The sequence below is a fragment of the Oncorhynchus kisutch genome, linkage group LG25 (assembly GCF_002021735.2).
Source record: "Oncorhynchus kisutch isolate 150728-3 linkage group LG25, Okis_V2, whole genome shotgun sequence".
Lineage (NCBI taxonomy): Eukaryota > Metazoa > Chordata > Actinopteri > Salmoniformes > Salmonidae > Oncorhynchus > Oncorhynchus kisutch.
In genome coordinates this window covers 30,675,229-30,963,586 of record NC_034198.2, presented here as the reverse complement: position 1 = coordinate 30,963,586, position 288,358 = coordinate 30,675,229, and the positions used below count along the sequence as shown (strand labels likewise).

Genomic DNA, 288,358 nt, shown 5'->3' with positions numbered 1-288,358 from the left:
GGATTCACCTGGCCAGTCTATGTCATGGAAAGAGAAGGTGTTCTTAATGTTTGTATACTCAGTGTTTGCTGTAGTATGGACACTGATTCGAAATCATAGCAGGTGTGTGTGATGTCACATGGAGTTTCATGACATCTACAAAGTGTGTGCTGTCCGTGGGAGACAGGGAACATGTGCGGATTGAGGAGAAGTGTCAAAGCTTTTGGCACACATGAACACCCTCACACAGTCCAGACACCAACATATTCTTTACAGAAATTCGACCATGAAGGCTTGATTAACACTGTCTCACCTGAACAGTTGGTGTTGAGATGTGTCTGTTACTTGAACTCTGTGAAGCATTTATTTGGCCTGCTATTTCTGAGGCTGGTAACTCGAATGAACTAATCCTCTGCAGCAGAGGTAACTCTGAGTCTTACATTCTTGTGGCAGTCCTCGTGACAGCCAGTTTCTTCATAGAGCTTGAATGTTTTTGTGACTGCACCTGAAGAAACTTTCAAAGTTCTTGAAATGTTCTGGATTGACTGACCTTCATGTCTTAAAGTAATGATGTCGTTTGTCTTTGCTTATTTGAGCTGTTCTTGCCATAATATGGACTTGGTCTTTTACCAAATAGGGCTATCTTCTGTATACCCCCCCTACCTTGTCACAACACAACTGATTGGGTCAAACGCATTAAGAAGGAAATAAATTCCACAAATTAACTTTTAAGAAAGCACACCAGTTATTTGAAATGCATTCCAGTAGAATACCTCATGAAGCTGGTTGAGAGAATGCTCAGAGTGTGCAAAGGGTGGCTATTTGAAGAATCTCAAATATAAAATATATTTTGATTTGTTTAACACTTTTTTGGTTACTACATGATTCCATATGTGTTATTTCAAAGTTTTGATGTGTTGGCTATTATTCTACAATGTAGAAAATAGTCAAAGTAAAGAAAAACCCTTGAATGAGTAGGTGTTCTTAAACCTTAGACCGATAGTGCACATGTACTGTAGGGATGGTAAAAGTGACTCGGCAATCAGGATAGTTAATAAAAAAGAGTAGCAGCAGTGTATGTGAAGAGTGTGAAAGTGTGAGTGTGGCATCAGTATGCAAATGTGTGTGTGTTTTGTGTGTGTGTGTGAACGTGTGTGTGTGTGAGTGTGTGTGTATGTCTGTGTTGGAGTGTCAGTGTAGTATGTGTGAGTGTGTGTTTAGAGTCCAGTGATTGTGCATAGAGCTGATGCAAGAGAGTCATTGCAAATAAAAAGGGGGTCAATACAAATAGTCAGGTTGGCCATTTGATTAATGAGAGTAATTGCATTAAAAAAGGGTGTCAATGTAAATAGTCTGGGTAGCCATTTTATTAACTGTTCAGCAGTCTTTTGGCTTGGGAGTAGAAGCTGTTCAGGAGCCTTTTGGTCCCAGACTAAGTGCTCTGGTACTGCTTGCCGTGCGGTAGCAGATAGAACGGTCTATGACTTGGGTGGCTAGGGTCTTTGACAATTTTTAGGGACACCTGGTAGAGAGGTCCTGGATGGCAGGGAGCTTGGCACCAGTAGGCTGGGCTGTATGCACTACCCTCTGTAGCGCCTTGAGGTTGGATGCCAAGCAGTTGCCATACCAAGTGGTGATGCAGCCAGTCAAGATACTCTCACCTGTGCAGCTGTATAACTATTTGAGTATCACAACTGTGTTGGTGTGTTTGGATAATGATAGGTCCTTAGTGATGTGGAGACAGAGGAACTTGAAGCTTTCAACCCGCTCCACGACAGCCCCGTCGATGTAAATGGGGGCGTACTCGCCCCTCCGTTTACTGGTGTCCATGATCAGCTCCTTTGTCTTGATGACGTTGAACGAGTGGTTGTTGTCCTAGCACCACACTGCCAGGTCTCTGACCTCCTCCCTGTAGGCTGTCTCATTGTCATCAGTGATCAGGCCTACCACCCTTGTGTTGTTGTCTAACTTAATGATGGTGTTGGAGTCATGCATGGCCACACAGTTGTGGGTGAACAGGGAGGACAGGAGGGACTAAGCACGCACCCCTGAGGGGGTCTGTCCCCTGTTGAGGGTCAGAGTTTCTGATATGTTGTTGCCTACTCTCACCACCTAGGGGCGGCCATTAGGAAGTCCAGGTTTAAGTTGCAGAGAGAGGTGTTCAGTTCCAGGGTCCTTAGCATGGTGATGAGTTTGGAGGGCACTGTGGTGTTGAACGCTGAGCTATAGTCATTGAATAGCATTCTCACGTAGGTGTTCTTTTGGTCCAGGTGGGAAAGGGCATTGTGGAGTGCAATAGAGATGGCATCATCTGTGGAACTTTTGGGGCGGTATGCGAATTGGAGTGGGTCCAGGGTGTCTGGGATGACGGTGTTGATGTGAGCCATGGCAAGTCTTTCAAAGCATTTCATGGCTACAGATGTGAGTGTTACGCGGCAATAGTCATTTAGACAGGTTACCTTGGCGTTCATGGGTACAGTGAGAGGTTGAAAAGACACTTGTGAAGACTCTTGCCAGCTTGTCAGCGGATGCTCTGAGTATGCGTGCTGGTAATCCGTCGTTTGTGAATGTTAACCTCTTTAAAGGTCTTACTCACATCGGCTACGGAGAGCTTGATCACATAGTCGTCCGAAACAGCTGGTGCTCTCATGCATGGTTCAGTGTAGCTGGCATCGGAGTGGGTATAGAAGGCATTTACCTCTTCTGGTAGGCTCGTGTCACTGGGAAGATCGTGGCTGGGTTTTCCTTTGTAATCCGTGATATTTAATAAGCCCTGACACATTCGACGAGGGTCAGAGCCGGTGTAGTAGGATTCGATCTTAGTCCTGTATTGTTGCTTTGCCTGTTTGATGGTTTGGAGGGTGCAGTGGGATTTCTTATAAGCGTCCGGATTAGAGTCCCGGCAGCTCTAGCCATTAGCGCATTGCGGATGTTGCCTGTAATCCATTGCTTCTGGTTGGGATATGAACGTACGGTCACTGTGGGGACGATGTCATTGATGCACTTATTACTTGCACTTATAAGCCAGTGACTGTTGTGGTAAACTCCTCAACGTCATCGGATGAACCATATGGCCATATTCCAGTCTGTGCTAGTGAAACAGTCCTGTATCTTAGTATTCATCGGACCACTTCAATATTGAGCTCGTCACTGGTACTTCCTGTTTGAGTTTTTGCTTTACGCAGGAATAGAGAAGATAGATTTATGGTCAGACTTGCCAAATGGAGGGTGAGGGAAATCTTTGGATGCCAGGGACGGAGGCCCATACAGTGAATTTATAAAATATACACTACATGACCAAGAGGTTGTGGACACCTGCTCGTCGAATTTCTCATTCCAAAATATGGAGCTGGTCCCCCCTTTGCTGCCTAAACAGCCTCCACTCTTCTGAGAAGGCTTTCCACTAGATGTTGGAACATTGATGTGGGGACTTGCTGCAGGGACAAGAGCATTAGTGAGATCAGGCACTGAAGTTGGGCGATTAGGCCTGTCTTCCAGTCAGTGTTCCAATTCATCCCATAGGTGTTTGATGGGGTTGAGGTCAGGGATCTTTGCAGGCCAGTCAAGTTCTTCCACACTGATCTCAGCAAACCTTTCTGTATGGACCTTGCTTTGTGCACAGGGGCATTGTCATGCTAGAACAGGAAACGGCCTTCCTCAAACTATTGCCACAAAGTTGGAAGCACAGAATCGTTTAGAGCGTCATTGTATGCTGTAGCATTAAGATTTCCATTCACTGGAACCTAGGGGCCTAGCCTGAACCATGAAAAACGGTCCCATACCAATTTTTCTCCTTCTTTAACGTGTGCACTATGCATTCGGGCAGGAAGCGTTCTCCTGGCATCCATCAAACTCAGATTCGTCCATCAGACTGCCAGATGGTGAAGCATGATTCTTCACTCCAGAGAACGTGTTTCCACTGCTCCAGAGTTCAATGGCGGTGAGCTTTACACCACTCCAGCCGACACTTGGCATTGCACATGGTGATCTTAGGCTTGTGTGCAGCTGCTCAGCCATGGAAACCTGTTTCATAAAGCTCCTGACAAACAATTCTTGTGCTGACGTTGCTTCCAGAGTTAAAAAATCGGTACTGAGTGTTACAAACGAGAACAGACAATTTCTTCCTAGAACTGTCTATGAATGGTTCCACCAGCCTTATCAGCATTTAGAATTTAATTATTACATATATCGTAAGGCCTTTCTTTGAGGGCCTAGTTATACCCTACACAATGGTGTCAGGAAACTTCTGGTTTACAGGCCTCATCAGGCCTGCAAGTCATATTTGGCTGGCGTGCAAAGTGATGTGTAATTCCTATTAGAATCCAGACAGAGTTAGGATATCCAACAGGTGGAATTTTTTAGCACCAGCAACCTTCATTCAGAATGAATGTCAGAGTAGGGAAGATTGAATACTGAGACTACCTCAATAATTTAAACAGGAACAACTATCCCAGTAATGGGATAACTAAGTTGTATAACCACTAACAGATTGGATTAGTTTAGAAAAATGTTATTTATCTTAGTGTAGCATACAAGTAATCAGCAAATAAATGTACATGCAAAAACACAGATATCCTGGACAAAAAAATCTGAAGATCACTCTGCAATAGAGCATGCTGGGAATATGGCTCTATGTAACCCTTCTTGCCTTCCAAATAACCCTTCTTGCCTTCTAAAGAATCATCAAAGAATGTTAAAGGTTCTAGGTAAAACCCTTTGCCTTTGTTAGTGCATTGTGGGGGGGTTGCTCTGTATGTCGCTCTGGATGGGAGGCTGTTAAATGACTAATGTGATGTAGTTTTTGAGCAGCTTCACTGCAAGTATATTGCATTTTTTAAATATTCAATGTAAAAAATATATATATAAAAAAATAACTCTATCCCTCCACAAATAACCCTTTTGGAACCCTTCTTTCAAAGACTGTACATGCATATTCATTTCTACGCCATGTAGAGAAACCAAAACCTACAAGGGTGTATTTCTGTCCATGGAGCAACAGGAAGAGAGACGTCCCAAATGGTACGCTATTCCATATGGGCCCTGGTTAAAAGCAGTGCACTCAACAAGGAGCGTGGCGTGACTGAAGAGAAAGGCGATGCTGGGTCCTTTTTATTATGAGAATGACCTCAAACACACACAAACACACTGTCTGTCTGTCTGTCTGTCTGTCTGTCTGTCTGTCTGTCTGTCTGTCTGTCTGTCTGTCTGTCTGTCTGTCTGTCTGTCTGTCTGTCTGTCTGTCTGTCTGTCTGTCTGTCTGTCTGTCTGTCTGTCCGTCTGTCCATATCTCTCTCTCTCTCTCTCTCTCTCTCTCTCTCTCTCTCTCTCTCTCTCTCTCTCCGCTGCACCAGTGTGAACAAGTGATCACAGTATATCCTCTTACATCTCTGATGACTTTCTCCTTCCCACTGGGAACAGACATCAGTTCAACATCTAGTTTTCATTTACATGTGATTGAGTTGTCAACTAACTATAATTCAATGCGAAATAAACAAACATTTAACCATGTCATTGGATTTAGTTTAAAAGTTCATTACTTTTTGCAATTCCAATTAGTTTTTCACGTTGATGCAACATCATCACATAGATTTTAGGGGTTGAAATGACGTGGAAACAACATTTATTCAACCGGTTTTTGCCCAATAGTAGGTTCCATCTGTGTCGCAATGGAACATCTTTTCAGTCGTGAAAATACGCATGATGGAAAAACTCTAAAGATATCAGACATCATTTTTTATTTTCCTTTCTCTTTGTGTGTGTGTGATTTGCCAGTTGGAGAACTGCATGCTGGAAAATCTGCAACAAATTTCCACAGTCTGAGCCAAAGCAGTTCATTATTTTTTTATTTTTTTTATTTTTGCAGTTTTATGTCAATCAGGTTTAGTGTTTGTAGGAACACATGTGTTATGCACATACAGACCTAAATATATTTGGCCTTTAATTCTTCAACTGACGTTGAATCTTGAAGTGTTGCCATCATGATTATTATCTGACCCTGCTGGTCATCTATGAAGTTACGTCTTCAAAAACAATCTGGCCTTAATCAGGAGTGGATGTCCACGCCCACATGGAAATCAAATTAGTATAATAATTTCATCCGTCAGTTAAAGCTAGAGACAGCTGTTTTTTTTTTACATGGGCTGTGTCTCAATCCGCTGCATCCGATGGTGTCGGCCATTCGGCTCTACGATGGAACCTACAACAATGTTTGGTTGACCAGGAGGCATCCAGGAAACAGGTCTTCGAACAAAAAAGTCAGTAAAGTCAGAGCGGTTTGAGATACAAATTAATGTAACCCCACTATGGAAGGCTGAGACTCACCAACACGGACATGTCTGTTTTGAATGGAAGTGGATTGAACATTTCCAAGTCACAAAACTATTTTCTATATCTCTCAGACTATAGAAACACACCTACCTGATCATAAAATAACAAATTAAATAGATAAATGATCCATGGTATGACCATCTTAAAACAATTGCATATGTATGCTAGCTTAATAGATATTTCCCTCTCGAGCAGGGATGGGCAACTGGCGGCCCACTTTTGTAGGCCTGTGGACCAATAATAATGGTGCAGTCTGTTCACAATGTTGACATCAGCAAACCGCTTGCCCACATGATGCCATACACGTGTTCTGCAGTCGTGAGGCCGGTTTTTGTGTGACAAAACTGCACATTTTAGTGTCCTTTTATTGCCCTAGCACACCTGTGTAATGATGCACCTGTCTAATGATCATGCTGTTTATGATATACCACACCTGTCAGGTGGATGGATTATCTTGGTAAATGAGAAATGCTCACTAAAAAGGATGTATTCAAATTTGTGCACAAGAGAAATAAGCTTTTTGTGTGAATGAGTGAAATACTTTTCCTTCCAAAGAATTGTAATTAAGTATGTTACAAAGCAGCTTTTCTGTGTAGGAATGGTGTGGGCGTACCTCAGCAACAGAATGGTGTGGGCAAACCTCAACAACAAAATGGTGTGGGCAAACCTCAACAACAAAATGGTGTGGGCGAACCTCAACAACAAAATGGTGTGGGCAAACCTCAACAACAAAATGGTGTGGGCGAACCTCAGCAACAGAATGGTGTGGGCGTACCTCAGCAACAGAATGGTGTGGGCAAACCTCAACAACAAAATGGTGTGGGCGAACCTCAACAACAGAATGGTGTGGACGAACCTCAACAACAGAATGGTGTGGGCGAACCCCAACAACAGAATGATGTGGGCGAACCTCAACAACAGAATGGTGTGGGCGAACCTCAACAACAAAATGGTGTGGGCGAACCTCAACAACAGAATGGTGTGGACGAACCTCAACAACAAAATGGTGTGGGCGAACCTCAACAACAAAATGGTGTGGGCGAACCCCAACAACAGAATGGTGTGGGCGAACCCCAACAACAGAATGATGTGGGCGAACCTCAACAACAGAATGATGTGGACGAACCCCAACAACAGAATGATGTGGGCGAACCTCAACAACAGAATGGTGTGGACGAACCCCAACAACAGAATGGTGTGGGCGAACCCCAACAACAGAATGGTGTGGGCCTACCCCAACAACAGAATGGTGTGGGTGAACCCCAACAACAGAATGGTGTGGACGAACCCCAACAACAGAATGGTGTGGGCGAACCCCAACAACAGAATGGTGTGGGCCTACCCCAACAACAGAATGGTGTGGACAAACCCCAACAACAGAATGGTGTGGGCGAACCCCAACAACAGAATGGTGTGGGCGAACCCCAAAAACAGAATGGTGTGGGCCTACCCCAACAACAGAATGATGAGGCTCTGCATCTGTCCTCGTGCTCCTAGACCTTAGTGCTGCTTTTGATACCATCGATCACCACATTCTTTTGGAGAGATTGGAAACCCAAATTGGTCTACACGGACATGTTCTGGCCTGGTTTAGATCTTATCTGTCGGAAAGATATCAGTTTGTCTCTGTGAATGGTTTGTCCTCTGACAAATCAACTGTAAATTTCGGTGTTCCTCAAGGTTCCGTTTTAGGACCACTATTGTTTTCACTATATATTTTACCTCTTGGGGATGTTATTCGAAAACATAATGTAAACTTTCACTGCTATGCGGATGACACACAGCTGTACATTTCAATGAAACATGGTGAAGCCCCAAAATTGCCCTCGCTAGAAGCATGTGTTTCAGACATAAGGAAGTGGATGGCTGCAAACTTTCTACTATTAAACTCGGACAAAACAGAGATGCTTGTTCTAGGTCCCAAGAAACAAAGAGATCTTCTGTTGAATCTGACAATTAATCTTAATGGTTGTACAGTCGTCTCAAATAAAACTGTGAAGGACCTCGGCGTTACTCTGGACCCTGATCTCTCTTTTGAAGAACATATCAAGACTATTTCGAGGACAGCTTTTTTCCATCTACGTAACATTGCAAAAATCAGAAACTTTCTGTCCAAAAATGATGCAGAAAAATTAATCCATGCTTTTGTCACTTCTAGGTTAGACTACTGCAATGCTCTATTTTCCGGCTACCCGGATAAAGCACTAAATAAACTTCAGTTAGTGCTAAATACGGCTGCTAGAATCCTGACTAGAACCAAAAAATTTGATCATATTACTCCAGTGCTAGCCTCTCTACACTGGCTTCCTGTCAAAGCAAGGGCTGATTTCAAGGTTTTACTGCTAACCTACAAAGCATTACATGGGCTTGCTCCTACCTATCTCTCTGATTTGGTCCTGCCGTACATACCTATACGTACGCTACGGTCACAAGACGCAGGCCTCCTAATTGTCCCTAGAATTTCTAAGCAAACAGCTGGAGGCAGGGCTTTCTCCTATAGAGCTCCATTTTTATGGAACGGTCTGCCTACGCATGTCAGAGACGCAAACTCGGTCTCAACCTTTAAGTCTTTACTGAAGACTCATCTCTTCAGTGGGTCATATGATTGAGTGTAGTCTGGCCCAGGAGTGGGAAGGTGAACGGAAAGGCTCTGGAGCAACGAACCGCCCTTGCTGTCTCTGCCTGGCCGGTTCCCCTCTTTCCACTGGGATTCTCTGCCTCTAACCCTATTACAGGGGCTGAGTCACTGGCTTGCTGGGGCTCTCTCATGCCGTCCCTGGAGGGGGTGCGTCACCTGAGTGGGTTGATTCACTGTTGTGGTCGTCCTGTCTGGGTTGGCGCCCCCCCCCCCCCCTTGGGTTGTGCCGTGGCGGAGATCTTTGTGGGCTATACTCAGCCTTGTCTCAGGATGGTAAGTTGGTGGTTGAAGATATCCCTCTAGTGGTGTGGGGGCTGTGCTTTGGCAAAGTGGGTGGGGTTATATCCTTCCTGTTTGGCCCTGTCCGGGGGTGTCCTCGGATGGGGCCACAGTGTCTCCTGACCCCTCCTGTCTCAGCCTCCAGTATTTATGCTGCAGTAGTTTATGTGTCGGGGGGCTGGGGTCAGTTTGTTATATCTGGAGTACTTCTCCTGTCCTATTCGGTGTCCTGTGTGAATCTAAGTGTGCGTTCTCTAATTCTCTCCTTCTCTCTTTCTTTCTCTCTCTCGGAGGACCTGAGCCCTAGGACCATGCCCCAGGACTACCTGACATGATGACTCCTTGCTGTCCCCAGTCCACCTGGCCATGCTGCTGTTCCAGTTTCAACTGACCTGAGCCCTAGGACCATGCCCCAGGACTACCTGACATGATGACTCCTTGCTGTCCCCAGTCTACCTGGCCATGCTGCTGCTCCAGTTTCAACTTCCACCTGACTGTGCTGCTGCTCTAGTTTCAACTGTTCTGCCTTATTATTATTCGACCATGCTGGTCATTTATGAACATTGAACATCTTGACCATGTTCTGTTATAATCTCCACCCGGCACAGCCAGAAGAGGACTGGCCACCCCACATAGCCTGGTTCCTCTCTAGGTTTCTTCCTAGGTATTGGCCTTTCTAGGGAGTTTTTCCTAGCCACCGTGCTTCTCCACCTGCATTGCTTGCTGTTTGGGGTTTTAGGCTGGGTTTCTGTACAGCACTTTGAGATATCAGCTGATGTACGAAGGGCTATATAAATAAATTTGATTTGATTTGATGTGGGCGAACCCCAACAACAGAATGGTGTGGGCGAACCCCAACAACAGAATTGTGTGGGCGAACCCCGACAACAGAATGGTGTGGGCGAACCCCAACAACAGAATGGTGTGGGCGAACCCCAACAACAGAATGGTGTGGGCGAACCCCAACAACAGAATTGTGTGGGCATACCCCAACAACAGAATAGTGTGGGCCTACCCCAACAACAGAATGGTGTGGGCCTACCCCAACAACAGAATGGTGTGGGCGAACCCCAACAACAGAATGGTGTGGGTGAACCCCAACAACAGAATGGTGTGGGCGAACCTCAACACCAGAATGGTGTGGGCGAACCCCAACAACAGAATGGTGTGGGCGAAACCCAACAACAGAATGGTGTGGGCGAACCTCAACACCAGAATGGTGTGGGCGAAACCCAACAACAGAATGGTGTGGGCGAACCTCAACACCAGAATGGTGTGGGCGAACCCCAACAACAGAATGGTGTCGGCATATACTGGTCATTAAAAATATCCATGCGAGTGTACCTCAGGAGGATGACATCATCTATGAGGAAATAGCATGCATTTTTTAAACGGTCTGTTTGAGAAACAAGTTTGAGGTGGAGGTTTTGAAGTGTATTTTCTCCAATTTATATTTTTGTTAACTATAGAATGAGTCGGCAACATTTGGGTATGAGTTAACAGAATATTAACTTTAAAAGATTTTCACTGGACAGTTACATTAAAATGGCATCATTTTCTCTCAGCCTCATGGCAAAATGTGAAGAATATAATTAAATTAGCTATAAAAGAACAAAACAAATGTATCTGCCCCATGGAAAATTGTGTAGAATTACAGGAAATTAGCTTTAAAACGGCAATCGTTTTTCTCAGACTCATGACAGCATGTGTTGAAATGCAGGAAGTTAGCTGTTTTCCCCCCAACAAATCTGTTTTCCCTGTTATTCTTCCACTTTGACTGTGTTTTCAAAATACCCCTCCGTATACTCCTCAAAATACGTCTCAAGAGAAGCAAAATAAGTCATGTCAAACTGTGTAGAATTGCAGGAAATGGACTCACGGACTCCCTGTCAACTGTTCATCTCCCCCTTAATATGTACACCACTATTTGGCCCTTGTTGCAGACAGTCCAGATATAAACTCAATCGTGTCTGTTAATCCAATTGGCCCACTCAGTCTGTTAATTCAATTGGTCCATTCCATCTCTAGTGATTACCTCCAAATCCCTAGCACCCCCACAGCTACGTGTGTGTGTGTGTGTGTGTGTGTGTGTGTGTGTGTGTGTGTGTGTGTGTGTGTGTGTGTGTGTGTGTGTGTGTGTGTGTGTGTGTGTGTGTGTATGTATGTGTCTAACTTCCATGTCACCAGCACCCCCACAGCTGCCATATGCACCTAAATAGTTCCTGAATGTTGAAAATACCTTTGAAGGATAGTAAAACAAACGTGTGTGTGTGTGGATCTTGCTCTTGACTGTGATGTTGTTTGGCACCTCCTGACTCATGCTTCGTACCTGTTTCACACAGACATGTGCTGGATTAGTGGCTCCCACTGTTTTACTGCAGACTGGATGTGATGGGGGAGGGGGGGGTTACAATGCCCCTGATGGAGTCAGTGAACCAAAGAGGCAGATTCACACTTCTCACACCAGGTTCTCATTATTCCCCTGAAATGCTTGTTGGCAGTCACACCTCACACACGTCTGCTCTTCCATGTGGTTATTTACAGACATATGAGGAGTTTGTGTGTTTGCACATATTTTTTCACAATTAGGCCCTCATCTCCCACCTCCCACCCCTAATGTAGGCAGTACAGTACAGTATATGCACCAACGAAAATAACAACTAACTATACAGTAACTGCCCATGCACTGCCTTACACACATATCTCACTTCTAGAACGATTTCATTGTCCCATCTAGATTTTGCAGGCTGAAGTTTAGTTACTAGGTCTATGGTTAAATTCAGCTTTTTTTCCCTTCTTGAGACATTTAATATTTCAAGCCCTAAGAGGAACTTGTATAGGGGATGATATACTGGCATAAGGGAAGGTCCGACCATGAACTTGACATCCCTCAGGAAGGCAATTCTCCTCTGGGGTCAACTCATAAAGATGACAGTTTGGTCTGCTCAAAGCATCAACCCTCCCTGGACTGGAAAACCTGCTGATTCACTCAAGTGCTCTCCCCTCTCTCTCTATTTCCTGCATTAAAGGCCAAAGACAGTGAGAGAGGCTAACGCTGCATTTATAACCAAGTGGGGAGGTGGAAATCACCAGTTGTGAAGATGCATTCACATTGAATTTACTTGCTGAAAATGCCGTTACCGAGGTAATTTCCTTAGTAGGTGATTTTAAATACCACCTTCCCACTTGATTATGAACACACCATTATGCACTTTGTCATAGAGGTGGGAGAAAAGGTGAGGTTAGAGGTAGCCTAAAGACCTTACGGTCGCTGTAATAGCATCTTCCCTGTAAGGTTGGAATAGAAGGCTGCCGTGATCAGGACACAGAGCCAGCACAAGATATGGCTGGGAAAACATACCTTAATCCAGGGATGAGAGATGGCATTGTACGCCTAATCATCCCATTCTCTAAAATGGTACATCAAGAAGATTGAAATACTGATTGCCTATTAAATTGCTTGCTAGGCTAGTTAATGCTAAAGCAACCCATTGGATTCAGCAACGCTCCAGTAACGCTAGGCATCACATTTTCATGGAATCCATTGGGCTGCTGTAGCATTAGCTAGCCTAGCATGCTGACGAAAACAGCAGTTTAATCAAAAACTAGCAGTATTCCAATCTTCTTGATTCAACATTCATCATTTCGGGAGAATTAGGAGTATATTGACATATTCCATCCCCAAACTGAGGTATGTTTTCCCAGCCATATACTGCGCTAGGCCCTCCACATTCTGGCATAGCACCTTTCCGACTAGAGGGAAGCAATTAACGAAAGTCGGATTCTGGCTGGGTCAGAAACTGTATGTATTAAGTCTCAGAGTAGGAGTGTTGATCTAGGATACATTTTGTTATTTCAATCCAAATAAATATATATATTTACACTACCAGTCAAAAGTTTGGACACACCTACTCATTCCAGGGTTTTTCATTCATATTTTTACTATTTTCTACATTGTAGAATAATAGTGAAGACATCAAAGCTATTAAATAACACGTATGGAATCATTTAACCAAAAAAGTGTTAAACACTTTGCCTTGACGACAGCTTTGCACACTCTTGGCATTCTCTCAACCAGCTTCATGAGGAAGCATTTCAATTAACAGGTGTGCCTTCTTAAAAGTGAATTTGTGGAATTTATTTCCTTCTTAATGCGTTTGAGCCAATCAATTGTGCTGTGGCAAGGTAGGGGGAGTATACAGAAGATAGCTCTATTTGGTAAAAGACCAAGTCCAAAAATATAGCAAGAACAGCTCAAATAAGCAAAGAGAAACGACAGTCCATCATTACTTTAAGACATGAAGGTCATTTAATATGGAACATTTCAAGCGCTATGTACAGTCGCAAAACCCATCAAGCGCTATGATGAAACTGGCTCTCATGAGGCACAGGAATGGAAGACTCAGAGTTACCTCTGCTGCAGAGGATAAGTTCATTTGAGTTATCAGCCATAGAAATTGCAGCCCAAATAAATGCTTCACAGAGTTCAAGTAACCGACACATCTCAACATCAACTGTTCAGAGGAGACTGTGAATCAGGCCTTCATGGTCAAATTTCTGCAAAGAAACCACTACTGAAGGACACCAATAATAATAAGAGACTTGCTTGGGCCAAGAAACACGAGCAATGGACATTAGACTGGTGGACATTTGTCCTTTGGTCTGTAGTACAATTTGGAGATTTTTGGTTCCAACCGCCGTGGCTTTGTGAGACGAGGTGTGGGTGAACTGATGATCTCCGCATGTGTATTTCCCACCGTAAAGCATGGGGGAGGAGGTGTTATGGTGTGGGGGTGCTTTGCTGTTGACACTGTCTGTGATTTATTTAGAATGTAAGGCACACTTAACCAGCATGGCTACCACACCATTCTCTAGTGATATGCCATCCCATCTGGTTTGGGCTTAGTGGGACTATCATTTGTTTTTCAATAGGACAGTGACCCAACACACCTCCAGGCTGTGTAAGGGCTATTTTACCAAGAAGGAGAGTGATGGAGTGCTGCATCAGATGACCTGGCCTCCACAATCACCCGACCTCAACCAAATTGAGATGGTTTGGGATGAGTCAGACCCCATTGCGAAGGAAAAGCAGCCAACAAGTGCTCAGCATATTTTGGAAAAGCATTCCAGGTGAAGCTGGTTGAGAGAATGCCAAGCATGTGCAGCTGTCATCAATGCAAACGGTGGTTATTTGAAGAATCTCAAATATAACATATATTTAGATTTCAAATGTGTTATTTCATGGTTCTGATATCTTCACTATTATTCTACAATGTAGAAAATAGTAAAAATAAAGAAAAACCTTTGAATGAGTAGGTGTTCTAAAACTTTTGTCCGGTAGTGTGCATATTACCTCCATCACCTCAAGTTCTTCATACCACTGCACGTTGACTCCGGTACCGGTACTCTTTGTATATAGTCTAAATCTACGCAGGTGAAAACTAAATGTTAGTCTAAAAGAAATGTGAGATAATGTCTAGATGCTTTTTATAGAAGATATCAAGTTTATAAATTGCGTGGCTGGGTTGAAGAGACAGTGGATTGCACTGTCAGATTTTAGAATAAGGCTGTAATGTAACAAAATGTGGAAAAAGTCAAGGGGTCTGAATACTTACAAAATGCACTATACTTCTCTCTCTCCCTCTCTCTCCCTCCCTCCCTCCCTGCACTACTCCTTTAGTCTATCCTGTAATCCTTTCATCACCATACACCCAGCGTCGCTCTTTACCCACTGTTGTTTCAGGTGCAGGTGCTGTGCAACATCTGGTGCCTGCCTGGTGGATATGGTGCCTGGACTGTGTGAGGGTGTTCATGTGTGCCAAAAGCTTTGACACTTCTCCTCAATCCGCACATGTTCCCTGTCTTCCATGGACAGCACACACTTTGTAGATGTCATGAAACTTCATATGTGTCACGCCCTGACCGTAGATTGCTTTGTATGTTTGTATTTTTAGTTTGGTCAGGGTGTGATGTGGGTGGGTATTCTATGTTTTGTTCTATGTTTGTATTTCTATATGTTTGGCCTGGTATGGTTCCCAATCAGAGGCAGCTGTCAATCGTTGTCTCTGATTGAGAACCATACTTATGCAGCCTGGTTTTGCCCTTGAGTTGTGGGTAGTTGTTTTCTGTTTCGTATCTGTACCAGACCGAACTGTTTTGTTTTAATTCGTTCACGTTGTAGTTTTTGTGTTTTTCAGTGTTCTATTGAAATAATTCTGAACACGTACCACGCTGCACCTTGGTCCTCACCTTCTTCTCTCGAATGCCGTTACAATATGACATCACACACACCTGCTATGATTTTGAATCAGTGTCCATACTACAGCAAACACTGAGTATACAAAAATTACGAACACCTTCTCTTTCCATGACATAGACTGGCCAGGTGAATCCAGGTGAAAGCTATGATCCCTTAATGATGTCCATTTCAATCCGTGTATATGAAGGGGGGAGAAAGGTTAAATAAGGATTTTCAAGCCTTGAGAAAATTGAGACGTGGATTGTGTATATGATCCATTCTTAGGGTGACTGGTGCCAGGCACACTGGTTTGTGTTAAGAATTGCAACGCTGCTGGGTTTTTCACGCCCAACAGTTTCCCGTTTGTATCAAGACTGGTCCATCACCCAAAGGACATCCAGCCAACATGACACAACTGTGGGAAGCATTTGAGTCAACATGTGGAACATCCCTGTGGAACACTTTCGACACCTTATAGAGTCCATGCCCTAACAAATTTAATCTGTTCTGAGGGCGAAAGGGTAGTGGGGAGGGGTGCAACTCAATATTAGGAAGGTGTTCCTAATGTTTGGTCTACTCACTGTATACTTCTGGAGAGAGTTTGCTGCACTGAAAGTAAAGGGGCTGAATAATTTTGCACGCCCAATTTTTCAGTTTTTGATTTGTTAAAAAAGTTTGAAATATCCAATAAATGTCGTTCCACTTCATGATTGTGTCCCACTTGTTGTTGATTCTTCACAAACAAATACAGTTTTATATCTTTATGTTTGAAGCCTGAAATGTGGCAAAAGGTCGCAAAGTTCAAGGGGGCCGAATACTTTCGCAAGGCACTGTATGTGTGCATCCCAAATGGCACCTTATTACCATTATGGTGCACTACATTTGGGCTCCAGTTAAACGTAGTGCACTATACAGCCGTACTTTTGACCCGGGGCTCCAGTCCACTGCAGTAAAATGAGATGGGCCTGAGTCAAAATAACACACACAGGCGCATAAAGCGCTCTAGAATAGGAATGCTGATCCAGGATCCGGTTATTCATTATGGTTTAAAGGAAAAGCAGCCAAAAAGTGGTCAGCATATTTGGGAACTCCTTCAAGACTGTTGGAAAATAATTGCAGGTGAAGCTGGTTGAGAGAATGCCAAGAGTGTGCAAAGCTGTCACCCTAGACCCAAACTCCATCCTGCCTTGCCTATCTAAAGTCTTCGAAAGCCAAGTTAATAAACAGATCACTGACCATTTCGAATCCCACCACACCTTCTCCGCTGTGCAATCCGGCTTCCGAGCACCTCAGCGGGTGCACGGGTGCACCTCAGCCACGCTCAAGGTCCTAAACGATATCATAACCTCCATCGATAAAAGACAGTACTGTGCAGCTGTCTTCATCGACCTGGCCAAGGCTTTCGACTCTGTCAATCACCGTATTCTTATCTGCCTTGGTTTTTCTGATGATTGCCTCTCCTGGTTCACCAACTACTTTGCAGACAGAGTTCAGTGTGTCAAATCGGAGGGCATGTTGTCCGGACCTCTGGCAGTCTCTATGGGGTACCACAGGGTTCAATTCTCGGGCCGACTATTTTCTCTGTATATATCAATGATGTCGCTCTTGCTGCGGGTGATTCCCTAATCCACCTCTACGCAGACGACACCATTTTGTATACTTCTGGACCTTCCTTGGACACTGTGTTAACAACCCTCCAGACGAGCTTCAATGCCATGCAACACTCCTTCCGTGGCCTCCAATTGCTCTTAAACGCTAGTAAAACCAAATGCATGCTTTTCAACCGATCGCTGCCCGCACCCGCCCGCCCGACTAGCATCCCCACCCTGGACGGTTCCGACCTAGAATATGTGGACAACTATAAATACCTAGGTGTCTGGCTAGACTGTAAACTCTCCTTCCAGACTCACATTAAACATCTCCAATCAAAAATCAAATCTAGAATTGGCTTTCTATTTCGCAACAAAGCCTCCTTCACTCATGTCACCAAACTTACCCTAGTAAAACTGACTATCCTACCGATCCTCATCTTCGGCGATGTCATCTACAAAATAGCTTCCAATACTCTACTCAGCAAACTGGATGCAGTCAATCACAGTGCCATCCATTTTGTTATCAAATCACCTTATACCACCCACCACTGCGATCTGTATGCTCTAGTAGGCTGGCCCTCGCTACATATTCGTCGCCAGACCCACTGGCTCCAGGTCATCTATAAGTCTATGCTAGGCAAAGCTCCGCCTTATCTCAGTTCACTGGTCACGATAACAACACCCACCCGTAGCACACGTTCCAGCAGGTATATCTCACGGATAATCCCCAAAGCCAACACTTCATTTGGCCGCCTTTCCTTCCAGTTCTCTGCTGCCAGTGACTGGAACGAATTGCAAAAAATCGCTGAAGTTGGAGACTTTTATTTCCTTCACCAACTTTAAACATCAACTATCTGAGCAGCTAACCGATCGCTGCAGCTGTACATAGTCCACCTGTAAATAGCCCACCCAATCTACCTACCTCATCCCCATACTGTTTTTATTTAATTTACTTTTCTGTTCTTTTGCACACCAGTATCTCTACTTGCACATCATCGTCTGTTCATTTATCACTCCAGTGTTAATCTGCTAAATTGTAACTATTCGCTCCTTAGGCCTATTTATTGCCTAGCTCCTCATGCCTTTTGCACACACTGTATATAGACTTTCTTTTTTTCTACTGTGTCATTGATTTGTTTATTGTGTTATTGGCTTGTTTATTGTTTACTCCATGTGCAACTCTGTGTTGTTGTCTGTGTCACACTGCTTTGCTTTATCTTGGCCAGGTCACAGTTGTAAATGAGAACTTGTTATCAACTAGCCTACCTGGTTAAATAAAGGTGAAATAAAATATAAAATAAAAAAAGCCAATTCCTCCTTTGGCTGCCTTTCCGTCCAGTTCTCTGCTGCCAATGACTGGAACAAATTGCAAAAATCACTGAACTTAAATCAGTTCCACACACACTCCACACACAGAGGCGCGTACAAAGCTCTCCCTCGCCCTCCATTTGGTAATTCCGACCACATGTCTATCCTCCTGATTCCTGCTTACAAGCAAAAATTGAAGCAGGAAGCACCAGTGACTCAGTCTATAAAAAAAGTGGTCAGATGAAGCAGATGCTAAACTACAGGACTGTTTTGCTATCACAGACTGGAACATGTTCCGGGATTCTTCCGATGACATTGAGGAATACACCACATCAGTCACTGGCTTTATCAAGAAGTGCATTGAGGACATCATCCCCACAGTGACTGTACATACATACCCCAACCAGAAGCCGTGGATTACAGGGTAGATTCGCACTGAGCTAAAGGTTAGAGCTGCCGCTTTCAAGGTGCGGGACTCTAACCCGGAAGCTTACAAGAAATCCCGCTATGCCCTCTGACGAACCATCAGACAGAAAGCGTCAATACAGGGCTAAGATTGAATCATACTACACCGGCTCCGATGCTCGTCGGATGTGGGAGGGCTTGCAAACTATTACAGACTACAAAGGGAAGCACAGCCCGAGCTGCCCATTGACACGAGCCTACCAGATGAGCTAAATCACTTCTATGCTCTCTTCGAGGCAAGCAACACTGAGGCATGCATGAGAGCATCAGCAGTTCCTGACGACTGTGTGATCACGCTCTCCGTAGCCGACGTGAGTAAGACCTTTAAACAGGTCAACATCCTGCCTAAATGACTACAGACCCGTAGCACTCACGTCCAGAGCCATGAAGTGCTTTGAAAGGCTGGTAATGGCTCACATCAACACCATTATCCCAGAAACCCATTCCAATTTGAATACTGCCCAAACAGATCCACAGATGATGCAATCTCTATTGCACTCCACACTGCCCTTTCCTACCTGAACAAAAGGAACACCTATGTGAGAATGCTGTTCATTGACTACAGCTTAGCATTCAACAACATAGTACCCTCAAAGCTCATCACCAAACTAAGGATCCTGGGACTAAACACCTCCCTCTGCAACTGGATCCTGGACTTCCTGCTTCCTGACAGGCCTTCCCCAGGTGGTGAGCGTAGGTAGCAACACATCTGCCACGCTGATCCTCAACACTGGAGCTCCCCAGGGGTGCGATTGGTTTGGACTAGATTGGTCCAAACACACCAACACAGTCGTGAAGAGTGCACGACATAGGCCTATACCCCCTCAGGAAACTATGAAGATTTGGCATAGGTCTTGAGATCCTCAAAAGGTTCTACAGCTGCAACATCGAGAGCATCCTGACCGGTTGCATTACTGCCTGGTACAGCAATTGCTCTGCCTCCGACCGCAAGGCCTTCAGAGGGTAGTGCGTATGGCCCAGTACATCACTGGGGCAGAGCTACCTGCCATCCAGGACCTCTACACCAGGCGGTGTCAGAGGTAGGCCCTAAAAATGGTCAAAGACCCCAGCCACCCCAGTCATAGACTGTTCTCTCTACTACCGTATGGCAAGCGGTACCGGAGTGCCAAGTCTAGGACAAAAAGTATTCTCAACAGTTTTTACCCCCAAGCCATAAGACTCCTGAACAGGTAACCAAATGGTTACCCAGACTATTTGCATTGCTGCTACTCTCTGTTTATCTTATATGCATAGTCACTTTAACTATACATTAATGTACATACTACTTAAATTGGCCCGACCAACCAGTGCTCCCGCACATTGGCTAACCGGGCTATTTGCATTGTCTCCCACCACCCGCCAACCCCTCTTTTTACACTACTGCTACTGTCTGTTCATCATATATGCATAGTCACTTTAACGATCCCAACATGTACATACTACCTCAATCAGCCTGACTAACCGGTGTCTGTATAAAGCCTTGCTACTCTTTTTTCAAATGTCTTTTTACTGTTTTATTTCTTTACTTACCTACACACACACACACACACACATATATTTTTCCCGCACCATTGGTTAGAGCCTGTAAGTAAGCATTTCACTGTAAGGTTGTATTCGGCGCACGCGACAAATACACTTTGATTTGATTTGATTAGCGCAAGTGGGGGAATGTGTTATGCTATGCCATGGGGATAAAGTGTGGCCTACTTACCACATACTCTGGAGAAACTCTTAAGAGATTTGATCACTAAATAAGGGCTTTATTTTTTAAATAAGAATTAAGCATACTGTACATGGGTGTTAAATAAGAGATAATTTGTATTGGATGACTAAGGAGCAGAAGTCAGTCATGGTTGAAGCAAACAGGTCTATTAATCACTCTAATATAAGTATTAATCCAATGTCCGCTATAGTGTTGTCCATGTTGTCCATGTGCTACCAGACCAACGGGTCCAAGTTCTTTCATGGCTGAAGGTTTTGGCCACCAGCCTGTTTTGCTCTGCATTCTTTACCAACTGAATCCTGACCCAGACATGTCAGCTATTGTTCTACTTTTCCCTTCTCAATAACATATCGGTATTATAACACATAATGTTTAGAAACTATTTAGGACTGTAATGGGAACAACCAAAAGCGATTATTCTCCCCTGATAACAGAGTGAGAGAAACAAAAGATCTGGGAGAAGGAGAAGAAGGGAGCTGTACAGGGCCGTGGCGTTTCAAATGGCCAATGTTCTCTCATGCCAGAATAGCATGTAAGCCGACGTTATTACATTTGGGTCCTCTGGTCCGGATTGGCAGGGCCGTCTTCATCCTTACACATAAATCATTTCTGAAATCTGACATTAACAGGTGTGGGGGGAGTTCCTGTGGTGAGGTGCCCCCACAGCGTATTTACTGTTGAACACTCCATTCCCTTCCTACCGAGCGACCTCATTTGAACTCCACAGTGAGTCAAAAAAAGGGAATGGGTAAGTCCTCAGTGGGCACAAAGTGGTTGAAACAACAGTTTCCACTTAAATTATGTTGAACCAATGTGGAATACACATTGAATTGACATCTGCGCCCAGTGGATTGGCCTAATACTTCAACTTGAAGACAGATTTTTGCTCCACTGAACATAACCCTACTGAATTTCGGGGTAGTGGGGTGGTTGACTGGAAACTGTTCATTATTTTCTGTTCAGTAAATACTTCTGCTTCCATGGAGCTTGAAATACAGCAGTCCTACTGTATCTGCTTTTGTCAGTTTGGTGTCAGTTTGGTGTCAAATGGCATGTTGGAAGGCCAGACCTGGGTTCAAATAGTATGTGTTGTCTTTCAAATACTTCATATGTGCTTGATTGAACCTGTCTGGCTTCTGTTTGGCTGCGTTTACACAGGCAGCCCAAATCTGATATTTTTTCACTAATTGGTCTTTTGACCAATCAGATAAGCTCTGAAACGATTTGATGTGAAAATATCTGACGTGATTGGTTAAAAGACCAATTAGTGTGTAACCATAGCCTTTGCTTTATGCATGGCACTCTCCACCTCCCAGGCATTTTGTGTGTCTTCTTCTGTTGTCCCTCTGCCCCCATGGTTACATGACATAATATTTCTGTTTTTACTGGAATACAAGAAGAAGGAGTCTGAAATGGGCATGAATCTGCGTGCAGTAATGTTTAGAGAGAGAATGGTAGTTAATTGATGTCAGTGAGCAGTAGCCTCGGCCCATTGTTCTGGTTCTGGTTCTGGGCTGTATTGTTTTGTCTGGAGCTCGCCTGCAGCATCTCAAACAGTAGGAGATCATTATAAACAGCTGTGGGAAAAATGGTCATAGCTTCAATTAAGTCATATTTAATTTGGTCTCTGGCCACACGCACTCATGTGCAAAACATGTTAATACCCATTATTTCTTTGTTGTGTGTGTGAAAAAATGGCATTGTTTCCTTAATAAAGTCCTATTTTCTTATTATTACTCTTCAGTTTCTTTTTGTTCTTCTTCCCTTCACTGGTTTTGGATATTATGACTGTAGAGTCAAAGGAAGTATGTCTACATTCCTTAGTTAATAGCAGCTGACTGTTGATTCAGACGTTAAGATTATTATTCATCAGTTTACTAATTTGTTTTGAATAAAATTGTATGAATTTTTCTAACCAGACAAACATTGCAATAATTATACATGATTTACAACAGTCCCTTAACAGAAACACATTCTAGTCGAGGACACCACGAGACCTCCTCACAACGTTAGTATCTAGATCTATGGTTCCTATTGGGCAGTAGAGCAGAGCAGCAAACATCAGGACTTTACATTGCACCGTTCTTATCAAGTGTCAGTTTGCTGTGAGAAATATCTCAGTCTGGGCGTGGGCTTCTGTGAGACGCACAGACATACAGCCAGTGGGAAAGAGAGGAGACGCTTTATATACCAGCAACTGTCACAGAAGAGTGTGAAGCTTTTACGACCATGCCAGTGGAATGGAGGGGGTAGAAGATCACATTGAGGGGGGAAGAAGCAGATGGAAGTCTGGTCCTGGATCCTGGAAGGTCCTGGGTTCTGGGAGTGTGATCCTGGGTTCTGGAAGTGTGGTTCTGGAAGACTTGTCTTGGGTTCTGGAAGTGTGATCCTGGGTTCTGGAAGTGTGATCCTAGGTTCTGGAAGGCTGGTTCTGGAAGCCTTGTCCTGGGTTCTGGAAGTGTGATCCTGGGTTCTGGAAGACCCTGGGTTCTAGAAGTGTGTTTCTGAGTTCTGGAGATACTGGGTTCTGACACTCTGATAACCCCTGAATTATGGAACAAAGTCTTGAGAGAGCTTTAAAATACTTACTGGGAGTTGGTAGCTAACTAATACAGCTCCAATTAGCTCTGCTTATCCTGTTCTATTGGAGTCTTCAGAGAATATATACTACTATGGCCCCACAGGTAGCTATTAGCCAATATCAGATTCACCACCAGTGAAGGGCCAATAGAATAAATACTAGTTGAATAAATCAGAAGTGAACTAGAGGCTCTTTTGTCAGTAGGGGGGAAGTCTAGTGTTACTTCAGTATGCATACATCAGTCCTCCTGCAGAGTCCCATGCCCGGGTTTTTATTTTTCCATCATATTTTTGGGAGTGTTTTTAGAGCCAGACCTGAAGCTCCGATAGTGACACACATGGACGCACACACTGTTTGTGGTTTTCCTTGTCTCTTGTTCCTTGCTCCTCCACTGTGCAAACTAAAGGACGTTTCATGTGAACTAAAAAGAGTCTATTATCTCAACGTGCACCTCGATTGAGATTTGGAGTGTGCTTTCTCAGATATGGTCCTGTGATAGGCTAACGTCCTGCCCAAGGGGTGTACTTGTACATCAAGCTGCCTCACACTACAGAAACAGGAGATCCTGTTTTTAGGCCGTTTTATAGGCCACGTTTACTTTCTCAGATATGAGGAAGGTCTGATTCATTCTCTCAGCTCTCAGCTTGCATTAGTGTCTGAAACAATCCCATTTCCACTCACAGTGCCTTTTATAGCTCTTGATTGTCATGTAAATCCCCTTTACAAGAAATGCTGGTGCAATTTCAATGAACAATGTTAACATGGAGTGTAGCCAGTCCAGTTACTAAGCTTGAAATCACATGACTAACACAAGTTACAGTAACTTATAAAGATTATATTGACTATTTCTTAAGATGATTCAGATTCAGATCAGATTCAGATTGTTTAATAGTCACATGTACAGGGTTGCAGGTGTGATTGCAGGGTACAGTGACAATCTTAGGCTCTGAGCTCCAACATGCAGGACTCTGAAATAAAATTAAATAAGGAAAAAGGTAATAAAAACAATAGAAATAGAAATAGCAATTTATAATAATAACAACTGTGGAATAAATAAATGTCCATTGGGGTGGAGGCAGAGTAAAGTCAGTTGGGGGAATGTCCATAGTGGGAGTAGAAGGGGGGGGGGGGGGCGGGCAGCAGGAGAAAGAATGTCCATAGGAGGAGTAGGTAGGTGAGAGGGGGGATGTCCATAGGGGCAGTAGCAGGGGGGGAGCAGGTAGCTAACTATTGGTGGCTATTCAGCAGCCTGATGTTCTGAGGGTAGAAGCTATTGGCCAGTCATTCAGTTTTTTGCCATGATGCTCCTGTACTGCCCGCATCTGAGTGATTGAAATGGGGAGAACAGGACATGGCTTGGGTGGCTGGGGTCCGTGATTATCTTCTTGAATTTCCTGCGACACCTGGTGTTGTAGGTGTCCTGTAGGGCAGGCAGTGTGCACCCAATCACCCTCTGAAGAGCCTTGCGGTCTGCGGCGATGGAGTTGCCGTACCAGGCTGTGATGCACCCTGACAATATGTTCTCGATTGTTCCCCTGTGGAACACAGTGAGGGCCCCCTGGCACAGGCCAAATTTCTTTAGCATCCTGAGGTTGAAGAGTCTCAATCAAGGTGCACGTTGAGATAATAGACTCTTTCCTTCTTCACAACGGTGTCCGTTTGGATAGACCATTTCAGCTTCTCTGAGATGTGTACGCCGAGGTATTTGAAGTTATTGACCGTCTCCTTGGCGGCCAATGTTAACGAGGATCAGTTATGCTCAGCCTGAAGTCCATAATCAGCTCTTTTGTTTTGCTAAAGTTGAGGGAGAGGTTGTTTACCTGGCACCATGCTGTCTCTATGCAGAGAATACAGGAGGGTAGTGAGGACGCACCCTTGTGGGGCCCACGTGTTGAGGATCAGTGTCGAGGACGTAATGTTGCCAACCTTCACCACCTGGGGGCGGCCTGTCATGAAGTCCAGGACCCAGTTGCATAGGGAGGAGTTGCGACCCAGGTCTTTGAGCTTTGTAATGAGCTTATAGGGCACTATGGTATTGGTAGTTCTTGACTATAAATGTAATTTGTTTATTCAATTAAGTCCTCTATGATTAACGTTTTGATTCAAGTCTTTGTGATGTCATTGCCGCAAAGATAATGGCTCCAATATGGGCTACGGGAACCCAGATAACACATGTACAAGTCACTGCTACATGACCTGAGACTTCACAACGCAATTATCCCATTGTCTGTTCTCCAGCTGTGTGTGTGTGTGTGTGTGTGTGCATCTGTGTGTGTCTGAATGGAACACACGTCTCTGCCTGTCAATATCGCTCTGTCGGATCGTTCAAGTGAGAGTTGTGAATCACAGCCTTTTTGTATCTGTCTGGTCCATTGGAGCCAAGAGCATCATATATCAACAGTGAATAATCCATCAGTCTCACACACACACACACACACACACACACACACACACACACACACACACACACACACACACACACACACACACACACACACACACACACACACACACACACACACACACACACACACACACACACACACACACACACACACACACACACACACACACCCTCTGCTTCCCCACAACAGACACACTCCTACCAGGGACCATTTCAAATTAAAGATGATTTGTCACGTGCACCGAATACAACGTGCACCGAATACAGGGAAATACTTACTTACAGGCTCTAACCAATAGTGCAAAAAAGGTATTAGGTGAACAATAGCAGCATTAGCGGTAAGAGAGGTTGGCAGGTGTTGGGTGGCGGGACACAATGCAGATAGCCCGGTTAGCCAATGTGCGGGAGCACTGGTTGGTCGGCCCAATTGAGGTAGTATGTACATATGTACATGAATGTATAGTTAAAGTGACTGTGCATATATGATAAACAGAGAGTAGCAGCAGCGTAAAAGAGGGGTTGGGGGGGGGCACACAGTGCTAATAGTCCGGGTAGCCATTTGATTACCTGTTCAGGAGTCTTATGGCTTGGGGGTAAAAACTGTTGAGAAGCCTTTTTGTCCTAGACTTGGCACTCCGGTACCGCTTGCCATACGGTAGTAGAGAGAACAGTCTATGACTGGGGTGGTTGGGGTCTTTGACAATTCTTAGGGCCTTCCTCTGACACCGCCTAGTGTAGAGGTCCTGGATGGCAGGCAGCTTAGCCCCAGTGACGTACTGGACCGTACGCACTACCCTCTGTAGTGCCTTGCGGTTGGAGGCCGAGCAATTGCCGTACCAGGTAGTGATGCAACCAGCCATGCTCTCAATGTTGCAGCTGTAGAACCTTTTGAGGATCTCAGGACCCATGCCAAATCTTTTTAGTTTCCTGAGGGGGAATAGGCTTTGTCGTGCCCTCTTCACGACTATCTTGGTCTGTTTGGACCATTCTAGTTTGTTGGTGACCTGCTCCACTACAGCCCCGTCGATGAGAATGGGGGTGTGCTCGGTCCTCCTTTTCCTGTAGTCCACAATCATCTCCTTAGTCTTGGTTACGTTGAGGGATAGGTTGTTATTCTGGCACCACCCGGTCAGGTCTCTGACCTCCTCCCTATAGGCTCCCTATTTCAGGTCTCCCTTTAGGAGCCCTATAGGCTCCTCCCTATTTCAGGTCTCCACCATCACCCACGTCTGAGGCAGCCAGCAGCCAATACATATTTTCTGAGTGCAAATAAGATATTTGATGGAGGATGCTGCATATTTCACTAATACCACAAAAGATTAAAGACATAACAAGCATTTAAAGGAAAACAAAGGAGGGGTGATTATGATGATAGCTCTGGCTTGGCTTGCCTAGAAAATATCAGGCTCCTCATTGTTGCCATGTTCAATATTTGACCTACATTATTTGTTGAGGGAGAGATACATCTAAATAAACGTATTTGTTGTAGCACACATCTCTAGCTACAGCTGTAACGTCTGGTTTTATTTGGTGCAAGGCTGGGGCAAGGTAAACGCTCCAGTTCTGATTTAAGGAGGCTGGGACTGAGATTCCCCATTTCACACCAAAGCTAACCCAGAGACCCTCAGGGAAGACAAGAAACACTGTAACACTCTGGAGCCAATATCTGTTTTTGCGGTTTGTCCATATTATGCTGGGTTACATGAAAGTTTGTATGTAAGATATGTGTGAAAAATGGCACCAGAATTAATACAAGCCCATCAGCAAGGAAGTGAGTCATTTGATCCAAGTGTGCTTTTACCTTTCTAGGCCAGCAGCTTTGTCTCAGTGGGCTAACAAAGTATTTTGATGGTATGCAGAAGATCCGGGTTTCAATCCTTGATCTGTCAGTCACAATAGCATGATTTATATCTACCACTTTCCTCAGTCCTTCTACATAGCATGTTAGCACTAACTTTGACCTACATTCTTTGTTGTGGGAGAGATAAATCTAAATCACATTCTTGCCCCCAAACTCAACATGATAGAGAGACGTTAATGCACACAGCTTTTAGCCCTTTATGTTGCTGTAGTGTCGCACTTCAATATACAGGCCAAATGTTGCCCAAATGTTGCGGTCTCTCTCTCTCTCTCGCTCTCTTTCCTTTTCTCTGAAAGCAATGAATCTGCGGACTCCATGCCCCACCAACGGTTGGCAGTCCGACAGGACTAGGGATATTTTCCCAATGACTAGTGGGACTCATGCCTCCAAAATTAACAACTTCTTTTATTTCAGTTGACAGGCCCACTTCTCCAGTAACGCGCCTCTTTTTGCCCGCAGGAACTCTGTTTACTTTGTTCGGCAAACCAGCGCTAGTTGAGTTAGAGTCCGTGTTTGTTCATTAAGCATAGTGTAGCAGAGTTAGGGACATTAGCACAAAATCATGATTCTAATAGAGAAATTCTGGGAAAACAAAATGATCCATGCCATGCTTCCCAGGCATAGAGTTTAATTGATTGTTTAATTCTTGCAGTGCAGTTTGATGTAATCCACATTTTTTTGTTGGCATGCAGAGGAAGTGGACTACGGGCTCGATGCAGGGCTCGATTCAATCCTTTTTTTCTGAAGAGCTGCACTACAAAGCAATATTAATTTAAAGATAATATTCCCTCATTAGCAGAGACTGAATTCACGGTAAACTCACTATAGCGCTGAACTTTAGCAACACCGATTGAATAGAGCCCTAAGTGTCTGGACCTAGGTTGGGTCTTTTGGGAGTGTATGGTAATATCCAGGAATAGCACAATTATACACAACTGGGAGGTCACATACTTTTTTGGGTGCCTCAGGTGACCATATATTATTGTATTTATCTGTAGGTATAATGTTAACATGGACTTTTTACATAAAGGAAATGAAAAAGACAAAATATGCTCTTTAATTTTGAATGGGATGTTGCCTATTCCTGAGTTCCTGGCAAGTTTGCCTGGGGAAGCATGCACAGATGGTGGTGTGGAGGAGTCATCATAATCTTGTTTGAGAGCAGTATACTTGCTGAGTTCTATTTTCCAAGGGAAAAAATGTTTTCCTCTTTTTGGAATCCTCATATTTCCTTCCATGTTATGCTGTGAAGCCTCAGCCACACACCAACTACATGTACTTATATCTTGACTGGCTCAGAGAAGAGAAGAAGCAGGGCGGGAAGGGGAGGAGAGGAAGAGGGACTGCATGGCAAGGAGCAGCCATGTGGAGAGTTGCGAAGAGAGATAGGAGATGGAAAGCGAGAGGCAAAGTGAGAGAGAAAGAGAGAGAGAGAGACAGAGAGGGAGCGAAAAAGAGAGGTGGCGAGCCTGGGGATAAGAGACTGGAGACAGGCAGGTATTTCCCACCACTGTGTCTGAAGGAGAAGAACATCACACAGGGCAGTTTTCCCTTTAAACCTGTTTGGATAAGAGGTTTCCCTTCCCTTTTTCTCCCTCAGTCAGTCTGGGGCCAGGGCTCTCTATGCGTCCAACATGGTACCCTATTCCCTATATTGTGCACTATGTTTGACGAGGACCCTTAGGGATCTGGTCAAAAGTAGTGCACTATGTAGGGAATAGGGGGCCATTTGGGACTTAGCCCACGGTGCTCTGCTCTTGCTGGCTGCTGTGTCTGTCTCCCTAGCCTGGGCTTGTTTAGACTGACGTTGTGGTGCCAAGGCCCACATCCGTCTTACTGTAGCCGAACTAGCCAAATAGGACACGCACGCACGCACACCCACACATATACCCACACCTACACCCACAAACACACACACACACAGGGTTGGGTAGGTTACATTTTTCAATGTAATCTGTTACGGTTACTAGTGACTTGTACAAAATTGTAATCAATAATGTAATTTTTGTATTACCCAAACTCAGTAACGTAATCAGATTACTTTAATTAACATTTGGTTTACTTTCTTCTGAAGAGGCATTAGAAGAAGACAAAAAGGATCCATCAAAGACTCGCTCAGGTGGAGCAAACTTAAACTTGTGCCTTTTTTCAATGCTGAATTGAATGTCATTATGACATTTTTCGCAAGCATCCTTCTGGAATTTCTAAGTAATCATCTAGTTTTTCAGAAGTATCTGTAATGTGATTACAATATTTTTCTACGGTAATGTAACTGATTACAGTAATCAACACTGTACACACACTGACACGTCTGGAAACCGGCTCATCTGCTCTGTCTAGTGTTAGGGTCAAAATGAATGTGGACATGAAGCCAGGGTTAGGGTTGTGGTTGAGGCTAAGGTTAGGGTCAAAATGAATGTGGACATGAAGCCAGGGTTAGGGTTGTGGTTGAGGCTAAGGTTAGGGTCAAAATGAATGTGGACATGAAGCCAGGGTTAGGGTTGTGGTTGAGGCTAAGGTTAGGGTCAAAATGATTGTAGACATGAAGCCAGGGTTAGGGTTGTGGTTGAGGCTAAGGTTAGGGTCAAAATGATTGTAGACATGAAGCCAGGGTTAGGGTTGTGGTTGAAGCTAAGGCTAGGGTTGAAATGGATGTGGACATAAAGCTAGGGTTAGGGTTGTGATTGTGGTTGAGGCTAAGGTTAGGGTTGAAATGGATGTGGACATGAAGCTAGGGTTAGTCATTTGCTCAAAGGACTCTAAATTACAGCCAGATTTGAGAACACATTTCGAACAGAATGCATAAATAAATATTTTGGTGACTTCAGATGGTGCGCCAAACCTCTCTAAAGAACCACCAGGAAAACATTCTGGGCCTGGTGCCAGGACCTTGCGGCCGACCCATACCCAGGCTGTGGTGCATGCCACGTGGGCTTATTCAGTGGGCCTCAGCCCTAAGGGCCCAGACACTCAGCCACACAACCACAAATATATATTTTTAACCTGGGATGGGGCTGGAGAAATATAACCCCTCTCATCAAAACAGCAGAGTGTATCAAAGAGAAGGCCTTTATTCTCCCTTATATCAATCCACCCCCTTTATCTCCTTCCCCTTTTTTAGGAGTTAACCCATACGTCTCCTTGATCTCGACACACCTCATGGACAGATGGTACAGCATGCATTTGACATATGCTCTTATCCAGAGCAAATTACAGGAGCAATGAGGGTTAAGTGCCTTGTTCAAGGGCACATCAGCAGATTTTTCACCTAGTCGGCTCAGGAATTCAAACCAGCGACCTTTCAGTCATTGGCACAACACTCTTAACCGTTAGGCTACCTGCCGTCCTGCAGACTCATCAGACTCCTGCAGATGCCTCAGTAGTTAAGCCCCCATTGTTCCACCCCTCCACCCATCCTTTAGTATATTCCTGTTCTTACCACCCCCATGCCACAGATTCTTTCCTGGTGCTGATGCTCCTGTCACGAAGACCTCAAAAAGACCATCACACTATGCAACAGCAATAGACTGTACATAGACTTCTACCACCCCTCTGCAACACATGTACAACACACATAACACTTTATCTATTTTCTGCTGCTGTTTTCAAACTATTTACCCTATCACTTTGGTTCCATATATTGTAGAATAGAATAGAATAGAATATAATGTGCTGTTTGGCTATTAGTTAGGGTTTTTCAAGGTCCACTTTGGGTTTTTCATTGAGGATGTGCTGCTACTATGCCACAGATTGCATGAGCAAGTCATTCTGTGTTATTATACTAGTGATGTGTAACAAAGGCCTGAGCAGCAACGTGACAAGAAAAACCATCTGAATCCCATTTGCTGCTGTGCATTCCATGGAACACAATTGCTTGTGCAAATGGATGTATAATTTAGTGACTGCATAATTTTATTTTAAATGGTTACGTTGTTTTTTATTAGCGTTGAACTTGACAATGATTTGTGTGCATGCGTGTGTGTGTGTGTGTTTGTGTCTGATCTTGGAGCAAAGACCTGTTCGAACATTTCTTTTTTGGGATTTTCACAGCAAGGTCAGATAAGGAGCTTCTCTCTCAGAGATATTGTTTACTCCCATTAAGGCGTTAGGGGCGGCTCCTCACTTGTGAATGGGGTGTACATTTTCCTGTTTTCAATATATATTTTTCAAGACAATTTTTATTTATTTAAAAGACAACCTGTTCAGTTACTTACTACTCTGCCTCTCAGTGACTCTGCAAGCAGCTGTAAGCCGTGCGAACATTGCTTGAATTGTTTTGCCAGCTATTTGCTATGGGACGTGGGGGGGGCTGCCCCGATGAAATCGCAGGATTTTAGAGCATAAATTATAACAGCACAAAGTAAATGGACTGTGCTTGGGTGCTCAAATCAGAACTTCTGGGACTGCTCTAATCTCTTTCTCAAAAAGTCTCTCACGCCAGTAGGCTTATATCCGCACGTAAGATGAGATCTGCTATATCAGGTACAGATGGCGTGAAAGCAAAAAGCTAATTTGAATTAACTTGTAAATAAATAATCATAACAGTCATGGCAGCCTGGGACCTGATAAACTGGACATCTACATGCAACAAGAGTCAAAGGGCAGAGGAATACACTAGCTAGAACCTTCAAATTGTGGTTCTGATAGGACAAAAATTCATGAATGCGACTGGCCAATTTGATTGTTTCCCCCCATGGTGTTCAAAAACGTGTGTATCACCCCAAAAAAATCCAATGAATTAGCTAGCTACAGTAATTTTGAGAAATATTGAGAGATAGTTAGGTAGATTTTTTTGTCAAATTAACCAGTTATCTACCTTTGATAAGCAGCTATCTACAGTGCAGTCAGAATGTATTCAGACCCCTTGGCTGAAGTCCTAAGTGCTCTGGAGCAGGTTTTCATCAAGGATCTCTCTGTACTTTGCTCCGTTCATCTCCACCTTGATCCTGACTAGTCTCCCAGTCCCTGTCGCTGAAAAACATCCCCACAGCATGATGCTGCCACCAACATGCTTCACCGTAAGGATGGTATTGGCCAGGTGATGAGCGGTGCCTGGTTTCCTCCAGATGTGACGCTCTGCATTCAGGCCAAAGAGTTCAATATTGCTTTCGTCAGGCCAGAGAATCATGTGCCCTTTACTGAGGAGTGGCTTCCGTCTGCCCACTCTACCATAAAAGCCTGATTGGTGGAGTGCTGTAGAGATGGTTGTCCTTCTGGAAGGTTCCCTCATCTCCACAGAGGAACTCTGGAGCTCTGTCAGAGTGACCATCAGGTTTTTGGTCACCTGACCAAGACCCTTCTCTGTAGGAAGAGTCTTGGTGGTGCCAAACTTCTTCCATTTAAGAATGATGAAGGCCGCTGTGTTCTTGGGGACTTGACATGCACTGTCAACTGTCGGACCTTATATAGACAGGAGTGTGCCTTTCCAAATCATGTCCAATCAATTTAATTCACCACATGTGGACTCCAATCAAGTTGTAGAAACATCTCAAGGATGATCAATCGAAACAGGATGCACCTGAGCTCAATTTTGAGTCTCATAGCAAAGGGTCTGAGTACTTATGTAAATAAGGTATTTCGTTTTTTTTTGTAATACATTTGTAAAAATGTCTAAAAACCTGTTTATGGGGTATTGTGTATGAGGAAAATAAAAACGTTAATCAATTTTAGAATAAGGCTGTAATGTAACAAAATGTGGAAAAAGTGAAGTGGTCTGAATATGGCTAGCTGGTAGCTTGCCCCCATGCCAATTTCAAGTCTTTCTAAACTAATATCTGACTTATATGCACTAGCCAAGTGATCATGCTTTGTGACATTATGTTAGCTAGCTATCTTCAGTCAGATAATGTGTTTACACTTATGGCATCTGTATGCTTGTTGCATTCTCCCTAGTGCACTCGTTCGTTCGTGAGACGCCTGCTCATTCTAAATAGTTGTCACACCCTGACCATAGTTTGCTTTGTATGTTTCTATGTTTTGGTTGGTCAGGGTGTGAGCTGAGTGGGCATTCTATGTTACATGTCTAGTTTGTCTAGTTCTATGTATGGCCTGATATGGTTCTCAATCAGAGGCAGGTGTTCGTCATTGTCTCTGATTGGGAACCATATTTAGGTAGCCTGTTTGGTGTTGGGTTTTGTGGGTGATTGGCCTTGTTCTGTCGCTGTGTTACTTTGCACCAGTATTAGGCTGTTTCGGTTTTCGTGTTACGTTTATTGTTTTTGTATTAGTGTTTGATTAAACATGGATCGCAATAGCCATGCCGCATTTTGGTCTGACTCTCTTTCACATAAAGAAACCGTTACAATAGTGTATTTATGCTGTTGTTCAAATGCACAGATCGCTTTATATATCTTCTCAATGAAACTACCCGTAGTTCAAAACTTGGCATCATATTTCTGTCATGTTGCTTTGTTGACAACTCCAACCCCCCAACCCCCTGCGTCAATGTCATTTCGTGGAATGTGAAAGGAGTTAACTAACCTGCTAAAATGTCCCATCTTTAGCATCCAGCATGGGACAAAAACCTTTCTATCAATATTGACTGCCACATTTAGAGCTCTTAACAGGTTCAAAGTTTGGAAAATGGTTTACATAATAGCTTTGAAGTTAAAGTTTTCAATCTCATCTTTGTAGAAGCTAGATTCATATATCGGGGCTACATTGTTTTGTTATATTTTCTCTTAATACACTTAAATTATTTGATATTTTCATTAAATAATTAATCGATTTAATGTCAAATATAAACACGTTTTCATTTTCTTCCATAATTGTCATTATCTCAATGAAAAAGAGATGGTGTACAAACAATTTATTTATGAAACAAGATCATTTCTTTTATGTGATAGACTAACAAAAAATGGATTGTAGACAATGTAGATCTAACAACAAAGGAAAAGCTGAAACATTTACATTTATGCATTGCAAAATCCCTCACAAAATACAACTAAGCTAGTTACTAACTACAAAAAAACAAAAATCGGCAACAATTAACGCTATACAGACAAACAACAACCAAAAGCTATACATTGCAAATATCCTTGATCCATATAAGTCAACCAAAAGTTGACAAGAAACCTTTTTACTAGATTTTTGATAGATTCTAGAATGGCCTTCATCTGGTTACATATTTCACTCATTCAAAGCAGAACGTTCTTTCCTCATCCATCTGTGAACAACACATTACATTTACATGAAGTCAAATGCTCCCTGTCGCATACACACTCAAACCTCAGACCATCAGTTGTCAAGGTCAAGGATGCTGTGAACTGTTAACATAATAATCACTGTTGCTCTCTCACAGGTACTACTACTACATCTAACCCCATACGTGACACTCTTACCATTACATCAATGTTTCACTCTTACATCATCTTCACTTCCTCAACACTTAAGGCTATGTTCCAATGTCCATACTAGCATACTACTTAGAATGCATGCACAATATCCTATTGCTTCATTGTAAGGGGTATGCTAGAGGGATATTGGAATAGAGTGTTACAACTAACCCAAACTATAGCTACTACACCTTCTCTTAAAACCATTGCATTGTTTTGTATATTTTATCTGAGTGATTATAGGGCCTATCTTGAGGATTTGGCTAACATATCCATCAAGTACACTGAACAAAAATATAAACGCAAAATGTAAAGTGTTGGTCCCATGTTTCATGAGCTGAAATAAAAGATCCCAGAAACGTTTCATATGCACAAAAAGCTTATTTCTCTCAAATTGTGTGCACGAATTTGTTTATATCCCTGTTAGTGATCATTTCTCCTAAGCCGAGATAATCCATCCACCTGACAGGTGTGGCATATCAAGAAGCTGATTAAACAGCATGTTCATTACACAGATGCACTTTGTGCTGGGGACAATAAAAGGCCAGTTTTGTCACAACACAATGCCACAGATGTGTCAAGTTTTTGAGGGAGTGTGCAGTTGGGATGCTGACTGCAGAAATGTCCACCAGAGCTATTGCCAGAGAATTTAATGTTCATTTCTCTACCGTAAGCCACCTCCAACGTCATTTTAGAGAATTTGGCCTCACAACCGCAGACAACGTGTATGGCGTTGTGTGGGCGAGCGGTTTGCTGATGCCAACATTGTGAACAGAGTGCCCTGTGGTGGTGGGGTTATGTTACAGGCAGGCATAAGCTATGGACATCGAACACCATTTTGTCGATGGCAATTTGAATGCACAAAGATACTGTGACAAGATCCTGAGGCCCACTGTGAGGCCCATTTTTTAAAAGGTTTCTTTGACCAACAGATACATACAGTGGGGCAAAAAAGTATTTAGTCAGCCACCAATTGTGCAAGTTCTCCCACTTAAAAAGATGAGAGAGGCCTTTAATTTTCATCATAGTTACACTTCAACTATGACAGACAAAATGAGAAAACAATTTGGTCAATAACAAAAGTTTATCTCAGTACGTTGTTATATACCCTTTGTTGGCAATGACAGAGGTCAAACGTTTTCTGTAAGTCTTCACAAGGTTTTCACACACTGTTGCTGGTATTTTGGCCCATTCCTCCATGCAGATCTCCTCTAGAGAAGTGATGTTTTGGGGCTGTTGCTGGGCAACATGGACTTTCAACTCCCTCCAAAGATTTTCTATGGGGTTGAGATCTGGAGACTGGCTAGGCCACTCCAGGACCTTGAAAAGCTTCTTACGAAGCAACTCCTTCGTTGCCCGGGCGGTGTGTTTGGGATCATTGTCATGCTGAAAGACCCAGCCACGTTTCATCTTCAATGCCCTTGCTGATGGAAGGAGGTTTTCACTCAAAATATCACGATACATGTCCCCATTCATTCTTTCCTTTACACGGATCAGTCGTACTGGTCCCTTTGCAGAAAAACAGCCCCAAAGCATGATGTTTCCACCCCCATGCTTCACAGTAGGTATGGTGTTCTTTGGATGCAACTCAGCATTATTTGTCCTCCAAACACGACGAGTTGAGTTTTTACCAAAAAGTTATATTTTGGTTTCATCTGACCATATGACATGCTCCCAATCTTCTTCTGGATCATCCAAATGCTCTCTAGCAAACTTCAGACGGGCCTGGACATGTACTGGCTTAAGCAGGGGGACACGTCTGGCACTGCAGGATTTGAGTCCCTGGCGGCGTAGTGTGTTACTGATGGTAGGCTTTGTTACTTTGGTCCCAGCTCTCTGCAGGTCATTCACTAGGTCCCCCCTTGTGGTTCTGGGATTTTTGCTCACCGTTCTTGTGATCATTTTGACCCCACGGGGTGAGATCTTGCGTGGAGCCCCAGATCGAGGGAGATTATCAGTGGTCTTGTATGTCTTCCATTTCCTAATAATTGCTCCCACAGTTGATTTCTTCAAACCAAGCTGCTTACCTATTGCAGATTCAGTATTCCCAGTTTTGTTTCTGGTGTCCTTTGACAGCTCTTTGGTCTTGGCCATAGTGGAGTTTGGAGTGTGACTGTTTGAGGTTGTGGACATGTGTCTTTTATACTGGTAACAAGTTCAAAAAGGTGCCATTAATACAGGTAACGAGTGGAGGACAGAGGAGCCTCTTAAAGAATAAGTTACAGGTCTGTGAGAGCCAGAAATCTTGCTTGTTTGTAGGAGACCAAATACTTATTTTGCAAATAAATTCATAAAAAATCCTACAATGTGATTTTCTGGATTTTTTTTTCTCATTTTGTCTGTCATAGTTGAAGTGTACCTATGATGAAAATTACAGGCCCCTCTCATCTTTTTAAGTGGGAGAACTTGCACAATTGGTGGCTGACTAAATACTTTTTTCCCCCACTGTATCTGTATTCCCAGTCATGTGAAATCCATAGATTAGGGCCTAATGAATTTATTTCAATTAACTGATTTTCTCATATGAACTGTAACTCAGTAAAATCAATAAAATTGTTGCATGTTGTTTTATTATTTAAATTTTTGTTCAGTATAACACATGGCATAACACTGCATAGTACACAAAGTTTGTGATAGTGTATTTTTAACTTGATGTTTGAGAAATTTTTATGTTGATATCCAACAATCTTCAATTGTGAAATTTCGTCAGTGTAAACAAATAAATAAATTATTTACAATCTCTAACAAAAAAGCAAACAAACAAAACAAACAAACCAGCAAGACATAAACTCGTGATAATAATTTACAGAAGAAATTATAATACAAACTTAGTATAAACATCTTCATCCCAAAGTACTTTAAAATGTTATAAGACGGTCTCACGGTCAACCTTTTTAGAGTTTGACAAACATTTTAAATGAGCAACTGAAGACCCTTTTAACAAAACTGCATTCTGGGTGGTATAAGAATCAATACAAAAAATAAGAACTTTGTTCAAGTTAGCGACGTACATCAGTGTGCTTTGGTATTGATTAAGAGTTTGGTGGATATTTGGCAGTAAATATTAAAATTGATCCAATTTTTCACTGCAGGGCTGAAACTGCTGAGGTCAATACAGAGACCTTTAGTTGCTAAGCAACCTAGACGCCTTTATTGTACATTGTACTTAGCATCAAGTTGATCTCTTTTCCAGCACAAACAATATCAATATTTATCGAGTAACAATAATTTTATATTTACTTTTGTTAATGTAAAGCTGTAAAAAGTTTGGAAGAAATCGGAGTAAAGCACATAAGTGGTTGTACAAGTAATCCCTATAATATGTTGTCAACATCGGTTACTTAGTTTTTATCATTGCTAAGACCTTTTTCATTTGTCATCGGATTTCATTTCTCAAGGATATGTCTTTTCACATAAGGCACTCAGAAAAACTGGAAAAGGCCCCGGCTGCCTCTTCAATGGAAAGTTAGAGGCAAAAATACTTTGGTGGGGCGAAGCTGAAGCTCCATTTCATTGGTTGAAATGATGAACGAATCAGCAAAAGGCTGATGATCAGGTTATGAGGTTTAGTGTCTTTAGCCATTTGAAGTTTTCACATCCAACGCTGTTCAGTTATCTAGTGAAAATAGGAGAAAATGTATGATTATTTATTCTAAGCACATTTATTACAAAAAAGCTAAGGAATAACAGCATATCCAGATTCATACAGTATATAGAGTAATCTATACAGCCGTATACATACACAATATGGTATGGAAATATAGCCAACAATACAGCAACCGGTGGAGCATTGTGTGTATCATACAGTAAAGCGTGAACAAGCAATATTCTCATATTTGAGATCAAAGTAGCACCTGAAACCCTTTAAGACCACACACCAGACCTCTCACACAGTGTCACACACACACACAGTGTCACACACACACACACACACACACACAGTGTCACACACACACACATTGAACAATCTGAACCACACACGTACAGTATACACACAACATAGTCAAAGGGCTCTATTACATCCATATAGCCGAACTTCAGCGTTACAGCAGAAACAAAAGCGTGACTTCTGTTTTTTTGTTGTGATTTTTTATACAGCCGACACAAAACAGGTGCACCTTTATGATTGTTACCTGATGGACAACACAGTTGGAAACTCCAGCTTATCTGAGTATTGGAAAAGATTTGGAAGGTTTTAAAAACACTTTTTTTACCCCTTCATCTGCATTTTGTCTCCCAAATAGGAGAGATCTCTTCCACAATTACCAACCAACCATTCTTTTCACAAACCATGGACTGTACTAGCCTGGTCCCAGATCTGTTTGTGCCATCTTGCCAACTCCTATGGTCATTGGCGTGACACCATAGGAGTTAGCAAGACAGCACAAACAGATCTGGGACCTGGCTAGAACGGTGTTGCTAACTACATGACTCACCTCTACACTCATATTTGAGATCAGAGAAGAAGACCAGTTCCTGGGAGAAGACAAACAGGCCTAACCGTCCTCCAGCAAACGTCTTGTCGTACACTGGTCCCGAGTCTGCCAAGATCTGTTTCCCTTCATAGACCACAACCCTTCAAAACACAACAAGACAATACATGAATGATTGAAACTGAGTGGAGTGCTGGAGTACTGTACATTTGGACAAAGCACACTATGGACAAAACACCCTGGTTAACAGCTTAACCTATAGTATATTATCATAAAAAGTATTTTCAGACTGTTACTGAGGAAAGTGCGATGGGTGTGATTGGCTGGATTCAATCCCGGGTCTCCTACATACCACGAGACTGTGTTAGCCCACTGAGCTAAAGCCTAGGCATTAGGCTAGACCTGCTCACCTGATGAATCCAGTCTTGGGTCTGTGGATGAGGTGCCACCTGTAGGCTGTGTAATCCTTCCAGCCAATGTTCTTTGGGTCGTGCCACAGAGTGCGCACCTGTGGACAACAGAAGGAAACCATTTAATTATTGAAGATCTATGATTTATGATAACTTTATAAATTCGACTGGCTGCTTGAAAGATTGCTTAATAGAGGGTGTGGCTAAACCAGAGAAACCATATGATTTTTTGTCTCTACAAAATTATATATTGGATCTTAGCACACCTGATTTTTTGTGTTGCCTGTGTGCCACAGGGCGTTTCTCAGGTTCTCCCCTGTGCCCGTAGTTGAGTTGACCACCTTGAGAGAGACACCAGAGATACCAAAGGCCTTGGAGGGTTTGTCTTCCCAGTAGGTCTGAGTGATCTGCTTCCACATCACCACGTAGAAGCGGCCGCTCGACTGGTAACCGAACACAAAGCCAGCATAGTCGTCATCCCGGTCCGTGTTCACGTAGAACGTACCACTGAAGTCCACCGCGTTGAACTCATCAAAGCCTAGGACGGTGGAACAGAAAAAGTGAACACCTAGGGTGGTTGGTGGGACACACATTTGAATAATACTTCTGCTCCTCTTGATATTTATAGATCATAGAAATAGTTGGACATCTTGCATATGGTAACATATCAGATCTAAATGATCATACAACAGTATAGGGTTGCAAATGTCCTGAAATCCATATTGCGGATTCCTGGAATCAGGAGGGAATAAGCTGGGAGGGAATCTGGGATTTCTGAAAAATCAGGCAAAAGGGAAAGTTTATTGAATTTTGCTACCCTACAAGGGAATATATGAAAGTATCTGAGGTAAGGTCGCCCACTGCGTTGACAGGGTCAGAGTTGACATTCTGCACATCTCTAAACTGTAGTGAATTAAATATCTTTAATCTATCGCTAATATTTCTCTCTCTTTTACGGCAGTATAGGGACTACATATTGAGGTTATATCCTACTCACCAACAGCGATGCCAGGGTCAGAGTTGACGGTCTGTACCAGCTCCTTGCCCTGATGTCTAACCACCCAGTTGGGGTCGATCTGCGCTGTTCCCTTGGGGTCCAGGTGCACCATCTGAAACTTACGGAAGTTTGTGACGCTGACGGCATTGTTCTCAGGACACACGTCAAGGAAGTCCGGGATGTTGTCGTTGTCAAAGTCGTCTTTGCAGGCGTCGCCTCTACCGTCGCCTGTTGATAGAAGAATGGAAGATGCTGGGTTAAAATACAGAGGCCTATTGTGAGAACTTTGACAGAGACTATGGTCTTTATTTTTATTTATTTAACCAGGCAAGTCAGTTAAGAACAAATTCTTATTTACAATGACGGCCTACACCGGCCAAACCCGGAAGACGATGAGCCAATTGTACACCGCACCTATGGGACACTCAATCACGGCCGGTTGGAATACAGCCTGGATTCGAAACAGGGTGTCTGTAGTGATGCCTCAAGCACTGCGATGCAGTGCCTTAGACCACTGTGTCACTTCCTGTGCTGAAACGTGTCACCTTTTTGAATTAATAAAAGAGAACCATGAATTCATAATATATATTTGTTGCTCTCCTATTCTGTTTTAATGGAACGATTGGTGAAAACTATCCATGGCGACTACAGTAGGCCTATATAACTCCCTAGTTTCCACACTAGCAATAATGTTGCAACATTCCTACCACAGGGAAGGCAGACGTTTCACTCACTCTACCAGCGTTTCAGAAAAAGAATCGCAAGAATTGCAATTCCTGTAGATTTTAATATGTCCGCCAAGTCCAATAAGGAGTCTCAGCCATCTGCATGCCGTGACAACTTCTACTGAAACATGTAACTATCTCAGAGGCCATAGTCTATTAGAAACAGACTCATAATACAGAGCAAAGGGAAGTTGCCAGCGAGCTGTAAAGCCTGTTTTCTTCACTTTCTCCTCTACTCTTCTGTAATTGCACAGGAAGCTGACTTGATTCTATCGAATAAACACCTTCTGATGAGGTGTTAAGAGGGTTAAGGGATCTGGCTCTAGGGTTTGTCTTTGAGAAGTATCTAATTCTCTTTCTCCATCGCTCTCTCTTTCGCTCTCTAGTTCCCTCTCCCTCACCCTCCCTACCTCTCCCAGTCTCCACACAGCCTGCTTCTAGTTAAAGCCAGTTACACAAACTTCAGGTAACTCTGCATGATGAAATTGAAATTGGGCACTGTGGATTAGCACAGATGCCCCCTTCGGAAGATGGGAAATAAAACTTAATGGCCTGGCGGCTGGGTGTCTGGCGGATGATTCCCTCATGGGTTCCCGCACGATAAAGTCCTACGCTAATGACGTCATCAACCCTAACCCAGAAATACCCCTTTTTGTTAACTCCTTAATGTCTGACCCACCATACTTGCACCACAATAAAACTGCGGGAGCATTCAACAATTCAACAGTGTACAGATATCTATATTTCTATCATCAGTTGACTTTTTGTACCCTACACCTGCAGGTTCCTGAATGTGTGTACACTACTTCTAAACCGCCCACCATACTTCACATTTTGTAGACAGAGAGAGGGAAATGGAACAAGACATACTGAACGGTAAATATATGAATGAAAAGGTGGTTAAGAGGTAAAAGGCACCCCATGTTTTTTATGGTGGGCAGATGCAGAAAAACGCTATTCCTATATCATACACAACCGCTGTTATAGTAGTAGCTATAGTTTACAGGACAATGGGACATGGCATGTTGACCTATATCTATAAAGATTAGTGTAAAAAGGAGGGTGGACAGGTGCAGGGACGTCTCAACGGAAGATTCCTGTATCACAAGCAATCCTCTGTGTCATGTTTGATAGTATCTATGGTAGTGTATACAGGGCTATTACAGAAGTCACAAATCAACCTACTGGATACTAATTCTTCCTCAGGCAGCTACAGGCAGCTACAGTTACAGCATTCTTCACGGGCGTGAGGGTATTCAACATGCTGATCCATGGTGTGTTTGTCTGTGTGTGTGTTGTCCCCCTTACCATCAGAGTCCAGTTGATCTTTATTGGGTGTCAATCTACAGTTGTCCCTATCGTCAGGGATACCGTCATTGTCATCGTCGAAGTCACAGGCGTCCCCCTTGCCGTCCTTATCGTGGTCAGCCTGGTTGGAGTTGGCGACGTAAGGACAGTTGTCCAGGTTATTCTGGTGACCGTCTTCATCGATATCCTGGTTGTTGTCACACTGGTCTCCTACAAGGTCATTGTCTGTGTCAGCCTGTTAAAGAGGAGAGGACAGGAGAGGACAGGAGTGTTACAGTGGCCAGCATGATAAAAAAAATCCAACATTTTCCAGAACTTTTCCAAATGTTTTCCAGAAATCCCGGTTGCAAGACTCCCAGAGTGAGGAATAAGAAGGGTCATCCAAATCCTCCAACTGGGAATGTCTAGAAATCCTGTGAATTTGGGGACCGTTTCTGGAATTTTGCAACCCTGATGTCCTTTTTGTAATTACACAAAAGGCAAAGTGACTGTTCTTTATTCCCACCTGGTCAGGGTTGTGTAGCAGAGGACAGTTGTCACACTGGTCACCGACTCCATCCATGTCAGTGTCCTTCTGGTCATTGTTGTACAAGTACGGGCAGTTGTCTTGCTCGTTTAGGATTTCTAAAGGAATATGGAAATGGACATTAAACAACATGCAGCGGTAATATCATGTGTTCAGGACATATCTGTAGTCATAATCCTAGATATTTGCTTGCCTGTTCTTGCATGTGGCATTTCGCGTTCCGTGCCATAGAAGTAGCTAATGCTAATTAATCACTTCATAGTTGAGGGCGGAAAGATTAATCGCAAAACCGTGCCAGCTGGTCATTCCTTTGCATGATTTACTACCCTGCAATAATCCATAAAATATTTTCTGAGATTCTTAAGATTAAAAAAAAAAAAATGTCATGACTACTTCAGAGCCAACTAGTGTCAATAGCAATACAGATGAATGACTTTTAAATAATATATTACACGGAATATAAAAGTTATAAGAGTTGAAGGAGCCTTTCCCTGTTCTCACTTAATATCATTATAATACAGCAATGTATCACGTTTAGTAACATGGTAAGAAAAGGCTAGTACCATCTCCATCAATGTCGATAGCACAGGCGTCACCTTCCCCATTGTGGTCGGTGTCGATCTGGGCAGGGTTGTGTTCGTAGGGGCAGTTGTCACAACGATCCCCCACATCATCCTTATCAAAGTCAAACTGTCTGGGATTGTACATTAGAGGACAGTTGTCCTGAGGAGAGAGAGAGAGCATCAAGTCAAACTGTCTGGCGTTGTACAGGAGAGGACAGTTGTCTTGAGGAGAGAGAGCATCAAGTCAAACCGTCTGAGGTTGTACAGGAGAGGACAGTTGTCCTGAGGAGAGAGAGAGAGAGAGCATCAAGTCAAACTGTCTTGGGTTGTACAGGAGAGGACAGTTGTCCTGAAGAGAGAGAGAGCATCAAGTCAAACTGTCTGGGGTTGTACAGGAGAGGACAGTTGTCCTGAAGAGAGAGAGCATCAAGTCAAACTGTCTGGGGTTGTACAGGAGAGGACAGTTGTCCTGAAGAGAGAGAGCATCAAGTCAAACTGTCTGGGGTTGTACAGGAGAGGAGAGTTGTCCTGAAGAGAGAGAGAGCAGCGAAATGGGAATGATTGGAGTGTCCGTTTTTCCCTACTGAATTCATCTAAATACCCTGATGAAGACATTTGCAGAAAAATGTGTTGGTTTTAACAATCAAACATTGACCTTTGAAGCAAACTTCCATTGTCATACACTCTTAGAATAAAGGGTTCCAAAACAATTCTTCGTCTGTCACCAAAGGATAACTATTTTGGTTCCAGGTAGAACTCTATTTGGTTCTAGATTGTACCTTTTTTTCTAAGACTGTAGCAAGAGTTTGTGAATCTTTTCATCCATCATCCATTTAACACATTTGCCTTATAAAAGATAGCTTACTCTTTCATCCACGATTCCATCGTTGTCATCATCCTGGTCACACGCGTCTCCCTGACCATCTTTGTCAAAATCTTCCTGTCCAGAGTTAGGCAGGTTGGGGCAGTTATCCTGTTAAATATTGATAAATAGAAATGGAAACAGTTTTAGACATAGCCACAGGAAGAAAAATGTCAAAGATTGTCATACCGTAAGATTAGAAAATGTGGAAAATCTGCAGGTCTGTTGTTGAGGATAAAAGTTATTAGGACAGTTTCCTGGACTTAATAAGATTTAGCCTAGTCCTGGACTAAAGCGTATGCTCAATTGAGAATCTCAATTGAAAGTCCTTTTTATTCCAGGAAGGTCTAGACTTAAAAATGCACTCCACAATCTTAAGCACAAGAAATGTGTAACATATTGCATGAATTGGATTGGTAACATATCACACCAAATGGATTACGTAGTACACAAAAATAGGGACCAGTTTTGGCTCGTGAGCACCACTTTCAAAACTACTGGCTGAAATTATACAAAAGTTCAAGAGTGCATATTTAAATGGGGACTAGAGACTAGGCTTACTCTGGATCCAGGAAAGTGGCCCACAGAGAACATAAAGTTAGAGTCTGTTACCTTTTTGCAGTGATAGGTGGCGTTGGCCCCACACACCAAGTTGTGATTAGGCCATCCATCCAGGTCTGAGTCCTCTCCACAGATGAAACCATCACCAGCGTAGCCAATCCTGCACTCACACTTGTACATGGGTTCACTAAAGTGGCTGATGTAGATACACTCTGAGGACCGGTGACAGTTGTGGGTCTTGTCTTTGCAGGGGTTCTCTGGCTCGCAGACCTGGGGGGGAGAGAGAGAGAGCATCAAGTCAAACTGTCTGGGGTGGTACAGGAGTGGAGAGTTGTCCTGAGGAGAGAGAGAGAGCATCAAGTCAAACTGTCTGGGGTTGTACAGGAGAGGACAGTGCATGAGCATGATAAACGTTCTGTAAATCAGTGAGTCTCATTTCTTGGGGTGAAGTGTATTCTCAGATGTCATGTTATGTTATGTCCTGTCATGTCATGTCCCCTGCTCTGCCATAAACCCTGTGGATTCTGCTACAGTGTTTTATGTAGCTACGGCAAGAGAATTAAAGACAACACTGTTGTATCTCTATTGCTACAGATGTCCATCATTAGGAAGTGATTTGATGCCATTCCGTGACCTCATATGGTACAACGTTACAACAACGTTACGTGATGACCAATAACAAGGCCTTTCTTTTTTTCATCAGCTCTGGGAAACAGATGAGACAATGAGACAATTCCCCTTTCCCCTTTCCTCAAATCAATTTGTACGATGTTGGCCTAGGATCAGAGCCGGTACAGTTTTTAAAAGCCAGTGACAAAGCAATGATTCACGAGGTCTGTAATGTTAGGGCAGAACAACAGATCTAGGTTCAAATACTATTTGAGATCTTTCAAATACTTTAGCCAGTAGTTTTTTTAATTACTATTCCATTGGTTTCATTGTGCCAGGCAAGCTCAATCAAGTCCAGATAAATGATTTTAAATAGTATTTGAACCCAGGTCTATTGGATAGTGAAGTGATGATTCAACTTTTCAACAACAAATCTGTGTGTGAACTCAATTATCATGGTTTCAAAGCAGAAACGATGTATGTATGCCACAACAGATGTTGTCAATTCTACGTCTATTCCACATTGGTTCGACGTAATTTCAGAAACAACGTTGATTCAACCAGTGTGTGCCCACTGGGAAATAGCTATTGACATGACAGAGCTGCATTAAACAGTAATACATGTGTTGCTAGAGTGGAAACGTAGATAACAACACAAACAACAACATTAGAGAGACATAGACATCACTTTATAGTTCTCTCTTCCCATCTAAGACCTCCACTCATACTGTAACACCAAGTATGAAGAGAGCAGATAGCAGATGTTTGCTATTATATATACATCTCTATATATCTATATCTATATATATATATTATATATATTACAGCTTCATAACATTCTCCCTCTCTCTCTCCTTATACAGGGTCAAGGTGTGCTATGTTCATGCATAGTGGAGTCCACCCTTGCCGCAGAGTGTAGACTCATTCTAAAAATGTGGGCCACTAATAAATCACTGATGATGGGCGATTAGGCCTGACTCACAGTTGGCGAGGTGTTCGATGGGGTTGAGGTCATGGCTCTGTACAGGCCAATTAAGTTCTTCCACATCGATCTCGAAAAACAATTTCTGTATGGACCTCGTTTTGTGCACAGGTGCATTGTCATGCTGAAACGGGAAAGGGCCTTCCCCGAACTGTTGCCACAAAGTTGGAAGCACAGAATCGTCTAGAATGTAATTGTATACTGTAGAGTTAATATTTCCCTTCACTGGAACTAATGGGCCTGAACTATGACAAACAGCCCCAGACCATTATTCATCCTCCACCAAACTTTACTGTTGGCACTATGCATTTGGGCAGGTGGTGTTCTCCTGGCATCCACCAAACCCAGATTTGTCCTTCAGACTGCAGGTGGTGAAGCATGATTCATCACTCCAGAGAACGTATTTCCACTGCTCCAGAGTCCAATGGAGGTGAGTTTTACACCACTCCAGCTGAAGCTTGGCATTGCGCATGGTGATCGTAGGCTTGTATGCAGCTGCTTGGCCATGGAGACCCATTTCATGACGCTCCCAACGAACAGTTCTGCTGCTGATGTTGCTTCCAAAGGCAGTTTGGAACTTGGTAGTGATTGTTGCAACCGAGGACAGGTAAGTATTATAGCGCGTCAGCACTTGGCGGTCCCATTCTGTGAGCTTATGTGGCCTACCACCTTGTGGCTGAGCCATTGTTGCTCCTAGACGTTTCCCCTTCACAATTACAGCACTTACAGTTGACCAGGGCAGCTCTAGCAGGACAGAAATGTGATGAACTGACTTGTTGGAAAGGTGGCATCCTATGACAGTGCCACGTTGAAAGTCACTAAGTTCTTCCGTAAGGCCAATCTAATGGAAATTGGATGGCTGTGTGCTCAATTTTATACACCTGTCAGCAACGGTGTAAATGCAGTCTAAATAATACACAAGACCTAAAACCGATGTTGAGTGATACAGACGTACCTGTTTGTTCTTCTTGGCAGCTTCCACCCCCATGCCGAAGGGCTGCGTTCCCTTGTAGCGGGGTGGGCAGGACAGACAGTGGAACCCTGGGTCTGTGTTGATGCAACGCGATGCTCCACCAGCTTTAAAGCATATGTCAGACACCATGTCACACTGAGGAGGAAGAGGATCAAATCAATCAATCAGAGAGCAGAGACCATGTCACGATGAGGAGGAAGAGGATCAGAAGTAGATTATATCAAATTGATCAATCATAAAATCAATCAAATAAATTGATCTATCAGAGATCATGTGACACTGTGGCGGAAGAGGATCAGAATAGATGATATTCAATCGATCAATAATAAAATCAATCAGATCGATCAGGGAACATGTGACACTGTGGAGGAAGAGGATCAGAATGAGATGTAGATTCTAAGTAGGGCAATAGGTCATGAATATGAATGAGGAAAGGAAGATGGTTTTAGGCATAGCCTGGGGATGAAAATGTATTTAGGGCTAAGGTTAAGGTTAGGGTTAACCATTAGTTAGTGGGTTAACCAAGTATCTGACTTGTGTAACATGCCTCTTTAACCCAAAATTACCTCGTTGACGTCTTCGCAGTGGGTTCCGTTGCCGCGGAAACCGAGAGGGCATGGCCCACACTCCCAGGATCCGTCGGGGGCACTGTTACAGTCCACTCCTCCGAAGCATGGGTTAGACAGACAACCGTCTGACAGGGAACAATAACGCAGTGGTTAGAAAATACTTTTAACAGAGTTAGAACTAAAGCAACCGTGTGAAGGGAAGCAATTCTCCATAGTTTGTTGGCGACTGGTTAGGAAGAGAACCAGGACATGCCTAATGCAGCTACATTTGGACATTTGTTCATTGGTTGATTTAGAATATTGACATTCAGCTTCCCCAGGTTGTTCAGGTGGTTCACTTCAGGTTGCTCTCTTCATTTCTCTCAAAGTGAACAGGTTTCAGTGCTTTCCAAGCTTGTTGACCAAACACAATGTGCAGTCTACAAAGAGGCAAAACACATCCTTCCAGACTTTGCTATCAGCACAAATATTTGACAAAAATTTGCCTGGAGGCCATTCTCAGAGCACTTATCACAGGAATGTTGAAATTAGAAATAATAACTCAACTGGAATGCGAGAATGAACTGGAATAACTCAAAGGGAGTGAGGGAAGGTTAACATGCCTCAAAGGGAAAGAGAGAAAGGGACGAGGGGTTGGGTCAGAGGTGCTGAATGGGACACACAAACACATACACTCACCGATAGGGCATTCTTGTTTGTTGCAGGCATCACTGTCGTTGGTCTCCCCAGGGCACTTCTTGCCTCCGTACTGGGGTTCGGGGCTGTTACAGACACGGGTCCGACCCTTAACTCCACCCCCACAGGTTGCTGAGCAGATCGCCCATGGCGACCACGGTCCCCAACCACCGTCAACTGCACATGGACAAATAAACAGTTAGTAGATCATCACAATGTTTGCTGATCTCTTAGATCACAATGGGGGCTAGTCTTCCAAGAGTTTTACTACTTTATATGACTGTCTTATCAAGTCTCTTTACTGTAAGAAAGCATAGCAAAGAATTACAGTAGTAGTTGTAGGCCTACAGTCATACACAGGAAATATGCAACCACTTTGCATCCATTCTGTAGTGGCCACTGCACTCTCAGTTTTATGAAAGACAGACACATAGCACTGTTATCATGTGAACGGTGCCCCTTCTATACGAGTGGGTAGAGGTGTAAAACTCTTCTACTTCTCCCTGTTTGTAAATCCAAGTAAGTGGGTATGAATCAGACCAAAATACTTGTTCAAACTACTTTATACTGGATTCAAACAGTATTTGATATCTTTCAAAAGAAAGAGTCTAGCTCAATCAATGCACAGCTAAATTATTTGAAAGAAAGCTAAAATGTTGAACCCAGGTCTGGTATGGACATTGTGTCTATAGTCTCGCTCTAGACAGACTGGTTGCCTCCCAGGATTTCCAAGACAACATTGTCTATGTTGTCCCGCTTGGACCACCATACTCACTGGGACAGGGCTTGGCCTCACAGCGCTGTGTATCTCTCCCCTGGCCCTCACAGTCCTTGCCCCCCAGTTGTGGTGTGGGTGCGTTGCAGTGGCGTATCCTGGTGATCTGGCCCTCGCCACACGTCACTGAGCATGATGACCAGGGAGACCACAGGCTCCACCCACCGTTCTGACGAACTGAACACACACAGTTAAGTCAGAGTATAGGGAAAATACATGTGTAATATATTCAGATTCAAATATCGTATTGCTGGGTAATTTGGTTGCAGTATACTGGGTACTAGTGAGTCAGTGCAGGGTAGAAAACCCTTTAGGGATAATGGGATGGATACACCCTCCACAACCCTGCACAGGATCTATTTACCACAACAGACAGACAGACAGACAGACAGACAGACAGACAGACAGACAGACAGACAGACAGACAGACAGACAGACAGACAGAGAGAGACAAACAAAGACAAGTCACAAGGTTTTGAGCCAGAGAGGGATGAGGTCTCTGTCCAGCCATCTCCACCCCAGCAGAGCAGCGCTCCTCTATATTTCTATTGAGTCACTCTGTCTCCTGTTCCAACATTACACATCTGCTTCTACTGACATACATACTCACGTGCACACACACACACATACACACACGCACGCACGCACGCACGCACACTCTCACATAGCAACTGCAGGAAAATATTGTTTTTATGTTGTTGTAGCAATACATTTTAGGTGGAGGCCCGAAGCTGAAAATGGTGAAGTTGATCGATCCCTGTCATCATTCATCATTCTTATGATGACTATAACATTTGTTGGCACCTTCAATTCTTGCACAATTTCTCATAAAAAAATATTTTTCAACACTATCTGCTCAGGCAAATTTGCTGAACGGCTAAATTTGTAACCAATCAGAACTCCTGTACATACCCCTCGTGATGAAGGCAGCCAACTTCTATCTACAATGTCAACACAGCCTCTTGTGAACACACGAGCTGCTGTCTGATGAAGAGGAACAGATATAGCTAGCTAGCTTCCAAAGACTGAAATAAGATAAATATGTGTTTTCGAGTACCCTTGAAATATGCAGCATGCAATACGAATTGTCTTGATTGTATGAAGAGGTAACTCTGTTGACCATTAAGCCAATGTTACAGTAAATAACCATTTTTTGTGTATCATTAGTATCTCTCTGTCAGTGAACACATTTTTTTGAACCATGCTTTGGCACGATTATATGTCTAATTTCAATGTAACTAGCTGCAGGCTTAGAGAAACATTCAATAATATACTTCACATAGAAACCCCAAATAAAAGGGTGGGTGTGTGTGTCATGTGCTAGAATGGAGGTTTAAAAAACGACAGCTGCATACGCACATTAGCCAATACATACGGCATTAACCTACACATATAGGACACCTTGCAATACAATCTTCTCTAAAAACACATTGTGCTCTGCAATAAGATGACCAGAGTTTTCTAAATAACCAGAGTTGCTTTCTCAAATAGCAGCTGCCCAATACCATGGTGGACATGCATAATGTTGGATGCATTGGAGTATAAGATATGGAGAAGGATAAAGAGCAGCAGTTGGGAAATTAATGTTTGAGGTTCAGATACTACATGTTCAGTGAATGTGAGTATATTTAGATGGTTTAAATGATACAATTTCCTACTAACGTTCTAAAAGTTGACGGTGCCAAAATCTTGGCGCCGTCAATCATTATTTTAGTAACTATGACTGAGTGTGAGATACAATTGAAGACGGAAGTTTACATCCACTTAGGTTGGAGTCTTTAAAACTTGTTTTTCAACCACTACACACATTTCTTGTTAACAAACTACTGTTTTGGTAAGTTGGTTAGGACATCTACTTTGTGCATGACACAAGTAATTTTTCCAACAATTGTTTACAGACAGATTATTTCACTTATAATTCACTGTATCACAATTCCAGTGGGTCAGAAGTTTACATACACTAAGTTGACTGTGCCTTTCAACAGCTCGGAAAATTCCAGAAAATTATGTCATGACTTTAGAAGCTTCTGATAGGCTAATTGACATCATTTGAGTCAATTGGTGGTGTACCTGTGGATGTATTTCAAGGCTTACCTTCAAACTCAGTGCCTCTTTGCTTGACATCATGGGAAAATCAAAAGGAATCAGCCAAGACCTCAGAAAACAAATGTAGACCTCCACAAGTCTGGTTCATCCTTGGGAGCAATTTTCAAACACCTGAGGGTACCACATTCATCTGTACAAACAATAGTACGCAAGTATAAACACCATGGGACCACACAGCTGTCATACTGCTCAGGAAGGAGATGCGTTCTATCTCATAGAGATGAACGTACTTTGGAGCGAAAAGTGCAAATCAATCCCAGAACAACAGCAAAGGACCTTGTGAAGATGCTGGAGGAAACATGTACAAAAGTATCTATATCCACAGTAAACAAGTCCTATATCGACATAACCTGAAAGGCCGCTCAGCAAGGAAGAAGCCACTGCTCAGGGGCAAGCTATAAAAAAGCCAGACTACGGTTTTCAACTGCACGTGGGGACAAAGATCGTACTTTTTGGAGAAATGTCCCCTGGGCTGATGAAACAAAAATAGAACTGTTAGGCCATAATGACCATCATTATGTTTGGGCTTGCAAGCCGAAGAACGCAATCCCAACCGTGAAGCATGGGGGTGGCAGCATCATGTTGTGAGGGTGCTTTGCTGAAGGAGGGACTGGTGCACTTCACAGAATAGAGGGCATCATGAGGGTGGAAAATTATGTGGATATATTGAAGCAACATCTCAAGACATCAGTGTTATGTTAAATCAGTCAGGATGTTAAGTCACGAATGGGTCTTCCAAATGGACAATGACCCCAAGCATACTTCCAAAGTTGTGGCAAAATGACTTAAGGACAACAAAGTCAAAGTATTGGAGTGGCCATCATAAAGCCCTGACCAGAATCCTATAGAAAATGTGTGGGCAGTACTGAAAAAGCGTGTGCGAGCAAGGAGGCCTACAAACCTGAATCAGTTACACTAGCTCTGTCAGGAGGAGTGGGCCAAAATTCACCCAACTTATTATGGGAAGCTTGTGGAAGGCTACCCGAAACGTTTGACCCAAGTGAAACAATTTAAAGGCAATGCTACCAAATACTAATTGAGTGTATGTAATCTTCTGACCCACTGGGAATGTGATGAAAGAAATAAAAGCTTAAATAAATCATTCTACTCTACTATTATTCTGACATTTCACATTCTTAAAATAAAGTGGTGATCCTAACTGACCTAAGACAGGACATTTTTACAAGGATTAAATGTCAAGAATTGTGAAAAACTCAGTTTAAATGTAATTGACTAAGGTGTATGTAAACTTCCGACTTCAACTGTATGTTTTCCATCATGTACGTTTCATGCATATACATTCAAACAAAGAACACAATCAACAAATAGTGTTTCACCATTTATTGAGTACGGAGACAAATAGCAAAGGTGTCTCAGGCAGTATTTGAAGTGTCTAAATATAGTGTAACCTACCAATCAATGTATATCAAGTGCCGTGGAGGGCACAATCTTACAATGGTGCAGTCCTTTACTCTCTATGCCAATAGCCTGGACCTCTGATGGACACTGTAGAACTGTCATCAACACATGATTCAGTATTCCCCTTTCTCTCTAGGAGTATTTGTGTGCCCAGGTCCTCTAGGCATATCAAAAGGATCACACCCTGGTCACCATATGTAGCTGACAGCTGTAGAGAGAGACAATTGCCTTAGCAGAATGCAATCTAAAGCTTGTGTGGTCCAGAGACGAGAACTCTACCATCTATGTCAAAAGCCTGGGCTCCTGACTGGGACAATAGAATTCTCCCCACTGCATGGTACAATAGTAAAGTGATCTGTTCTTCACCTCTTAAACTGATTCTACATTGAATTTAGTCTTTGAGATGCTCAAACAAGCACATGTATCTGTAGTTGGTGTTCTTCAACTCTAAACTGCACTCGATTGTGTAAGACAAAACACACAAAGGAAAGACAACAGCCATATGCATTTTTGACCTCAATGTCTAAATAGTGACAGCAGGGCTAGTTCAAACTGCAGGACTTGGTGAATAGATTATAGGAGATAAAAGTGAGAGACAATAATGAATGAAGATGCTCTAACAAGCATGTGTATGTATCTGTAGTGGGTGTTCTTCAACTCTAAAATGCACTAGACTGTGTAAGATAAAACAGGCAAATGCATATGCGATCCCAATGCCTAAATAGTGTTCAAACAGATGGTTCAAAGTGCAGTATGATGGTTCTCCTCATAGGTGAGTGAATCAGCCAATGCTTGGTGAATAGCACTTGATCGATCTCTAAGAGCAGGACACAGGAGAGCTGAATAGATCATGGGAGACAAACGTGAGAGACATCACAGTAAAGAAATGTAGTTTGTGAGCTAGAAAATGAACTTACTGACAGTCTGAGGAAGGGTGCTCTGCAATCATCCTACTCCAACTATTGACAAAGATAATGTGACATTTCTTATTTGTCAGTATGAATGAAATGAGTGGGTCCTGCCTTGATGACTGTATTAGATTTCAATACTTGTCCTATAGATTTTTGTAGTCTTCAATTATTACTGGGAATAAACTGATTGCGAAATGACATGCTAGCTAGTGATAAAGCAATCTGCTCCTGCTAGCTAGAAACATATCTACTTGTTGTAACGAGCTACTGTAGCTAACTAGCAAGCTAGCTAGATTACTAAGGTTGCTGTGTTCTAAGTTGGGAGTCATTTTACAGCTTGCATTGATGGTATCACGTTTCTCGAACTAAATAAGTACAAATAAAATAAAAATACTTCACCTGATAGCAGTTTGTTGGATGGCGATCTCTCTCTAGATGTCACCAGCTTTTTACTACGTTAGATATGGATAACGTGATTGGCAGATGTGATTAGCAGAGATAATACCATGGATAGTACACGAGTTGTGATTGGTTTACAGATTAGCACTCTGCGGCGTTAGTGTGTCCAGCTAGCGAACAAAATAGTAAGTATTTAGAAAAAATATGCAAGAATTGACAACAAAAATAGAACTGTGTTAAGAAGAAAGAAATATAATAAAAAACAGCTCCTCCCTCGTCAGAGATCGCTCCTCACGCGTCGAAATCTAAAGTGGATAGCTTGCTATGGCCCACCACCTATTTCCTGTCTGTAAACATATTATGATGCTGTTTTGGTTTGTGCTAAAACTACTCTAACTTAGTCAGTGGTAATGGTATGAGTTGGGAGCAAGCAGAGATACCATCGTGCTCACCCATAGGTCCTTTGTTGGTCTAATCAAAACAAGTCAAATCAAACTTTATTTAAAGTGCATTTAAAATCGCAACACACATTAGAATAAAACAAGAAAACCAATAGTGTCTAATCAATAGAGTTCAGCAAACAACAAGGTAGGTTCACACAAAGTGGACTGCAGCAGAGACGTTGAGACTCACCTCGGCTGTCACATTTTCCCAGGCTGCATTTCCTGGTCTGGATGGATGGTCCGGAGCAGGTGTTACTGGTGGCATCACATGAGCGTCCCCTCTGTTGAGTACCTGTCCCACAGGTGACAGTACACTCTGTCCACTCCGACCAGGGGGACCAGCCGTCCTCACTGTCCTTAGCTGGAGGAAACAGAAACACACAAGGGGTTATTGACAAATCATGTTTTATTCTGGCTCTGATGTTGAAAACCCGCTTCCTTGGAAAAAGGCTTTATTTTTTAAATATTTTTTATTACAAAATAAGCTCTCAGGTGATCTTTTCCCCCCCAATTCAATAAAATGTCAAATAAATGGAAACGTCAAAATAAACGTGCTTTCTAAAATGAAGTCAACTCATCGTATTATTGCATCTTTTCCCCACCACACCCTCTCCTCTACAGTCTCTCGCATTGTTTGAGCTTGGAACGGATTCAAAAGCTGCAGAGAAACAAAGCTCTGGCCAGCAGTCTGCTTTGATTTGTAGGTTTTATATCATGGTTCTAAGTCCACAGTGACCATTTCAGAGTATGAAAGCATTGCAGCCTGTAGTACCACTGGTTTCATGTAGAACCATAAAACATGTGGTCGTCCCTTTACAGACCATCCGGTTTACAACAATAACACTGCTATATTATTAAAGCATAATATGCATGGTAACGTTGTTTCTCCAGTACTCAGATCTGGCATCGGAGGCATTGTATCTAGAAAGGACTTCAGCCAAATGTGAAATGAAGCAAGGTGTGTGTGTGTGAGAGTATGCGTGTTACAGTAGTTGTTTATTGGTCAATGTGATGCCATTGTTTTTACAGTGCACAGGAGTCTAGTTTTCACTTCAGTATGTTTTGTAATTGCGATTACTCCTGTAAAGCTTACTTAAACAGTCATTAAAGGTGTGGTCTGCAATTTTTAAATACATTTTTTGGCCACATTCTGCTATTTTTCCTGCTGTTCAATGGTCATGGGCAGGGTTGGGCTGTTGAAATGGCAGAATGCGGCTTTAACAATAGAATGTTGTGTAGAATGGGTGACTACTTACACAGACACACAGGGCAACACTCTCCGTCGATGAAGGAGGGGCTAGCACAGGCCACAGGAGGACAAGTGATTTGGTGACACACGATCTTTGAGTCCTGTAATGAGAAAAAAAACTTTTTGACATTAGTTGCTATCAAGTGATAGGTAATCAGACCTACGTATGAATTAGTGTTTTGTAAGTCCATAGGAGCTGGGCACCTTTAAAAGGTGTAGGACACTGATTCATTTGGGATCAATACATAAATCAACCAACCAACCAAATCTATCATTCTATGAATAACCATATCCCCTTAGCACATTCTATGTCTCTCATGTCTCTCCATTTAAGGTGGTCTGTATGTCACCTACCTGACAGGTACACGTGGTGCAACTGTCCACCACCCAGTCCTCCTTATCTTCAAAAAGCCGTCCGTCCTGCCAACACATGTGTTTCTCCTTGGAGTTCTTCATCTTCCCCAAAGCATCCTTCATTACTGTGTTCTCCTCTGTCTGGAGAGAGGAATCAGACAGACACATAGCTCATCACTGACACTAATACTAATCACTAATCACCGTTTTTTTCCACTGTCTGAGGAGTGAAGATACAGACACAAATAGTCTACAGTCTTAAACTTCTGCCTGAGTATACAACAACAGCCAGATAGACAGACATAGTCTACAGTATTAAACTTCTGCCTGAGTATACAACAACAGCCAGATAGACAGACATAGTCTACAGTCTTAAACTTCTGCCTGAGTATACAACAACAGCCAGATAGACAGACATAGTCTACAGTATTAAACTTCTGCCTGAGTATACAACAACAGCCAGATAGACAGACATAGTCTACAGTCTTAAACTTCTGCCTGAGTATACAACAACAGCCAGATAGACAGACATAGTCTACAGTCTTAAACTTCTGCCTGAGTATACAACAACAGCCAGATAGACAGACATAGTCTACAGTATTAAACTTCTGCCTGAGTATACAACAACAGCCAGATAGACAGACATAGTCTACAGTCTTAAACTTCTGCCTGAGTATACAACAACAGCCAGATAGACAGACATAGTCTACAGTCTTAAACTTCTGCCTGAGTATACAACAACAGCCACATAGACAGACATAGTCTACAGTCTTAAACTTCTGCCTGAGTATACAACAACAGCCAGATAGACAGACATAGTCTACAGTCTTAAACTTCTGCTTGAGTATACAACAACAGCCAGATAGACAGACATAGTCTACAGTATTAAACTTCTGCCTGAGTATACAACAACAGCCAGATAGAGAGAAGTAGCCTACAGTCAAAAACCTCCCTAAAGAAAGAAAAGGACAATAAAAGCACATATGATATGTGTATAACTCCATCCATATTGAAGGAAGATGTATGGAGCTTTTTTTTTCCGAAGATAGAAAAACAGACAGACAGACAGAACGCTTACGGAAAACTTTAAATCTGACAACAAAGGTACATAGAATAACTTCATACCTCCCTCCACATGGAGGAAAGATGTAGGGAGGTATAGTACTGTATATGCATCTTTTTAACCCAATTTGTTGTCTTTTGACCAATCAGATCAGCTCTTTTGCCAATAATTGAGAAAAAGATCAGAAATGTGCTGCCTGTATAAACGCAGCCTAACTACTTCAAGGAGGGCAATAGGGTCACATCTTTATTAAGTTGTAAAAGTTTGTGTGTGCGTGCGTGTGTGTGTGTGTGTGTGTGTGTGCGTGCGTGTGTGTGTGTGTGTGTGCGTATGTATTTGTGTGTGCGTGTGTGTGTGTGTGTGTGTGTGCGTATGTATTTGTGTGTGCGTGTGTGTGTGTGTGTGTGTGTGTGTGTGCGTGTGTGTGCTGTGCGTGTGTGTGTGTGTGTGTGCTGTGTGTGTGTGTGCTGTGCGTGTGTGTGTGTGTGTGTGTGTGTGTATGTATTTGTGTGTGCGTGTGTGTGTGTGTGTGTGTGTGTGTGTGTGTGTGTGTGTGTGTGTGTGTGTGTGTGTGTGTGTGTGTGTGTGTGTGTGTGCGTATGTATTTGTGTGTGTGTGTGTGTGTGTTATATGTGTGTATGTGTGTGTGTGTGTGTGTGTGTGTGTGTTTACTGAACTCCATTGCTCTAATGTTGATGGGAAAGCAGACATTTAAAGGAATGTTGTTCTATTTGCACATTGTAACCTCTGACCATAGAGTTGAATGGATTCCTGCTGGCTGAGCTTCTGAAACACTGGGGTACTATCAGCAGTACATGAGCTAGAGCATGAGCATGAGCTAAGTGTGTGTGTGTGTGTGTGTGTGTGTGTGTGTGTGTGTGTGTGTGTGTGTGTGTGTGTGTGTGTGTGTGTGTGTGTGTGTGTGTGTGTGTGTGTGTGTGTGTGTGTGTGTGTGTGTGTGTGTGCGTGTGTGTGTGTGATGGTGGTAGTGTGCCGTGAGCTGCAGTGTTATGAGTGGTTATGAGACACCACTTGGTCTGGAAGAGCCTTGGGGACCATAACGGCTTCTCCTCCCAGTGAACAGTTAGTGAGTTGATTCCCATGGATCACGCCAACACACACACACACACACACGCACACACGCACACACCCACCCACACATGCACACAAGCGCGCACACACATACACACACAAACAAAGAGGAAGGAGAAGGAAGCACATGGGCTGGTTAAACATAGCCAGACATCAGAGTGGAGAGGAGCCACTAGCTGGAGCCAATCACAGCCAAGGGAACACTTCCTATATCCACATGTTACATCCAATAAAACCCAGCCTCACTGACTCACAATCTGACTCTGACTCACACACTTAACTCAGCTGCTAAAGTAGTTTTAGCATGCCTGGCTTCATGACTTCAAACAGGGTATTTGGGTCACTTTACCAGCAACTCTCTAGAAAGTCTCAGTTCTCTCATCTTAACCTCTATAGAAGACCTACACATACTCCCAATTTTCCCTAATCTTCTCGGTCACTCCTAACACACACACACAGTTCATTAAGTACACTAATTTGATTGCACACCCGGTTTCATAGAAAGCAGTACTGACATTAGACATCAAAGACATATTATAAACTAGGTGGTTCGAACCCTGAATGCTGATTGGGTGACAGCCGTGGTACATCAGACCGTATACCACGGGTATGACAAAACATTTATTTTTACTGTTCTAATTACGTTGGTAACCAGTTTATAATAGCAATAATGCACCTCTGGGATTTGTGATATATGGCCAATATACCACACCCCTTCAGGCCTTGTTGCTTAAATAATGTACTATTTTCTTATTTTCTTGCCCGCTCCCCTTTCCTGATTGGAGGACAACTGTACATACCACTTTCTGCAGGCCGTCTATGAGGTTCCCCACTACAACCCGCAGTCCTTTGAGCTCCTGGAACATGGTGCTGAGTTCCTCACAGGATCGTTCACACATATCTGCTCCCAGCTTCTCTGTCTTTTGGCCGATGAAGTTAGTGGTGATGGCTGTGGAGGTACTCACATCCTCCATATCTGTGCTCTCATTCACCACCACGTTGGCCTCGTCTGACAGGGGGACAGAGGGTTCCAGATGGACAGAGAGAGAAGGAGATTGGATGAATAATTGATCAATACATACAGAATATGATGAACAATACATGTGATGAACACTACTGATGCAGGAGTGTGATGATGAGGAAAGCAGAAAGGACTTCATTACATAACTGAATGATTTTCCTCTCCTTTAAGATCACCATACTGAGTCCTTAAAGGAGACGTCCATGGAGCAGAAACAGCATGGAGATTGAGGGATTGCATATGTTTGACTTTAGGAAATGAAATCTTCCATCTCAAATCAAATTCAATTTTATTGGTCTCGTACACATATTTTGCAGATGTTATCGCGGATGTAATGAAATGCTTATATTTCAAACTCCAACAGTGCAGTAATATCTAACAATACACAACAATACACACAAATCCCCAAATAAATACTATATAATATCCAGTTTATGAATAGCAGTAGTTATTCAGCAGCAGTACTTATAGTATATAGGATGAGCCTTGACTAGAATACAGTATAAAGTGGGGCAAAAAAGTATTTAGTCAGCCACCAATTGTGCAAGTTCTCCCACTTAAAAAGATGAGAGAGGCCTGTAATTTTCATCATAGGTACACTTCAACTATGACCAACAAAATGAGGAAAAAAATTCCAGAAAATCACATTGTAGGATTTATAATGAATTTATTGCAAATGATGGTGGAAAATAAGTATTTGGTCAAAAACACAAGTTTATCTCAATAGTTTGTTATATACCCTTTGTTGGCAATGACAGAAGTCAAACATTTCTTCACAAGGTTTTCACACACTGTTGCTGGTATTGTGGCCCATTCCTCCATGCAGATCTCCTCTAGAGCAGTGATGTTTTGGGGCTGTTGCTGGGCAAAACGGACTTTCAACTCCCTCCAAAGATTTTCTATGGGGTTGAGATCTGGAGACTGGCTAGGCCACTCCAGGACCTTGAAATGCTTCTTACGAAGCCACTCCTTCGTTGCCGGGGCGGTGTGTTTGGGATCATTTTCATGCTGAAAGACCCAGCCACGTTTCACTCAAAATCTCACAATACATGGCCCCCTTCATTCTTTCCTTTACACGGATCAGTCGTCCTGGTCCCTTTGCAGAAAAACAGCCCCAAAGCATGATGTTTCCACCCCCATGCTTCACAGTAGGTATGGTGTTCTTTGGATGCAACTCAGCATTCTTTGTCCTCCAAACACGACGAGTTGAGTTTTTACCAAAAAGTTATATTTTGGTTTCATCTGACCATATGACATTCTCCTAATCTTCTTCTGGATCATCCAAATGCTCTCTAGCAAACTTCAGACGGGCCTGGACATGTACTGGCTTAAGCAGGGGGAAACGTCTGGCACTGCAGGATTTGAGTACCTGGCGGTGTAGTGTGTTACTGATGGTAGGCTTTGTTACTTTGGTCCCAGCTCTCTGCAGGTCATTCACTAGGTCCCCCCGTGTGGTTCTGGGATTTTTGCTCACTATTCTTGTGATCATTTTGACCCCACGGGGTGAGATCTTGCGTGGAGCCCCAGATCGAGGGAGATTATCAGTGGTCTTGTATGTCTTCCATTTCCTAATAATTGCTCCCACAGTTGATTTCTTCAAACCAAGCTGCTTACCTATTGCAGATTCAGTCTTCCCAGCCTGGTGCAGGTCTACAATTTTGTTTCTGGTGTCCTTTGACAGCTCTTTGGTCTTGGCCATTGTGGAGTTTGGAGTGTGACTGTTTGAGGTTGTGGACAGGTGTCTTTTATACTGATAACAAGTTCAAACAGGTGCCATTAATACAGGTAACGAGTGGAGGACTGAGGAGCCTCTTAAAGAAGAAGTTACAGGTCTGTGAGAGCCAGAAATCTTGCTTGTTTGTAGGTGACCAAATACTTATTTTCCACCATCATTTGCAAATAAATTCATAGAAAATCATACAATGTGATTTTCTGGATTTTTTCCCCTCATTTTGTCTGTCATAGTTGACGTGTACCTATGATGAAAATTACAGGCCTCTCTCATATTTTTAAGTGGGAGAACTTGCACAATTGGTGGCTGACTAAATACTTTTTTGCCCCACTGTATACTGTACATATGAAGTGGGTAAAACAGTATGTAAACATTATTAAAGTGATCAATGTTCAATGACTATGTACATAGGACAACAGTCTCTAAGGTGCAGAATAAAGTACCAGGTGTTAGCCAGCTAGAACAGTGACTAAGGTTCAAGGCAGGGCACGGCTGAGGCCGGCTAGTGGTGACTATTTAACAGTCTGATGGCCTGGAGATGGAAGCTGTTTTTACAGTCTCTCTGTCCAAGCTTTGATGCACCTGTACTGTCTCCACGTTCTAGATGGTCATGGGGTGAACGGGCCGTGGGGTGAACGGGTCGTGGGGTGAACGGGCCGTGGCTCGGGTGGCTGATGATCTTCTGTCAACTATACCATCAGACAGTACATAGAAACTGAGGAGGGCAGGCTGGGATGGAGGGGTTTAAAAGCACATAAAAAAGTTCGAAGAGAACTCAAAATGTGTCTGCTCACAACTTGATTAGAAAAGCAGCTTTGTGTCATAATGTTTCTTTACCCCAGAGATGAGAGGGAGGGCACTTAGTAGAGTTCTCATAAGTAAAGCACACTGTTTTGTTTCATAACCCACTTCCATTTTACTCTTAACATGTGTCCTCAGCCCACCTAGGGCCAATAGGGCTCTGGTACAAAGTAGTGCACTATATAGTGAAGAGGGTGCCATTTGGGACACAGCCCCAGTGGGCCTTAATGGTGGGAGTCGGAGATAGAGATGGATTTTTGCTAAAAGCCCAAGCTAGGAAATTGTTTCACGGTGACGCTCTCAGAGTGAATCACAGAGACGTTCTGCTGCGGGCGCCAGGGCCCGATGGGTGGTTGTTTGTTTTATAAACGGAGCAGAGCTCAGCTGTGGTTTGATGGGGTGGGATGAGCAGGCGGGGCTGGGCTGGCAGACAGCTGGGCCTGCATCAAGTCTTCCTTTGGAAGAGAATGGTCTTGGCTCTGTCTCACTAGTCCAACACAGACCTGGGCTCAAATGGTATTTTTTTTCTTTCAAATACTTTGAGCGTTTGTTTGATTGAGCCTGCCTGGAGAAGAAGCATCCAGCTGCAGATTATGCTTGCTGAGGCCACCTGGTCTGCAAATATCAAAGCGCATGCGCATGTGGCACAGATGATATTCTGCATCTCTGTTGGTATGTGCGCATGCAGTGCTCTAATGCCCTGGACTAGAGCTATAATCTGTCACTACCTCTAGTCCAGGGCATAGCTAGTAACTGAGAGAGAGAGAGAGAGAGAGAGAGAGAGAGAGAGAGAGCGAGAGAGCGAGAGAGAGAGAGAGAGAGAGAGAGAGAGAGAGAGAGAGAGAGAGAGAGAGAGAGAGAGAGTGGCTTTTGACAGGAAGGGAAGTGTCTGTTTATCCATCAGTCTCACTCCTCCTGGGGGGCTGTTAGTGTATGTGTGTGTGTGTGTGTGTGTGTGTGTGTGTGTGTGTGTGTGTGTGTGTGTGTGTGCTGAATTCCCAAAATGACCATAGGAATTGGCAGGACAGCAAAAACAGATGTGGGACCAGGCCGGGTTTTTCCCCTCTACTTGTTGGATGCTTTGTGTTTGTATCATAGCGAAGATAATGCTTTTGTTATACCCATTGCCTCAACAGTCCCTATAGTTTACAATCACTAAGAAATACTTAGTTATTCTATGATCCACATTGTCTCACCCATAATCCTGTGGTTCTCATGGATCCCAGAGGTCTCACTTCAAGTGTTTGACAGACTATTACCTGGTCTACAACATGATAAACTGTCCACAGATATAACATACATCTGTTTAATAGTATATTGTACTGCTTTTTATTTATTTAAACTCTGATAAATGCATAAGAAAATGACAGATAGAACATCAGATAGATTAGTGGCCCCAGAGCAGAGTCTCAGACTGGGGTTCCTAGTGAGGAAAGGCCTGAGGCACGCAGTGTGTCCAGCCAAGTGTGTTTGTGTGTGTGTGTATATCTATATGTGTGTGCATGCGTGTGCGTGCCAGGTGTGGAAGTTGAGCAGAGATGAATGGGTGGTTAGGGACTCTAAATCAGGCTAGGTCCCAGTCACGCTGGCCCCGTTTAACCACAATAATCTCCCAAGTTATTATTCAACTTTTATTTCAACAAGGAACACAGACTGAGACCAAGGTCTATTTTACAGCTGGGCCCTGCATATACATGTTAACACATACAGTTTAGGTACATTGATTAAGAAACTACAGAAGACAAACAAAACAGTCACAGATAACAGTGTTACTATTCCGAAGAATAGTAAACAAACAAGAATATGACCAACTGGGACATTTTGTTTGTCCCCACGATGTCAAATGCTATTTCTATGGGGTTTAGGGTTAAGGTTAGAATTATATTTACGTTAAGGGTTAGGGTTAGGAGCAAAGGTTAGGTTTAGGTTTGGTTTTTGGGTTAAGGTTAGGGTAAGAGTACAGGTTAGGGTTTTATTGTTAGGGGTTTGGGAAAATAGGATTTTGAATAGGACTGAATTGTGTGTCCCCACAAGGTTAACTGTACAAGACTATGTGTGTGTGTGTGTGTGAATGTTTGTGTGTGCGTGACTTTAGGACATATCTGATGAGACATTCTGGTTGGTTCACTACTCCTTTTTCCTCCTCTTTCAATTCTTTCCTCTCCTCTTTTTGACTGAGATAGAGGGGAAGAAACACAATATTTCAACTGCTTCTCATTAACTGTACAACGTGGCAGTTTTGTATGACTATGAATCGTGTGATTTTATGAGTGACTTTTGAGCTAGCGTTAGAGATATCTGATGCCAGGGTAAGACCTTGGCTGGTAGGAGCATCTAGACTTTTTCCAGTGACTCAATGGGAAGTCTTGGTGACATAACATAAAATGTGCTCACTCAGGTAGAATCGAATGGTACTTGTGTCAACAATGGAGCTACAGGCACACTAATTCTGGCACGCACGCACACACGCGAGCACACACACCCACACACACACCCTGGGGTTTCTGGATCTTCTCAAAAGCCCCTACTGAGGATTACAGGGCCCCACGCCCAGTGTGAACAAAAGCAGCAGAGAGGCTACTACCCCATCAGCCAATTCATGACCTCACTATGTGTGTGTGTGTGTGTGTGTGTGCATGCAGGGCAAAGCGGTGGTGACTCCCTTAATTCCTTCCTTCCAGCATAGCATTTTACTTTCTCTATTTTTCTTCCCCAGGCATTTCTTCCACTGCCAATGGAAATAAATGTAAGCATCTGTACAGTATCTCCTTTTGTGTTGATGACCGCAGCAGACACACACACACACACACACACACACACACACACACACACACACACACACACACTTGTTGACCTCACGCAACCACACTGACACAGCTGTTTCCGCTAACATGATGTAATACTGTCAGAAATCTCTACATATCAGATCTACAAGCTTTCTGTGACCCACTACAACTAAAGATCGGAAAAAAAAGTGATAGAATAGCGGAACCAGACACAATGGAAATAAAGAAGAACTCCATCTTTTTAAGAGGTTGGAGTCTGTTGTGGAAATGTGTTACGGTTTTATCTAAATGAAAGGCAGAAGACCAAAGCTGTAAGAGGTTGCATGTGACTGTGGCTGCAATCTGAAATGGCACCCTAATGTTGTGCACTATAGGGAATAGGGTGCCATTTGGGATGCAGCCTATGAGGCAGAAGGATGGATCGTTCAGTCACATCTGCATTGGATGGAGCTTTAATAGGGAGTTTAAAGGAGGTCAGAGCAGGTCAGGAAGGACGAGTTAAAGTCGGATCATCAGAATATTCAAAGCATGAAAACAATACCACAGATACACAAAAAGGGCTAGCTTCAGTCAGTCCCAGATCTGTTTGTGCTGTCTTATCCATTTATATGGTCAATGTTGTGACAAACTTGGGATGACAAAGACCATAACAGTTTGCTGTACAGCACAAACCGGTTTGGGAAAAGGTTACTAAGGCTGCGTTTACACAAGCACCCCAATTCTGATATTTTTTAGACGAATTGGTCATTCGACCAATCAGATCAGCTCTTTTGGCCATCATTGTGTTCTGGATTTGCAGAAGTATCTGTTCGAGCACGGGCGCGATCACAGAGAGTAAATGGTCGAAGCGGATGTAGCGGGGTAGTCTGTGTCTCAGCCGCAGAATTGCTTGGCGCCCAGAGTCTTGCGTGTGATACCGCTAATATCAGAATTGGGCTTTTTGTGTAAACACAGCCTAAATGATAATTGCTGTAACACAATACAGTACGATTTTAGACGGTCTTCCAGATGATGTCCTTGAAATAAATATCCATATCACCCCAATTGGTAGAATTCAGTCTTTCCAAACTACAGCGGCATGTTCTTAGGGCACGCATTGGAAAACATTCTAAAACTTTTTGCAATGGCAAACAAAAATGAGCCTTTCTCATTGGACAAGTCCAGGTAGTCCCTCCCTGTTTGAAACTTTTTTTTCTTCATTTGGTGCTTAATGAACACAACAGTACAGTAAAGTAAGCCAAAAACCCTTACCAGCCTTAGTGACTTCACAGCCTTTGTTCCTCAGAACATCATCCACGGATGTGTCGAACATGAAGCGAACATTCTGCAGTAAGCCCTGTGTGACAAGACAAGAGATTGATCAATGACTACTTGGACAGTTGTGTGTCACATTGGACTAGCGGCTAGGAACAACTTATTTGGTATTCGCTTACCTTGAGCTACTATGTCAAGGTAAATTAATACCGAATGAGTTATTCTTAACGGTTAACATTAGACTCATCCTCATGACTCAAGGGGATAGATCTGAAATGGAATCCATTTCCCTATTTTTAGTGCACTACTTTTCTCGACCCCAAAAAATATTGCCATTTTGGATGCACTTCATGCCATATTTCCAGTAGGTCCTTGTTGAACCCTTGAACCCTCCTCGAAGGGAGGGCCATTGGCTTCTACATGGTCTGGAGTCATGTAGCGTGAAGTGACAGGCTCAGTAAAACCATAAAGGCCCGTGTAGTCTGTCAATAAGAATATTCTCTCATAATTACATGGCTCACTTCTTTGTAAGGCTATATGGTTAATTAACTTCTTAAACCTTTATTATGACTAATACTAAGAGTAGGTTAGGACTTTTGGGCATGGTGTAGTAGGGTTTTTATTTTTAACAAAGGCACACCCTGCGGAAGACCACACAAGTAATAAAGTGCAGAAGGAAAATGGACATTTCTCCCTTATAAAAATACAGTCTAAAAGAACAGTCTACATTTAAAAAATTACTACTGGGAACGACTGGGAACCAAGCTTGAGTTGAATAGCATAATAGAGTGGTCTATTCTACAGGAGAAATTCTTACCCTGAAATGGTTTTCGCGGATGGATCCCTTGGCGACGAACATTCGGCTATCCTCTGCCTGCAGGTGCTCGTAGAAAGGCTCATCCAAGATGAAGCTGTCGATGAGACTGCAGCCCACAAACAGATTTGCATTTTCGCCATGAACATGAAGTGTGATATTCTTCCACTGCGAGTCAGACAGGTCAACATCCTCGAAGGAGACAACATTTTGAGAGCCGTCCACCCAGTAGACAAGGTCCAGCGTGTTGGCACGACCGTTGGAGACGATTTCAAACTGCCGTTGGCCGTTGGCGCCTTCCAATGCGATGAGGGTTCCCCGCGAGCCGCGGTCCTGGCGCATGCTGGCCACGAACACGAAGCCCTCGTTGTTCTGGATTTGCAGAAGCATCTGTTTGAGCACGGGCGCGCTCACAGAGGGCAAATGATCGAAGCGGATGAAGCGGTAAGCGGGGTTGTCCGTGTCTTGGCCACGGAATTGCTTGGCGCCCAGAGTCTTGCGTGTGATACCGCTAATATCAAACAGGTCAAACGTTGTGTCGTCATCCATTGTGACCTCACCATCTTCCATGAGTCATACAGAGGATAGGTAAGGAGAGGAGAACGTGTACAGCCAATTAGCTTGATGAAACAGCATGGCATTCTTTACGAAAATCTGATCAACTGATTTTAACAAGGTCTATAACAGGGCTCTCCAACCCTGTTCCAGGAGAGTAACCCTCCTGTAGGTTTTCATTCCAACCCCAGTTGTAACTAACTTGATTTAGCTTATCAACCAGCAAATTATTAGAATCAGGTGTGCTAGATTAGAGTTGTAACTAAAAAACCTACAGCACAGTACCACTCCAAGAACAGAGCAGGGTTGGAGAGCCCTGGCTATTACCTAACTGGGTATGCTTTTATGCACAAGCAAAAGTGACAGCATCATATTCACTCATGCTCATTATTATTATTATTATTAATTTTTTTACATCTAGTTACACTAAAACCTACAGCATCTGTGAAAGCCACACAAATATCACACTTATTCATCAATACAAATGTAATTGAATAGTGGATAGAATAATGATGATGATAAGGCGAATAAACTTTATGCATAAGTAGATTTACCTTGAGGTAGCGCTGAGGAGCAAAGTAATAAAATAGGCAGCAAGTTGAGACTTCTCCTGAGTATCATATCTCCTTCAAAACACAAGAGACACAAAAGCTGATTATCATCAAAGGCACATTGTAAGTTGTTAACTTTATCGCTATTGTAATGACAATGTAATAATAAGTAAAGTAAAGTTGATGAAACTTTACTTCTCATCAGTAAAGTTGACGAAACTTTACTTCACATCTCATAAAGTTGTCTAGCCATTATAGGCTATCTAGTTTTTATTTACATTCTGCTCTGCTGTCACAAAGCTACACCAAGTTCATTGCAACTGTGAATACTGAAGCTCTCAGTCATGCCATGCCATTACATGTGCATCCCCTAACGTAAAATCCACAGATCTGCTTCAACAATAGCAACGCTGTAAAGCAGCCTAACAACTGTCTCTAAAACGAACACAGATGTATCTAGGAAGATACACCAATTAAGCACCTTACAACGTGCACATATAGTATTTAGGCTATTGGGAAAAGAGAAAACAATTTCTTAAAATGCATAATGTTAACCAAAACGAATGAATCTAATAACAGAATATAGGTTTGCATATGAATAATTATTTGACTAAATGATTTTGACTAGCAGTAAACTTACCTGGTGAAAGTGCAAATCCCCCTTTGAAAAAAATATGTTAGATATCCAATGAAAAAGGAGATAATAACAATATATATTATTCTGATAAGTATGAATAGTAGAATGAAAACACAAAAACTGCTATAACCCGGTGCATAAAATGTAAAGTGCGCTTAGTTTACTTCACTAGATCCACATTACGCAGGGAGGACTTGAGCGATAGTGGCTTAATCACTAGTCTCCCTCCCTCTTATATACTTACTTCTCACTACGACCCTGTCAGTCACGTTTAAGTATGAAATGTTAGGAACCGTTGCTGAGGCGGAACTACATAATTCCTTTCTGATAGCGTAATTTGCTCGTACCTGTTAGAGCGGCAGTTACCATCCACCCGTGACCCCCTCCCTCGCGCTCTCTCGTGCCCCAATCCCACTTCTCTATCAAGCCCTCTTCATTAGCAAAATCAGAACGGAATTCGGTTTCGGGGAGGAGTTATTGATAGAGAGAAAGTTATAGCGAGGTGGGATGTTAGGCTTTTAGTTTTGGGAGAGCAAAGCGCTTGGTTGCGAGGACTTTACGAAGCACACACTACCCATGTTTTTCTGTGGATTCGCACAGGATGCTGAAAGACTGATGCTTTGTTACGCATCATATGTAGCTGTAAATGAACACAAAATCCCCTGTCTAGTCTTTGCAGTCCAGCGTTTTCAAAACGTTCCCAAAACCTTTACGCACACGTTTTTCTTTTGGTTTAATTAATAGTTCGGAATTGTAACTTTTGTCAAGGCAAGCACATACAACATTTAGACATTTTTGGTCTGTTTACATATATTTTAGAGGCTATTTATAGGCTACAGAAAATTGGTATTAAACCCTTATAAAGTGTAGGCAATTTATAATTATATGACAATAGGTTGACAATAATTCTATAACATAATTTCTGATATACCACATGCCTCACTTTTAAAATCAGTGTTCGTAAATTCACCCTGGTAGGCCTAATCTACTGCAATATCAGAGCACTCTGATTTGACAGTGAAGAGCACAGAATAATTAAATAATTTATGAATTTCCCTAAACTTGGTTGTTATGACAGTTGTAAGTAGGCCTAAACATTGGCTAAAAAAAGTATAAATTGTTGCCATAACACATTTACCGGTACATTCACTAACTCTCTTGATAACATGAAAACACTCTAACCAGCTCTGCTAGAGCGAGTAAAATGTTCAGAGTGGGGTGTTCTCTAATTTGTGTCTGGAAGTAGCTATAGCTAGCAAGCTAGCCAAATTTAGACAGTTAGTTTGGGTGCTTGGTTGCCATTGTGAGGTCAGAACGGTCAGATCAACCCTACAACAACGCTCTGAATTTATAAATCCCCAGTGTGCACTCTGAGCGCACTCTGTTACGCCAGAGTGAATATACAAATACACCCGTAATGTTAAAGCCAGACTCAGTAAGTCTCATTTACTTGATTTGTATTTAAGAAATATCAAAATGTCGGGGCAACAAAACAAACCCAGGCAAGACATTATGTAAACAAACTCAGTCAAGATATTAGGTAAACAAACCCAGGCAATAAGCTCTATCTAAACTCCCATTTCCACTGACACTTTAAATTAGGGCTAAATTAGGGTCAAATTCGAGCTGGCTTGAATGGAATTCTCAAAAATTGAGCTGGATCGAGGGAATCCCAGGCCAATACAGCCCAGTTCCACAACTGGTGCCAGCTCGATTAGAATTTGGGCTGGTGACGTCGTTGCTATCCAACCACCAGCTGATCACTGCTGGAGGCTGACACCACAGCTAGCCTGTTGCTTTTAGCTAGCACATGGACAAGCAATACTGCTGTAGTCAAACATGACACAAATTACCGCCATAGCTGGATCCTTCATTTATTTTTGCACTACACAAACTTTTATGAGAACAGTCAGCCCCTGAATGCTAAGTAGCTACCCAAAGTTAGCTTGCAAATCAGAGTTGAAACAAGCTAGCTAGCTAGCTAGCTAACATGAGCTAGCAGGAATTTTAGCTGGCCAGGTCGCATTGAAAGCTAGGTAGCTACATCATATCAAACCTGTTGTTTGGTTTGCTTGGTTAGCTAGCTAGCTAATAGCTATTACCATGGCAAGAAAGGTAGGAATTTAGCTAGCTAGCCTGTTATACTAGCAATTATGCTAACTAACAGATTATTTAGCTAGCTAACATTAGCAAATACATGGCTGACACTGGTGGGAGTATGGGTAACGTTAGTTACAGCATGGTGAGGGTGAATTAAATTCTTCAACATCTTGCTAGCTAGCAACATCATCGAAGACAGCTGCACAGTCAGATATTGGCTACCTAGCAACATGACATAATTTATCATTTCTGGAGGTAGTAGAAATGCAATTCGAGCTAGCCCACCAAGGCTAGCCTAACCTGGGTTGACATCAAAGTGCCAATGGAAACGTGGCTTAAGAGTTCTCAAAGTGGCCGCTGGGCTGGCCACCCTTTGATCAGTATCAGTCCACTGGAATACCGGACACACTTTCTCTGGGGGCCCATGCGCTTGTCTGACATTGATGTCTATTTTTTGTCTATTAAATTAAATCATTTTGACAGTACTTCCAAAAAGTCATTCATAATCCTTTTTAATTTCCACATAGGAAGTATTTTTTTTATTGGGCTTCGAGAATGTGACTGATCAAAGTGCCTATAATAATTGAACTGATTGAAAGCAAAGGGATATCGGTGAACAAATGCCATGGTCAAGGCTACAATGGTGCCAGTGCAATGAGTGGAGGTTACTCAGATGTTCAAAGCGCATATCAGACCGAGAGCCTAATGCTTCTTATGTAGTTCTTTATGAATTTTAGTTTAGAAAACAATCTTTCTGCAGAAACTGTCACCCCTGCTCCCACTCTCCCTCTCTGGCGCTCGAGGGTGCCAGGCTGACCTACATTACGCACACCTGTCACCGTCATTACGCGCATCAGCACTCATTGGATTCACTTGGACTCCTTCACCTTGTTGATTGCCCCATCTATATCGGTCTGTTCCTCCATTGGTTCCTCGTGTCAGCATTCATTTTGTTATGTTTTCATGTCCAGATGCTGTCCTGTCCTGTTTCATATCCGTTGTTAATTAAATGTTTACTCCCTGTACTTGCTTCTCGTCTACCAGTGTCGATCCTTACAGAAGTGACAGTTACAGGGAAACTGGGAAGAAAAGGGAGTGGTGCTTCAAATACAGCAGTTAACATCTTTAATTCACCCTCTTGCTTTCTCCTTAATTGCCGGCTTCAACATGTTACGGAAAGAGATTAACTGTATAGGAAACTCTGGGACATGTCGTCTGGATACTGGACAGCCACAGATTATAATCTTGAGCGGACAACAGTTTTTGAAGGATCAAACAAAAAAAAGCAGTTTACAATTTTGTTCATACTGGTGAACCAGCATTTGAGTTGTGTGGTTGCAACATCAACAAGTGTGTGCAGCACAATGGACATATAATGCACAATGTCTCAGGAATGACTGTCTGGGTTGTCAATGCTTAGGATAGAAAAACAGTAGGACCTACAGGCCACGATGAAAACATTCGCACACAAAAATACAAGACGATGAATCAGTCGCATACTGTAGCTACTATACATAGAAAAAAAGAGAGATTGACATTAATAGACTGGTTTTAGGCATAACTTTTTATGCCTAAAGCCAAGCACAGCTCATGTCATGCAGATTTAGTAGGCTATGCAGGACAGTTGTATACAAAAAAAAATCTATAAAAAAAAATCTATTGATTGCTGATTAGTTGAATCAGACATTTATTTTACAATCGGCAATGTTTTAATTTTCAACATTAATTAATGACCAAGTAAATACATTATTGCTGCCACCCAGCTGTCTAAATGGATGCCCTGTGACACCATGTACAGTATAGCTTTGTGAAATGTTAGGGTTAACATGAGAAAATGAAGACCAAATAAGCCTATACCAATACACATTTAGGCTATCCATTAGCTAAAGCAAAGCTACATGCTACATGCCCTGGCACCACAGAAATCCTATCACCGTTTTGATAGGCAGCCACATAGACATTTCATCACCATGGACAGCGATGGTAGTCTATATATAGTTTGTGAGTGACTGTCTGGAAAATGTAACAATGATATATTTTGATTAGATAAGTAGAGCTGGGAGTCTTTCTGGGTAAGTCTCTAACAGCCTGACCACACCCCTCGCGTTGCGTGCGTTGCAAAATACATTTTTAAATCTATGTTATTCAATTATTTCACCCACATTGCTTGCGCGTGTTACTTTATTGTGTTTAGAGGTAGGTGAAGGAGTCAAGCACAGGAGAGCAGAGATGTCCAAGTAGCGTCTTTTAATAGGCAAGTCCACCACAAAAAGGTCAGGTACAATACCAAATAAACTCCCTCGACAAAAGAGAACACAGTACTCACGGAAGGAGGAAAAACAACGCTCCTTAAACTTATACACACTCGGTATAATATGTGAAAATAACTAAGGCACAACCTCAACGAGCAACATCACACAAATAATCCCGCACAAACCTAAGCAGGCAACAGGGGTAATTATACACACAGAAATTAAAGCAAATGAAACCAGGTGTGAAAGAACCAAAGACAAAACAAACGGAAAAGGAAAAATGGATCAGTGATGGCTAGTAGGCCGGCGATGCCGACTACCACCCGAACAGGGAGAGGAACCACCTTCGGTGGAAGTCGTGACAGTGCGTGCCAACGAGCGTCTGCGTTAGAAATCAGTTATATTTCTGACGCAGATCGCGCTGCAAGTCCTGCCTCTCCCATCTCCTCATTGGTTTATAGAACCAGGTACCCATGTGCCATCTCCTCATTGGTTATAGTCACTTGGCTGACTGAAAGATGAATGACGTCAGTGGCGGTAATGCACCTAATTTATGAAAGTTGCCAATCGCAATATAAAGTCAAGAGAAGAAAAGCACTGGAAGGAGGAGAGATAACTAGAAACGATTCGGTTGACGGTTTTATGTGTGGATTAATTGGCGGAGAAGAGGACCTTGTGCATTTCAGGTCAAATAACAACTCAATGTTTATATCCAAGGACAAATTAACTAGCAACAGCAAGCTAGCTATATAGGACAAATTAGCTAGCAAGTGCAAGCTAACTAGCTACATTTCCAGAAATGTTTAATGCTTTTCAACCTGTCCCCAAATTAATGTAATTGGTTCAGAGTTTGTTTTGATATCTTAACCTGCGTGTCGTGATCGTGTTTGGTGTGGGGGGACAAAATAAATGTATGCACGATGGCGCACGCGCCGGTTTGGGTTCCGTGTAAGAGCTTTGCAAACCTGGATGGTACAATATTATTATTTTTTTAATTCTTCAAGTTCTGTCAAGTTGGTTGTTGATCATTGCTAGGCAGCAATTTTCGAGTTTTGCCATAGATTGTCAATGCCGATTTAAGTAAACTGCAACTAGGCCAAACAAACATTCAATGTCCAGTGTATAATTAGCCTCGTGTTTTAGGTTATAGGTCTGCTGAAAGGTGGATTTCTCTCCCAGTGTCTGCTGGAAAGCTGAACCAGGTTTTTCTCGAAGTCTTCGCCTGTGTTTAGCTCTATTCCTTTTCTTTGTATCCTAAAAAAATGTCCTAGTCCTTGCTGATGACAAGCATACCCATAACATGATGCAGCCACCAACCATGCTTGAAAATATGAAGAGTGGTACTAAGTGATGTGTTGTGTTGGATTTGCCCCAAACATACGTTGGATTCAGGACAAAAAGTACATTTCTTTGCCACATCTTTTCAGTATCACTTTAGTGCCTTACTGCACACAGGATGCATGCTTAGGAATATTTTTATTCTGTACATTATTCTTTCTTTTTATTCTGTCATTTAGGTTAGTATTGTGTAGGAACAACAATGTTGTTTATCCTTCCTCAGTTTTCTCCAATCACAGCCGTTTAACTCTGTAACTGGTTTAAAATCACCATTTGCCTCAAGGTGAAATCGCTGAGCTGTTTCCTTCTTCTCTGTCAACTGAGTTAGGAAGGACAGGAAGCACACCTAATTAACAGCTTCAATGTCTGCTTATTTTAATTTTTACACATCTACTAATAGGTGCCCTTCTTTGTGAGGCATTGGAAAACGTTGAATCTGTGCTTGAGATTCACTGCTCGACTGAGGGACCTTACAGATAATTATATGTGTGGGGTACAGAGATGGGGTCGTCAAGATTATGTTAAACACCATTATTACACACTGAGTTAGTCCACCTTATTATCTGACTAGTTAAACAAATTTTTGCTCCTGAAGTTAAGGCTTGGCATGACAAAGGGGTTGAATACTTACTGACTCAGCCTTTTTTATACTGAACAAAAATATAAACGCAACATGCAACAATTTTACTGAGTTACATTTCATATAAGTAAATCAGTCAATTGAAATAAATTAATCGGGCCTTAATCTATAGATTTCACATGAGTGGTCAGGGGCGCAGCCATAGGTGGGCCTGGGACGGCATAGGCCCACCCACTTGGGAGTCAGGCTTAGCCAATTAGAATGAGTTTTTCCCCACAAAAGGGCTTTATTATAGAGAGAAATACTCCTCAGTTTCATCAGCTGTCCAGATGGCTGGTCTCAGACAATACCACAGGTGATGAAGCGGATATGGAGGTTCTGGGCTGGCGTGGTTACACGTGGTCTGCAGTTGTGAGGCCGGCTGGCAATAGCTCCGGTGGACATTCCTGCAGTCTGCATGTCAATTGCATGAGACATGTGTGGCATTGTGTTGTGTGACAAAACAGAAACATTTTTGAGTGGCCTTTTATTGTCGCCATCACAAGGTAGACCTGTATAACGATCATGCTGTTTAATTTGATTTAATTTGATTTGGCACTGTATCGTCCTAGTGATAGGGCCTGTCATAAACCCTCAAAAGTGTTATTATATAATAAAATGTCAGTAGGCCTACTTGTTGCATTTACAACTTGTCTACTGAGTTCAGCCAGTACTGTACTGTACTGTATGACTGTGGATTGACTGCGTTGCTTGAATGGAATGTTAGCATATTCGCTGATAATTTGAGAAACATTTATGGAATCCTTCCTCTAAAACTGGCTCGCTAGCTAGCAAACAAGAATGACTGTCTCCGGTCTGGAAAGGATAGTTCGCTCCTAGCTTCTACTCCCCTCTACAGTGACAGAAAGGAATGGCTTGTATATTCCACCAATTATACCTTCCTTCCTGGGGTTTCCGCTGGCTGGTGGAGATGGGGTATAGAGTTAAACAACGCGCCGTGTTTATTGAAGATAGATTTGGATACGTCCTGTCCTATTTTGACAGGAACAAAACGCAGGGAATAGAATAGAACGAAAATGTATTTTCTTATTGACATAAATTGTAAATAACTAAAAAGATTGACCAAGTATGTCAGTCTTATTCCTGATATTGAAGTGTTGGTTTCAAGTTTATATCATTTAAGTTCATAGGCACATTAGTCCAATCCAAGGATATGAATCCAGCCAATCTTTGGCTGCCGCCGTTTCCACACATTATTACCAGTAAAAACGCATTGAATGTTGGTCCATTCCTCCAGACAGAGCTGGTGTAACTGAGTCAGGTTAGTAGGCCTCCTTGCTCGCACACGCTTTTTCAGTTCTGCCCACACATTTTCTATAGTATTGAGGTCAGGGCTTTGTGATGGCCACTCCAATACCTTGACTTTGTTGTCCTTAAGCCATTTTACCACAACTTTGGAAGTATGCTTGGGGTCATTGTCCATTTGGAAGACCCATTTGCGACCAAGCTTTAACTTCTTGACTGATGCCTTGAGATGTTGCTTCAATATATTGACATAATTTTCCTGCCTCATGATGCCATCTATTTTGTGAAGTGCACCAGTCCCTCCTTCAGCAAAGCACCCCCACAACATGATGCTGCCACTCCCATGCTTCCCGGATGGGATGGTGTTCTTCGGCTTGCAAGCCTCCCCCTTTTCCTCCAAACATAACGATGGTCATTATGGCCAAACAGTTCTATTTTTGTTTCATCAGACCAGAGGACATATCTACAAAAAGTACAATCTTTGTCCCCATGTGCAGTTGCAAACCGTAGTCTGGCTTTTTTTATGGCGGTTTTGGAGCAGTGGATTCTTCCTTGCTCAGCGGCCTTTCAGGTCATGTCAATATATAGGACTTGCTTTACTGTGGATATAGATACTTGTTTCCTCCAGCATCTTCACAAGGTCCTTTGCTGTTGTTCTGGGATTGATTTGCACTTTTCGCACCAAAGCACGTTCGTCTCTAGGAGACAGAACTCGTCTCCTTCCTGAGCAGTATGACGGCTGCGTGGTCCCATGGTGTTTATACTTGCGTACTATTGTTTGTACAGATGAACGTGGTACCTTCAGGTGTTTTGAAATTGCTCCCAAGGATGAACCAGACTTTTGGAGGTCTACAATTTATTTTCTGGGGTCTTGGCTGATTTCTTTAGATTTTCCCATGATGTCAAGCAAAGAGGCACTGAGTTTGAAGGTAGGCCTTGAAATATATCCACAGGTACACCTCCAATTGACTCAAATTATGTCAATTAGCCTATCAGAAGCTTCTAAAGCCATTACATTATTTTCGGGAATTTTCCAAGCTGTTTAAAGGTACAGTTGACTTAGTGTATGTAAACTTCTGACCCACTTGAATTGTGATACAGTGAATTATAAGTGAAATAATCTGTCTGTAAACAATTGTTGGAAAAATGACTTGTGTCATGCACAAAGTAGATGTCCTAACTGACTTTCCAAAACTATAGTTTGTTAACAAGAAATGTGTGGAGTGGTTGAAAAACAAGTTTTAATGACTCCAACCTAAGTGTATGTAAACTTCTGACTTCAACTGTATGTCACAAACTGACGGCAGGGCAGCACAAATAATTGTCTCTATGGCAGATGTGTTTATACTATTATACTGGTGTCATAAAGATAATAACTACATCAAAGAGAGAAAGGCAGGAATCGTAACAGTTGCCCGGTGGTGGTTTTCATCTTTTACCCTAGTTACTTGTATTGAAACAACTCCCATTGGCACAGCCAATTAACAGCTGGAGTCCACCAATCACATGTCTTTTAAGTGGACTGCCGAGATCCACATTTTAAAGTGGGAAACAGGGGAACTGTGATCTGAGCAAACATCTCATCAGCAGTCTTTGTCTCTCACTCCCCTCTCGCTTTCTGTCATTCAGTCTCTTTCTATGTGTGTTTTTAACAGGAACTGGGTTAGTGTGACACCAGAGGAAATTCCACAACAGGGAACGCTGGGAATTCGTGCTGACTTCAAGGCAGCACATGTCACTCTCTCTCTCTCTCTCTAATAGCCTGGTTAAACCAGACTGAACATGGAGTCCATCATTGTTTCACTCATTCAGTCTGGTGTAACCAGGCTATTAGAGAGAGAGATGTGTGGATATTTTGGTAAACTCATCATCATGCAAGTATAAAAAAAACTCCAAAACTAAGACTTGAACCATGCAATAAAATTAGATTAAGGCAAATTGTTGCCTTTTGTGTTCCCCTCAAACTGCCAGCCATTGAGTCACACCAGTAAATTACATTTGGCGAGGATGGCTGGCGTTGTGAAACATATCCTTCAACAATTCTCCAGTCTCAGATTGAAAGGTGGCATTTATTTGACGATTATACCCCAAAATGTTTTATCCATATTTTCCTAGTAGATTAGATTTGATTTGGGTATTTATAGCACGTGGCATACTCCAAGCACATTTACATTTCTTCTGGGGCAATGATGTATATGATTTTGCAAGATCTGCTGTGCTTTGCAAAAATATATTTATGCCATGGCAGACCTGACATTGTATACCAAGCAGTATATCACATTTTTCAAAGCAGTGGATCTCATCTTCCTTTGTTTACTGAACGGCCAATCACAAGTGCATCCTCATGTGCAACTGATCATTAGGGGTCTAGGTTTTTATGAGTCTTCCCAGGTAGCCTACTCTATGTGGATAGGCCAGCCAGGTATCCCAGGTTGAGAACACTGTTCTAGAGTATGTTAAATTAAATCCTTCTGAAAGAACAGAATCCCATTGAATACACGGTCAGAAGGTGAGCCCCTGATTAAGACATTTATTTGCCATTACTGTAGATCAACTACAGGGGACTAAAAAGTGTGACAACCATTAGTAGCATATACCTTGAAGGTATTACCCTCAGTTAGATATAGCCAAACAGCCTCCCAAGTGGCACAGACGCCTAAGGCACTTCATTGCAGTGCTAGCTGTGCCACTAGAGATTCTGGGTTCGAGTCCAGGATCTGTCGCAGCCGGCCGCGACCGGGAGACCCATTTTGCAGGCACACAATTAGGCCAGCGTCATCTGGGTTAGGGGAGGCCTTGGCTGGCAGGGATGTCCTTGTCCCATCGTGCACTAGCGACTCCTGTGGCGTGCCGGGCGCAGTGCACGCTGACACAGTCGCCCGGTGTATGGTGTTTCCTCCGACACATTGGTGTGGCTGGCTCCCGGGTTTAGTGGGCATTGTGTCAAGAAGCAGTGCGGCTTGGTTGGGTTGTGTTTCGGAGGATGCATGGCCCTTGACCTTCGCATCTCCCGGAGTCTGTACGGGAGTTGCAGCGACGAGACAAGATTGTAACTACCAATTGGATACCATGAAAAGGGGTAAAAAAAAGAAGACATTTCAGATATATCCAAACACCAACTTCATGTGAATTTTAGCTGAATTAGCCTATATCTTAAATCAATTAGATTTCCCAGTTTGAGCAACATGGTCTGATATCACTGTAACATTCACATCTTTTTGTGGTAATGTAGTGTTATTTGGAAGCCAGTAACTTGCTGTAGGTCACCAGATATACAGCTCTCTTTATTAACTTGGAGAGCAGCATCCCATGAGTTGTCAACACAGTGTTGTAAGAGGGGATCGACAGGGGAGTCATGATCGAAACACTGCCCAAACCATAAAAGTTGTCCAAAACATGCCATTAAAATGCTCCACCATGGTAGTTACAATGCATTTTGTTAGAAGTTCCCCATGCTAAAATAGTGACTTTTGAATTTCAGTGCATGATGTCATTGGGAGTTCATTGTTGTTCACGGGATAAACTAGCCTGGTCCCAGATCTGTTTATGCTGTCTTGCCAACTCCTATGGCCATTGTCATTACTCCACAATGACCAAAAGAGTTGGCAAGACAGCACTAACAGATCTGGGATCAGGTTAGCGATGGACATATTGTTGGAATCTTGTTTTTATTCAAGTGAGATGTTTTACTGTTCTTCCCATGGAAGGATTAAATATGACCTTAGAGAGGGAGATTTGTTGATATACAACCAAATATTTGACTGGATTTTAAAGAAACGTTGTGGGTGGATTATATTTCATAACAACAGAGTTGTTAACAGATGCGTCAATAAATCAAATCAAATCAAATGTTTTGGGTCACATACACATGGTTAGCAGATGTTATTGGGAGTGTAGCGAAATGCTTGTGCTTCTAGTTCCGACAGCAATATCTAACATGTAATCTAACAATTCCACAACAACTACCTAATACACACAAATTTAAGTAAAGGAATGGAATAAAAAAATATATATATATATATATATGGATGAGCAATGACAGAGCGGCATAGGCAAGATGCAATAGATGGTATAAAATACAGTATATACATATGAGATGAGGATTGCAAGATATGTGTTATTAAAGTGGTATTATTAAAGTGACTAGTGATCCATTTATTAAAGTGGCCAATGATTTCAAGTCTGTATGTAGGCAGCAGCCTCTCTGTGTTAGTGTTTAACAGTCTGATGGCCTTGAGATAGAAGCTGTTTTTCAGTCTCTTGGCCCCAGCTTTGTTGCACCTGTACTGACCTCGCCTTCTGGATGGTAGCTGGGTGAACAGACAGTGGCTCGGGTGGTTGTTGTCTTTGATTATCTTTTTGGCCTTCTTGTGCACATCAGGTGCTGTAGTTGTCCTGGAGGGCAGGTAGTTTGCCCCCAGTGATGCTTTGTGCAGACCACACCACCCTCTGGACAGCCCTGCAGTTGTGGGCGGTGCAGTTGCCGTACCAGGCGGTGATGCAGCCCGACAGGATGCTCTCAATTGTGCATCTGTACATTTTTGTGAGGGTTTTAGGTTACAAGCCACATTTCTTCAGCCTCCTGAGGTTGAAGAGGCGCTGTTGCACCTTCTTCACCACACTGTCTGTGTGGGTGGACCATTTCAGTTTGTCTGTGATGTGTATGCAGAGAAACTAAAAACTTTCCACCTTCTCCACTGCTGTCCTGTCCATGTGGATAGGGGGGTGCTCCCTCTGCTGTTTCCTGAAGTCCACGATCATCTCCTATGTTTTGTTGACATTGAAAAAGAGGTTGTATTGCTGCCAACCACACTCCGAGTGACCTCAACTCCTCCCTGTAGGCTGTCTCGTCGTTGTTGGTGATCAAGCCTACTACTGTTGTGTCGTCTGCAAACTTGATAATTGAGTTGGAGGCGTGCATGGCCACACATTCATGGGTGAACAGGAAGTACAGGAGGGGGCTGAGTACGCACCCTTGTGAGGCCCCAGTGTTGAGGATCAGCGAAGTGGAGATGTTGTTTCCTACCGTCACCACCTGGGGGCAGCCCGTCAGGAAGTCCAGGACCCAATTAAACAGGGCGGGGTTGAGACCCAGGGCCTATAGCTTAATGATGAGCTTGGAGGGTACTATGATGTTGAATGCTGAGCTATAGTCAATGAACAGCATTCTTCCATAGGTAATCCTCTTGTCCAGATGGGATAGGACAATGTGCGGTGTTATGGTGATTGCATCGTCTGTGTACCTATTGGGGCGGTAAGCAAATTGAAGTGGGTCTAGGGTGACAGGTAAGGTGGAGGAAATATGATCCTTGACTAGCCTCTCAAAGCACTTTATGATGACAGAAGTGAATGCTATGGGGTGATAGTCAATTAGTTCAATGACCTTTGCCTTCTTGGGTACAGGAACAATGGTGGCCATCTTGAAGCACGTGTGGACAGAAGACTCGTCTGATGACGCAGCTAGGGATGCCGTCGGGGCCGGCAGCCTTGCAAGGGTTAACATGTTTAAATGTCTTACTCACGTTGTCCACGGAGAAGGCGAGCCCACAGTCCTTGATGGTGGGCCACGTCGGTGGCACTGTATTATCTTCAAAGCGGGCAAAGAAGGTGTTTAGTTTGTCTGGAAGCAAGACGTCGGTGTCCGTGACGTGGCTGGTTTTCTTTTTGTAGTCTGTGATTGTCTGTAGACCGTGCCACATACGTCACATTATACATGTGTAAGACATATCCACACTGAATGAGGTTGACGCAACATTCTGTGGTTGTAGTACTACTCCAAATATGGACATAATTTATTAAAGTAAATCATTTTGGGTACGAAGCAGCATCGAGATGAATGCAGTCTTCAGCTGTCTGAAGTACCCAGGTTTGATACCCTTTAGTGATGGATAACATTAGCCCAGTATTAGCAGTGCCAAGCCATGATGTAGAATTATGTTACATGTGAGGAGCGGATTCTGGGTGCCATCATGGCGATTATTATATGGATTAAATTGGGACGGAGGAAGAGGAAGGAGTCTGGAATAATGACAAATCTAGCCTTCAACGGAAAGTATCAACGTGCACTTTTTTCCATTGAGAAAATATACTTATGTGTATGTGATACTGTGTGTGTGTGTGTGCGGGTGTGTTTGTGTGTATGTGATACTGTGTGTGTGTGTGCGGGTGTGTTTGTGTGTATGTGATACTGTGTGTGTGTGTGTGTGTGTGTGTGTGTGTGTGTGTGTGTGTGTGTGTGTGTGTGTGTGTGTGTGTGTGTGTGTGCGTGTGTGCGTGTGTTTGTGTGCATCCGTGTTTTTGGTTTACCAATTCTCATGGGGACCAGATAGTAAAACAAGAAAAATTCAGACAAGTGGGAACACTTCGCTGGTCCTAACAAGGAAGAAGTCTATTTTAGGGTTAGTGATACAATCAGGGTTAGAAGTAGGGTTAGGGGTGAAGGTTTGGTTTAGGGTTAGGTAAAATAGGATTTTGAATGGGAATCATTGTTTGGTCCCCACAAGGATAGTACAACAAACATATGTGTGTAAGCGTAATATGCGTTGCGTGCGTGAGCGTTGCAAAATAAATGTACATATACATGTTATTCAATGATTGCACCCACACTGCTCGCGTGCGCCAACGAATGTCTGCGTTGTCAGTTCTATTTGTGATGCTGAACACGGTGCAAGTCCTAACTCTCCCATCTCCTCATTGGTTTATAGAAGCAGATACCCACGTGCCATCTCCTCATTGGATATACCCACGTGGGTGATTGAAAGATAAACTGAGGTTGGTCGGTTGTGGTAATACACCTTATTATGAAAGTTAGATACCAATCGTCATATAAAGTCCAAAGAAGAAAAAGCCTGGAAGGAGGAGAGATAACTAGAAATGATTCGGTTGACCGTTTTATGTGTGGATTAATTAGAGGACCTTGGGCATTTCAGGTAAAATAACAACTCAACGTTAATAGCCCAGGACAAACAAGCTAGCAACAGCAAGCTAGCTAAATAGGACAACTTAGCTAGCAACTGCAAGCTAGCTGGCTAAATTGACATAAATGTTTAATGCTTTTCAACCTGTCCCCAGAGAACACCAAGATTGTCTGTTATAAAAATATTTCACACAAAAATCAAGTATACTAGTTGTTCAGGCTCTAGTCTTGTTCTATCTTGATTACTGTCTGGTGATATGGTCAAGTGCAGCAAAGAAAGACCTAGCAAAGCTGCAGCTGGCTCAAAACATGCCTTGTCCTTAACTGCACATACAGAACTAACATCAACAACATGCATGCCAGTCTTTCCTGGTTGCGGGTTGACGAGAGATTAACTGATACTCTTCTAGTTTTTATGATAAGTATTACTGTAATGAATATGCTAGATGGTCTGTATAATCAAATAACATTCAGTTTAGACACCCGTACATACCCCACAAGACTTGCCACCAGGGGCCTCTTCACACCCGAGACCCAAAAAAGTATTACACTGAGCCATGATCACATGGAACTGCCTTCCATCTCTAATTACTCAAGCAAACAGAAAAATTACTTTAAAAAAAGATTAAACAACATTTTATGGAATGGCAGGGACTGTGAGGACACACACACAAACATGTTTTTAGTTGTATTGTTTGTACTATTTTTATTATTATACTGTATATTACTTGTATATTGTTGTATTTTAAACTTGTGTGACTATCCTTGTCTATTAGCGTATCAGTATTTTGTTAATTGTCATGTTTTGTGTTTTTTGGAGTTGTGCCATTAATAAGGCAATGATCTGAGACTAAATTAACGTTAACGGCTGGTGTTACATAATAGCAATCAGTGTCCCTTCCACTATCCATTCTCTCCCCTTTTCCCTGCTGTTGTATTTTCATTATTCAAATGCAATCATCTGATAATGACTTCCAGACTCGCAGACTCACAGTGGGCTTCTCAGTAGAGGAACTGAGTTGAGGAGCAACAGAAATTACTCAGCTATTCAACACCCTGGAGAGCTTTTTTAAAATTATTATTATTATTTTTTAAATTGTACCCCTTTTTCTCCCCAATTTCATGGTATCCAATAGTTTTTTAGTAGCTACTATCTTGTCTCATCGCTACAACTCCTGTACGGGCTCGGGAGAGACGAAGGTTGAAAGTCATGCGTCCTCCGATACACAACCCAACCAAGCCGCACTGCTTCTTAACACAGTGCACATCCAACCTGGAAGCCAGCCGCACCAATGTGTCGGAGGAAACACTGTGTACCTGGCAACCTTGGTTAGCGCGCACTGCGCCCGGCCCGCCACAGGAGTCGCTGGTGCGCGATGAGACGAGGGCATCCCTACCGACCAAGCCCTCCCTAACCCGGACGACGCTAGGCCAGTTGTGCGTCGCCCCACGGACCTCCCGGTTGCGGCCGGTTACGACAGAGCCTGGGCGCGAACCCAGAGTCTCTGATGGCAGTACAGCGCCCTTAACCACTGCGCCACCCGTGAGGCCCGACCTTGGAGAGCTTGAGAATCTTTAATTGTTTCATGAATTATACTTCGCTTATTTTTGAGTCATTATTTAAATTGTTTTAATTAACCCACTCATATTCCTTTAAAGAGTGTCAATGCATGAAAATACAATAAATAAAGAAAATGTCTTTATGACTGAGTCTAATATGGTAAGAAATGACCATTAGATGAAATCACAAAATAACAATTCCCACAGGAATCACATACACATTCTAAAAATGTATACACTCACTGTACAGTAAGTCACTTTGGATAAAAGCATTTTCTAAATAGCACATATTAACAGGATAAAAAAAGGAGGGAAACCACAGAAGCAACCACAATATGGCAGGGAAGCTACTCCCTTTATTTTATTGTGGTGTGACTCATTCTAAATGTCATGCCATTGTGATGACGAGATGTGAAAGAGATGGGAAAGGGAGCGTTTCGACATAATAAGAGAGACAGGGATTAGTGAGGAAAATCCACAGTGAAAAAGACTGCGATCTGCAGAGAGAGAAGATTAACAAAGGATTAGACTGAATGTGTGTTAGAGAGAGAAAGAGTGTGATAGTGAAGAGACAGAGTGAAAAATACAGAGAGTGAAAGAGAGAATGTGACAGAAGACAAAAGAGAAAGAGAGAGATGAACAGATTGAGCAAAACAGGGTAAAGAGAGAAAGAAACAGAAAGAGAGAGAAAGAGAAGAAAAGAAACAGAAGGAGAGTGTGAAAGAGAAACAGTGGTGCCTATTCAAAGCTGTCCAGAGTAGCTAAGAATACGACAAGGAGGGGGAGGAGCTTTGGCCTTGGGTCCCTGGGCACAGAAGGTGCAGCATTGCTGCTGGTGCAACACTGATTTAAAGCTCTACTGCTGCTCTACAAATAGTTTTAAACTCTATGTCTGATTTTTGGCTATGGTGCCATTACAGATTATTTGGGGGGGTAAAAGACCAAATCTGCAATGGCACTATAGAAAAAAAATTGACATGCACCAGCTGTGTGTGAAATTTGGTGGCTCTATATCACAAAGTCCCTGCAGTAGAGCAGCAGTAGAGCTTTAAATCAGTGTTGCAGCTGCAGTCGTTTAAGCCTGGGGTAAATTTAACCTTGGATTAAGTATAGCTGGTAGAGTTTAAAACTATTTGTACAATATGGCCACCAACCAGCTGCATGAGGACATATTGGACTAGATTCACATGGCCAAATGTCCATAAATAATTGGTACAAATCTTTTTATGATGAGACCTTTCAGCTTTTACACAAAGTAAGTAAGTCCAGGAGTGAAAGTAAGCCGGTCCTGTACGGCTTCACGGCAAAATAAATAGTGGGGTATGCCGTACCAGTAAAATGTGAACATTATCCCAATTAACACAAAACACTGAAAAAAGATAGGCAATTACGCCACTATATAACATTACTGCATGTCAGCCGTGTGAAACGTGTGAATTGACTTGAAACAGGTTGGTAATTGCTCGGTGGTTTGATGAGAACACTTACAATCTGGCAGAGATGATTGGCAAAGACGCATGAGATGATTGGCTGAGGTGCGCAAGGACAACAGTGGAGGCATAAATTCAGGCAACAACTGTAGGCCTAATGACAATCACAGAATGTCATTGCAATACACGTAGGTGTTTTGTGGCCAAATGTCCATAAATAATTGGTACAAATCATTTAATGTGAATATGTACACTCACTGGGGATACGCACAGTATTTGTTTGACAATCAGATAAAAACATCATGACGGGTTGTATTTATGACACGTTAAAAAAGAAGAGAGACCCAGGCAGGCATATCGCAATATTTAAAAATACAATCACGGAAAAAACTTTTGAAAAGAGTTGTTGTTGTAAAGAGACGACAATGAAAAGACTCCAATCTGTCTTTCAGTTATCAAAATTCTCAACAGCAGCGGAGAACATATCCCCAGTGAGTGTACATATTCACTGTCTTTATGATTGGGTTGGTGACACTTTTGTTCGATTTTTTGGACAATTATTTCCTTCTTCAGGTTAAATGAACGTCATATTTGTGTCTCCCCTTTTTGTAAGCCGATTATATGGATCAGACAATGTTGTTTTTATTGATCTGTTTGTCAGTGTCAGCAGAGTAGGCTACCCTGTCATTTTCATAGTGTTAAAAAAAGATTCTGCTACTATCTCCATTCATATAAAATGTAGTAGAATTGCATGAAATGTGTTCATAAAAGGCCAACAAGAAATGTATCTGATAGGCCTATAGCCTATAACTACTCCAATACGTGCTGCATTGAAACGTCTTTTTTGCAAACAGTGATGGAGATATCTACCTCACTTGCTTTGGCAATGTTAACACATGTTTCCCATGCCAATAAAGCCCTTGAATTGAAATGATATACACTGCTCAAAAAAATAAAGGGAACACTTAAACAACACAATGTAACTCCAAGTCAATCACACTTCTGTGAAATCAAACTGTCCACTTAGGAAGCAACACTGATTGACAATACATTTCACATGCTGTTGTGCAAATGGAATAGACAACAGGTGGAAATTATAGGCAATTAGCAAGACACCCCCAATAAAGGAGTGGTTCTGTAGGTGGTGACCACAGACCACTTCTCAGTTCCTATGCTTCCTGGCTGATGTTTTGGTCACTTTTGAATGCTGGCGGTGCTTTCACTCTAGTGATAGCATGAGACGACGTCTACAACCCACACAAGTGGCTCAGGTAGTGCAGCTCATCCAGGATGGTACATCAATGCGAGCTGTGGCAAGAAGGTTTGCTGTGTCTGTCAGCGTAGTGTCCAGAGCATGGAGGCGCAACCAGGAGACAGGCCAGTACATCAGGAGACGTGGAGGAGGCCGTAGGAGGGCAACAACCCAGCAGCAGGACCGCTATCTCTGCCTTTGTGCAAGGAGGAGCAGGAGGAGCACTGCCAGAGCCCTGCAAAATTATCGCCAGCAGGCCACAAATGTGTCTGCTCAAACGGTCAGAAACAGACTCCATGAGGGTGGTATGAGGGCCCGACGTCCACAGGTGGGAGTTGTGCTTACAGCCCAACACCGTGCAGGACGTTTGGCATTTGCCAGAGCCACTGGTGCCCTGTGCTCTTCACAGATGAAAGCAGGTTCACACTGAGCACATGTGACAGACGTGACAGAGTCTGGAGACGCCGTGGAGAATGTTCTGCTGCCTGCAAAATCCTCCAGCATGACCGGTTTGGCGGTGGGTCAGTCATGGTGTGGGGTGGCATTTCTTTGGGGGGCCGCACAGCCCTCCATGTGCTCGCCAGAGGTAGCCTGACTGCCATTAGGTACCGAGATGAGATCCTCAGACCCCTTGTGAGACCATATGCTGGTGCGGTTGGCCCTGGGTTCCTCCTAATGCAAGGCAATGCTAGACCTCATGTGGCTGGAGTGTGTCAGCAGTTCCTGCAAGAGGAAGGCATTGATGCTATGGACTTGTCTCGCTCCATCCACCAACGCCACAGACTGTCCAGGACTGTGCAGTCTGTTGCACCACAGACTGTCCAGGAGTTGGAGGATGCTTTAGTCCAGGTCTGGGAGGAGATCCCTCAGGAGAACATCCGCCACCTCATCAGGAGCATGCCCAGGCATTGTAGGGAGGTCATACAGGCACGTGGAGGCCACACACACTACTGAGCCTCATTTTGACTTGTTTTATGGACATTACATCAAAGTTGGATCAGCCTGTAGTGTGGTTTTCCACTTTAATTTTGAGTGTGACTCCAAATCCAGACCTCCATGGGTTGATCAATTTGATTTCCAATTATCATTTTTGTGTGATTTTGTTGTCAGCACATTCAACTATGTAAAGAAAAAAGTATTTAATAAGAATATTTCATTCATTCAGATCTAGGATGTGATATTTTAGTGTTCCCTTTATTTTTTTGAGCAGTGTATTATTAGCCTAAATTATGACTCTCCAATCCAATCATCATATTAGAAATAGTAGGCTATCTTGCATACACTGAATGTACAAAACATTATGAACACCGCTCTTTACATGACATAGACTGACCAGTTTGGAACCACCAAGACTCTTCCTAGAGCTGGCCACCCAGCCAAACTGAGCAATCGGGGGAGAAGGGCCTAGGTCAAGGAGGTGACGAAGAACCCGATGGTCACTCTGACGGAGCTCCAGAGTTTCTCTGTGGAGATGGGAGAACCTTCCAGAAGGACAACCATTTCTGCAGCACTAACTGAAACATCCTCCCTCGTATGCAAGTGTCGCAAACCAGCCAATAAGATGCCCTGTTGAGTAGGTGAAGGCAAGACCAAACTAAAACCAAAAACCCATTGGCTTAACAATAAAGTGGCAATGGGAATCACCAATATAACCCTGTTACACCCTCATAGGCCATTCACAACTTTAGATTGATTTAAATCCTGTCAAGCCATTCCTCAGTTTCTTTCCAGTTGTTTGCATCCAAGTTAAGAATAAGTTTCTTTCCTATTTCAATGTATATTTTAGTTAAGTCATAACATTAAGATGTCATGTAAATTCTTTATTTCCTTATTTGAGATATATTGATTGAATAGCTTCATCCTTATCACTTATTATTTACATTTTTGTTATGCAACCTGCTTATGTCTCACCTTTGTTGCAGAACCCCACGTAAATCCAACTTTACCATGTCGATCCACAAGTCCTCAGTAAATATGTGAACTTTGGCACTCTCTGTCATCTGCTTGGTCTCTGACGGGAGCAGAGCACCCCTGGTGACATCTATCCGAACAGTTACCTATCTTGGGTTTCTTAGCCTATTTGTCAGTGGCCATATTGGAAACGACCGCCACGGGGGTAATGGACAAAATCTGCGACGGCACTATAGCCAAAAATAAGGTCGTAAGAGTACTTTATGGTCAGAATGAGTGTCTATATTATCTGTGGAGTTTACTTAGGGGGTAGATAACATTGCAAAGTAATTTTTATGTTTGGAATTATTTTACCCCATCTTCTTCTAGAATAAAAAACATGAGCTGGCGCACACCCAGAAAAATTCATTTGTTTTGAGGTGCTGACTAACGGTGATTAGTGCAACCAACGACAATAGTGAGGGGTGTGTCATAATGATTAAGTTAATTAGAATTCATTAGTGAAACTGTTAAAAAACAATAGTGTATGGCATATTAAACATATTAGGCTATTGTTATCATATAGAAACACAATTAAATATTGTACATAATATTAGCATTAACATACATTATTGTTTAATTCAATTTCAAATATTTAATTGTTTCGTATTTAATTTCATATTTGTTACATGTATTCTTTTGGTTCAACCTTAATGCATAATAAGCATCATCAACAGGAAATCAGGAGGGCAGCCATTTTATTAAAATGGCCACCCTGGTCGACTGACAGGCATCCCAGACCGCCTTCTTTAAGTATTTAGTATTAGTGTACCACGTTTGATACTTGTATCATAAAATGGAACAATTATTTCACCTATCCACTGGACTATTAAATACGAACTAACTTAAAATGCTATTTATTTGTGTTGTGTTTACAATGACATTTAGTAAGATTCATTATTTTGTCAGAAGTTCCAAGTATGTGAAATGTTTATTGTTGATAATTTCATTGTTTTTAGGTGCTGTGAAATACCCCCTCAGTACATTGTGAAACAGTTCTCAAGTGAAACAATCAGTGCTTGGCTGGCTGGCTTACTCCTGTCATCACACACTTTAGTGATGACAGATCAGTTTGAAGATCAAGTCAGTTTCTTTCATTCTATCTTCCTTTTGGGTATTTTTGTGCGTTCCTGTCCTTTTTGAAAAAATAATAATATATATATATTTATTTATTTTTGATTGATGACACATGCAAACTGAGCCCATTCACTTGGACGAACTAGAACATCAGCTAATATTTCTGTGTGGAAGGCCACTAGACAGACTGGAAGCACAACAAGGATTCAGTCCAATAAAGTGATGGCCCATGTCTTATTTTAGAACTAGGGCTGGATTCAATCTGTATCACAGAAGTATTGCGGAATATCCTCTTTATAGCTCCAATGAAATTTAAAGGCAGTGTTCCCGCGTTCGTGTAGACTGCATTCACGGTAAACGCTGCATATGTTGGCTCAATTGGAAATTACCTTTACATTTCAATACGGACCTTCCATGATTCGGACCTTCCGTGATACGGATTGAATGCAGCCCCTAATTCAACCCATGGCCATTGTCGTTTGCAATCTAGGCTAACGGGGTTTTTAGACATTTAGACATTTTTACAAATTCATTTCAAATGAAAAGCTGAAACGTATTTAGTCAAAGTATTCAACCCCTTTGTTATGGCAAGCATAAATAAGTTGAGGAGTAAAAATGTGCTCAACAAGTCAAACAATAAGTTGCACGGACTCACTCCGTGTTTAACATGATTTGCGAATGACTACCTCATCTCTGTACCCGACACATATAATTATTCAGTCCCTGAATTGAGCAGTGAATTTCAAACACAGATTCAGACACAGTTTCAAACACAAAGACCAGGGAGGTTTTCCAATGCCTCGCAAAAAAGGGCAACTATTGGTAAAAAAGGGCAACTATTGGAAAAAAGGGCAACTATTGGTAAAAAAGGGCAACTATTGGTAAAAAAGGGCAACTATTGGTAAAAAAGGGCAACTAAAAGCAGACTTTCAATATTCCTTTGAAGATGGTGAAGTTATTAATTACACTTTGGATGGTCTGTCAATTCACCCAGTCACTACAAAGATTTCACCTTGAGGACAATGGTGAATTTAAAACAGTTACAGAGTGTAATGGCTGTGATAAGAGAACTGAGGATGGACATTGTAGTTACTCCACAATACTAACCTAAATTACAGAGTGAAAAGAAGGAAGCCTGTAAGGAATAAAAAATATTCCAAAACATGCATCCTGCTTGCAATAAGGCACTAAAGTAATACTGAAAAACATATGCCAAAGAAATTCCCTTTATGTCCTTGTCACATAGTAGGCCAGAAGGCTAAACTGGAAAACCTCATCTCTAGCCAAATAAAAAGATGGCGGAGCCGCACAAGTTCTTCTGTACAAGGGTGTTTATTTACATTACATTTTCAATATTTTCACTTTGTAGTTATGGGATATTGTGTGTAGATGGTACAGAGAGAAAGAAAAAATATATATGTATATATAAAAATAATAATTTTTCTGGGGGGTAAATCAATTTTAATATTGCAGATAGATTGTAGTTTCCAACAATATAATTGTCTGCATCACTTCCAATCCCCCATATATTTTTTGGAAAATAACGATATATTTATACACTACAGGTCCAAAGTTTTAGAACACCTACTCATTCAAGGTTTTCCTTTATTTGTTCATATTTTCTACATTGTAGAATAATAGTGAAGACATCAAAACTATTAAATAACACATATGGAATCATGTAGTAAACATGTGTGTTAAACAAATCAAACTATATTTTATATTTGAGATTCTTCAAATAGCCACACTTTGCCTTGATGACAGGTTTGCACACTCTTGGCATTCTCTCAACAAGCGTCATGAGGTAGTCACATGGAATGCATTTCAATTAACAGGTGTTCCTTCTGAAAAGTTAATTTGTAGAATTTCTTTCCTTCTTAATGAGTTTAAGCCAATCAGTTGTGTTGTGACAGGGTAGGGGGATATACAGAAGATAGCCCTATTTGGTAAAGACAGTCCAGCATTTCTTTAAGGCTTGAAGGTCAGTCAATATGGACAATTTCAAGATCTTTGAAAGTGCAGTCGCAAAAAACATCAAGCGCTATGATGAAACCTGCTCTCATGAGGACCGCCACAGGAATGGAAGACCCAGAGGATATGTTCATTAGAATTACCAGCCTCAGAAATTGCAGCCCAAATAAATGCTTCAGACACATCTCAACATCAACTGTTTGGAGGAGACTGTGTGAATCAGGCCTTCATGGTTGAATTATTGCAAAGAAACCAAAACTAAAAGGACACCAATAAGAAGAAGAGACTTGCTTGGGCAAATGGACTGCCTGCGGCTATGGAACCCTGACCTGTTCACCGGACGTGCCACCTGTCCCTGACCTGCTGTTTTCAACTCTCTAAATACAGCAGGAGCGGTAGAGATACTCTGAATGATCGACTATGAAAAGCCAACTGACATTTACTCCTGAGGTGCTGACCTGTTGCACCCTCGACAACCACTGTGATTATTTTTATTTTACCCTGCTTGTCATCTATGAAAATTTGAACATCTTGGCCATGTTCTGTTATAATCTCCACCCGGCACAGCCAGAAGAGGACTGGCCACCCCTCATAGCCTGGTTCCTCTCTAGGTTTCTTCCTGAGTTCTGGCCTTTCTAGGGAGTTTTTCCTAGCCACCGTGCTTCTACACCTGCATTGCTTGCTGTTTGGGGTTTTAGACTGGGTTTCTGTACAGCACTTTGTGACATCAGCTGATGTAAGAAGGGCTTTATAAATACATTTGATTGATTGATTGGACATTTGACCGTTGGAAATGTGTACTTTGGTCTGGAGTCCAAATTTGAGATTTTTGGTTCCAACCGCCGTGTCTTTGTGAGAGACGGTGTGGGTGAACAGATGATCTCCGCATGTGTATATCCCACAGTGAAGCATGGAGGAGGAGGTGTTATGGTGTGAAGGTGCTTTGCTGGTGACAGTGTCTTTGACGTATTTAGAATTCAAGGCACACTTAACCACAGCATGCTCCAGTGATACGCCATCCCATCTGGTTTGGGCTAGTGGGACTATCCTTTATTATATTATTTATTTATTTTGCTCCTTTGCACACCATTATTTTTATTTCTACTTTGCACATTCTTCCACTGCAAATCTACCATTCCAGTGTTTTACTTGCTATATTGTATTTACTTTGCCACCATGGCCTTTTTTTTGCCTTTACCTCCCTTATCTCACCTCATTTGCTCACATCGTATATAGACTTGTTTCTACTGTATTATTGACTGTATGTTTGCTTTACTCCATGTGTAACTCTGTGTTGTTGTATGTGTCAAACTGCTTTGCTTTATCTTGGCCAGGTGGCAATTGTAAATGAGAACTTGTTCTGGTTAAATAAAGGTGAAATAAAAAAAAATCAAAATAGTTTTTGTTTTTCAACAGGACAATGACTCAACACACCTTCAGGCTGCGTAAGGGCTATTTTACCAAGAAGGAGAGTGATGGAGTGCTGCATCAGATGACCTGGCCTCCACAATCCCCCAACCTCAACCAAATTGAAATGGTTTGGGATGAGTCGGACTGCAGAGTGAAGGAAAAGAAGCCAAGTGCTCAGCATATGTGGGAACTCCTTCAAGACTGCTGGAAAAGCATTCCAGGTAAAGCTGGTTGAGAGAATGCCAAGAGTGTGCAAAGTTGTCATCAAGGCCAAGGGTGGCTGCTTTGAAGATTCTCAAATATAAAATAAACACTTTTTTGGTTACTACATGATTCCATATGTGTAATTTCATAGTTTTGATGTCTTCACTATTATTTTACAATGTAGAAAATAGTACAAATAAAATAAACAATGAGTAGATGTTCTAAAACTTTTGACTGGTAGTGTATACATATACATGCATACATATAAATACATATACATACATATATATATATATATACACATCTTTAAAAATATATTTCCTTTATTACCCTCCAACCTTACCACCCCTACCTCCATTGGAGCAAGCTAGTGAACAACAACGCTTAGGCCTGTATTTCCAGCTTATTCATACTATATACATTTTATGGACAATAGTTTTATTTTGTTTGTTTTTAACTCTTGTCCTTAACCTATATACCTATATACGTTTTACGGGCACAATATGTTTTACATGTGTTATCTTGTTGTTATTAGTCCAACTTTCAGCTCCATTCAACCCATCCCATCTATATCTTAACGCCATCCATATTGGATTTCTATTTGCCATATATTTTTCAACTGTGATGTTTCACAAACGTTCTGAACTCATTGTTCTCATTGTTCCTACAAATTGTAAATTGAAAATAAACATGTTTGCTGAAAGTATTATTATATTATTGATCAATTGACTATGACTTTTCAGATCGCCCCGTAGTGCTATCTGCAGGGTTAGCTCCAGGTAAATACTGCAATTCTTCAGCCTGGACCTATGACCAAAAACAAATACTTTCTGAAGGCACTGTATATCTACATCAAAGTTAAAGGCTGTTTCCCAAACAGCATCTTATTCCCTATATAGTGCATTACTTCGGGCAAGAGCCCTTGGTCAAGAGTAGTGCACTATATAGGGAATATGGTGCCATTTGGGATGCAAATAAAGTGTCAACAATCTATCACACATAGGAGATTGATATTCCGGATCTTCAAATGATCCAAAGTGGTAAAATATTGCTGTTGGACACGTAGAGGAAGAAAGAAAAAGAGTCGTCCCAGACACAGAAAAGATTATCAGGAGTCACGCATGTTTCAAGGAAAAAATAAGAAGGGGAAAACGATGGCTTCATCCCCAATGCCAACCTATTCCCTATAGTCTACTGCTTTTGAGCAGAGCCAAATAGCACCCTATTCCCTATATAGTGTACCACTTTAAGTCGAGAGTAGTGCACTATATAGGTAATAGGGTGCCATTTGGGACACACATGTCCCACCACTTCGGTCTGCGCCCTCCTTGTAGGAATGATCTAGTAGGAGGGGATGAAGATTCCTGGGCTGAGTCCCAAATAGCACCCTATTCCCTACATAGCCAATACAGGGATCTGGTCAAGAGTAGTGGAGTATATAGGGAATAGGTTGCCATTTGGAACTCTGACAGAGGCTGAAGAATCCTGGATTCCTGAGATCCCAGAATAGAATTTGCTGCTCATTATTGGGTCCAGGTTTCAGAGTTGGCACACTGAGTCTGTCTGTACGCTGCCTGACGATATAAGTCTGGGGTATGTTCCATCTGTATAGGCCATTCAGGGTAAAGGTCTCATTTAAGTTGCCATGTTAGCAAATCAGTGGAGAATTGGTTGTAGAAATTATATTGGAATATGCTGACATTTGTTATGGTCTCTCAATGTGTAATGCTAACAAGGTGTTGAGTGTCTCAAAAGGATGCACCAAACATTTCTGAAGGGGTGCTCATCATCAAAATCATGGGTACCGGTGCAATTATATCACCATATGGCCTACCAAACTAAAGACATGCCCGCAAAACCAGCTTCGTCATTATTCAATTCATTCTGCCCAGACATTTCAATTTGTTTAACTGCAGACAAAGATATGAAACAGCTGCCTCCTCAAGTATTTAGTAAAAGCAACGAAACAACAATAACAAAACAACAGCCACAAATCAAGTAACTGAATTGCCAAAACTGAATGTTTTGTTATGAAACTAAAGGAAACCACTGTGTATCTGATTTGACTAAAGCAAAGCAAGTTTATGTAACATTTCCAACTGCCATAATATTCATGGTGTGGTTTGTATTTTAATGACCATAATGAGTATCGTCAGAGAGTCTGATCCCTATTAGCTTCAAAGGATACTGCAAGATTTTGGCAGTTAATGAACTCGTGGATATCTTTTTTGTTGTTGTATCTGCCTGCTGTATGAAGGACGTTAGAGCTAGTTTCGCGAGCCAATGCTAACTAGCTTTAGCGCAATGACTGGAAGTGTACAGGTACGCTAGCGTATTCTTAACAGAATCTCGCAGTATCCATTTAACTCTAGCCATTACCCAGCATACCTGGATAAATTAACACACTAGCACTGCTTACTGTGGAATAGACACAAATGACTTATTCCAAATTTGTGACAGGTGATTTTCTTCATAACGCAGTCGTGTACATTACACAATTTTCTTACAAATTCCAAATTGTTGTTAGCTAGGTGGCTAACATGATCTAGGCTAGGGGTTAAGGTTATGGGTTAGGGTTAAGTAACATGCTAGCTAAGTAGTTACAGTTGTATGAAAAAGTTTGGGCACCCCTCTGAGGCTGCATAATAATTTACTCTGTCAGCACAGAAAATGATCACAGTGACATGCCATTCATTTTCTAATAAAAGCTAAGTACTGGGATATTGTCCAGACAATGATTTTTAGTGTAGCAATATTAAGTTGTATGAAATTAAATCAGATGTGAAAAATAGGCTAGGCAAAAATGTGGGCACTCGTGTCATTCTGTTGATTTGAATACCTGTAACTACTTAGCACAGATTAATTGGAACACACAATTGGTTTGGAGAGCTCATTAAGCCTTGAACTTCATAAACAAGTGCATCCAATCATGAGAAAAGGTATTTAAGGTGGCCAAGTTGTTGTTCTTTTGACTCTCCTCTGAATAATGGCAACATGGGGGCCTCAAAACAACTATCAAATGACCTGAAAACAAAGATTGTTCAACATTATGGTTTAGAGGAAGGCTACAAAAAGCTATCGCAGAGATTTAAGCTGTCAGTGTCCACTGTGAGGAACATGGTGAGGAAATGGAAGACCACAGGCACAGTTCTTGTTAAGGCCAGAAGTGGCAGGCCAAGTAAAATATCGGAGAGGCAAAGGCAAAGGATGGTGAGAACGGTCAAAAACAGCCCACAGACGACCTCCAAAGACCAACAACATCATCTTGCTGCAGATGGTGTCACTGTGCATCGTTCAACAATTCAGCGCACTTTGCACAAGGAGAAGCTGTATGGGAGAGTGATGTGGAAGAAGCCTTTTCTGCACACACGCCACAAACAGAGTCGCTTGAGGTATGTAAACGCACATTTGGCTAAGCCAGCTTCATTTTGGAATAAGGTGCTGTGGACTGATGAAACAAAGATTGAGTTATTTGGTCATAACAAGGGACGTTATGCATGGTGGCAAAAGAACACAGCGTTCCAAGAAAAGCACTTGCTACCCACAGTAAAATTTGGTGGGGTTCCATCATGCTGTGGGGCTGTGTGGCCAGTGCCGGTACTGGGAATCTTGTTAGTTGAGGGTCGCATGGATTCCACTCAATATCAGCAGATTCTTGGGAATAATGTTGAAGAATCAGTCACAAAGTTGAAGTTACGCCGGGGCTGGATATTTCAACAAGACAACGACCCAAAACACTGCTCAAAATCTACCTGGGCATTTATGCAGAGGAACAAATACAATGTTCTGGAATGGCCATCCCAGTCCCCAGACCTGAATATCATTGAGAATCTGTGGGATGATTTGAAGCGGGCTGTCCATGCTCGGCAACCATCAAACCTAACTGAACTGGAGATGTTTTGTAAGGAGGAATGGTCCAAAATACCTTCATCCAGACACTCATTAGATGGCTATGGGAAGCGTCTAGAGGCTGTTATTTGAGAAAAAGGAGGCTCTACTAAATATTGATGTGATGTTTCTATTGGGGTGCCCAAATTTATGCACCTGTCTGATTTTTATATTAATGCATATTGCACATTTCTGTTAATCCAATAAACCTCATTTCACTACTGAAATATTACTGTGTCCATCAGTTATTTGATAGATCAAAATGAAATTGCTGATCCAAACACCCAATTATTTATAAATGGAAATCATGGAAATTGTCAGGGGTGCCCAAACTTTTTCATATGACTGTAAAAAGTAGTGAGTAGTTGCAAAGTTGCTAATATGCTAAAATGATAAAGTTGTCCATGATGTGATTCGAACATGCAATGTTTGGGTTGCTAGATCTTTGCCTTATTAGCAAGGGTTGGAACAGAACCGAAAACGGGAAAATAACCACATTTTTCGAGGAACAGAATCAGAATTGGGAACAAAAGTGATCTATACTGATCCAGGAACAGAACCATTATTTTAAAAGCATGGGAACCGGTTAATAATGTTATTTTACGTTCTGGGGATTTTTTTCAGTCCCACAAAAATGCAACAAGGTGCCTATGCAAAGCCTTCACTCTGTTACTCAGAAACTTACTCCAGTGTCTGCCTGCCAACTGAAAATCTTTGCCAGTGTGTGTGCATGTTTAGGCAACCTAACTCCCAACTTGGAAGTTCAAAGATGTTCAAAGTTCCTCCATAGAAGCTGCTCCTCAATGGGTATAATTCTGTGGGCCTAATTCAGATAATGCATGTCATAACATGATACACAGTGCTTCAATCCAAGCTCTCTCCCCGCTGCAAAATTTCAGTCACATTTCGCACCCTACAATTGGCTGTCCATCGCACATGTAAACAACCCTAGCTTGCCCGCCTGCACTGATTGGTGAAGTAATTAAATGTAGAGCTAATGTAAAAAAGAGGTTTAAAAAGGAACAGAAAGAAATTATACAACCCGTACATTTTGGGGGGTTCAAACTGGTTCTGAAATGTATTTGGTGGTCGGACATTGGAACAATTTTTTTTTATTCTGTTCAGAATGAAACGATTGTAAAATTATTTTGGTTCCAACCCCTGGACCATCCATCCCCCCTGACCAACCTCCCTCCTACCGTTTCAATCTTAATTAGCCTACTGTCTTTATCTGTGAAATGCTCTGTATACAAAATTGTGTACTGTACACAAATAATTGAATTTCCAATAAATCATTTGTCTCTTTCACAATAACCTGTGATAGTGGGTTGGATAAATAGATACATGATACCACCAACTCCCTCAACCATTAGTCTTTATTCTTACATATGCACACCCCTTGACCTATTTAAGTGCTCTTAGCCTTGGGCTCATTCCCAATACCCCTCAGGCTGGGTGAAGGAGTTGGGGTCTGTCAGTTCGGTCAAAGTATCCAGAAGTGAACTTGTCTTGATTTTTTGTGTGCCTGCTTCCCAGATGGAAAGGAAACTACACGTTTCGCGATTCGAGACGAGAGCTGTGTCCTGCTTTGCTCTCCAGGGCAGAGCGCCACTGAAAGGAGCTACAACTGGGGGGGTGTTGAGTATTGACGTGGATCGACTAAAGTTGAGGTTCCCCGGTGTCTGTGATTCAGGGAGATTCTGTGTGAGAAGTGTGCAGGATGGCATGGAATAAAGGAGTGTATAGTTTCTGTGGAAAAAGTGTGAGCGTGTGTGTTTCAATTGTGGGGTTGGTCATGTTGCTGGGTATCAGAAATTACCTGTGCGAGTGAGACAGGTTGAAGTTTCCATGGTGAGAGCAGTGCAGAAAGTGTCATATGCTGAGGCACTGAGGAAAGTAGAGGATGGTGGGCAAAGGGTGAGGGAGCCTGTGAGTAGTAGGCCAGTACAGAGTGACCCAAACAGTTTTTGCTTTAGTAAGGTTGGCTTCTCAGCATTTATTGCTATGGTCATTAATTGTACCGCACAGATGGGAAGGAAATCCCAGAAGATTGAATTGGTAGTAGAAGTAGCAGACAATGTTTTGGGTGTCAGAGATTTTAATGCAGAAGAACAACAGGGGGTTTTGAGAGAAGGGGCTCCAGCCTCCCTGTAGGATCTGTTATGGCCAATGTAGTGGGAAGGGGTGGTGCGGGGTGTCGGGGATTGTGGTATATACAGTATACTGTATATACATTTAGATAGTGGTGCAATTCCTTTTTTTGTGAACAAATGTGCAATGCACTTTCCGAAATACACAACAAATCATCTAGTCTGCCGGAAGACCACACGAAGAAGAAGAAGCTCTGCGACCCTTAAGGCTCTAAAGTTGCTTCAGGCTGACAAAAATACTAGGATGGAAGCAAATGTAAGTAATTATAACTTATAACAGTTAACAGGAATAAGTTAATGTAGATTAACGAATAGGCATATGTTTTGGTCATATAAAGTTAATTTGCGAAAATTGCTATTTAACAAGCTAGCTGACTAGCTAACAGTAGCCAACAAGCTATACATTTAGCTTGCTAAATGGGCGTTTGACTTGTAATTTGTGTTGTTTAATGTGTTACAGACTCCTGACCAAACCAGGCTGTCATCTTGTGAAACCCAGTGGATGTAAAGAATCAAACAAAAAATGCCTGTAACGGCGTTCGTCTGTTCTTTTAATGAAGAAAAGCGATACATGAAATAACTATATATATATATAAACAAAACAACAAACGGAACGCGAAAACCTATTACAGCCTATCTGGTGAAACTACACAGAGACAGGAACAATCACCCACAAACACACAGTGAAACCCAGGCTACCTAAATATGGTTCCCAATCAGAGACAATGAGAATCACCTGACTCTGATTGAGAACCGCCTCAGGCAGCCAAGCCTATGCTAGACACACCCCTATCAGCCACAATCCCAATGCCTACAAAAACCCCAATACGACAACGCAATAAACCCATGTCACACCCTGGCCTGAACAAATAATTAAAGAAAACACAAAATACTAAGACCAAGGCGTGACAGAACCCCCCCCCCCCCCCCCCCCCCCCCCCCAAGGTGCGTACTCCCGGACGCACCTCAAAACCATAGGGAGGGTCCGGGTGGGCGTCTGTCCATGGTGGCGGCTCCGGCTCCGGCTCGGGACGTGGACCCCACTCCATTAATGTCATAGTTCCTCCCCTTCGCGTCCTGGGATAATCCACCCTCGCCGCCGACCATGGCCTAATAGTCCTTACCCAGAACCCCACTGGACTGAGGGGCAGCTCGTGGCTGAGGGGCAGCTCGGGACTGAGGCAGCTCGGGACTGAGGGGAAGCCCGGGACTGAGGGGAAGCCCGGGACTGAGGGGAAGCCCGGGACTGAGGGGAAGCCCGGGACTGAGGGGAAGCCCGGGACTGAGGGGAAGCCCGGTACTGAGGGGAAGCCCAGTACTGAGAGGAAGCCCAGTACTGAGATGAAGCTCAGTACTGAGAGGAAGCCCAGTACTGAGAGGAAGCCCAGTACTGAGATGAAGCTCAGGCAGGTAGTTGGCTCCGGCAGATCCTGGCTGGCTGGCGGATCTGGAAGAATCTGGTTGACTGGCAGATCTGGCTGCTCCATGCAAACTGGCAGCTCTGGCTGCTCCATGCAGACTGGCAGCTCTATGCAGACTGACAGCTCTGGCTGCTCAATGCAAACTGACAGCTCAGGCTGCTCAATGCAGACTGACAGCTCAGGCTGCTCCATGCAGTCTGGCAGCTCTATGCAGATTGACAGCTCAGGCTGCTCCATGCAGACTGACAGCTCTGGCTGCTCCATGCAGGCTGACAGCTCTGGCTGCTCCATGCAGGCTGACAGCTCTGGCTGCTCCATGCAGGCTGACAGCTCTGGCTGCTCCATGCAGGCTGACAGCTCTGGCTGCTCCATGCAGGCTGACAGCTCTGGCTGCTCCATGCAGGCTGACTGCTCTGGCTGCTCCATGCAGGCTGACAGCTCTGGTTGCTCCATGCAGGCTGACAGCTCTGGCTGCGCTGAACAGGCAGGAGGCTCCGGCAGCGCTGTAGAGGAGGAAGGCTCTGGCTGCGCTAAACAGGCGGGAGGCTCCGGCAGCGCAGGAGAGGAGAAAGGCTCTGGCTGCGCTAAACAGGCGGGAGACTCCAACAGCGCAGGAGAGGAGGAAAGCGCTGTAGAGGAGGAAGGCTCTGGCTGCGCTAAACAGGCGGGAGGCTCCGGCAGCGCTGTAGAGGAGGAAGGCTCTGGCTGCGCTAAACAGGCGGAAGGCTCTGGCAGCGCAGGAGAGGAGAAAGACTCTGGCTGCGCTAAACAGGCGGGAGACTCCAGCAGCGCAGGAGAGGAGGAAAGCGCTGGCTGCACTGAACAGGCGAGGCGCACTGAAGGCCTGGTGCGTGGTGCTGGAACTGGTGGTACTGAACCGAGGACACGCACAGGAAGCCTGGTGCGGGGAGCTGCTACCGGAGGACTGGTGTGTGGAGGTGGCACTGGATAGACCGGACCGTGCAGGCGCACTGGAGCTCTTGAGCACCGAGCCTGCCCAACCTTACTTGGCTCGATGCCCACTCTAGCCCGGCTAATACGAAGAGCTGGTATGTACCGTACCGGGCTATACACCCGCACTGGAGACACCGTGTGCTCACTAGCATAACACGGTGCCTGCCCGGTCTCTTTAGCCCCCCGGTAAGCACAGGGAGTTTGCGCAGGTCTCCTACCTGGTATAGCCATACTCCCTGTAAGCCCCCCCCCCAATACATTTTTGGGGCCGACTCTCAGGCTTCCATCCGCGTCGCCGTGCTGCCTCTTCATACCAGCGCCTCTCCGCTTTAGCCGCTCCAGTTCTTCTTTGGGGCGTCGATATTCACCAGGCTGTGCCCAGGGTCCTTTTCCGTCCAATATCTCCTCCCAAGTCCAGAAGTCCTTTGATCGCTGCTCCTCACGATTAACAGGGAGAGTTGGCTCAGGTCTGAACCCTGACTCTGCCACTCTCTCCCTGAGCCCCCCCTTGCCAACCGTGTTCCCTCGTATCGTCGGCTCTTATCCCCGGCTGCCTCTGCTCTCCTAAGTGCCTCCACCTGTTCCCATGGGAGGCGATCTCTTCCAGCCAGTATCTCCTCCCAAGTGTAACAACCTTTGCCATCCAACACGTCTTCCCATGTCCATTCCTCCTTTCGCTGCTCCTGCTGTTGCTGCCTGTTACCACGCCGCTCGGTCCGTGTGTGGTGGGTGATTCTGTAATGGCGTTCGTCTGTTGAAGGAGAGTCGGACCGAAATGCAGCGTGGTGGTTACTCATGTCTTTTAATGAAGAAAAGCGATACATGAAATAACTATATATATATAGTAACGGCGTTCGTCTGTTGAATATACAACAAACGGAACGCGAAAACCTATTACAGCCTATCTGGTGAAACTACACAGAGACAGGAACAATCACCCACAAACACACAGTGAAACCCAGGCTACCTAAATATGGTTCCCAATCAGAGACAACGAGAATCACCTGACTCTGATTGAGAACCGCCTCAGGCAGCCAAGCCTATGCTAGACACACCCCTATCAGCCACAATCCCAATGCCTACAAAAACCCCAATACGACAACACAATAAACCCATGTCACACCCTGGCCTGAACAAATAATTAAAGAAAACACAAAATACTAAGATCAAGGCATGACAATGGCCAATCTCTTCCAACTGGGAACAGATGTCAGTTCAACATCTGAGTTGTCAACTATCTTAAATTAAATGTGATGTCAACAATAAATGTCACCATACCATTGGATTTAAAAAGCCAAAATTCTATTACGTTGATTACTTTTTGCAAACCAAATCAGTATTCCACATTGATTTAACGTCATCACACTACCTTTCAAAAATTTAGAAATGTCTTTGTTTTTGAAAGAAAAGCACATTTTCTGTCCATTAAAATAACATTAAATTGATCAGAAATACAGTGTAGACATTGTTAATGTTGTAAATGAGTATTGTAGCTGGAAACGGCAGATTTTTTAATGGAATATCGACATAGGCTTACAGAGGCCCATTATAAGCAACCATCACTCCTGTGTCCCAATGGCACATTGTGTTAGCTAATCCAAGTTTATCATTTTAAAAGGTTAATTGAGCATTCGAAAACCCTTTTGCAATTATGTTAGCACAGCTGAAAACTGTTGCCCTATTTAAATAAGCAATACAAATGGCCTTCTGTAGACTAGTTGAGTATCTGGATCATCAGCATTTGTGGGTTCGATTACAGGCTCAAAATGGCCAGAAACAAAGAACTTTCTTCTGAACCTCGTCAGTCTATTCTTGTTCTGGGACATGAAGGCTATTCCATGCGAGAAACATGCGAGATCTCGTACAACGCTGTGTACTACTCCCTTCACAAAACTTTTTCACATAATAAGTTGCATGGCGCTAACCAGACGCCTCACAAGTTCTCAACTGGCAGCTTCATTAAATAGTACCCGCAAAACACCAGCCTCAATGTCAACAGTGAAGAGGCGATTCTGGGATGCTGGCCTTCTAGGAGCATGTGACAAAAAAAAGTGATTTGATTTGATGTACACCATGTCAGATATAGAGTTGAAATGTTTTAAATATTTAGTTTGCAACCCTAAAATGACACTTTATATACATCACATAAGACTGAAATATAACAAAACTGTTTGACAAAACTTTTTCACATAATAAGTTGCATGGAGTAATTCCGTGTTCAAAAATAGTGGTGAACGTGATTTTCGAATGATTAACCCATCTCTCTACCCCACACATACAATTATCTTTAAGGTCCCTCAATCAAGTAGTGAATTTCAAACAGATTAAACCACAAAGACCAGAAATGTTTTTCAATGCATCGCAAAGTAGGGCACTGATTAATAGATGTGTTAAATAAAAAATTAAAACATCTAATTGGGGAGAAAAAGGGGGTAAAATACAAAAATAAATATATAGATTTAAAAAAACTGTTACAGAGTTTAATGGTTGTGATATGAGAAAATGGAGGATGGATCAACAACATTGTTGTTACTCCACAATACTAACCTAAATGACAGAGTAAAAAGAAGGAAGCATGTACAGAATAGAAATATTCCAAAACATGCGTCATGGCTGCAACAAGGCATTTACGATTATTTCAGGCTGTGTGCCATCACTGGACCGAGGCAGAGAAAGATTGAGCAGGCTACTGGCATTACACATCTGACTAAAAGACTATAGAAGCTCTTTTAGCATAACTTTTATTGATAACTTCGACGCCTTTGGAAACAGATGATTCTTTACAGCAGGTATTCCCAAACTGGGGGTACACGCAATGCCGTAGGGTGTACGCCAAATAAAAATGTGATTCACATAAAAAAATATATATATATTTTTCACCACATTTTCAAACAGTACATTTATATTTTCCAACTGGGCTATACATTTGGGTGAGGTTTTTTTCTCGCCTGAGTAGCCTCGTTTCACTGCCAAAAATAAAATCAAACCATCTGGTGTTCAGCAAAATAACACCATGTCAAATACAGGCTGCCTCGTCAAATAATTAACATCCAATCACATTAACTGTTACTCTCTCACGGGAAACCTTCACTCTTGCACAGACATTTAGAAACAAAACATGACAAGACTTTCGAGTAGTAAGACATGTATGAAAGCAACAGATACCATTAATAAGAAGGGGCTAGAAGCGTCTTATATGGTGAGCTACCGAGTGGCTAGGACTGGAAAGTCCCATACTATTGTGGAGGACTTAATTCTCCCTGCTGCAGCAGATCTGGCTGGGACAATGCTGGGGGAAAAGGCCCAAAAAACTATACAGACAATGACTTCATCAAACAACACTGTTTCACGACGCATCAGTGTTTTGAAACAATTACGCAGGAAATGTTTAAAACAGTTACTGCTTCACATACAATCCAAAGCGTTACAGCTGGGTGAGTCAAGAGATGTGGCGGGCCTGGCACAGCTCCTGGTATATGTTTGTTACGTTAATGGGGGGGGGGTAAATTAAGGAAGACATCCTCTTTCGCAAGCCACTGGAAACCAGGACAACATGAGAGGATATTTTAAAGTACTGGACAGCTTTGTGACATCAAATAGACTTGGTGGTCCAGATGGTATCTGTACTGACAGCACAAAAGCCATGACCGAGAGACATAGTGGACTGGTAACGCCCATTCAACCAGTTGCTCCCGACGCCGCTTGGGTACACTGCAGCATCCACCGAGAGCCTGTGCTGCCAAGGGAATGCCTGACAGCTTGAAAGAGGTTTTGGACACTACAGTGAAAATGGTTAATTTTGTTAAAGCAAGGCCCCTGAACTCTTCTGTATTTTCTGCATTATGCAATGATATGGGCAGCGACCATGTAATGCTTTTACAACATACAGAAGTCCGCTGGTTATCAAGGAGCACGGTATTGACACGTTATTTAAAATTGAGCTTAAAGTTGAGACGAGCTAAAGGTTTTCTTTACTGACCATAATTTTCACTGCTTGCATGATGACGAGTTTCTCACATGACTGGCCTATCTGAGTGATGTTTTCGCCTGAATGACCTGAATCTAGGAATACCGGGACTCTCCGCAACTATATTCAATGTGCGGGACAAAATTGAGGCTATGATTAAGAAGTTGTAGCTCTTTCCTGTCAGCATTAACAAGGACAACACACAGGTCTTTCCATCATTGTATGACTTTTTGTGTGCAAATGAACTCAAGCTTACGGGACAATGTCAAATATGATATAGCGAAACACCTGAGTGAGCTGAGTGCACAATCATGCAGGTACTTTCCTGAAATGGACGACACAAACAACTGGATTCATTATCCCCTTCATGCCCTGCCTCCAGTCCACTTGCAGATATCTGAACAAGAGAGCCTCATCGAAATTGCAACAAGCGGTTCTGTGAAAATTGAATTTAATCAGAAGCCACTGCCAGATTTCTGAATAGGGCTGTGCTCAGAGTGTCTTGCTTTAGCAAATCGCGCTGTTAAGACACTGATGCCCTTTGTAACCACGTACCTATGTGAGAATGGATTCTCGGCCCTCATTAGCATGAAACTACAGGCACAGACTGTGTGTGGAAAATTATTTAAGACTGAGACTCTCCAATACAACCCAACATTGCAGAGTTATGCACATTCTTTCAAGCACACCCTTCTCATTAACCTGTGGTGCATTATTCACAATTTTTGATGAACAAATGAGCTTTTATATGTAAGATGTCTAAATAAAGAGCTAAATTATTGATTATTACTCACTTCCCACGAGCCGGGTTGTGTATCATAACCGGCCGTGATCGGCAGTCCAATAGGGCAGATCACAATTGGCCCAGCATCGTCCCGGGTTAGGGAAGGTTTTGACGGGGCGGTGGGGGCGGAGCTTTACTTGGCTCATTCGCGCTCTAGTGACTCCTTATCGCGGGCCGGGCACCTGCAGGCTGACCTCGTCATCGGTTGAACGGTGTTTCCTCTGACACATGGGTGTGGTTGGCTCCCTGGTTAAACGGACGGGTGTTAAGAAGCGTGGTTTGGCAGGTTATGTTTCGTAACACGCATGACTCGACCTTCACCTCCCGAGCCCATTGGGGAGTTCCAGCGATAAAACAAGATCGAAATTGGGGAGAAAAAGGGGTTAAAATACAAAAACAAAAATAGCTAACATTAACCTAGGTAGCCTAAGAAACAAGGTTAATGAAATTTATAACTTGCTAGCAATAGAAAGCATTCGTATACTGGCTATCTCTGAAACTTACTTAGATAATTCCTTTGATACATTGGTAGAAAAATATAGTTATAACATCTACAGAAGAGACAGGATTGCCAAGGGCACAAATGACTGATGATTGGCTAAAATAACTTGATAATAAGAAGATTATGGGAGCTGTTTTGTTAGACTTCAGTGCAGCCTTTGATATCATTGATCATAACATATTGCTGGAAAAACGTAGATGTTATTGATTATGGATTGACAGTGACGTATCCAATAAAACGCAAAGGGTTTTCTTTAATGGATGCCTCTCTAATGCACATTCGGTTGAGTGTGGTGTAACGCAGGGCAGCCGGATTGGACCATTATTGTTTTCTGTGTTCACTAATGACCTTTCACTGACCTTGAATAAAGTCTATATGTCCAGGTACGCTTACGACTCAACAGTATATTCTTAACATAGAGCTCAAGTCAGTACCAAAGTATCATTTTGGGGACAAATCGATCACTCAACCCTAAACCTCATCTGGATCTATTATTGAATAATGTGGCAATTGAGCAAGTTGAAGAGACAAAACTACTGGGTGTCACCCTAGATATCAAGCTATCGTAGTCAAAACATATACTCAATGGCTACTAAAATGTGAAGAGTTCTGTTATTAATGATAAGGCTTTGCTCTGCTTTCTTGATATCTCAGTCAACCTGACGCCCTAGTTTTGTCGCACCAGTTTTATGGTCAGGTGCGGCAAAGAAGGACAAAGGCAAATTGCAGTTGGTCCAAAACAGAGCAGCACGGATTGTACTTAGATGTACACAGAGGGCAAATGTCAATGACATGCATGTCAATCTCTTCTGGCTCAGAGTGGGGGAGAGATTGACTGCATCACTATTGGTCTTTGTGCAAGGTGTTGAAGGTACCGAACTGCTGGTACAAGCAGTTGGCACACAGTTCGGACACTCATCGGTATCACACAAGAAATGCAACCAGACGTCTCCTCACAGTCCCCAGGTCCAGAACAGAGGCTGGGAAACACACTCTAAAACGACGTTGGAGGCATCTAATGGTAGAGAAATTAACATTCAATTATTTGCTCTGGTGGACATTCCTGCAGTCAGAGTGCCAATTGCACACTCCCTCAAATCTTGAGACATCTGTGGCATTGTGTTGTGAGACAAAACTGTACATTTTAAAGTGGTTTTAAAGTGATTTTACTGTCCCCAGCACAAGGTGTCCTTGTGTAATGATCATGTTGTATAATCAGCTTCTTGGTATGCCACACCTGTCAGGTGAATGGATTATCTTGGCAAAGGAGAAATGCTCACTAACAGGAATATAAACACATTTTAGCACATTTGAGAGAAATGTGCGTATTGAACATTTCTGGGATTTTTTATTTCTGCTCATGAAACATGGGACCAACACTTTACATGTTGCGTTTAGATTTGTGTTCAGTATATATTTATGTATATTATTTGTTGTGTTGTTTCCTGTTTGGACCACAGGAAGAGAAGCCACTGCCTCGGCAGCAGCTAATAGCGGATCCTAATAAATACTAAAATACTAAGTAATACTGAATAAAAATAAATTATATTTTTCTCCTGAATTGAAAGCGTTATTTTTGGGACAAATCAAACATAACGCATCACTGAGTACTCATATTACATGAACGCACACACAAACACACGTGCCACCTTTGGCTTGCCTCACACGTTAGCCAAGAAGATGGTGCTTGCCTCATTATCCTGGGCCCCCTCCAGGGTTCTCCACTTGGGGTTTCCTATCAGAACAGGGGGGTGGAGTACTGCTGGGAAAGCCTTAGAGAGAGCCCCTGTACTAGATGGGGGTCTGATAGAGGCAATGCTCCACATACAGTCAGACCACAGCCAAGTTGACTCTGAGCCAGGATGGGGGTCTTGGGGAAACTCCAACTGAATACGTGGACTGTCAGGTTCTGTCTGTCAGGATACAGTGTGCAGTATTAGTTTGGAGCTAGTGTACAGAACCACCGTCCAGTAACTTACAGATGCAGGGTACAACAAGTGAAGTCATTACCAAAAGGGCACACAATGGTTGAATCAACGTTGTTTCCACGTCACTTCAATTAAACTACATTAAACCAACGTGGAATAGACGTTGAGTTTACATCTGTGCCCAGTGGGGACCTCTGTGTCGAAACGTTACTCAGTAACACTGCAGGTGAATTCAGCAGCGTGTGGGTATGTACCAGTTAAAAGTTTGGACACACCTACTCATTCAAAGGTTTTTCTTTCTTTTTTTAAACAATTTTCTACAACGTAGAATAATAGGGAAGACATCAAAACTATGATATAACACATATGGAATCATGGAGTAACCAAAAAAGTGTTAAAAATACCTAAATATATTTTAGATTTAGATTCTTCAAAGAACCACCCTTTACCTTGATGACAGCTTTGCACACTCTTGGCATTCTCTCAACCAGCTTCATGAGGAATGCTTTTCCAACAGTCTTGAAGGAGTTTCCACATATGTTGAGGACTTGTTGGCTGCTTTTCCTTCACTCTGCAGTCCAACTCATCCCAAACCATCTCAATTGGGTTGAGGTCGGGGGATTGTGGAGGCCAGGTCATCTAATGCAGCACTCCATCACTCTACTTCTTGGTCAAATAGCCCTTACACAGTCTGGAGATGTGTTTTGGGTCATTGTCCTGTTGAAAAACAAATGATAGTCCCACTAAGCGCAAACCAGATGGGATGGCATATCGCTTCCAAATGCTGTGGTAGCCATGCTGGTTAAGTGTGACTTGGCCTTTCACCAAATATGGCTATCTTGTGTATACAACCCTACCTTGACACAACACAACTGATTGGCTCAAATGCATTAAGAAGGAAAGAAATTCCACAAATGAACTTTTAACAAGGCACACCTGTTCATTGAAATGCATTCCAGGTGACTACCTCATGAAGCTGGTTGAGAGAATGCCAAGAGTGTGCCAAGCTAACATCAAGGCAAAAGGTGGCTACTTTAAAGAATATAAAATATATTTTGATTTGTTTTTTTTACTACATGATTCCATGTGTTATTTTATAGTTTTGATGTATTCACTATTATTATACAATGTAGAAAATAGTACAAAATAAATAAATACCCTTGAATGAGTAGGTACTGTATATTTTTTTCATGAATGCACAGTATTATGTCTTATGCTATGAAAGGCCTTTAAACTTCTCTCCCTACATTGCCACATAAAAATCGGCCCTTCTGTTGGAAATCAATGTAATTAGTTGTTTTACACAACACTTGCTAGTTAGATACAATATCACTTCAAACAGGACTTCCATACTGTAAATCATGTGGGTTTGGTTGAGCGGAATCTGTGTTTTCACACACAAGTACCAATCTATCAGAGTAGGGAAATGGGCCTCTCTGTCCAATGAGAGAGAGAGAGAGATCCCATAGAAGACCACTGTGGAACCTCAATAGAACCATCAATAGTCTCCCAACCCTTCCTTCCTGAAAGGACAGACAGACGAGTATGTACAGCTTGGCCATATCCTACTGTTTTTCCCAGTCAGAACATCATGAACCTGGACACGGGAGGAAAGGGCAACAGAAGTGCTCAAGCAGTAAAGAGCTCAACAATGATTAAATCCTGCTCCACAGCAGCCTGTGGTGAGAGGGTGTGTTGGTCAAACCTGAAATGGTTTAATGTGTGTATGTGTATTCACCTCATTCCTCTTTGATGAGGTCAGTGTGGAAAGTGACACCAAAGAAGCAAAGCAAAAACACTTTTTTCGCTCCATAAATATTAGACGTAGCAACTGGCAACACCTTTTCTCCTGTTTCCTTACAGAGAGCGTGTTGTAGTTCTATGTTCTATGTGGTTCTATGTTGTTCTTGTTGCTCAAACTCGATGGATTTGTTTGGAGAGTGGATGTGAGCAAGATAGCAATGATTAAATTTCACAATCCAAAAGCCTTCCAAGAGTGTTTTACTTTAACATTCTCCTCTGGGTTGTTTCTAAGCAGTGTTCAGGTCGAAAGACCAGCTCAACTTATTCATAAAATGTTTATTTTGTTCGTACAGATAACTACAAAGAAATACATTTGGAGATAAATGAACAATACATTCTTCCTTTCAAGAACAACCCTGAAATAATATTGTTTTGATAAATAAAGTTTATTCAATTCAATCACAAGAAATTGGAGAAAAAAGATGACTAGATAAACGAACTCAGAGACAATTGATTTATTCCAGTTGAATGTCTCTGGCTCAAGAACACTAAAGCTCACAATGACAACACAGACATCTCTATTGTCTATAGCGAAACGCGTGCACACACACACACACACACACACACACACACACACACACACACACACACACACACACACACACACACACACACACACACACACACACATACATACATACATACATACATACATACATACATACATACATACATACATACATACATACATACATACATACATACATACATACATACATACATACATACATACATACATACATACATACATACATACATACATACACAGACAGACTCTCCATCTCTCTCTCTATGAGAAATATCCACACACACCATTTTTTCCATTTGATTAAAGAGTTCAGTCTCCTCTTCTTTGCACTACATCCAGTTCCTGTGATCTTTGGCAGTAGCATGTTTTTCTTGAAAAAACACAGATGTGTTTGGGCTGACCTATGTGGCAATCCTAGTGATAGCTGATGATGAACAGAGTCTGAGTCTGCGTCCCACCCTATAACCTACAGTACAGTAAGTTCCAAAATGATTGGCACCCTTGATAAAGATGAGCAAAAACGACTATAAAAGAAATAATACAAATACTGGGCTATACTACATGGTCATATTTTTGACAATTACATTCTTTATTACTAATACAATTGCTCAGAGACAGAGATTTTGTTTAACAAGCAGTATATTTCTCTCTCAAAATGATACCTTTCAATACACCCACCTTCATATCAAATAGAAAACAAATTGATTTGTCACAATCAAATCAAAGATTATTTGTCACGTGCACCGGATACAACAGGTGTAATAGACTTTACAGTGAAATGCTTACTTACAGGCTCTAACCAATAGTGCAAAAAAGGTGTTAGGTGAACAATAGGTAAGTAAAGAAATAAAACAACAGTAAAAAGACAGACTATATACAGTAGCGAGGCTACATACAGATACCGGTTAGTCAGGCTGATTTTTTTAAACCCTTATTTAACCAGGCAAGTCAGTTAAGAACAAATTCTTATTTACAATGACGGCCTAGGAACGGTGGGTTAACTGCCTGTTCAGGGGCAGAACGACAGATTTGTACCTTGTCAGTTCAGGGGTTTGAACTTGCAACCTTGCGGTTACTATTCCAACGCTCTAACCACTAGGCTACCCTGCCGCCCCAGGGTAGTATGTACATGTAGATATGGTTAAAGTGACTATGCATATATGATGAACAGAGAGTAGCAGCAGCGTAAAAGAGCGTAAAGGGGGGTTGGGGGGTGGTAGGTGGGACACAGTGCAGATAGCCCGGTTAGCCAATGTGCGGGAGCACTGGTTGGTCGGCCCAATTGATGTAGTATGTACATGAATGTATAGTTAAAGTGACTATACATATATGATAAACAGAGAGTAGCAGCAGCATACAAAGGAGGGGTTGGGGGGCACACACAATACAAATAGTCCGGGTAGCCATTCGTCCAGGTAGGAAAGGGCAGTGTGGAGTGCAATAGAGATGGCATCATCTGTGGATCTGTTTGGGCGATATGCAAATTGGAGTGGATCTAGGGTTTCTGGCATAATGGTGTTGATGTGACCCATTACCAACCTTTCAAAGCACTTCATGGGTACGGATGTGAGTGCTACGGGTCTGTAGTCATTTAGGCAGGTTGCCTTTGTGTTCTTGGGCAATCAGGGACATGTTGAAAATGTCAGTGAAGACACCTGCCAGTTGGTCAGAACATGCCCGGAGCACACGTCCTGGTACTCCGTCTGGCCCTGTTTAAAGGTTTTACTCAAGTCGGCTACTTAGAGCTGTTCCGGTCATCCGGAGCTCTCATGCATGCCTCAGTGTTGCTTGCCTCAGAGCGAGCATAGAAGTGATTTAGCTCGTCTGGTAGGCTCGTGTAACTGGGCAGCTTGCGGCTGTGCTTCCCTTTGTAGTCTGTCATAGTTTGCAAACCCTGCCACATATAAGACGAGAGTCAGAGCTGGTGTAGTATGATTCAATCTTAGCCCTGTATTGACGCTTTGCCTGTTTGATGGTTTTGTTGTATGGCATAGCAGGACTTTTTTGTAAGCTTCCGGGTTAGAGTCCCGCACCTTGAAAGCGGCAGCTCTACCCTTTAGCTCAGTGCGAATGTTGCCTGAAATCCATGGCTTCTGGTAGGGGTATGTACGTACAGTCACTGTGGGGACGACGTCCTCAATACACTCATGGATAAATGGCACCGCCTCTGGGTGAGTGGTTTCCTGTTTGCTTATTTCCTTATACAGCTGACTGAGTTCGGTCTTAGTGCCAGCATCTATCTGTGGTGGTAAATAAACAGCCACGAAAAGTATAGCTGAAAACTCTCTAGGCAAGTAGTGTGGCCTGCAATTTATTACAATGTACTCTACTTCAGGCGAGCAAAATCTAGAGACTTCCTTAGATTTCATGCACCAGCTGTTGTTTACAAATATGCACAGACTGCCTCCCATCGTCTTTTTATTATTATATATTTTTTTAAGGGGTGGATCAGCTTAATATTTGCTAGAAAGAATGTTGCTTCCAATGTAATTGTCTGCATCATTTCCAATCCCCCAATTTTTTTTGGTAAATATATACATCCATACACGCATGCATACATATACACATACAGTGGGGAGAACACTGCAGATTTCAGGTTTTCCTACTTACAAAGCATGTAGAGGTCTGTAATTTTTATCATAGTTACACTTCAACTGTGAGACGGAATCTAAAACAAAAATCAAGAAAATCACATTGTATGATTTTTGAGTAATTAATTGGCATTTTATTGCATGACATAAGTATTTGATCACCTACCAACCAGTAAGAATTCTGTCTCTCACAGACCTGTTAGTTTTTCTTTAAGAAGCCCTCCTGTTCTCCACTCATTACCTGTATTAACTGCACCTGTTTGAACTCGTTACCTGTATAAAAGACACCTGTCCACACACTCAATAAAACAGACTCCAACCTCTCCACAATGGCCAAGACCAGAGAGCTGTGTAAGGACATCAGGGATAAAATTGTAGACCTGCACAAGGCTGGGATGGGCTACAGGACAATAGGCAAGCAGCTTGGTGAGAAGGCAACAACTGTTGGAGCAATTATTAGAAAATGGAAGAAGTTCAAGATGACGGTCAATCACCCTCGGTCTGGGGCTCCATGCAAGATCTCACCTCGTGGGGCATCAATGATCATGAGGAAGGTGAGGGATCAGCCCAGAACTACACGGCAGGACCTGGTCAATGACCTGAAGAGAGCTGGGACCACAGTCTCAAAGATAACCATTAGTAACACACTACGCCGTCATGGATTAAAATCCTGCAGCGCACGCAAGGTCCCCCTGCTCAAGCCAGCGCATGTCCAGGCCCATCTGAAGCTAAACTCCACTCACTGTGTTTGGAGGAAGAAGGATGAGTACAACCCCAAGAACACCATCCCAACCGTGAAGCATGGAGGTGGAAACATCATTCTTTGGGGATGCTTTTCTGCAAAGGGGACAGGACGACTGCACCGTATTGAAGGGAGGATGGATGGAGCCATGTATCGCGAGATCACCAGACATGCCACCAGGTGTCTGTTCACAGTCCCCAAATCCAGAACAAATTCAAGAAAGCATACAGTATTATATAGAGACAATATTGCATGGCACTCCGTTCCATCTCATATTGCTCAAGTGAACAGCGAACCTGGTTTTAAAAAACAGATAAAGCAACACCTCACGGCACAACACCTCTCCCCTATTTGACTTAGATAGTTTGTGTGTATGTATTGATATGTAGGCTATGTGAGCCTTTTGTAAAATTGTTTAATTAAATTATGTCCATGAGCTCTTCTTGTGGATGAATGTTCTGTATTATGTCATGTTTCATGTTTTGTGTGGACCCCAGGAAGAGTAGCTGATGCTTTTGCAACAGCTAATGGGGATCCTAATTAAATACCAAATGCCAAAAGGAAATTCTGCTCTTGACCACTGCCGCATGCCTTTTTGACAGTTTAAGGCCCTCTCCCATCCTTCTTTCGGAAAACCCAACCATGACTCCATCTTGCATCTTCCTGCCTACAAACAAAGATTCCAGAGGGAAGTTCCGGTGATCAGATCTGTACAGCGTTGGTCCGACCAATCAGAATTCCCGCTCAAAGACTGTTTTGATCACGTGGACTGGAATATATTCCAGGTTTCCTCTGGAGATAATGTCAATGAACATGCCGACTCAGTTTCCGGATTCATAAAAAAATGCATAGATGACGTGATACCGATAGTATCTTTCAAAACACACCTGAATCAAAAAACATAGATTGATGGCAGCCTTGTAGGAAAACTGAAAGAGAGAGATTCTGATTATAAACATGGCAAGGTGACGGGGGACAATAGTTTGGTTAAACAGTACAAATATGACTTGATCAAGAGGGTGAAACACAAGTACAGAGACAAAGTCGAGGAGCCATTCAGCGGCCAGACACAAGGCATACAGTATGTTGCAGGGGCTCCTAACAATCATGGATTACAAAAAGAAAGCCAGCCACATCGCAGTCACCAACACCACCCTACCTGAAGAGCTAAACAACTTTTCACAAGAGGACAATGACACAATGATTGTGAGCTGCCGAGGAGAGCCCCCGATGACAACATGGGCTACAAACTCTGTCTCCACTGAGGACGTATGTAAGTCATTCAAACGTGTTAACCCTCGCAGAGCTTCTGACCCAGATGGCATTTCTAGCCATGCCCTCAGAGCATGTGCAGATCATTTTAAATCTCTCCCTAGCTCAGGCCTCTATACCCACCTGTTTCAAGATGTCCACTATCATCCCTGTGCCCAAGAAAGGGAAAGTAACTTAATTAAATGACTACCGACCAGTAGCACTCACTTCCGTCATCATGAAGTGCTTTGAGAGGTTACTTAAAGACCATATCACCTGCTCCCTCCCCGAAACACTCGACCCTCTCCAATTCGCCTACCACCCTGACAGATCCATGGACGACGCAATCGCCATTGCACTACACACTGCCCTTCCCCACCTGGACAAAATAAATGCATCTGTGAGGATGCTGTTCATTGACTACAGCTCTGTCTTCAATAACATAATGCCCTATAAGCTCATTACAAAGCTCATGGCCCTGGGTCTGAACTCCTCTCTACGTAAATGGGTCCTGGACTTCCTTCCTGGGCCATCCCCAGGTGGTGAAGGTAGGCAACATTAACTCCTCGACACTGACACAGGGTCACCACAAGCTTGCGTCCTTAGTCCACTCCTGTTTTCTCTGTATACCCATGACTGCGTGGCCTCACACAGTTCCAACTCCATCATCAAGTTCGCTGATGACCCGACAGCTGATGACCCGACAAGTTCGCCTGATCACCAACAACGTTGAGACAGACTACAGGGAGGAGGTAGGCACTCTGATGGCGTGTTGCCAGCTAAGAAACCTCTCCCTCAATGTTAGAACAACAAAGGAGTTGATTATGGACTTCAGGAGTAACCAGGCTGGACACGCCCCCATCCTCATTAAGAGGGCCGCTGTGAAGATGGTCAATAATGTCAAATTCCTCAGCGTACATATCTCAGAGAAGCTGAAATGGTCTAACCACATGGACACCGTATTGAAGAAAGCACAACAATGACTCTTCAACCTCAGGATGCTGAAGAAAGTTGGCCTGTCCCCGAGGGACCTTAAAGTGTTCTACAGGACCAGCATAGAGAGCACACTCTCGGGCTGCATCACAGCCTGGTACGGCAACTCCGCCTCCACGGACCGCAAGGCTCTTCAGAGGGTGATTGGGTGCACCATTGGGTGCACACTGCCTGCCCTACAGGACACCTCCAACACCAGTTGTCGCAGGAAGGCCAAGAAGATCACAAGGGACCCCAGCTACCCAAGCCCTGCCCTGTTCTCCCCACTTCAATCACTTAGACGCGGGCAGAACGAGAGCATCATGGCAAAAACTGAAAGACTGGCCAATATCTTCTACCCTCAGACCGTCAGGCTGCTGAATAGCCACTACTAGTCAGCTACCTGCTCCCCCCTCCCCCAAGCTACTTTTTACCTGCTGCTCCCCACCCCCTCATTATTGTATTTCACTAGTCCTGCACGTTGGCGCTCGAAGCCTAAAATTGTCACTGTACCCTGTCATTATACCTGCAACCTGTACATGTGACTATTAAACAATCTGAACCTAAATTATTCCAACAACTGTACACCCTGCTACATATCAGATAATCTACTCACACATACACAAATAACACCATGACCCTTATTCAGACCCTGAGAAGAGTGAGTCATGTCAACTGACACCAGCTCCCTGACACAGCTAGAGGCAGGATACAGGAGACCCCCTGGTGGATATAGAGAAATAGGTTCAACAAGTGGCTTGAATGTAAACTGCCCCAGGAAAGGTTTACATTACTGTAGAGCCCTTGGTGAGGAGTTTAAAGTGAATGTCCATCAATAGATGGGTAGTATAGGGAGTGTGTGTGGGTGTTTATTTTATATTTTAGTCATTTAGTCATTTAGCAGACGCTCATATCCAGATTGACTTACAGGAGCAAATAGGATTAAGTACCTTGCTCAAAGACACATCGGCAGATTGTTCACCTATTCAGCTGTGTGTGTGTGTGTGACACCTGTACAAGCCAGCCAGGTGTATGAAACAGTTAGGTCTAGAGAATCAGAGAAGAGCTATTAAGTTCTCAGGCTATTAAGAAACCTGAAAAATAAATGGAAGGATGTTCTGGCAGCTGCAAGGTATTGTGCAAATGTTGAATTTGGGAAAAAGTATATGCACCAAGGCAAAGACAGCCTTTAGATAGTCTTTTTGAGAGTGACCTAAAGAAGATCCTTCTGTTTGCCAGTAAATGGCATGCTGTGTTAAATATTAGTTAGATCATTTTCCTCTCCAGATGCACACTCAAGTTTCTGCTGCTGTCCTGTTGCAGACATACTTCTTCCTTTTTTAGACTTATTTTGCCCCCCTTACTAAATTGCTGTGGAAATTCTCTACATCTCCTGTTCTTTTGGGATTTGGCAGCCAAACTTGGTATGACAATGACCATAGGAGTAGGCAAGACATCACAAACAGATCTGGCGCTAGGCTTGTAATATAGCAGGATGGCAACAGAAATTAGATGACAGTAGCAGTATGAAACTCTCTGTGCCCAGAACCAAAAATGAAAAACTGCAATTTAGCTTCTTGAATGTCTCAATCTTGGTATAATTATCTGAGGACAAACATGAGAGTAAAAAAAGAGAATGTGCCAAACGGCCATGAACATAATGAAGGACGGGGGCTCATGGCAGCCAGACTTTGAGTGTTTCATTCCTCTGAGACACATACGTTTACGTCTGGTTTTCCATGTACTTAAAGGGTGAAAGAAAAATAAACTGAAAGAACCAAAGTGATGTGTTATGTAATCCCTGTTAATTTTATAGGGCTATTATAAAATAATGTGCTACTGCATTCTAGATCAAAGCAGAAACAGCTGCAATTTACATTTACCACAAACATTTTCTTCCCAAAAAAGGTAGAATAAAACAGAACATTAGCTACATACCACAGGAGGCTGCTGAGGGGAGGACGGCTCATAATAATGACGGGAATGGAGTGAATGGAAAGGGATCAAACACATGGAAACCAGAATGGAATTGAATCAAACACACAGAAACCAGAATTTAATGGTATCAAACACATGGAAACCATGTTTTTTAAACCATTCCATTGATTCCATTCCAGCAACTTCTGTAAGCCCGTCCTACCCAATTAAGGTGCCAAAGACTACCTGTTGAATTCGGAAGTTTACATACACTTAGGTTGGATTCATTAAAACTCATTTTTCAACCACTCCACAAATTTCTTGTTAACTAACTATAGTTTTGGCAAGTGGGTTAGGACATCTACTTTGTGCATGACACAAGTCATTTTCCCAACAATTGTTTACAGACAGATTATTTCACTTATAATTCACTGTATCACAACTCCAGAGTGTCAGAAGTTTACATACATTAAGTTGACTGTGCCTTTAAACAGCTTGGAAAATTCCAGAAAATTATGTAACGGCTTAAGAAGCTTCTAATAGGCTAATTGACATAATTTGAGTCAATTGGAGGTGCACCTGTGGATATATTTCAAGGCATACCTTCAAACTCAACGCTTTGCTTGACATCATGGGAAAATCAAAAGAAATCAGCCAAGACCTCAGAAAAAAGAAGTCTGATTCATGGGAGCAATTTCCAAATGCCTGAAGGCACCACGTTCATCTGTACAAACAATAGTACTCAAGTATAAACACCATGGGACCACGCAGCCGTCATACCGCTCAGGAAGGAGACGCGTTCTGTCTCCTAGAGATGAAAAAGCGTGTGCGAGCAAGGAGGCCTAAAAACTTGACTCAGTTACACCAGCTCTGTCAGGAGGAACGGGCCAAAATTCACTCAACTTATTGTGTGAAGCTTGTGGAAGGCTACCTGAAACGTTTGACCCAAGTTAAACAATTTAAAGGCAATGCTACCAAATACTAATTGAGTGTATGTACATTTCTGACTTACTGGGAATGTGATGAAAGAAATAAAAGCTGAAATAAATCATTCTCGCTACTATTATTCTGACATTTCACATTCTTAAAATCAAGTGGTGATACTAACTGACCGAAGACAGGGAATTTTTACTATGATTAAATGTCAGAAATTGTGAAAAAAACTGAGTGTAAATGTACTTGGCTAATGTGTATGTAAACTTCCGACTTCAACTGTATATCCAGTATAATGTTGTTTACTGGCCTTGTTCCGTGCTTGAAAGTGATAGCAACATGATTAAGACACTAATTACTGTATTGTTTAAATATATTTCCAACGGCATACCGTAAGCTATTTACAATAACAAAATCCAAACCATCCCATTTACCGTTCCCCCGTAAATTCCCAGTAAATGTTTGATAAAAAAATAGATGTAGCCAAGATAGAGTGCGTATAACAAGTTTAGGATGCTTGTGAACCTTACAGAACCTAGAAACTGTATTTACAAAACATACTTATAAAGATACTTCAGATGAATAAAGCACTGTGTTACCCCGGAGTGTCTTTGCATGGGGCATCAAATAAAATCATGAATGTGATCACTCGGCATCCCATTATGGCATCTTCACTATCAACTACAGATGGCTATAAAGTCTGAAAACCTCAAAAGATGGGCACTGGTACATTATTGTCTCACTATAAAACTGAAAACAAAGCGTTTCAAGAGCTAACTCTGCCTCATGCCAAGTAAAGGGGTTGAGTGCCATAGATAGTTCAGGTCTTGATTAGGAACAGTCAGTATGCATTGCATTGAGAACAGACTTGGGTTGAAATACAATTTGAAATCTTTCAAATACTTTAAGCATTTGTGTTAAAATGCCTAGAGCGCCAGGTGGGCAGGGTTAGGACTTTCTAGACTTTTCTATATGTTCTGTTAGGTTCTAAGTTCTGGTACAAATCCAGTCGGACACCAAAGAAAGCTTAGACTAGATTTATTCCACCCAGACTGAATGCATAACATAACATACAAGTCACACAGCATATATTTACACCCCTCGACTAGGCAGAGTTCCTCTCCTTGTATGTTAAGATAAACAATCAGTCAGTTTTTGTTGCTGGGCAGAAACTAGGTCTGTTCCTCTTCGTTGTGATTGTCATGGCCCAGCTTGAGTCCAGAACCTTTGTGTGTGGGTATGTGTGTGTGTGTGGGAGATAACGCTACAGTTAGTGTGTCGTTGAGGTGGGCCCCTCTGGCCCCTTTCCCAGATGTTTCCTACCTCTTCAACTGTTATCCTCACATCGATATTGAGTTCCACCACAACTTCTCCTTTCCCAACAAGTTACTGACACTAACTTGGCTTGTGTTATGAGAATTTTGTTATCAATGTTCATAAACTTCAATTAATCTACTCAGTCTGCAACCCAGAGTTTGTAATATTCTGGTTGAATGAAGCAGACAAGAGTCCCAGCTTACAAAAATCAAAGTGTTTATTCACGAGAATGTTCTGAAGGGCCGATTTCAAGTTTTACACCTTTATTGAATCTTTATTTAACTAGGCAAGTCAGTTAAGAACACATTCTTATTTTCAATGACGACCTAGGAACGGTGGGTTAACTGCCTCGTTCAGGGGCAGAATGACAGATTTTCACATTGTCAGCTCGTGGGATCAAATCTTGCAACCTTACAGTTAACTAGTCCAATGCTATAACCACCTGCCTCTCGTTGCACTCCACAAGGAGACTGCCTGTTATGCGAATGCAGTAAGCTAAGTTAAGTTGCCAGCTAGCATTAAACTTATCTTATAAAAAACAATCAATCAATCATAATCACTAGTTAACTACACATGGTTGTTGATATTACTAGTTTATCTAGCATGTCCTGCGTTGCATATAATTTGACTGAGCATACAAGCATACAAGTACCTGACTGAGCGGTGGTAGGCAGCAGCAGGCTCGTAAGCAATCATTCAAACAGCACTTTCGTGCGTTTTGCCAGCAGCTCTTCGTTGTGCGTCAAGCATTGCGCTGTTTATGACTTCAAGCCTATCAACTCCCGAGATGAGGCTGGTATAACCGATGTGAAATGGCTAGCTAGTTAGCGGGGTGCGCGCTAATAGCGTTTCAAACATCACTCGCTCTGAGACTTGGAGTGGTTGTTCCCCTTGCTCTGCATGGGTAACGCTGCTTCGAGGGTGGCTGTTGTCATTGTGTTCCTGGTTCGAGCCCAGGAAGGAGCGAGGAGAGGGACGTAAGCTGTACTCTGTTACACTGGCAATACTAAAGTGCCTATAAGAACATCCTATAGTCAAAGGTTAATGAAATACAAATGGTATAGAGGGAAATAGTCCTAAAATTCCTATAATAACTACAACCTAAAACTTCTTACCTGGGAATATTGAAGACTCATGTTAAAAGGAACCACCAGCTTTCATATCTTCTCATGTTTTGAGCAAGGACCTTAAATGTTAGCTTTCTTACATGGCACATATTGCACTTTTACTTTCATCTCCAACACTTATTGCACTGTTTTTGCATTATTTAAACCAAATTGAGCATGTTTCATTATTTATTTGAGGCTAAATTGATTTTATTGATGTATTATATTAAGTTAAAATAAGTGTTCATTCAGTATTATTATAATTGTCATTATTACAAATACACGAGAAAAAAAAATTGGGGGGTTAATCGGCATCAGCTTTTTTTGGTCCTCCAATAACCGGTATCGGCGTTGAAAAATCATAAATCGGTCGACCTCTATATCCTACGCACATATTTCCACACAAACAGTAGGTGAGTTTTATCCTTCTCCATAGTTCTCACCACTGTGTATCACTACCCAGCCGACAATTCCATTCCCCCGAGATTAGGGAAACCTTGAGAAGTACTCCCTATGCCCTCAAGGCCTAACCAGGTCGGTCCAAACACAGTTTAACTGTTCTCGGTATCTTTCTTCGGCCCCCACATACAAGTTCAAATCCTGAGCTACGCCTTGCTCAGACAGTCTGCGTTTTTCCACTATACAGATACATTGTTTAACCTAATTCTGGCTAAAACTACACACATGATTATAATTTTATGATTCTAATCAATTTCATACAATTATAAGGTTTCAGAGTGGAATTATTGAATCATTATCTTTCAACATTTAAATTATTTTATCAGCTTGACAGGAACCGAGACCAGACTATTGATATTTTGCCTAATCCTTACAAAGTCTATAAAAAAACCTGAGATGCCATATTGGTTCCCTTTTAGTGGCCAAGAACACTAGCGGACGTCCTCTGATCTACAGTACCCTGACTGTCTCCACCATACATATTGTTCCATCCAGACAGTACAGGACAGTACCTTCCCCATACACTGAGTATACCAAACATTTTTTTTTTTTTTTTTTAACCTTTATTTAACCAGGCAAGTCAGTTAAGAACAAATTCTTATTTTCAATGAAGGCCTAGGAACATTATGAACAACTTCCTTATATTGAGTTGCAAGTGACATCGATAAGGGATCATATCTTTCACCTGGATTCACCTGGTCAGTCTATGTCATGGAAAGACGTTCCTAACGTTTTATACACTAAGTGTATGTTCAAACCATCAGCAACAGGGAGAGGGGGGGAGAAATATGTTATCTGAGCAGTAGGCCTAATTGCCAGAACTATGGAAGTGTGGAACGGAGAAGGACAGTAAAGAAGCACAAAAACAATTAAGCATTCTGTATGCATTCAAAGTTTAATCTTGAATATTCAAATTTCACCTACTGTACCTTTGGGATATAGGTGATATATAGTTCTGTACTGAACATACCAGTCTTTTCTTTCTGTCTAGGTCTGTGTGTGTCTCCATTCTAATGTAAATACATCTGTACATGTGGATGGGTGTGTTAGTATGTAGTAACGTCTGCGTGTCAGACTCGCAGGCTGCTGAGCGGTGCAGTAAGATGGTGATATCACTGTAGCCCCTGGGTCTCAGTAATGCTGCTGTAACTCTCCAGGCCCTGGCATCCATCCCTCTGTAAAGCCTCACTGTGAGATCACAGCCAATGGGATAAAAGGAAGCTCTCTAGCTAACGAGGCCCGTTGGTCCCCATTACAGTATGGTGTAAATAACACAAGCGTCATTGTCAGGTCCAGACCTGGGTTCATATAGCATTTGCTTTCCTTCAAATGTTTGAATGCGCTTGCCTGTTGTAATGGGATCCAGCCGGTTGTCATGACAGGGTGACCTTGATGGCGGCGTTGCCAGGGCGGAACAGACTCAGCCTCCCGTCCAGAGTCCCGGTCAGCAGCTGGGAAGGAGAAAGACAGAGAATAAGGATGACATCATCACGCTACCCTTTGACTGATCACATGAGGGTAATTATAAACAGAGACTGACTGTAATTCCCTTTTCCTGATGACTTAAACTGAGATCTTCCGCTGCTCTACAGTATGTTCGCTACATACTTCAGTCTGAGACTGGCACCTTTGAAGTCGTTTCGGGGGACGTCAAAATGAGGAGTTCTGTACAAAACTAAGTATTTAGCGATTGGATCATCTGTAACTAAACAGAGTAGCAAAGCCAACTAAGAAATGTTCTAAATGCCGCTTTAACCATGTGTTCTGGCTCTGGTCCAATCCATCGGTTTCTGGGACAAATCAGAATGGTTAGAATGTGTTTGCGTTCTAGAAATCGTTAGGGAGGTACTCAGATCAAGACTCGTTGAGGAGAAGAAACTAACGCTGTGGGTGTGGCGTAGCGTTTGGCCGGAGCAAGGAGTTTGGGTAGCCAGGCAAGTATCCATACCTATCACGCTAAACTCTTTAGGGTGCCTCTCTACATGATCCTATAGTCTGGTTGTGCTGTCTTGCTAAGTCCTATAAATATCAACTGGCATGAAAACGACCGTAGCAGTTGGCAGTTTTCTCATGACAACGACCATAGGAGCACAAAAGACAGAGAAATATCTGGGACCAGGCTATTAAGCTATTTATTCCCTCTATCATACTGTTACATTTAACTCAGCATGATCCAAACGTCTAATTGGGGAAAGCCATGCAATATTGCATAACAGCACTGATCTCTACAACAAAGCTAAACCAAGAACATTGCAGCAGTTAAATCCCCAGGTTTATGATATCTCATAGCAATTCTCAGACCGTCCACACTGTGTCCCAAATTGCCCCCTATAACCTACATGCTCAGAAAAAAGGGTTATTCGGCTGTCCCATAGAATAACCTTTTTTGATCCCGGTAGAACTTATTTGGGTTCCATGTAGAACCCTCTGTGGAAAGGGTTCTACATGGCACTCAAAGGGGCTATTTCTACCTGGAACCAAAAGGGTTCCACGTGGAACCAAAAAGGGTTATTTAAAGGGTTCTCCTTGCGGACAGCCGAATAATCCTTTTAGGTTCTACATAGTTCTACATAAGTTGCATGGACTCTGTATGCAATAATTAACATGATGTTTTAATTACTACCTCATCTCTGTACCCCACACATACAATTATCTGTAAGGTCCCTCAGTGGAGCAGTGAATTTCAAACACAGATTCAAACACAAAGACCTGGGAGGTTTTCCAATGCCTCGCAAAAAAAGGGCACCTATTGGTAGATGAGTAAAAATGAAAAAAGCAGACATTGAATACCCCTTTTAGTATGGTGAATTTATTAATTACACTTTGGATGGTGTATCAATACATCCAGTCACTACAAAGGTACAGGTGTCCTTATTAACTCAGTTTCCAGAGAGGAAATAAACTGCTCAGGGATTTCACCATGACGCCAATGGTGACTTTAAAACACTTACAGAGTTTAATGGCTGTGATAGGAGAAAACTGAGGATGGATAAACAACATTGTAGTTACTCCACAATACTACAAAAGTAGGAAGCCTTGTTGCAAACATGCATTCTGTTTGCAACAAGACACTAAAGTAAAACTGCAAATAATGTGGCAAAGAAATTAACTTTATGTCCTGAATATAAAGTGTTATGTTTGGGGCAAATCCAACACAACACATCACTGAGTATCAAGCATGGTGGTGGCTGCATCATGTTATGGGTATGCTTGTCATTGGCAAGGACTAGGGAGTTTTTGGGGATAAAAATAAACAGAATAGCGCTAAGCACAGGGAAAATGACATGGAATGTTCTTGAGTGGGCTAGTTACAGTTTAGACTTAAATCAGCTTGAAAATCTATGTCAAGCAATTATCAACAATCAACTTGACAGAGCTTGAAGAATTTTGAAAATAATAATGTGCAAAAAATATTGGACAATCCAGGTGTGCAAAGCTGTAATACCTGCCAAAGGTGATTCTAACATGTATTGAGTAACGGGTGTGAATACTTATGTAAATTAGATATTTCTGTGTTTCATTTTCAATACATTTGCAAACATTTCAAAAAATATGTTTTCACTGGCATTATAGGTTATTGTGTGTAAAAAAGATATTAAGCCAAGCAGCCTGACCCACACACTCATGGATACAGACACACGCATTCACGGAAGTAGACACGCACGCACACACACACACACAACTCTCCCCCACACACGTATTCCCTTGTCCTCAGCTGCATCTCTCTCTCAAAGAGGAGGGATCATGATCTCAGCTATCCCCTGTCGGCCAATCAGCCAGTGACCCGGGCCAGAGCAACATTATCTCACCACTACGGCAGCCAATCTACAGGCTCCAATGCAACCTGGGAAACCTTCCATTTAGAGTTCATAGTGAGATTTTGGCCTGTGTGAGAGAGTCTGTGTCCTCAACAGCACTCCATTACCTATTAAGTGTACCACTTTTGACCAGGACCCATAGCCCTCTGGTCAAAAGTTGTGCGCCTATAAAGGGAATACGGTGCCATTTGGGACGCATGCTGATAAACCTTCCATTTGGGGTTCATAGTGAGACTTATGGTACTCATTCATAATGGGTTATGAGAGCTGTGGAAATTGATGTCACTCCGAGACATTAGTCAACACTGTACTGTACTAGTCTGTGACCTCAGGTTAACATACACCCCAAAAATTATCTGTATTTCATCACACAAGATCTGCACAGGTGCAAAAAATGACGGACTATTCCACTGGTTTCATTGCGCCAGGCAAGCTCAATGAAGCACAAGTATTTAAAATATATTAAATATGATTGGAGCCAGGTCTGATATCAACGAGAGACCAGCACATCAGCTAAACTTTCTAAGGATGGATGAGTGAATAGGCCCATATGCAGTCAACACCCTGATATGATAGGAAAGAGTCAGAACATCAGTCAAACACAAGTAGTCTGCTTAGCCCTAATAATGCACTTCAGTTAAACTTTCTGAGGATTGATGAGTGAATACACCCCTGTTGGGAAAGAGTCGGAAGAGTCTGAAGTGTTTGGATGGAAGATGGGTCAAACACTATCAGGGTTTATTTATTTAATCAGACACACACACATGCGCACAAACGTACGCACACACACACTGTCTCGCCCTATATCTATCAGGGTTTATTTTTTTAATCTCTTCTGGTTCGGATGTTGATGCTGTAGCAGATCCTCCTTACTGGAGACACAGGGACAATATCCAGCTGTGTGTGGAACGCTAGAAGAGGAGAGTTCACTGACACACACACAGGGCTGGCTCTAACCTTTTGGGGGCCTTATGCAAGATTTGGTTGGGAGCCCCCCCACCTTGCCGCAAATCATTTTAATTTCACACAGTTAATTTCACGCAATTCTACAATCTTTGCCATGGGGCGTTAAGAAAATGTAGCAATCATTGAATTCTAATTATTTTGGCTTGAGGCAGAGGGAATTTTTTTCTACAATTTTACAGCTAATTTCCTGCAATTCTATCCATTTTATCATGCGGTGGAAAGAAATTTTAGCAGTTTTAAAGCTAATTTCCTGCAATTCTACACATTTTTCCATGTACACATTTTCCATGACTTATGCCATGTTAATATGATATCTGAGTGAGAAAGAATAACACAAATCAATGGTGGCCTCCTGGAGGTCAGGGCCCTGTGCAAGTTGTTTTAATTTTTTATAGCTGGCTGGATTAAATAACAATCTAAACATTGCTAGCTGACATGGCTAATTGAGAGACTCTCAGTTCCTTACATAACAAGAGAAAAACTGCTGGTTCTGCTTTATTTGGAGAGCATCTTCATACAGGCTTCATAAGCACTACATAGATGCTTTACAAATCATATATAACCGTATGTCATGCGCTATAAAGATGCATAATGTGTGACATAACCATCAATGTATTTATTCACATTTATTAGAGCATGTAAGACAGTTATAGATGATTTGTGACCCATTTATGTAGTGCTTATGAAGCCTATATGAATGCTTTATGGTGGCCCTCTAAAGGACGGGGCCCTAAGGGACTGCTTATGCCTGGAGCAGGCCCTGCACACATGCTGACTGTCTGTCTGCGTCTCACATGCTCTGCAGGAAGTCAGTCACCCCACCCATACACAGACACATGGATCCGTACACACACACACACACACAACGCACGTACACAGACACATGGATCCGTACACACACACACACACACACACACACACACACACACACACACACACACACACACACACACACACACACACACACACACACACACACACACACACACACACACACACACACACACACACACACACACAGTGTTCTTATATCCTCGTGGGGACCTAAAATGTATTTCCATTCAAAATCCTATTTTCCCTAAACCTAACCCTAAACCTTATCCTAAACCTAACCCTTATCCTAACCCTAAACCTTATCCTAACCCTAACCCTAAACCTTATCCCAACCCTAACCCTTATCCTAACCCTAACCCTAAACCTTATCCTAACCCTAACCCCTAAACTTAAAATAGCCTTTGTCCTTATGGACGTGGGAAATGACCCCATGAAGGAGAATTTTCCTTGTTTTACTATTCTTCTGTCAGTAAAACATTAAATGGACACAGTCTGCTGTAGCTAACCCTCCTATTACCCCTACCCATCTAGCTAACCCTCCTATTACCCCTAACCATCTAGCTAACCCTCCTATTCACCCTACCCATCTAGCTAACCCTCCTATTACCCCTACACATCTAGCTAACCCTCCTATTACCCCTAACCATCTAGCTAACCCTCCTATTACCCCTAACCATCTAGCTAACCCTCCTATTACCCCTACACATCTAGCTAACCCTCCTATTACCCCTAACCATCTAGCTAACCCTCCTATTCACCCTACCCATCTAGCTAACCCTCCTATTACCCCTACACATCTAGCAAACCCTCCCATTACCCCTACCCATCTAGCTAACCCTCCTATTACCCCTACACATCTAGCAAACCCTCCCATTACCCCTACCCATCTAGCTAACCCTCCTATTCACCCTACCCATCTAGCTAACCCTCCTATTACCCCTACACATCTAGCTAACCCTCCTATTACCCCTACACATCTAGCTAACCCTCCTATTACCCCGAACCATCTAGCTAACCCTCCTATTACCCCTACACATCTAGCAAACCCTCCTATTACCCCTACCCATCTAGCTAACCCTCCCATTACCCCTACACATCTAGCTAATCCTCCTATTACCCCGAACCATCTAGCTAACCCTCCTATTACCCCGAACCATCTAGCTAACCCTCCCATTACCCCTACACATCTAGCAAACCCTCCTATTACCCCTACCCATCTAGCTAACCCTCCCATTACCCCTACACATCTAGCAAACCCTCCCATTACCCCTAACCATCTAGCTAACCCTCCCATTACCCCTACACATCTAGCAAACCCTCCCATTAACCCTAACCATCTAGCTAACCCTCCTATTACCCCTACACATCTAGCAAACCCTCCCATTAACCCTAACCATCTAGCTAACCCTCCCATTACCCCTAACTATCTAGCTAACCCTCCTATTACCCCTACCCATCTAGCTAACCCTCCTATTAAAAATGGCCCTAACCATCTAGGTAACCATCATATTACCCCAAATCATCTAGCTAACCCTCCCAATACCCCTAACCATCTAGCTAACCCTCCCATTACCCCTACACATCTAGCAAACCCTCCCATTACCCCTACCCATCTAGCTAACCCTCCTATTACCCCTACACATCTAGCAACCCCTCCCATTACCCCTAACTATGTAGCTAACCCTCCTATTAAAAATGGCCCTAACCATCTAGGTAACCATCATATTACCCCAAATCATCTAGCTAACCCTCCCAATACCCCTAACCCTCCCATTACCTCTAACCATCTAGCTAACCCTCCCATTAGCCCTAACCATCTAGCTAACCCTCCCAATACCCCTAACCATCTAGCTAACCCTCCCAATACCACTAACCATCTAGCTAACCCTCCTATTAAATGTCCCTAACCATCTAGCTAACCCTCCCATTAGTCCTAACCATCTAGCTAACCCTCCCATTAGCCCTAACCATCTAGCTAACCCTCCTATTACCCCTAACCATCTAGCTAACCCTCCCATTATCCCTAACCATCTAGCTAACCCTCCCATTACCCCTAACTATGTAGCTAACCATTTTCTTAAATGGCCCTAACCATCTAGCTAACACTCCTATTAAATAACCCTAACCATCTATATAAAACTCCTATTAACCTTAACCATCTAGCTAACCCTCCTACAAGCCCTAACTGTCTAGCTAACCCTTCCAATACCCCTAACAATCTAGCTAACCCTCCTATTAAGTTCCAACTGGAACTCAAAATAATTATAACTTCAGCTGTGTGAGTTTAAATAAAGTCATGCAATACAATAAGTGTACACATTTGGTGAATCATAATAACTCAGATAATCATGCATGTATGTAAGACGTGTCTTGTAAGTAGAAATATGATGTTGGCTTCCTAGGGGGTGTGTTCATGATTTGATGCCATGATAATTATGACCTGACTGAAGGAAAAAAACAACACACTCATACATATTGGTTGGTAGGTAAAATTTGGGTAGCAAAGCAACCGGTAGTTTCCCAAAGTTACCTGAATTTTCAGTCGTTTTGGTAATTAACAGAAAATCTATGGCTATCTAGCAGAACTTTGGTCATTTTTACTTGAATAACTTTTAAAAAGTATTCATATATAGCATTCATTTTATATACCCTTTAATTTTCTCTACTTTTGAAAAATAAAATGACATGTACTTTTTTGTGATATCGAATTGTTAGTTATAGTCTTTTCCCATTGCTGCAACTCCCGTACAGACTCAGGAGAGGTGAAGGTTGAGAGCCATGCGTCCTCCGTAACACAACCCTCCCAAGCCGCACTGCTCACTTAACCCGGAAGCCAGCCGCACCAATGTGTCAGAGGAAACACTGTACAACTGGCTACCGAAGTCAGCGTGCATGTGCCCGACCCACCACAAGGAGCTGCTGAATGTGATGGGACAAGGGCATCCCGGCTGGACAAACCCTCCCCTAACCTGGAAAATTGTGCCGCGCCTCAAGGGTCTCCCAGTCGCTGGATCGAACCAGGGTGTGTAGTGATGCCTCTAGCACTGCGATGCAGTGCCTTGGACTGTTGCACCACTCAGGAGGCCCTACTTTTAAATATTTTCAAAACAGAATGTTATCAGATCTTCAACCAAAACGTAACATTAGATAAAGGGAACCTGAGTCAACGAATAACACAACAATTACATACTCTAATTTATTTCATAAACAAAGATTTACAACACCCAATGCCCCTTTGTGAAAAAGCAATTGCCCCCTTACACTCAATAACGGGTTGTGCCACCTTCAGTTGCAATGACTTAAACCAAACACTTCCTATAGTTGTTGATCAGTCTCTCATGTTGCTGTAGAGGAATTTTGGCCCAGTCTTCCATGCAGAACTGCTTTAACTCAGTGACATTTTGGGGGTTTCAAATATGAACTGTTCATTTCAAGTCTTGCGACAACATCTCAATTGGGATAAGGCCTGGACATTGACTAGGCCATTCCAAAACTTCAAATTTGTTGCTTTTTAGACATTTTCATGTAGACTTGACTGTGTGTTTCAGATGATTGTCTTGCTTCATGACCCAGCTGCGCTTCAGCTTCAGCTCCAGCTCACAGACAGATGGCCTGACATTTTCCTGTAGAATTTATGGTTCCTTCTTTTGAGGCAAGTCGTCCAGGTCCTGAGGAAGCAAGGCATCCCCAAACCATCACACCACCACCACCATGCTTGACCGTCGGTATAAGGTTCTTACTGTGGAATGCAGTGTTTGGTTTTTCGCCAGGCATAATGGGACCCATGTCGTCCAAAAATATATACATTTGACTCATCTGTCCATAGAACATTCTTCCAAGATTCTTGATGATCATCCAGGTGCTTCCAGGTACTTTTTCTGAAAACTTCAGTCAACCTTTTGGACAAGATGGGTCCCATTATGTCTGTCGAAAACCAAACACTGCATTCCATAATTTTTTGTTATTTGTAAACTCAGGTTCCCTTTATCTAATATCAGGTTTTGATTGAAGTTCTAATAACATTCAGTATCAAAAATATGCAAACAGAGAAAATCAGAAAGAGGGCCAATACTTTATCACGCCACTGTATCATTGTCCATGAGTTTCTTGTAGAAATAATTGACAAATGAATGACAAAAGAATCTAACGAACAATGGCATTATTTCCAATTAACTGCAACTCTTCCAACTATTGATGTTTTTCACAACTGCCACCAAACATTTACAGCAAAAACATACTGACATAATAAATTAAATAAATACATGTCTGTGTGTAAAAATATATAAAGGATATTTCATGCTGAAACCCTCATATTAAACACCAATGGTATTCACTAAATTGATGGTTTATATTTAGGATCATGTTTTACAGATTTGTCATTATATTTTTATTTTAAAATCATAATTTCATATATTTCACATTGCCACAAAGTCAGAGATCATTACAGACACCTGTAAAAATCTGAAGAGCCACTAGATGTCTTGTGATAGATTACATTACATCTTTGAAAGATACCAACATTCTGGTAGTTTACTGGTAAACTTTGAAAGTTTCCAGTCATATACTCTCCCTTTGCAACCATAGGTATAATAGTACATAGTAATTGCATCAACTTGCTGATTGTTCCCCATCTGCTTAGTACAGGGCATTCCATGTCTTTATGTCTGTCTGAGGTGGGCCTTTTAATGGGCAATCTACAGTTTCTACATCCATTAGTGGGCTTATAAATGAATGATATACACATCGATTCTTGAAGAATATAACTTATAAATGCCTCATGAACTTAGATCAACTATCTAGCCCCATCAGAACCCCCAAAATAAGCTTGTTTTAGTCCTTTGATTGATTGTAAACAATGTAATTATAAACAAAGACTTTTGCTTCAACATATGGTTAAAAAGATAATTTTGATTTCATGGCTGGTCAGACCTTTCATCCATAGTCTATGAATTTGAGAATGGTTACATTTCTCCAGCCCCATCCGTCAGCTTTTTACAGCTTCAAAACATGTTTAAAACTATCATTTTTATCACATGGATGGTCAGTCCTTGCATCCATAGCCCTGTCTATGAATTTGAGAGTGGTTCTCTCTAGCCGCATCCCTCAGCTATTTAAACAAATCGGTGACCCATTTGATATTGTCTGAACTGTAGATTGCAGTACAGAGACAGCCAGCGCAGACAGACATATGGATGACTGACAGGCTCAACATTGATCCTCAGTCCAGATGGTCTAGCTTACCCCAGATGGTCTAGCTTACCCCAGGACAGGACCCCGACTGAGAAAGTTCCAACTACACACTGACACTGACTGTCTGTCTGTCTGACTGACAGAAGGATGGACAGACGGCGTACTCATGGTTGCCTCGTCTTATCATAGGGGTTAACTACATCCTTATTACTACATCCTGGCTTTGGCCACTACATCCTTATTACTACATCCAGGCTATGGCCACTACATCCTTATTACTACATCCTGCCTATGGCCACATCATCCTGGCTATGGCCACTACATCCTGGCTATAGCCACTACATCCTTATTACTATATCCTGGCTATGGCCACTACATCCTGGCTATGGCCACTACATCCTGGCTATGGCCACTACATCCTTATTACTACATCCTGGCTATGGCCACTACATCCTTATTACTACATCCTGGCTATGGCCACTACATCCTTATTACTACATCCTGGCTATGGCCACTACATCCTGGCTATGGCTACTACATCCTGGCTATGTCCACTACATCCTGGCTATGGCCACTACATCCTTATTACTACATCCTGGCTATGGCCACTACATCCTTATTACTACATCCTTATTACTACATCCTGGCTATGGCCACTACATCCGTATTACTACATCCTGGCTATGGCCACTACATCCTGGCTATGGCCACATCATCCTGGCTATGGCCACTACATCCTTATTACTACATCCTGGCTATGACCACTACATCCTGGCTATGGCCACATCATCCTGGCTATGGCCACTACATCCTGGCTATTAGCAAAAAGAGTAGAACTGATTGCCAAATCAAATGGTCAATTGAGAAGTCTCGTTAAGTAGCTATGACATTACTCTTTCCATGAAAGTTGATTCCTGAAAGTATCCGACGTGAAACAATGGAATTACAGTACATATGTATTTCGACAGAAATTAATGGGTTTTGGTCTCAATAGGAACCCAGGTAGTCTAGCGCTTATGAGCGTTGGGCAACTACTTAACACTAATTGCTCCTGTAAGTCGCTCTGGATAAGAGCATCTGCTAAATGACTGAAATGTTAAATGTAATCCAGGACCTTTTCTACTGTATTGTTACATTGAGTATTATGTCTCAATAAAGATCCTCTAGGAACACAAATCTTTTTCATTATTTATTTATTTATTTAACTAGGCAAGTCAGTTAAGAACAAATTCTTATTTACAATGACAGCCTACCCCGGCCAAACTTTTGTCAAAAGTAGTGCACCATGTAGGAAATAGGCCCATAGGGCTCTGGTCAAAAGTAGAGCACTATATAGGGAATAAGGTGCCATTTGGGATGCATGCAGCCCAAGAATATCAATCACCCATAGCAACACACAATACATTTCCACATCACCTCCCCTCGGTTTGGGATCGGTTAATCCTCCCTGCAGACAACACAGGTGTCTCAGTGTGTGTGTGTGTGTTTTTGGAACAGAGGCTGAGTGGTTGACTGCTTGACCTTAGTGTCTCTTCCATCCTCCCCTGTTCCCTCTCTTCAACTCCCCCATCTCATCTCCCTGCTACCTCATCTCATCTCTAGCACATATTACAGTATGGAACATCCCACAGTGATGTGTGTGTCATCTGGGATACTAGCTCTACGGGAGGGAATAGCCTGCTCTGGTCTGTAACTCTGATAAATGTTGTGCTTAGGGAGGTTAAGATCCTTGTCTGGCTCAGACATTATTGTAAAAGAGAATGGTGGAATCGCCGTAATCTACTTTTTCATTTTATTATTGAATATTTAAAAACATACAATGTACTTGCAGTGAAGACGCTCAACAACTACATCACATTAGTCATCTAACAGACTCACATCCAGAGGGACAGACAGAAGCAACCAGGGTCAATGCACTGCTCAAGGGCACGTCGACAGATCTCCCACAAGGTCAAAAACGGGGACCCGAACCAGCGATCCGTCAGTCACCGGCCAAAGCTTCCAACTGCCAGGCCACCAGCCCTCCTAGATCCCCCCACAGTTCACCAAAAGCTGCCCCTCAATCATTCAAGACCCGCCACACAGAATAATAAATAAATAAATAATATTTCCATTCCCCACCCCGAAGACCCCCCTCCCAATGAACCTACAACCAACCAAATGAACAAAAGAGAAAGACAAACGAAAACAGAAAACAACAATGCAAAAAACAAAAGACATCAAGGACAACAAAAATCATAACAGCAAGGCCAACTGAATATGTTTGAGTGCATGCATTGCACTATTTACGTGTGTGCGTTTGTGTATGTGCACATGTGTGCATTTGACTGAGAGTGTGTGAATATGCACGGCATCAGCCTCAGGCAAACCGGCATTAGCTGTAACAACATTGCCCCTCAGTGTTATTCAAATGTACTTTTTGTTACGTTTAATTTTTTCAACTTTTATCTTTGAAGTCATTCTATCTCCCACACAGCAACTCCACTCCCACTTGTCTCAAATTCCAGATCCCAACCCTCAGCCCATCCCACCTATCTCTGCTGGTCACCCTCTTCGGATTTCTATGCACCATACAGTGGGGCAAAAAGGTATTTAGTCAGCCACCAATTGTGCAAGTTCTCCCACTTAAAAAGATGAGAGAGGCCTGTAATTTTCATTATAGGTACACTTCAACTATGACAGACAAAATGAGGGGAAAAAATCCAGAAAATCACATTGTAGGATTTTTTATGAATTTATTTGCAAATTATGGTGGAAAATAAACTTTTGTTATTGACCAAATACTTATCTCAATACTTTGTTATATACCATTTGTTGGCAAAGGCAGAGGTCAAACGTTTTCTGTAAGTCTTCACAAGGTTTTCACACACTGTTGCTGGTATTTTGGCCCATTCCTCCATGCAGATCTCCTCTAGAGCAGTGATGTTTTGGGGCTGTTGCTGGGCAACACGGACTTTCAACTCCCTCCAAAGATTTTCTATGGGGTTGAGATCTGGAGACTGGCTAGGCCACTCCAGGACCTTGAAATGCTTCTTACGAAGCAACTCCTTCGTTGCCCGGGCGGTGTGTTTGGGATCATTGTCATAATGAAAGACCCAGCCATGTTTCATCTTCAATGCCCTTGCTGATGGAAGGAGGTTTTTACTCAAAATCTCACGATACATGGCCCCATTCATTCTTTCCTTTACACGGATCAGTCGTCCTGGTCCCTTTGCAGAAAAACAGCCCCAAAGCATGATGTTTCCACCCCCATGCTTCACAGTAGGTAAGGTGTTCTTTGGATGCAACTCAGCATTCTTTGTCCTCCAAACACGACGGGTTGAGTTTTTACCAAAAAGTTATATTTTGGTTTCATCTGACCATATGACATTCTCCCAATCTTCTTCTGGATCATCCAAATGCTCTCTAGCAAACTTCAGACGGGCCTGGACATGTACTGGCTTAAGCAGGGGGACACATCTGGCACTGCAGGATTTGAGTCCCTGGCGGCGTAGTGTGTTACTGATGGTGGGCTTTGTTACTTTGGTCCCAGCTCTCTGCAGGTCATTCACTAGTTCCCCCGTGTGGTTCTGGGATTTTTGCTCACCGTTCTTGTGATCATTTTGACCCCACGGGGTGAGATCTTGCGTGGAGCCCCAGATCGAGGGAGATTATCAGTGGTCTTGTATGTCTTCCATTTCCTAATAATTGCTCCCACAGTTGATTTCTTCAAAACAAGCTGCTAACCTATTGCAGATTCAGTGCAGGTCTACAATTTTGTTTCTGGTGTCCTTTGACAGCTCTTTGGTCTTGGCCATAGTGGAGTTTGGAGTGTGACTGTTTGAGGTTGTGGACAGGTGTCTTTTATACTGATAACAAGTTCAAACAGGTGCCATTAATACAGGTAACGAGTGGAGGACAGAGGAGCCTCTTAAAGAAGAAGTTACAGGTCTGTGAGAGCCAGAAATCTTGCTTGTTTGTAGGTGACCAAATACTTATTTTCCACCATAATTTGCAAATAAATAAATAAAAAATCCTACAATGTGATTTTCTGGATTTTTTTTCCTAATTTTGTCTGTCATAGTTGAAGTGTACCTATGATGACAATTACAGGCCTCTCTCATCTTTTTAAGTGGGAGAACTTGCACAATTGGTGGCTGACTAAATACTTTTTTGCCCCACTGTATATCTTTCAACTATGCTGTGATGTTTAACATACAATTTCAATCTATCTAATCGAATAGAATCCACAGATTGCGAGTTGAAGATATATATGTTTACCAAGAGTGTTAGTATATTAGTAATTGACTGACCCGATTTCTCCAGATCTCCTAACAGTACTATATCAATTTTAGATCAATGTTATGCATTTTCAGCCATTCTTGAACCTGAGACCAGAAACGGGCTACCTGAGGGCAATACAAAAATAAATGGTATATTAATTCTGTAATGTCTGCTTCCAACTCACACCCTCAAACACCTAAAACACATAGATCCCCTGAACGCAGCTCACACTCTCAAACACCTACATCCCCTGAACGCAGCTCACTCTCCAGATCCCAATCACCTGAATTCTAATCACCTGTTCACACACCTGTATGTCATTATCACACACCATTTAGTTCAGTTCTTTGTACCCCCCATCACTGTGAAGTATTGTTTGTTTTGTGACACACGTCTTTCGGAGCGCTGGGTTTCCTGTGATTTACTCCTCCCATGTATGAGAGTTTTTGCCTGCCTCACTAACGACGCCTTTTGCCTATTCCCTGCCTGTACTCGGATTTCCTGTTATCTACCTATTGCCTGATCTCCCGGACTACGTTACTAGCCTTTTCCCTGCCTGTACTGTTGCCCTTTAGGACCCCCTTTGTATGACCTTCTGCCTGCCCCTGGACCCAGCTACCTGCCTCCTCCTGTGTATGACCTTCTGCCTGCCCCTGGACCCAGCTACCTGCCTCCTCCTGTGTATGACCTTCTGCCTGCCCCTGGACCCAGCTACCTGCCTCCTCCTGTGTATGACCTTCTGCCTACCCCTGGACCCAGCTACCTGCCTCCTCCTGTGTATGACCTTATGCCTGCCCCTGGACCCAGCTACCTGCCTCCTCCTGTGTATGACCTTCTGCCTACCCCTGGACCCAGCTACCTGCCTCCTCCTGTGTATGACCTTCTGCCTACCCCTGGACCTAGCTACCTGCCTCCTCCTGTGTATGACCTTCTGCCTGCCCCTGGACCCAGCTACCTGCCTCCTCCTGTGTATGACCTTCTGCCTACCCCTGGACCCAGCTACCTGCCTCCTCCTGTGTATGACCTTCTGCCTGCCCCTGGACCCAGCTGCCTGCCTCCTCCTGTGTATGACCTTCTGCCTGCCCCTGGACCCAGCTACCTGCCTCCTCCTGTGTATGACCTTCTGCCTGCCCCTGGACCCAGCTACCTGCCTCCTCCTGTGTATGACCTTCTGCCTGCCCCTGGACCCAGCTACCTGCCTCCTCCTGTGTATGACCTTCTGCCTGCCCCTGGACCCAGCTACCTGCCTCCTCCTGTGTATGACCTTCTGCCTGCCCCTGGACCCAGCTACCTGCCTCCTCCTGTGTATGACCTTCTGCCTACCCCTGGACCCAGCTACCTGCCTCCTCCTGTGTATGACCTTCTGCCTACCCCTGGACCCAGCTACCTGCCTCCTCCTGTGTATGACCTTCTGCCTGCCCCTGGACCCAGATACCTGCCTCCTCCTGTGTATGACCTTCTGCCTACCCCTGGACCCAGCTACCTGCCTCCTCCTGTGTATGACCTTCTGCCTACCCCTGGACTCAGCTACCTGCCTCCTCCTGTGTATGACCTTCTGCCTGCCCCTGGACCCAGCTACCTGCCTCCTCCTGTGTATGACCTTCTGCCTACCCCTGGACCCAGCTACCTGCCTCCTCCTGTGTATGACCTTCTGCCTGCCCCTGTACCCAGCTACCTGCCCCCTCCTGTGTATGACCTTCTGCCTGCCCCTGAACCCACCTACCTGCCTCCTCCTGTGTATGTCCTTCTGCATGCCCCTGGACCCAGCTACCTGCCTCCTCCTGTGTATGACCTTCTGCCTACCCCTGGACCCAGCTACCTGCCTCCTGCTGTGTATGACCTTCTGCCTGCCCCTGGACCCAGCTACCTGCCTCCTCCTGTGTATGACCTTCTGCCTGCCCCTGTACCCACCTACCTGCCTCCTCCTTTGGTCCATTGCAATAAACAACTGCTGCACCCTGTGCTTGAAACCAGCTCTCTGTCTCCCCTGGTCTTCATTCCAGAATACCTCACCGAAAACGACAGACTTCGGCGGAGCTGCAGCTACGTCTGGCCCGACAGGAGGAACGAATCGATGAACTCTGCGACCTCCTTCGCCTGTACATTTCTGCTTCACCGATATCAGGTGCCAAAGCCTCCTCTCGTTCATCTCCCCCATATCCATGCCTAATAAATACGACGGCTCCACAGGGAAATGTCAAGTATTTCTCATGCAGTGTAACCTGTACATAGACCATCACCCCGCTGACTTCACCTCTGACAAAGACAGGGTGGACTTCATCATCTCCCTACTCACAGACAAAGCTCTGGATTGGGTCACATCCCTGTGGGCCACTCAAAGTTCTAATATGTCCTATAAATCACATTTTCACGCCCTCTTCAAGGAGGTGTTTGACCATTCAGTTTCAGATCGTCACACACCTGTTATGTGAGCTGAGACAGGGCCGTCTCACCACCACTGAGTATGTCCTTGAGTTCCGTATCATGGCTGCCGGCAGTGGATGGAGTGAACCAGCTCCCATTACAGTCTACCGGAGGGGTCTTAATCGAGAGTTACAGACCGAACTGGCCTGCTGAGGAGATTTAATGGACCTAAACCAATGCATCCGGATGTCCATATCCATTGGCAACCTACTGGTGGACCATATAGTCGCCCATGGCCTGCAAGTCTTTCAAACCCTTCTCTCGTCCATCACGGTTCAATAGCCCAGAACCCATTTCACTCGGGCCGCGCCCCTCTGACGCCAGCCGAGAGACACCGGTGGTTACTTGAAAACCGGTGCCTCTATTGTGGAGAGAGTAACCACCTACTCAATAGCAGTCCCATTCGCCCCCCCACAAAGGGGTGACCACAACCCCTCCACTTCCACCCGGGTAAGGACCTTAACTTTTTTTTACCTTATCAAAAGGAAGTTTGGGATCCCGGCTCTTCTTTCTGCTAATGGGGTCACTCAGTTTGTGGAGGGACTAGAGGACTCGGGGGCTGCAGGAAATTTAATTGACAACAATTGGCACAACAGTTAAGGATCAAACTAATCCTTGTTAATCCTCCCCTTAGGATCAATGCGCTGGACGGACAACCTCTCGGAACTAGTCTTGTGACTCGCATGACCGAAAGGATCACCCTTCAGATTGGCCTCCTTCACTCGGTCATGCAGTTAATGGTGTTGTCTTCACCTATAAAGAACCCCTCATCCTCGGTCACCCCTGGCTAAGCCTTCACGACCCTGCCATCTCCTGGTGGCAAGGGGAACTACTGTCATGTACTCCCGCCTGTTTTAAGAACTGCTTCAGTCTACCCTTTCGCGCTACCTCTAGAAAGATCGGAGTCTGCCATTCCAACCCACATCCCACCTGTATATGCCCAGTACCTGAGTGTCTTCATCAAGAAGATGATCATTCTGCCCCCTCATCGCCCTGAGGATGCGCGATCAACCTTCCTGGGGCATCGCCCCCTATGGGTTGGATCTACCCCTTGCCCATCCCAGACAATGAGGCTATGGACCCCTATATTGAAGAGGATCTCGACATGGGATTCATCTGTCCATCCACGTCTCCAGCTGCATCCAGTTTCTCATTTGTACAACAAAAAAAAAAAAGGATAGTAATCTCCTTCCCTGTATAGATTACCAACCTTAACATCAAGAATCGCTTCCCTCTTCCTCTGATTCCGGCCACACTAGAACAAGTTGGACAGGCTACCATCTATTCCAAACTGGACCTTCGTAGTGCTTACAACCTGGTCTGTATCTGAAGTGGAGATGAGTGGAAGACGGCATTCATCGCCGCTAGGGGTCACTACGAATACCTGGTTAGGCTCTGCGGTCTCACCAAACCTCCCACAGTTTTCCAGTCCTTCATGAATGAAGTTTTCCAGAACAAGATCAACCAGTTCCTCATCGTGTACATTTACGATATCTTGATCTACTCTCACTCCCTTGCAGAACACGTACAACAGTTCCTCCAACGGCTACAGGACCACCATCTTTATGTCAAGGCTGAGAAGAGCGCCTTTCATGTTACTATGGTAACCTTCCTAGGGTTCGTACTGACACCAAAATGGACGAAGGCAAAGTCACGGCCATGCTTAACTGGCCCAAACCTACCACCGTAAAGGAACTACGTTTCCAAGGATTCTCCAACTACTACCGCCAATTCATCCGAAACTGCAGCAGCACAACCGCACATCTCTCAGCCTTCACCAGTACCCTCCAATGGACCGACACCGCCCTTACTGCATTTGAGACCTTGAAACGCTTCTTCACCTCTGCACCCATCCTTAGGCAGCCAGATCCTACCCTTCCTCCTGTTCTGGAGGTGGATGCATCTAAGGTCGGCCTGGGAGCGGTTCTCTCACAGCAGGACAGGACACCTACCAAATTACACCCATGTTGTTTAAATAAAAAAAACAAGAATATCTTGTCATCTGGTTTGCCTGATAAGGAATTTCAAAATGATTTATACTTTTACTTTAGATATTTAAGTATATTCTTAAAATTATTTACTTTTAATACTTAAGTATATTTAAAATCAAATATTTTTCGAGTTTTACTCAAGTAGTATTTTAATGGGTGACTCGAGTCATTTTCTGTCAAGGTATCTTTACTTTTACTCAAATATGACAATTGGATACCTTTTCCACTACTGGTCACAAGAAAAAAAGTTACCATGATGAGATGATAGGTCTACATGCATTGTGAACTGTGCTCCATACTGAGATGGGCTGTCTGTTCCCACCCTGAGCGTTGATTCATCATGCAAGAGGCCATAGAGAAGCCAGATTTAGACATTGCGTATAATTTAAGTTATTTTTCACGCATTGCTGCTCATATAAATAATGTATTATAATTTACCGGTTTCTCCCAGTTATTTATCCTGGGAAATGGGAGTGGTTTTGGGTGTTAAATCCCGGTAATTCTCGGTAATCGGGTTCCTGCCATTCAACCCTACTTTGAACTGTTGATTTGTGCCTCTTCCTTCCATCGCATTGAGCCAGCTAGCTTAGCATAGCAATAACTCACATTACACACACACACGCATAGAATAACTCACATTATGTAACTGAAGCTAAGAACAACAAGTTTTTTTAGGTTGAGCTACAAGATCCATCAACCGGATACAGATAGCTAAAAGATGATAAAGAATGTGTAACGGGATTCTTCCTGGGAAGGAGAGGCGGACCAAAACGCAGCGTAGTTATTTATAAACATCTTTAATAAAGATGATAACTTGAACAATATACAAAACAAGAAACCGTGGAAAACCGAAACAGCCCTAGCTGGTGCAACAAACACAAAGACAGGAACAATCACCCACAAAACCCAACACCAAACAGGCTACCTAAATATGGTTCCCAATCAGAGACAATGACTAACACCTGCCTCTGATTGAGAACCATATCAGGCCAAACATAGAAATAGACAAACTAGACATGTAACAGAATGCCCACTCAGATCACACCCTGACCAAACAAAACATAGAAACATACAAAGCAAACTATGGTCAGGGTGTGACAGAATGATTAATAAAATACATCTAAACATATGGGAGGCCCTATATGAAATACTTCCATGTTGGTTCCTATCATTTGTCTGAAGACTTGCAACGCCAGGGTTGTGGGTTCGAATCAAATAACTACATGATCTATTTGAATAGTTGAAGGAAAGCCATAAGTGGTTAGTTGAACGTTTTAAAACGGCCCTGGCCTGCAAGTGAGCGGTCAACACGACTCCAGCTTTCTAAAGCTTTCTCAGAACTCATATACTGTGGAGGGGAACAGCACAACATAACTCAATACAGAGAGCAGGGGGAAAGAACTGGAATGCTGACGTGAACTTGAAGCCCAGCATGTGTGTGTGTGCACGTGTGACCCTGAAGGTCATCCACACATTACAACCAATCATAACCAGTCAAGGTTGCATCGTGAATCTCCACCCTTCTCTCATTGATTTTAAAGCATAAGATTGGTGCATTGGGTCTGGAGGGAGTTTCCACCATAGTATATCCATTACAGGAAGTGTTCAAGTGCACACTTCGGAAGAAGGGTGGATAATCTGTGTACACCCTAAGATGTTTCTCTTGAAGGAATCATTTTGAGCAAAGCGGGACAATAGACATACATCATCGGACACAGAAATGATGTTATAGTCAAGAGTTATTTGGGAATACAAGGTGAAAGATGAGTTCATTGATCAGTGATTCTGCACAGTAGACGATCCCAAACACTACAAGCATGTTTCATTAGCGTGATACCCTAAGTGTCATGAACATTCATGCCCAGCATATCCGTCAAACGGAGACTGAATGTGAACTTTCAAGATAATGGCATGCTGCGTGTGATGTGTTTCTTATACATATGTAAATGAAACTAGCCCTGGTAAGGCAGCAACCTAAACTCACTCCCTCTCCTTGTCTCTATCCAGTGTCTAGGTGGAGGAGAGATGCATAAAACTACAAGAGCTCCCACTCTCTTTATCACGTGTCTAATAAAGTAGAGTGGTTGTGGGGAGATGTCTAAAACCTTCCACGTCTTTAATATGTTATGTGGTTACTGTTGATCCTCTGGGGCCTCTGTGTGTGTGTGTATATATATATATATATATATATATACACACACACACAGTGGGGCAAAAGAGTATTTAGTCAGCCACCAATTGTGCAAGTTCTCTCACTTAAAAAGATGAGAGGCCTGAAATTTTCATCATAGGTACACTTCAAATATGACAGACAAATGAGAAAAAGAAATACAGAAAATCACATTAAAGGATTTTTTATGAATTTATTTGCAAATTATGGTGGAAAATAAGTATTTGGTCACCTACACACAAGCAAGATTTCTGGCTCTCACAGACCTGTAAATTCTTCTTTAAGAGGCTCCTCTGTCCTCCACTCGTTACCTGTATTAATAGCACCTGTTTGAACTTGTTATCAATATAAAAGACACCTGTCCACAACCTCAAACAGTCACACTCCAAACTCCACTATGGCCAAGACCAAAGAGCTGTCAAAGAACACCAGAAACAAAATTGTAGACCTGCACCAGGCTGGGAAGACTGAATATGCAATAGGTAAGCAGCTTGGTTTGAAGAAATCAACTGTGGGAGCGATTATTAGGAAATGGAAGACATACAAGACCACTGATAATCTCCCTCGATCTGGGGCTCCACGCAAGATCTCACCACGTGGGGTCAAAATGACCACAAGAACGGTGAGCAAAAATCTCAGAACCACACGGGGGGACCTAGTGAATGACCTGTAGTGAGCTGGGACCAAAGTAACAAGGCCTACAATCAGTAACACACTACGCCGCCAGGGACTCAAATTGTTCTTCCGGCGCCGACAGAGATGGCCGCCTCGCTTCGCGTTCCTAGGAAACTATGCAGTTTTTTGTTTTTTTATGTGTTATTTCTTACATTAGTACCCCAGGTCATCTTAGGTTTCATTACATACAGTCGAGAAGAACTACTGAATATAAGATCAGCGTCAACTCACCATCAGTACGACCAAGAATATGTTTTTCGCGATGCGGATCCTGTGTTCTGCCTTACAAACAGGACAACGGAGTGGATTCCATGCAGCGACCCAAAAAAATGACTCCGAAAAAGAGGGAAACGAGGCGGTCTTCTGGTCAGACTCCGGAGACGGGCACACCGTGCACCACTCCCTAGCATTCTTCTTGCCAATGTCCAGTCTCTTGACAACAAGGTTGATGAAATCCGAGCAAGGGTAGCATTCCAGAGGGACATCAGAGACTGCAACGTTCTTTGCTTCACGGAAACATGGCTCACTGGAGAGACGCTATCCGAGGTGGTGCAGCCAACGGGTTTCTCCACGCATCGCGCCGACAGAAACAAACATCTTTCTGGTAAGAAGAGGGGCGGGGGCGTATGCCTTATGGCTAACGTGACATGGTGTGATGAAAGAAACATACAGGAACTCAAATCCTTCTGTTCACCTGATTTAGAATTCCTCACAATCAAATGTAGACCGCATTATCTACCAAGAGAATTCTCTTCGATTATAATCACAGCCGTATATATCCCCCCCCAAGCAGACACATTGATGGCTCTGAACGAACTTTATTTAACTCTCTGCAAACTGGAAACGATTTATCCGGAGGCTGCATTCATTGTAGCTGGGGATTTTAACAAGGCTAATCTGAAAACAAGACTCCCTAAATTTTATCAGCATATCGATTGCGCAACCAGGGGTGGAAAGACCTTGGATCATTGTTACTCTAACTTCCGCGACGCATATAAGGCCCTGCCCCGCCCCCCTTTCGGAAAAGCTGAGTACGACTCCATTTTGTTGATCCCTGCCTACAGACAGAAACTAAAACAAGAGGCTCCCACGCTGAGGTCTGTCCAACGCTGGTCCGACCAAGCTGACTCCACACTCCAAGACTGCTTCCATCACGTGGACTGGGACATGTTTCGTATTGCGTCAGATAACAATATTGACGAATACGCTGATTCGGTGTGCGAGTTCATTAGAACGTGCGTTGAAGATGTCGTTCCCATAGCAACGATTAAAACATTCCCTAACCAGAAACCGTGGATTGATGGCAGCATTCGTGTGGAACTGAAAGCGCGAACCACTGCTTTTAATCAGGGCAAGGTGTCTGGTAACATGACCGAATACAAACAGTGCAGCTATTCCCTCCGCAAGGCTATCAAACAAGCTAAGCGTCAGTACAGAGACAAAGTAGAATCTCAATTCAACGGCTCAGACACAAGAGGCATGTGGCAGGGTCTACAGTCAATCACGGACTACAGGAAGAAATCCAGGATGTCTTGCTCCCAGGCAGACTAAATAACTTTTTTGCCCGCTTTGAGGACAATACAGTGCCACTGACACGGCCTGCAACGAAAACATGCGGTCTCTCCTTCACTGCAGCCGAGGTGAGTAAGACATTTAAACGTGTTAACCCTCGCAAGGCTGCAGGCCCAGACGGCATCCCCAGCCGCGCCCTCAGAGCATGCGCAGACCAGCTGGCCGGTGTGTTTACGGACATATTCAATCAATCCCTATACCAGTCTGCTGTTCCCACATGCTTCAAGAGGGCCACCATTGTTCCTGTTCCCAAGAAAGCTAAGGTAACTGAGCTAAACGACTACCGCCCCGTAGCACTCACATCCGTCATCATGAAGTGCTTTGAGAGACTAGTCAAGGACCATATCACCTCCACCCTACCTGACACCCTAGACCCACTCCAATTTGCTTACCGCCCAAATAGGTCCACAGACGATGCAATCTCAACCACACTGCACACTGCCCTAACCCATCTGGACAAGAGGAATACCTATGTGAGAATGCTGTTCATCGACTACAGCTCGGCATTCAACACCATAGTACCCTCCAAGCTCGTCATCAAGCTCGAGACCCTGGGTCTCGACCCCGCCCTGTGCAACTGGGTACTGGACTTCCTGACGGGCCGCCCCCAGGTGGTGAGGGTAGGCAACAACATCTCCTCCCCGCTGATCCTCAACACTGGGGCCCCACAAGGGTGCGTTCTATATATCACTAGCCACTTTAAACAATGCTACCTTATATAATGTTACTTACCCTACATTATTCATCTCATATGCATACGTATATACTGTACTCTATATCATCGACTGCATCCTTATGTAATACATGTATCACTAGCCACTTTAACTATGCCACTTTGTTTACATACTCATCTCATATGTATATACTGTACTCGATATCATCTACTGTATCTTGCCTATGCTGCTCTGTACCATCACTCATTCATATATCCTTATGTACATATTCTTTATCCCCTTACACTGTGTATAAGACAGTAGTTTTGGAATTGTTAGTTAGATTACTTGTTGGTTATTACTGCATTGTCGGAACTAGAAGCACAAGCATTTCGCTACACTCACATTAACATCTGCTAACCATGTGTATGTGACAAATAACATTTGATTTGATTTGAAATTCTGCAGTGCCAGACGTGTCCCTCTGCTTAAGCCAGTACATGTCCAGGCCCGTCTGAAATTTGCTAGAGAGCATTTGGATGATCCAGAAGAAGATTGGGAGAATGTCATATGGTCAGATGAAACCAAAATATAACCTTTTGGTAAAAACTCAACTTGTCGTGTTTGGAGGACAAAGAATGCTGAGTTGCATCCAAAGAACACCACACCTACTGTGTAGCATGGGGGTGGAAACATCATGCTTTGGGGCTGTTTTTCTGCAAAGGGACCAGGACGACTGATCCGTGTAAAGGAAAGAATGAATGGGCCATGTATCGTGAGATTTTGAGTGAAAACCTCCTTCCATCAGCAAGGGCATTGAAGATGAAACGTGGCTGGGTCTTTCAGCATGACAATGTTCCCAAACACACCGCCCGGGCAACGAAGGAGTGGCTTCGTAAGAAGCATTTCAAGGTCCTGGAGTGGCCTAGCCAGTCTCCAGATCTCAACCCCATAGAAAATCTTTGGAGGGAGTTGAAAGTCCGTGTTGCCCAGCAACAGCCCCAAAACATCACTGCTCTAGAGGAGATCTACATGGAGGAATGGGCCAAAATACCAGCAACAGTGTGTGAAAACCTTGTGAAGACTTACAGAAAACATTTGACCTCTATCATTGCCAACAAAGGGTATATAACAAAGTATTGAGATAAACTTTTGTTATTGACCAAATACTTATTTTCCACCATAATTTGCAAATAAATTCATTAAAAATCCTACAATGTGATTTTCTGGATTTTGTTCTCATTTTGTCTGTCATAGTTGAAGTGTACCTATGATGAAAATGATGATGATGACCTGATTGGTGCCAAATGCCAAACTACATGACACACCACCACTACTACTACATGACACACCACCACTACTACTACATGACACACCACCACTACTACATGACACACCCCCACCACCACCAGGACACACCCCCACCACCATGACACACCCCCACCATGACACACCACCACCATCACCACCACCACATGACACACCCCCACCACCATGACACACCACCACCATCATCACTACTACATGATACACCACCACCCCCACCACTACTACATGACACACCCCCACCACCATGACACACCACCACGACACTCCACCATGACACACCACCATCATGACCAAACCACCCTCAAATACCACCACCATGACAATCTTGACTCCCTGACTCTTACAGATGCACACTGTCAGTTTAGTTAGTTAACTGAGCTTCAGAGAGAAAGGGAGAGAGAGATATAGAGATGAGGACGTGACGAGTGAGAAAGAAGGAAACAGAGATTGAGGGAGAGAGAGATAGGTAGAGTACAGGAGTATTTGAGAGGATGTGTGGAAGTTAGTGGAGGAGTGTGATAGCTCTCTGACACCAGTAGCTGTCTGTGGAGTGGAGCATTGTGTAGGGAAAAACTGTAATGCTCTACCTAACTGTCATCCTAAAAGGGCAAAATTAAAGAGGAATGAATCACCTAAACAGCTCTAAAGATGAGCAAAAAATACTGTTTAAAATAAACAATACAAATACTGAGCTATATTGTACGGAACAAAAAAAATGGGACAACTATATTATTTTATACTAATTCAATTGCTCGCCGAAAGTTATACTTTTTTCTCTCAAAAAGTTAGGCATCAAAATTATTGGCACCCCTATTTTCAATAAAATAAAATGTATTTTAAAAAGCGCTTCTAAAACATCAGTAGATATCACAAAGTGCTTATACAGAAACCCAGGATAAAACCTCAAACAATAAGCAATGTAGAAGTAGAAAATCTCCCTAGAAAGACAGGAACCTAAGAAGAAACCTAGAGGAGAACCAGGCTATGAGGGGTGGCCAGTCCTCTTCTGGCTGAGCCGGGTGGAGATTATAAGAGTACATGGCCATTAAGGCCAGATTGTTCTTCAAGATGTTCAAATGTTCAGAGATGACCAGCAGGGTCAAATAATAACCACAGTGATTGTAGAGGGTGCAACAAATCAGTACCTCAGGAATAAATGTCAATTGGTTTTACATAGCTGAGCATTCAGAATACAAGCATTTCACTACACCTGCGATAATATCCGCAAATCTGTGTTAGTGACCAATAAACTTTGATTTGAAAACCTTTCAATACCACACCTTGCAAGATAAATGGCACTGAGGCTAATAATATAAAATGTTTTATGAGATTGGAGAACACATTGGGAGGGATCTTAGACCATTCCTCCATACAGAATCTTTCCAGATCTTTGATATTGTTTGTCTGCGATTATGAACTTCCCTCTTCAATTCAAACCACAGGTTTTCAATGGGGTTCAAGTCCGGAGACAGTAGATAGTAGACAGTAGATTTTGTGGTCAATTCACCATTTCTTTATGGATTTGATGTGTGCTTGAGGTTATTGTCTTGCTGGAGGATACACTTGCAGCCAAGTTTCATGGCAGAGGCAACCAGTTTTTTGGCAAAAATGTCCTGGTACTGGGTAAAGTTCATGATGCCGTTGACTTCATCATGACTTGCCGTTGACTTTTGCCGTTGACTTCAGGGGTACTTCAGGATTTTGGCAATGAGGTCCTTTTTATCTACTTCCCCATAGACTTCCAGTCATTGCACCAACGCTATTTAGCATTGGCTCACGAAACTACCTCTAAACTTCCTTCATACTGGACACAGGAACATCAAAATGGTATTAACAAGTTCATCTGACTCTGGGGAAGTAGATACAGTACATGGCATCATTAACAAGGGCTCCAGGACCAGTGGAAGCAAAACAGCCCCATAACATCAAAGCTCCACCACCATATTCTACAGTAGGTATGGGGTTCTTTTCTGCTTATACATTCTTATTTCAACACCAAACCCCACCTGTGTTGTGTGTGGCCAAAGAGCTATATTTTCATGTCATCCAGCAAATGTAAATGCCTGGAGTTCGCTAAATGCATTGACACTTGGATTGGAACCGGTGCTACGGTCAGACGACATGAAAATAGAGCTCTTTGGCCACGCACACCAGTGGATGTTTGGTGTCGAAATAAGGATGCACAAGCAGAAAATAACCCCCTATACTGAGCTATATTGTATAGCTACTCATCACACAAGCACATACTTGCATTGCATTGATGCACCAGCCTTCAATGCAACACCTATATTTTCAAACAAGGAGTTTTAATAAAGTAAAGTCATGCTATCCTCTTTTATAAACACGGCACATGTAGAAATAGTTGCAACAAGGCATCATCCCTGGCTGTTACAAGTGTGAAAGTACTTAGACAAGCACTTGCGAGGTAAGGGGACTTTTATGGTAGCCGATTTAGATCCTACACAGGAAACCTATTAAAGGTTTACAGAGGTATGCCCCCATGAAAACCCACAGGAGTTTACAAGACGAAGAAGGCCAGGGGGAATAACAGTAAACCTGAGAGCTGGGATCTGTCATTATTGTGTAAATACAGAATGGTTGGGTGGATAGCCTTACTCCTGGAGAGCAGATGGAGTTTAACATATATTAAGAGGGTGGTGGTTTTTGAAGTATGCAACTACAGTATGTGATGACTTGTTACAGTTTCTCCTTACTCATGGTATTCACTTAAAGCCACACTCTCAAATATTTGTATAATTTCATCCAGTAGTTTGGAAAGTGGTGCTAATGAGCCAAAACAGGTCCCCGTTTTTTGTGTTCTACGTCATCCAAATGTGTACTACATCATCAAATTTGTGCAATATGTTACAAATGTCTTGTGCTTAAGGTCCCGGAGTGCATCTGTAAAGTTTGCATAAAGATGTTTCACACCCTGATGACCTCCTGCGAGCGGACACATTGTTAAAGGGATAGTTCACGCAAATTACATAATTACATGTTGGTTTCCTTACCCTGTGAGCAGTCTATGGACAAGGTATGACAACAATCCTAGCTTTGGTTTTGTTTCCCTGGCACTGTTTTCACATGCTAATGTTTTCGCATGTGTGGCACAAATCCATTGCAAGTTATGGTACCCATATTAGCATTTGTTGGCTAATATACTGTAGGTACCATGTGAAACTGTGAATACTGAAGGCCTACAGTACATGGGTGTTGGAGGATTGACTGTATTGATTCACATTGATATGGAACTCAAGTGTCAGGGTTAATTCAACCACAAGCTTTGTCTTGCTCTCTCCTGGGTCAAATCCTTTCAACAGAAGGGGACCGTCTTTGTTTCTGCATCCCAACTTAATCCTGTAATCTCTCTGTTATTTACACTTCTGGTTGTCGGCCCCATACAAGGGAGAAACAACTAAGGAAATCCACCCACTCTGGCCAAACATTAGATCAACAGAAATTCTAAGTTAATCAGAAGCAGCCTGGTCCAGATTGGCCAAGGCACTCAGCACATCACGGCATTTTAGTGGATAGGATCAACACGAAGATCAGACAGAGAGAGAGAAAGAAGAGGAGAAACATTTAGAAGAAAATAGGAAAGGGATGAGAGGAGAGGAGAATAGAGAGAAGAGAAGAGACGAGAGGAGAAGCGAGGAGAGGAGAAGAGAATAGAGGAGAAGAGGAGAAAAGAGAAGACAAGAGGAAGCAGCTGTTTCTGGATAGAGAACTGACTTAAACCCTCCAGGGTCCTGACTGAAAGACTCACAAATCCCCCAGGACAGGATGCCTTTCCCATCTGCCTGAACTAGGGTTTGAACTGTCAAAAAAATGGAGCAGACTAATGCTAGCAGTGATAGCCCACCAGTGTTTCTATCCACGGCTGGGTACAAATGCTTCTGGTGTGAGATTATTTCCACACAATCACAAGATGAAGATAAGGTGGAACTGGAAAATGGACAGGGATTTGTCCGGCCACCCATCTATTCGAGAAAATCTGATCTGCCTATCAAACAGCTTTGCCCAGCTTGAGACAAGACCTACCAGCCCCGGGAGTCAGCACGGATCCTGGGTGCATACCAACAGCCGGCGCCACCCAGTGGCACCATCCTAAATTAAGACAAGACCGAGGTACTTACTGTTGGAGCCAAAGCACAGAGAGAGAATCTGGCCGCACATTTGAATTAATTGGCAATAAAGATAAAACACCAGGTAAAAAAGGTAGATGTTATTTTAGATTCTGAACTTAATTTCGAATCACACATTAGGAATGTGACCAAAATAGCTTTTTACCACTTGAGGAACATTGCCGGGGGGCGGAGCTAGCATGTTGGAGTGAACGGCTGTGCGTGAGAGGCTCCTGCAACTTTTTTGCGAAATAATCAAATTTAACCTACTTTATGGCACTTTTTACAACAAACTTTTCTTTCTTATATGAAAATGCAGAGTAATAAGCGACCAAAGGACAATAAATCCCCAGCGGAGGCCTACTCCCCACTAAACAACGAGACAGACATGGCGGGAGGCACATGCAACAACATGACACTTACAGAACTTACACGGGCTTTGGGGGAGCTACGTGTTGCTATAGCTGAGGATCTTAAGGCCACTATTGCTGAACTGGACACCAAAATCGAGAGCATCATTCGAACGGTCGCTTCGTATGGCCAGAGTATTGTGGACCTTGAGAAAGCTTCTGAATTCAACGCTGGTAGGATCGAGGAGTTAGAGAAGCTATGCACGTCATTGCAGGATAGTGTGCAGAGGCTTTCTGTAAAAGTGGTGGACCTGGAGGGCCGATCCAGACGTAATAACCTTCGCATTGTTGGTCTGGCAGAGGGGGTAGAGGCGGGCTCTCGCCCCACCGACTTCTTTGCCAAGCTATTGAAGGATGCAATGGGATCGGATGTTTTGGATTCGGATCCCCAGCTGGACCGTGCACATCGCTCCCTTGTCCCAGTGCCTCGCCCAGTAAACATCTGTTGTCACAGTTTCAAGACCAAGGATCTTATCCTGCGTGAAGCTCGAATGAGGGGCAACCTGTCACATAAAGGGCATCCATTCCGTGTATATGAGGATTATGCGCCCGATGTGGCAAAGCATCGCGCCGACTACAGAGATGTCATGACCAAACTCTACAAACTCCATCTTCGCCCAGCCTTGCTCTTCCCTGCAAGACTAAGAATTACCCCGCCTTCCGGTGAGAAGATTTGGCTCTCCTCAGTTTTGGACGCAGAGAAGTTTATCCGGGGATATACACCAATCCCCTGTACAGGTTAGAGTGCCTTGTCATTGCGTGTTAGGGTCTGCTCATGGACTCGAATCCATACTGGGTGAAACCGTATTAAACGGGCTCAACAAGGGCTACCGAACATGTAAGATGCTGAGCCGACCAATGGATGGCAGTCAGAGCTCTCATTTAACGTTAAATTCACTTTCATCCCGGCTGTGCTCAGAGCGATGCATATTTTTACTTCCAGGTTTGATCACTGACACCTTCGGATGGATATACTTATATTCCCCCACTTTTGTTTTGTTTCGTTATTTATTTTACAATCCTTACATTATTCTTACTACCATACCATTTATTTATTGCTTGCAGGGGACTGGGGGTGATGGTTGGGAAGATGCAGACACCTGGTTAGCAAGTTGATGTTTTGTGCCGTTCTGCCTTTGTCTAGCCGTGAGCCGCTCTCCCGACTAGAGTCCCACCAGCCCTCTGTAGTGCTTATGTCTGTGTAGGTGTGCGTACATATAATTATTATTACTAGAGTCCCACCAGCCCTCTGAAGTGCTTATGTCTGTGTAGGTGTGCGTACATATAATTACTATTTGTACTTTATTACTATTTTCTCTTAGCATTAGGTATGTGTATATTTTAAATCAGTGTAGATTGTTATTCTGGGGTATGAATGTTTGTATGTATATATGTGCATATGGATGTATATACATATTCTTTAAATATATATTTTTATATATTATTTTTTTGTGTGGGTATGTATATAGGTATGTATGTATGTGTATATTTGTGTGTCTGTATGTATGTATATGTATGTATATGTATGTGTATGTATGTGTATATGTATATATGTATGTATGTATGTATGTATGTATGTGTGTGTATGTGTGTGCGTGTGTATGTGTATATATGTATATATGTATGTATGTATATATATATATGTATATGTGTATATATATATATATATATATATATATATATATATATACAATTCTTTTATAAAAAAAAATTGTAACTTTTTTTTTTTTTAAATGGGGGGAACATTTAATTTAGCAAATCCTTGTTCCGATCTCCTGACCCACAGTATGTAAAGGTACGGCTGACTATGTCGGTTGCGGATGGTTTATTTTTTGACCGGCAGTGCTTAGCAATATAATCTTGAGGCTATATCTTGCTTATCTCTGGGATTGACCCAGGATGACGCTTAAATGCGCAATATGTTTAAGTTGTAACTTATTCTGTTTAGGTTTATTAGCTGCTAACTGAACACTTTATTCGCGGGAGCCTCCTCAGTTCATTTGTTAGTAGAAGTTCTAGGATAGTGAGAGGTGAACGTATAGTTGGGATTTTATTTTTGTTTTACCTCTTGTTCGAGGTCGCGCCGTGCTTTTTTGGCATCGGCCAGACAATGTGTTTATTAGTTTTATTTTTCCTTTTTTTTCTCTCCTGTTTGTGCATGCCTGTTAAATGTGGGTTGATGGGGGGAGGGGTAAGTGTTGGGGAAATTAGGGGAACAGGGTGGGAAGTAAAGGTGCTTGCAGGGGGAGGGGTGGGTTGGATACTGCTCGGGTGTAGGTGCTACATATGCTAATCGTGATGGTTTGGTGCGCTTTCTTACCTTTTTATCAAGTTACATGGTATGCAGGCCACCATAGGAACTACAAACGAGAGGAGGGCGGGGCTTACATTCACTTCCTGGAATGTCAAGGGTTTAAACAAACCAATTAAGAGAGGCAAGGTCCTAGCCCACTTGAAAGAACTCTCGTCTGATATTATATTTTTGCAAGAAACCCATCTGAAGAATAACTCTCATAGCAGACTTGTGTAGGTGGGTGGGGCAAGTGTATCACTCTAACTTCTCTGCCAAAACGAGAGGCACAGCGATTCTGGTACGGAAAGGAATTCCCTTTCTACATAAAACCACTATTGCGGATAAAGAGGGTCGGTATGTGATCGTAATAGGAGAAATCCACTCTACCTCAGTAACTCTACTAAATATCTATGGGCCAAACATTGATAACCCCTCTTTTTTCAGAAGAGTCCTTGCCCTGATTCCAGATATCTCCCATACTAACCTGGTCATTGGAGGGGACCTTAACTGTGTGCTAGACCAATATTTGGATAGATCCTCTACCCGGCGAACCCCTACCACCTATTCAAGCGAATTCTTGAATACCTACATAAAAAATTTGAACTTATTAGATATATGGAGGATCGCTAACCCTACGGGTAGGGAATACTCCTTTTACTCTCATGTTCACAATGTTTACAATCGAATTGACTACTTTTTGTTGGATGCTAGACTACTCCCCTATACCTGTAATGTGAGGTATCATGATATTATAATCTCGGACCACAGTCCACTCACCTTCTCCTTGAGATTGGGTGACATTGTACCAAACGAGAGGGTTTGGAGGTTGAATCCTCAGCCCCTCACAGAACCAACATTCTGTGAATATCTTAAAGACCAAATTAAATGTTTCTTTGATACCAACACAGAGACTTCCCCAGCATTATTGTGGGAAACACTGAAGGCTTATCTGAGAGGCTGTATCATCTCCTTTCAGGCTGCCAGGAGTAGGCAAAACAGAGGAAAACTGGAAGAACTGGAGGGACAAATTCACTTACTGGATAGGGAGGATGCTAGCCACCCATCTATGGAGAAACATAAACAAATTACCTCTTTAAAATGTGAATATAATCAGATTCTCTCAGCTAAAATTGCTAAATCTTTTCTCTATGCCAAGCAAAAATATTTTGAGTTTGGTGACAAACCACACAAATGACTCGCCAGACAACTTCGAAAAAATGTGAGTGACCGAATGATTCACAAAGTTAAATCTGCATCTGGGGAATTACTCTCTTCCCCCAAAGACATCAATGACAGATTCCGGCAGTTTTATGAGACTCTATATACATCTAAAGCGGATCCTAACCCCTTAATTATGCAAACATTTTTGGAGGACTGTAATCTTCCTGCCCTGAACCAGGAAGATTCTAACTTCCTGAATAAGGAAATATCTCTTGATGAAATTTGAGAAACAATTAAATATCTAAAGAGTGGCAAGACCCCGGGCCCAGATGGATACCCTGGTGAATTCTATAAAACATTCAGCAACATGCTCTCTCCCTACCTGCACAAAATGTTGGTTCAGGCCAATGAGGATGGAGCTCTCCCTTCTACTTTGGACGAAGCGTTCATTACAGTTATACATAAGAAGGGTAAAGATCCAGAAGAGGTAGGGTCATACAGACCAATATCTCTCCTTAATACAGACCTAAAGATTTTAGCAAAAACTCTGACTAACAGGCTTAGCACTTTAATTGGCAAATTGGTCCATTCGGATCAGACCGGCTTTATCCCTAACAGAAACTCATTCTTCAATCTCAGGCGCCTCTTCAATATTATGTATTCTCAGAGGTTACCCAACGTGGACCTTGCCGTCATATCTCTTGACGCCGAAAAGGCCTTTGACCAAGTTGAGTGGCCCTATCTATTCAAGGTCCTACAGAAATGTAATATTGGAGATGGGTTCATAAATTGGATCCAGCTTTTATATAGGAACCCCTGTGCCAGAATACTCACTAACCAATCATTGTCGCCCCAATTTAACCTCAACAGGGGGACAAGGCAGGGTTGTGCGCTGTCGCCTATGCTCTTCGCCCTAATTATCGATCCGCTCGCTCAGACGATTAGATCTCATGCAGCAATACATGGCTATAATACTAAAGATACTCTAAATAAGATTTCCCTATACGCAGATGACATCCTCCTCTATGTAACAGAACCCCAGGCTAGTATCCCAGCTATTCTTGATGTGATCAATTTGTTTGGTACCTTCTCGGGATACAGAATAAATTAGAACAAGAGTGAATTAATGCCCATATGGTCGCAAAACACCTCCTGGCTAGAACATCTCCCATTTAAGTTATCTTCAGCAAAATTTACCTACCTAGGAATTGTAGTTACCAAACAATACTCCTTACTATATAAAAAGAATTTCCCCTCTCTGATACAAAAACTCAAGGCACACATACTATTTTGGAGAACTCTCCCAATTTCTCTGCTCGGAAGAATTAATGCCATTAAAATGGTCTTCCTCCCACAACTGCTCTACCTATATCAGAACATCCCAGTATTCATACCTAAATCCTTTCATAAACAACTGGACTCAATTATCAATCCTTTCATCTGGGATTATAAAACACACAGGATAGGTCAAAAAACACCTCTGTAAAACCAAGATGGAAGGAGGATTGTCTCTCCCAACTTTTATATTTTATTACTGGGCCGCTAACCTCCGCGTTGTTACGTTTCTGTTGGATGACGTACTTCCGCCATCCAGCTGGCTTAGTATGGAGCGTGAGGAGTGTCACCCCTTCTCTATTGGTGCTGTGATTTTGTCGCCTGTCAATCTGGAGATGTCCCTTTATTGTAACAATCCTATTATACATAGCACAGTCCGAATTTGGAAGCAAATTAAAGTCCACTTTGAGCTTAGACCAATGTCATTCATGCTCCCTGTCGCCAGGAATCCCTCCTTTGCCCCTTCTAACCTTGATAACACCTTTGAGCGATGGGGAGAGCTGGGGATAAGTACCATAGGGGATTTATACATAGAAGGGACCTTTGCTTCCTTTGAGTTGCTGAGGGAAACTTATACTTATTTATCTTCCCAGAAGTAATTTTTTCAGATACCTACAAATTTAAGACTACGTTAGAAAACACCTCCCAACATTTGGGAATGCTAAACCTTCCATGTTTGACAGATGCATAAAAATATGCCCCACCTCAGATAAACTGATATCGCATCTATATGATGCTTTCAATCTGTTAGCACACCTTCTACAGATGCCATCAAGGCAAAATGGGAGGAAGAACTAGGGACTGACATCTCGGTGGCAGACTGGGAAGAGAGCTTGGAGTATATCCACACATGCTCCATTAATTCCAGACATCATCTCATACAATTCAAGGTATTACACAGATTACACTATTCCAAAACTAAACTGCATAGGATATTTCCTGATACATCTCCTACATGTGATAAATGTCAGGCTGCGCAGGGTACACTACTCCACCTCTTTGCCCTATGCTCTAGCTTGCATGGCTATTGGTGTGGAAATTTTGGCATCTTCTCTGAAGTTTTGGAGACTTCAATAGATCCAGACCCGCTTCTGATAATCCTGGGGAGTATCTGAGTCCCTAAACGGATTAACCAACCCCCCAAAACAACTAATCTCGTACAGTCTCATTTCGGCAAAAAAACTAATCTTGTTGTTTTGGAAAAGGAGGGAAGCGCCCTCTACCAAATTATGGCTCAGTGAATTGGCAAACACTGTACACTTAGAAAGAATTAGATATATTCTGAACAATAAATTATCAACATTTGATCAAATCTGGCAGCCTTTCCTCTCCTACTTGGACGAGTCGGCACTGTGAATCTGTACTTATTAACGCACTCTCAATTGTAATATTTTAATCTACCTTTGGGCAGCATGTGCTGGCCCTGCCACCCGAGCAGTGTCCTTGTTTTGTAAGTCGTGTTTTGTATTATTTGTTTTGCACCCAGATCTCTGGGTCTTGTTGTTCCTGTATGCTCTTTTAAGTTTAGATAAGAATTGTATACCTGTCTTGTATACCTATACACCATTCTTGTGTGTGTTTAATAAAAAATATCGCCTAGGTGCAGACGTTTCTCTCAGGCTGATACAGAGAGACTCATCCATGATTTTATTAAGCAGGCTTGACTACTGTAATGCTTTCCTGTCTGGTCGACCCTAGAAAGCCATTGGTCAACTGCAAAACATACAGAATGGGGCAGCACGTGTAGTGACCAAGACCAGACAGAGAGCACACATTACACTGGTTTTAAGGTCTCTGAACTGACTGCCTGTGAGTTTTAGAATTATTTGAAGATTCTTCTATTGGTTTTTAAATCAATCCACGATTGTACACACCAATACATGCCAGACATGCTTTTTAGTTATGTACACAGTAGGTCCCTCAGGTCCTCTGGCACTGGCCTTTTAACTATGCCAAAGCCTCGGACCAAGAGACATAGAGAGGCAGCTTTTAGTTACTATCCCCCCAGCCTCTGGAATAGCCTGCCAGACAACCTGAGAGGGTCTGAAACTGTGGACATTTTTAAAAGACATCTTAAAACACACCTTTTTAGCTTTTGTGCTTTCTTTTTGCTTTGCATTTCTTTAGGGTGATTTTTAGTCATTTCATTTTTATTGTTATTCTTTTGTTTGTAGTAAATATTTCAGTTTTTATTTTCAATGTTTTTATTCGTTTTTTCCCCCCGTGAAGAACATTGTGTTGCAATCCATGTCTGAAATGTGCTGTATAAATAAAGCTTGATTCACCACACCTGCGGTGAACGTCCAGAACAAGAAGGTTCTCTCTCTGCAGGGCTCAAAGTGTTATACCTTCAACCACAGGCACATTCAACTTTAAAGCCATCAGCGGATTGTGAATGCAGGAAACGAGGCTTGGCCGAGTCGTTATAGCATCATAGCCAGCATAAGACCAAGAGTGATGAATCAGAAGATTCACAAACATCAATCTCTCATCTCACAAAATGACTGTGGAGTCCAAAGCCCCAGTTCACATTCAGCGACTTTCAGATGCAGGACACACAAAAGTACCGTCCTAAACAAGATACTGTACGCTCCTGTAGTTGAATTGAGTGCAACATTTTGACCAGTTGTTCTTTAACAGTCCTGGTTTGCCATGATCTAGTAACGTCTAGCATCATCTTCAACCGGTCGACACTAAAATTCCAACACTACGTTGTACCAACCACATACTCTGACTGGAGCCCAGGGGAGAGAATGTCAACCTTTCCAAGACCAACTTTTCTCTGATCCATTGGCTCCGATATAGATGCCAACACTATGCCAACTTTAGCCCATATAGGCTAGTCTGCAATGTATGTTCCATTTGGTTTCTCTGTGTAATTTCATTTCATCCCGGCTATCTAAACCAATCCCACATTCATGCTTTTAGCCTCCTTATGATGTAAAGCTTGGCACTTTACTCCTTACTCACACACAGTCAAGCCTGAGCCACTGATTCAGATACACACTGAGATGATGACCTACTAACTAAGAGAATCATTAATCACATTCACTAAGCTCTCTGTGTCAGTGGCATAATTTAAATGATCTACTATTTTTATTACTACCAATCCCTTCCAAAACAGGCAACCCCAAACCATTGCCTCAGATACACATCATGGTGATGAGGGTGCAAGGTAGCCTAGCGGTTAAGAGAGTTGGGTCGGTAACCAAATGGTCGCTGGTTTGACGAGCCGACGAGGTTAAAAATCTGTCAATGTGCCCTTGAGCAAGACATTTAACACTAATTGCTCCTATAAGTCGCTTTGGATAAGAGCCTCTGCAAAATGCAATGACCTCGCTGTTTCAGATACATATAATGATGATGACCTCACAGTTTCAGATGTAGTATATATGTTTTAAAAATATATGTTCCTTTATTATTTTCCCCTAACACTACCACCCCTCCCTCGATTGGAGTAAACTAATGGACAACAACACTTAGGCTTATACATACCATATACATTTTACGGACACATATTTTTAATCGCATCTTTTAGCTACCCCCAACCCCTCCCATCCCATCGCTGAAGACCATTCAGTTTGATTTCTATTTGCCATACACTACTGTTCAAAAGCTTGGGGTCACTTAGAAATGTCCATGAAATGATTTGCAAAATGAATAGGAAATATAGTCAAGACGTTGACAAGGTTACAAATAATGTGGAGTAACCTGGTATATTTATGTTTACCAATAATGGCAGTATTGACTCAAGACGGGGGTTTGCTTTCCGCTATCCGTAGCTATTTCCTATGTCTGCCTATATAACTAGGATTAAGAAAGCTTCAGGTAGTTTAAGCCAGGTGCATCAAAGAATGTAATTCTAAGTTACAATTGAATACTAAACTGTACTTAAGTCTCATGAGTTGTAACTCTAAGAAGCCTTTAAGGATACTACATATTTGGCGATGAGGATAACTATGAAGAACTGCGTTGGATTTTTTTGCCACGAATTTAATCTTATGGCTGCAATCCCGTTAACGGGAGCGATATGACAACAGCCAGTGAAAGTGCAGGGCGCCAATTTCAAAACATAAAAAATCTCATAATTCAAATTCCTCAAACATACATGTATCTCATACCATTTTAAAGCTAATCTTGTTGTTAATCCCACCACTGTGTCCGATATCAAATATACTTTACAGCAAAAGCACCACAAACGATTATGTTAGGTCACCACATAGCCACAGAAAAACACAGCCATTTTACAGCCAAAGATTTTCCAGCCAGTCACAAAAACCTCAAATAGAGATAAAATGAATCACTAACCTTTGATCATCTTCATCAGATGACACTCAGAGAACTTCATGTTACACAATACATGTATGTTTTGTTTGATAAAGTTCATATTTATCAAAATATGAGTTTACATTGGCGCATTACATTCACTAGTTCCAAAAACATCCAGTGATTTTGCATAGCCACATCATTCAACAGAAATACTCATCATAAATGTAGATGATAATACAAGTTATACACATGGAATTATAGATATACCTCTCCTTAATGCAACCGCTGTGTCACATTTCAAAAGAACTTTATGGAAAAAGAAACCCATGCAATAAAGCCAAAATCACAATAGCCGCAATGATGGCGTCAACATAAACAAGAAATTACATTTGATGATCTACATCAGAAAGCACTCCAGGAATCCCAGGTCCACAATATATGTTTGTTTTGTTCGATAATGTCCGTTATTTATGTCCAAATACCTTCTTATGTTAGCGCGTTTGGTATACATATCCAAATGCTCATTCTGGTCAGCGTTACGTCAGACAAAAACTTCAAAAAGTTATAATACAGGTTGAAGAAACATTTCAATCTAAGTACAGAATCAATCATTAGGATGTTTTTAACATATAGTTTCAATAAAGTTCCAACCAGAGTATTCCTTTGTGTCTTCATGAGCAATGGAACGCAAGTGGATACCATGAGGAATAAGCGTGATCAGAAAATGGCTGACTGCCAGACACCTGATAGATTCTGCTCTCATTCACTCCCACAACACCGTAGAAGTCTCATTCAAATTTCTATAGATGGTTGACATCTAGTGGAACCCATAGGCAGTGCAACATCATTAATATATCAAGGGGATTTCATTAGGGACTGTGGTGAATACATACAAAGCTCAGATTAAAGTCAAGTGAGCGGTGGAAGATTCTGAAGTATTGATTCCCTGGATACGGGTAGGACAAATTATTGACTGTGTGAGGGGAGAAAGAATCGGAAAAGATGGCTTTGGCAACAATAGGCTACTGTGAAATAATGGAACATTTCTTTGCTGCTAATGAAATAACTGATGCCACTATAACAGAAATCCATACTCATACGCGTTGTAGGTGCATTCATAGATTTAGTCGATCTATTAAAAAATCTGTTAAATCCCAAACCCAGTGAGATAGTACACAGATTCAAGTTGGATTCATGCATAAGAAAACCTACCGAATCAGTGGGGGAATATGTGGCTGAGTTGAGAAAACTAGCATTGGACTGTAACTATGGGAATACATTATCGCAAATGCTACGCGATCGGCTGGTGTGTGGGATTAATGATGACAGGTTACAAATACGATTGTTATCAGAGCCTAATCTCACATTTGAGAATGCACTCAAACCGGCCAAATAGAAATGCACTGGATTTGCAAGCAAGGGGCGCAACTGCGTGCCATACAGTAAAATAGAGCAGCTCTGAGCGCGTTGAATTTCAAAGAACGGAAACCCTGTTTGCCTTTGCAACGATAACAGCAGCCAAGAGAGACTGTTATCGTTGCAAAGGCAAACACACAGCGTTTGACTGTAAATTCAAACACGAAAACTGTTATGCATGTGGGATAATAGGCCACATTGCGAGGGCGTGCCGCAAAAAAAAAAAAAGCCACGGGCTGCAGAAAAGAGAACGGACAGAAAACCGAATACCTCCAGACGCTCTAGCTACCGCTCTAATCAAGTGATATAAAGTGAAAGTGAGGGCGCAGACGCAGAGCAAGCGTTCTCAATGTACAGTGCACAGGGGGCGAATATGAAGAAGGTGAAGCCTTTCATTGTGGAAATGGGAATAAATGCATTTAAGGTACCGTTTGAACTAGACACAGGCTGTAGTGTCACGCTGATGAACAGGTCCCAATTCTATAGGAAGTGGAAAACCGTTGAAGTGCCTAAACTGAGAGACACCATCATTAAACTCAAAACGTACACAGGGGAGAAGATTACTGGGATTGGAGTTGCTGATGTTCAAGTGGAATATCATCGACAAAATAAAAGTCTGTCTCTCTTAGTAGTGGAAGGTACTGGCCCCAGCTTACTAGGAAGAGGGTGGTTGGAGGAAATAAAATTTAACTGGGATGAAATCAAACATGTCACCACAGAGACATTGACACTACAGCAGGTGCTTTCAAAGCATGAGTGTGTTTTCAAAGAAGAGCTAGGGACATTAAAAGGGGTCCAAGCTACCATTCATGTTGCTGCTGATGCTATTCCCAGATTCTATAGGCCAAGATCAGTTCCATATGCATGAAGCCTAAAGTGGATGTGGAAATTGACAGACTCTTAGCAGAGGATATAATTGTACCTGTCAAGTTTTCTGAGTGGGCGGCACCAGTTGTTCCCATACTAAAACCAGATGGTTCAATCAGATTATGCGGTGACTATAAGCTGACTGTAAATAGAGTTTCCTCACTGGAGCAGTACCCAATACCCAAAGTGGAGGATTTGCTTTCAACATTAACTGGAGGGCAACAGTTTACAAAACTGGACATGAGTCACGCACATCAGCAAGTGCTAATGGATTAAGCTTCACAGAAGTACCTGACCATAAACACCCACAGAGGGATGTTTACCGATAAACGCTTACCTTTCGGGGTGTCTTCTGCACCAGCTATCTTCCAAAGAACTATGGAGGGAATTCTGCAGGGATACCCAAGGTAGCGGTTTACCTCGATGACATTCTTGTCACGGGAGTCACGAAGGAGGAACATCTCAGAAACTTAGGTGAAGTTTTGAGGAGGATGGAGGACGCCGGTCTCCGGCTGAAGAGGAGCAAGTGTACACTGTTAGCTGACGAAGTGCAGTACCTGGGTCACAAGGTGGATGCCAAGGGGTCACACACTGTCAAAGCTAAAGTGAGGGCTGTTGTGGAAGCTCCAGCTCCGACAAACGTTACAGAGCTGAAAGCCTTTCTAGGCTTACTGAATTATTATAATCGCTTCCTCCCGAACCTCTCTACCCTCTTAGCTCCTCTACATCAACTGCTAAGGAAGGATGTGGCCTGGAAATGGTCAGAAAGACAGGAAGAAGCTAGTGCACTACTCAGCAGACAGAGATCTCATCTTATCGCGTGATGCCTCATCGTATGGTGTGGGGGCGGTGCTATCACACCGGATGGAGAATGGTGCAGAGAAACTGATCGGGTTCATGTCAAGAACGTTAACACCAGCGGAGAAAAAGTACTCTCAGCTGGACAAGGAAGGACTTGCTGTCACATTCGGAATACAGAGATTCCACAAGTACTTGTACGGGAGAACATTCACTATCGTGACCGACCATAAGTCTCTGATCTCTCTGTGTCCATATGGCAGAGGCTGGTCCTCTCGCCAAAGTTGAATTTTAACATTTAGATTTTTAACTTTTTACTTCAGATTTGTATAATTAACCACGTGACAATGATTACGAGAAACAAAAACATTATTATTGAAATTAAACTGTTCCACGAAAAATAAGCATATAAATAATCATCATAACTGGCACACAGATCGGTAGAAATAGTCGGATAAATTGTAAGCCAAACTTGAAACTAGCAAGCCACTTATGGTCTTTACTATTACACTCATAAAAAAATTGTGAACAAGCAAGCTTGTGCACACATAGGAGGTCCCGCAAAAAAATGCGCCCGTCCATGGAAATTGAATGCCCGTTCAACTGATTCATTCTGGCGCTGGCCCTGTTTGTACTCATCCATGTTCCCAGTCACCTTAAAATGCGTTGGTTCACGCTTTCAGTTTGGCGCAGATGTTTCCATCTATCCACAGTTTTTGGTTTGGATAAGTTCTAATCGTCTCAGTGGGAACAACATCCTCTATGCACTTCCTGATGAACTCAGAGTCAGCGTATACATCAATGTTATTCTCAGAGGCAACCTGGAACATATCCCAGTCCAGTTGATCAAAACAATCTTGAAGCTTAGATTCCGATTGGTTAGACCAACATTGAACAGTCCTTACCACGGGTACTTCCTGTTTAAGTTTCTGCCTATGGGCAGCGAGGTGCAGAATGGAGGAGTGATCTGATTTGCCAAAGGGAGGGCGGGGGAGGACCTTGTAGCCTTGCCAGAAGGGCGATTAGGAATCGTCAAGAATTCGTGATGAGCGAGTAGTGAAAACGATGTGTGGATAAAACTTTGATAGCTTTTTTTCCCCCACTCAGATTTGTTTTAAACAATAAATGCGGCCTCAGGATATGCGGTTTCCAGTTTACATAAAGTCCAGTGTAGTTCCTTGAGAGCTGTCCCGGTGTTGGCTTGATATACATGGCCGTGAAGATGACCGAAGAGAATGCTCTCAGGAGGTAATGCGGTCAGCATTTGATAGTGAAGTATTCAAGATCAGGAGAACAAAAGGACTTGAGTTCCTGTATGTTACCACAATCACACCATGAGTAGTTAATCATGAAACATACACCACCGCCTTTCTTTTTTCCAGAGAGTTCTTTATTCCTGTCTACGCAATATACAGAGAACCTCACTGGCTGTCTGGATGGGGACAGTATATCCGGAGAGAGCCATGATTCTGTGAAACAGAGTATGTTACAGTCCATAAGATCTCTCTGTAAGTGATCCATTACACATTTGTTTGTCTACTTTATTGACCAAGTACTTTATTGACCAAGTACTGAACATTAGCGAGTAATATACTCGGAAGCAGTGGATGGTATGCACGCCTCCTGAGTCGGTCTAAAAGCCCACTCCGTATTCCTCCTCTCGGTCGCCGAATCATGGAGCAACGCTTGGGATGAGTGGAAATGCCTCGGGGGTACGAACAAATGATCCAAATCAGGAAAGTTACATTTCTAGTCGAAATGGTGGTGAGTGACCGGCGATCTAATATCCAAAAGTTATTTCTGGCTGTATTTTGAGCATATAATGTAATAAAATAAAACACACACAAAAAAATACTGCAAATTTGGCTGGGAGCTAGGAACAGGGCGACCATGTCTGTCGGCACCATCTTGTCTTCAGGTCTAGGGCATATTCTTAGAGGCATATGTCACACAGCAGCAACGTACCAAACATTTGATGTTGAACAAGAAGAGCCCTCAGAATGGAATAATACTAGGGATGCTTCCACTTTGAGGTTTTGGCCTGGGCCCTCCTTAAAAGGATTTGTTTTTAAGCAAAATGAGGCTGGGAATCCAACCAACACAGCACACAGCGATAGACTTTTAAAGGAAATTTCCACAATGTCTGCAGAGATCACGTCCACAAATGGCCAACTGTGGTTAATCTCTACAATCATCAATAATCAACAAAGTCCATATTCTCTCCAACAAAAATGCCATGTTTTCACATTCATCTGACACATACCCCAGTAAATAAGAGCATGGCGGAGTTGCATATTAGGACCTATTTTCTGATTCCAGTTTGAATCATCAGTCAGAGGCGTCTTTTGTCAGACGACATTGTGTTTCATTCTGCAAAAGTTTCTCTGAGGATGTAGTAGAGGCCTCCAGCCAGGCATGTGTTAGTCATTGTCAAGGCTCTGAGCACTAGTAGTAGCACTGTTGCTTTTAATTTTGTACTTTTACCAAACTGTACATGCCATTGAGAAGTTTCTGTAATAATAGCCAATTAATGGACTAAAAACAACGCTCAAGGAGAATCTCCTTTGAAAGTGCTTTTTTAGTCCAGAAGTAGTCTGCAAAAGTTCAGAAAACTAGCCTTGAAAAACAAGCCTAGCTGGAAAGTCCTGAAAAATAGTTCACCACCTTGAACGCCCTATGGATTAATTCATCTAAAGCCTTGACTGACTGGCAGGATGAACATGTCAACCTCAACCTGTATTAGGAGAGGGGGTTTAAAATAATTTTAATATTCTAATAGTATCATGAACTTTAGTTGGATATCCAGATATTCTAAATATATATATATATTTTTAAATGTTTTTATTTTTATTTACCTGAGCACTGTTGCACGAGAGGCTGGTGCTCTATTGCTGCAGCTGATGAGGGGCAGGTGAGCAGACTGAGTGAGAGAGAGAGAGAGAGTGAGACCAGTAACCAAGGCAACTCGGCTACAGTCAAAACTAGCCAACTTCTAGTAGTCACAATGTTATTTATCATCCCATATAAGAGTGCCTGTCTTGACAGGAGTAGCCTAGAGAAGCTAGCCAGCTAGCTAGCTGCTCCTACTCCACTTGCTATACATTGAGCCTCGTTGCAGCTTTGATTGTCCAACATAAACAAGCTTCACACATGAAGGCTACAAGTCTTTTTATAGGGTGTCATAAAACAACATTAAAAAAGACACATCCTACCTCAGGCTTAATCCGGCATGGCCAGATTATCATTTAGCAGACGCTCTTTTCCAGAGCAATTTACAGGAGCCTTGCCTTGCTCAAGGGCACATCGACAGCTTTCTCACCTAGTTGGCAAGGGAATTCGAACCAGTGACGTTTCAGTTACTAGATCAACACTCTTAACCTCTAGGCTACCTGCCACCCTAAAAATGAAGAGAAACATTAGTCTGTGTCTGAGACCTACAGTAATACTACACAGGTGTAGGGAGTTTCCCTACAGGCATATGCCACACAGGCAACGTACCAAACATTTGATGTGGAAGAAGAAGAGCCCTCGGAATAGTTTGAGACTAGGGATGCTTCCACTTTGAGATTTTGACCTGGGCCCTCCTTGAAAGGATTTGTTTTGTAAATTAAATAAGGCCTGGATTCAATCCAACGCAGATTAACAACCTGCACACAGCGATAGACTTTTAAAGGCAATTTCCACAATGCCAGCAGAGATCAAGTCCACAAATGGCCAACTGTGGTTTTCATCAACAATCAACAAAGTCCATATTCTCTCCAACAAAAATGACATTTTTTTTTTTACATTCATCTCAAACATACCACACTAAATAATAGCATGGTGCAGTTGCATATTAGGGCCTGCTTTCCTGGCATTATGTTGAGGAGACTTTATGAAATATAGTTGATCAATCTCTTCCTCCCCTATCTCCTGTGAGTCAGTCATCTTCCACTTTGAGCCCAACCTCTTCCAGTTACCTGTTAACTAATGGATTTAACAGTGACTGACTACACTGCTGGGGACTAAACGTTATGGAACTCCCATAAAAACAAACTTTTAAATCACTAATAATAAATCCTCTGATACAACACATTGGAAACATTGAGATTTGAGCCAGAAACAAATATTTATCTGTTTTTCATGTTTGTTGGTAACATATCACAAAGCGCTCAAGACTAATATATCTTGCAGGCAGAACAGACGTTAATATCTCCAATCAACTGACCTGAAAACAAACATAAATCTATGAATACCTATGAAGTAAGACTTTGAACGTTTCATAAATATACTATTGAGGACAAGAACAAATTGTATTTTACTAGCTGTCACGCCCTGACCTTAGAGATCCTTATTATTCTCTGTTTGGTTAGGTCAGGGTGTGACTCGGGTGGGAAAGTCTGTTTTCTATTTCTTTGTTTTTTTGCCGAGTGTGGTTCCCAATCAGAGGCAGCTGTTTGTCTCTGATTGGGGATCATATAAGTTGTCATTTTACATTTGGGTTTTGTGGGGTCTTGTTTTCTGTTTAGTGTCTGTTACCTGACAGAACTGTTCGCTTTCGAGTTGTTATTTTGTTTGAGTGTTTTTTGATAATAAAAATCATGAACACTTTCCACACTGCGCTGTGGTCCACTCCTTTCGACCAGAGCCATTACACTAGCCTTCCCAAAACTGCTAAAGTGAAGCAGCTTCAATTGTAAAACATGTCACTTATCTTATCAGCACTGTTCAGGATGTTTGGAAGCTAATAAGAGGACTGAACTACTTATAAGCAAATGGACAGGGATATTTAGTGAGAAAAAGTTTTACTTACTATGACTGGTTGTCTTACCTGGCTACCTTAAGATCATTACTACCTCTGCATAAGAGCGTCTGCTAAATGGCTAAAATGTAAATGTACTAACGAGGGAGAGAGTCGGTATGAGGGGCTAGGGCAGTATTAGTATACAGTAATTCATCTATCACAATTCACTATGTAAACAACAGTTTCCATTCAAGACACATTACTCAAACAAATGACTAGGTAGCGTTGTAACCTCATCTAACTACTGAAAAGACACGTTACTCAAACAAACGACTAGGTAGCGTTGTAACCTCATCTAACTACCGAAAAGCAGTAACCATCATATCATCCAGAGTTTTATGGGCTTGACTGTTATTTTTAAAGGGGGGGGTTGACATGATAAAGAATGCAGAGAGCAGAACATCTTTTCAGCTAAACTTATTTTGTTATACAGCTAAGGGATGGAGTTGTGATAAAGTAAGACAGTTGTGCTAAGCTCATGATGATTTATAAGTTATATTCTTCAAGAATCAACAGTAACTCATCTATCTGCTGAAGAGATTGTCTGCTCTCCGCATTCTTTATCAGGACAATAAAGCCACCACTTGTTTTGGTATACAGCTAAGGTGGAAGCAAATGGCTTTTTTTGTCCTGATAAAGAATGCAGACAATCTCTTCAGCAGATAGATGAGTTACGGTTAAAAGGTCTTGGCACCGCAACCTGTCCTGGAATACAGCAGTAGTCTGTCTAAGGCTGAGCGTCCCATCTATAAAGCTACAGTCTGGGATTTGTTTTTCAGCTAAACGACAGCCCCGCCACTTGTTTTGTAATACAGCTAAGGAATGGAGTTGTGATAAAGTAAGACAGTTGTGCTGAAGAAGAATCAAAGGGTAAATATCAAGAATGGAAATAACCCTTAAACAGATTCCGAGGAGTGAGGCATGGCTTCTGCAGCTGCTCCGTGGGCCAGAGAGAGGAGTAGTGCTGACTGCTGATGCCATATGAAGTCATTAAAAAACATAGGCACTGCATCCCAAATGGCACCCTACTCCCTATATAGTGCACTATATAGGGAATACGGTGCCATGTGGAACACAGACATAGCTTTCCTCTCAGAAAGGTGTTGAAGAGCCAAGCAGTGATAGAAGGAAAGGTGAATATTGAGACAATAAAGTGAAGAACTTACAGAGTCAGCATGAAAAGAGGAGACTTGTTTCCAGAAAAAAGTTGAAATCTTTCTTTCCATTCTGTCCCAAAAGGGACTATGAACACATGACTGATTTTCCCTTATATCACTGAGGCTCCCTATAGTTCTCCATCAAAGGTTGTTGAGTAGACTAATTGGTACTGGCTGTTGACAAAGTTTATCAGTAGCCTATTCTATTCTAAAAGCAACCAATCCTGACATGAACACATAATAAAACCAAGCCAAGTCAACCTGGATACCATCATCTCTTCAACTTTTCAACTTTCCCTCTGAGAACTGTTGAACACGTGGAAGTGAGTTATACAACCTTATGTGATTTAAACACTGACTAAGTCTCCACTCCAGGCTTTTGGACCAAGTCCTAATCTTTAATGATCCTAGATGGCTTCCATATTCTCCCAACAAGAAAACTTGCAATGTCAGGGGATCTCATAGGAACAAAGCACATCAAGGAACTTGATCAAGGAAATGTTCTGTATCTACCACTTCAGACTAGGTACAAAATATACACTGAGTATAAAAGAACACCTGCTCTTTCCATGACATAGACTGACCAGGTGAATCCAGGTGAAAGCTATGATCCCTTATTGATGTCACTTGTTAAATCCACTTCAATCAGTGTAGATGAAGGGGAGGAGACAGGTTAAATAAGGATTTTTAAGCCTTGAGACAATTGAGACATGGATAGTGTATGTGTATCATTCAGAGGGTGAACGGGCAAGACAAAGCATGTAAGTGCCTTTGAACAGGGTATGGTAGTAGGTTCCAGGTGATTTTTCCATGCTCAACAGTTTACCGTGTGTATCAAGAATGGTTCACCACCCAAAGGACATCCAGCCAACTTGACACAACTGTGGGAAGCATTGGAGTCAACATGGGCCAGCATCCCTGTGGAATGATTCTGACACCTTGTGGGGGGTGGGGGGGTAAAACTCAATATTAGGAATGTTATAAAACAGCAAATTATTAGAGCAGTAAAGGAAACTGATATAAATACGAATGGAACACTCACTGACACTTTAAACGATTTGACAGTTTTATAATATCTGTGGCCCCAAATATAGTTTGAATCCACAGGCCGACAACTTGAAAATAAGTCAATGTGCCTTTGAGCAATCCACTAACCCCAAATTGTTCTGAGGGTGTCCCAAGCAGAATTGGGCTATGCAAAAAATACATTTCCAATTCACACAGGCATATTAATAAACACTTGTACATGTGTGAAACAGAACAAATATAAGCACCCAAATTATTATTTGATTAAATATGTGTGGTGGTCATACAACATACATCGCTTTAGCTCAGGTGCTGAGTGTACTCTATATTTATTTCATACCATATTATGGACAGCAATCCACATCCAAACTACATCAGACTGGGAGTTGATCTGTGCAGGCTCCTTCCTCCCACACAGAGCCACCAATCATATTCCTGCATATTGCACATTGTAGATCACTATCAATAATATCAAAGCCTTAGATGACAAAAGCCTTCTCACACATCTGCAAAGCATGAATCATTGTTTTTCCTTGGAACACTAAAAGAATGGAATACATTTTATTACACTGTAAATCTGACATAAATACATTTCTAAAGTTTAGATTGCCATCCATTGAGATAATCCTAAAGTAGTTTGTCCCTCTATGACATCAGTCTATTACAGTCTATCAATCAGTGTATCTGTATCCACTATAAGTATCCTAATCTCCGTAAAGGCTCTGAAACACCGGTAGCGTTTGCCAGCCGAGAGTCGCAATTTGCAAACCGAGTGCAAAGCGGGCAAAAATGTTGTCAGTCAGACATCCATCAGCCGGTGGTCCTTTAACTTTGTAGAGTGGTGTGATGAATCACACTTGGTCCTCAATACTAACAAGATCAAAGAGATGTGCATAGACTTCAGGAAGCGAACAACGCCCACCTCTGCAGCATCTATCAAAGGTCAGAAGATAGAGATTGTAGAGTGTGGCAAGATGGCGCCGACAGAGAGGGTTGCCTCGCTTCTAGTCCTTAGGAAACTATGCAGTATTATTTTTTTAATGTATTATTTCTTACATTGTTAGCCCAGAAAATCTTAAGTGTTATTACATACAGAACTATTGGATATGAGAGCAACGTCAAGTTACCAATATTACGACCAGGAATACGACTTTCCCGAAGCGGATCCTATGTTCGCACCGCCACCCAGGGCATTTGATCTGATTCCAGAGGCCGACCCAAAGCAACGTCGCCGGCAGAAGAGGTAGACGGAGCAGCCATCTGGTCAGACTTCGGAGGCGTGCACACCATCCACCGCTTCGGAGTATATTACTCGCCAATGTCCAGTCTCTGGATAACAAGGTTGACGAAATTAGGACAAGGGATGCTTTCCAGAGAGACATCAGGGATTGTAACATACTCTGTTTCATGGAAACCTGGCTCTCTCGGGATATGTTGTCGGAGTCAGTACAGCCACCGGGATGCTTTATGCGTCGCACCGACAGAAAGAAACATCTCTCTGGGAAGAAGAAGGGCGGTGGTGCATGCCTCATGATTAACAGCGCATGGTGTAATCGTAACAACATACAGGAACTCAAGTCCATTTGTTCACCTGACCTAGAATTCCTCAATCAAATGCCGACCATATTATCTCCCAAGAGAATTCTCGTCGGTTATTGTCACAGCCGTGTATATTCCCTCTCAAGGGAACTTCACTTGACTCTATGCAAACTGGAAACCATATACCCTGAGGCTTCATTTATTGTAGCTGGGGATTTTAATAAAGCACATTTGAGAACAAGGTTACCTAAATTCTATCAGCATACTGATTGTAGCACTCATGCGGGCAATACACTGGATCACTCCTACTCCAACTCCACGATTCACACAAGGACCTCCCCCACCCTCCTTTTGGCCAATCTGACCATGACTCCGTTTTGCTCCTCCCGTCCTATAGGCAGAAACTCAAACTGCATGTACCTGTGACAAGAACTAGTCAATGCTGGTCTGAACAATCGGAATCTACGCTTCAAGATTGTTTTGATCACAGGGGCTGGAATATGTTCCGGGTAGCCTCAGATAATAATATTGATTTATACACCGATTCGATGAGTGAGTTTATAAGGAAATCCATTGGAGAGCACCAGCTGTTCTAGATGACTGTGTGACAAAGCTCTCGGTAGCCGATGTGAGCAAGACCTTTAAACAGGTCAACATTCACAAAGCCGCTGAGCCAGACGGATTACTATGAGGTGTATTCAAAGCATGTGTGGACCAACAGGCAAATGTCTTCACTGACATTTGCAACCTCTCCCTGACCTAGTCTGTAATACCTACAGTGGGGCAAAAAAGTATTTAGTCAGCCACCAATTGTGCAAGTTCTCCCACTTAAAAAGATGAGGCCTGTAATTTTCATCATAGGTACACTTCAAATATGACAGACAAAATGAGGAAAATAAATCCAGAAAATCACATTCTAGGATTTTTAATGAATTTATTTGCAAATTATGGTGGAAAATAAGTATTTGGTCACCTACAAACAAGCAAGATTTCTGGCTCTCACAGACCTGTAACTTCTTCTTTAAGATGTTCCTCTGCCCTCCACTCGTTACCTGTATTAATGGCACCTGTTTGAACTTGTTATCAGTATAAAAGACTGATACTCTGCCGCAACTCTGCCGGAAAAGGCCAGCATCCCGGAGTCGCTTCGTCACTGTTGACGTTAAGACTGGTGTCTTGTGGGTACTATTTAATGAAGCTACCAGTTGAGGACTTGTGAGGCGTCTGTTTCTCAAACCAGACTGTCTAATGTACTTGTCCACTTGCTCAGTTGTGCACCGGGGCCTCCCACTCCTCTTTCTACTCTGGTTAGAGTCAGTTTACGCTGTTCTGTGAAGGGAGGAGTACACAGCGTTGTACGAGATCTTCAGTTTCTTGGCAATTTATCTCATGGAATAGCCTTCATTTCTCAGAACAAGAATAGACTGATGAGTTTCAGAAGAAAGTTCTTTGTTTCTGGTTATTTTGAGCCTGTAATCGCAACCACAAATGCTGATGCTCCAGATACTCAACTAGTCTAAAGAAGGTCAGTTTTATTGCTTCTTTAGTCAGAACTAAAGTTTTCAGTGCCAACATAATTGCAAAAGGGTTTTCTAATGATCAATTAGCCTTTTAAAATGATAAACTTGGATTAACTAACACAACGTGCCACTGAAACACAGGTGTGATGGTTGCTGATAATGGGCCTCTGTACGCCTATTTATTTTACCTTTATTTTACTAGGCAAGTCAGTTAAGAACAAATTCTTATTTTCAATGACGGCCTAGGAACAGTGGGTTAACTGCCTGTTCAGGGGCAGAACGACAGATTTGTACCTTGTCATTTGTCCCTTGTCAGCTCGGGGATTTGAACTTGCAACCTTTCGGTTACTAGTCCAACGCTCTAACCACTAGGCTACCCTGCCGCCCAAATATCTATGTAGATATTCCATAAAAAATCTGCAGTTTCCAGCTACAATAGTCATTTACAACATTAACAATATCTACACTGTATTTCTGATCAATTTGATGTTATTTTAATGGACAAGAAATGTGCTTTTCTTTAAAAAACAAGGACATTTCTAAGTGACCCCAAACTTTTGAACAGTAATGTACACTGCTCAAAAAAATAAAGGGAACACTTAAACAACACAATGTAACTCCAAGTCAATCACACTTCTGTGAAATCAAACTGTCCACTTAGGAAGCAACACTGATTGACAATACATTTCACATGCTGTTGTGCAAATGGAATAGACAACAGGTGGAAATTATAGGCAATTAGCAAGACACCCCCAATAAAGGAGTGGTTCTGCAGGTGATAACTACAGACCACTTCTCAGTTCCTATGCTTCCTGGCTGATGTTTTGGTCACTTTTGAATGCTGGCAGTGCTTTTACTCTAGTGGTAGCATGAGACGGAGTCTACAACCCATACAGGTGGCTCAGGTAGTGCAGCTCATCCAGGATGGCACATCAATGCGAGCATCTTAAAGAAGAAGTTACAGGTCTGTGAGAGTCAGAAATCTTGCTTGTTTGTAGGTGACCAAATACTTATTTTCCAATATAATTTGCTAATAAATTCATAAAAAATCCTACAATGTGATTTTCTGGATTTTTTTCTCATTTTGTCTGTCATCGTTGAAGTGTACCTATAATGAAAATTACAGGCCTCTCTCATCTTTTTAAGTGGGAGAACTTGCACAATTGGTGGCTGACTAAATACTTTTTTGCCCCACTGTATATGCGCGGATGATACTATGATACAAGAATTTCTCTCCACCCGCATAGCATCTGCGAAACGTGACAAATAAAATGTTATTTGTATGCTATTGCGCCAACTGTTGATCTGGCTGTGTCAAAATTACAGTCAGATTTTATAGCTATGCACGAATCCCTTTCTAACTTAAAACCTGTGCTTAATACAGGCAAAACTAAATACATGTTGTTTTCAAACTCTCGTAAGAATGTTTCAGATGAACTACATGTTCACTCATTAGATGGTTCTTCAATCGAACGTGTTCCCTCATATAAATACTTAGGCATTTGGATTGAAATGGATTTGACGTTTTAAAAACATGTAGATGAGCTGGTTAAGAAGCTAAGATCTTAAGTTGGCTTTTTCCACAGAAACAGATTGTGCCTTTCTCTAAGCAGTAGGAAACAGATTATTCAGTCAACCCTTTTTATCTATTCTTGATTATGGTAATATTTTTATCAAAGTGCAGCTGCTACTCCTCTTAAACCTTTGGATGCCATCTACCATAGTGCCCTTCGTTTTGTTACAGATAACAGTTTGGATACTTATCACAGCATCCTGTATCAAAAGGTTGGCTGGACTTTGCTAAATCTCTACGTAGATCTCTACGTTACTTCCTTTTTGTTTACAAGGCCCTAATTCATACATTTCTGTCTTATCTAACTTTGCTGTTGAAGTATAGAAACCTGAGTTGCTTAACCCGTTCACAGGATTGGTTAACTCGAGGTTCCTAGGGTCTCCACCGAGCTATGTAAATCTGCTTTTAGTTTAATGCACCGTATTGCTGGAACAAAATTCTAAATACATTTCATCTTGATGTTCTGGTGCCATTCAGGCAATTTAAAGTATTGATTGGGGACTTATTTGTGGATTAATGTTTTTCTGGTTGATTTGTGATGTAATTTGTGCTTCCCATTGCTGTATTTTTTTGTATTTTAATCTGTATGTTTGGGTATAAAGTATATATTTATGTTGTATATACAGGGCACATTTGTTAAAATAAAGGTATAAATAAATGAAAGGCCTGCTTAATCGTTGAATACATTTTTTTCATCCAAACCAAGGTTAGGGATCGCTGTTCTGATGTCCAGAAGCTGTTTTTGGTTATAGGAAATGATGGCAGAAACATTATTTGCCTAAAAAACAAGATCAGAGCCAAAAAAAATTGACAAAATAGCTAAATTGGTCAGGAGCCCGTAAGGCTGCTGCTATCCAATGCAGCTCCATCTTCCAAGAGTGTGTGCAAGTGTGTGTTTTCATACGTGTGTGCGTGCATGCATGTGCGTGTGTGCTAAATACCCCACTGGGGATGTTTAATACCCCACTAAGCAGTGTGTCCAGAGAACACTCAGCGCCATAGCACAAGCCATTCTTACCTGTAAATCAACATGCTCTCCAACTACTCTGCTTCCCTCTAGCTCCACGTTCACTCCCGTCTCTGTTTAGTCCATCAGAGCTAGAGCTATTTATAATTTCTACCTCGGATTTCAGGGTTTCATGGTTCAGTTTAATCCTAGTGCTGGTATCAAAAAACATAATTCATCTTCAGGGTGTTTGAAGTGATGAAAGTTTGAGTTACAGTACACTGAGTTGTGTTAGACCCTAAACAGAGACAGAACGACAGAACTAGGCTGAACTGGTAGCCAGTTTAATTATTTAGTCGTGTGGTGATTAACGCACTACTTTGAGGAAAGAAGCAGTGCCCCAGAGGCCCCTGGTAACCCGACATGACTTGAGTGGATGTTAGGCCAAAGTGTTCCTTTCCATCGCCATGCGAGGTGAGAGTTGTAAAACGGATTGAGTGCCTCTGTCATCCTGTCTTGATGACTCCAGATTCAGGAGGAGAGCTAAAGAACTATAAACCATACTGCAACTTTAAATCTGACACATTGAGTTCAGTATGTTGAAAAATTATTATTCATCCACAATGAGGTGAGACTGGGAGTTCATGGAGGATGACTAAGGGCACTGAATATCGATATGCACTTTCGTCTGCAATTCGTCTGCTGTTCGTTCAGCGCGGTGTGTTTACTTTACGTTAGGGACTTTATTGTCCCCATGGGGAAATTTTGTTACAGAATCATGAACACGTTTAAAGTGGCATTTAAATACAGTAGACTTGATCAAATTGATCAGAAATACAGTGTAGACATTGTTAATATTGTAAATGACTACTGTAGCTGGAAATGGCTGATTTTGAATGGAATATCTACATAGGCGTACAGAGGGACACTATCAGCAACCATCACTTCTGTGTTCCAATGTCACGTTGTGTTAGCTAATCCAAGTGTATCATTTCAAAAGGCTAAATGATCATTAGAAAACCCTTTTGCAATTATGTTAGCACAGCTGAAAACTGTTGACCTGATTAAATAAGCAATAAAACTGGCCTTCTTTAGGCTAGTTGGGTATCTGGAGCATCATTTGTGGGTTCGATTACAGGCTCAAAATTGCCAGAAACAAATAACTTTCTTCTGAAACTCGTCAGTCTATTCTTGTTCTCAGAAATTAAAGCTATTCCATGAGAGAAACTGAAACTGCCAAGAAACTGAAGATCTCGTACAACGCTGTGTACTACTCCCTTCACAGAACAGTGCAAATTGGTTCTAACCAGAATAGAAAGAGGAGTGAGAGGCCCCGGTGCACAACTGAGCAAGTACATTAGAGTGTCTAGTTTGAGAAACAGACGCCTCACAAGTCCTCAACTAGCAGCTTCATTAAATAGTACCCGCAAAACACCAGTCTCAACATCAACAGTGAAGAGGTGACTCCGGGATGCTGGACTTCTAGGCAGAGTTGCAAAGAAAAATCCATATCTCAGACTGGCCAATAAAAAGAAAAGATTAAGACGGTCAAAAGAACACAGACACTGGACTAGAAAGCCAGTATCCCGGAGTCGCCTCTTCACTGTTGACGTTGAGACGGGTGTTTTGCGGGTACTATTTAATGAACCTGGCAGACCTTTAGTACAAAGTGGGATTCAACTAATCTAATAATCCTGGGGGGTTTTCCTTTCCATGGAATCCACACAGCAGACATTACCAGACATGGGTTCAAATATTTTTCTAAATCCTTTCAATTAATTTGATTGAGCTTGCCTGGCACACTATTACCAATGGTATAGTCCCAAAATTGCTAACCCCACCCATATGGCACCCAGGGCAGACTCAAGCAAACACTCAAAGTATCTGAAAAAACAAACACATACCATAATTTGAACCCATGACTGTAATCCGAGAGGTTCTCCATGGAATCGAAACACAGCAGCAGAAATCACAGTGTGTTTTTGTATGCTGGGCCTCCCTCTGAAGCTGTGTCCAATATCCGATTGATAGGAGATGAAGTCCAAGGGGAGCAGGACAACAAAATAACCCAGAAGCCTGATGTCTGGTTAATGAATTACCACGATGCTCAGACTGACTTGAGTCTGCACGGATATTTCTTTCACAATAAGTTAACAAGAGAGGGAGCGAGGTGAGCTGGAGGAAGTATAGCACATGACTAGTATACTACAACAGTATGTGGACACCTGCTTGACAAACATATAATTCCAAAATCAAGGGCATTAATATGGAGTTAGTCCCCCCTTTGAACTATAACAGCCTCCACTCTTCTGGCAAGGCTTTCTACTAGATGTTGGAACATTGCTGGGGGGGACTTGCTTCCATTCAGCCACAAGAATATTAGTGAGGTCGGGCACTGATGTTGGGCGATTAGGCCAGGCTCGCAGTCAGTGTTCCAATTCATGCCAATTCAGGCGAGTCAAGTTCTTCCACACCAATCTTGACAAACCATTTCGCTATGGACCCCACTTTGTGCAAGGGGGCGTTGTCATGCTGAAACAGGAAAGGGCCTTCTCCAAACTGTTGCCAAGAAGTTGGAAGCATAGAATTGTCTAGAATGTCAATGTACGCTGTAGCAGTAAGATTTCCCTTTACTGGAACTAAGGGGCCTAGCCTGAACCATGAAAAACAGCACCATACCATTATTCCTCCTCCACCAAACGTTACAGTTGGCACAATGCATTGGGGCAGGTAGCGTACTCCTGGCATCTGCCAAACCCAGATTCGTCCATCGGACTGCAAGATGGGGAAGCGTGATTCATCACTCCAGAGAACACGTTTCCACTGCTCCAAAGTCCAATAGTGGCGAGCTTTACACCGCTTGGCATTGCGATTTTATACACCTGTCAGCAACGGGGGTTGCTGAAATACTCAAATCCAATCATTTATATATACAGTGCCTTCAGAAAGTATTCAGACCCATTTGATTAATCCACAATTTGTTACGTTACAGCCTAATTCTAAAATGTATCATATTGTTTTTCTCCTCATCAATCTACACACAATACCTCATAATGACAAAGCAAAATCAGGTTGAGAAATGTCTGCTAATTTATTAAAAATAAATTGAAATATCACATTTACATAAGTATTCAGACCCTTTACTCAGTACTTTGTTGAAGCATCTTTGGCAGCAATTACAGCATCGAGTGTTCTGGGGTATGACACTACAAGCTTGGCACACCTGTATTTGGCGTGCTTCTCCCTTTCTTCTCTGGAGATGCTCTCAAGCTTAAAAACCCCACAGCACGATGCTGCCACCACCATGCTTCACCGTAGGGATGGTGCCAGGTTTCCTCCAGACATGACACTTGGCATTCAGGCAAAATAGTTCAATCTTGGTTTCATCAGACCAGAGAATCTTGTTTCTTATGATCTGAGATTCTTTAGGTGCCTTTTGGCAAACTCCAAGCGGGCTGCCATGTGCCTTTTACTGAGGAGTAGCTTCCGTCTGGCCACCCTACCATAAAGGCCTGAGTGGTGGAGATGGTTGTCCTTCTGGAAGGCTCCACAGAGCTCTGTCAGAGACCATCGGGTTCTTGGTCACCTCCCTGACCAAGGCCCTTTTCCCCCGATTGATCAGTTTGGCCGGATGGCTAGCTCTAGGAAGAGTCTTGGTGGTTCCAAACTTATTTTATTTAAGAATGATGGATGCCACTATGTTCTTGGGGACCTTCAATGCTGCAGACATTTTTTGGTACCCCTCCCCAGATCTGTGCCCCGACACAATCCTGTCTCTGATCTCTATGGACAATTCATTTTGACCTCATGGCTTGGTTTTTGTTCTGACATTCACTGTCAACTGTGGGACCTTATATAGACAGCTGTGTATTTCCAAATCATGTCCAATCAATTGAATTTACCACAGGTGGACTCCAATCAAGTTGTAGAAAAATCTCAAGGATGATCATTGGAAACAGGATGCACCTGAGCTCAATTTCGAGTCTCATAGCAAATTGTGTGAATACTTATGTAAATAAGGTATCTGTTTTTCATTTTAAATACATTTGCAAAAATGTCTAAAAACCTGTTTCTGCTTTTGTCATTATGGGTTATTGTGTGTAGATTGCTGAGGAATGCATTTTATTTAATCCATTTTAGAATAAGATGTGACAAAATTTGGAAAAAGTAAAGGGGTCTGAATACTTTCCAAAGGCACTGTATATGTGAATATGGACAGGTAATAGAAAGACAGACCAGAGAAGAAGACAATAGAATGCAGAGAGAGGGTGTAATTTTAAGAGGCTATCGGCCAGTCCTCACCTCAGGTATAGCAGGGTTAAAGGTCACATTGAGGATGGTGTCGGAGTGTCTCTGGAGCTTGTGGAGGTAGCTGCTGCTGCGGATGTCATACACATAGGCCTGCAGAGAGGAGAAAATGGGTCAAGGAGGTACATCAAAATATTTTGTTGAATGACTTGGCTGTCAAAACGTAAAGTATAAGGTAGTCAATCTGTAACTTATAAACCTTCAAAGAAAGTCTGAATACTGCAGAAGAGGACCAACATAGTTGGTAGGTAAAGTCTGTAGGTATTCGATTATTTTGTACAATTTGGAAGTTTCTACTCCAATCTCTTCTCCACGAACAAACTGACAAACAAAGGCAGAGACTTTTCACAGTGTGTAAAAAGTAAGAAAGAACAGTGAGTGAAAGATAGTTGGAGAGGAGGAAGAAGAGGAGGGGGAAGAGGAGGAGGAGTAGGAGGGAAAGGAGGGATGAGGACGGGGGACCATAAGCAGTGAACACAGATAAAACCAGATGTGGGGATGTTTGTTACCAGACGACGACTCATCAGATTCCTGCAGCTGCTTTTTATTAGGCTTCCCCGAAAAAGGCATGGGGATAGTGCTCCCTAGAAGGGCCCATAGCATGGTAGAGATTCCGAGCTACAGATACAGCCAGAGAAATATAATTACTAGAATGTACATTCTTATTGATGCACTCTGATGGGGTTTGTAAGGCCAGAGCATCACATCAGGCAGTTGGAACAGGAAGGAATCCTCAATGAGGGGTCCAGTCCTGCTACCTCACCACAGAGGTCATCTGGATCCAGTCCTGCTACCTCACCACAGAGGTCATCTGGGTCCAGTCCTGCTACCTCACCACAGTCATCTGGGTCCCGTCCTGCTACCTCACCACAGAGGTCATATGGGTCCAGTCCTGCTACCTCACCACAGAGGTCATCTGGTTCCAGTCCTGCTACCTCACCACAGAGGTCATCTGGGTCCAGTCCTGCTACCTCACCACAGAGGTCATCTGGGTCCAGTCCTGCTACCTCACCACAGAGGTCATCTGGGTCCAGTCCTGCTACCTCGCCACAGAGGTCATCTGGGTCCAGTCCTGCTACCTCACCACAGAGGTCATCTGGGTCCAGTCCTGCTACCTTGCCACAGAGGTCATCTGGGTCCAGTCCTGCTACCTCACCACAGAGGTCATCTGGGTCCAGTCCTGCTACCTCACAACCGTCATCTGGCCCTGCAAGCCTTGCCTCATTCCAGCCTGAGGCCCCCTATAGATCTCCACAACAGCTGTAGAGTAAGAAAGGTAGGGGGTAACGGAACACGCCTCTGAAGCCTAACATCAGGACCTACAGTCTCATAATCTATGGCAATAATGACCAGGTCTCCCTTGGGACAGAGGTCTTCTGACATCAATGGGATTGGTTAAATGAAGATTACATTTATTTATTTATTTTAATTTTTAAATACGGACAACATTCCGTAGGGCGATTAATTTTAAACTCAACGGATGGTCCAGGGCTCTACAGTCAAATAGTTTTCATTGTACTCCTAAATGTCTTTGTGTGTGGCAATTTTTTATTTTTACTTAGTGAATAAGGTCAGCGTAGAGTGATGAGGTCATGCATGGTTATGATGATGAGCCTAATGTGTGACAACACTATGAATCAGTAGGGTCTACTAGCCTTATATTCACAACCTACAGTGAGTGATAACTGTCTACTTACACTCAGTACACAAAACATTAGGAACAGCTTCCTAATATTGAGTTACACCCCCTTTAATCCTCAGAACAGCCTCAATTTATCGGGGCATGGAATCTACAAAGTGTCGAAAGTGTTCCACAGGGATGCTGGCCCATGTTGACTCCAATGCTTTCCACAGCTGTGCCAAGTTGGCTGGATGTCCATTGGGTGGTGGACCATTCTTGATACACATGGGAAATTGTTGAGCGTGAAAAACACAGCAGCGTTGCAGTTCTTGACCCACTCAAACTGGTGCACCTGGCACCATACCCCGTTCAATGGCACCTCAATACTTTGTCTTGCCCATTCAACCTCTGAATGACACACATACACAATCCATGTCTCGATTGTCTTAAGGCTTAAAAATCCTTCTTTAACCTGCCTTCTCCCTTTAATTTACAATGATTGAAGCGGATTTAACAGGTGACATCAATAAGGGATCATAGCTTTCACCTGGATTCACCTGGTCAGTCTGTGTCATGGAGTGTTTTGTACACTCAGTGTATAAATACAGTGCCTTCAGCAAGTATTATTCCTAATTGTGTTGTGTTACAGCCTGAATTCAAAATGTATTAAACAAAAAGAAAATGTCACCCATCAACATAAAATACCCCATAATGACAAATGAAAACCTTTTTTTTTTTTTTTATGTTTGTAAAAGCACCTACAGCTGTGATTACAGCTGTGCGTCTGTATGTGTACGTCTCTAAGAGCTAAGAGCCATACCTGGAATGTTCAACATTTGACCATTGTCCTTTTCAAAATTCTTCAAACTCTGACATATTGGTTGTTGATCATTGCTAGACAACAATTTTCAGGTCATAGATTTTAAGTAGATTTAAGTCAAAACTGTAACTCGGCCACTCAGGAACATTCACTGTCATCTTGGTAAGCAACTCCAGTGTAGATTTGGCCTTGTGTTTTAGGTTAATGTCCTGACTGGGTGTATTGATACACCATCTAAAGTGTAATTAATACCTTCACCATGCTCAAAGGGATATTCAATGTCTGTTTAAAAATAAAATATCTACCAATAGGTGCCCTTCTTTGCGAGGCATTGGAAAACCTCCCTGGTCTTTGTGGTCGAATCTGTGTTTGGAATTCACTACACGACTGAGGGACTTAACAGATAATTGTATGCAGTTGAAGTCGGAAGTTTACATACTGTCACGACTTCCGCCAAAGTCGGTCCCTCTCCTTGTTCGGGCGGCGTTCGGTGGTCGACATCGCCGGCCTTCTTGCCATCGCAGATCCACCTTTCATTTTCCATTTGTTTTGTCTCGTCTTCCCATACACCTGGTTCCAATTCCATAATTACATGTTGTGTATTTAACCCTCTGTTAACCCCCATGTCCTTGTGCGGAATTGTTTATTGTAAGTGTATGTGCACGTTATGTCTGGAGTGCGAAGGGGTTTTGTCCCATTGTATATATTGTTTTTGTTCAAGGGGATTTTTATTATTTAACTGTGCCGTTGGAACACAGTCTTTGCTCTCCTGCGCCTGACTTCTCTGCCGCCAGTACGCACTCTTTACATAATTCCGGACCCAAACTTATGGAGTCAGCAGGAGCAGGAACCCCGGGTATAGGGGTGGAGGAGCGTCCGTGAGCACGCAGCAATGCTCCACCATCTTGGCACCGCCATGGACCGTGTTGTCCAGACAATGGACCACTGGGAGAGACAGGGAGTTCACCCAGCGCCTCCACCAGCACAACCGCGGTCTCCACTACACGCCCCTCCTTCTCCTGGACCCAGTGGGATCAGTCTCTCCCTTCCCCAGGAATATGATGGGAAGGCTGCGAACTGCCAGGGGATCCTATTACAGCTGGAATTATACCTGGCATCCGTCCACCCGGCTCCTTTGGGCCGTGAGACGCCCTCGTTTCGTGCCTCACCGGGAAAGCCCTGCAGATCGGGGTCTGTTGGTTCGAACCCCCCGCACCCCCTCTCCGATACCCATGGAGCTGGGAGGGGCGGTGCGCAGGGAGACCGGAGGGGGTTCCAGCTAGTGCACCATCTGTGGCCGCAGAGGGCACACTTCCGGTTGGTGCCGGTTTGTTTCCTCTGGGTATCGAGGCAACAGGCATGGCGCTCTGGAGCCATCCCAGGTGAGCCAGCACCATTCTCACCCAGAGCCCTCTGTTGCACATATGTTTGTGTATGTCACTTTCTCTGAGTTTTCCCTGCATTCCCAGCATAAGGCACTTGTCGATTCAGGCGTGGCTGGGAATTTTATAGATAAATCGTTCGCCCATAGTTTAGGGATCCCTATTGTTCCCGTGGCTGAGCCCTTGCCCGTTCATGCCTTAGATAGTCGACCATTAGGGTCTGGCCCCGTTTTGTGTTCACTCTTTCCTACAGACCAGGCTCCCAGAACGTGAAGGCAGACGCATTGTCCCGGTTGTATGACACAGAGGAGCGGCCCATGGATCCCACTCCCATACTCCCCGCCTCCTTCCTGGTCGTGCCGGTAGTGTGGGAGCTGGACACGGATATTGAGCAGGCGTTACGTGCAGAGCCCTCTCCCATCCAGTGTCCCGCTGGGCGTCTGTACATCCCGTCTGCTGTTCGTGACCGTTTGATCAATTGGGCCCATAGGTCACCCTCCTCTGGTCATCCTGGGATCGGTTGGACAGCGCGCTGTTTGAGCTGGAGGTACTGGTGGCCTACCTTGGCTAAGGACGTGAGGGTTTATGTTTCCTCCTGCTTGGTGTGTGCCCAGTGTAAGGCACCTAGGCACCTGCCCAGAGGGAAGCTACACCCCTTACCCGTTCCACAACGTCCTTGGTCGCACCTGTCGGTGGATTTTCTTACAGATCTTCCCCCCTCACAGGGTAACACTGGGCGCCGTTATTATTAAACTGCGCCGTAGGAACACAGTCTTTTCACTCCTGTGCCTGACTTCTCTGCCACCAGTACACACTCCTTACACATACACCTTAGCCAAATACATTTAAACTCAGTTTTTCACAATTCCTGACATTTAATCATTTAATCATAGTAAAGATGAAAAATTAAAATTCACCACTTTACTTTAAGAATGTGAAATGTCAGAATAATAGTAGAGAGAATGATTTAATTTCTTTCATCACATTCTCAGTGGTTCAGAAATGTACATACACTCAATTAGTGTTTGGTAGCATTGCCTTTAAATTGTTTAACTGGGTCAAACATTTCAGGTATAACTATTTGTCACCAAGCTATAACTTCCTGACTGATGTCTTGAGGTGTTGCTTCAATATATCCACATAATTTTCACTCCTCATGACATCATCTATTCTGTGAATTGCACCAGTCCCTCCTGCAGCAAAGCACCCCCACAACATGATGCTGTCACCCCCAGGCTTCACGGTTGGGATTGTGTTCTTCGGCTTGCAAGCCTCCCCCTTTTTCCTCCAAATATAACGATGGTCATTATGGCCAAAAAGTTATATTTTTGTTTCATCAGACCAGTGGATATTTCTCCAAAAGGTACCATCTTTATTCCCATGTGCATTTGCAAACCGTAGTCTGGCTTTTTTATTGCGGTTTTGGAGCAGTGACTTCTTCCTTGCTGAGCGGCCTTTCAGGTTGTCGATATAAGACTTGTTTTATTGTGGATATAGATACTTTTGTACCGGTTTACCCCAGCATCTTCACAAGGTCCTTTGCTGTTGTTCTGGGATTGATGTGCACTTTTCGCACCAAAATACGTTCATCTCTAGGAGACAGAACACGTCTCCTTCCTGAGTGGTATGACGGCTGTGTGGTCCCATGGTGTTTATACTTACGTTCATCTGTACAAACAATAGTACGCGGTACCTTCAGGCGTTTGGAAATTGCTCCCAAGGATGAACCAGACTTGTGGAGGTCTACAATTGTTTTTCTGAGGTCTTGAGTGATTTCTTTTGATTTTCCCATGATGTCAAGCAGAGGCAATGAGTTTGCAGGTAGGCCTTGAAATACATCCACAGGTGCACCTCCAATTGACTCAAATGATGTCAGAAGCTTCTAAAGCCATGACATTTTCTGGAATTTTCCAAGCTGTTTAAAGGCACAGGATTTCAATTGTCCTTTTAACTTAATAAAATCCTGTTTTACTTGAATTGTCATTTATTTTTGACAACAAACTAAGCTCTAAAAACAAAGAAAATAATCAATGTTATTTTTTGGGGTTGCAGGTTTAGAGATAGTTTTCCCTAAGCACTAGGAGTTGTGTAAGCTGAACATCCAACTTTACAATTAAAGTCCAAGCATACACACTGAATCCCGAAGCCTTCTGATAACAGCTTTGTTCTAGTGTACTTGCCTACATTCTGTTCTTATTTGAGTGTGTGGAAACTGTGTCATATCAAATAGGCCCGAACACAATTTCAATTTTTAGGGAGTCTTTTTGGGGGGTGTTCAGTTCTTTTTTGAGAGTTCTTTTTCCATGATTGTCTTGTTAAATATGAAGACAAATACAAATGCCTCTGGCTCACGCCACTCTCAGGGCAGTCACAAATAAAGTATGTTGTAGCTCACTACCATACACGCTTCACCAAGCCCCACCGGCTGCCAGGAAATGCCTGGAAGCGTCCACTCTCAAAGGAGATGCTATCAAACTTCTGTTGCTTCATCGAGAGAAGACAAGTCCCTGCGATTAATAATCAGACAACCATCAGCATCCATATATTATTCCACTGCTTTCACCAAACACACAGAAGAAAAAAAGGAAGGTAAAGTCGGCTAGGGAGAAGAAGGGATTCTTCCGAAAAATCTTGGATGTCTTACAGACACAGTTTGATACTCACTAGTCTGGAAAAGTAATTAAAACAACTCTGCCTCAACAAAAATGTTGCATTGGAAAAAATACCATGAGAGGCACTATAGGGACATAATATGTCATATCCTCCCTAAAAAACTAATGGGTTGAAGGAGGGAATGCATTTTTAAGTAGATTTAAGTAAAAACTAACTCAGCCACTCAGGAAAATTCACTGTCTTCTTGGTAAGCAACTCCCGTGTAGATTTGGCCTTGTGTTTAAGGTTATTGTTCTGCTGAAAGGTGACTTCATCTCCCAATGTGTCATGGATTTCCTCCTCTTCTTCCGAAGAGGAGAGGCGAAAAGGATCAGAGGACCAATATGCGGCGTGGTAAGTGTCCATGGTTCTTTTAATACGTAAACATGAACAACTGATAACAAGAAACGTGTGAAACCCTAAACAGCCCTATCTGGTTCAAAACACAAAGACAGGAACAATCACCCACAAACACACAGTGAAACCCAGGCTACCTAAGTATGATTCTCAATCAGAGACTAACTAATGACACCTGCCTCTGATTGAGAACCATACTAGGCCGAAACATAGAAATACCCAAATGATAGAAAAACAAACATAGACTGCCCACCCAACTCACACCCTGACCATACTAAATAAATACAAAACAAAGGAAATAAAGGTCAGAACGTGACAGTACCCCCCCCCCAAAGGTGCGGACTCCGGCCGCAAAACCTTGACCTATAGGGGAGGGTGTCATTAGTTGTCTCTGATTGAGAATCATACTTAGGTAGCCTGGGTTTCACTGTGTGTTTGTGGGTGATTGTTCCTGTCTTTGTGTTTTGAACCAGATAGGGCTGTTTAGGGTTTCACACGTTTCTTGTTATCAGTTGTTCATGTTTACGTATTAAAAGTCTGGGTGGGCATCTGTCCGCGGTGGCGGCTCTGGCACGGGACGCGGACCCCACTTAACCATTGTCTTTGTCCGCCTTATTGTCCGCCTCCGTGGCTTTCTAACCCTGGCCACCCCTCTCAATGACCCCACTGGACAGAGGGGCGGAAGCTCGGGACAGAGGGGCAGAAGCTCTGGACAGAGGGGCAGAAGCTCTGGACAGAGGGGCAGAAGCTCTGGACAGAGGGGCAGAAACTCTGGGCTGAGGGGCTCTGGCGCCTCTGGGCTGAGGGGCTCTGGCGCCTCAGACTCCGGCAGCAGCGCCGGACAGGCGGGAGACTCCGGCAGCAGCGCCGGACAGGCGGGAGACTCCGGCAGCGGCGCCGGACAGGCGGGAGGCTCCGGCAGCGGCGCCGGACAGGCGGGAGGCTCCGGCAGCGGCGCCGGACAGGCGGGAGGCTCCGGCAGTGGCGCCGGACAGGTGGGAGGATCCGGCAGCGGCGCCGGACAGGCGGGACCACCTGCAGGGAGGAGACAGAGAGACAGCCTGGTGCGTGGGGCTGCCACAGGAACCACCAGGCTGGGGAGACCTTCAGGAGGCTTGGTGTTAGGAGGCACCTGAAGGACCGGGCTGTGGGGGAGCACTGGAGCTCTGGTGCGCAACCTTGGCACCACTTCCCCAGGCTGGACAACTACTCTAGCCCGGACCCTCCAGAGTGCAGGCACAGGTTGAACCGGGCTGTGGGTAAGAACGGGAGATCTAGTGCTTACTACACGCACCTCTCCCTTAGGCTCCACTCCCACATTTGCCCGGCACGAGCGGAGCGCAGGCAGAGGACGCACTGCACCCTCCCAGCGCCCCGAAGACACAGCACGCAGAGCCGGCGCAGGATAACCTGGACCAAAACTGCGTACCGGCGACCAGACCCGCTGAGCAGGCACCATACGCCCTGGCTCAATGCCCACACTCGCATGGCACTTTCGGGGGGCTGCCCTATAGCGCACCGGGCTATGGGCACGCACTGGCGACACCGTGCGCTTAACCGCATAACACGGTGCCTGACCAGTAATGCGCTGCTTATCATAAGCACGAGGAGTGAGCTCAGGTCTGCTACCTGGCTTAGTACCACACCTCGTCTGCCTCTCGTACCTGTTGCACTGCCGTGCTGGCTTCGCCAACCTCATCCTCCTGTAACCTTCCTTGCACTGCTCCATTGAATCCCAGGCGGGCTCCGGCACTCTCCCTGGGTCGACCGCCCACCTGTCTATCTCCTCCCAAGTTGTGTAGTCCTGTGATGCTGGCCGCTGTTGTTGCTGCTGCTGCTGCTGCTGTCGTCGCTGCTGTTTACCACGCCGCTTGGTCCGAGTTGGGTGGGTGATTCTGTCATGGATTTCCTCCTCTTCTTCCGAAGAGGAGAGGCGAAAAGGATCAGAGGACCAATATGCGGCGTGGTAAGTGTCCATGGTTCTTTTAATACGTAAACATGAACAACTGATAACAAGAAACGTGTGAAACCCTAAACAGCCCTATCTGGTGCAAAACACAAAGACAGGAACAATCACCCACAAACACACAGTGAAACCCAGGCTACCTAAGTATGATTCTCAATCAGAGACAACTAATGACACCTGCCTCTGATTGAGAACCATACTAGGCCGAAACATAGAAATACCCAAATGATAGAAAAACAAACATAGACTACCCACCCAACTCACGCCCTGACCATACTAAATAAATACAAAACAAAGGAAATAAAGGTCAGAACGTGACACAAAGTCTGGTGGAAAGCAGATTGAACCAGGTTTTCCGCTATGATTTTTCCTGTGCTTAGCTCCATTCTGTTTATTTTTTATTTTGAACGATTACAAGCATACCCATAACATGATGCAGCCACCACTATGCTTGAAAATATGGAGAGTGGTACTCAGTAATGCGTTGTAATGGATTTGCCTTAGACATAACACTTTGTATTCAGGACAAAAAGTGAATTGTTTTGCCAAATATTTTGCAGTATTACTTTAGTGCCTGGTTGCAAACAGGATGCATGTTTTAGATTTTTAAAAATTCTGTACAGGCTTTCTTATTCCCACTCTGTCATTTAGGTTAGTATTGTGGATAACTACAATGTTGTTGATCCATCCTTAGTTTTCTCCTATCACAGCCATTAAACTCTGTAACTGTTTTAAAATCACCATTGTTCTCATGGTGAAATCCCTGAGCGGTTTCCTTCCTCTCCAGCAACTGAGTTAGGAAGGACGCCTGTATCTTTGTATTATCTGATTCTCATAATTTGAAGTTTCACAATCTGAGATTGGTGGAGTTCATGCTTTCGTTGAATTGACATGGAATGACCCCCATGTTTTATACCTGAGACTCGTCAGGTCATCAGACCAAAAAAAACCTGACTCTGTATAACCAGCCTTTCATCTTTCTACAAACATCTAAACTGTGTAACCAGCCTCTCATCTTTCTATAACATCTCTACATTTGTTATTAGATGTACTGTACATCATGCACTCTAAATAACAAACAATCATGAATTTATAAGTAAACGAACACCATTGGGATGAAGATACAAGACAAAACATCAATCGAGACAGTTGATCGAGTCATCTGGCACAAAGATTTGGCTGAAGAACATGCTCGGTTATATTACAGATATATATCACTGAGTGAAGGGAGGGAAAAACGTATTCGCTTTGACCTCCAAAACCAGGGCAAGATTTATACCTGGAGAAAGAAGCATTCAAACCGCATAGTTTAAGGCCTGGGTTTCTTATTACCAAACCACCAGGGTGCTATTCACCGTCTTTGCTCAACAGCCATCTAAAATAAGCTTCATGACTGGACTGAGTTGTAGGCCTCTTAGGTTGTGATGGTTCCCAGGGCCTTGTACTTTCTCTGTAACTAACATTTGAGTTACAGAGCTCGAGTTGAGTGTGCTTGACCCTCTCACCTACCTGACTAATTAAAATTGGTGGAAGCAATCCATCACATTTTAGTACATTGTCCTAGCCAGCTAAATGTTGAATGGCAAGTGGACGCTTTCATGTCTTTCACTAACAACTCTTTTATACAAATTAAATCTCTTACTGAGTCTGGTCCACACATGGCAAGAAGCTATGTTGAGCCAACTCTTTAAAATACTAAAATGAACAGTCATCTTCAAGGAATTGGACTCACCAGGCCACCAAAATAGCTACTACATGCATTCATATATTTTATCTTGTAGAACAAGAAAGTGCTTGACTTAAAAGTTAAGTTATAGGCCTATACACAAGGGTTCAATGTTCTATTCGTGCTCTAGCTTTAAAGATACATGTTTGAAGGTTAAACGTATCATTGGTTCAGTGGTCTACTCTAGTGGTCGACTGAAGTGGTCTACTCTAGTGGTCTACTCTAGTGGTCTACTCTAGTGGTCTACTCTAGTGGTCGACTGAAGTGGTCTACTCTAGTGGTCTACTCTAGTGGTCTACTCTAGTGGTCTACTCTAGTGGTCTACTGAAGTGGTCTACTGAAGTGGTTTATTCAGTTCAATGTACAATCGACTGTGCTGTTGTACTGTTTAGTGACCCTGAAGCCAATTGAACAGAACTCTGTCTCTCAACACAACTGTGCTGGTGGATAGCCATGGATTAGAAGTTCCACTGACTGTTGTCTTGGTTGGGAGGGATGAATTGTTGTAACGGATATACTCATCAGTTCTGGAGCAAGGCATTTCAACTCCCACACAAACTGCTCCAGGGACACTGTAGTGTGGCAGGCTCCTGCTCCAACCTGTATGTGTATGCATGCATATGTGTGTCTTTCGTAAGCATTGGGATAAAGTGGAAGTTACATTTTCATTGGACCTTGTGTACAATTACACGGATAAACTGATCTTGATCTCTTGATCTATTCAGTGTTCTAGTGGACTGTTTAGTGGCCTAGCAATGACAACACTGGACAAACATGGAAGAAGTTCCAAGTTCCAGTGACTAATCTTCAGAAGAATGAATTCTTGTGACATCGGTAGTGTACTATTTCAAAATAATGTTCCAGTGTTCTGTCTTACTGTTCAGTGGCCTGTTAAGAAGGTTAACATAACTCCCCAGCTCAACACGATGACTTCATGTAAGAAGTTCCACTGACTGTTGTCTTGGTTGGGAGGGATGAATTGTTTAGACAGTTCTGTCGCTGGTTTGGCACCAGTCATAGAGAGGATCAACCCTTACAGAAAAACCACATGATTTCACGTTGAAAATCACATCATTTCACATGAAATTTAACATGTTAAATCATGTGTTTTAGGAACACTTTACACATTATCACGTTTTTACATATTCCAGCCATTATTACACCGTGAAGCAGCCTCCACTGGTGAGAACATGTAAAGCAAAATGTGATAACGTGAAAACATGTGTTTTAGTAGGTACACTTCACACGTGATCACATGTTATCACATGTTGCTTTACATGTTCTCACCAGTAGAGACTGCTGAGGGGAGAACGGCTCATAATAATGGCTGGAACGGAGAGAATGGAATGGCATCAAACACATGGAAACCATGGAAACCATGTGTTTGATAGCATTCCGCCCATTCTGTTCCAGTCATTACCACCAGCCCCCCCAATTAAGATGCCACCAACCTCCTGTGGTTGTCACCTGTTATCACATTAGTCTCACATAAGATCATGTGATCACATAAAAACATGTGTTTTTGGAACACTTCACATGTATTCACGTGAAATTCATGTGTTTTTTCCGTAAGGGAACACTAAACACAAAGCAGCTGCTCAATAAAAGACCAGAGATTAGATTTACTCAGAAGTCCAGAGGAAAGACAGACACGATTGGAAGAAAAAAAAACTGTGAAGAAAGAGGGAAGAGAGAGCAAATAAAATGTGACAATGAACGTGGATTTGTGACCTCTACACATCGTTCAGGAATGAGCCCCTTTCGCTTTGCCATGTGGTACAAATCTGAGGTGAGTGTGTTGGCCTTTGAAGATCCAATTCCATGACAGTCTTTGTCTCTCACATTCCGCGTCAGGAATTGGAAAGCATTGGATTGGGGTAAGCACTGGCTTTGGGTTTCCACCATTTGTAAATTCATGACGGGCAGAAGGGTGGAGAATTGGGACGCAGACAATGTTTTGTACAGCAAGAAGAGGGAAGACCTATTCTGTAGCAGGTTTAAAAGGTGTCCCGTCATGGAAATAACAGAATAGTATGGCATGTATATGTGCCATGTACTGTGCCATGTGTATGTGCCATGTACTGTGCCATGTACTGTGCCATGTACTGTGGCATGTACTGTGCCATGTACTGTGCCATGTACTGTGCCATGTGCTGTGCCATGTGCTGTGCCATGTACTGTGCCATGTACTGTGCCATGTGCTGTGGCATGTACTGTGCCATGTACTGTGCCATGTGCTGTGCCATGTGCTGTGCCATGTACTGTGCCATGTACTGTGCCATGTACTGTGCCATGTGCTGTGCCATGTGCTGTGCCATGTACTGTGCCATGTACTGTGCCATGTACTGTGCCATGTTTCCCATGTATTGTACAACGACATGCACCTAAACCACCAGCAGCGCATTTTGTTTTTTCATAGGCAGGCAACTAAGGCTACACCCCAACTGGCAGACCATGGTTTTAACTGGTTTCCTGAACAAAAATAAAACTGGGTATTATTATTATATATTTCTTCAGACATAAAATGCTGAAAAAAAAACACCAGGAACTCAGCTCGAAGGGATTTTAATTTAGGAAATCTCTTCCCATGTATTCCCACGCATAATAGAGAGACGTGATCATATACAAATGTAATCAAGGTTTGAAATGATTATGTTTTAATCAAATATTATATCTGTAGTCAATAAATGATTGTAGTCAATTTGTAGTCAACAAATTATTTGTAATTATGTTCTGGCCCCCCGACCATCCGCTCAAGACAAAATATGCACTACAGTGCATCAACCTTTTCACCTGAGCTCTATATTTACAGTAGTTGAGTGTGCCCCTGTCCATAATCTTAAGCATTCTGCAGTTTGGCCTTTAGCCCAGATGGCGCACAAGGCTTGTCGATAAAGTAAAGTCAGAGCTTTAGAAGTTACCCATAACAGCGTTATAACTCAATTTGAGCCTATAACTCAAATCGGATGCCAGCGTATAAATTATACACCCAGAACAGAAAGCATTCTTCTGCAAATCCATCTCTATCAGGAGATAAAAGGAAAAGAAGGCATTGTACTGCAGTAAATCTGGACTGCTCTGTCTAGATGCCCTCTCACACACACACATGCATGCACGCACAAACATGCGCAAACAAATTAACGACAAACACACATACACTGGAATGAACTGCCTGGAAATCACATGCAAGCACACAGACATGCAGGGCCGGTTCCAGGCATAAACAACATAAGCGACCGCCTACAGCCCCACGGCTGCTAGGGGGCCCCCACCCATTCTTTGACAATAATAAAAAATTGGGGAACTCTGGATCAGCAGTTTTTCTCTTTTCATGTCAGTCACTGACAGAGACTCAAATAGCCCATGTCAGTGTTCATTTTGGCAGCTATTTTAGTTTTAGTCTTAAAATAACTTTTAGTCTTTTTTTTGTCTTTTTTGTAATTTCATCCATAGTTAGTTTGAATTATTATCAGTCGACTAAAACTGGACTATTTTAGTCTCGTCTTTGGCTCAGTTGGTAGAGCATGGTGCCAGAGTTGTGGGTTCAATTCCCACAGGGGACCAGTATTAAAATGTATGCACTCACTAACTGTAAATCGCTCTGGATTAGAGAGTCTGCTAAATGACTAAATTCTCACAGCCATAACTGTCAAGGGAGTGAATGACAGGGGAGATTTTGAGGCTTGCAAAAATGCCAGAAGTACTACTGTACTCCTAATATTCAACAAATAGCAACAACAAAAAGCAACTGCAACTCGCATTTGTGGACTACAATGGAAGTGCGTCAACACAGACTAATGAATAACAGCACACATGGGAAAATAGAGCTTCTGTCGTGATCAAAGAAAACATTGCCTACATGAAAGTAAGAGAGTAAACATTGTTTCTAGTTGAGGTTAGATACAAGTCAAGTCACAGCTGCCAATGAGAGGATTACCTGAAATATTATGCATGTATGCTGGCGTATGATTGGACAAAACAGATGAAAGGGAGCTTCATGTCAAATTAAATGCCCATTAGTCTCACATGGAATTCTTGTCTCGTCCCATTTTCATCAACTAAAATGAAAAGTCATTTGTAATAGTTTGCGTTTTATTCCAGGGCATCTCTTCTAGCTATCGTCATAGTTTAATTCAGGAATAAGTCGTTGATGATCACTTTTCCTCATAGTTATTGTTGATGAAATTAACACTGCCATTCCATGTCGGCTAAACGTTCTTAGATTGGTAAATGAGTCTAGTCAGCTGTCTATACTTGTAGTAATCATGGTTGAATTACCAACCGGGCACACAGGGATGTTGTTAGTCACTCTCACCCAGATGTCATAATAACATGGTATAAGTCATGGCAAAATGTGTAGAATTGCAGGAAAGTAACTGTAAAACTGCAAATGTTTCTCTTTGCCCCATGACAAAATTTGTCAATTTGCAGCAAACTTGCTTTAAAACTGCAACATTTTCTCTAAGTCCCATGGCAAAATGTGGAGAACTGCAGGAAATTGACTCTACAATTATATTTTTTCTCTCTGCCGTCAAGAGGGGGGCCACTAAAATGTTTTGCCCATGAGGTCTGGAGGCCCCTAACAACATTTAGCTTTGGACCCCAAAAGGTTAGAGCCGGCCCTGCACACATGCATGCACACACATGCATTGATTTGCCAGTGATGCGCTTGCCATGACAAGCATTCCTCTTGCTTCCTATTCTCTGTGGGACTGTCTTGGAAAAAGCATGAGTCATGTCATTCCATTGTCAGATTAACATCAAACAACTCTAGGTGAATGTACTAAAGACATAAAACTGGTCATTGGCCGTATTTAAAGTGATTCTCCGATACTTTTGTATACTTTTTAGCCAGTAGTGAAAGTAGTGCTCGTGAGCTGGACATTGCGTACTATGTCACCTATGTGCAGCTATTTGCACCACGTCATTGCTCTCTCTCGCTCTGCTATGTGTGCATCTTGTTAGTTGTCACTCAAATGGTGAGAGGCTGAAGATCATTGGCTACAACTCAAATTGCTAGGGGGTTGGCCCACACGGGAGGAAATGTAGGGAAAGCTTCCAGAAAAACAGTTGCTTTCAAACTAGGGATTTTGTGGCTAATTGAGGTAAAACAGTAATTCTGATCATAGATTATGCATGTATGAACTACACATTGACACATCCAGCCCAAAGCGGGAGGTTTCAAAGGTTCCGGAGCATGTCTTTAATGTTGTGTAAAATGGTAGTGCTTCCTATTCTCTGTGGGACACGGGGAAAGTATTTACATAAAATAAATGACTATGTATCATGTGTCACTGTAACATAAAACAAATGCACCTACTGTACACTGTAATATGAAATACAGAATTGCACTTGCCACCTTGCTCCCTTTAAGTTACTGTCAAATGGCAATCCTTTGCATGATTTACTACAGCTATTACAACGTAGGGTGATGGCCTGTGACACCATACAGTACAGACTCCAGTTCACGGTATTTAAGACATATTAGAGCGCTTTATGCAGACCAGGGCTGGTGGCCCTTGACATCACATCGTAGATGCTTTCCATGACATTTCCCGCTGTGTCATGTGTCACTTTAACATTAAACAACTCTAGGTGAAGATATTTCAGACTTATTACAGGTATTGAAGGTATTTTAGACGGTGTCAAAAATGATTAGTGCAAGGGAGAGGACGAAGCCGGTGAAATCCAGTAACACGAACCTCTGACTCTCCACCTGTATTTCAACCCCTACCTTTTAACTTCCATATCAGGTCACGTTTTTCCATAGAAAGGAGGATGATGAGACAGAAGAGGAGGAGGAATAGAGGGAGAGAAAGGAAGAGGAGGAGGAGAGGGAGGACAAGTAGGAAGGAACCACCACTCACACAGTTGTCTTCAGAGCCAGAAGCAATGAATCGTCCACAGGGTGAAAAGGCTGCGGTGCAGGGATGACAGCGATTCACGTGGTTCTCATACCGCCGCACACACCTATGGAGAGAAAACAGAGTGGGAGATTTAAAGAATGCCAATGAAAACTACTATTGCTGCTCTATTTGAAAGGGCAAATCAGTAGTGACATTTCATGATTCTGCTTAGATTTATTTAGGTGTGTTGTCTTTCAGTTATTATGGATCCCCATTACCCATTAAGGCAGTAACATACAATAAAATACCATTTTGAAACATTAAAATACATTTCACAATACATTTGCAAACAATGGCAAGTCCTGGTATCAGTCCTGGTATCCACAGTCGTTCATATTGGGTGGTTGTGTTTGTGTGTGTGTGGTTACCCAGGATGCCAAATATTTCCACTAGTTGCAAAAATGCCTAGTTCAGAACACACACACAAACATACTGATTTACGAGAATGTAAAATGTCAAACATCTCACCATTGAGATCTCAAAGAAAAGCAGTATCAAATATCACATTTATTCTGCTATCCTAAGGGACTAGGAACTAACCTAGTCTAGCAGCAAAGTGCCACTGCACCCCAGAGCAAGCTCCTTTCAGCACAAAACAAAAAAGGGTTCCCAGGTGTCAACGTGGGAGTGGTGCCCAATGAGTTACAGTACCAAATAAAATCCAAGTTTATTGGTCGTGTACAGAGATTTATAGATGTTATCGCTGGTGCAGTGAAATGATTGTGTTTCTAGCTCCATCAGTGCAGTAATCCCTAGCAATACAAATCTAATAAAAAACTACACACACGAGCGATGTCAGAGACCGTAAAATAGAAACATACACTGAGTACACCAAACTTTGGGAACACGTTGCCCTCAAAACACCCTCAATTCATCGGGGCATCGACTCCACAAGGTGTCGAAAGGGTTCCACAGGGATGATGGCCCATGTTGACTCCAAAGCTTCTGAAAGGACTGTACATACAGTATGTATAGTATGTATACTACTGTATTATAGTCAAGGGACATCCTATATACAGTGCATCTGGAAAGTATTCAGGCCCCTTCCCTTTTTGCACATTTAGTTACGTTAGAGACCTTTTCTAATATGGATTCAATAAAAAATTAGCATCATCAATCTAGACACAATAACCCATAATGACAAAGCGAAAACAAGTTTTAAGAAATGTTTGCAGAAAAACCTGAAAAACCTTATTTACATAAGTATTAAGACCCTTTGCTACTCGAAATTGAGCTCAGGTGCATCCTGTTTCCATTGATCATCCTTGAGATGTTTCTACAACTTGATTGGAGTCCACCTGTGCTAAATGTAATTGATTGGACATGATTTGGAAAGGCACACACCTGTCTATATAAGGTCCCACAGTTGACAGTGAATGTCAGAGCAAAAATCAAGCCATGAGGTCGAAGGAGTTGTCTGTAGAGCTCTGAGACAGGATTGTGTCGAAGCACAAACCATTCTGCAGCATTGAAGAACACAGTGGCCTCCATCATTCTTAAATGGAAGAAGTCTGGAACCACCAAGACTCATCCTAGAACTGGCCGGCCAAACTGAGTAATCAGGGGAGAAGGGCCTTGGTCAGAGAGGTGACCAAGAACCTGATGGTCAATCGGACAGACCTCCAGAGTTCCTCTGTGGCAATGGGAGAACCTTCCAGAAGGACAACAATCTCTGCAGCACTCCACCAATCAGGCCTGAAGGAAACCACTCCTCAGTAAAAGGCACATGACAGCCTGGAGTTTGCCAAAAGGCACCTAAAGGCATCTCAGACCATGAGAAACAAGATTGAATCCTTTGGCCTGAATGCCAAGCATCACGTCTGGAGGAAACCTGGGGATGTTTTTCAAAGGCAGGGACTGGGAGACTAGTCAGGATCGAGGGAAAGATAAATGGAGTAAAGAAAACCTGCTCAGGACCTTAGACTGGGGTGAGGGTTCACCTTCCAACAGGACAACAAGCCTAGGCACACAACCAAGACAACACAGGAATGGCTTTGGGACAAGTCTCAATGTCCTTGAATAATCCATCCAGAGCCCCGACTTGAACCCGATCAAACATCTCTGGAGAGACCTGTGCAGCGAAGCTCCCCATCCAACCTGACAGAGTTTGCGAGGCTATGCAGAGAAGAATGGGAGAAACTACCCAAATACAGGTGTGCCAAGTTTGTAGCGTCATACCCAAGAAGACTCGAGGCTGTAATCATTGCTTCAACAAAGTACTGAGTAAAGGGTCTGAAAACTTATGTAAATGTGATATCTGTAACTACTGCCTTACACACCTTCATATACATATACACTGAGTATACAAAACATTATATTATGTTGCACCGCACCCCCCCTTTTGTCCTCAGAACAGCCTTTATTCATCGGGGCATGGACTCTACAAGGTTTGGAAAGCATTCCACATGGATGCTGGCCCATGTTGACTCCAATGCTTCCCACAGCTGTGCCAAGTTGGCTGGATGTCCATTGGGTGGTGAACCATTCTTGATATACATTGTAAATTGTTGAGAGTGAAAAACACAGCAGCATTGCAGTTCTTGAAACACTCACTACCATACCCCGTTCAATGGCACTTCATATTTTTCATATTTTCCCTCTGAATGGCTCAGTTGTCTCAAGGCTTAAAAATCATTCTTTAACCTGCCTCCTCCCCTTAATTTTCAATGATTGAAGTGGATTTAACAGGTGACATCAATAAGGGATCATAGCTTTCACCTGGATTCACCTGGTCTGTCGTCCAAACACTTAAAAGACACACCCTCGTCCACTTACCCTCGCCTTATGCCCTTGGGGGAATTCCAATCGCCATCTTGGCGGGCAGGCCAAATGATTAGCCAAGCAAGAGAAGTTTGCAACGTAAGCCCCTCAGCCCTCGTTTTTAATCGGCGTTGCGAGTGTACAATTATGTTCACTCCGGGGGCCTGAAACTCCCCATAATTCAATTTGTGACGATTGTACATCCACTAAGAAAAGTCAGTGAAAACTTAAAAACAACATCAATGGAGAAATGAACATACAAGTGTAAGTAAAAACGAATGCAAATAAATTGCTACTAATGCACATGACGGAACCACAAACACGTCTCGTAAAAAGTAAATATGTTTTTGTTTGGTTTTCTTTGAGACCTGCTGATTTGGTTGTAGAAATAAAAGCATTTTCTTCTTCAGAAGTTCCAGCTAGGCAGGCTAACGTTAGCTAGCTAAATCATTTGCTAGCTATCATAAAGTAGGCGCATATTAATAATTAGATACTTAATATAAGTAGACATACACTCATAATTGACTGTAGCGCATATAAAGCACCCACAAGCTACCGGTGGCTGAAAACACAATAATCGCGGGATGAACGAGTGATGAATTTCCGGTCCATTTAAAAATCATTCCTTCCTCCCTCGCCCTGCAAGTGTATACTCGTCAGATGTCATGATGCGTCATCAGAAGTGTCCACTTAATTTGAGGGCTGAGGGGATAGGCTGTGTCTTTTAAGTGTTTGGACCGCAGCCCTGGATTAATTCTACTGCAGGACAGGCTAACAAACTGAGCCATGCTCTCTGCTAATGAACAATGTTGGCTGTTGTGTGTGTGTGTGTGTGTGTGTGTGTGTGTCCTGGACTTTCACATTATAATCTCATCAGACCAAAAACTAGGTAAAACCTAATGACTGGTGTCCTCATAGGGGCCCATAACAGATGTGGATGAACACCTTATTTTACATTGTGTAAACCACTAATAGGTGAATGTCAATGTTAACGGGAATGTTAACATACAGACAAACAGATAGAGAGACAGGTAGCCAGACAGACAGTGAGCCAGACAGACAGGCTGACAGACACTAGCAAGCTCTACCGCCGTAGTGAAACTTTGTTGCCAAAACAAAATAAGATGGCATTACAAAGTCAAAGGTCATGAACCCCCAGAATGGTAGATTTTTCCACATTGCCGGCTCGGCGATTCAAACCAACGACCTTTCGGTTCCTGGCCCAACGCTCTTAACCACTATCTACAATCATACTGATGATGAAACATGGTGAAGCCCCAAAATTGCCTACCCTGGAAAACGTGTGTTTCAGACACACGGAAGTAGATGGCTGCAAATGTTTTACTTTTAAACTCGGACAAAACAGATGCTAGTTCTAGGTCCCAAGAAACAAAGAGATCTTCTGTTTGATCTAACAATTTATCTCAATGGTTGTACAGTTGTCTCAATTAAAACTGTGAAGGATCTCAGCATTAGTCTGGACCCTGATTTCTCTTTTGACAAAAATGTCAAAAACATTTCAAAAGCAGCTTTTTTCTATCTTTGTAACATTGCAAAAAATCTGAAACCTTTAGTCTAAATATTATGAAAAGAAAGAAATCCATGCTTTATCACTTCTAGATTAGACTACTGCAATGCTCTACTCTCCGGCAACCCGGATAAAGCACTAAATAAACTTCAGTTAGTGCTAAATATGGCTGCTAGAATCTTGTTACTCTTGTTACTTACTTTATCTTATCTTTATCTTTATCTTATTACTCCAGTGCTTGCATCTCTACACTGGCTTCCTGTTAGGGATAGGGCTGATTTCAAGGTTTTACTGCTAACCTACAAAGCATTACATGAACTTACTCATACCTCTATCTCCGATTTGGCCCTGCCGTAAGAGACTGGTACCAGACGAGTCTGGTGGGAGGAGCTATAAGAGGACGGGGTCATTCTAATGGCTGGAATGGAATCAATGGAACGGAGTCAAACATGTTGTTTCCATGTGTTTGGTAGCATTGTATTGATTCCATTCCAGCCATTACAATGAGCCTGTCCTCCAATAGCTCCTCCCACCAGCCTCCACTGGAACATACCTACACGTACTCTACGGTCACAAGACGCAGGCCTCCTTATTGTTCCTAGAATTTCTAAGCAAACAGCTCTACAGAGCTTCATTTTTATGGAATGGTCTGCCGATCCATGTGAGAGACGCAGACTCGGTCTCAACCTTTAGGTCTTTACTGAAGACTCATCTCTTATGTAGGTCCTATGATTGAGTGTAGTCTGGCCCAGGGGTGTGAAGGTGAATGGCAAGGTACTGGAGTGATGAACCACCCTTGCCTTTTTGCCTCTGGGGGCTGAGTCACAGGCTTGCTTGTGTTCTCCCATGCCGTCCCTGAGAGGGACGTCTTGCCAGGCTTTTTTTCGCTCGCTATACTCGACTTGAGTGGGTTGAGTCAATGACGTGATCTTCCTGTCCGGTCCCCCCCCGGGTTTGTGCGGTGGGTGAGATCTTCGTGGGCTATACTTGGCCTTGTCTCAGGGTAGTAAGTTGGTGGTCTGTTGATATTCATCTGGTGGTGTGGGGCTGTGCTTTGGCAAAGTGGGTAGGGTTATATCCTTCCTGGTTGGCCCTGTCCGGGGGTATTGTCGGGCAGGGCCACAGCGTCCCCCGACCCCTCCTGGCGCAGTCTCCAGTATCTATACTGCAATAGTCTATGTGCCTGGGAGCTCAGGTCAGTCTGTCCTATCTGGTGTAATTCTCCTGTCTTATGTGGTGTCCTGTGTGATCTTAAGTATGTTCCCTCTAATTCTCCAATCTCTCTCTTGCTTTCTCTCTCTCCCCTTCTCGGAGGACCTGAGAGATAGGACCCTGCCTGAGGACTACCTGGCCTGATGAACTTTGGCTGTCCCCATCCCCAGTCCACCTGGTCGTGCTGCTGATCCAGTTTCTGCTGTTCTGCCTGCAGCTATGGAACCCTGACCTGTTCACCAGACGTGCTACCTTGTCATGCTGCTGCTCCAGTTTCAACTGTTCAGCCTGCGGCTATTGAACCCTGACCTGTTTACTGGATGGGCTACCTTATCCCAGACCTGCTGATTTGAGTCTCTCTCTCGACCTCTGAATGCACGGCAATGAAAAGCCAACTGACATTTACTCCTGAGATGCTGACCTGCTGCACCCTCTATAACCACTGTGTTAATTATTTGACCCTGCTGGTCATCTATGAACATCTTGAAGAACAATCTGGTCTTAATGGCCAAGTACTCTTATAATCTCTACCGCGCACAGCCAGAAGAGGACTGGCCACCCTTCAGAGCCTGGTTTCTTCCTGCCTTTCTAGGGAGTTTTTCCTAGCCACAGTGCTTCTACATCTGCATTGCTTGCTGTTTGGGGTTTTAGTCTGGGTTTCTGAATAAGCACTTTGTGACATCTGCTGATGTAAAAAGTGCTTTATAAATACATTTGATTGATAACAGACAGACGACCTAATGCTTTTTTGTCTCACTGTGACTGAGCAGTAAGAGAAGGATGGAAAGGAGAAGGAGGGAAAGGAGAAGGAAGGAGGAGGAGAGAGAGGGAGGAAGGAAAGGAGAAGGAAGGAAAGGAGAAGAGGGGAGGAGGAGGGGGAAAGTAGAAGGAAGGAGGAGGAGGTGGAAAGGAGAAGGGAGGAGGAGGAGGGGGAAAGGAGAAGGGAGGAGGAGGAGGAGGGGGAAAGGAGAAGGGAGGAGGAGGAGGAAGGGGAAAGGAGAAGGAAGGAGGAGGAGGAGGGGACAGGAGAAGGGAGGAGGAGGGGAAATGAGAAGGGAGGAGGAGGAGGGGAAAGGAGAAGGGAAGGAGGAGTGTGTGGGGATAATATTTTTACTGAGCAATGACAGCACAGAGAGGAAGAGGAAGAAACTGAGTTTGGTCCAACACACCGTCCCAGCGTTGTCTGAGTAATGACAATGCATCGTGTGTGTGTGTGTGTGTGTGTGTGTGTGTGTGTGTGTGTGTGTGTGTGTGTGTGTGTGTGTGTGTGTGTGTGTGAGTGAGTGAGTGAGTGAGTGAGTGAGTGAGTGAGTGAGTGAGTGAGTGAGTGAGTGAGTGAGTGAGTGAGTGAGATATGACAATGTGGCATGCTGCTGATGACTAACCCAGACAGGGATAGGAAGGTCTGTTCCACTTGGACCCGAGCCGACGACGTTACTAAATCCACCTTGGTCCTCTGAGTCACTCGTCAATATAATCAACAAGCTAATCATAGAAATCATCTGGCTACTAAATGGCTAATGCTAGATTCCACTTCAATCAGTGTTTCCTCAAAGGCTAGGTGAATAATATCATAGTCATTTCCCCATAAGAGGTTTTTGTAGCTACCATAATTGAATTTGCAGACCACTGTAAAAATAAAATATGTAAAAAGTTACTTTTTTTGCTTTATTTGATTATTTCTTCCCTTTCTTGAAACTGCATGATGTCATCCCTGTAAGAGACAGTCAAGTAATGCAACCACCTTTAACAAGGAAGCAGTTGGGCCAAAATGAGTTTTATTTTCTACTCATCCTTTTTTAAAAGTTCCAGTGTATAATGCTAAATTACAGTATGGATTTAACAGTGGGGGTTTCCAGCAGATTTGGAGTTGAAGATATTTCTGAACTAAGCAGAAACAGACCGTTAGATATTCACTTTCATCTCAGAAACAGGAAGCGTGCTGAAGTGATGTTCAGGGCCTGTATTCCCAAAGCATCTCAGAATAGGAGTGCTGATCTAGGATCAGTTTAGCTTTTTAATCAAAATGCATAATAACGCGAACCCACCTGATCCTAGAGCAGCACTGCTACTCTGAGAGGCTTTTGACTACAGGCACAGAATCACTGGTTACCCAGCACATATTGATGAGGAATGTTTTTTTTGCTGCGTCTGAGCTGTTGTCTCATTGTTTGGAAATGTGCTGGAGGCCACAACTGCACACACTATGACGTGTGTAGGGATAACAGATTGCTGAGTAATAATAAACGCTGGTCAGTGGTTTACATGGCTTATAAAGCCAGTTTCTCCCAACTGAGGCAACTATTCAAATAGGAGAAGCCATAGTACAGAAACGTTGAAGTTTCAGTGGTAGCTGTGGTGCCAGTGGGAGAAAGAGTGTGTGTGTATTTCCTGGTAGATCTACACAACAGTTCAAATTAAACAACATGCAGGGAATATTACCCTTGGTGCTTAACCTACCCTGAAAAGCTTAATCAGAGTTCCAAATGGCACCCTATTCACTATCTAGGGCACTACTCTGGTCAGAAGTGCATTTGGGACACAAAGGCATTTATTAACGTAAAGGTCACAATAAAAAGGAACACTAATTCAAATGCTCTCATCCTGTGTGTGAGAACCAAACACCTTGGGTGTGTGTGTTCGTATGTCTGTCTGTCTGTGTGGGTTTGTGTGTTTGCGCATGTGTGTGTGTTTGTCCATGCATGTGTTTATCCTTCCCAAACCGACCGCCTGCTTCTTTATGGCCTGCCTTCTTTTTATTCGTTTTTGTTCCTACTTCGCCTGCCAGGCAACATTATTAAGAACTTAGTACTTAGGATACTTGGATTCAGCAAAGCTCACTTTCAGTCCTGGGCTCAAATAGTATTTGAAATCTCTTAAAATAAGTTCCGCATTCAGCTTCGACCTTCCTGGAGTACAGTACAACAGTAGGCAGGGTTGGCACTTTTGGAAAAAAATATATACTTGTTCCATTGAAACACACAAGCTCAATCAAGCCCAGCTGAAGTATTTGAAATGATTTCAAATAGTATTTGAACCCAGCAATGTTAATATTGTGCCTTTTGTTCATTTTCTCTTCACAATCCAGGTTGGGCCTGCCTGGTTCTCGTTAGAATGAAAGATTACGACAACTAAGATAAACAACTATATTTAAAAAATCCCTCATATTTCAATCAGTGGACCAGAACCAACCAACAGATTGCCTGGTGCAACAGACTGCCTGGTGGGTGCGTGTGTGCCTGGCCGCCTTGCAGTGTCATCAACCCTGGGAGCGCTAGGAAGATGTTTGCAAACATTTCATTTTTGGGAAAAACAATATAACATATTTAGAGAAGAGCAGAACCAACTAAATGAATAACAGCTGTGTAAGAATAGGAGCTGATTTCCTGGACACAGATTAAGCCTAGTCCTGGAATAAAACTATGCTCAATGGAGAATCTCCATTGAACTAGGTGTTTGAGTCCAGACTAGACTTAATCTGTGTCCAAGAAACTGTCTCTAGCTGGACTCCTACCAGTGGAGCCTAGCTCTCCTACGACTCCTGTTCATACTATATTAGAAGAATAACAGTGGGATGCTGGCTAATGGGTGACGGAGTTTGCTGAAGTTGGCTAGCTAGCTAGCAAGTGACAAGAACGTTATCCATCATGCATAGCAACCATCTTGTTTAGAATGGACGACCAGTCATTTTCCATAGACGGTAGCAGTTAACTGCGTTGGGCCAGTAGCCGAAAGGTCACTGTTTCCAATCCCAGAGCCGGCTAGGTGAAAAATCTGTCAATGAACCCTTGAGCAAGGCACTTAACACTAATTGTGCCTGTAAATCGCTTGTGGTAAAAGCGTCTGCTAAATGACTAAAATGTAAATGTATTTGTTGACTTCATTGAGTCAGTCCCCTCGCAAGGCCCGAGGTCGATGTCCACACCCACGTGGAAAGTTATTTAGCATTATACAAAAATCCCCATAAAAATCAAGGTATCTGTTTTTTTGTTGTTGCATTGCATCACAATCCACCGCATCTGCCTATGTCGTGACAGAGCTAGAGCGGTGTTTGTCAGACCATGAGGCATGAGGTCTTCTCACAAAATCATCTGTAGCATCCAAACAGTTTGTGATGTACACTAATATGACCCCTCTGTGGAAAGATGAGACTCTTGCGAACATGTCGTTTTGGCTCTGGGACGCCAACAGGCCTCAGAAGACCTCTTGCGAACATGTCGTTTTGGCTCTGGGATGCCAACAGGCTTCAGAAGACTTGTCTGAAGGTCCCCCGGTACCAGTTGAACAAATGTATGGTGGTATATATGGAGACTATTTAATGCCAAAAATAAGTTGGTAAGTTAGTAATTTTCAGCAAATTCTTTTGATATATATTTATTTTATACTTCAAGGTATCTTCAAATTCAAAATCAAAGTAGCAAAATTATCCCTGGTATAACCTTCTTAAAACAATTCCATATATCTTAGTAGAACCCCCCCAGGGCTTAAGACTCTTCTGAGTTATAAAGCAAACAGTATCCCTTAGGTCTTCAACAGCAAATATGTCAATTGTTTAAGCATATATTGCAGCGATTAAAACATTTTTTTCTGAATATTGACAAAAAATATCATCTTAAGGGTGTTAGCAATCAGCGACGGAGTTGACAAGCCACTGACGGAGCTGACAACAGATACTCAAAACAGACATAATTTTGCAATACAAAATACAAGTTCAATTCAAACATTTATAAAATATGATTCATTTGAAAATCCCAAATAAAAACAAGCATTCAAATTGGCTCTTTCAGCTCTGACGGAATTGAGTTGATGTTTGACAAAAAACATATTTATCGTCTTCCTTCAAGTGGTATGCAGAGTAGCAATTTAGCTTTTCCTCTGTTGGTTTATGACACTATAACTTAATTAAACGTAACATATTCGAAACAAAATTCCTCTTCTTTCAGGCAGATGGAGTTGATAGTTTGTTTGTGACCATGGATTCCAATTGTTTATTTAAATCTATCAAAAGTAGAGAACTTTATGGACCATGAGTGGTCTTGTTGCACTACATGTAATGAGGACATGAAGGGTCCTTCTGGAATAGCTGTCCCTGCTCATTCCCGATTCATTTAGGATTTTAGACCAATCTGAGTTCACGTAATCTCCAGACACATCTTTTAGAGAAATATTCTCTAAAGTCAAAGAGGGCTATTGTAAGAAAATACACTGAAAACAAATATAGAGAAACATTCCATACAAACAAAAATATTATTTCTCAAAAATTGTGCGTACATTGTGCGTACAATTGCATCCCCGTTAAGTGAGTATTTCTCCATCCACCTGACAGATGTGGCATATCAAGAAACTGATTAAACAGCATGATCATTACACAGTTGCACCTTGTGCTGGGGACAATAAAAGGCCACTTTAAAATGTATAGTTTTGTTTACACAACACAATGCCACTGATATCTCAAGTTTTGAGGGAGCATGCAATTGGAATGCTGAATGTAGGAATGTCCACCAGAGCTGTTGCCAGGTAATGTAATGTTCATTTCTCTACCATAAGCCACCTCCAACGTGGTTTTAGAGAATTTGTCTAACCGGCCTCACAACTGCAGACCATGCGTCGTGTGGGTGATTGGTTTGCTGATGTCAACGTTGTGAACAGAGTCCCCCATGGTGGCGGTGGGGTTATAGTATAGGCAGACATAAGCTACGGACAACAAACACAATTGCATTTTATCGATGGCAATTTGAATGCACAGAGATACCGTGACAAGACCCTGAGGCCCATTATCGTGTCATTCATCCGCCACCATCACTTCATGTTTCAGCATGATAATGCACAGACCCATTTCGCAAGGATCTGTACACAATTCCTGGATGCTGGAAAATGTCCCAGTTCTTCCATGTTCTGAATACTCACCAGGCATGTCACCTATTGAGCATGTTTGGATGCTCTGGATTGACCTGTATGACAGCGTTTTCCAGTTCCCGCCATTATCCAGCAACTTTGCACAGCCATTGAAGAGGACAGCATTCCACAGGCCACAATCAACAGCCTGATCAACTCTGTGCGAAGGAGAAATGTAGCGCTGATGTGTACTGACTGGTTTTCATTAGTACACAGCGTTGATCGAGATCTTCAGTTTCTTGACAATTTCTAGCACGGAATAGCCTTAACTTCTCAGAAGGAGAATAGACTGACGAGATTCAGAAGAAAGTCCCTTGTTTCTGGCCATTTTGAGCCTGTAATCGAACCTACAAATGCTGATGCTCCAGATACTCAACTAGTCTAAAGAAGGCCAGTTGTATTTCTTCTTTAATTAGCACAACAGTTTTCAGCTGTGCTAAAATAATTGCAAAAGGGTTTTCTAATGATCAATTAGCCATTTAAAATTATAAACTTGGATTAGCTAACACAACGTGCCATTTGAACACAGTAGTGATGGTTGCTGATAATGGACCTCTGTACGCCTATGTAGATATTCCATTAAAAAACAGCAGTTTTCAGCTACAATACTCATTTACAACATTAACAATGTCTACACTGTATTTCTAATCAATTTGATGTTATTTTAATGGACAACATGTGCTTTTCTTTCAAAAACAAGGACATTTCTAAGTGACCCCAAACTTTTGAACGGTAGTGTATATATTTTCCCCTTGTGAAATACCCGTAAATGTAAATGTTAAGCTCAAATAACGCTACGCCAGTGACACACACACACACACACAAAAACACACACTCCTCTCCTGAGCCACAATAGTCACTTCTGGTTTGTGACCCATTAGGGAGCAGTTTAAAGAGTTGGATGAGATTGGGACATTACAGGTCACTTGTAATGAGGCCAATGTCTATATAGAAGAAATCCTTAGCAAATAGACCAAGGCTTCGTCCCAAATGGCACCCTTTCCCCTATTCACCCTTATGGAAAAACAACATGAATTTCAACACATTTTCATATAATCACGCCATTTTATGTGAAGTTAATGTGGTAACAGGTGACATGTAAAGCAACACTTGATTACTTGAAACTACATGTGATCCCATGTGAAGTGTTCCAACTCATGTGAGTTGTGAAATTAGGTGATTTTTCTGAAAGGGCAGTACACTACTGTTGACCAGGGTCGAAGGGGGCAATAAGGATCTGGTCAGAAGTAATGCACTATAGGCAATTTTGCACCATTTGGGACACAACGCAAGCAAATATACTTCCATCTCTCTGAAAAGGTATATGACTGATGGCCAAAATGTTTCATTTTCACTTTTCTCTTTCTTTTCACTGAGATGATGTCACTTTATTTTTTTATGAAGCTTGAGGAAAAAATGTAAGCTTTTCCGAGCTCTTTGGGTTTTGGTACCAAATCCTTTCAGGTACATGATGTCAACATATGGTCATAGCAAGGCAATGAATATGTCCCAAATGGCGTCCTATATTCTATATAGTGCACTACTTTTGGCCAGATCCATATGGGCCCTTGTCAAAAGTAGTGCACTATCTGGAATAGGGTTTTATTTGGGACACAGACCCTGAGACAATGGAAAATAACTCAGTTTAGTTATAAATACAATATTAGAGTGCTCAGGGAAATATACACTAATAACTAATGAACTGACATAGGCCAATGTTATGACCAGCTGCCTGTCACATGTGTGCACCTGCATGATTAAATAGTCTGACATCATCAATATGAGACATTCCTTGGAGGCTTCTACATTGACCTTTAACCTCTTTACCTCTTAGGGGCAGAGGTAAATTAAATATCCTGACCTTTTTCAATAAACTGTCTGTCAGGTGATAGGTTGTGAGTACAGGAAGACATCTTGACAGGAACCAGACTTTTGAAGAACAAACCCAAACCTGATACGTATCTTCAGGAAGAAGAAGAAGAAAATGACAAGTGAAATGGAGTGGAGGAGGGAGACAAAGATTTGTCTTTGTCACGGAACAATGATCATGATGAGTAGGATGTAAGGGTGTGCAGCCTCTATAATATAGCATCAAGGCCACACCACAAAAGAAAAAGGTCAAGTTATCCTTAACTTGTCCAACCACTTCTACCAAGTAAATGTAAACTATGTTTGGATTTGCTGAGACACAGTGTTGCGCCAGCAGATTCTTAAATTGAGCAATGAACAATAATATCGTCAAGGATTAAGACCAAAGGGAATGAAAAGAGAGATGAATGAAGCCCTCACACATATTTCAATATCACATCCACCATTTGGCTTCCTCTAAGAGACAATCACACACACACATACACACACACAGAGAGAGACAGGATTGGACCACTATATGACAGGCCGTTCTACAGGCCGTAGAACAAGACCCTGACCAGAACATGGAAGCAGTTTCACTCAGCTCAGACACAAAAGAATGAGACACAGAAGGTGTTCAAATTCCAAAGCAAAGTGGAGTTCGACATCAATTGGCATTGATAGCCACATAGGATAGGCTTACTCAGAACCAATGACTCTAGCCTAGACCTACCTCTCAATAACCTGCATACATGCAGGTTGTGGATATCTATAAACAGGGTGGACAGGGTGGAAAACAAAATGTACAAAACGTAGTTCAAAAGTTTATTGAATAGAGAGAGACCGATGAGAAAGGTAGGCGAGAGAGAGTGCTGAAAAAGCAGTGGGTCAAATTTGAATCCATGCTGGCAGAGGTACATCGTACATGCGCTCCGGAGGTAGCGGCTTAAACAGCTAGATCACGACAGGCCACAACTCCTTTGGAATGTTTACATTTGACATTTTAGAGATTTAATTCATTTAATTATAATGTATGTGTATTTGAATAGACAGAAATGGAACCTATATCCCAAGCATGGGGTGTTCTAAAAATGTTATTGTGAAAATTCAGATCCTGCTGAGAAGGATTTAGTGTTGAAGAATGAAAGTCCTTTCATAAGAGAGAATGGAATCCTCATTGAGAGAAGCAATTTATCAATCACAAAGTGCTTTATAGTAACCCGGCCAAGATCCCAAAGAGCAAGCAGGGGCAAAGTGGCAAGGAACAAGTCCCTAGAAGGAAGAAACCTTGAGAGGAACCAGAATCATAGGAGAGGCCTATCCTGCTCTGGCTGTACTGGGTAGAATTACTTTTCAATACATTTCAAAACAACTATTCAGATAACCTTTATTTGAAAAAACAAGTAGTTGAATATTGGGATGTATTTGGAAATACACTTGGAAAGTATTTCAAAATACTAAAAAACACTGACGCAAATTTACCAAGTACTGAACTCAGTTATTCCAAAATAGTATTTTAAATAAATATTTTACTTTCAAATACAATTTGATCAAATATTTGCTTTTTACAAATCACCATTCAAATACTCAAAGACAGTGCATTCAGAAAGTACTCAGACCCCTTGACTTTTTCCACATTCTGTTACGTTACAGCCTTATTCTAAAATGGATTAAACTGTTTTTTCCCCCCTCATCAATCTACACACAATACCCCATAATGACAAAGCAAAAACAGACGTAACATTTTTTTACCCCAAAAATAAAAAAACGTAATGAAATATCACATTTACGTAATTAAACAGACCCTTTACTCAGTACTTTGCTGAAGTACATTTGACAGCGATTGCAGCCTCGAGTCTTCTTTGGTATAACGCTAAAAGCTTGGCACACCTGTATTTGGGGAGTTTCTCCCATTCTTCTCTGCAGATCCTCTCAAGCTCTCTCAGGTTGGATGGGGAGTGTCGCTGCACAGCTATTTTTAGGTCTCTCCAGAGATGCTCAATCAGGTACAAGTCCGGGCTCTGGCTGGGCCACTCAAGGACATTGAGAGACTTATACCGAAGTCACTCCTGCGTTGTCTTGGCTGTGTGCTTAGGGTCGTTGTCCTGTTGGAAGGTGTACCTTCGCCCCAGTCTGAGGTCCTGAGTGCTCTGGAGCAGGTTTTCATCAAGGATCTCTCTGTACTTTGTTTTGTTCATCTTTACCTCGACCCTGACTAGTCTCCCAGTAACTACAGATGGAAAATATTCCCATGACGTTAACACCACCATGCTTCACCATAGGTATGGTGGCAGGTTTCCTCCAAATGTGACGTTTGGCATTTAGGCCAAAGAGTTCAATCTTGGTTTCATCAGACCAGAGAATCTTGTTTTCATGTTCTGAGAGTCTTAAGGTGCCTTTTGGAAAACTTTTGGAAAAGTGGGCTCTTATGTGCCTTTTACTGAAGAGTGGCTTCCGTCTGGCCACTCTACCATAAAGGCCTGATTGGTGGAGTGCTGCAGAGATGGTTGTCCTTCTGGAAGGTTCTCCCATCTCCACAGAAGAACTTTGAAGCTCTGTCAGAGTGACCATCAGGTTCTTGGTCACCTTCCTGATCAAGACCCTTCTCCCCCGACTGCTCAGTTTGGCCGGGAGGACAGCTCTAGGAAGAGTCTTGGTGGTTCCAAACATCTTCCATTTAAGAATGATGGAGGCCACTGTGTTTATTTTTTGGTACCCTTCCCCAGATCTGTGCCTCGACTCAATCGTGTCTTGGAGCTCTACAGACAATTCCTTCAACCTCATGGCCTGATTTTTGCTCTGACATTCACTGTCAACTGTGGGACCTTATATAGACAGCTGTGTGCCTTTCCAAATCATGTCCAATCAATTGAATTTACCACAGGTGGACTCTAATCAACATGTAGAAACATCTCTATGATGATCAATGGAAACAGGATGCACCTGACCTCAATTTTGAGTCTCATAGCAAAGGGTCTGTATATTTATGTAAATAATGTATTTCTATTTTTTATTTTTAATACATTTGCAAATATTTCTAAAAACCTGTTTTCGCTTTGTCATTATGGGTATTGTGTGTAGATTTATGAGGAACATTTTGTATTTAATCAATTTTTTAATAAGGCTGTAACGTATCGAAATGTGGAAAAAGTCAAGGGGTCTGAATACTATCCGAATGAAAATACTCAAATGCACAAAAAAAGCATTTACAGTGCCTCCAGAAAGTATTCACACCCCTCAACTTTTTCCAAATTGTTCTGATCAAATATAGATTTTTTTGTCATTGGCCAACATAAGATTTTTGACATTTTTACAAATTAATTAAAAATGAAAATCTGAAATGTCGAGTAAATAAATTCAACCCCTTTGTTATGACAAGCCTAAATAAGTTCAGGAGTAAAAATGTGCTTAACAAGTCACATAATAAGTTGCAAGGACCCACTCAGTGTGCAATAGTTTTTAACATGATTTTTTAATGAGTACTTCCTCTCTCTACTCCACACTTAAAATGATCTGTAAGGTCCCTCTGTCTAGCAGTGAAATTCAAACACAGATTCAACCACAAAGACCAGGGAGGTTTTCTAATGCCTCGCAAAGAATGGCACCTATTGGTAGATGGGTAAAAAAAAAGCAGATATTGAATATCCCTTTGAGCATGGAGTAGTTATTAACTACACTTTGGATGGTGTATCAATTCACCTAGTCCCTACAAAGACACAGGTGTCTTTCCTAACTCAGTTGCCAGAGAGGAAACCAGTCAGGGATATCACAATGAGGTCAATGGTGACTTTAAAACAGTTACAGAGTTTAATGGCTGCGATAGGAGAAAACAACATTGTAGTTACTCCACTGGCTTCCGTCTGGACACTCTACCATAAAGGCCATATTGGTGGAATGCTGCAGAGATGGTGGACAGAGTGAAAAGGAACCCTGTACAGAATAAATATCTTCCAAAACATGCATCCTGTTTGCTACAAGGAACTAAAGTAATACTGAAAAAATGTGGCAAGGCAATACATTTTTTTGTCCTGAATACAAAGTGTTATGTCTGGGTGAAATCCAATGCAACACATTACTGAGTACTGCTCTCCATATTTTCAAGCATAGCGGTGCCTGCATCATGTTATGAGTATGCTTGTAATCGTTAACATGGCCTAAAATGAACACCCGCCACCTGCAAAATGCGGATCGATTTTGGCATTGGAGGGAAAGAGTGTCTAGTTCACCAGCCACGTTGGCGCGTGGTAACACTCCGGGCTCTAAGGTGTGAGCTTTTAATAAAGATAGTCAAGTATGGGAACAAGCGCAAGTTGTGATTTATAGCTAAATAAATACTCCAGTAGCTGTTTTCAAAGTATTTCTGCCATTTTGTTTCTTATCTGGTAATGAACAAAGAAATCTGAATCCTAATGTTATAGCTATCCCACCTCACGCAGCAACACTGCCTGTCTGGGGGGCTATGAGTCCTGCTATATTTGTTTTTATAAGCAATGGGCACAGGCATAAAAGTTAGTCTAATTTAATCGAAAGTCTACTAAAGTGAGACTTTGTCCTTGTGTTTCTTAGCTATTTACATTGTTTTGTTCACAAATTAGGTTGCTTTTCATTGTTTGAGTTTGCTCCCACTGCTAGCAAAAAGAGACACCGTTGGCCTCTGCTAGTGATATCTTCACAGGCACACTTGATGACTCGAGTGGCCCTTTTACCAAGGTAACCTTAAAGGGGCAGCTAAACAGTTTTGTCTGATATTTTTGTTAAAATTCTCGTGTCATAGAATATTTAATGAAATCGAGCAATACTTTGAATATGCGAGGGTCAGCAAGAGGAGTACACCTGCTCTAAAGTAGATTACTAACACCTAGGCCAGCTGGCACTCAGCCAAAAGCTTTGTCATGATTTATGTTGAATTAGTGCTAATACTTTAAGACTCATCCTTAACAATGCATAAGCCAAACTATTTGGGATACTGATTGTTTTCAGATGTCCTGTAGTTCAAATATAGACCGGTCCCAGATCTGTTTGTGCTGTCTTGTTGACAGTGACCATAGGAGTTCAGACCTGTGTTTAACAACTATACAGCACTTAGTTCAGACCTGGGTTTAACAACTATACAGCACTTAGTTCAGACCTGGGTTTAACAACTATACAGCACTTAGTTCAGACCTGGGTTTAACAACTATACAGCACTTAGTTCAGACCTGGGTTTAACAACTATACAGCACTCAGTTCAGACCTGGGTTTAACAACTATACAGCACTTAGTTCAGACCTGGGTTTAACAACTATAGAGCACTTAGTTCAGACCTGGGTTTAACAACTACACCGCACTTAGTTCAGACCTGGGTTTAACAACTATACAGCACTTAGTTCAGACCTGGGTTTAACAACTATACAGCACTTAGTTCAGACCTGGGTTTAACAACTATACAGCACTTAGTTCAGACCTGGGTTTAACAACTACACAGCACTTAGTTCAGACCTGGGTAACAACTATACAGCACTCAGTTCAGACCTGGGTTTAACAACTATACAGCACTTAGTTCAGACCTGGGTTTAACAACTATACAGCACTTAGTTCAGACCTGGGTTTAACAACTACACAGCACTTAGTTCAGACCTGTGTTTAACAACTACACAGCACTTATCCCAGACCTGTGTTTAACAACTACACAGCACTTATCCCAGACCTGTGTTTAACAACTACACAGCACTTAGTTCAGACCTGGGTTTAACAACTATACAGCACTTAGTTCAGACCTGTGTTTAACAACTATACAGCACTTAGTTCAGACCTGGGTTTAACAACTATACAGCACTTATCTCAGACCTGTGTTTAACAACTATACAGCACTTAGTTCAGACCTGTGTTTAACAACTATACCACACTTATCTCAGACCTGTGTTTAACAACTATACAGCACTTAGTTCAGACCTGGGTTTAACAACTATACAGCACTTAGTTCAGACCTGGGTTTAACAACTATACAGCACTTAGTTCAGACCTGGGTTTAACAACTATACAGCACTTAGTTCAGACCTGGGTTTAACAACTATACAGCACTTAGTTCAGACCTGGGTTTAACAACTATACAGCACTCAGTTCAGACCTGGGTTTAACAACTATACAGCACTTAGTTCAGACCTGGGTTTAACAACTATAGAGCACTTAGTTCAGACCTGGGTTTAACAACTACACCGCACTTAGTTCAGACCTGGGTTTAACAACTATACAGCACTTAGTTCAGACCTGGGTTTAACAACTATACAGCACTTAGTTCAGACCTGGGTTTAACAACTATACAGCACTTAGTTCAGACCTGGGTTTAACAACTACACAGCACTTAGTTCAGACCTGGGTAACAACTATACAGCACTCAGTTCAGACCTGGGTTTAACAACTATACAGCACTTAGTTCAGACCTGGGTTTAACAACTATACAGCACTTAGTTCAGACCTGGGTTTAACAACTACACAGCACTTAGTTCAGACCTGTGTTTAACAACTATACAGCACTTAGTTCAGACCTGGGTTTAACAACTATACAGCACTTATCTCAGACCTGTGTTTAACAACTATACAGCACTTAGTTCAGACCTGTGTTTAACAACTATACCACACTTATCTCAGACCTGTGTTTAACAACTATACAGCACTTAGTTCAGACCTGGGTTTAACAACTATACAGCACTTAGTTCAGACCTGGGTTTAACAACTATACAGCACTTAGTTCAGACCTGGGTTTAACAACTATACAGCACTTATCTCAGACCTGTGTTTAACAACTATACAGCACTTATCTGAGACCTGTGTTTAACAACTATACAGCACTTATCTCAGACCTGTGTTTAACAACTATACAGCACTTAGTTCAGACCTGGGTTTAACAACTACATAGCACTTAGTTCAGACCTGTGTTTAACAACTATACAGCACTTATCTCAGACCTGGGTTTAACAACTATACAGCACTTATTTCAGACCTGGGTTTAACAACTATACAGCACTTATCTCAGACCTGGGTTTAACAACTATACAGCACTTATCTCAGACCTGTGTTTAACAACTATACAGCACTTATCTCAGACCTGGGTTTAACAACTATACAGCACTTATCTCAGACCTGGGTTTAACAACTATACAGCACTTATCTCAGACCTGTGTTTAACAACTATACAGCACTTATCTCAGACCTGGGTTTAACAACTATACAGCACTTATCTCAGACCTGTGTTTAACAACTATACAGCACTTATCTCAGACCTGTGTTTAACAACTATACAGCACTTATCTCAGACCTGGGTTTAACAACTATACAGCACTTATCTCAGACCTGTGTTTAACAACTATACAGCACTTATCTCAGACCTGGGTTTAACAACTATACAGCACTTATCTCAGACCTGTGTTTAACAACTATACAGCACTTAGTTCAGACCTGGGTTTAACAACTATACAGCACTTAGTTCAGACCTGGGTTTAACAACTACATAGCACTTAGTTCAGACCTGTGTTTAACAACTATACAGCACTTATCTCAGACCTGGGTTTAACAACTATACAGCACTTATCTCAGACCTGGGTTTAACAACTATACAGCACTTATCTCAGACCTGGGTTTAACAACTATACAGCACTTATCTCAGACCTGGGTTTAACAACTATACAGCACTTATCTCAGACCTGTGTTTAACAACTATACAGCACTTATCTCAGACCTGGGTTTAACAACTATACAGCACTTATCTCAGACCTGTGTTTAACAACTATACAGCACTTATCTCAGACCTGGGTTTAACAACTATACAGCACTTATCTCAGACCTGGGTTTAACAACTATACAGCACTTATCTCAGACCTGTGTTTAACAACTATACAGCACTTATCTCAGACCTGTGTTTAACAACTATATAGCACTTATCTCAGACCTGGGTTTAACAACTATACAGCACTTAGTTCAGACCTGGGTTTAGCACTTTTCTCCAAATAGACAGTATATTGTAATTTTTTTGTATGTGATGCGTGCAGGAATTGAACCCACAATCTTGGCATTGAAAGTGCCACGCTGTTATCAATTTAGCCAAAAGCAAGCAATAAGCAACTTGTGCCTTTGCAACTATCCCCCAAAGCTTCTTCCACCACACTGAAACTGCATGAGATGGGAAAATGTTTTTTACATTTTTTTTGCAAGAGCAGGGAGGAAAAAAGCTGCCAAATATCTCTCTCTCTCTCTCTCTCTGAAAGTGTGAAAAGTCTCACCAGCTCTCAGTGGAGGACATGTTTCAGGTTCCCTGTAGCAAGAGGAAATGGAAAGAAATAAAATGCTTTTAAACCACATGTGGAGTCAATTCCTGCTTTAGCTATCAAATATTTAAAAGTACTTATTTTATATAGCCTGCAGATTTTGAATGGTTCCGGATGGCAGTTGGTTTGAAGTTCTTGGTCTGTCAATGTGCAGTTAATCAGTAATCAAAGTCTCAAAAATGTGAAAAATCAAGTGTGTGTGAGTGAAAAGGATTAGTGATTCCAACTGCATGAGAAATAGGGCAATCATGGTGCGGAGTGCCAGAGTGAGACTCAGTTGTGGTTTAGAGTCAGTTGAGGGTGAGTCTGTTGAGGATGAGAGTGGTAGAGAGTGAATGCTGCCACAGTGAGACTCAGTAGAGGAGGATAGGGTAACAGTGGTTATGAACAGAGTGCCGCAGTAAGAACCAGTAGAGTTCGACCAACCAACCTGAGTGTCCTCAGGTCCCACAGCTTAACCCCGTCGGTCACTGCGCTGGTCAGAAAGAGGTTGTAGGAGTCTGGGGTCTGGCTACTGAACATAGAGCCCTAGAGGATAAACAAATAAAGAAATAAGATATTAAGACTGGAATCCTTAATGGTGACACATCTGTTGAAGAACAACAAAGAAGCTTCTGCAAACAACAAACACTGTTTTTTCCCCCAACATTGCACGCACGATAGAAGAGCACAAAATAGATTGCACTTCTTTCTTTTTTAACATGCTGCGCAACGCTTTCCCTGCTCGGCAACAAAAACAATAACAGTGGTGATGGGGCAGCCAGTGCTTCTGTTTCCCCCTACTGCGGATTTCATCTTTAATGTTAAATTAAATGTGGTTAATATCAAATAATTCTATGTCAAGTTAAGAAGAAAAAACATGTTTTAAACAGGGTGAAACAAGTGAGGCACTACCCAAACGTGTCCGAAGAACACAGAATGCTAAATGTTTTGCTATGGTGTGTCCTTCTGAAAAAACTGTTCTAAAATACATTATTCATAATTCATATACATAAGACTGCACAGAATTTTCGCTGGGTAATTTACCACCCCTGAATGTGAGAGAGTCAGAGAGGCAGAGTAGACATAACACCTTAATTGAGAGAGTCAGAGAAAGACAGTATAGATAATCCCTGATTGTGAGAGAGTCAGAGATAGACAGAGCAGAGATAACACCTGAATTGAGAGAGTCAGAGAAAGACAGTATAGATAATCCCTGAATGTGAGAGAGTCAGAGATAGACAGAGCAGAGATAACCCCCGAATATGAGAGAGGCAGAGAAAGACAGTAGAGATAATCCCTGAATGTGAGAGAGTCAGAGAGAGACAGAGCAGAGATAACCCCTGAATGTGAGAGAGTCAGAGAAAGACAGTAGAGATAATCCCTGAATGTGAGAGAGTCAGAGAGAGACAGAGCAGAGATAACCCCTGAATGTGAGAGAGTCAGAGAAAGACAGTAGAGATAACCTCTGAATGTGAGAGAGTCAGAGAGAGACAGAGCAGAGATAACCCCTGAATGTTAAAGAATCAGAGAGAGAGGGTAGAGGTGACCCCAAGATGTTAAAGAGAGACAGCAGAGAAAATCTTTGAATGTGAGAGTCCGAAAGAGTCAGTAGAGATAATGTGAGAGAGGCCGAGAGAGACAGTAGATAACCCCTGAATGTGAGAGAGTCCAAGAGAGACAGTAGATAACCCCTGAATGTGAGAGAATCCGAGAGACAGTAGAGATAACCCCTGAATGTGAGAGAATCCGAGAGACACAGTAGATAACCCCTGAATGTGAGAGAATCTGAGAGACAGTAGAGATAACCCCTGAATGTGAGAGAGTCCGAGAGACACAGTAGATAACCCCTGAATGTGAGAGTCCGAGAGAGACAGTAGATAACCCCTGAATGTGAGAGAGTCCGAGAGAGACAGTAGATAACCCCTGAATGTGAGAGTCCGAGAGAGACAGTAGATAACCCCTGAATGTGAGAGAATCCGAGAGACAGTAGAGATAACCCCTAAATGTGAGAGAATCCGAGAGACAGTAGAGATAACCCCTGAATGTGAGAGAATCCGAGAGACAGTAGAGATAACCCCTGAATGTGAGAGAATCCGAGAGACACAGTAGATAACCCCTGAATGTGAGAGAATCTGAGAGACAGTAGAGATAACCCCTGAATGTGAGAGAGTCCGAGAGATACAGTAGATAACCCCTGATTGTGAGAGTCCGAGAGAGACAGTAGATAACCCCTGAATGTGAGAGTCCGAGAGAGACAGTAGATAACCCCTGAATGTGAGAGAATCCGAGAGACAGTAGAGATAGTCAGGTGGAGACAGAGTAGAGTCAGGTGGAGACAGAGTAGAGTCAGATGGAGACAGAGTAGAGTCAGATGGAGACAGAGTAGAGTCAGATGGAGACAGAGTAGAGTCAGGTGGAGACAGAGTAGAGTCAGATGGAGACAGACTAGAGTCAGATGGAGACAGAGTAGAGTCAGATGGAGACAGAGTAGAGTCAGATGGAGACAGAGTAGAGTCAGGTGGAGACAGAGTAGAGTCAGAGACAGTAGAGTCAGGTGGAGACAGAGTAGATTCAGATGGAGACAGAGTAGAGTCAGGTGGAGACAGAGTAGAGTCAGAGACAGTAGAGTCAGGTGGAGACAGAGTAGATTCAGATGGAGACAGAGTAGAGTCAGGTGGAGACAGAGTAGAGTCAGATGGAGACAGAGTAGAGTCAGATGGAGACAGAGTAGAGTCAGATGGAGACAGAGTAGAGTCAGGTGGAGACAGAGTAGAATCAGAGACAGTAGAGTCAGGTGGAGACAGAGTAGATTCAGATGGAGACAGAGTAGAGTCAGGTGGAGACAGAGTAGAGTCAGACGGAGACAGAGTAGAGTCAGACGGAGACAGAGTAGAGTCAGGTGGAGACAGAGTAGAGTCAGAGAGAGACAGAGTAGAGTCAGAGAGAGACAGAGTAGAGTCAGAGAGAGACAGAGAGAGACAGAGTAGAGTCAGAGAGAGACAGAGTAGAGTCAGATGGAGACAGAGTAGAGTCAGATGGAGACAGAGTAGAGTCAGATGGAGACAGAGTAGAGTCAGAGAGAGAGAGTAGAGTCAGGTGGAGACAGAGTAGAGTCAGGTGGAGACAGAGTAGAGTCAGGTGGAGACAGAGTAGAGTCAGATGGAGACAGAGTAGAGTCAGGTGGAGACAGAGTAGAGTCAGGTGGAGACAGAGTAGAGTCAGATGGAGACAGAGTAGAGTCAGAGAGAGACAGAGTAGAGTCAGGTGGAGACAGAGTAGAGTCAGATGGAGACAGAGTAGAGTCAGATGGAGACAGAGTAGAGTCAGATGGAGACAGAGTAGAGTCAGGTGGAGACAGAGTAGAGTCAGGTGGAGACAGAGTAGAGGTAACACCTGAATAGGGTGTTGAGAGCCTATAGCTGCATTACTATGCTGAATGCTGGAATGGAAACAAATGTGTCATTCTTTTCATCTTCCCCCACCACCACACGACCCATCAAGATGGGATAAGAGACTTGGTCTGTCCCCCAAATGGCACTCTATTCCATATATAGTGCACTACTTTTGACTAGAGCTGATCAAGAGTAGTGTACTATATAGGGGATATGGTGTCATTTTGGACACACCCTTGGACTGAGGCTGTTTCTTCACTCACTAAAACAAACAGACTTTTTATCATCTTGCCCTTTAGGGATATTCATGGGGTCAATTTATGACTTTTAGATTCTTTGATGATGCACATAATGAAGGAGAGGAGGTTTGTTTTGTTTAGGTTAGGTTTCCAGTAAGAGTGTGGGAAAGTGAGTCTGAGAGGGCATTTCAAGTTGTAGTTTCCGAGAAGTGCCTCGGCTCTGATGATTTCCAGGTGATCTTTGCAGAGAGAAAGGAAAAGATGGAAAGTTCAAGCAGGGCTGGAGAAGCTGTTCACAATGTCTGAGCCACATGTCCAGTGGATATAGAGAGATATGGTGCACACACACATCCCTCTACGTTGAACTCTTCAATACTTTTGGGGGGGTAAGCAACACATCTTATAAAACAGATTTATTTACATTGATTTACCTTCATTTAAAAAATGTTGCTTGTTGCAAAAACCCAAGCAATACCAGGGATAAGGTCGGAGAAAGTGAGGGGAGGAAATGTTTGTTCACCCGCACTCGCCCGCAATTACCAATAACCCATCAACAACCGCCCGACTATGAGCGTAAATCTGAGGCCCTCACCTGACCCGGTCTCGCTAATATAGAAAATAGAGGAAATTGTTTTTACAGGGGTACAGGATTGTTTTTGCCTGATTTAGATTTATTTCTACTTATAATTTCCAACATTTCGTTGCCTATTTGTTAGTCAACTGGTCTATAATTAGATACATGCAGCTTCTCTTCTGTCATTATGTTGCCCTAGAAGACTAAATTAACCCTTGCTCACCAGAATGTCATAAATCGACAGAAATAATTATTCAACTTGGTTCACATCGGTAAAGTTCTCTGTCATCTCGGCCTCTTTTGCTGAGCAAAGACATTTAGGAACCGGGAAGAAAATGCAATAACCAAAAAAGACAGGAACGATTTTCTGTGCAAAATGTCCAAATAACTCTCTCTCTGACTCTCTCACATTCAGGGATTATCTCTACTGTCTTTCTCTGCCTGGTTGTAAGGAAATAGAAAGCTGTGAAAACGACCAAACATGTTTCTGATAAGATTTCAGTGCAGCTTGGGTGTATATTTTGTGGTTGAAATACTATCAGCTTTTATGATGCTGATAAAGACAGCACCTCTACAGACGGTATCTCACTTTTTATTTGCATTTTCTCAAGATGCTGAAAGAAATAAATCATATTTCTCCACTCCTGTTCCTGAGTAAAAAAATTGCCAACATTTGCTGTATCATTTTACCGATTTGTGAGAGGTTATAGACCGACAATCAGTGTCCAGATTTCATTTCCCATGTAACCCATCTGAACAGTAGGCTACAGTTCCCTTGACATGCTATAGGCCTATTTGAAGTCCCCATCTTGTGACTGTGGAATTTGTACAGCCCCTCACACTCATCACAACCGGCACTGCTATCATCCTCTTTAACACTTGAACAAGTCTTTTCCAAACATGACTTTTCTGGACCTCCCTTCACTTTTATTTCAACCGTCCCATTTCACAGCTTTTCTCTTATTGAATTCAACTCTGACATTGTCCTTTTTGCCTCCGTGGATCGGCGTTAACATTTTCTGCCTGTTCCCAAAAGTATTTGGTGATTGGAGTGTAGGCTATTTGGTCCACGTACAGTTAGGCCCTGAAGCTTAGGCTCACACACTAATGCAATGTAGCATTAAAATAATGAAAGAAAAAAGGTCAATGTAGCCTATAGATATAAATTGCACAAGAATGATACATTTCTGGATTTTTTTAAGGTATTGTTTTCTCTTTATTCAACCCACCCGCCCTTCATCCATACAATATTTAATGCCAATAACCCAACCCCGCAGATATAATGGCTGGGACTGTGCGTTATGAGTCAATCTGCGCATCACCAGTGTGTGTGTGTGTATTTGTGTGTTCTGGTGTGTGTGTGTTCTGGTGTGTGTGTGTGTGTGTGTATTTGTGTGTTCTGGTGTGTGTGTGTATGTGTGTGTATTTGTGTGTTCTGGTGTGTGTGTGTTCTGGTGTGTGTGTGTGTGTGTGTTCTGGTGTGTGTGTGTGTGTGTGTGTTCTGGTGTGTGTGTGTGTTCTGGTATGTGTGTGTGTGTTCTGGTGTGTGTGTGTGTGTGTACGTTATGTACACAGTCTTTCCAGGCATAGAAAGGCATTTCCCATGATGATCATTAACCCTCTGGCCCCTGTGCCCTGCACTGTCCCTAAGACCTCAAGGCAGGGCCCAGGTGGCCCCATAGCCCTAAGGCACCCAGAAAGAGGGATGACCCCACATTGACGCAGCGACCGGCCCACAATGCACTGCACACAATGGGGTGGCGTGACTGGGAAAATACAAGGTGAAAAGAGACTCAACACACTGTGTCTGCATCCCAAATGGCACTACTTTACCTTGACTCTCACTCTACTGATTCGCCATCTAGCCTCAAAAGTAGTGAACTACATAGGGAATAGGCTGCAGCCTACATTCTATGCTATCCTTTGTTGCGTGAAAGAGAAGGGTGCCAGACGTCTTTGGGCCGAGGGAGACAGGTGGTGGGAGAGCAGGTGGTGGGAGCTAGCAGGTGGTGTGGGAGAGCAAGCGGGCGGAGCTAGCAGGTGGTGTGGGAGAGCAAGCGGTGGGAGCTAGCAGGTGGTGTGGAAGAGCAAGCGGTGGGAGCTAGCAGGTGGTGTGGGAGAGCAAGCGGGCGGAGCTAGCAGGTGGTGTGGAAGAGCAAGCGGTGGGAGCTAGCAGGTGGTGTGGGAGAGCAAGCGGTGGGAGCTAGCAGGTGGTGTGGAAGAGCAAGCGGGCGGAGCTAGCAGGTGGTGTGGGAGAGCAAGCGGTGGGAGCTAGCAAGTGGTGTGGGAGAGCAAGCGGTGGGAGCTAGAAGGTGGTGTGGAAGAGCAAGCGGTGGGAGCTAGCAGGTGGTGTGGGAGAGCAAGCGGTGGGAGCTAGAAGGTGGTGTGGAAGAGCAATCGGGCGGAGCTAGCAGGTGGTGTGGGAGAGCAAGCGGTGGGAGCTAGCAGGTGGTGTGGGAGAGCAAGCGGTGGGAGCTAGAAGGTGGTGTGGAAGAGCAAGCGGGCGGAGCTAGCAGGTGGTGTGGGAGAGCAAGCGGTGGGAGCTAGCAGGTGGTGTGGGAGAGCAAGCGGTGGGAGCTAGAAGGTGGTGTGGAAGAGCAAGCGGTGGGAGCTAGAAGGTGGTGTGGGCGAGCAAGCGGTGGGATCTAGAAGGTGGTGTGGAAGAGCAAGCGGTGGGAGCTAGAAGGTGGTGTGGAAGAGCAAGCGGTGGGAGCTAGAAGGTGGTGTGGGAGAGCAAGCGGTGGGAGCTAGAAGGTGGTGTGGAAGAGCAAGCGGGCGGAGCTAGAAGGTGGTGTGGGAGAGCAAGCGGTGGGAGCTAGAAGGTGGTGTGGAAGAGCAAGCGGTGGGAGCTAGCAGGTGGTGTGGGAGAGCAAGCGGTGGGAGCTAGAAGGTGGTTTTGGAAGAGCAAGCGGGCGGAGCTAGCAGGTGGTGTGGGAGAGCAAGCGGTGGGAGCTAGCAGGTGGTGTGGGAGAGCAAGCGGTGGGAGCTAGAAGGTGGTGTGGAAGAGCAAGCGGGCGGAGCTAGCAGGTGGTGTGGGAGAGCAAGCGGTGGGAGCTAGCAGTTGGTGTGGGAGAGCAAGCGGTGGGAGCTAGAAGGTGGTGTGGAAGAGCAAGCGGTGGGAGCTAGAAGGTGGTGTGGGAGAGCAAGCGGTGGGAGCTAGAAGGTGGTGTGGAAGAGCAAGCGGTGGGAGCTAGAAGGTGGTGTGGAAGAGCAAGCGGTGGGAGCTAGAAGGTGGTGTGGGAGGGCAAGCGGTGGGAGCTAGAAGGTGGTGTGGAAGAGCAAGCGGGCGGAGCTAGCAGGTGGTGTGGGATAGCAAGCGGTGGGAGCTAGAAGGTGGTGTGGGAGAGCAAGCGGTGGGAGCTAGCAGGTGGTGTGGGAGAGCAAGCGGTGGGAAATAGAAGGTGGTGTGGAAGAGCAAGCGGGCGGAGCTAGCAGGTGGTGTGGGAGAGCAAGCGGTGGGAGCTAGCAGGTGGTGTGGGAGAGCAAGCGGTGGGAGCTAGAAGGTGGTGTGGAAGAGCAAGCGGTGGGAGCTAGAAGGTGGTGTGGGAGAGCAAGCGGTGGGAGCTAGAAGGTGGTGTGGAAGAGCAAGCTGTGGGAGCTAGAAGGTGGTGTGGAAGAGCAAGCGGTGGGAGCTAGAAGGTGGTGTGGGAGAGCAAGTGGTGGGAGCTAGAAGGTGGTGTGGAAGAGCAAGCGGTGGGAGCTAGAAGGTGGTGTGGAAGAGCAAGCGGTGGGAGCTAGAAGGTGGTGTGGAAGAGCAAGCGGTGGGAGCTAGAAGGTGGTGTGGGAGGGCAAGCGGTGGGAGCTAGAAGGTGGTGTGGAAGAGCAAGCGGGCGGAGCTAGCAGGTGGTGTGGGATAGCAAGCGGTGGGAGCTAGAAGGTGGTGTGGGAGAGCAAGCGGTGGGAGCTAGCAGGTGGTGTGGGAGAGCAAGCGGTGGGAAATAGAAGGTGGTGTGGAAGAGCAAGCGGGCGGAGCTAGCAGGTGGTGTGGGAGAGCAAGCGGTGGGAGCTAGCAGGTGGTGTGGGAGAGCAAGCGGTGGGAGCTAGAAGGTGGTGTGGAAGAGCAAGCGGTGGGAGCTAGAAGGTGGTGTGGGAGAGCAAGCGGTGGGAGCTAGAAGGTGGTGTGGAAGAGCAAGCTGTGGGAGCTAGAAGGTGGTGTGGAAGAGCAAGCGGTGGGAGCTAGAAGGTGGTGTGGGAGAGCAAGTGGTGGGAGCTAGAAGGTGGTGTGGAAGAGCAAGCGGTGGGAGCTAGAAGGTGGTGTGGGAGAGCAAGCGGTGGGAGCTAGAAGGTGGTGTGGAAGAGCAAGCGGGCGGAGCTAGCAGGTGGTGTGGGAGAGCAAGCGGTGGGAGCTAGAAGGTGGTGTGGAAGAGCAAGCGGTGGGAGCTAGAAGGTAGTGTGGAAGAGCAAGCGGTGGGAGCTAGAAGGTGGTGTGGAAGAGCAAGCGGTGGGAGCTAGAAGGTGGTGTGGAAGAGCAAGCGGAGGGAGCTAGAAGGTGGTGTGGGAGAGCAAGCGGTGGGAGCTAGCAGGTGGTGTGGGAGGGCAAGCGGTGGGAGCTAGCAGGTGGTGTGGAAGAGCAAGCGGTGGGAGCTAGCAGGTGGTGTGGGAGAGCAAGCGGTGGGAGCTAGCAGGTGGTGTGGGAGAGTAAGCGGTGGGAGCTAGAAGGTGGTGTGGAAGAGCAAGCGGTGGGAGCTAGCAGGTGGTGTGGGAGAGCAAGCGGTGGGAGCTAGCAGGTGGTGGGAGAGAGCAAGCGGTGGGAGCTAGAAGGTGGTGTGGAAGAGCAAGCGGTGGGAGCTAGCAGGTGGTGGGAGAGAGCAAGCGGTGGGAGCTAGCAGGTGGTGTGGGAGAGCAGGTGGTGTGCGAGAGCAGGTGGTGTGCGAGAGCAGGTGGTGTGCGAGAGCAGGTGGTGTGGGAGAGCAGGTGGTGGGGGAGAGCAGACGGTGCGAGAGAACAGGCGGTGCGAGAGAGCAGGCGGTGCGAGAGAACAGGCGATGGGGGAGAGCAGGCGGTGCGGGAGAGCACACGGTGGGGGAGAGCAGGCAGTGCGGGAGAGCAGGCAGTGCGGGAGAGCAGACGGTGCGGGAGAGCAGATGGTGCGAGAGAGCAGGCAGTGGGAGAGAGCAGGCGGTGCGAGAGAACAGGCGGTGAGGGAGAGCAGGCGGTGAGGGAGAGCAGCCGGTGCGAGAGAGCAGGCGGTGCGAGAGAGCAGGCGGTGCGAGAGAGCAGGCGATGCGAGAGAGCAGGCGGTGCGAGAGAACAAGCGGTGGGGGAGAGCAGGCGGTGCGAGAGAACAGGCGGTGGGGGAGAGCAGGCGGTGTGGGAGAGCAGGCGGTGGGCGAGAGCAGGCGGTGCTAGAGAACAAGCGGTGCGAGAGAGCAGGCGGTGCGAGAGAACAGGCAGTGGGAGAGAACAGGCGGTGGGAGAACAGGCGGTGGGAGAGCAGGGGGTGCGGGAGAGCAGATGGTGCGAGAGAGCAGGCAGTGGGAGAGAGCAGGCGGTGCGAGAGAACAGGCGGTGGGGGAGAGCAGGCGGTGAGGGAGAGCAGCCGGTGCGAGAGAGCAGGCGGTGCGAGAGAGCAGGCGGTGTGAGAGAGCAGGCGGTGGGCGAGAGCAAGCGGTGGGCGAGAGCAGGCGGTGCCAGAGAACAGGCGGTGCGAGAGAGCAGGCGGTGCGAGAGAACAGGCAGTGGGAGAGAACAGGCGGTGGGAGAACAGGCGGTGGGAGAGCAGGGGGTGGGAGAGCAGGGGGTGGGAGAGTGGTTCCCAGCTGAAGAAGGGATCGGGATGGGTTAATGCAAGTTAAGCCAGGCTACTAGGTGCAGTTCACCCAGTTAATCCAGGCTACTGCCTCTGTGACTGTGTGTGTGTTCTATAATGATAATGCAGCGTGTGTGTGTGTGTCAAAGGCCTGTGTTGGGCGGGTCAGGTCAACACGAGAGCAGATCCATGCCCCCTCTTCACAGTAAACATAGACAATGATCATGGGGTTGAACTGGGTAGAACTGGAACAACAGGGGGACTGTATGGTTGGACCCATTGATCCGAGTCAATGGGTCCAACCATACAGTCCCCCTGTTCCAGTTCTACCCAGTTCAACCCCATGATCATTGTCTGTCTGTCAATGTGTCGGTCTCTGTCTTTCTGTCTATCAATTTGTCTGTGCATTTGTCTGTCCCCCTATCTACTGTCTGTCTGTGAGCGATTAAATATTCCAGACATATCTCAGAGACATAAAACATGGCTACTTATAGATATTGCTATTGTTACAAAACTGGCTTGTTTTCATATTAATAACTTGGTCTTGTATGAGACATAATATATAATATTTTAAATAGAAACAGCTCTGAAACATGTTGAATTAATTTGACAGTCATGTCAAAGACTGGAATGATATGCACACCCCTCCTATACACTTGTATAATTTATTGAACATGCATGCATTTACAGCACACAGGATATTTCCATATGTTTCCATGCACTGGTTGAGGCTGAGACCATTCTTTGGAAACCTGTTCCCCATTTAGTGCACTACTTTTAACCAAAGTGTGCATGTGCATGTGCATGTGCATGTGCATGTGCGTGTGCGTGTGTGTGTGTGTGTGTGTGTGTGTGTGAGAGAGAGTGTGACTTTACTCCTAAGATAGATGAATTAGACCGATGATGGCTCGACGAGTCCTTCACTCTTGGAGACACGGACTACGTCTTAAACGGCATCCCATTCCCTTCATAGTGCACTACTTTAAACAAGGGCCTATAGGGTGCCATTTAGGATACATCCACTGTCTCATCACGGGCATCTTCATTCACACCACAGTCTGACACTTTCATCCCCAGAAAGAGATCTGTTTCTTACACAACGTAGGCTAAGACCCTATCTTATATAATACAACACCCATGTCTGGTCTGCCAAGGAATACATCCTCTGACAGTCCAGTATGATGGAAGATGGGTGTTGCTGACGTACCACTGCCTGCCCAAGGCAAGCTAGCCCACTTTTATTATGTCCTCCAGAAAAGTTCTGTGTCGTGGGAGGACTGTGAAAGAGTTAAAGACCGAGTCCCAAAAGGCACCCTATTTCTACACAGTTTGACCAAATCCCTATGAGCTTTAAGGTAAACTAATACTGCTCTTTAAATAATAATACCCATGTCTGGTCTGCCAAGGACTACATCGTCTGACTGTAGTATGGGTGTTGCGGACGTACCAAGACAAGACGACTGTGCACTTTTCCACTCCAATCTGTCCTCCGGTAAACTTGCTTTTAGTGATGCACTACTTTTAGGATACACACTTGCAAACAAATTGCTCGCCAAACGCACCGAATTCCAATCTACAGTAAAACATGGTGGCATATTACTAGGAAAGGGTTTGCTTTAATGGATTTTCTGTGAATTTATTGACCTATAAAGCTGTATCTTTCGAGGAACCCAGTGTGCTTTCCAGAGATGGAGGAGTGTGCCATCACAGCCCCACTGAGGGAAGGAAGTGACCTCAGACCAGGATTCTTTCAGCTTTTATAGACTCAACCATTATGTGGTAATTGAATCACTAACTCCATCCCTCTCTGACCTTTCCTGAACGAAAAACCCTAGTGACATCACCTCAATCACTTCAACAGCCGACAATGTAATCTGAACTGTTCCACGTACTTCCTAGAAAAGGTCATAATTCAAATACATTTTACAACATATAGATAGGGCTGGTTTGTTGAACGCAGATTACGCCTCCTCCTGGTAAATGTTTATGCTAGCCTATGTTGTGACTGTTGTGTGCTCGGGGTTCTCTTCTTACCTTGTTCTGTGTGATGTGATGGACAGCTCTGCTGTGAGCATCAGGGAGCTGTGAGGCCACTGTCCCTGTGTTCATGTCCAACACCTGGATGGAGCGGTCAGCACCACTCACCAGCACTATGTCTGACACATACATCTGCTAAGGAAAGTCCATTACAGTACTCAATGGGCAGTTGAGTTTCACTTTGAAACTCACATTGATAATTCTTAAAGGGGTAATCAGGAGTAGAAACAATATCAAAGCATCCTCCCTGCCTGTTTCGGTAAAAAGCTGAGGGATGGGGCTGGAACAATGTAACCACTCTCAAAGAGCTATGGATACCATCCATGACATCAAAATTACAGTTTTAACCATGTTTTGAAGTTATGGGGTACAACAGTTGAACTAAGCACATGAGTCATTTATAAGTTTGATTTTTCAACTCAATGGGTACATATTATCAATTTATACGTTTAAAAAAAAAATATGTAGCAACTGCCGATTGCCCCTTTAAGTGAAACTCCAGTAAGTTATACCACTCAGCGAGAATAAACCATTCATTTCAATATGTTTTACGAAACCATTCTGGTAACACAACCGTGTCATATCCACCACAACCCCAGGTCCTGCTGCTCTAGCCTATTCTGCTCAGGAAGGGCTTCAAACCTCACGTGTAGCCTCCGGTCTGCCACAGTTGATCTTGGCACTAAATCAACACGATGTCTGCATCCCAAATAGCAACATATTCCATATTTAGTGCACTACTTTTGATCAGGACCCAGAGGGAATAGGGCGCTGTAAAGAGAATATGGTGTCATTTGGGACTCAATTACTTGAATGTTTCAGGAATGTCTCCATCCCGAATGTCTCCTTGTTAAAGAGTTTTACAATACATTTATTTTCTAATAAATCCTCTGAACCCTAAAGTCCATTTATAGCAATGTTTGGAGGAGTGAGTGTCGTTTTTACTGAGGTATTAAGCTGCGTTGTGCTTGGCAACGGACAAAGTAGAAAGGAAAGTAGACATCAGATGATTCTGTAAGATTTTCCACTCTCTGTGTGTTACGGTGTTATTTGTGAGTTTGTTTAGAAATGGAGACTGAAGAGATTCCTTTCTGTCAGTCAGTGAATGATATGGGTTATTGTTGATCAGCACTAGTGATAAAGACTCTCTACAGATTATGATCCATAATCAAAGGCTTTGTAGAATTGTGTTAACAACTGTAGATAAATACTATCAAATAGTGTCACTAATATTAAGAATAAACTACTATGGTAAGTAGATATGAGGGTAGATTAATGCTTTTGGTAGTGATGATCTAAGACCTGAATGAACTGCTACCTCGGTTTGAGGAGAGAGTGGATAGCTGATCCTATATTTCTCAGATACAGTGATCACTGGATTGTGTGATGAAGGATACAGGAGTAGAAGTCGTTGATGACTGACACAGCAGTGATGTCTGTTCCTGACTTAGTCTCTAAACATCTTGTCAGTTTGATGGCACTCCTCTGCTGGTACCTGAACAAGAATAAAGATAGATTTGTGCTTGGAGTTAAATCGTGGAAATTAGATATATACTGTATAATATACTATATAAAGCTTCAAGTCTGGATACTTAGTAATTAAAGTCAGATGCGGGCCCATACTCAAAAAGTGTCTCAAAATCATTGAGCATTATGATCTAAAAAACAAAAATGATCCTGACTCAGCACTCTGTGACTTTGAATGAATACGGGCCCTGGCCTAAAAATACTGCCCTACACCTCCAATAACTGGTGTTGAACGGACAACTGCTAGCCATTATATGGTACTGCAGGCAGCATGCTCTGTAGAGAGAGACTCAGTCTAGAATAAATGATCATGTATGCAGCATGCTCTGCAGAGAGAGACTCAGTCTGGAGGAAATTATAATGTAGGCAGCATGCTCTGTAGAGAGAGACTCAGTCTAGAATAAATTATCATGTAGGCAGCATGCTCTGGAGAGAGACTCAGTCTGGAGGAAATGATAATGTAGGCAGCATGCTCTGTAGAGAGAGACTCAGTCTGGAGGAAATTATAATGTAGGCAGCCTGTCTGTAGAGAGAGACTCAGTCTAGAATAAATGATCATGTAGGCAGCATGCTCTGCAGAGAGAGACTCAGTCTGGAGGAAATTATAATGTAGGCAGCATGCTCTATAGAGAGACTCAGTCTGGAGGAAATTATCATGTAGGCAGCATGCTCTGTAGAGAGAGACTCAGTCTAGAATAAATGATCATGTATGCAGCATGCTCTGTAGAGAGACTCAGTCTGGAATAAATGATAATGTTGGCAGCATGTCTGTAGAGAGAGACTCAGTCTGGAGGAAATTATAATGTAGGCAGCAAAAATAGGATTTTGAATTTTAGGATTTTGTTTTGTCCTTGTTTTGTTGTTTTGTCCAAGGATCAATGTCCCCTTGCTTAGCGTTTCTCGGCTAATGTGCTGGGCATGGCTATCTCCTCGTTGGTGATCTTCCCACATGCTTTCCATACCCCAATCAGGACATGTTAACATGATACTGTAGAATATAAACTTGTTGGTTTGATCTAAAACAGGAAGTGAGGAGAGCCCTTTGACCTATACATCTCTCTCTCTCCTAAGAATGTGTTCTAAGAAGTGATTTTCAGGAATGCAGCTAATTATGTGACTGTGATGTGACTGTAAACTAACAATACTGAGAAAAAAAAAGCAACATGCAACAATTTCAATGATTTTACTGAGTTACAGTTCATTTAAGGAAATCAGTCAATTGAAAAAAAAGTTAATTAGGCCCTAATCTATGGATTTCACATGACTGGGCAGGGGAGCAGCCATAGGTGAGCCTGGGAGGGCATAGACCCACCCACATAGGTTCCTGCCTTTCTAGGACGTTTTTCCTAGCCACCGTGCTTGATGTTTAGGGTTTTAGGCTGGGTTTCTGTATAGCACTTTGTGACATCGGCTGATGTAAAAAGGGCTTTATAAATACATTTGATTGATTGATTGACTTGGGAGCCAGGCCCACCCACTGGGGAGCCAGGCCCAGCCAATCAGAATGAGTTTTTCCCCACAAAAGGGCTTTATTACAGACAGAAATACTCTTCTGTTTCATCAGCTGTCTGGGTGGCTGGTCTCAGACGATCCCACAGGTGAAAAAGCCAGATGTTGAGGTCCTGGACTGGCGTGGTTACATGTGGTCTGTGGTTGTGAGGCCAGTTGGACATACTGCCAAATTCACTAAAACGATGTTGGAGGCGGCTTATGGCAGAGAAATGAACATTCAATTATCTGCCAACAGCTCTGGTGGACATTCCTGCAGTCAGCATGCCAATTGCACACTTCCTCAAAACTTCAGACATCTGTGTCATTGTGTTGTGTGACAAAACTGCACATTTTAGTGTGCCCTTTTATTGTCCCCAGCACAAGGTGCACCTGTGTAATGATCATGGTGTTTAATCTTCTTGATATGCCAGACCTGTCAGGTGGATTAACTTTCTTGGCAAAGAAGAAATGCTCACTATCAGGGCTGTAAAAAAAATTGTGCACAAAGCTAGCTAGCTAAGCTTTTTCTGCTTATAGAACATTTCTGGAACACTTTACATGTTATGGAACACTTTACATGTTGCATTTATATTTTGTTCAGTATGAATTGATGGGATGACACATTAAAAAAAGATCTGTTGATATCCATGGTCCAAAAAACATGAACCAATAGCCTCCTCCCAGATGCAATCAAAATCAATTAGTGCTTCCTAGCTGAGCTATTATACATGTGACATGTTTGGTTGAAATGTACATACTTTTCTATATACTTTTCTATCGTTCATATCCTTACCTTTTAATGTCGTCCTGTGTGTTGTCCAGGTGATACAGGTAGAGGTGTAGGGAGGGACCAGATGCCAGTAACAGGAACTTATCCAGGTAGTAGAACTGAGCCCCCCGGATGGTTTTGGAGAACTTCTCATCACCCCCCTGAAGGAAGAATAATTCTAAAAGCTTACAAATGGCTTATAACAAGTTATGAAACATATCTGCAGAATGTTACCAAAAGTCAAATCAAATCAAATTTTATTTGTCACATACACATGGTTAGCAGCTGTTAATGCGAGTGTAGTGAAATGCTTGTGCTTCTAGTTCCGACAATGCAGTAATAACCAACAAGTAATCTAGCTAACAATTCCAAAACTACTACCTTATAGACACAAGTGTAAGGGGATAAAGAATATGTACATAAAGATATATGAATGAGTGATGGTACAGAGCGGCATAGGCAAGATACAGTAGATGGTATTGAGTACAGTATATACATATGAGATGAGTATGTAAACAAAGTGGCATAGCTAAAGTGGCTAGTGATACATGTATATAAAGATGCAGTAGATGATATAGAGTACAGTATATACGTATACATATGAGATGAATAATGTAGGGTATGTAAACATTATATTAGGTAGCATTGTTTAAAGTGGCTAGTGATATATTTTACATCATTTCCCATCAATTCCCATTATTAAAGTGGCTGGAGTTGAGTCAGTGTGTTGGCAGCAGCCACTCAATGTTAGTGGTGGCTGTTTAACAAACTGATGGCCTTGAGATAGAAGCTGTTTTCAGTCTCTCGGTCCCAGCTTTGATGTACCTGTACTGACCTCGCCTTCTGGATGATAGCGGGGTGAACAGGCAGTGGCTCGGGTGGTTGTTGTCCTTGATGATCTTTATGGGCTTCCTGTGACATCGGGTGGTGTAGGTGTCCTGGAGGGCAGGTAGTTTGCCCCCGGTGATGCGTTGTGCAGACCTCACTACCCTCTGGAGAGCCTTACGGTTGTGGGCGGAGCAGTTTCCGTACTAGGCGGTGATACAGCCCGACAGGATGCTCTCGATTGTGCATCTGTAGAAGTTTGTGAGTGCTTTTGGTGGAAAGCCGAATTTCTTCAGCCTCCTGAGGTTGGAGAAATTCACGCATTCACGATGCTGTCTGTGTGGGTGGACTAATTCAGTTTGTCTGTGATGTGTACGCCGAGAAACTTAAAACTTACTACCCTCTCCACTACTGTTCCATCGATGTGGATAGGGGGGTGTTCCCTCTGCTGTTTCCTGAAGTCCACAATCATCTCCTTAGTTTTGTTGACGTTGAGTGTGAGGTTATTTTCATGACACCACACTCCGAGGGCCCTCACCTCCTCCCTGTAGGCCGTCTCGTCGTTGTTGGTAATCAAGCCTACCACTGTTGTGTCGTCCGCAAACTTGATGATTGAGTTGGAGGCGTGCGTGGCCATGCAGTCGTGGGTGAACAGGGAGTACAGGAGAGGGCTCAGAACGTGTTAAGTGTTACCAAACCAATCACTACCTGATGAATAACTTGAATTATCTTGCATCCGTCTCAGCTGAGGGCCAACCATTTGATGACTGTTTAATAAGGGTTATTATGATAAGTTATTTAAACTTCTTATGGATCAGTCCCATCTCGACAACTTCCAGTGAAATTGCAGAGCGCCAAATTAAAATTAAATTACTATAAATATTTATCAAAATAAAGCGTAAATTGTTGTTAATCCAGCCGCCATGTCAGATTTAAAAAAGGATTTACGGCGAAAGCAAACCATGCGATTATCTGAGGACAGCGCTCAGCGCACAAAACATTACAAACAGTTAGCAGCCAAGTAGATTAGTCACGAAATCAGAAGTAGCAATAAAATGAATCGCTTACCATTGATGATCTTCGTATGGTTGCACTCACAAGACTCCCAGTTACACAATAAATGTTTGTTTTGTTCGATAAAGTCCCTCTAAACATCCAAAAACCTTCATTTTGTTGGCGCGTTTTGTTCAGTAATCCAATCGCTCAAATGCTGTCACAAGAGACAGACGAAAATTCCAAATAGTATCTGTAAAGTTCGTAGAAACATGTCAAATGATGTTTATAATCAATCCTCAGGTTGTTGTTAGCCTAAATAATCGATAATATTTCAACCGGACAATAGCGTCGTCAATATAAAAGAAAAACAAGGCGCGCTCTCGGTCGTGCGCAGCAAAGAGCTCTGGGGCCATCCCAGGGTCCACTCACTCAATGTGGTCATTCTCCCTCATTTTTCAGAATGAAAGCCTGAAACAATGTCTTAAGACTGTTCACAACTAGTGGAAGCCATAGGGAACGGAATCTGGGTCCTATCCCTTTAAATGGTGGATAGGCTTTCATTGGAAAAACAGCCATTTCAAAATAATGGCACTTCCTGGATGGATTTTCCTCAGGTTTTCGCCTGCCATATCAGTTCTGTTATACACACAGACATTATTTTAACAGTTTTGGAACTTTAGAGTGTTTTCTATCTGAATCTATCAATTATATGCATATCCTAGCTTCTGGGCCTGAGTAGCAGGCAGTTTACTTTGGGCATGCTTTTCAGCCAATATTCCGAATGCTGCCCCCTATCCTAAAAATGAATATAACATTGAAATGTACTATTGGAATATAATTATTGCTTTATGAGCCTCTACTTTCATGGCCTGATACCACATGTGCATTAAATAGATGTACCCTTTAATAGATGGGTTTAATAGATGGGTTTAATAGATGGGTTTAATAGATGGGTTTAATAGATGGGTTTCATTCATAATAGGAGGGTTGGTTGCATTCATAAATCCCTCTCTCTCTTTCCCCCTCTCTCTTTCTCCCTTTAAAACCCTTTGTGAGGAGTTTTCCCTGGCCTCAAAGTCAGTAAGACACAGGAATTTCTATTTTCCATGTGGAAAAAGAGACTCATGAAAGAATATAATTTGGATTGAAGCAGAGGGAGAGGGGCTGTGTCCTTGTCAGCATGCTATGCTCTCGTTGTGGAGCAGTTATGTGGTCCTCTTTTTTGAAGCCACTCTTTTCATATCTTTGATGCTTTTATTTTGGCAGTATAGAAGTAAAGAGGTTTATAGATAGAGGAGACAGTGGGAAAGAAAGACGCAGGTGGTCTTCTTGGTCGACATATGTTATGAGCCGGGTGTGGTACCACTGGAACAGACTCTGTATAATGTGGTACTCTTTAACAGAGAGAGAGAGAGGGGAAGAGAGTGAAAGAAAGGAGAAGAAAAGGACAGAGAAGAGTGGGAAGGAAAGGAGAAGAAAAGGACAGAGAAGAGAAGAGAAGAGTGGGAAGGAAAGGAGAAGAAAAGGACAGAGAAGAGTGGGGAAGAAAGGATAAGAGAAGGAAAGAGAGGAGAATAGAGGGGAAGGAAGCGTTTTTCAGTGCCAAAAGACAAAACAAGAGATTATAGGCCGTCATGCCTCATCAGGCGCTTAGCCCCAGGGCTTGTAAGAGCTGCAACGTTATATAGCCTATCTAATGTAACAGAAATTCCTGAAAAACCTGGGAAAGATTCTGGAATTTTGCGACCCTAATCAGAAAACCACCAACTGTGATGCGGAATATATGACAGTTTGTTCCAACCGGAAAATTAAGTGCTGAACCAGTTCGAACCCAAGTTAGGGTTCATATAGTCCTTTTTCCTATATTTTTAACATGTGAAATCAACATAGATTTTTACAAAATAGCTAATTAATTTACTCGACCCATTAGCACAGATGAGAAGCTTGCTATGGAACACTTAAGCTAGTTATTTACATGTTTGATTGGTCAGATAATGAGGCGCAAATGAAATTTCACCGGTGGGGAGAGAGCAAGAGAGGGGTGGCCATGGAGGGGGCTTGGCTTGAAGCGCTGAACATCATGACATGATGTGAACTGGAATGCTTTTACTAGCATTATAACTTTACCGAATTATATACTAAACATTAGGAAACAATTTTGGAACAAAAAATAACATTATTAACCGGTTCTCAAGATTTGAAAATAACGGTTCTGTTCCGGAACACCAGAGATCAATGTCTTTCGCAGTTCTTTTCCCTGAACCAATTCCAATGTCTGATAGATAGTGGATCTTCATTACAGAGACATCTTATCAACTTCATTGTGCAAAGCCATGTGCAATAATTCTTCACCCTGCATAGTTTCCCTCCCCGAATTACATGTATTTGTTGTTGCCAAGATGCTTACTTAAACTGCTTCAGTTCACGACAAATAGACAAACTGCTAGAGTTCCTGCCAAGTCTAGGATCTCCTCATCTAGAAGAGAGATGCTGGGATGGTTAGCAGCAGCTGAGGGGAGAAAACTGCTTTGAAAAAGAATCAGAATATGCTGCCAAAATGAAACGTCACAATGCGCTCTAAACCGCTCTGGAGACAAACAAACTTTCTTACCCTATCTCAAATTGTCAGAAGCTTCTGTCAAAACTATTAAAGCAGTCTTCAAGAAAATTGGAATTGAATTGAGACGGAATTGAAATGGAACTGATCCCCACCCTGGAAAGCATGGGGATATAAATGAAAGACATATACAGGATTATAAGCATTTCACACGACCAATAAACTTTGATTTGATTTGAGTAAAATGTTCTTGGACTTCTAGGAGAGAGTGTGATGTCCAGTAAGGGAGTGAAGAGGATCTGCACATGCTCACAGCCAACAGACAAACAGATAGACAGACGAGCAGAGTTCTGTGCAGATGTTCCCTCTAACAACATCACACAACGCCGGGCCAAGAGACACAGTATGTCATCAACCTCATTAACTAGGCTTTTACTATTCCATGAGGCTTGTCACATCATGGACACTGGAAAAACTTGAGATGGAAAGTTACTATGCCATGATGATAGAACCATTTTGTTACATTATATACACTGAGTATACAACACTTTTGCCCTCAGAACAGCCTTAATTTGCCGGGGCATGGACTCTACAATGTGACTAATAAAATCGGATTTGACATGTCACAAGGCTTAAAAATCCTTCTTTAACCTGTCTCCTCCCCTTCATCTACGCTGATTGAAGAGGATTTAACAAGTGACATCAATAAGGGATCATAGCTTTCACCTGGATTCACCTTGTCAGTATATGTCATGGAAAGAGCAGGGGTTCCTAATGTTTTGTATATTATGTGTACAACAAATGTTGGGATTAATTGTGCCTTCTGTATGTATGCTGAGTGTTTACCATGGTAACGGCAGGCTCAGGACTTCCTGTGGGCCAGATGCGGAGGGTCCTGTCTTCTGAGGCACTCAGCCACCACTGTCTGATGTGACTCCAGGCCACACTGCTCACTGCCTTGTCATGACCTGCAAACACATCCAGAGTTGTGCTGAGTCAGCCTGGAGTTGATGGACAAGTACAAGGAGTTAATGAAACAGCAGTAGTGAGTGAACCTGCTACCCTTTTAAGATGAAGATCACTTTATTTGTCAAATGTACACAAAGTCCAACCGAAATTTGACTTAATCTTTAACCCTACCCCTCCGAAAGACACACATACATTTTCAGAGCTTCATAACGACACAGACAAAAGTAGTACCCTACATAAGGAATAGGGTGTCATTTTGGACGTAGCTATCGTCTTTTCCAGCAAAGTTCCAGAAGCTATATTATGGCCGGCTTGGCTTAGAATTATGAAAAGGGTATTAATTAAAACCACAGTGGTGAATCTGAAACCTGAGTACTGGACTGCTAAACAGAGTGAGGGTTACAACAACATCCCCACAGACACTGACATATACTTTTATACATCCAATGCTCTTTGACCAATGTCATGTCTTTGGTCTCAGGCACAGGAGAGAACTTTTATAATGACCCCCTGCCCTCTAGTGGAGCCAGTCTAACAGCACCTAACCAAGCCCTGGCCTACAGGACTGTCCTCTAGTGGAGCCAGTCTAACAGCACCTAACCAAGTCCTGGCCTAGAGAACTGTCCTCTAGTGGAACCGGTCTAACAGCACCTAACCAAGTCCTGGCCTAGAGGACTGTCCTCTAGTGGAGCCAGTCTAACAGCACCTAACCAAGCCCTGGCCTAGAGGACTGTCCTCTAGTGGAGCCAGTCTAACAGCACCTAACCAAGCCCTGGCCTAGAGGACTGTCCTCTAGTGGAGCCAGTCTAACAGCACCTAACCAAGCCCTGGCCTAGAGGACTGTCCTCTAGTGGAGCCAGTCTAACAGCACCTAACCAAGCCCTGGCAAACAGAAGCAAACATATCTCTGGTACGAAGAACGGCGGGGGTGTATGCTTTATGATTAACGAGTCGTGGTGTGATCATAACAACACACAGGAACTCAAGTCCATTTGTTCACCTGACCTAGAATTCCGACTGCATTATCTACCAAGAAAATTATCTTCGATTATAATCAGTCATATATATCCCCTCCCAAGCAGACACCTTGACGGCCCTCAAAGAACTTCATTGGACTCTATGTAAACTGGAAACCACATATCCACATATCCATATGCGCCACTCAGGCTGGCAAAATTCTGGATCATTGTTACTCTAACGTCCGCGACGCATACAAAGCCCTCCCTCACCCTCCTTTCGGCAAGTCTGACCACGACTCCATTTTGTTGCTCCCAGCATATAGACAGAAACTGATTCCACGCTTCAAGATTGCTTTGATCACGTGGACTGGAATATGTTCCGGATAGCATCGAACAACCACATTGATGTATACGCTGACTCTGTGAGCAAGTTTATTAGCAAGTGCATCGATGATGTTGTACCCACGGCGACTATTAAAACCTTCCCCAACCAGAAACAGTGGATTGATGGCAGCAATCGTGCAAAACTGAAAGAGCGAACCACTGCTTTTAATCAGGGCAAGGCGACCGGAAACATGACCGAATACAAACAGTGTAGCTATTCCCTCCGCAAGGCAATCAAACAAGCTAAGCGTCAGTATAGAGACAAAGTAGAGTTGCTATAGAGTAGCTAAGGTAACTATCGCCCCATAGCACTCCTTCCGTCATCATGAAGAGCTTTGAGAGACTAGTCAAGGATCATATCACCTCCACCCTACGTGACACCCTAGACCCACTACAATTTGCTTACCGCCCCAATAGGTCCACAGACAATGCAATCACACTGCCCTAACCCATCTGGACAAGAGGAATACCTATGTAAGAATGCTGTTCATCAACTACAGCTCAGCATTTAACACCATAGTACCCTCCAAACTCTAAATTAAGCTCAAGACCCTGGGTCTCGACCCCGCCCTGTGCAACTGAGTCCAGGACTTTCTGACGGGACGCCCCCAGGTGTTGAGGGTAGGAAACAACATCTCCACCCCACTGATCCTCAACACCAGGGCCCCGCAAGGGTGCGTTCTCAGCTCTCTTCTGCACTCCCTGTTCACCCATGACTGTGTGGCCATGCACACCTCCAACTCAATCACCAAGTTTGCAGACGACACTACAATGGTAGGCTTGATGATCATGGACTTCAGGAAACAGCAGAGGGAGCACACCCCTATCCACATCGACGGGACAGTAGTGGAGAAGGTGGAAAGTTTCAAGTTCCTCGGCGTACACATCACGGACAAACTGAAATGATTCACCCACAGACAGCGTGGTGAAGAACTTTCCACCTTCACTACTGTCCCATCGATGTGGATAGGGGGTGCTACCTCTGCTGTTCCCTGAAGTCCATGATCATCTCCTTTGTTTTGTTGACGTTGAGTGTGAGGTTATTTTCCTGACACCACACTCTGAGTGCCCTCACCTCCTCCCTGTAGGCCGTCTCATCATTGTTGGTAATCAAGCCTACCACTGTAGTGTTGTCTGCAAACTTGATGATTGAGTTGGAGGCATGCATGGCCACGCAGTCATGAGTGAACAGGGAGTACAGGAGAGGGCTCTTCAAACTCAGGAGGCTGAAGTAATTTGGCTTGTCACCAAAAACACTCAAACTTTTACAGATGCACAATCGAGAGCATCCTGTCGGTCTGTATCACCGCCTGGTACGGCAACTGCTCCGCCCACAACCGTAAGGCTCTCCAGATGGTAGTAAGGTCTGCACAACACATCACCGGGGGCAAACTACCTGCCCTCCATGACACCTACACCACCCAATGTCAAAGGAAGGCCAAAAAGATCATCAAGGACAACAACCACCCGAGCCACTGCCCTGTCACCCCGCTATCATCCAGAAGGCGAGGTCAGTACAGGTGCATCAAAGCTGAGACCGAGAGACTGAAAACAGCTTCTATCTCAAGGCCATCAGACTGTTAAACCGCCATCACTAACATTGAGTGGCTGCTGCCAACATACTGACTCAAATCTCTAGCCACTTTAATAATTAAAAATTGGATGTAATAAATGTATCACTAGTCACTTTAAACAATGCCACTTTATATATTGTTTACATACCCTACATTACTAATCTCATATGTATATACTGTACTTTATACCATCTATTGCATCTTGCCTATGCCGTTCGGCCATCGCTCATCCATATATTTATATGTACATATTCTTATTCATTCCTTTACACTTGTGTGTAAAAGGTAGTTGCTGTGAATTTTTAGATTACTTGTTAGATATTACTGCATGGTTGGAACTAGAAGCACAAGCATTTCGCTACACTCGCATTAACATCTGCTAACCATGTGTATGTGACCAATAAAATTTGATTTGGCCTACAGAACTGTCATCTAGTGGAGACAGTCTAACAACAACTAACAAGCACTGGCCTACAATATGCCAAACCACTCATCCTTTCATTGATATATGACATCCACTGACTGGCCATACTAGTCTCTGTCTTAGCTGTTAAGAACCCAACCACACTTACTGGCCATACTAGTCTCTGTCTTAGCTGTTAAGAACCCAACCACACTGACTGACTGGTGTTTGTGTGTGGATCACAGGGCCAAATATTTAGAATCCTGTGGTCTGCTGACTGTAGAAAGCTCTATAAATCAACACAATTCACCTCCAAGAGAATGCTGCTATCAAAGCAAGCATCAGGGGTGTGTGCGTGTGTGCGTGTGTTTGTGGGAGGGAGGGAGGGAGGGAGGGAGGGAGGGAGGGAGGGAGGGAGGGAGGGAGGGAGGGAGGGAGGGAGGGAGGGAGGGAGGGAGGGAGGGAGGGAGGGAGACTGTGGGTGAGCTGGAGTGCAGATGTTGAGCAATATCTTAAATTAGCTCCAGAAGCAGTTAGGAAGACATGTTGTTGTATTGCCCATCTGCGGAGGAGAGCAGAACACAGCTTTCTCCCTCCAAACCATCAATAAGTCCTACTCTTTCTCAGGAGAATGTAAAAGACAATGTTAACCAAACACCTTACTCATGCTCACGCCGTGGCAGAGAACCAGATAATGCTTCACCAGTATATATATATTTTTTATCTAGATGTTAGAGGATATGGGTGGATGTTTGGATCTTCTCCTGAAGCCTTTTATCTTGAGCCTCTGGACCTGTTTCCAGTATCATTTACGATCCCAGATGAAATAAGTAAATCATCATAGGCTAAGGCTACCCTGTATGAACAGTAAAGAAAATATCAGATAATAGTTGAGTTTAAATAGCATTCTGAAGAGTATTCACTTCATTCACACTTTATATGAAAACAGTAATGAAGCATTAAGACAAAGGCCAGCAACACTCCTAGCATACAGGCTTTAAAGGCAAAAAAATCCTGTAAGATTCCAAAGTGAATGTGACTCTGGTGCAGGTTACTATTACCATCACGGTTAGGGGACACTTTGGGTCTTGGATAGCTTGGGCTGAGAACAGTGTGAAAATAAGCTAGGTAGTGATTTAGTCTGTATTCCACTAGGCTTATAAAAACAGGGTTATAAGCTCAGTTCCTCTCTTTATTTTTCAGCCATATAGTAACTAAGTTTCACCCTCAGTAATAATGTAGGAGAAAAAGAAAAACAATCCTCTCCACAGTTGCCTTGATTCACCTCAGAGCTAGAACATCATTCTCAACATGATTGACAGGTGAGATAGATAAACAGAAAATGTGGTTCAATAAATAATAAAACAAATAGTCATCAACCCCCCACTCCATCCTGTTCTTTGGGTTTTAAGGTTTCGACTGCTTTGCTTTTTCACTGAGACTTATTTTAAAGGAGAGTGAAAAGGAGGGAACAGGGAAGAAAAGGGAACCGTGGACCAAAACAGTCTTGAGGTAAAATAAACAGAATTTGAGAGGTTTCTAATCTGTGTGTGTGTGTGTGTGTGTGTGTGTGTGTGTGTGTGTGTGTGTGTGTGTGTGTGTGTGTGTGTGTGTGTGTGTGTGTGTGTGTGTGTGTGTGTGTGTGTGTGTGTGTGTGTGTGTGTGTGTGTGTGTGTGTGTGTGTGTGTGTGTGTGTGTGTGTGTGTGTGTGTGTGTGTGTGTGTGTGTGTGTTTTCTTGCCCCACTACCTGTGTAAACAGCTGGAGTGCCAGTGAGGGAGGACTTGTACAACAATACAGATCCGTCTCCCAGACCACACAGAATCTGCTTTCCATCTCCTGGGCAGAGAGGACAAAAAAAATACAACAAGAAAAATAAATATATATATATATATATATATTAGCTTGTATGATTCTAATGATTCTTATGATTCTTGGTAAAGCAAAGAAGGAACATATGAAAGTATGATAAAAAGAGGATAAAAAGAAAGAGAGAGAGAGTTACCTGAGTATTGGGTACAGCAAACTGGTGTAGGGGTTTTGACTGTGCTGAGGTTAGTGTGTGGGACACTGGGTGCTGCAGTGTCTCCTGGGTATTCACTAACGAGACATCCTCTAAAATAAAGCAGAATTATGTTGATATTCATATGGAAAAAACATCAAGAATGTTGTACAAAACAAAGGTCCGGATTCCCAGACTAAGACTAATCCAACTAATGGTCTAAAATGCATCTTCATTGAAGATTTTCCATTAAACTACCTTTTAGTCCAGGTCTAAGCTTTGTACTGTATCTGTCTGAGAAACCAGCCCTAAATATATCTGGACATGGTGGTCTGCTTACATCTTCTTGTTGGTCTTTGTAGGTCCTGGGGTCTTCTTCTGAACATTGGTCTTGGGTGAGAACATTGTCATTCTGAAAAGCAAACATATTTATATAAAATGACATTTTATTAACAGCATAATATAAATGTAACCCTGAACCCTGAACCCTGAACCCTAACACATCAGCCTTAATATTGATGCAAGAACAGGGGCAGACTGGCCATCTGGCATTTGCCCATGAATTTTTAGCCCAGTGGGCCTGTCTAACTTGTTTTCTTTACGCAAAATGATAATTATTTGGCTAATAATGGGGGTGGGGCCTCAAAGAAAAAAAGTTACTGGTGTATTACAAAAGCAAGGGCCGATTTCTGGTCCCAGTCTGCCCCTGTGCAAGAAAACATGAGGGAAGAGCATTTTATTTTTAAAAACTTTCCACATAAAATATGACCAAATAATAAATTAAGCGCAAGACTTGGACTGGAAACTAAAACAGTGAACAGAAACTACACACCCCAGGACCAAAAATATAATCTGCATATACTTAACATTTAGAAAAATAACAGTCTTAGTTAACACCTATGTAAAAAGACAGAAAGAAATGTAACAAAAACATAATTCATCTAATATGAAGGCTGTTTAAATATTGTAAGGTTTTTGTGTGTATTTTCTCTGTGACTTATTTCCTTGTCTCATTATAGCTCGCTGATGTGTAACGTGCTATTCCAATATGTAGAAAAGGAGAGAAAGTCTTGCTGGTGGAACAATTCCTCAACCGTTGGACTCCCCTCTCACACACACATGCACAACCTACCGGGGACATTGTGTGTATCCTGATGACTTGACCTGTGTGTGGAAAACTAGAGGCTGCTCCTTCACACCACGTTTCCCTGAGCCAGAGAGGGAGAGAGATAAGACATGTAGTCATTGATAGGATACGCAGAGATTTATATGTACCTGTCATGCACCAACAGTATGAAGTAGTTATATTCTACCTCGTATGATCATCATTAGGATCCTACAGATGTCTCTGTCTCTGTCCTCGTGGACTAAGGGAGGGAATGATGGTGTGTGTGTGTGTGTCTGTGGGACGTAGCCCATTGCTCCTCTCCTCGCTGTCAGAACCTTCACTTCTCTGGAGTGGAGTGAGCTCACTTTTTCCACAGCCATTAAAACATGTGTGTGGTTTTCCCAAAAAAACGTATCCTGTCATCCTGTCGTCCGCAGGCAAAATAAGGAAAAGTCAAATAGCCTCGTAACTAAGAGAAGCTATAATAAGGTTACACGTTACATTTGAAAAAGGAGAGATGGTTATTTTGTGTTTTCTGGAGCATACTTTGATTGTTTTACTGTTTTAACAAAGTCCTTTGTTCTTAACTAAAACTAGAAGGCAGTTTTATGAATGTTAAAACAGTCTTTGTAAAAAGTGACACCCTTCCATGAAATAAGAGCTGAACTGCACCGCGCTGCTTTTGCCATAATTGCCATAAGGTAACTAGGGAAGGCCTAACAGTGCAAACTGTAACTCTGGACTAAGGTTGCAAAGCTAGCCTAACAGGTTCATGGAAAAACATCTAATCAACAACGGCATTATTTTCAATGAACTCTGCAACTCTTCCAACTGTTGTCTTTTTTCACAACTGCCACCAGTTTGACAACAAAACATTTACAATGAATACATAAAATAATAAGTATAAAGGATATTTCATGCTGAACACCTCATATTAAACACCAACGGTATTCACCAAGTTGACGGTTTATATTTAGGTAATGTCTTACAGCTTTGTCATTACATTTTTTATTAAAAAATCATACTTGATTTTATAAATATATTTTACATATGATAAGGCCACACAGAGGGCCAAAGACAATTAGACACCTGCAATTATCTTAAATACCCCAAAAGGCCACAATATATTCCTTGAAAGTTACCAGAATTCTGGTAGTTTATTGGTAAACTTAGAAAGTGTCCAATAATATACCCTCCCTTTGCAACCCTACTCTGGACAAGAAAAAGCATTGAGTACAATTCAAGCCTCTAAGTATTGTAAAAATGGTAGGTAGCAGTGCAGTGTGCCTATTCCGTAACATAAGCCTGCCTCTGTGTGACTGTGTGGCTGCATTGAGACTGGAGGCTGGAGCGAGTCCACAATATAAGGGGGTACTGTATTCCGGTGTGGCGATCTAAGAAATAAAATTGTATTGGTTGCGTACACATATTTTGCCAATATTATCGCAGGTGCAGCAAATGCTTATGTTGCTAGCGCCAACAGTGCAGTAATACTTAACAATACACACAATCCCCAAAATAAAAAGAAAGAAATTAAGAAATATCTGAACGAGCAATGTCAAAGTCAGCAATATAAATATATATGCATCTGATGGTGTGTATACACTGTATGGACAGTACATGAAAAAAAAGGTGTACACAGAGTTGTATAGGATGAGCCTGGACTAGAATACAGTATATACAGTACATATGAAGTGGGTAAAACAGTATGTAAACATTATTGACCAGTGTTCAATGACTATGTACATAGTGCAGCAGTCTATAAGGTGCAGGGTAGAGTACCGGATGGTTGCTGGCTAGTAACAGTGACTAAGTTCAAGGCAGGGTACTGGGCGGAGTCCGGCTAGTGGTGACTATTTAACAATCTGAAGGCCTGGAGATAGAAGCGGTTTTTCGGTCTCAGCTTTGATGCACAGGTCTCCACCTTCTAGATTGTAGCAGAGTGAACAGGCCGTGGCTTGGGTGGCTGATCTTCTTTGCTTTCCTGTGACACAGGGTGCTGCAGTGTGCCCCTGGTGACAAGGTTGGCTGACTGCACCACCCTCTGGAGAGCCCTGTGGTTGCAGATGGTGCAATTGCCATACCAGGCGGGGATACAGCCCGACAGGATGCTCTCAATTGTGCATCTGTAGAATTTTGCAAGCCAAATTTCTTCAGCCTCCTGAGATTGAAGAGAAGTTGTGTGGATTGACCATTTCAGGTTGTCAGTGGTCAGTGGTGCACGCAGAGGAACTTGCATCTTTTCACCCTCTCCCAGTTGATGTGGATGGGGGTGTGCTCTCTCTGCTGTCTCCTGAAGTCCACAATCAGCTCCTTCATGTTGTTGACGTTGAGAGAGAGGTTATGTTCCTGGCACCACTCCGCAAGGGCCCTCACCTCCTCCCTGTAGGCTGTCTTGTCATTGTTGGTAATCAGGCCTAACACTGTTGTGTCGTCTGCAAACTTGATGATTAAGTTGGAGATGTGTGTACCCACGCAGTCATGGGTGAAGAAGGAGTACAGGAGGGGGCCGAGCACGCACCGTTGTGGGGCTCCTGTGTTGAGTATCAGCATAGGGGAGGTGTTGTTACCTACCTTCACCACCTGGGGTCGGCCTGTCAGATATCCAGGACCAAATTGCACAGGGCGGGGTTCAGACCAAGGGCTCCGAGCTTAGTGATGAGCTTGGAGGGCACTATGGTGTTGAAGTCTGAGCTGTAGTCGATGAACAGCATTCTTACATACAGTTGAAGTTGGAAGTTTACATACACCTTTGCCAAATACATTTAAACCCTGTTTTTCACTAATCCTGACATTTAATCCTAGTAAAAATTCAGTTTTAGGACAGTTAGGAACACCACTTTATTTTAAGAATGTGAAAAGAGAGAATTATTTATTTCAGCTTTAATTTCTTTCATCACATTCCCAGTGGGTCATAAGTTTACATACACTCAATTCATATTTGGTAGCATTGCCTTTAAATGGTTTAACTTCTTATGGCTGGGGGCAGTATTGAGTAGCTTGGATGAATAAGGTGCCCAGAGTAAACTGCCTGCTACTCAGGCCCAGTTACTAATATATGCAAAGCATTAGTATATTTGGATAGAAAACACTCTGAAGTTTCTAAAACTGTTTGAATGATGTCTGTGAGTATAACAAAACTCATATGGCAGGCAAAAACATGAGAAGAAATCCAACCAGGAAGTGGGAAATCTGAGGTTTGTAGTTTTTCAAGTCATCGCCTATCGAATATACCGTGTCTATGGGGTCATTGCACTTCCTAAGGCTTCCACTAGATGTCAACAGTCTTTAGAACCTTGTTTGATGCTTCTACTGTGAAGCAGGGGGGAATAAGCGCTGAATGAGTCAGAGGTCTGCCAGAGTGGCATGAGCTGATCACGCATGCTCACGTGAGAGTTAGCTTGCGTTCCATTGCATTTCTACAGACAAAGGAATTCTCCGGTGGAACATTATTGAAGATTTATGATAAAAACATCCTAAAGATTGATTATATACGTCGTTTGACATATTTCTATTTCTTCGCCTGGACTTGCCCGCGCGTCGTGAGATTGGACATAAATTATAGACTTTATCAAACAAATCAAACATTTATTGTGGATCTGGGATTCCTAGGAGTGCATTCTGATGAAGATCATCAAAGGTAAGTGAATATTTATTATGCTGTTTCTGACTTCTTTTGACACCACAACATAGCGGATATCTGTATGGCTTGTTTTGTTGTCTAAGCGCTGTACTCAGATTATTGCATGGTGTGCTTTTTCGGTAAAGCTTTTTTGAAATCTGACACAGCGGTTGCATAAAGGAGAAGTTTATCTAAAGTTCCATGCATAACAGTTGTAACTTTTATCAATGTTTATTATGAGTATTTCTGTAAATTGATGTGGCTCTCTGCAAAATCACTGGATGTTTTGGAAGCAAAACATTACTGAACGTAACACACGAATGTAAACTGAGATTTTTGGATGTAAATATGAACTTTATCGAACAAAACATACATGTATTGTGTAACATGAAGCCCTATGAGTGTCATCGGGTGAAGACCACCAACATCAAAGGTTAGTGATTCATTTTATCACTATTTCTGCTTTTTCTGACTCCTCTCTTTGGCTGGAAAAATGGCTCTGTTTTTCTGTGACTAGGAGCAGACCTAACATAATCGTTTGGTGTGCTTTCGTCGTAAAGCCTTTTTGAAATCGGACACTGTGGATGGATTAACAACAAGTGTACCTTTAAAATGGTGTAAAATACTTCTATGTTTGAGGAATTTTAATTATGAGATTTCTGTTGTTTTGAATTTGGCGCCCTGCACTTTCACTGGCTGTTGTCATATCGATCCCGATAGCGGGATATAAGCCATACGAAGTTTAACTTGGGTCAAACGTTTCGGGTAGCCTTCCACAAGCTTCCCATAATAAGTTGGGTGAATTTTGGCACATTCCTCCTGACAGAGCTGGTGAAAATGAGTCAAGTTTGTAGGCCTCCTTGCTCGCACACGCCTTTTCAGTTCTGCCCACGAATGTTCTATGGGATTGAGGTCAGGGTGTTGCGATGGCCACTCTAATATCTTGACTTTGTTGTCCTTATGCCATTTTGCCACAACTTTGGAAGTATGCTTGGGGTCATTGTCCATTTGGAAGACCAATTTGCGAACAAGCTTTAACTTCCTGACTGATGTCTTGAGATGGTGCTTAAATATATCCATATAATTTTGATGCCTCATGATGCCATTGATTTTGTTAAGTGCACCAGACCCTCTTGCAGCAAATCACCCCCACAACATGATGCTGCCACCCCTGTGCTTCATGGTTGGGATGTTGTTCTTCGGCTTGCAAGCCTCCCCCTTTTTCCTCCAAACATAACGATGATCATTATGGCCAAACAGTTGTATTTTTGTTTCATCAGACAAGAGGACATTTCTCCAAAAAGTATGATCTTTGTCCCCATGTGCAGGCTTTTTTATGGCGGTTTTGGAGCAGTGGTTTCTTCCTTGCTGAGCGGCCTTCCAGGTTATGTCGATATAGGACTTGTTTTACTGTGGATATAGATACTTTTGTACCTGTTTCCTCCAGCATCTTCACAAGGTCCTTTGCTGTTGTTCTGGGATTGAGTTGCACTTTTCGCAACAAAGTACATTCATCTCTAGGAGACAGAGCGCGTCTCCTTCCTGAGCGGTATGACGGCTGTGTGGTCCCATGGTGTTTATACTTGCGTACTATTGTTTGTACAGATGAACGTGGTACCTTCATTGCTCCCAAGGATGAACCAGACTTTTGGAGGTGTACAATTTTTTTTCTAAGGTCTTGGCTGATTTCTTTTGATTTTCCCATGATGTCAAGCAAAGAGGCACTGAGTTTGAAGGTAGGCCTTGAAATACATGTTATGTCAATTAGCCTATCAGAAGCTTCTAAAGCCATGACATAATTTTCTGGAATTTTCCAAGCTGTTTAAAGGCACAGTAAAGTTAGTGTATGTAAACCTCTGACCCACTGGAATAGTGATATAGTGAATTATAAGTTAAATAATCCTTCGGAAAAATTACTTGTGACATGCACAAAGTATATGTCCTAACAGACTTGCCAAAACTATAGATTGTTAACAATACATTTGTGGAGTGGTTGAAAAACAAATTTGAACCTAAGTGTACATGAACTTCCGACTTCAACTGTAGGTATTCCTCTTGTCCAGATGGGGGAGGGCAGTGTGCATTGCGATGGCATTTGCATCAGGATCTGTTGGAGCAGTATGCAAACTGGAGTGGATCTAGGGTGTCGGGTAGGGTGGAGTTGATATGAAAACTAACGTCTCAAAGCACTTCATGACGACAGAAGTGAGTGCTATGCGGCGATCATCTTTAAATTCAGTTACCTTTACTTTCTTGGGTACAGGAACAATGGTAGACACCTTGAAGCAAGTGGAGACAACAGACTGGGACAGGGAGAGATTGAATATGTCCGCAAACACTCCAGACAGCTGGTCTGCGCATGCTCTGAGGACTTGGCTAGGGATTCCGTCTGGACCGGCAGCCTTGCGAGGGCTAAAACGCTTAAATTTCTAACTCACGTCGACCACGGAGAACAAGAGCTCACAGTCCCCGTGAGAGGCAGTGGCCCACGTTGGCGTGGCTGTGTTTTCCTCAAGGTGAGCGAAGAAGGTGTTTAGCTTGTCCAGGAGCAAGGCGTCACTGTCCGCAACGTGGCTGACTTTCCCTTTATAATAATCTGTGATTTGTCCCTGTACTGACATTTTGCCTGTTTTACTGTTCTCTCCTAGTATGAAGAACACTAGCTGAACGTGAAAGACAAGTAAGTGCCTGCCTGCATGTCTACCTGCCTGAATGTCTACCTACCTGCCTGAATAGCTCCCTGCCTGCCTGCATGTCTGCCTTACTGTCTGTCAGTCTTCCCATCCATCCATGTGTCTGTCTGCCCATCTATCTATCTGTCTGCCTGCCTTCATTCCTGCCTGTCTACCTACCTTTCTGTATGTACATTGGTCTGTCTGTCCTTCTGTATGTATGTCTGTATGTCTGCCCGTCTGTCTATTCGTCCTTTGGTCTCTCTGTCTGCAACACAGTACACAGACCGATTGACTGACTGGAACCGACCACAGTACACAGCTCGCCAGCTGAGGGGCAGAATAACACATTCCTCTGCTGCTGTCCTGTCTGTCTACTGATGCCCCAGTCAGACAGACAGCACGTTGGTACACTTCCTCCTGTCTCCACACACACACACACCAGGAAGGGCCTGGAGAGAGGCCTCATCACCATTCATTCACTCTCATAACCTTTTGCTCTTTTTCATCTCTCCTCTCCTTTCTCCCCCTCTATCACTTTCCTCTCTATCACTTTCCTCTCTCCTCTCTCTATCACTTTCCTCTCTCCTCTATCACTTTCCTCTCTCCTCTCTCTCTCTCTATCACTTTCCTTTCTCCTCCTCTATCACTTTCCTCTCTCTGGTCTACTCTCCCATATCTCTCAGTGTGGTAACTCTGAACAGTGTCCCCTTGGACTGTGTCCCTAAGCAGTGAGCACAGGTCCTGGTGCAGCATTAGTCCATAAGCTACAGCCTACCTGCAAAGTTCTGTATGGAATCTATAGGAAGGCAGTGGAGCAACAAACACCTCCTCTGACCTCACTGGCAGGAGAGGAACCATGAGTGGAAGATGTTGTCACACAGGACAGGATACAAATCAGAAACTTTATAGTGAGTGGAAGTTGTCACACAGGACAGGATACAAATCAGAAACTGTATAGTGAGTGGAAGATGTCACACAGGACAGGATACAAATCAGAAACTGTATAGTGGTTTCAAAGAATCCTCAAAACATTTGTAACTATTATATAACAATAACACAAGTGTCAGGGAAAGTCATTGATTTGTGGCCTCGTTTTGCAAAACAACTTGAGGATCATTTAAATCAAGAAGGTGCAGTCATGATGTCCATCTATTTTGATAAACTCTCTCTCTCTCTAACAAGAAAATATATTTTTAGTTGTTTTTAATCCCGTCTGGGCCGAACATGGAGGGTTCTCACTGACATGCCAAAGATGGAGTGAAACAGTGTTCTACACGTCCTCCCCATTAACCGAAACAGTACGTGTGTGTGGCGTGAAACAGTGTTCCACACGTCCTCCCTATTAACCGAAACAGTACGTGTGTGTGGCGTGAAACAGTGTTCCACACGTCCTCCCTATTAACCGAAACAGTACGTGTGTGTGGCGTGAAACAGTGTTCCACACGTCCTCCCCATTAACCGAAACAGTACATGTGTGTGGCGTGAAACAGTGTTCCACACGTCCTCCCCATTAACCGAAACAGTACGTGTGTGTGGCGTGAAACAGTGTTCCACACGTCCTCCCCATTAACCGAAACAGTACGTGTGTGTGTGGCGTGAAACAGTGTTCCACACGTCCTCCCTATTAACCGAAACAGTACGTGTGTGTGGCGTGAAACAGTGTTCCACACGTCCTCCCCATTAACCGAAACAGTACATGTGTGTGGCGTGAAACAGTGTTCCACACGTCCTCCCCATTAACCGAAACAGTACGTGTGTGTGGCGTGAAACAGTGTTCCACACGTCCTCCCCATTAACCGAAACAGTACGTGTGTGTGTGGCGTGAAACAGTGTTCCACACGTCCTCCCCATTAGACTGGGAATCCAGAGGAAAATGGCAGCATCATAGCCTACATGCCTGCGTGCCTGTCTACCTAAGTGCCTGCCTGCGTGCCTGTCTACCTAAGTGCCTGCCTGCCTGCGTGCCTGTCTACCTAAGTGCCTGCCTGCCTACCTAAGTGCCTGCCTGCCTGCCTTCATGCAAGCATGCGTGCCTGCCTGCGTGTATTCACCGCAAACTCCTTGTGTTTGTATTCTCCATGGTATATATAGTATGTGTATAATCAAAACAGCAAATGGCCATGAATTACGGGAAGCCTAGGAAAGTTTTCTACTAGGGTTGAGCACGGTGTAGACCGAGCCCCACACACACACACACTCTGGGGAGCCATGTTCTTTAACAGTAGATTTCTGTTAGCACTGTGTGTAATGGCAGTGTGTAAATCAGTCTCTCTCTGTGTGTGTGTGTGTGTGTGGAACTAACTGTCTGTAGTGGCAGTGTGTAAAACAGTCTGTGCTACTGTCTCCAACAGAGTAGAGCCAGAGCTTCCAGGGTCTAATTATACACCACAGATCTGTCACTTTATCTACTGAACAAGACATGATCTCACTGTATCTACTAAACAAGACCTCACTTTATCTACTGAACAAGACACGACCTCACTTTATCTACTGAACAAGACACGACCTCACTTTATCTACTGAACAAGACACGACCTCACTTTATCTACTGAACAAGACACGACCTCACTGTATCTACTGAACAAGACATGACCTCACTGTATCTACTGAACAAGACATGGCCTCACTGTATCTACTGAACAAGACATGGCCTCACTGTATCTACTGAACAAGACATGGCCTCACTGTATCTACTGAACAAGACATGACCTCACTGTATCTATTGAACAAGACACTGCCTCACTTTATCTACTGAACAAGACACGACCTCACTGTATCTACTGAACAAGACATGACCTCACTGTATCTACTGAACAAGACATGACCTCACTGTATCTACTGAACAAGACATGGCCTCACTGTATCTACTGAACAAGAAATGGCCTCACTGTATCTACTGAACAAGACATGGCCTCACTGTATCTACTGAACAAGACATGGCCTCACTGTATCTACTGAACAAGACATGGCCTCACTGTATCTACTGAACAAGACATGGCCTCACTGTATCTACTGAACAAGACATAGCCTCACTGTATCTACTGAACAAGACATGGCCTCACTGCATCTACTGAACAAGACATGGCCTCACTGTATCTACTGAACAGGACATGGCCTCACTGCATCTACTGAACAGGACATGGCCTCACTGTATCTACTGAACAGGACATGGCCTCACTGTATCTACTGAACAGGACATGGCCTCACTGTATCTACTGAACAAGACATGGCCTCACTGTATCTACTGAACAGGACATGGCCCCACTGTATCTACTGAATAAGGCATGACCTCACCACCTATTGATTACATTGTGGGAGGCAACACTGTTTGTTTAGAGCATGGGTGTCAGGGGTGTCAAACTCATTCCATGGAGGGCCTAGTGTCTGCAGGACCTAGACAACCAGGTGAAGGGAGATCTGTACTAATTAGTGACCATAATTCATCAATCAAGTACAAAGGAGGAGTGGAAACCTGCAGAGACTCTGCCCTCTGTGGAATAAGTTTGACACATCAGGTCTAGAGAGTCTAGAACCTATCCATCTACAGTACTATAAGCTTTTAATATAATAATATCAAATGCCATTTAGCAGACACTTTTATTCAAAACAACTTACAGATAAATGTGTACATTTTTTGTCACTTATACTCCCTCTCCGGCCTCTAGGTCATCAGGCTGCTGATTATCCCGCACACCTGTCACCATCGTCCCACGCACCTTCGCCTCATGACACTCACCTGGACTCCATCACCTCCTTGATTATCTTCTCTATATCTGTCACTTCCCTTGGTTCTTTCCTCAGGTGTTATTGACTCTGTTTTCATGTTGTTTGTGTTGTGTTTATTGTTTTATTTCATTATTAAAACACTCCCTGAACTTGCTTCCCGACTCTCAGCGCAATCGTTACATTTTTACATATGGGTATGTAATGAATACTCAGGTAGAAAAGGTGTAGATTCACTCGCAGAGCGCGGCAGATGTTTGTTAAGGCAATGGTCAAACACAGGTAGGCTGTCAAAAACTAAAAATACCTCACAACCATACAAACAGAAAGAACTGAACTAAATAGGGAGCTGATGAGACCAGGTGAGAAACCAACACAGGTGAAATCAATGAACAAAAATGAAAGACAACGCTACGTTCCAGAACACAAACAAACAGGGCTACGTTCCAGAACACAAAGAAAAAGAACACAAGGTTGACTAAGAAAAGAAAAGCAGGCCATACACCCTGACTCCAGTCGTGTGGAGAGGCAGAACATTGTTGGCGGAGGTACATCCCTATTTCTTGGTTCAGGCATTCCGTCTGCCCATTGGTCTGGGGATGGTACCCGGAGGAGAGGCTGAGGGCGACCCCCAGTCGGTCACAGAAGGCTTGCCACACCCGGGAGACAAACTGGGGCCTGCGGTCAGAGACGATGTACTCCGGAATCCCATACAGACGGAACACCTGCTGGAACATACACTACGCCAATTCCATGGCGTTAGGTAGATGAGGTGGAGGAACCAGATGACACATTTTTGAAAAATAGTCTACTATGACAAGGATGGTGGTGTTACCAGAGGATTCGGGAAGGTCTGGGATGAAGTCTACTGCTATGTGGGACCAAGGTCTGTGAAGGATTGGCAAAGGTTGAAGCTTCCCGGAAGGGAGATGACGAGGGCTTTTGGTTTGGGTGCAGACAGGACATGAGAGTATGTAATCCCTTACGTCGGATGCCATTGAGGACCACCAGAACTTCCGGGCTAGAAGTTTGGTGGTTCGTGTAATGTCCAGATGTCCTGACCCCAAGGACGTGTGACGCCATTGCATCAGTTGGAGTCTAACAGCTGCTGGTATGTAACTCCTCCCAGCTGGTGTCTCAGGAGGAGCCGGGTCTGAGGTTAGGCAGGGTCTGAGGTTAGGTTAGCTTCTTGTATGGCAGAGTGAACCTCCCACTGTACCGGTCCCATAATGCAAGAGGAAGGAAGAATGGGTGTAGGGTCTGAGTTATTGGTCGGAAGGTCAAACTGTCGGGAGAGAGGATCAGCTTTTACGTTTTTCTTTCCAGGGATGTAACTGTTTTAAATTGTATATTTTTATTATTTTACCCCTTTTTTCTCCCCAATTTTGTGGTATCCAATTGGTAGTAGTTACAGGCTTGTCTCATCACCGCAACTCCCGTACGGACTCGGGAGAGGCGAAGGTCGAGAGCCATGCGTCTTGACACTATGCACATCCAACCCGGAAGCCAGCCGCACGAATGTGTCGGAGGAAACACCATACACCTGGTCAGCGTGTACTGCCCCCGACCCGACACAGGAGTCGCTAGTGCGCGATGAGACAAGGATATCCCTGCCGGCCAAACCCTCCCCAACCCGGACGATGCTGGGCCAATTGTGCGCCGCCCCATGAGCCTCCCGGTCGCAGCCGGCTGCGACAGAGCCTGCGCTCGAACCCAGAATCTCTGGTGACACAGCTAGCACTGCAATGCAGTGCCTTAGACCACTGCGCCATCCGGGAGTCCAGGGATGAAATAAACATGAAATTGGAAGCGTGTAAAGAAGAGAGCCCAGCGGGCTTGTCTGTAGTTTAAACTCTTGGCCCCTCTGATATATTCCAGATTACGATGATCTGTTAGGACGAGAAAGGGATGTTGTGCGCCCTCCAACCAGTGGTGCCACTCCTCGAGGGCCAGCTTGATGGTGAGGAGTTCTCTGTTTCCCACATTGTAATTCCTCTCAGCGGGGGAGAAGAAGGCACAGGGGTGTGATTTGGGAGGTGTTCCCACCCGCTGAGAGACTATGGCTCCTACTCCTACTTCGGAGGTATCCACCTCCGGGGTGAAAGGAAGGGTCGGATCAGGTTGGTGAAGGACAGGAGCTGAGGTGAAGAGACGTTTCAAGTTGTTGAACGCAGTCAGGGCGGTATCAAAAATGAAAGACAGAGCTATGCTCCAGAACAAAGAAACAGGGCTACGTTCAAGAACACAAAGAAAATAAACACAAGGTTGACTAAGAAAAGAAAAGCAGAACCTTACAGGGTGACCCTGGGAATCGAACCCACAACCCTGGAAGTGGAAGTGCCATGCTCTACCAACTGAGTCGTACAAAGTTAAAAGCTCATCTATAATAAGTGATAATGGTATCAATGAAGTCAACTCTGTTTGTGCAATCTGAGGAACTGAGATCAAAGTTTTTCTTAAATAATACATCTACATCACTGGTAGTATAATTTCAGTGAACACACAACATATATTCCTTTTTGTACAATTAAATTCAATTAAATTCAATACACAGGAACTGAGAGGAATATAATAATGTATGTCTCATGGGTATCCACTGATATGCAGAGGTAGAAAACATGCCTGTCCAGAAGTTTGACCATCCCATCTGTTATGCAGAGGTAGATAATGTAATAATTCCACCCTGCCCTCTATATTTTCAGATAATGATGATCAGTAGCTCTAGTCTATGCGGCTGCAATTAGCCAGGGGAAGAAGTTACAGTATCTCTAGTAATAATAGATGTAGAATCCCACTATGGAACATGATATAGTTTAAGGGAGGTGACCTGTAGCCAAACTAAGCAGTGGACATGCCAATCATAAAAGAAAACCACGGACCGGTAAATCCTTTTAATAATATATATGTCTACAGTAATACTGTTATATGCCATTTAGTAGACACTTTTATCCAAGTGAGTGCATATTTTACACATGTATTTTAGTATATGTGACCCCAATGGAAACCTAACCCACAAACCCTGCTGTTGCTAGCACTACACTCTGACCCATACCGAACCACAAACTCAAATTCATTCAACAGTGGTTCTTGGGTAACACTGTGTGGGCTATAACATGTGGTTGTGTGCATTAGTGTGTTTATGTGTGAAGGGGCAAGCCCAGTGTTTGTGTGTGTGTGGGGGGGGGGGGTAAACTGGGAGGGTTGATACTTGCTGCTGACCTGTTTTTGTGGGAGGTTTAGGACCCTTCTTTTTCAACTCAGCGTTGAGAGGAGATTCAGGCATCAGAGGGGCACTAAAAGGAGGAAGAGGGAAAAAACTAAATTGCTCCTTGGCTACTAGAAATAAAAAAGCTGTGTGTGTTGCATTTTCCAATGGATGGTTGTGGATGAATAACCCCCACCACCCACTTTCTCAGCAGTATGATACTGTTGAATCATCACAAAACTACACAGTATAAAAGGTTCAGAATAGGTCTTTAAGATGGTAATAGCAGAGAGACCAGGAGGGGATGGAGGTTGAGTGGAGGGGGGCACACAGTCAGCTGTAAAGTAAAGTACCGGAACACACACACAGGCTGGGTGGTACCAGTCGGGTGCCCTGGCATGCGTCTGCATTAGAGGAACACACACACACGATGGCAATGGAGAGACCCTGTAAAGTAAAGTACCCCTACCCACGTACTCACACAATGCGTGCCAGTCGGTTGCCCTGGCATGCATCTGCGTGAGAGGGAGAACGAGCCTCAGTGCTGTTTCTCTATCCTGCTACTCTTTTATGAGTAAACGTGTCCAATTACACTGAGCTAATGGTGCCAACACACCTCAAGCAGCAACCGGTTTAGTGAATAGGGTTTGAACCACCATAGATACACATGCATGTAAGTTTTTGGTTTGGGCCCAACCGTATAACTTTCTGTTTAACCCTGCAAAACCATCAATACATGCCATGGTTACATAATTGTGAAATGTACATCTTTTTTTTCACAGTGCTATAAGGTCAAGCTGAAGACAGTTTGATGTCAAAACTTTGGTTGTTAATTGTATGGCATCAGTGCATCAGTGTCCAACTACGTATTTCTCTTTGTAAAGTCTTGGCCAAACATGAGCTCAGACATTCTTTACAGTTCACACTTTATTCATTACAGATTACACGGTCTTTGATGCACAGAGACTCTCATTTGTTAGACATGTTCACAGGGTTCGTACAGACAATGGCAAGTCAAATTCAAGGACTTCCAAGTACTTTTTCAAGCACTAATATTTATTTTCAAGGACCATCCATTTGTAATAGTTCCTCGACTCTGTCGATCACCATATTCTTATCGGCAGACTCAGGAGCCTCGGTTTTTCGGATGACTGCCTTGCCTGGTTCACCAATTACTTTGCAGACAGAGTTCAGTGCGTCAAATCGGAGGGCAAGCTGTCTGGTCCTCTGGCAGTCTCTATGGGGGTGCCACAGGGTTCAATTCTCGGGCCGACTCTTTTCTCTGTGTATATCAATGATGTTGCTCTTGCTGCGGGCGATTCCCTGATCCACCTCTACGCAGACGACACCATTCTATATACCTTCGGCCCGTCTTTGGACACTGTGCTATCTAACCTCCAAACAAGCTTCAATGCCATACAACACTCCTTCCGTGGCCTCCAACTGCTCTTAAACGCTAGTAAAACCAAATGCATGCTTTTCAACCGGTCGCTACCTGCACCCGCATGCCCGACTAGCATCACCACCCTGGATGGTTCCGACCTAGAATATGTGGACGTCTATAAGTACCTATGTGTCTGGCTAGACTGCAAACTCTCCTTCCAGACTCATATCAAACATCTCCAATCGAAAATCAAATCAAGAGTCGGCTTTCTATTCCGCAACAAAGCCTCCTTCACTCACGCCGCCAAGCTTACCCTAGTAAAACTGACTATCCTACCGATCCTCGACTTCGGCGATGTCATCTACAAAATGGCTTCCAACACTCTACTCAGCAAACTGGATGCAGTCTATCACAGTGCCATCCGTTTCGTCACTAAAGCACCTTATACCACCCACCACTGCGACTTGTATGCTCTAGTCGGCTGGCCCTCGCTACATATTCGTCGCCAGACCCACTGGCTCCAGGTCATCTACAAGTCCATGCTAGGTAAAGCTCCGCCTTATCTCAGCTCACTGGTCACGATGGCAACACCCATCCGTAGCACGCGCTCCAGCAGGTGTATCTCACTGATCATCCCTAAAGCCAACACCTCATTCGGCCGCCTTTCGTTCCAGTACTCTGCTGCCTGTGACTGGAACGAATTGCAAAAATCGCTGAAGTTGGAGACTTTTATCTCCCTCACCAACTTCAAACATCAGCTATCTGAGCGGCTAACCGATCGCTGCAGCTGTACATAGTCTATTGGTAAATAGCCCACCCTTTCTCACCTACCTCATCCCCATACTGTTTTTATTTATTTACTTTTCTGCTCTTTTGCACACCAATATCTCTACCTGTACATGACCATCTGATCATTCATCACTCCAGTGTTAATCTGCAAAATTGTAATTATTTGCCTACCTCCTCATGCCTTTTGCACACATTGTATATAGACTCCCCCTTTGGTTTCTACTGTGTTATTGACTTGTTAATTGTTTACTCCATGTGTAACTCTTTGTTGTCTGCTCACACTGATATGCTTTATCTTGGCCAGGTCGCAGTTGCAAATGAGAACTTGTTCTCAACTAGCCTACCTGGTTAAATAAAGGTGAAAAAATAAAAATAAAAATAAAAATATTATGCCATTGTTTCTAGTCGCCACCGGGTGCCAGTATATCGGCACAACCTCAAACGTACTACAAACGTACTATTCATCACTACCTTACAAGTTCTACTCAATAATACGTGTTCCACTACTTATTTACTACATACATGAGCGGCACGTCAGTACTGATGATGTTGACTGATTTCCTTACACGAATTGTAACTCAGTAAAATCTTTGAAATTGTTGCATGATGCGTTTATATTTTTGTTCAGTGTACATGATAATAATATTACATTGTCTTTATATTTGACTAAATTGTTGGTCCCACAGGCTCTCCCAACACATTATGACACAAAAGTGAATTCTGACATTAAAAGGCACTTAGTTAGTTAAAATGTTGCATTCTATACCCATATGAAGAGAAACATGTTATTTATGTATTTGATAACAAAAATGCTCTCATGAGACCCTATTTACATTTTAGGGGACCCAACATGGGTCAAGGACCCCAAGTTTGGGAACCACTGTACTAGTAACCTCTCTCCCTGCTTGCTTCAATGCTTCCTCTCTCTGTGCATCTCCTTTGCCGCCATCATTGCAGCCTGACTCATCACTGTCTATCTCACTACTCTCAGTAAAGAAAATGTATTTTGTTATGAGAACTTATAGTAGCCCATCTTTTGATTATAGCTAACTTAATTTCAGTCAACTTCCGCTGCTAAGGTCAGGCTCCGTTCTATGTTAGCTTCTAACTTCATCCTTCTAGCCAGCTAGTTAAAGCTAGCTACCTGGTTAATAACCTTGAGCTACCTGGCTAGCTAGACATCTGACTGAAATATCAGCAACTATTTACCAGTTGTACACTCATTCTCAGAGAGTCAGGTTTTTTTTGTTTGGGGGACGCTATAGATGTGACGTTTGGCGCCTAATCAGTCAGTTCTGTAAAACTCGGTAGTCTGCCTGGAAACGAATTAGCAAGACCAATACATTTTTGTAATATTTTTGTAATATATTTGATCATTTTCTGTTCTACTCTCATTTGAATTCAAGTACATTTTAAGTATCAGCTTGAGGTCATTTCTGATTTTCAAGGTAGCCAGTACAGAATTTCAGAGTGCCAAATTCAAGTACTTTAAGCACCTCACGCACCTAGTGCGAACCCTGTGTCCACTATACAGATATAGCCTCCACCCCAAACAGGGTCTTCCCCAGAAGGTAACAGAAGTACACACAAACAAACACAAACCTGGGCATGACGGAGAGCCTCTCCAGGTGCTGACAGAGGTTGTCCACGGACCCTGACCCCAGCAGTCTCACCTCCAATACAGACACCAGGGCCTCAAATAGAGAGGTCACCACAAAGATCATCTGGAGGAGGGGGAGAGAGAAAATGAAATTATGTGAGTACTGTACTGTGACTGAACCCTTTTACTCTATGAGGAGCATAGGTCATTAACAAATGTACTGTATGAGAAGTACTATATATTAGTGGTGTGAACGTTTAAACACTTAAACGAAATTCGGATCCTTAACGTTAACAGGCTGACTACACCACTCGTGTTGCAAAATACATTTAGAAATCTATATTATTCAATTATCGCACCCACTGCGCGTCTGCGTTAGTAAGGGCTAAAATAGAAGTCAGTTCTATTTGTAACGCAGATCGCGCTGCAAGTCTTGCCTCTCCCATCTCTTCATTGGTTTATAGAAGCAGGTACCCACGTGCCATCTCCTCATTGGTTATACCCACGTGGTTGAGTGAAAGACGAACAAGGTTAGTGGCGGTAATGCACCTAATTTATGAAAGTTGCCAATCGCAATATAAAGTCAAGAGAAGAAAAAACCTGGGAGGAGAGATGGCAAGAAACGATTCGGTTGACCGTTTTATGTGTGGATTAATTTTCGGACTAGAGGACCTTGTGCATTTCAGGTAAAATAACAACTCAATGTTTATGTCCCAGGACAAATTAGCTAGCAACAGCAAGCTAGCTAAATAGGACAAATTAGCTAGCAAGTGTAAGCTATCTAGCTAAATTGCCATAAATGTTTCATGCTTTTCGACCTGTCCCCAAAGTAATTGGTTCAGAGTTTGTTTTGATATTTTGACCTGTGTGTCGTGATCCTGTTTGGTGTGGGGGTAAAAAAAATTATTAATGTACGATGGAGCACGCGGCAGGCGGTTTGGGTTCCGTGTTAACGTTAAGAAAAATCCATGTAGATGCAGAAAGTAAACAGCATAGTGGGTCAATTTCCACAACAACTAAGAGCGTTGAAGCACGAAGCGAGCCCCGTGCGTGCACATGCGCAGATAAAAATCTAATGTTATTTGTCACATGCGCCGAATACAACAGGAATTACAGTGAAATGCTTACAAGCACTTACAAGCAAGCCCTTAACCAACAATGCAGTTTTAAGAAAAAATTAATAAATTGATAACAAATAATTAAGGAGCAACAATAAAATAACAGCAGTGAGGCTATATACAGTAGGTTCTGGTACAGAGTCAACGTGTGGGGGCACCGGTTAGTCCAGGTAATTTAGGTAATATGTACATGTAGGTAAAGTGACTATGCATGGAAAATAAACAGAGAGTAGTTGCAGTGTAAAAATGGGGGTTGGAGTGGGACAATGCAAATAGTTAGGGTAGCCATTTGATTAACTGTTCAAGAGTCTTATGGCTTGGGGGTAGAACCTGTTAAGAAGCCTTTTTGACCTAGACTTGGCGCTCCGGTACCGCTTGCCGTGCGGTAGCAGAGAGAACAGTAAATAACTGGGGTGGCTGGAGCCCTTGGCAATTTTTTGGGCCAACCTCTAACCCCGCCTGGTATAAAGGTCCTGGATGGCAGGAAGCTTGTTCCCAGTGATGTACTGGGCCGTACATACTACCCTCTGTAGTGCCTTGCGATCGGAGGCCGAGCAGTTGCCATACCAGGCGGTGATGTGCAGCTGTGGAACTTTTTGAGGATCTGAGGACCCATGCCAAATCTTTTCAGTCTCCTGAGGGGGAATAGGCTTTGTCGTGCCCTCTTCACAACTGTCTTGGTGTGTTTGGACCATGATAGCTTATTGGTGATGTGGCTCTCAACCTGCTCCACAACAGCCCCATCGATGAGAATGGGGGTGTGCTCAGAACGCCTTTTTCTGTAGTCCACAATCATCACCTTTGTCTTGATCACGTTGAGGGAGAGGTTGTTATCCTGGCAACACAGTCAGGTCTCTGAACTCCCTATCGGCTGTCTCATTGTTGTCTGTGATCAGGCTGTTGTGTCCTCTGCAGACTTAACGATGGTGTTGGAGTTGTGCTTGGCCATGCAATTATGGATGAACAGGGAATACAGGAGGGTACTGAGCACACACCCCTGAGGGGACCCTGTGTTGAGGATCAGTGGCAGATGTGTTGTTACCTACACTTACCACCTGGGGGCGGCCCATCAGGAAGCCCAGGATCCAGTTGCAGAGGGAGGTGTTTAGTCCCAGGATCCTTAGCTTAGTGATGAGCTTTGAGGGCACTATGGTGTTGAACGCTGAGCTGTAGTCAATGAATAGCATTAAGCATCTCCCGTCCAAAATTAAATCTAGAATCGGCTTCCTTCAACAAAGCATCCTTCACTCATGCTGCCAAACATACCCTAGCAAAACTGACTGTCCTACCGAACCCTTGACTTCGGCGATGTCATTTACAAATTAGCCTCCAACACTCTACTCAGCAAATTGGATGCAGTCTATCACAGTGCCATCCGTTTTGTCACCAAAGCCCCATATATCCTTCCTGTTTGGCCCTGTCCGGGGGTGTCCTCGGATGGGGCCACAGTGTCTCCTGACCCCTCCTGTCTCAGCCTCCAGTATTTATGCTGCAGTAGTTTATGTGTCGGGGGGCTGGGGTCAGTTTGTTATATCTGGAGTACTTCTCCTGTCCTATTCGGTGTCCTGTGTGAATCTAAGTGTGCGTTCTCTAATTCTCTCCTTCTCTCTTTCTTTCTCTCTCTCGGAGGACCTGAGCCCTAGGACCATGCCCCAGGACTACCTGACATGATGACTCCTTGCTGTCCCCAGTCCACCTGGCCATGCTGCTGCTCCAGTTTCAACTTCCACCTGACTGTGCTGCTACTCTAGTTTCAACTGTTCTGCCTTATTATTATTCGACCATGCTGGTCATTTATGAACATTTGAACATCTTGGCCATGTTCTGTTATAATCTCCACCCGGCACAGCCAGAAGAGGACTGGCCACCCCACATAGCCTGGTTCCTCTCTAGGTTTCTTCCTAGGTATTGGCCTTTCTAGGGAGTTTTTCCTAGCCACCGTGCTTCTACACCTGCATTGCTTGCTGTTTGGGGTTTTAGGCTGGGTTTCTGTACAGCACTTTGAGATATCAGCTGATGTACGAAGGGCTATATAAATAAATTTGATTTGATTTGATTTGATATACTACCCACCACTGCGACCTGTATGCCCTCGTTGGCTGGCCCTCGCTTCATATCCGTCGCCAAACCCACTGGCTCCAGGTCATCTACAAGTCGTTGCTAGGTTAAGCCCAGCCTTATCTCAGCTTACTGGTCACCATAGCAGCACCCACCCGCAGCACACGCCCAAGCAGGTATATTTCACTGGTCACCCCCAAAGCCAATTCCTTCTTCGGCCGCCAATCCTTACAGTTCTCTGCTGCCAATGACTGGAACGAACTGCAAAAATCACTGAAGCTGGAGACTCATATCTCTGTCACTAACTTTAAGCACCAGCTGTCAGAGCAGCTCACAGATCACTGCACCTGTACATAGCCAATCTGTAAATAGCCCATCCAACTACCTCATCACCATATTGTTATTTATTTTGCTCCTTTGCACCCCAGTATTGCGACTTGCACACTAATCTTTTGCACATTTATCAACCCAGTGTTTAATTTGCCATACTGTAATAATTTTGCCACTATGGCCTATTTATTGCCTCACCCTCCTTATCCTACCTCATTTGCACACACTGTATATATTTCTCTATTGTATTATTGACTGTATGTTTGTTTATTCCATGTGTAACTCTGTGTTGTTGTTTGTGTCGCACTGCTTTGCTTTATCTTGGCCAGGTCGCAGTTGTAAATGAGAACTTGTTCTCAACTAGCCTTCCTTGGTTAAATAAAAGGAGAAATACTTTCTTCTTAAAAAAAAAATAGCATTCTCACATAGGTGATCCTTTTGTCAAGGTGGGAAAGGGCAACAGATCATCTGTGGATCTGTTGGGGCAGTATGCAAATTGGAGTTGGTCTAGGGTTTCTGGGATAATGGTGGTGATGTGAGCCATGACCAGCCTTTCAAAGCACTTCATGGCTACAGACGTCGGTAGTCATTTAGGCAGGTTACCTTGGTGGTCTTGGGCACAGGGACTATGGTGGTCTGCTTGAAACATGTTGTTATTACAGACTCGGTCAGGGACAGGTTGAAAAGGTCAGTGAAGACACTTGCCAATTGGTCAGCGCATGCTCGGAGTAAACATCCTGGTAATCCATCTGGCCCTGTGGCCTTGTGAATGTTGACCTGTTTAAAGGTTTTACTCACATCGGCTACGGAGAGCGTAATCACACAGTCGTCCAGAACAGCTGATGCTCTCACACACGCTTCAGTGTTGCTTGCTTCGAAGCAAACAGTTATTTAGCTCGTCTGGTAAACTCGTGTCACTGGGCAGCTCGCGGCTGTGCTTCCCTTTGTAGTCCATAATAGTTTGCAAGCTACTGTGTGTGACCGAAGTGTTGCATTGCGCTCATCTCAGTATCCTAGCTTATTCATTGATGATAGGTCCTGCTTTACTGATGTTGTGAGACATTGAATGGCAAGAAATTGCGAGATACGGCATTTGATTGCAGATAGAAAGGCCTAGCGCACAGTTCTGACTATCTCTGCCAGGTGACCGACCTGCCTATACTGTGCCTCTCCCTCTTTTTCCATCCCTCGCTAGCTCTCAAAGAAAGATGTGAGTGTTTCTGTTCTCAGAAGTGTGGCAACTGATCAGTATCCTCCATTCCAAAACTACTGAATCTTAAGAGAACATTGACACTCGGGAATGGGAGTCGACACCAGAGTTGACTACCATTTCTGAGTGTCAATATTCTCTTAAGATTCCGTATTTTTAAGTTGAGTTGAGGAATCAATTCTTCACCACTACGTCATCGTCGTTAACAGTTGGAAAAAATGACAGAGAAAGGCAAGCGACAGCAGCTGTATGGCAATACTTTAAGAAGTTAAATGAAAAGGAAATGCAAACTTTGTGAAGTGGAATTTAGGTACAGTAATGGTAGTACAGGTGCAATGCTTAACCATCTGAAAGGGACGTTCCGTGAGACCTAAACTGTTGCTGTCATCGACGCAGCTGTATTGGGAATTCACATTTTATACATTTTTCTTATCACTTTAACGGAAAACAGATTTTTTAAATAACTGCAGTTTAAACGTTAAGAAAACATTTCCATTTGTCACATCCCTACTATATATGTAGTAAATCAAGTCAAAGTGGTATGAGAAGGGACATTTCCAAACAAGTCAGGGATGTATAGTCAGGGATCCACACTATAGAGGCGACAATCTTTTTGTCACACCCTGATCTGTTTCACCTGTCTTTGTGATTGTCTCCACCCCCTTCCAGGTGTCGTCCATGTTCCCCATTATCTCCTGTGTATTTATACCTGTGTTCTCTGTTTGTTTGTTGCCAGTTCGTCTTGTTTGTCAACCAGCGTTTTTGTGTCCTGCTTTTCCCAGTCTCTCTTTTTCTCTCCCTCCTGGTTTTGACCAATCTGCCTGCCCCTGCCCCTGCCTGCCTGGCCACTCTGCCTGCCCCTGACCCTGAGCCTGCCTGCCGACCTGTACCTTTGCCCCAACTCTGGATTATTGACCTCTGCCTACCCTGACCCTGCCTGCCATCTGCTACCGTTGCCCCTGCCTGCCTTGACCTGTCTATGGCCTGCCCCTGTTGGATTATCTATTGCCTGCCCCCGTTGGATTATTTGGGCGTCAGGTAGCCTAGTGGTTAGAGCGTTGGGCCAGTAACCGAAAAGTTTATAGATCGAATCCCCGAGCTGACAAGATAAAAATCTGCCATTCTGCCCCTGAGCAAGGCAGTTAACCCACTGTTCCTAGGCCGTCATTGTAAATAAAAATGTGTTCTTAACTGACTTGCCTAGTTAAATAAAGGTTATTAAAATAAATACAATTAAACCATTGTTAATTGACGTTGTCTGCATCTGGGTCATAACTGATTTTTTTTATGTAGAGGACAGAGCTGTGTGAGGCACACTGCTCACTATCTTATCTAGCTCTGAGAGGACCTGTGTGTTGTATTCCTCCACCATTCTGTCCAATTCCCATACCTCTGAGTATTTTCCACACCTCTTGGAAGCTGCTCATTTTTCATAATAATATATATTTTTTTACAACTGACATTTTACTCCATCCCAAAAAATATTTCTTAAAAATACACTGTTTTCAAACTTTTGTTCCCTATACTTAATTTTGAGCGTCTTAGAGACTTCACATATAAAAATACTGTAGGTTCAGTGTAACTATGCAATTAGCAGTTTATGGTTTCACGAGACTAGGACTATGGGAGATGTAAAGGCTTTACAAGGGTTGCCTGTGGTTTGCATCCAGGAGGAAAGTGAGTTTTTCTGTTATGAATGAGAGGCAATTATGTGTTACAGTGTAAGGTAGGCCTAATTTCAGGGAATTACACCCGTGTCTGTCTGCCTCCCCCTCCATCTTGCTTTTGTCCTAAATTCCTATTCAGTGAAGTGAAACAATAGTGAAGCAGGTCTAATAGTGATTTACTCACACTGCTATTCAGTCATTGGGACATGGCCCATGACAACAGTGAAGCAGGTCTCAATGGTGATTTACTTACACTGTTATCCAGTCCTTGGGACATGGCCCATGATCCAGCCATGGTGATGCTCAAGTTGGGGTGGTCTGTAAGAGAGACAGAGTGGGATAATAGCTAACAAATAATAAGGGTGGAATACAATGTGTCTGCTGAAGGGTAAAACCATAGATCTCAGGGACTTATCTGACACCATGGTCTATGTCGGTGAGACACACACACATCTCCACTAACTCTTATCATACACATGGTCTATGTCGGTGAGACACACACACACCTATCATACACATGGGCATATGTCAGTGAGACACACTATACTGGATCCCATAATAAATACAAATACTGTCATAACTGATGTACAGTATACAGTGCATAGTGTTATTCTTATTCATCTTCCAAGCTGTTCTTCCCCTTTCCCCACAAGATCGACACATCATTCATTCTCTCTCACACACACACACACACACACACACACACACACACACACACACACACACACACACACACACACACACACACACACACACACACACACACACACACACACACACACACACACACACACACACACAGGGCAATAGCATACCTCTGAAAAGTAATGTCATGTGGAGCTCAGAGGTGCCCAGGTCAACCAGGTAGAGGCCATCAGAGCTTCCCATCCACACCCAGCTGTTATCAATACAGGTGGCATAGGGAGAGAACCTTATGCCATATGGAAAAACACTTATACACACACACAGCAGAGGGGCACAGGAAGAGAACCATGTGGAAAACGCTGTTACACATTATTCCATCAAAGGGCCTTTGATTCAGTAGATTGTCTTCTCTTCAATGTAACCCCACACTAAAGAGGATAAGACAATGTAACCCCACACTAAAGAGGATAAGACAATGTAACCCCACACTAAAGAGGAGAAGACAATGTAACCCCACACTAAAGAGGAGAAGACAATGTAACCCCACACTAAAGAGGAGATGACAATGTAACCCCACACTAAAGAGGAGAAGACAATGTAACCCCACACTAAAGAGGATAAGACAATGTAACCCCACACTAAAGATAAGACAATGTAACCCCACACTAAAGAGGAGATGACAATGTAACCCCACACTAAAGAGGAGAAGACAATGTAACCCCACACTAAAGAGGAGAAGACAATGTAACCCCACACTAAAGAGGAGATAACAATGTAACCCCACACTAAAGAGGACAATACAATGTAACCCCACACTAAAGAGGACAATACAATGTAACCCCACACTAAAGAGGAGATGACAATGTCACCCCACACTAAAGAGGAGATGACAATGTCACCCCACACTAAAGAGGAGATGACAATGTCACCCCACACTAAAGAGGAGATGACAATGTCACCCCACACTAAAGAGGAGATGACAATGTAACCCCACACTAAAGAGGAGAAGACAATGTAACCCCACACTAAAGAGGAGATGACAATGTAACCCCACACTAAAGAGGAGAAGACAATGTAACCCCACACTAAAGAGATGACAATGTAACCCCACACTAAAGAGGAGATGACAATGTCACCCCACACTAAAGAGGAGAAGCCAATGTAACCCCACACTAAAGAGGAGATAACAATGTAACCCCACACTAAAGAGGACAATACAATGTAACCCCACACTAAAGAGGATAAGACAATGTAACCCCACACTAAAGAGGACAATACAATGTAACCCCACACTAAAGAGGAGATGACAATGTAACCCCACACTAAAGAGGAGAAGACAATGTAACCCCACACTAAAGAGGAGAAGACAATGTAACCCCACACTAAAGAGAAGACAATGTAACCCCACACTAAAGAGGAGATGACAATGTAACCCCACACTAAAGAGGACAATACAATGTAACCCCACACTAAAGAGGACAATACAATGTAACCCCACACTAAAGAGGAGATGACAATGTAACCCCACACTAAAGAGGACAATACAATGTAACCCCACACTAAAGAGGAGATGACAATGTAACCCCACACTAAAGAGGAGATGACAATGTCACCCCACACTAAAGAGGAGATGACAATGTAACCCCACACTAAAGAGGAGAAGACAATGTAACCCCACACTAAAGAGGAGATGACAATGTAACCCCACACTAAAGAGGATAAGACAATGTAACCCCACACTAAAGAGATGACAATGTAACCCCACACTAAAGAGGAGATGACAATGTCACCCCACACTAAAGAGGAGAAGCCAATGTAACCCCACACTAAAGAGGAGATAACAATGTAACCCCACACTAAAGAGGACAATACAATGTAACCCCACACTAAAGAGGATAAGACAATGTAACCCCACACTAAAGAGGACAATACAATGTAACCCCACACTAAAGAGGAGAAGACAATGTAACCCCACACTAAAGAGGAGAAGACAATGTAACCCCACACTAAAGAGAAGACAATGTAACCCCACACTAAAGAGGAGATGACAATGTAACCCCACACTAAAGAGGACAATACAATGTAACCCCACACTAAAGAGGACAATACAATGTAACCCCACACTAAAGAGGAGATGACAATGTAACCCCACACTAAAGAGGACAATACAATGTAACCCCACACTAAAGAGGAGATGACAATGTAACCCCACACTAAAGAGGAGATAACAATGTAACCCCACACTAAAGAGGAGATAACAATGTAACCCCACACTAAAGAGGAGATGACAATGTTACCCCACACTAAAGAGGAGATGACAATGTAACCCCACACTAAAGAGGAGATGACAATGTAACCCCACACTAATGAGGAGATAACAATGTAACCCCACACTAAAGAGGAGATGACAATGTTACCCCACACTAAAGAGGAGATGACAATGTAACCCCACACTAAAGAAAGACAGTGTGGCCGGCAACTGGTGAGATAGCAAGGCGCACACACACACACAACCAACTGGGAGCATTGTGTTTGATCCAAGCCAAGGCTGAATTTTCCCCTGGTTTAATGCTGCATACAGAGCCTTCGGAAAGTATTCAGACCCCTTGACTTTTTCCACATTTTGATACGTTACTGCCTTATTCTAAAATGGATTAAATAAATTAAAAAGTCAGCAATCTACACACAATACTCCATAATAATGAAACGAAAACAGTTTATGTATAAAATATATAAAACAGAAATACCATATTTACATATGTATTTAGACCCTTTGCTATGAGACTCGAAATTGAGCTCAAGTTCATCCTGTTTCCATTAATCATCCTTGAGATGTTTCTACAACATCATTGGAGTCCACCTGTGGTAAATTCAATTGATTGGACATGATTTGGAAAGGCACACACCTGTCTATATAAGGTCCCATAGTTGACAGTGCATGTCAGAGCAAAAACCAGGCCATGAGGCCGAGGGGATTGGCCGTATAGCTCCGAGACAGGATTGTGTCGAGGCACCGATTTGGGGAAGGCTACCAAAAAATGTCTGCAGCATAGAAGATCCCCAAAAACACAGTGGCCTCCATCATTCTTAAATGGAAGAAGTCTGGAACCACCAAGACTCTTCCTAGAGCTAGCCGCCCAGTCCAAACTGAGCAATCTTGGGAGAAGGGCCTTGTTCAGGGAGGTGACCAAGAACCCGATGGTCACTCTGACAGAGCTCCAAAGTTCCTTACAGAAGGACAGAAGGACAACCATCTCTGCAACACTCCACCAACCAGGCCTTTATAGTAGACTGGCCAGACAGAAGCCACTCCTCAGTAAAAGGCACATGACAACCCGCTTGGAGTTTGCCAAAAGACACCTTAAGACTCTCAGACCATGAGAAATTCTCTGGGTCGATAAAACCTGAAAATAGCAGTGCAGCAACGCTCCCCATCCAACCTGACAGATCTTGAGAGGATCTGCAGAGAAAAATGGGGGAAAACTCCCCAAATACGGGTGTGCCAAGCTTGTAGAGTCATACCCAAGAAGACTTGATGCTGTAATCGCTGCTAAAAGTGCTTCAACAAGGTACTGAGTAAAAGTTCTGAATACTAATGGAAATGTGATATTTCAGTCTTTTATTTGTAATAAATTAGCAAAAATGTATAAAAACATGTTTTGGCTTTGTCATTATGAGGTATTGTGTGTAGAGTGATGAGGGGAAAAAACGTAATACATTTTAGAATAAGGCTGTAACGTTACAAAATGTGGAAAAAGTCAAGGGGTCTGAATATTTTCCGAAGGTACTGTATGTACATCATAAGGTAGAAACCAGGGAACTATAGCCATCTCACACTGTAGAATAAATAAGACAGGGTGGCAGAGGAGAGGAGACAGGAAGAGGGAGAGGAGGCTCTTCAACCAACAACGATCGTGTCCAACATAGTCCACTGTTTAGTTTAAGTAGTGAAATCCATGCCTTGTCTCGACTTGACAAATAAAGTTGTACTGTAGTAGGAAAGAACAAACCATGATTGACTAGGCCTATAAGTCTGTGATACAAGTTGTGTCTCTATAACTGCTAAAACATTTATTTGTATATACTGATATGGTAGCCTGGTCTCAGATTGTCACCTCCTATGGTCACTGGCATGCCTTCATGAGTTAGCTGTACAGATGGTTATGTATACTGCCATGAGTTGGCTATATAGCACAAACCAATCTGGGACCCGGCTTCTGTTGTGACACACTGCATAGCTTTGATGCCTACTCTAAGACTCCTTGTGATGGACATATCAAAGTCAGAGTCTTGTGCCCTGAGAGTCCTGACCATTCTATACTAATCACCCAGTCACCCTATGGCCTACAGCGGCACGTGCACCCCTTGTGCATCCCAGGCTTTGCATAGTGTCTACAGTACTTCACCATGGCAACAAGTGCTGATTGGACAGCCTGAGACTGTTAACAGCACTTTAACTAGCCTTTAATAGGAAGTGTCCTGCTATCGCTGTGGAAACACCACTCTGACACCCCAACATACCCTGTTAGTCACTACCAATAAAGACATGAACACCTGCAAGGCTGGAGAAATGTAAATGGCGACGTTATATATTTACATTTATGATATCATATTTTCCTGGATCACTCAAAACTCCTGGTCTGTGGAAATAATGACGAATCAAGCACTCTCTACATGACCTGGGAAACAGGCCTAGTAGACTGTAATAAAGACCAGTGGTTCCCAACCAGAGGTGCTTGGCCTATCCACAGGGGTACTTGAAAAAAATCATTAGACCATAGGCCTACTGGTAAAGTCTAATCAAATCTAATCAAATATTTGTCACATGCTTCGTAAACAACAGGTGTAGACTAACAGTGAAATGATTATGGGCTATTCCCAACAATGCAAAGAGGAAAAAAAAGAGAATTTATAGAAAAATAATAACACAAAGAATAAATACACAATGAGTAACGATATATACACACGAGATACCAGAACCGATTCATTGTGCAGGGGTACAAGGTAATTGGGTCGATATGTACAGTACCAGTCAAAAGTTTGGACACACACCTACTCATTCAAATAGCCCTTACAAAACCTGGAGGTGTGTATTGGGTCATTGTCCTGTTGACAAACAAATTATAGTCCCACTAAGCGCAAACCAGATGAGATGGGATGGCATATCACTACAGAATGCTGTGGTAGCCATGCTGGTTAAGTGTGCCATGAAATCAAAATAAATCACAGACAGTGTCACCAGCAAAGCACCCCAACACAATCACACTTCCTCCTCCTCCATGCTTCATGGTGGGAACCACACATGCGGAGATCATCCGTTCACCTACTCTGTGTCTCACAAAGACACAGCAGTTGGAACCAAAAATAAAAAATTTGGACTCATCAGACCAAAGGACAGATTTTCACCGGTCTAATGTCCATTGCTCGTTTTTCTTGGCCCAAGCAAGTCTCTTCTTATTGGTGTCCTTTAGTAGTGGTTCATTTGCAGCAATTCGACCATAAAGGCCTGATTCACACAGTCTCCTCTGAACAGTTGATGTTTAGATGTGTCTGTTACTTGAACTCTGTGAAGCATTTATTTGGGCTACAATTTCTGAGGCTGGTAACTCTAATGAACATGTCCTCTGCAGCAGAGGTAAACCTGGGTCTTCCTTTCCTGTGGCGTTCCTCATGAGAGCCAGTTTCATCATAGCGCTTGATGGATTTTGCGACTGCACTTGAAGAAACGTTAAAAGTTCTTGAATTTTTCCAGATGGACTGTCATTTCTCTTTGCTTATTTGAGCTGTTTTTGCCATAATATGGACTTGGTATTTTACTAAATAGGGCTGTCTTCTGTATACCACCCCTACCTTGCCACAAAACAACTGATTGGCTCAAACACATTAAGAAGGAAAGACATTCCCGAATTTACTTTTAACAAGGCACACCTGTTAATTGAAATGCATTCCCGGGGACTAACTCATGAAGCTGGTTGAGAGAATAACAAGAATGTGTAAAGCTGTCATCAAGGCAAAGGGAGGCTACTTTAAAGAATCTCAAATATTAAATATATATTATTTAGATTTGTTTAACACCTTGTTTGGTTACTACATGATTCCATGTGTTATTTCATAGTGTTGATGTCTTCACTATTATTCTACAATGTAGAAAATAGTACAAATAAAGAAAAACCCTTGAATGAGTAGGTGTGTCCAAACGTTTGACTGGTACTGTAGCATACTTGTAGGGATAAAGTCACTACGCAACAGGATAGATAATAAACAGTAACAGAAGCGTATGTGATGAGACAAAAGAGTCAATGGTCATTGCAGATGGTCCAGGTAGTTATTGGTTAACTATTTAACTAACTATTTAGCAGTCTTATGGCTTGAGGTTAGAAGTTGTTCAGGGTCCTGTTGGTTCCAGACTTGCCTTGCGGTAGCAGAGAGAACAGGCTATGACTTGGGTGGCTGACAATTTTTAGGGCCTTCGTCTGACACCGCCTGGTATAGAGGTCCTGGATGATAGGCAGCTCGGACCCAGTGATGTACTGCACTGTACGCATTACCCTATGTAGAGCCCATCGATCAGATGCCATACCAAGCGGTGATGCAGCCAATCAAGATGCTCTCAATGGTGCAGCTCAAGTTGAGGAAGAGGTTGTTGTCCTGGCAGTGTATCTGACTTGCTCCCTGTAGGCTGTCTCATCGTTGTAGGTGATCAGTCCTATCACTGTCGTGTCGTCTGCAAAATTAATGATGGTGTTGGAGTTGTGCGCGATCACGGAGTCGTGGGTGAACAGGGATAACAGGAGGGGACTAAGCACGCAAACCTGAGGGGCCCTCGTGTTGAGGGTCAGCGTAGCGGATGAGTTGTTGCCTACCCTCACCACCTGGGGGTGGCTCGTCAGGAAGTCCAGAATCCAGTTGCAGAGGGAGGTGTTCAGTACCAGCATACTTAGCTTGGTGATGAGCTTGGATTGCACTATGGTGTTGAATGCTGAGCTGTAGTCAATGAACAGCATTCTCACGTAGGTGTTCTTTTTGCCCAGGTGAGAAAGGGCATTGTGGCGTGCAATAGAGATTGCGTCATCAGTGGATTTGTTGGAGCCGTATGCGAATTGGAGTGTGTCCTGGGTGTCTGGGATAATGGTGTTGGTGTGAGATATGATCAGCCTTTCAAAGCATTTCATGGCTACTGATGAGGGGGCACTTCACATGAGAGGTATTTCAGGGGAAGTCGGGGCAGAGTAAGATGTACTTGGTGGTACAGTAATCGAAAAAGGTTTAGAAACACTGATATAAACTAGAAAGGCATCAAACATCTGCTAAAATTGACTGTGACAATGGGTTAAACACGTGATGTGTCAAGTGATAAATTAGGAAATGTGTTGCATTAACCCCTTTTATCTACAGCACATGGACCCTGGAGAGAAACCCATTTTACCTCTGCTGCCCATGATCAATGTCAGGTCTGTGATAAGGACCAATTCTGAGGACTGGCTTTGCCGTCTCCACTGGGTCTGGAGTGATTCCTGGAATGTAACACAAGAGGTGGCTTGGGGTCAGTTATTATTTAATTTGACCTTTATTTAACTAGGCATGTCAGTTAAGAACAAATTATTATTTACAATGACGGCCTACCAAAACGCAAAAGGCCTCCTGTGGGGACGGGGGCTGGAATTAAAAATACAACTAATAAAATAAAAATATAGGACAAAACACACATCACGAAGAGAGACAAGACAACACTACATAAAGAGAGATCTAAGAAAACAACATAGCATGGCAGCAACACATGACAACAACATGGTAGCAACACAAAACATGGTACAAACAACATTGGAGCACAGACAACAGCATAAAGGGCAAGAAGGTAGAGACAACAATATATCACGCAAAGCAGCCACAACTGTCAGTAAGAGTGTCCATGATAGAGTCTTTACGAAATGTAGCAAAAAATGCTATTGAGTTATTGGATGGACAGTTAGACACTGCATATTACTATATAACCCCAAACCTCCTACAGAACATAACTCAGTGTTCTGATTCCATCTAGTGTTAGGAAAAACACTTTCAAGTTTACATTTTATTTGACTCATTATGTGAGAGAAAAAGTGGGAAATAAGTTCAAGTTCATGATCCAAACGTTATGTGAAAATGAAAATGTGTCTTTGGCTAGCAGGCATATGGCTAAAACACATCACAGGAAACAAACAAATCATGTCCATAACTACTTTACTATCTCCTCTTACCTAGTACACCACCAGTCTGTGGGGCCACTGTGTCCAGGTGTCTTTGGTGTCGTTGCTGCACCTTGTGAAGGTCCAATTTGGTCACCAAATGACATCTGTGGTCCTCAGGAAGAGTGAAGCTCCACACCTGGAAACAATGGGAAATCCCAGATTTACTGTGTGCGTGTGCGTGCATGCGTGCGTGTGTGTGTGTGTGTGAGTGAGAGTGAGAGACCAACCTGTCCATCAGCAGAACCAGTGACAAGCTGCCTGCTCTTCTCCAAGAACAACATACTGAGTAGTGGAGATGCTGGAGGACAGAGGGTGTTGACAGAGAGTTATTATTTAATAAATATCAAACCAAATGTACCGTAAACTGATGTATCCACTGTTCACATACCTGACAATACAGCAGACTGATAGAGAATCTGTTCCATTTTTAATCCCCAAACCTTTCAAAAAGAGAAATGATCAATAAGTAAACATTTAAAACCTGTTCCTATGGACAACAGTCTCTCTTGGAGCAATAAACAGATGATCGCACATGTGAAATGATGCAAGCTACAGCTGACTTAGTAGCTAGTCATTTCATTTGTACTTAGAAAGCTACAGTGTAGCGTACACTTTGATAAGGGATGCAAAAATGACTTCAAGCAAAACAACTGAAGCCAAGTGATTTCACTGGTTAGTGAATAACCTGACTGCACCTTAAACGTACGGTCTTCTGATATGGACACCAGGATGTCTTTGTCCCATGGACAGAACTCAGCTGCTGTCAAAGGTCCCAGGTGGCCAGCCAGCACAGACAACACTTCCTCTATCTGGAGGTAAGTCAAACAGACAACACATCCTCTATCTGGAGGTAAGTCAAACAGACAGCACATCCTCTATCTGGAGGTCAGTCAAACAGACAACACATCCTCTATCTGGAGGTAAGTCAAACAGACAACACATCCTCTATCTGGAGGTAAGTCAAACAGACAGCACATCCTCTATCTGGAGGTCAGTCAAACAGACAACACATCCTCTATCTGGAGGTAAGTCAAACAAAAGGTATATGCAATTGAAGATAAGATAACTTTATTGTCCAACTTTATTGTCCATTCATTTGTCATCATCTTACAAGAATTATAAAAACATAACACAAACACTTGTTATAAAGGATGAATTTGAGGGTAGAGTACACATTCAGCATGCTGTACTTACATTGGAGTTGAGTATGTATACTTTCGCCCCTGAGCATGCAGCCACTCGCTCATCACAGGGACAAAATGACAGATGGACTACCTTGCCCAGTAGTGTCCCAATAACTGTACCAGACGCAACTACCCCTGAAAACATCTATGCTTTTAGTATTTCAATAATAGTATTTCAATAATTGTACTATATAGCATTGTAAATTGATAAACTGAGTGAGTGAGTAAATGAGGCCTTACCAGTATATAAAATGTTGCCACTGAATTTAAATGTATTGTTGTCTTACTGTTCATACAGCTATGAAGCAAAAATTCTCACCCTCCCTAGTTCTCCTGTAGCAGCGCCGGATGTCCCAGATTATGACATAATCTGCAGAGGCAGAGCAGAGCAGGAGAGGGTCTCTACCTGTCCCAAACACCATGGCAGAGATGTCTCCATGGTGACCAGTCAGTCGCAGGGCCTGCAGAGGGGAGGAGATGCATTGGAGTGTGGTGGAGCCAAGTGATGCAATGATTGAACAGGCAGATTTCTTTACACTTTAAAGAAATTCTCCAGTACTTTTGTATAATTTATAGCCAGTAGTTCTGAAAGTAGCGCTCATGAGCAAAAAGTGGGCCCCAAAAACGGCGTACTACGTCATATACAGTATCGGTCAAAAGTTTGGACACACCTACTCATTCTAGGGTTTTTCTTTATTTTATTATCTACATTGTACAATAATATTGAAGATATCAAAACTATGAAATAACAAATATGGAATAATGTAGTAACCAAAAAAGTGTTAAACAAATCCAAATATATTTTATATTTGAGATTCTTCAAAGTAGCCACCCATAGCCTTGATTTTTGGCAAACTCCAAGAAGGCTGTCATGTGCCTTTTACTAAGGAGTGGCTTCCATCTGGCCACTCAACAAGAAAGGCCTGATTGGTGGAGTGCTTCTGGAAGGTTCTCCCATCTCCACAGAGGATCTCTGGAGCTCTGTCAAAGTTACCATCGGGTTCTTGGTCACCTCCCTGACCAAGGCCCTTCTCCCCCGATTGCTCAGTTTGGCCGGGTGGCCAGCTCTAGGAAGAGTCTTGGTGGTTCCAAACTTCTTCCATTAAAGAATGATGGAGGCCACTGTGCTCTTAGGGACCTTCAATGCTGCATACATTTTTTTTAATGGTGGGAAGCTGATGTGACCTTGAGTGTGTGTGTGTGTGTGTGTGTGTGTGTGTGTGTGTGTGTGTGTGTGTGTGTGTGTGTGTGTGTGTGTGTGTGTGTGTGTGTGTGTGTGTGTGTGTGTGTGTGTGTGTGTGTGTGTGTGTGTGTGTGTGTGTGTGTGTGTGTGTCTCTGTGTGGGATTGGGGTTGGGAGATAAAACAGAACATCCTTTCGGCTAACATCCGTTTCCAACTTGTACTGTAGGACTGTCTGTAACTGACCTTCAGCTCTGTGTCCAGGAGACAGTGTATCAACAGGTCCTTGCCTTGTAGTGGTGAGGCACAGTGAGATGGACAGCAGGCCAGCTGTAGGTGAGATAGCAGTCTATCACAGGACAAGGATAGCTTTTCCACCATCAGTCTGTTTGTCCCGCTGCCTTCCCCACAACCATCCATGGTGATCGTTTATAGCTATGTAGTTACTCTGAAAACAGCAAAATAAAGAAATCATAATCAATTTAAATAAATGGATAGCTAGTTAGGCTAATAACCCACTAAAACCATATTGATAACCCAAATCGGAGCAGCTAAAATATTATTTATCGCTATATTTGTTGCAGTAGCTGCACTGTGTACTGTCACTCACCGACAGTCTTTCCAGTAGGTAATAGCTAAGAGCTATATGTGGTCTGTGGTAAGGATTACCCAGCTAGCTAAAGTTAGCCAACTAGCTAGATGGGTAACAGAGCACATGTCCTGCAAACTGACGTTAGCTAATACTTTAGGCAACAGTCGTATTCTAACAGTAGAATATATTCTGCAACATAGATAGTCACCCACCTTAAAATAAATGCAGGTTAATTGTATCTCTAGCTAAATATAGCAAATTCCTCACTACACCCTTCTAGACCAACCAACAGCCTGCAATATGGGTCAAAAAGTATTCTGGTGGGTTGCCTGGATACCAGGGACAACAACAGCAGATGCTCAGTTTTCCCCTTTCACATGTGTTGTAGTACTTGCACCTACCGCCAGATGATACTGTTGTCATGTGCATGGTTTTCAGAGAGCTTGGATCGTGAATGGCCGGGTCACAACTGTTGTATGCAGACAACCCTTCTAATTATGGGCGAGGATAAATAACGTATAATATTGGTCACAATCTAAACGTAACTGTCCTCGCTCGATAGCACAAGGAGAAGGAGGTGTGATTGACCGGTGTTGTGGGGTGGCAGGTAACATTTAGAGCGGCTGGCTCGTAACTGAATAATTGCTAGTTCGAATCCCGAAGTTGACTAAGTGAGATTTCTGTTGAAGTTTGTAGAGAAATGCTATTTCTTATGTAGGTGACCAAACTATTGTTAATGGGGGGCTACAACTCAGAGTAGAGCCTGTGGGGTCCCCTACAGGATAGCTCCCGCATTACACTAATTGCCAGGACCAGCGCGCACACACATGATCTCCGTTGTAGCTGAACGTTGTATGCCCGAAGAGGATTCTACGATGACGGACAGACAACTGAGCCAATGGCGGAAGACTACAGACTACACCCCAGCTGAACCAATCCAAAGATCCGATCCTCCAGAATCAACCTACTTTCTGTTCTATATATAAGTGGTGTACTGATTGTATCGGCCTCTTCTTCGTCTGCGTTTCCGTACGAACCAGCGGGAGAGCCGTAATTACGCTGTTCTAGATATCTTCACTCTGAATAAACTGTAGCTTGTCATACAATTTACCACCTTGTCTGAATCGATCCTTGACCGACTCGCCCGTCTACATATCCAATTTCTAACAAGTTCCCTTAACCAAGGCACTTAAACCCTATTGCCCAGTCGTCACTAATTAAGTCATAAACCCTGCCCATTTCTAAAATGTATGGTCTTAAAATCTTATTTTAAATCAACGTTAACCTTATCCTTAACCACACTGTTAACACTATGCCTGACCATACCTTAAATTAAGACAAAAAAATCACTTTTTGTTTTCCTTATTTTTTAGAATATAGACATATTTAGACTTTGTGGCTGTGTTATCTAGCGGAAGCCTCGTTGCTCCAGGGTCACAGTTGATAATAGCTGATAATTGGCAATAAACCCAAAATCCCTGTTCTTAAAAATAAAAAAATTATACCAGGCATTGTCTGAGCAAGGCCCATAAAATTGCCTAAGACTTTAGCCACCCCAGCCATGGACTGTTCTCTCCACTACCGTCTGGCATCAGGTCTCAGACCAACAGGCTTATCTCCTAGCAATAAGACTGCTGAACAGCTAATCAATCAACGGCTGCCCAGTGCCCACCCTTACCCATGGTCTATCTGCACTGACTCTATGCACACTCACAGGTCTCTATCCATACATTCACACACACTTACACTCACACATATTCATGCCCACAGGTACAATCACCATAAACGACGCTGCTGGGACAGGTTGGGGTTATTCAGCTGTCAAGGATGTAGTTGACAATATGGATGATATTTGCTTTTTATAATAATTCTCAAGCTGTTTTTAACCAAGTCCAATTGACAACCTAAAAATACATGTTTGTTGTACGCATAGTTGTACCTAGTGCTCAAAATACTGTGCGCTTTTGTTGTAGCTACCTAGTGTTCATGTCATCATTCAATCAGACCGAGACCTGTCCTTATTATAGCAACATGCCAATGTGATAGGAATATCCCTAGGCAGTGCTCAGAAAAAAATCTTAAGGGGATTTAATGTGATCCTGTTTGTAGATGAAGCAGATGCTAAACTACAGGACTGCTTTGCTATCACAGACTGGAACATGTTCCGGGATCCTTCCGATGACATTGAGGAATACACCACATCAGTCACTGGCTTTATCAATAAGTGCATTTAGGACCTCGTCCCCACAGTGACTGTACGTACATACCCCAACCAGAAGCCATGGATTACAGGCAACATTCGCACTGAGCTAAAGGGTAGAGCTGCCGCTTTCAAGGAAGCTTACAAGAAATCCCGCTATGCCCTGCGACGAACCATCAAACAGGCAAAGCGTCAATACAGGGCTAAGATTAAATCATACTACACATACTACACATACTACGCTCATTGCATGTGGCAGGGCTGGCAAACTATTACAGACTACAAAGGGAAGCACAGCCGCGAGCTGCCCAGTGACACGAGCCTACCAGACAAGCTAAATCACTTCTATGCTCACTTCGAGGCAAGCATCAGCTGTTCCGGACGACTGTGTGATCACGCTCTCCGTAGCCGACGTGAGTAAGACCTTTAAACAGGTCAACAAACACAAGGCTGCGGGGCCTGACGGATTGCCAGGACGTGTGCTTCGGGCATGTGCTGACCAACTGGCAGGTGTATTCACTGACATTTTCAACATGTCTCTGATTGAGTCTGTAATACCAACATGCTTCAAGCAGACCACCATAGTCCCTGTGCCCAAGAACACAAAGGCAACCAGCCTAAATTACTACAGACCCGTAGCACTCACGTCCGTAGCCATGAAGTGCTTTGAAAGGCTGGTCATGGCACACATCAACACCATTATCCCAGAAACCCTAGAAACCCAACAAACTAGATTGGTCCAAACACACCAGGACAGTCATGAAGAGGGCACGACAAAGCCTATTCCCCCTCAGGAAACTAAAAAGATTTGGCATGGGTCCTGAGATCCTCAAAAGGTTCTACAGCTGCAACATCGAGAGCATCCTGACCGGTTGCATCACTGCCAGGTACGGCAACTGCTCGGCCTCCACAAGGCACTTCAGAGGGTAGTGCATACGGCCCAGTACATCACTGGGGCAAAGCTGCCTGCCATCCAGGACCTCTACACCAGGCGGTGTCAGAGGAAGGCCCTAAAAATTGTCAAAGACCCCAGCCACCCCAGTCATAGACTGTTCTCTCTACTACTGCATGGCAAGCGGTACCGGACTGCCAAGTCTAGGACAAAAAGGCTTCTCAACAGTTTTTACCCCCAAGACATAAGACTCCTGAACAGGTAACCAAAGGGTTACCCGGACTATTTGCATTTTGTGTCCCCCCCCCAACCCCTCTTTTACGCTGCTGCTACTCTCTGTTTATCTTATATGCTTAGTCACTTTAACTATACATTCATGTACATACTACCTAAATTGGGCCCACCAACCAGTGCTCCCGCACATTGGCTAACCGGGCTATCTGCATTGTGTCCCACCACCCGCTGACCCCTCTTTTTACGCTTCTGCTACTCTGTTCATCATATATGCACAGTCACTCTAACGATACCTACATGTACATACTACCTCAATAAGCCTGACTAACAGGTGTCTGTATATAGCCTTGCTACTCTTTTTTCAAATGTCTTTCTACTGTTATGTTATTTCTTTACTTACCTACACACACACACACACACACACACACATTTTTTTGGCACCATTGGTTAGAGCCTGTAAGTAAGCATTTCACTGGAAGGTTTAACCTGTTGTATCCGGCGCAGGTGACAAATAAAGTCCTGGGCCCAGTTTTTCTAAATATTTAATCAAAATGATGCTGTGTTGTCTCAATCCTGATCCCGCATTAAATTGTTCCCAGCAGAAAGACAACATTTCGACCGAATATCATGATCATGGGATCATATAAAATGATCTTCATTGTAGCATATGATGTGGTATTTTAGGGATTTTATCTTTTCTCTTAAAAATTGCTTCCAAAAACATGTAGGGACCACATCTGACGAGGGAACGAAATGTATCAGGATAAAAAAACTAGGAGGAAAAGCATTTTACTGATACGATACTGTTATGTACAGAAGTCCAGAAATGACATGTGGAAAAAAAATAGGTATATATCTTGTCGAGATCACAAGATCATTTTCTCTTCATCACGACATAACAGAAGTTTTTTTGTCGAGATCATGATCATCAAAAGTAGCATGCATCTTCCATTCATTTGTACAGATGCACTATAACCACCTCAAGGAACCCTGTGATCGCAATGCGCTCGTGGGACATTTAAGCCCTGAAAGATCCCTGACATGAAGTTCTGTCTCTCAGGCTGCGAGCCGCCCCCAAGACCACAGCCAATCGCATGCAAGGGACAACGCAGCTAACTTGTCTTCTTGTGAGCTAGCTAGATAGTCTTGTTAGCAAGCTTGTTATCTATGCTGGTTGTTAGCTTTGTAACTGATATGTGTATAATATTTGAATCAGTGGAGGCTGTTCACTCCATTCTGGCCATCATTATGAACAGTCCTTCCCTCAGCAGCCTCCACTGATTTAAATTTAAAGCTCCATTCCTGACAGCCGATCAGATTCCATTTCAGCCTCAGTGCTTGATCAGATTTGCTAGCAGCCTCAGAGGCTAACAGATCAGGATTCTGCCTTGTAGGCTGTTTCATAGGTAAAGATCATTGCCTTTAAGGCTGATGCATATGATCCAGAGTGGGTGAGCTCTAT

At 43.1% G+C, this 288,358-nt stretch overlaps 2 protein-coding genes across 4 annotated transcripts; both read right to left on the bottom strand.

Moving 5' to 3' along the window:
- Positions 1–37,277: 37,277 nt before the first annotated feature.
- thbs2a (thrombospondin 2a) lies at positions 37,278–69,319 on the bottom strand. 3 transcript variants are annotated; one of them, XM_020460548.2, is made up of 24 exons: positions 69,232–69,319; positions 68,888–68,908; positions 68,251–68,322; positions 67,145–67,704; positions 66,325–66,409; positions 59,534–59,742; positions 56,579–56,719; positions 56,232–56,325; positions 55,166–55,336; positions 49,698–49,874; positions 48,926–49,099; positions 48,245–48,372; positions 47,661–47,813; positions 45,166–45,384; positions 44,557–44,664; positions 43,692–43,851; positions 43,108–43,226; positions 42,603–42,837; positions 40,570–40,797; positions 39,839–40,110; positions 39,573–39,670; positions 39,166–39,305; positions 38,863–38,896; positions 37,278–38,345 (listed from the first exon to the last, which is right to left on the bottom strand). In XM_020460548.2, the coding sequence occupies exons 1-24, from the start codon at positions 69,251–69,253 to the stop codon at positions 38,342–38,344; spliced, it is 3,624 nt and encodes a 1,207-aa protein (XP_020316137.1). In that variant the 5' UTR covers positions 69,254–69,319; the 3' UTR covers positions 37,278–38,341. The 3 variants fall into 3 exon arrangements, with proteins under 3 accessions (XP_020316137.1, XP_020316140.1, XP_020316139.1); XM_020460551.2 differs by lacking the exon at positions 69,232–69,319 and adding an exon at positions 69,129–69,183; XM_020460550.2 differs by lacking the exon at positions 38,863–38,896.
- Positions 69,320–123,434: 54,115 nt separating this feature from the next.
- On the bottom strand, positions 123,435–283,412 carry wdr27 (WD repeat domain 27). Its single transcript, XM_031804757.1, has 24 exons — positions 283,225–283,412; positions 282,117–282,258; positions 281,808–281,932; positions 281,309–281,422; positions 281,002–281,053; positions 280,841–280,911; positions 280,623–280,749; positions 279,815–279,902; positions 272,559–272,641; positions 271,997–272,061; positions 265,363–265,484; positions 261,602–261,675; positions 248,387–248,462; positions 247,595–247,666; positions 247,258–247,367; positions 247,002–247,091; positions 241,811–241,932; positions 236,611–236,747; positions 234,197–234,294; positions 232,797–232,918; positions 221,257–221,354; positions 199,245–199,347; positions 182,848–182,946; positions 123,435–124,894 (listed from the first exon to the last, which is right to left on the bottom strand). Exons 1-24 carry the CDS (start codon positions 283,396–283,398, stop codon positions 124,817–124,819), a joined length of 2,442 nt encoding a protein of 813 aa, XP_031660617.1. The 5' UTR covers positions 283,399–283,412; the 3' UTR covers positions 123,435–124,816.
- Positions 283,413–288,358: the final 4,946 nt, after the last annotated feature.

Coding starts and splice junctions, on each gene's coding strand:
- thbs2a (XM_020460548.2), bottom strand. CDS start 69,253: ATGGTAACTGCCGCTCTAACAG. Junction 49,100..49,697: donor TGAGGCCAAGCCCTGTCCCA/GTGAGTATGGTG, acceptor GTCCATGTGCAG/TTGACGGTGGTTGGGGACCG. Junction 39,671..39,838: donor CAGGCAACACAAAAAATCAG/GTGTGCTAAGAT, acceptor TGTTGTCCACAG/GTGCGCACTCTGTGGCACGA.
- wdr27 (XM_031804757.1), bottom strand. CDS start 283,398: ATGGATGGTTGTGGGGAAGGCAGCGGGACAAACAGACTGATGGTGGAA. Junction 272,062..272,558: donor CATGACATTACTTTTCAGAG/GTATGCTATTGC, acceptor TCTCTCTTACAG/ACCACCCCAACTTGAGCATC. Junction 248,463..261,601: donor TAAACCTCCCACAAAAACAG/GTCAGCAGCAAG, acceptor TCTCTGGCTCAG/GGAAACGTGGTGTGAAGGAG.